Genomic DNA, 288,358 nt, shown 5'->3' on the forward strand with positions numbered 1-288,358 from the left:
CAAATAAACAAGCGAATGCATTGGTAATTTTGTTGTTGTGACTAGAGTAGTAAGCAAATGATAGAACCAGTAAGAGTTAATGTATCCAAGAGTAAATGTTTAGGCTGGTGTGTCATCATATCAGTTGCCAGAGGACTAAACCATGCTTCAAAAATAATTGTAGATCCCAGAGGATGCTTGAGGCCTGGTTTCCATCCCCATCTCTCAGTTAATGGTTCTATTTAGGTTAGAATCGTTAGTTCTCTCTGAACTGATTGTTGTTGTCATTTGTACTAGTTAACTCATATATATATATGTGGAAGCTCCACAAAGCTTTGTTCAGGATACAGAAGTAAAGGTCCTGGGTCAAGTTTTAGGACTACTTAAATACTTATCCATCCATCCAGATATATATATATTAAATTGAGGTCATAGCTAATTATTTAGCTCGCATTTAGAATATGTTCTAAAGCTCCAAAATGAAAAAAAAACAACTATGCAGGCAGGTGTGAAATGCTGCTGTTGTGGTATGGCAGAATGCTGGTTGCTTTAAAAATGTAAATGTCTAAGAATGGTACAGGTGAACCAGTCCAAAGTTTTTGTCTAGTTGTTAAATATTGGCGATTTGGCTGTAGTGAGGTATATATAATAAAAAGCAAGTTAAATCCTCATCTCAAAGATTTGTGAAGAACACAGATATTCCTCCTAGATACCTTGTCTGCCTTGGTTTGCAGTATTTAACGAGTGAACCTTCATAGGACTTCTGTTACCTGCTGAAAAAAACCCTGCAGTCTTTTTGGCCCTTGCCAAGCTTTTGTTGCAAAGCTTTGGCTGAAGTAATGACAAAGTCCCGCTCACAATCCGTGGTGGAATCTGGGTCTGTGTTTGAATGCTTACATGAAAAGTTTTAAAATTGCTCTGCAATTTTCTTTAGATAAAGAAAGCCCAAATTAAAAACTGCAGCATAGTATGAGGAAACTACAGGTATCTGTCATATGCCCACATTCTGACTGCCTGTGCAACCGCATACCCATCTTACCATACTGTATGTGTTTAATTACTAGGGCATGTCCAGATGGTGGAAGTGAAGCATGAGCACCATACACCCATGACATTATCCATTTTCACACAGCCAGTCATTAGAGAAGTACTTCTTGTACTGTTCCTTGCAGCCTAATACAATAATACAGCTCAGTGTTCTGAAGAAATTATAATTGATTCTTACACCAATGTAATGGAATTGAAGTTCAGATTATTAAATATTTGAGTGAGTGGTGGCATCACCCTGCACAGGTGTAAACATGCCTCTCCAGTGCCTCTTACTTCTTTAGGCGCTGGGCTATCACAGAGGAGGAAAGCTACACTATTGGTAAAATGAGCTTTTATTCATCCTTTTTGTACTTATCATTTTGGCACTTCTATTCTCTTTGTGCAGCTGCTCAGTTAAAACAAGTTTCTCATAATTTTCAGAATTAATCCTCTGATTCCTGAAAATCGACAGATACAGATCAACAATTTCAGTCAATTATATTAAGCAGTCTGAGGAATTTACAAAATTAATCTAATATGGTCTTTTATACCAAATTCTATGTGTCCAAAAAATACCAGCCAAGTCCTGAAATACCAAGTGAGTTGGACAGTATCACTGCTTAGATGAGGGTGTCTAAACTATGTGCCCGGTAGTCCAAGTGAACAGTAGTTATCACAGTGTCTTTCTGGAGAGGAATCAGGGAATCACAGAATGATTGGGTTGGAAGGAACCTCAAAGATCATCGAGTTCCCACATCCCTTCCATGACAGGGGCACATTTCACTAGACCAGGTTGCTCAGAGACCCATCCAAGCTGGTCTTCCAGGGATGGTCATCCACAATTTCTCTGGGCAACCTGTTCCAGTGCCTCACCACCTTCACAGTAAAGAATTTCTTCCTAACACCTAATCTAAACCTGCTCTCTGTCAGTTTGAAGCCATTCCCCCTTGTCCTGCCTCTACATGTCCATATAAAACATCCATCTCCATCTCTCTTGTAGGCTCCCTTTAAGTACTGCATAGACGCAGTCAGATCATCCCAAAGCCCTCTCTTTTCCAGGCTGAGCAATCCCAGTTCAGCCTTTCCTTTATTCATGTAATTTGTGGTCTGCATCACCTATCTGCTGTCTCTGTACTCCTGAGCTGTAGTTGCTAAGTGGCAAGGTTAGTGGTTGATACCTGGAATCCAGTAAGTGTGTTCAACCACAGATGTTAAGAAATTTTTGTCTTTACTCAAAACTTTCAGCTTGTGCTTTTGAAACATGGTCAGGCCACAGAATTGGCTTTTGGGCATCTTCTATAGCTGTCTGTTGGATTTTTGAGTTATCTTCAGTTGCTAAAAGATGGTAAGATTCTCCTCAGGAATTTCTCATAGAGATTTGTCATGCTGAGAAATGGCTTTTGAAACAATCCTGGCAGGTTCATTGCTGGAGAACAGGGGCAGGTTTCTTCTGCTTCTACAGGCCAGGATCCTATTTGGATTATTCTCTGAGTTTATTTTTGCCATTTTTAGTAACAAGGGTGTCGGTGTTGCAGGATCTGGATCTGTTTCAGAAATTGTGTCACTCATTTTGAGAGGTAAATACTTACATGAATGTTTTTATGCAGTAATACAAAGCTCATGAGGCTTGGATGATTAGATTAGAAGTATCTCTTAAAGCAAGAGCTGTAGTTGCAAAAAGAGGAGTTTGGGGGAAAAAAGGACTGGTATGGAATTACATGGCTGCATCTGTGCATATGTAGCAATGGAAACGTATGTGTTAAGCAAGTTGAGTGAGTATTTGCAAAGATGTGTTTCTATATGGCCTTCCTTTTGGTTAAAAATGGAATTTTGTTAAGGAATCTATCATTCTTCTCAATATGAGTGCTAAAGAGAACACAGGAAGTGAGGCTTTAGTAGTTTTTATGGTAAGAGCAACACAGAGATACAATTCTTGTGGTCTGAGCTAGTTCTGTTTGTCCCCAGTCTTTCCAGCTGTTACTTTCTCCTACATGCTTTCCCCAACCTGATTGTTACTCCTTTTCTTTTCCTCCTTACATGGAATCATATCACTGCTGCTGAGGTGTTCCCTGTAATTTTGTTACACATTGTGATGTATTAAGTATTTTTTTTTATTATTTAGTTTTACTTCTTTATCCTATGTTGAATAAAATATCATCCCCTTTCATTCACATCAGACTCTAAAGGCAACTACCACTAGGCTGTCAAGTGCTAGTGAGCAACATTTGAATTTGGCTCTCTATGGTTGTGTGAAATACTAGTTCTGTTGGGCCTTGTACTTCTATGATCTGTTTACAGTCTGTTAGCCTTAAGAGGAAAATAAGGAAGAAGTTACTGTTGACTTAGGAAATAGGTCAGGTTTTATGCTGGCTTACATAACTTAAGTTTAAATATAAATTTTAAGTATTTCTTTCTTACCATAGTACACCAGCTATACACTCAATTTGCTACTAGTGCATTGTCCAAGACAATTATATGTAAGTGATCTTTTCTAAGTTAACTGCATCATCACGAGTGAACCTTGAAAGAATTCATAACTTTTTAGTGTCCCTATGTGAGGGTATTTCAGCTGTCCATATGAAACATCATACTGAGCGCCTGGACTCATTTTGTGAAGTTCAGCATTACGTCACAATTTTGTCTGTTGACCTTGTCCATTCTCTTGTAAAATGTTCTTTCCTTTTTGCTTTGCTCAGTGTCACTATTGTCTTTGGTTTTCTTTTTTAAGTGAATGTTATTATTCAGAGCCAGGCTAAATAGAAGTTTAGCTTTTAGTGAACTTTTTCACTCATTCTTTGTTAGTGGCTCCTCTTTCTTGACAGACAGTAATTTAAATCCATTTTACACTATGTTACCTTCCCCTTCTCTGTAGCAATTATAATTGTAACTTGAAATTGTTGTGCATCAAATCCCTTTATTTCTTTCTCATAGAGTGGTTCTAAACTACCTCAGACTTTGTTGTGAACAGGTACAAGTTTCAGCTACAGTTTTTAGCCTCTATCATAGTCTTGGAATGTTCTTTAAATGCATGTGTATGTAGCAAAACTGGCCTGCCAGACCCTGATGCATTTTCAGGAGCGTGGTCCCAAGCAAGACATGTAATTGGGATGAATTCACAGCCACACCTGTTCAGGCTCTCGCTGATACCTCTTTCAAGAAAAGCCTTTCAGGAGCACAACTTCTGGTATGGGAAGCGCTCCAACTTTCTCTTTGAAGGGACATGATGCTGCCTGCACTGGACGACTTCCACCTCTCCATCATCGTGACAAGCATCACAAAACTGCATCATCAGGCCTCCATCCCTGGCTGCAGGATCCATGCCATTGCATTGGACTGTGCTCATCATATGAGAATAAACCCCACATGGTGTGTTCTGATGACCTTGGTGTCATTTTATTGTCATTTTATACTGTTGCAGATACGCATTACCAACCCTTTGGGCTAATTAGGTTTCAGGTTAAATGGTGGTTGCAGATTGTGCTGCAGTGATCCAGTTGATAACTTTGGGAATTGTCTGGTTTTGTAAGTTATCCATTGAACAACCTGGCAAACCTCATTAGTACTGATTTCCTTTTCACCAGCAGACATGCATATCATCAAACAAGCATTTTGTAACATGGAATTTTCTATGAGCATCCGGAAAAATAAGCATCCCAATTATTTTCTTAGTAGCAATGTGTGTATTTGTAACAAAAGTTTTAGAATTATTAAACTGCTGTAAGCTATTTTGTGCATGCTCTGGCATTGTATTAACAGTTTGTATTAACAGCTGATAAGCAGAGGGCTGTGGCACACGAGGAAGGCTGGCTGTGGATTTTACAGTTTCAAAGAGCAGCAGAGTGCCAGAGTGAATGCAGGACCAGACAATGCTCAAAGCAAATAATAAAGTGAAACTGTTGTGCTTTGTATTTATTTCTTTGGGGATTCTTCTTCAAAGTATTTAACTTCACAGGAAAATATAGAGTATATTTAAAATAGTAACAATTAGAAATACACCTTTTCAAGAATGAGAGAGGTGTGATTTGGAAAATAAAGTGATCTTTTGTGCTTCACTGCTTGTCTGTAGTTTTGTTACATAATGTTAGAACCTGTCTGATGGTGCTCACATATTGCATGTGTGAATTGAAGATTTTGGGCAGAACTGTATTGATTTCTCATCAGGAAGTTAATAACCCCATCATTGATATATGTACTCATAACAACATAGTCTTAATAGCAACATAGAAAATGGGGGTGATTTTCACTGTGATTCCAGGCCACCAGGCATCTACTAAGCTACTGCAAATGTTTGGACCAACAGGTGCTGGGTGTTGCTACCATTATGTGCTGCTGCACTCTCTGGATGAAGTGTATGAATGAGTATTTCACTTTATTTCACCAAAAAAAAAAAAAAGTGGACTAATATTGTGAAAGTTGGGATTCTGTTTCCTAAAAACAAACCAAAAAAGGCTTGATGTTTCAGAGATTTTTAGCTGATAAACCCATCAGACTACCATGAAAGATGGGAGCATTGAATGTTTGATTCATGAATATTAGACCTTTATCTTCCTGGCTTATCAGCCTCACATATTGAACAGAATTTTTGTGAGCCTTGCCCATCTTTCAGAACCTCATGCCCTAAAGCAGTGACTGTTCTCCAGTCTCTCTCTGTAGCTATACTACATTCCTCCATCATGTAATCTTCTAAACATTTGTATGTCATGCTATTTTCTTCATAAAAGAGTCTAGAAAGTGGAGAGGTCAAACTCAAAAAAAGATGGTACTAAGTTGTAAGATCAAGCTGAGGTACCACAGCAAACCATATAATGCCATAATGTAATTAAATCTAATTTCTTTTGTGCCTTGATTAATCATACAATAGTTAATACATTTGACAGTTATTATTAGATTCTGAGGCTAAAAATGAGATTTTTTAAGTGTCAGATCCTCCTGTTCATTTTAAGAAACAGATGTGTAGATTCTGAAGCATAAGCTGCCACTCAGCTCAGTTACTAAATTGTGACATGTGTGGAAATACTGAGGTGAGGAAGCCTTACTTTTGAAATGATGTGTGCATAATAAGGTACAGGCTGAAAGCAAGCCAGAAAGCAGTATAACCCAGTCAATGAGAAGAAGCTCATGCTGGAGCCATCTGCATTCCTATGCCATGTGTCCAAGTTAAAAAGAGAGTCAATGACTTTACTGTCTTGACAAATCAGATGCCTCTTGAGGCCTTTGGGAAATTTGCATTGCAGCCCTTAGCAAAATTTTGATTTTGCTCAAGATAATGCAGTTTGTAGTGAGGGCTGGATATATTAAACAAGAAGAAAAAACACATTAAAAAAACACATTAAAAAAAGCTTAGAGAACAGAAAAAGAGGTAGGATGAGAACAAAGCTAATAAGAAATATTCTCTTTGGTAAAGGCCCAGTTTATCTTTGTGCTTAGGTAAAATCATAAGCAGGGAAGGCTCATGAAGAGAGTGCAGACTGAAGTGGAAATACAGAGCTGCCTTTCCAAGCAGTAGTGGAGTGCAGTCAGCACTGTCTCTGCTGCAGCCTGAGGATTTATTTCAAAGTTGTTTCTAATTCTAAGTGATGGGCTTGCTTGCTTGAGCAGCGGCAATTGAAGCTTGAAACACCATGACACATCATTTCAGTAAGACCAGATACCGATCGAATCACCATCATTTTTTCTTTACAATACAAAGCAAAATGCACATAAACAGGACGTTTTTGTTGCTTATTCATTTTGTATTTTATCATCTATTAACTGCTGCTTAAATATCCTTGTAGGCTATGTTAATTAAATTAAACATCCTGGAAAGTGGGCAATGGTTGCCTTATAGCTCAAGGCAAAAAAGAAATAATTGCATAAAATTTTATTTGAGTCTCTGAATTTCCATGCCTTGCCATTCTCTTTCTCTTTTTCTTATCTAATAATATGCAGACCTTCTGCAGCTGGAAAAGTGTGGGGGTTTTGCCTCAAAAGCAAGAACTGAGGTATAGAGATAAAAGCATATCCCACTTAATAAGAGCAGACAAAGCACAAAAGTGCTCCTTGTTGCAGCTGAGTCATTGGGAAGTGCCTGGTCTGTGCAGTGCCCCCTTTAGTCCTGTTTATGAAAGACTGTTCCTTGTTGTCTGCTTTTGAAGGTGGTAAACGTTAACTTGAAGGTTGATGGTTAAATTGCTAGGTATTTTTCCTTGGAGACCGCATGACTCGGGGAGAAACTGAAATACTCACAAATCTTCCCCTCTCCCTCAGCAACAAACTGTGTGATTGCAGAGGAACCCTTCTGGCTTGCAGAGAGGGCACGGGATGGTTGTTCTCAATGTGTGCATGGAAACACATCTGCAGCTCTGTTTGATCAAACACCTCCATGTTTTTCAGATGTGAATGTTCACAGCATGTGTGTAAGGGAGATAGTAGTATTCTTAGCACAGAAATGTCACCATCTCTAGAATAAAATCAAGTTGGCAAGAAGGAAGTGTTTATATATATAAAAGGTATATTTGGTTTTCTATCATCTGAACATTATTTTTTGTGAGGGGACATTCTACACCCTATGACAACTGAGTTTCTTTTTGGAAACCTAAATATTCCCACTAGATCACTGGTGTCCTTGTGTTCATTCACTTCTTCAAGGCACTAAATGTATTTGTGAGTTAATTATCTCTTCTACAAAGCCATCCTGAGTGTTCCATTGTGTGTCTACTAAGGAGGAAATGAAGATGACCCACCCTTCTGTGCACTGTGCAATAGCTTTTACATTTTCACATCTGCCAGGTCATATGTGTGCTTCTACCTGAAACTTGCTTGTCAGTCCCCAGTTTCATTCATAGTCCTTCACTCACACTCGTTGTGTGGTTTTTAGAAGACGCGAGCTGCTGCTGGACACCTGCATGTGCTGGTATGTAAGGGAGGAACCTGCCCCATCCAGGGAGGCACAGCTATAGAATAGCCAAGGGCTTTGGTCATCCTCAGAACCAGACTCAGATGGGAAAAGAGCTCTGAGATCGAGTCCCTAATCTTTGACTGAACACCACCTTCTTAAATAGATGATGGCATTAAATGCCATTTCCAGTCATTTCTCAAACATCTTCAGGGATGGTGACTCCATCACCTCTCTGGGTTGTTCATTCCAATGTTGAATCAACTGTTCTGTGGAGAAATTCCCCCTGAGGTCAAACCTGAACCTCCCCTGGCACAGTCTGAAGCTGTGTCTCATCCTGGCACTGGTTGCCAGGGAGAAGAGGCTGATCCCCACCCAACTACACCCTCCTTTCACCTGAAATTGTCAGGTGAAAGGGGTTGCAGAGAGCGATAAGGTCTGCCCTGAGCCTCCTGTTCTCTGGGCTAAAATCCTCATGGAGGTGTAACTGCTCTTCAGTGCATCCTCCCTGACCTACCCTTAGCTACTGCCTCGTGCCTCGGGTACTCTCAAATAGTTTGATCTACTGCCTGGAGCTCATGTAAGAGCTCTCATGCTCTCTGCAAGAGCAGAGACTGAGACACAGCTGTGCTTATTTAATACAAAAACCTCTTTGCCTTGTAGGTGATGCATGCTCACACATATTTCTGCACACCTGATGTATGCAAATGGCCACCAGCAAATCAGCTGTGGTCATGCACACGCTTTGCTAATGAGAGATCCCTAATTCAATAGAGAGACTTTGTGAGCTTTGAAAATATGGGCTGTTGTATCCTTAGGTAGTAAGCTTTGTCACAGGTTCCAGGATTGCTGCTTAAAAACCATGTGAAAGTGATTCTAGCAACAATTACTCCTAATTGCCCTTGCTTTGGAGATGCATGAGATGAAATCTGAGCTCTGTTCAGAGGTATTTACTTTTTGATAAATAGCCATTTTGCAGCTTGATTTAATGGTTTCATTAGGCACACGTACGAAGAGATCGTGCACAGAAAAATGTACTTGTACATATCAATGAAGGGCATGGTAAGAGTATTAGAAATTTGCTTAAGGCACAGCTGAAGCTGCCTGGTGCAGGTCTGTAAGTGCATTCTGTTTACAAGGCAAATTACTATCAATCCATCATTGCAATGTGTTCAACTGATGCCGCTATAGGATCTGAAAAGGTCTTGCTTTCCAGCAGTCTAAAGAAATGAACACTTACAATGTGTATTTTAAGAAAGGAGAATGTGGTAGAAATAGATCTATTTCTGTCAGGTGTGTTCTTATGCTGAATGCTCTCTGCTAAACCTCTGCATAAATATTCTTGTTGTTTTAATTCAGATGCGACATTATCACATTTTGTTATCAGCTGCTGGGTGAAAAGATTTTTGCCAAGGTGCTGAAATAGTATGGTTTTATTGCCACTTACACTGCTGAGACTTCAGTATCACATAATGGAGGTGATGCTTTATTTTATAGATGTGTTTCTAAGCTAAAGTTTCACTATTAATAAACAGATAAATGGCGGTTTATTAATATAAATGGAACATATGTCACAATGATCCTTTAGCCATGTTCTAAGCTATATAGTGTTAGTTAAAGTTTGCTACCAATATATAAACTTACATGATAGTTATATTTTGGTTTATCTGGTTTTTAATGGTAATACCAGATGGGAATGGCTACCTTTGGAAGTGACTGGAACAAGGAAAGCAATTGCCTGTGCTTTTGATGCTGTCTTAGTACTGTCCTGGTTAAACCTTAGTAGGGGAATAAAAAAGCACAGCTTTGCAATTGAGGCTGTTAGAGGAAATGAGGTTTTCTGCACAAACACAGGAAATAACAGTAGGGATGTTCACATATTCCCAGTCAACACTTTCCAGTTGATGTGTACAGTTAACTCTTCTCCCTGTTTGATGGTCCTGCTTTCTTGTCCTGCTCCCAGCAGCTTTCACCCTTCTGTAGCTCCAGTCTGAAGGGCTTTCTGCCAGTGACAGTTCTGTTCCCCAGCTCTCAAGTTCAATCTACAGAAAGGGGAGTAAAGCATATAATGAGTACACAGATATTTTCTTTGTCCACGTTCTCATACAGGCTTGGTACAAATATTTATTTAAATGGTGGGAAATGCCAGTAGCTCCCTTGCCAAAAGCATCGCTCCCAGCTGCCGACCTTGGGCAGAGAACACTGAATACAGGATTAGTACTTTAAAAGCCTTGAAAACTAACTGGGGAAAGTTGTGGCACAATTGTGATTTAGTGTTAGCTCCTGATTCGAACAGAGTCCAGTGTTCCTCCTACTCTTCTGGAACTAGGAGCAGTAACATAAGTATACGTGTGTTATCCTGCATATTTTATGAGATCAGAATTCCCCATTAAACTGACCTTTCTTTTTGTTTCAAACTAGACTAGGCCCCATGACTTACAGCAATAAATCCTGTAATCTTCTAGCATTTGCCAGATTCAGGCTTGACTGATGGTGTGTTTAAGAACTTCCACTGTCTCTCACACTGGCACACAGCTGTTTGGGTGATGGCCCAACACATGGGGGTTCTTGTACATGATCAGGGTGAATAACACATCTGCTCAAAGAGGATGTTGTTTTCCCTTCGTGTCATTGTTAATACTGGAAGGCTCAGAAACACAAGCCACAAGTTTACTGATACTCCAAGGGCATTTTCGTTCTTGTTTTCCAAGTATTAACTCTGAACTGCTCCCAGTGGTAGCTGTTCAGGGAAATTACTGTCCCAATAACTTAAATGCTATGATTTCTAAGCTTAACCATTACACATTTCAGATATTCTCTCAGTGGGATAAGAAAACAGGAAGCCAGCTCATTATTCATCTTCAGAAAATGATCCTTTAGTCATATTCATGTATATCAAGCAGCTCATGAAAGGGCCTGGCACTTCACCTTCAGCTATCATATGACCCATAGTCAAGGAGATGCTCTTGTAAACATTGCAAGGATTTTTTCCTCTCTGACAGAGATAGGAGCTAATGAAACATGAATATTCAGTGCCACAGCAGCCGATTGACCAACAGGTAAGGCTGGTGTCTACTTGTAATAGTTTCTAAGGTCAAGAGATGACAAAATAATTTAAATCATCTGCTTTCCAAGGCTGTGAAATCCTGACTATGTAGCCTGAACTTTGAAGTTGGCAGATACCTATATTAGGCATATTGAATATGATCCTTAATTGTCACCACTGATTGCAGTAGTGGGCAGGCCAAATCAACCATGCTGTTGGGCAAGACATAAATTTATGTGCCTTCTGCTAAGACACCACAGAGAATGCTCATGGTTGCCTGAAGCAGTCTTGTATCAAATTTTATTCCATTAAGATGCATCTGTAATATCTACATCCAAAATATTATTTTCAACTTGATTACAAGTTTGTGTCAAGGTAACTACGGTACAGTCTCTGTCACTAATACCACTTTCAGCACCTCCCTGGTGACATAAGATCACAGTTTTGGTATTATCATTCATCTAACTGATGAAAATATTCTCTGCTAGGTATTGTGCAAAAGTGTTATTTCAGGTGTAGTTTGGAAGTGTTGGCTGGCCCATTTTGTGTCAAGGGAGATAACTAATGTATTCTGTTCCCCTGACAATTCTAGAAACTATTAGGTAACAGGTGTTTGATTGTTAGATTGTTCTTCTGAGAATGTGAAGTAGCAAGTTGTTTCAACATTTTCCTCTTAAGTGAAAATAATATTGCTTGTTGTTTTTTGATTAATTTTAATCTTTAGGTTGATAGGCAGATCAGAGTCTTGTTTTTCTCAAGATTAATGGGTTTCCTTACCTTTCTCCCTGTTGTTTTTCCTTTTTCCTCCACTATCAGAGCCAAACTACTAAAACATAGCAGATGCTGACAAACAGAAAGAACCCCTTCTGCTTTTAATTTATCAAGAAAGTGCTAAAAATTTGGTTTTCTTGTTCACTTAATCATTTTGACAAGCTGACAGTACAATGTATCATCACTAGATAGGTGACAATGCTAATTCTGCAGCACGTTCTCAAGGGAGATTTTTATTGTAAAAATTGACATATATTGTATTAAGGCAATCAAAATACATTTAGTAAAACAGAAATTCACTACTCTGTGCAGTTAAGCATCTTTCTGGGTCTTTACCACTGTAGAGACAGAGTTTCTGCTAATCTCAGCAGCCTCAGCATGTGGGCTCTGGTAAAGCTGGCAGGTCCTTCGTGTCAGTCCCCACTTCTGAAGCTGTTGTGATGCTGACAGATAGGAAGCAGACAGATGTTTGCCTAATGATTCTTTCCCTGGAGAGTCCTACCAGAGCTCTTGGCAGGAAAATTGGGGAATTACCTTGGAAATTGCTAACTCACTTTCCCAAAGCGATAGACCAGTGCATTACAAAACAAATTTGACCAGTTTGTGAATATATGAGCTGCCTCCAGAAAGGGAGAGAAACTATTGCTAGCATAGATGCTGTCACACATCTCTTGCACTGTCAAATCAGTTCCATTGCTGTTGGCAAGGACTGATGTCTGATGTTTCAGCTGAAGGGAAACATTCTCTAAAACATACATAATTTGAGTGGTCCTGGACAGAAAACAGACAGGAAGCAATTCCTGAGAAAACCCCCTGAGGGTAGGGGGGAAACAAAAAAGAAGTTTAATTTTTGTTTTGAGTGCATTTTCAGAAACTGTGGTAATCAGCATGGTGAAAGATTCAGGTAAAGAGAAATTCTAATTCTTTCCTCATGTGATGACTGTTTGTCCTGCAGTGTGAGGTCAGATTTCCTTTTCTCTTCGTGGTTCCCATAGTGGTAGTCAGAGACCAGGCTGCAGGCAGAGGGAGTTGCTGAGATGGCTGTACCCCTGTGTGCAATCAGGTGTTGGAAGTGTCAACTGGCAGTATATTACACTGCTTATTTTGCTCCATGGATTACGTACTGTGCCCACACATTGAGATGCTTTTAACTCATGTGCAGACTTTGATCTTTCTTTTTTTTTTTTTTTTCCTGGTATTATTGGGTTTTATCTGTGACCTGTGCAAGAAAAAGCCCAAGCTGAGGAGAATATCTAAGCCTTGCTGATGCCTGCCATATGGTGACTTATGCTGAGATATATTTTTTCTTGATTTCTCTGATATATTCAACATCACAATCCCCATATGGTTAGTGCTTCTTTGTGTATTCCGGTGGGAGTTTATCTTTTGCTTTTCGAAGATTTGCCACAGAGACTATCCTTAGTGGAACAGCACTGTGTGCCTGGCTCATCTAATCATCCTCCCTAGTTAGGGATGCATCAGGGACTCTGTGTTAAATTGGGAAAGGCTTTTAAAGTTGAATATCTGAATATTGAAAGCTGTAGAAATACTGAAGAGCAAACAGAAGGCATCATACATTAGAGTGTTTGGTCAGCTTTGACTTCCTCCTGCCAACAGCTGACTATGACTTGATTTTCATGGCAAAGCTTGGGGAATCACAGTAAAGCAATATCCCCTCCTCCTGAAGTGACCAGAAATATTTTCTTCCATTACAGCAAATTCAAAACATGCAACATGCTCAAGGATCTTTGAGCATGATCAAAGAGCTATTACTGTAATGTAGGACTGCTTCATAGTTCCACCCATTTAATATCAAAATATGAGTATCTTGTTGATACTGGCAAGTCAAATCTATCTAGGTGCTCAGTAGGTTTTTAATAAAATGACAATTAAAAACCCAAACCCCTGTTGTTCATCATAAAGAATTTTGCTGCTGTTTCACCTAACCCTGAAGACCATGACTTTTCACATCATCATACTGAGGGTGTGTCCATGGGAGTGAGCAGTGCTTCTGGGAGAGAACAAGTGCATCAGCCTGCTTAAGGGTCACCTTGTAGAGGGCAGCATGAGTCAGAAAACCATCCTAAAAAATCCCAAAACAGAGTCCAAAGAAATGCAGACTCAGTGGGACTCTTCAGGATACAAGCAACATGCAGCTCCTATGCAATGGTTTCCAGCTGGAGCCACAGTGGAAGAATAAACCCAGACCAAAGTAGATGCTGCTTTTTCCAGTTCCCAGTAGACACATCAGTGCACTACATAATTTGATTTATTCAATTTCATGTTTGTCATTCAGACATCTGTTAGATTTTTATATCCTTAGCCATAGTAATAAAGGAGTTCCATATAATGTCTTATTACAATGGTATCAGATGCTGGAAAGCAGCACTGTGAAAGATGTCACTGTGATTTTGAGAGGTACAGTGCATGCATATCATCAAGATTAATTAATGGTAACAAACAACATTAGTGTGAGAATTTGATTAACCTAACTGCCTTTGTTTTCAAAACAGAAAATATGTAAACAGTTATAATATTCTGTCCTTCAACCTCCAAGTCCACTCTTCTTCCTTTCTCCCTCCCCTTGTTAGTCAAAATCAGACAGATGGTGTGTACTGAAAGGCTGTAAATCAGGAAGGATATAGTCTAAGGTCTGTGGCATATGTGGTATTTATAGGTATTTCCTATACTCTAGTAGTACTTCACACCTCTAAAGCATCAAGTATACAGTAGCATAAAAATAGGAATAGTAGAGTAATAAGAACAATTACAAAAAACCCCAAAACTCCAGGGTATTTTTCTGAGATGAATGAACTGGTCATAGATATTGATTGTACAACTACACCCACCATGGAAGTCTAGACAGACTGGAAGACTCTTCACCCACTTTTTTATACTGGTAAGGTTATGTATGTATGAATCTATGCATGTGTATGTACAAAAAATTGCAGAGGCACACAGACACACACACAAGAGCTTTCTTTGATCCAGCTCCCCAAGTCTCTCAGCTAACTGGCAAATACATATCAAAGCTCCAATAAAATAGCTAAACCAAGTAAATACAATGTCTTATATTTATCCACAGTTAAGTTATCCAAGTCACAGTGTCTGGCAATGTTCTCACATGGTTTGAACTGCCATAAATTCTGGAGGAGTTCTGTAGTGAAGTTACACAGTAAGTGCTGTGTGTTACACACTGAATCACAGAGTTTTACCAAAGGAGCTGCAGTATCAGCTGGTTTCCTGAATTGCTTGTATTTATGGGGAGTGATCATCGGTGATATATAAGGTCGATCTGTGCTGCTGTCATCACTGCCCAGAGACCAAGAATGCAATGATTTTTCAGAAATTCTTTTTGCTGCTTTCCTGTCCCATGTCACCTGGAAAATGAACTCTGGTAAGAACAATCAACAGAGCGGCACAGCCAGTGCAGATTCTGGGCACATTTGAGAGACACTTCTGATCCCAAAACTGCATGATTATCTGATTCACTCTTTTACTCACCAGTAAAACAGTTGTTGAGTTGTTGTCTGCTTGGGCACTCAGGTACCACAGCCATGAGCACCACCCACACTTAAGATGGGCATGGTAAGTTAAGAGTGCAACATTAAACTCTGTGACTGAATGAGTTTCTGTAATGTAGAAGTTCAGAAAAAAACTCAGAAGGTGAAGGGCTCATGCAAAAGCAGGAGGTATCAGTGTCCCAGCAATAGCAAAGTTAGGTGTCTGAGAAATGGCTTGAAGGCAACCTCTTCCCCAAAGAGCTGGTATTTTCACAAGACAAGGGATCTTTAAATAAGCAAGAAGCATGATAAAAACCTTCCTGACCTTCATTCGACTTTAGTGATATCTGTGGTGGCCTGATTGGTTAGCTGGGTGGGGAGATTTGTCTTTACTTATGTGGGTGACAGGAGGTCTTTGAAACTAAAATATAAAAGCATTATGAGTGTAGCCTTTGCTTCCAGTTTGCCCACATGTAATCTTTAATTCCAAGTCTAATGCAAAATCCTTTGTATGAGAAGTAAAAACTGGTGGAGATGCGCAATAATGGAGGCCCATGAAATTCAGAATTACAGCCATGTTGTTTTCTTCTTTTTTAAAGACAGCTCAGTGTATTCTAAAGATCTCTATGTTGCATAATATGGGATTCCTGTCTCAAGGAACTTGAAATCTAATTTCAAACACTAAATAATAGGTAAGGTCACAAAAAAATAGAGAGATGTTAGGTGAAAGTGAGAAAAGAAAGTGAGATGGGAGTCGGTCTCTTTTCCCAAGTAACAAGTGAAAAGAAGAGAGGAAATGGTCTTAAGTTGCTCCAAGGGAGGTGTAGATTAGACATTAGGGAAAATTCCTTCACCAAAAGGGTTGTCAATGGGAACAGGCTGCTCAGGGAAGTGGTGGAGTCACCCTCCCTGGAGGTATTTAAAAGATGTGTGGATGTGGCAGTCAGGGACATGGGTTAGTGGGAAACCCAGCAGTGCTGGGTTGATGGTTAGACTCAATGATATTAGAAGTCCCTTCCAACCTAAATGGTTCTATGACTCTAAATGAAAATAAGTTGGTTTTTTGTACCCAGAGAGCGGATTATGGATTTAAAGCAACTTTTCCAAATGTCTGTTCTATAAAAATAGAAACCATAGAATAGTGATGTCTCTGTAGAAGACAGATTTTGTTTTCATTGTAGTTTTATATTTAGAGAAAGCAGCTAGTATATTCCATCCCAGGAGGCCTTTCCTCAAAATTTGCTACAAGTATCCTACCACATAACAAATTTACCTTAGGATGTTGGGATTTTTTTTCATTCATACCTTGAGGCAAAAGAGATTGTAACAGCTGTCTTTCATATTTCACCGTGGTACATCTGTGTTTCAATCACTGTTTTGTCTAAATTTCCCTTTAGTAGGATTTAGATAACCAAACAAGATTAAAGGTTTCACTATGCAAAAAAAGCAAAACACAGAAGTCACTGTATTTATACTGATGCTCAGCCTAATGTGTTTCTACAAAAGAGCACAACTAAATTCAGTCTGGGACATCAGACTTACAATTTAGGTGGGCAGGAAGGAAGGAACATCTATGTTAAGGGAAAAAACTGATGAGGGGGGAGGAGAAAGCAACACGTGAAACAGGATAATCCTATATTAATAAATCCTAAGCTCTGCACATTTTTGTCTCCTCCTTTCTGGTTCTTGCTATTGCTCTTTTGTGCAATCCCTTTGTGGCATGACTTTGGTGCAAGTGTCCCTTTGGCCCTAGTATGTGTCAGGAAAGTGGCTATCCCATAATACAACCAGCAAGGATCAATGCAGTGATAAACTGTTTTACTGTGAATGGAGTTGATAAAACATAACAAATAAACTTTGCTCTTTAAAAAGTCTGACAGGGCTGACAATCACTAAATTCAGAGGGGCCTTGGAGTTTTTGAGAATCTTTTTGCTTGAAAAGTGCTCTAATTAGTGATTAAAGGAAACGAGGAGGCTCGGCATATGAAGCAGAGTGAAACTGCTGGCATGATTAACAGCTGGTAAAAATACGGATTTGAAATAATTGCACTGTTCTCCAAGTTCATGGCCTGTTTTTAATCATTCTACACAGTTCTTTTGATGACAGAAAGAGAACAGGCTAACTAACTCACTGGCTAGCCTGAGAACTGTAGGAATCCATTTTGTGGCCTCTGATCAAGAGAAAGCACTTCTAATGATTGTAGCAGGGAAGGAGCAAACAAGAATCACTCACTATCATGTCACGCCAGGGATTTATAATCCATGGCTATAGGACAGTTTAAATTCTCTGTAGGATACAAGCTGAAAAATGGTAAATCTGGGCCTCATTTTGTTTCAAGAATGAAACAAAAAATAAACTTGCATTTCTGACTACCAACAGGTCCCTGCAGGCATGTAGAGGATCTTGCATGACTGCAATTTGACTGCAGATGGAAAGTTACAGACTTTCATTTTTCTGATGTAAATCTTATTTTCCAAAACAGTTTTTGTTTTAAACACCCCTCCTGAAATGCCCTTTTTGGTGAATCTTAGTACATACCTCTGCATTCAAATGGGTTTCTCAGCCTGCCGGATGCTACTGGCAGGGCAGTGATTTGTCTGTGGACTTTATTCATTCTCCTGTGATTATTAATCACCTAATAACCACCTCAAAACTTCCTATAAGTCTCAGCAAACCATGACATTTACTTCACCTCTGAAGTAAAACTTCTGAATAAACATGCATCCTCACAGCTTGTCCAGGAATTCAGGACAGTACTGGAGAATGACACACAGAAAGAGGAGAGAGTGCAGAGAACAGTCAAATTGAAACACTCAAAACCCCATGCTATGTTCAGATATTAAGGCTAACGCTAGGACTACTCTAAAGGTGGAAGCCATTTTAAAGGTGGAAAGCTTTTCAAACAAAGCATGGCAAGAGAAAAAACCCTGCAGGACTGCAGGGAACAGGCTTTGTGCTCCACAGTAGAGAGAAGCTGGAAAGAAAGGGAAAATGAAAGGTTAGAGGAGCAGAAAGTAAGAAAAAGTAGGAGGGAAAAGATGTGGAGAACTAGAACAAATAAAAAGGGCAGTACAGATCCTTAAAAAAAAGGCGGAAGAGGTATTAAAAAGGAAAAGCAGCCAATAAAATTTTCCATTAAGAAAACTGAATTATTTCCTGGTTCTTTCAAAAAATGGAACCTCAATAAGCAAAGTTACTCAGAATCTCAATTTTTGTATCTCAGCCAAAACAAAGAGAAAAATTAGAAGCTGTGACAAAAATCAGGTACAGGAAGCCAAAAACCTGAAAGAAGCTTAGTTTTGGAAAAACTGAAGTGAAATGAAATGTGCAAATATACTTTCTGTTAAATCAGCTTGAAGGAAATCTCACACACCAATGGTGCAAAAATGACAGCCAGGGACTTGGGAATAGAGCTAGAAGTAGAGAAATGGTAGTCATAATCAGCTAGTCCTAACAATTATTTACTGTAACTTCCCTCCAAAGTGTTGTTTTTCTTGAACATTAAATGTCCAAAGCATATCAGATTTATTACAAACTACAGTTAATTAATTTAGCACCCCTGCTAGAGAAACCAGTCAATTTTCCTCTGTGTCAGGTGGCCTCTCCAGTAGCATACTCAGCCTTGGCAGGCTGCCTGGGCATTCCCTAGCCTCTTGGAAATGTAAGACAGGTGCTGCTCTGGGTTGAATCTGTTGATCTTATCTGTGTGTAAATAAGTAAAACATCTGAGGCAACAAATGAGCCAAGAATGAAGCTGTGCTTGATAAAGTTGTACCTGGGCATCTTTAGAATCTCTTGTGAAATGTATTCAACTAAGAATGGAAACGTGGATTCTGAGCTGTGACAGTTGCAGTGTTCGGCAATTTGCAAATCTCATCCACATTTGTTCTTCCCATATACATAAATACTGTTGGATAAGAGATGGGAGAGAGATCCTATAGCAGAATCTCCCTTATCAAAGGTAATGGATAAACCTGTGAGATGAGAAGGCTGTACATGTGCTACTGGGTGCACCTGAGAGCACAATAAAATGAACGCAATGTCTGTGTCCAGTGTGGGCTGCATTCAGTTGAGCCTGGTAGCTGGCTGTATCAGAGCTAGGCTGTCTCTTGCTGTCACACTAGCATTCCCAGTCTTCCAGAGAGGCTTCACTAATGCAGCACAGTGCTAGGCTGAGTCTGGGTCTGCAGCTGCACCGTGGCTTGAACAAACAAGCCCTGGAACCTGGAGCACAGGGCTGCAGTGCACAGGCAGTGGTTCTGCACAGCACTGAGATCCTGCTTGCACAGGGCTGCTCTGCACAGCTGTACTCAGTCTCACTGCTCTGGAAGTTGTTCCTGCACACTATTCCTGACAGCCCACCTGGTCCTGCTAGTGTGGCACAGGCACTGAGAGACTTTGAATTTAAGGTTTACAGTGGGGGCTCCAAGCAACACAGATCAGCTCTGTGATTTCCAAGCCTCTCAGGGGTGTGTCATTGTTCTCCACCTAAGCAATACCAGGAATTGTATCAGAGCCAAGTCCCCCTGCAGCCATACCAGAGATAAACCACAATCTGAATAACCCAACCCCAGAAAATAGAGAGGTGACTGCATAGTCGTGTCCATGGTATTAGTTTTTCCAAATTACAGCTCTGCAAGGCTAGGATGAGTGTGGAGGTGCAGGAGAAGAAAGACTGCAAAGGTGTCTTGAACTGAACATGGAAAAGTGCTTGTCTTCTACACTGTCATGATAAATCAGATACTTGACTATCTGAGTATTCTCAGGAGGAAAGTAGGATGAGCTTCTTAAATCCGCTGAAATGTATATGCAGGAGAGGCAGCTAAATGAAAAACCCCTCGAAGGGAATCCCGGGTACTCAAATATTTAGAGAGAACCAAAGCAGGTTTCATTTGCCTCCTGGATATAGTCACCTCCCTGGGAGAACATGGAAAACTGCAGGGGATAGCAGTAATCTGAAACATTCCCCTTCTTGGCTAACAAGCGAAAAAAGAAAATTCCATTAAAAGGAATATGTAACCAACCACTAAAAACAGCTCTCTTTGTGATTCTAAAGCATTTGAAGGAGAGCTGTTTTTTCACTGTGACAGCATTAATAGATTATCCTGATTCTCTAACGGGTAAAGGACACCCAAACACCAGCCTTCCTGCCCCCAGAATTACTTACTGCTTTTTTTATCCCTTTGATATCCTGAAGAAAGGACACAAAGGTATTAGTGCAATTAAGGAAGAGGGAGACAGTGTTTTTAATAGAAGTGACTAATGTATGCCCTGGGAATGATGTGAATTTATGCCAAAGGAATTTTATACCTTCCTCTGACTTATGTGGTGGTAAAACTGCCCACGTGTGACCAAGACCCTTAAGCTCAGTAGGCACACTGTTCTGGAGTTCTGTGAGAAGGCACAAGCTTTCATTAACCAGTCTGCTTTCAGGCAGCAGTGCCATGTTTCTAAGATGTCTTCCTGAAGCAATACTCCATGAGCCACGACCTCTCACTCTGTCTCTGTTTACTCGTATTTGAAAATGAAAATACTGGCTCCAGCCTATCTCACTGGGGTTTCTAAGCCTGAATTAGCAATTATGAACTGTGATAAGATCTCTGGAGAGCTGACAGAGCACAGTATTATAATCAGCTTTCTGCTGTCTTAAATACTGGGTTTGTGTAAGTTGGTGCATTCTGTCACCCTGTTTTGGGGAGAAAAAGAGAGAAGAACAAGTCAGATACAGATTCAGAAATTCTTCTTTATTACTATATAATGAAGGGTAAAGGCACGCTGATTCTTTTGACACATTCTTCTGGTTCCCATGTGCTCACACTGCTGCGACTTAGAGACTTGAATTTTGATTGATACCTCTGTGCTAGCACTACCTTTCCATGAAGAATCAATTGTTCTACTTAACATGAAGCAATAACCAATATGAACCCAACATTTCATGTTTGTGGATAAGGATTCAGAATGAATGTTAATAGAAAAGTTCTGATTAAAAGTCCCTGGCTTCAGTGAATACCCATTTCTTTTGTTATGTTCATGGCAACAAAAAGATGACTCAGAAATTTATAGAAAAGTGTGACTATTCCTTGAAGGGTGCAAAAGTCAAGTATGTTCTGAAGGCTGGCAGGATGGGACCAGAGATAGTAGTTGTAAGATTCCTACCGATCAGTATCTACTTTGTCTTGCTGCCAAGGCTTTTTAGAGGTTTCAGATTTTCTGGGGAGGTCAGATAAATGTTATTTTCCTAGTCTGTGTGATGGTGATGAGGGGAGTCACTAATCATCCCTCCTGGGTAGCCAAGTGCCTTCCCAGCAAGGTTCTGTGCACTGGGATCGTAGCCAGCCATGGTCAGCATGAAACAGGTTTCAAATCACCAAGGTTAAGAGGTACAGTAAGCAATAGGCTAATCACATTTCTTTAATAGGAAAAGCATCATATTGTACCCAGTCCCATAGCAATTCTCTCTCCAGCCTGCCTGGAACCTTCAGCTCCTTATAAAATCTCAGAAAGAATAAATCTTGGCTGCTATCTAATGTGATAGTGACACTGATATAAATGTAGACTAGGGTGTCCATCTGCAGCTTCTCTGATTTATACATATTGTCCTTTTTCCCATATCCCACTCAAGCCCCTTTCTCAGAGTGAAACCAAATCATTTTCCAAATTCCTTGAGCAGACAGCCCTCATTGCTGGCCACTGTGGGCCACAAGCAAGGAGGGCATTCTTATATGTCAGTCCCTGATACTGACACTACTCAGTCTCAGTAGAAAATACTTCACATTCACAAGTTGCTCTGGGTTTTAATGAACCACATTTAAGCAATTCGCCAGCATCAAAATCCCTGGTATTATTTCAGCTGTGCCTCTGAGATAAGGCAGGTGGTAAACAGATCCAGTTGGACAGCGGATTTGACTGCAAAAGTGTGCTTGTTCTTTGGAAATTTTATAGAGCGCTTACTTGACTTGCCCTTTAGAAAAGCTTTGTTCTATTAGAGCTTCCTCCTTCCTGCCCACAGCTTCATGTTGTCTACTGGAAGCAGCTGACAAAAGCATCACATATAGTTTTTCCATTTAAAAAAAAAGCTTGATGTTCTGCTTGTCCTTTATGCTGATTGGCAGCACGCACCCTTACAAATGGTTTTTTTTTGTGGGTACAGAGAACAGTGAGAGAGTGCCCAGCCTGCCACTGCTGGTCTACCTGAGCTATCTGCAACAAATTATTTACCCACTGAGTCTGAATTTTGTTTCTGAACAGAGATCAGTTTCTCACCCAGAGCTACTCAATGAGTATTTTGTGTAAAGAAATTTTAACAGAGGGACTGTACTGATAGCCATCACTGTTTGGCACTGTAATGTTTGCAATCTAAAATCAGATTGATAGGGGCTTGTTCCATGAGGTCATACAGCTGTTGGAAAATAGCTCACGACTAATATATTCATCACTCACAAACTAATCATTAGCCAATAATATGAGCATGATTTAACTATTAATTCTAAATGCAGAATACTCTTTGCTCCTCAGATGTGTAAGTTACATCAAAACAGCCACATTCACTGTCAACTGCCATCTGTCAGGTGGTTTTGTAATGTGGAGTCTTGAAAACAATTATTTTTTCTACACTTGTCGTTTAAAAAGGCTTTTCTGTAGTGAGAGATGAGAGATTAATCTAAATTCTTATTAGTAGATCTTGCATGGTAGAAGCACCTGTGTGAGTGGCTACACCCCAGTAGTGCTCAGCAGAGATTAAGACACCTTCTCTGCCAGCTTCCTCATTAATGCTCTTCCCAACATGGTAGGAGGCTCAAGGTGGTGGCATTTCTAAAGCTGTTTTCCTAGCATGATAGTAGTGCCTTAAAAAAATACACCTTATTGTTATGCATATAATGATCTTGTGGGAAAAGATGTTGAAAGCAGCTAGAGGTTTTGTTTTCTGATGTCTAATTAGAGTGAATTCTTGGAGAAGAAAGGCTTCCAACATTGATACTCAGATGGAGATTTCCCAAAGATGTGACTGTTTGTCAACAGACACTCCAATTTTTCTGCTGCTGCAAAGTATTTTGAATGTTTTTGGTGCATTTAAAACATTTTCTGTTCTTATTCTCTATTTAGCACAGTTGCATTCATAACCCTCTGCACAGTATTAATTACAATTATCAAATTAAACGATACTGCACTATGTAGCCAGGAAAGGTCTGGGAGATGTCCCTCTTCCTCATACACAGATTAATCCCAGCAAGAAGCAGGATGACTAAAGCACAGCAAAGCTTGCTCTTCACCTAATAACTACAGCGTGAAAGTGTTCCCAGAAATCCTTACAGATGGGAGTCCAGGAATAGTATCAATTTGAGATGCTTTGAGACTAGATTCATAAGGATATCACAGTAAAGATTTAGCTGCTTTAAAGGGAAATTTTATTGAGCTTCACTTGTGCATTTACTACAGAAGTCATGACAAATGGGATCTTTCTTCTCCCTCACCCTGCTGTTCACTTGCTCCTGCTGTGGTGGGGTGAGTTGGCATTAGGGGCTGGCTTGGCACCTGGAGGTTCCACTGAGCCAGTAAAACCACACCCACTATAAACTTGATCAGGAGCCAGCAGTAGTCTGCTCTTCAGAAATATCTGTATTTGAAAAATGAATGAGTTAGAGATAAAAGAGAGTGTGTTAACTCTTCTAAGTAAATTATTTAAACTTGCAACCTGTTTCTATCTTTTCCATATGAAAAATTAATGTGCCATGGGCTCTTTTGCATCTTCATGGTAAAAAAAAAAAATATCATCTTTTTATAGGTTTGTTCCTCTTATGGGCTTTCCACAACCAGTATCAGTATTTCAGCTATCAATCCTCAGGCCTCTCTCCCATCCCTCTCCCCGAAGGGGACAATTCCATTAATGAGCATCTAAGTATGAACAGAACAGAGCAGGCTCAGTAATCTCCAGAACAATGTGTGCTACTGAGAAAGAAAAGCTGAGTCAAAAATGCTGTTCTTAACATTTGCAAAGAATGAAATGAGGATTTTTTTCCCCATGTGCCACATGGATCTTGCACCGGGCCTTGGACTGATGCTTGCTAAAAATCATGGCCAAAATCTTCAACCTGGGTGCACAAACTGGGCTTTTATTTTCAAATTGATGCAATATCTGAATAAAACCACCCTAATTTTCAGCAGGGGTGAGCAAATACCCCTCTGATTCTTTTCACTGATAGTTAAGAAATTGATCAGCACCTCTGAAAATCAAACAGTGCTTAAATTTACAGCTCCTCTATTTGAAAATATCTCCCTGAGTCTCCATCTATTTAAATGGAAAACTGTGAAGCCAAGGGCACACAGTGATCTGGGCAGTTAATAATGTTCCTTGCTATATAACAAATCAATGAAACTCTTGGGAATAATGGCATCAACTTGGATTTAAGAGTTTAATGACAGCGTCAGTTTTCCAAAAAATGTTAGACATACAGCATTATGGAAAGGTGAGTATTGTCCTTCTCATCTTGGAGGAAGGGAAAGAAAGAAGAGAGGACATTTCCTGATTTCCCTGAATTGACTTCAGTCATTCTAGAACAACATCACAGACTTTTAATGACCTGAAACAGCAGACTCCCTGATCTTTCTAGGACAGTCGCACAGAGCTCATCATTGCAAGCAGGAACTGATTCTCCTTTCCCTTGTGACCTGCAATTAGCATCTGACTCCTGTGTGAAGCATTAATTTTTCTAGCCCTGGAAGTGCCTGTGCCTGCACTTGGAGTCTCACTGCATCTGCCCACGTCAGTGGCAGCTCTCTCTTCCACATCCCCTATGCTGAGTGGCTGTCTGGAAGCAAAGCTGTAGTATTTGCTCTTTTACAATACTGCTCTCCTGGGCATTCCCACATCTTTATGGCCCCATGTTTCAGGGCCTTCTGCTTCCCCTCATTATTTATTTATTGCATTTAGCTGCTTTTTTGGCTGACAGTGCACTTTCTGTCCTTGTATACCTTCTCCCCTCCAATGTTCCACATACATTTAAAAGACAATTTTATTAAAAAATAAAAGCAGGTGAGTTAAGTAACAGTTTGTGAAGACAAAACCTCAAAGGAAATTTACCTGGGCTACAATATGAGCTTCACACTGTAATGGAAGTTGAGGCAATATTTAGTTTTGTTTCTTTTGCATAATTTCTTGCAGGGTATCCCAAGGAAATGCTGCCTAACTGCTGGGCAAGGAAAGATTGAAGGGGAAGCAACCTAAAAACTACCTAATGCTTTTTGATATCCACATAATGCTGGCTGATATCCACCGGCCAGAAGGGCAATAGTGACATATTAAGGTTGACATTGTGAGCTTAATGCAATCATGTATTTAAGGGTTTACTACTTTGTTTTAGGATCCTTAGCAAAATACAGCTGAAAGAACCGATTTGGGCATTTTGGGTGACAGGTGTAATTTTGCATTAATAACTTCTGGGGAAAGTTCTTTTCTCTGTAGAGATGGATAATCTACAATGGCCATCAATTTCTTTCCTTAGTATCAGTAATGTGAAGCGTGTATTGGGCATTGCTTTGTGAGAAACCCTTTGATATCTTTGTTAAACATTGTCCTTTGCTATAGCTTTATCTCTAGCAACAAATCTGGTGCCTTTTGTACAGACAGAATAAACGATAAAAACAACTTATGTTATTGAAAGAGACCATTCAAGTTGGAAAAGAGAATGCTTGTTACAGGAAAGGTGGTTTATCAGATCAGATACCGGGTGAATTCAAGGCACAGGGCTGCACTCCTCACGGCACACGGGCGGGATTCCGGCGGGAGGTACCGCCCGCCCCTCACGGCGGAGGCGCCGGCAGAGCCGCGCTCCCTGCCTGGGCTCCACAGCTTGGCTCCGGGCCCCCCCCGCTTCTCTCGCCTCCTCCTCCAGCCTCCAGGCCCGCTCCTCTTGCAGCGGCCGCACCCCGAGCGTTTCCCCCTGCCCTCGGCCGGGCCCGGCACCTCCGGGCCCCCCCTCAGCCAGCCGGGGCGCTGGGGTCAGGGAGAGCTGTGCCGGGCCTGCCCCCGCCCAGGGCCGCCATGGCAGCGCTGGGGTCAGGGAGAGCTGTGCCGGGGCTGCCCCCGCCCAGGGCCGCCATGGCAGCGCTGTGCGGCCCCGGCAGAGGGAGCCGCAGACCGCCGAGCCGCGGAGGCTGCGCCGGGGCGCCTTGGGCCCCGTGTTCTTTCTCTGGGCAGCAGGGGCGGCTCGGCTCTCCCTCTTGCTGCCAGGGCCTGCCGGCAGAGCCGGGCTCAAGCCCCAGGGGTGTGAAGTGTGTCGGTGCGGCTGCCGTGCATCCCGCTGAGGAAAAGGGCTGCTCGGAGTGCCGGAGGTGCCCGCCGCCCGCTCCGCCTGGAGCAACCCGGATCAACCAGGCTGCTCTGCAGCCGCCCCCTACGATCTGTAATTGGTATAATTTGATTTGACAGTAATTCCATCGTTGTTACGATTATTTACAAGAGGTGCCCTGTTACTCGTTCGGTTTCTGCCTGTTGTTTTCCTGCCTTTTCCAGTCGTGGTTCCATGATTTCCTGTGCAGCTCTTGGGGCCCGCCGTGTGTCGCGGCTCCCGGGGTGTCAGTCGCTCCTTTGTGCCGTGCTCCACGAGGGGTCTGTAGAGGCCCTGCTCGTCCTTGCTTAGGTAAAACCACTATCGTCGTACCTGAAATCTCTTGTTTCATTGTAATGTTACAATGAAAGGTGCTTTCAGCTTCCCATCAATTTAGTTTTGTACCCTTTTCCCTCCACGTTTTTCCTCTCAAAAACAACTTGCTGTGTTTACCTTCAGATGCTTGTTTAGTTCAAGGAAAGCAGGCAAGTACAGCTTCATTATGTCAGTTTATAGGAGCTAGATACCAAAACCAATTCAGCACAATGAAGTACAGCGCTTTAAATGCCAAAATGGTTTCTTTTTAAATCCCTTCCCCTTGGGGCTGAGTCTGAAACCTGTATCAAATCCCACTTGTGCTTCTTGAATGGGCTGTAGGAAAAGCTGGGTATATCAACATGACTTCCAAACAGTATTTTAAAGATGCTTTGAAATTACTTCCAGAACAGTGTTTGCAGAACAGTGCTCCACAAGATAGGTCTAACCAGTAGGAAATTGTGAGTGGAAGGGTTCATCATCCATCATGTCTCTTTTAGAGTTCAAGTGTTTAATTAGGAAACATTTGGGATATTGTCTGGAGTTCTTTACTGAGCAGAAATGCCTACAAAGAGAAGAGAGCTTTTATTTCTTCCTTAATGCATCCTCATTGTAGGAGCTAAGATGAAGGTATCATCTTGGTATACAGCACCTTGTCAGAGAAACTGTGCAGCAAGTGAGAGACTGTTCTCTTTGCAACTTCACAACTTTCAAAGTCACATCTCTCTCTGCTCCCAGAAATACTCTAAGCCTGCAGTTTACAGGGAGAGAGGCACAGTACTTGTTACCTGTCTCATCATCCAGAAAATAATACATGAGAAAAGAAAATTTGGCACCCACATGAAATACTTCGGTTGCCTGGGTGCCCAGAGTTCTGAGAACACATAATTATTTTTCCAGTTAATAGTGGTCCCTGAAGTAATGCTCAAAACTCAATGCTGCCTTCTCTCAGGTGCATATTTTAAGTCCTCAGGTGCTCTGTAAAAGCAGACCATTGCCATTAATAGGCAACAGCTGGGTGAAAGCTGTGGGTTAGTAATTTGGGATCTTGATACCTTATGTCTAGAACCCAACTAGGTGGCTTTGTTTTCCTCTTAAAAAAGAATTCAAAAAAATAATTATTTGCTCCTCTTTTTTGAGATTTCCTGTAAATATGGATATTTCTGCATGCATCTGAATGGTAAGATGATTTTTGGTTTTTTTCAATGATACAAATGACTGCTTTGGAAATAATAAAATCATTAAAAAAATCATGTTTTAATGTCTAAATCATGCCAGTGTTTGAGCACAGTGAAAATTTCAGGATGGAGATTTTAAAACTAATGGAAAAATTATGTAAGCATACACATGTGCCAGATATGGAGATAAAAGTTACAGAAAGAACTTCTAAAGTTGGATTTGCATATATTAACTTTGTAATTGTATGCACAACAGGCAATTACACAAGAGTTAATAAAATAATAGCAATAATGATTTGTACTAGGTAATTGAAATTTATGAAGCAGTTTTGGTGTCTCTAATAAAGCTGTGATGTCTTCAGGTAGAGCTAATGAGTATGATGGAAGTGACTAGCATGAATAAACTTAATTAATGTTGCAACTGTCAAACAAAGATAGTAAAATATTTTTGAAGGTGTCTGAATATTAGTATCCTAATTATATAAATGGAAAACTGAGGTAGGAATGCAGGTCACACTTTTATTTGCTTTGCAGCTTAAGTCAGAAATGGGATACTACAATCTTTCTTCTAAACACCCTTTTCTTCTGCTCAGTAAATCCTTGGCTGCTCTCAACAAAAACCATCTAAAGTGCTGGTGTGCTTCAGCAGTACATCCATGCCTGGGGCATGGTCCCCAAACCAGTGTTGTGTTTAGCTGCTTGATTTCTTTTCTCGTGTTTGCACCACTCTAACTGTACCTGTTTGTTACTCTTGAGTTTGAGTGTGTATCCATTATTCTGAAGGAGTAGCCTGGTGGCTTTGGGATCAGGTGCTATGCCTTTGAAGAGCAAAAGAAAGAAAACCTCTGAATGTGAAAATGTTTTTGTTTGGGCATGGCTTACTTTTAAAAATGCTGGTTTGTGCTTAGGGTTTACATTAAAGTTACTTTCTTTATGTTCTGTGCCCTAGGATATATTTAGCACTTGATAGCCAGAGCTTTTTCACACCAAAAAAAACCTGTGTGAGTTGCAAGTCAGGTAAATAACATCCAAATAGAATGGTCCTTACTTTATGTGTTTTGTGGGAGCTTCACCTGGACAGAAGACCTTTATGCTGGGAAGGGTTTGCTTTTCTTTATGTTCTTGCTTTTCTTTATGTTCTTGTTCATTGCAATGTCCTTCTCCTAAGAAAGTACATTTACTGTAGGGTAGGATGAGACAGTAGAGAATGGATTCTTTCAGCTCTCTCACTGATTGTGTTACTTTTTCTTGCTGCATAAAGTTACTGGATTGCAGTGGTGTGAATTATTGGTGGCTTGGGGGGATGCAACTGGGAGGAAGAGGGGCAAACTCCAGAAATGAGGTAGTGGAAGAAGTGCCAAGTGAGTCAAATTGTTGTTGAGATGTGGTGTTGGTAGTTGTAAGCTCTGCTGTCAGCAGTAAGGACTGCTGGGGGCACAAAGGTCATGAGTCAAGATAATGTGTATTGGCAGAATAATGTATCAGTATTTTGAGAACTAGATAGATGGAATTAGGTTCTCTATTTTCCTCCTCTCCCATTCCTTCCTTGCCTCCAGCTGAGCTCCTAATGGAAATACTGGGGGGAGGGGAAATGGGAAGCAGCAGAAGGATGTTTATTGCTGCTTGGTAGGAATGTAAATTAAGTACCTAATGATGTGCATTGAATACATGCATTTTGGTTTTTTTGTCTTACTTCTTAGCACAGATTGCTACTCACAGCCTGCCTCTGCCCTTCATTCACACATAAGCATGTGCAAATTTGACCTTTTCCTAGAAAAGTATCACCAAACTGAGTCTTGTTTTTGAGCATCTCCCTCTTCTAAAGGAACCAGAAGTTTCTCCAGTCAGGCGTGACGTGGCATGTTGGTGTTCCACCAACACTTGTCATGTTTATGGCTACAGTGCAGTGTGGGAATGATGGGTCTGGTTGCCAAAGCTCTGGGAACCATTCTTCTTTTTGAAAGTAAAATCTGTGAGTGCGAATGGAATGGTGGTGGTACCCCTCCACACCCTTTTTGGGGCGGGGGGGGGAGGAAATTCTGAAATGTCTCTGGGTGTGGGGCTGACTGATGTTCATCACCTCCAAGTGAGCTCCTCACACAGGGAGAGACAGTCTACAGTAAAGGTGCCAGAAAACTTCACCAATGCAGCTTTTTCTTAAACTGCATTTCTGGGTGGTTTGAGCTGGTATGAAGTGGGAATGTTTCACATTCTCCTCTAGTAAGAGGAGGGGTTCAATGTTATTTATTACTGGGCATGTTGAATTTGGCAAATGACAGAAAAAGGAAGCAAAGGGGTGATGGCCTTAGGTGAGATCAGCTCAGGTCTCTCGTGCTGACAAGCTAAGAGAATAATTGGACTGACACAGGCAGTAAAAATGAGTGATGCTACGTGTCATGCCAGTTGACCTTGGAATTTAACCTAGGATGTTGCCAATTTAACCTAAGAATGAGGAAGAGTGGTTCAGCTCTTTCTGGAAACCAAAGGAACCATCAAAGAACTTTCCATAAATATAGCTTGGCAGTCTGCATTGTACGTGGACATAATGCCTGCTTCAGCTGCTTTAGGTCTGGCATAGAAGGTGCTGTGACCCAGTCCCAGAGTGCAGTCTCGTGTCTGAGTTGGGTCACACAGCCCTGCACAGCTCAGCTTTCTGATAGTTGCAGGTTCACTCTTATTGTGTAGGATTCTGTTCTTCTCTTGCTAAATAATCCAATTTGTTCCCACCCTAACTTCACTGGCCACACTCGAACCATCCTTGCTGATGTGTGCAGGAAACTGGGGCAGGATCTTAAGACTGGGAGCTGTCTGCTGAAAGCTGCTTTGCTCCATTTGGTACAAAAAATTGCAAAATACAGTACAAAGCCTTGTCTGTGGCCTGCAATGTCTGTCTTCAAGAAATAATAAGGAAGATGAGTGACTGCTTTGAGGCAAAGCTGCAAAAACATTTTGCTTGATTTTTTGGTTGGTTGGCACTGGTGGATGTTGTTTTTAAAATATTTCCCTCCACTTCCTTGTTTTGTCTTTCCACTCTTGTTTTGCCCTTATGCACAGGCTGACCCTGAGAAGTAGGGATTATCTGCTAGGGTGGTAAATCCAGCTCCTTCCCAAGGCACTGTCATAATTCTCACTGTCTCTCCTAGGATCACTCAAGCAGGAAGGTGTGAAGAGAAGTACTGGTGAGAAGGTGTGAACAGAGGAAAGACTGGCAGTAACAAAGATGCTTTGGCACAAATAGTTATGATCTTTTCTGGCTTGGTTCATTTCTCCCTGAACACCCAGATCCCTGAACTGTGTATTCTCTGGACAGCATGTCACTTAATTATTTTTCACTGGATGGGAAAAACTATAATTCCAGTAAATTAAAAATAGAGCTGCAAATGGGCTTGGTTTGATCTCTGTGGTGTCTGAGGCAGAGGAACAAGATTAATTCCCGCAATTAGATGTTAATTGATGTCTGAGCATGTCTATTCCTAGAAACAGCAAGACCACGTACAGCATAACCAGCACCATTAAAACAGCATCGCCTTCCCTCTGTGCTCAGCAAGCACAGAACGGGAGGGGGGGAGCTCACATCCAAATGGAGCAGTGGGGGATGCTGTGGAATGAGCAGAAACTTGTGAGGGGGGAGAGGGGGTGCAGCCGCCTCCGATGATTGTGAACTGCTGGTTAAATGCACAGGGTATTACAGGAGAACCCTGGCTTTGTTTGCTAAGCCTACATGTGCTTTATTTTCATTTCTTTGCTGGTCAAGTCTGCTTGAGATTCACATCATAAGCAACTACAAAGGTTTATTACAAAGTGATGAAATATGTAATAAAGAAAAGGAAAAAAAAAACCCAGAAATTTTCTTTGGCCTTTGGAAAGCCATATACTAACAATTTTGATTAAATGGAATAAGAGGTCATTGAATCTGGTCTTTTACCTACTGTGTGTAACAGTTTCAGCTACATCCATTTCAATAATGAAATTCTGTTCCTGTGCTGCCTGTGCCTTATATATAAAGCACCATGCACTGTATATATTTCATTTTGTTTCCATTTTACAATACAGTAAAGATCTTTTTCAACTAGAATAGATGCTAGCCTTGGATAGTGAAGTGCTGAATAGAATAATAAATCCTGTGCATCACTAGCTTGACTTTCATCTAAGAGTCTGAAAAAGCTTTATAAACATCAAGTAATCTTTCCGGCATGCCCATTACAACTGCAGAATATTACCACTGCTCTGCAGCTATTATTATTATTTTGTATCATTGCATCTAAGGGCCCCAATCAGACTCAAAACTGTACTCTGTATGTAATGAAAAGTTAAGCCCTGTCCCAAAAACCTTTGAACAATTGTTAAAAAATAGAGGGATAGGGGCCAGAGTAATGCAGGATAACAGTAGAATGGGGGAATAAAAATTGCAGCTTGGGGAGTGACCAGTATTGGAACAGCATGATCCATCCAACCATTGTCATCTATCTTGTGGGCAATAAACTGAAGATGAGACCTGAAGAATTTTCTCAGTGACACTGTAGATTTTACTGTGTGACTACTTTTGTGTTTAAAGGGCAGCACAGAAAGAGCCTGAGGCACACTTGACTTGATGAGCAATTAAGTTTGCCTCAACATTAGGACAAAAATCTGCAGAGTGGAGGTAACTGAACTGTGAAGGAGTAAAGGCTGTTGCATTATGCGAGGCAGTAACGTAAATGGAACCAGTAGGCTGACAGAAAGAGGAAAATAGTGGCCAGCCCCTTGCTCTAGCAGAGGTGACAAATGGAATGTGGATAGACCTCACTATCACAAGGTCCCAACACCTTGTGATAAACTCAGCTTTCTATTTCTGCTTCCAGACATGCTTAATGAAGAGTTTGCAGCAGCAATAGGAAAGCCCAACATGTATAGAATATATGTACCAACATATGTAGAATATTGTATTGTACAGCCTGGTCACCTGTGGCCAAACCAATTAAACCACAGCAGGTGTGGAGCGAGCTCTTCTGTTGATTTTACATCTACAGAAGCAGTTTTAGGAAGTAGTGTCTGGCATATTGAGGCTGTGCAGTGCTTCTGTGCCGCTCAGGACTACCCTTGCATTCTTTGTGTAGTCTATCAAGCAGGGCTTTCACTAGTGTGTTGGAGGAAGGAAGAACTTCCTTCTGGGATTTCCTCCTAGCCCAGTGCCAGTCAACACCTGGGCTGCAGGGACAGTGCTTAGCTCAGCTGCCCATGTAGGGGGTGCTCTAAGCGGGGGTGAAGTGCTACTAAACCATCTATGACATGATTTCTTTATTGCTAAGCTGATAAAAATATGCTGAATGTCTCTCAATTTACAGCTCCTCTACTGCAGCAAAATTGCAGATCTAACAGGGGTTTTATACTTTCCATCTTGGGTCTCTCAAGATGCAGAGTCTGATGAGCATCTACAGAAGAGTTGCTAATTTTACCCTGAGAGTTCTCCCACTGAGATGCTCATGCCCAGTTCTTACCAAGGGCAGAGATCACAGCTCTGACTGCTCCCAGCTTTTGAGTACAAAAAACACCGGGAGAGAGAGAGTGTTTGTGATTGCTGTGTGCAGCTGCTGTTGGACTGGACCTCTCCTTTTTAGTTTCACCCTGTGACCCCACCTCTGTTTTTCTCATTTGTTTTCTGATCACCTGGCTATTCATGGGAAAGCTGAAGCAGAATTCGCTTCACTGTCCAAATCTAGACAGCAGTCTGCTTCTTTTGAGTAATTGTCTCTACTGTCTGTCTCCTTCAGCAGTACAGACAGGTCCAGGTCATCCCTGATGTAAGAGTACAGATGTGAAGAAAGCTGTAACATTGAAAGGATAACTGTCAGTAGAATATAAGCACCTGGGTCAACAAGAAACCAAGAGAACCCTCAGAGCCCTCACACTGCTTCTGCCAACCAGACTGTGGAATCCCAGGTGCTTCTTAGGCACACACTGCTTCTCCCATCTCCATGTCACCTGGGACTCCCACAGGCTTCCTTCATGCCACAACCGCAGCTGACACTTCCACCGTGCCAGGGACAGGTCATTAGCCCAGGTTTATTAGCCTGGGCCCCTTTGCCATCCCACACCATTCCTGCCAGCAAACCTTGCTGCTGAGATCTGCCTCAGTGCCTGCAGCCAGTGAGGTGGGCACAACATGAACCTGCTGAAATCTTTTTGCAGGTGTTTGTACTGCTCCTCTGCATCGTCAGTGGGCTGGGGTGGCTGCTTTGTCAGAGGGTTGGGGTTCCTGAATCCTGGGCACTGAATCTCTGCCTCTGTTGTGTAAAACATGTGTGCTTGAGAAACTCCTCTTATGAAGCCTGTGCTCCTTGCATTCTGCCATGTTATCCCTGACTTTAATCTAGAATCCCAAAGACTTTGTGGTCTAGGGAGATGTCTTCTAACCCAAGGATAATGGACCATGATATAAACATGAGGCTGTGCCTTGAATGTTTCAAGTCAGGCTGGCTTTGAAATACTGGCTATTGAATCCTTCTCTTTCTGACTAATGACATTCCAGAAAGTTATTTGATCTGTCTGGGACTGCAACAGGTGAAGAAAAAGAGGGACAATACTTTGGGTGACTGCCATTTAACATCAGCAAACGTGGTATTCCTTCTGTGTGTCTTGTTTTCCCATCCTAGTACACATCTCCTTGTGGGGCTACAATATCCATTCAGATGCAGTGGGGTTTCACAGCCATTTTAGAGCCAGACTGTTGACATGGGCAGTGCAATATCTCACAGCTGGTCTATTTGAAGACATTACTGGAGTTGACGCTCCAGCTCAAAGGCAATCAGTCAAGCTGGGAAAAAGACACTGACTGCATAGATCAGAGTAGCATTTTGATTGGCATGCTGGCTGTCTGCCACAGGCTGTGATTCTGCTAAATTTTGTGAGATAATGCAGGTTCAAATCTGGTCAGTTCTTAGGTGGGAGAATGCAGAGGGAAAAGCTTGTGCTGCAAGGAGTGTAGTTCTTTGATGGAGGAGCTGGCATTTCTCTCTTTTCAAGGGCAGACAGCACTTTGCTGTGATAACAGGGGATGTTGTCCTTCTGGAAGCGCCATCATTCATCTGGTTTATCCTTCACTTAAAAACTTCCCAAGGCAGGGGGAATCTTATTCTGCATGGCCTGTTCAAATTTCCATGTAAACAACTTCAGTGCTGCCTCCCTAAATCTCCATTCCTATGATAACAAATGTTTGAGGTACTGTGTGTGAAGGCCTGTGTTTGCGAGAGGAGGAAAATGCATGTGAAGAATGACTGAAGTGCTGGTGATAGATGGTACCTTAGTACAAGATGTTAAGCTAGGCCACATGGAAGTGGTTTTACTTTGCATTTGCAATGGCCTAAGGGCACACCATGGCCTTGGCTGCTGCTGCTCAATGGACAAGCTCTGATCCACTGTACACCACAGTAACTCAATCACTTGCAGCTCCATTCAGGATGGAGACAGCAATCACATTTGAAAAGGACTTTTTCATGCCAAAGGTACAGTGTTACCAGCATGCTCAGAGGGATAGTGATGAGTCTCTCTTTAATCCACACATTTCATGATTTTTCCTGTGTGAAAAGGATTAGGCTTTGTTTACCTGTGTGTAGGCAACTCAGCAGGAGAAGAGTATTTTTCATATTAGAGGTTTTATTTTTTGAAAGAACAAATTGTTTGTGATTGGGGCTCTTTGCAATTGAGGTTACATCTAGCAGTAAAATTTCAGGAGTAGAGTGAATGTTTGGATTTTCTAGTGTAAAGAATAATGAGATGTTCTGATGCCTTATATCATCTCCAAAGGGCAGATCTCTGATGCTTGTGGCATTCTAAATGCCACGTGAAGCATTTCACTGCTCTGATCAGGAATCGTTTGGCACCAAGATTTTGCGTGGGATTTCTAATTCTTCTTTGTTGCATTTAGACTTTGGCTTGACTGCAGAAACTCCTAGCAAATACTTCTGATGATATATTAGCATTTTTGCTGCCTTTTAAAATCTAAGATGAAAAAGAATGTAATGAGCCACCTAATCTGTGCAGTACTTGCTCTCCCTTTCTTACATATAAGAGGAACTGCTCTTTTTTCCTTTTGCCACTAATTGACTTGATCTTCCCTTTATGCTGCTGAAGTTAAGATGCTGCTATGCTCTTGCATCAAGAAGGAAAAATGGCATGTACAAGGTAGGTCAGCTCAGCTACCACTGAGAAATAGGTACTAATTGCACTGATTTTTCACCTGCCTCTTAAATGACAGAATTGCTTGAGAGACAGACGGCGGGGGCCCAAGATTAACCATTGTAACCAAACTTATGTTTGAATGGAAAACCTTCTGGCTGATTTTTTTCGCCTGCTGGGTGCCTTTTTTACAAAGCCATTAAATGATTCCAAATGAGAGAAGAGAGCCTAGCCAACATATGCATCTCAGCTGTCTTCTTTGGGTGGTGAGGAAAGAAAGATAAAGGGGTGCTGCATTGCTGTAATTAATGAAAGAAGAAAAATTTATTTTTGCTATTCAGAAAAGCACTTTGGTTCAGCATCTGACATTGACTGACTTGTGCGGTTTGACTTGACTTCTGGAATTCTGATCTCAGTGGAAAGGTATTGGAGAAGACAGAAATGGAACAAATTAGGAACCAAAGCCTTCTGCATGTTAACTAATTGAATATGTCTGTAACCACTGAACAACCCCACAACTGCTGCTGAAGCTATTGCGTGTTACAGCTGTGGAAATTCTCAAAGCATGTAGATATAAAACATGTTGACAGCTGAGAAAGGAAGCTGTAAAAAGGGAGAGCATTTTAAAAACTTTTGGATTACAGGTTCCCACGCCTCATTTAAAAACAAACAAACATAACAATAGAGCTGTTATGCAAACCACGTCCCTCTGATTCCTGCACAGTGTTGTCAACACGTGCCCTTTCCATTCCACAGTAAAGAGCAGCCATTCAGAATGAGCTGAGCACTGCACAGGTTTTCAGGCCATCTGTCAAACAGTGCTCACCCACCCATCACTGGAGACCTGGAGTTACCTCTGTGCTCCTCCAGACCTACTGTTATCTCAGTTTCTCTATTACTGTCATTTGTTGACATCAAGACATGGAGGTTATGGAAGATATTATTTATGTGACTAAAACAAATGCTACCTTATTGGCAGCTGCCTTCTGTCTGGATTTTTCTTTGTAAAAGGAAGAATATTGTCTTCATAGCTCTTCATGGCATCTTTTTAAGTTGCCCACAAAACCTAACCACAAAAATCCAGGTTTAATATTCTGAATTAAATTTAGGAAGCTCATTTTCCCCAGCTTTCCTGTTTATTCAAAATGACTTTTTAGTTATTCTTGGCTGCAGGAAATTCATTATCTAGGGTGTACAGTAATGCAGGTTGGGCACATCACTGAGTTGTCCTAGTTCTTGTACATGGTTCTTGTTTTTTGATTTGTTTAGCAGATGAGGGGGGTACCAGATGCAAAGGGTGCATCTGCTTAATTTGTTCCCTTTGTTTCTCATGAGGTGTGATGCAGTGGATGGAGTAGCAGTGAGGAAGAGCTGCCTGTGTGTCTTGCACCTGCTACATGAGGGTGAAATACTGTTGGAAGTATTTGTAGTTTCTCTTGGGGATGGCTTCTTGGATTCTTCTCAGGTAGAAAATCTTCAGCAGAAAAGATCAGCAACATGGGTAGGGAAACCCTAACAGAGAGACAGAGTCCCTCTCATTTTCCATAAGAATAGGGTGATGTGAAAGGGAGAATATGCTTTGAAACTCTTTTATTGACTGTCTTACCAAGCAAATCTCAGTTTTTTATCTATTTGAAGAAAGGGCTTATTTTAGAGCCTAATAAACTAGAACATCATCTGGTTTAGAGATTGAGAGCTTCTTGGTGTACTTTGATGTGCTTATCTGAAACAAAAGGTGGGGAGTTGTTCCACATGAATACTCAAGCTGTTTCAGGGTTCTGTCACAGCCTATTTTTCTTCTCTCCTTTTCCTTTAATTGGACAAATGGAAAATAATGAAGAAGGTACATAGAACAGGCTACCTGGATCAATAAAAATGTCAGTTTGGCCGCATCAGTGTAATAGGCAGGGCTAATGTAATTTGGCTAAATAAATGAGTATGTTTTGTGCAGCATTGTGGTTGTCTAGAGTGCTTTAAAAGCAAAGATAACAAGAGAGCTCAGCAGCTGGCAATCAGTGTGGCCTGGTGATCTTAGAGCAGAAGAGACTTAGCCCAGTTTTCATCAGGAAAGGGTCTTTATTCCAAAGCACTGGCTCTGCTGGGGCCAGAGGAGGGCTGTGAGGCTCAGCAGGGAAAGGCTGGCATGGTTTACCTGATAAATGGCAATTCTGCCAAATATAAGAAACAACCCAAGGCTTTGCTGAAGTCTGGTCTGTGTTGCTGCTGTCTTTGTGGCATTGAGGCAGTAGTGTGTTGATACTGAGGTGCTGAACACTGGGTGGATATTAAATCTGCAGTCAGGAGATCTCAGCACTGGATGTACCCAAGACCCACAGATTAAATTGGTGGCAAGAATTCAACCAGACTTGATGTGGACAAGTACAGCCTAACAGGTTTGCAAGCCAGCTTGAGCAATGCCTTTGCAAGGCAAGCACTGCACAGTGAGCAATGCCCCAGTGAAGTTCAGATCTGCTTTTGCATCTGTGTGGAGTGGAGGGATGGTCAGTGCCACCACAGCTACCCAGCTGTTTGCTGTGCCCTCAGGGTGGCTGCCTCTCTCCTGGCATGAGACCCCCTTGTTGGTGTAAAGAAGGGTTTCTTCTTTTGCTTGCTTTGTCTCCCGGAGCACTTGAGCAGAATTCCATATACTCTGGTGTTGTAACATGGCTGCATGATGTTTTGCATTTGATTTCAGCCCATAGAATTGCTATTAGCAGTACCCAACTAGAATTCTTTATGAAAGGTGACATTGTGTCACTTAGTCCTTGCTGCCTAAAGAGATGACAGCAAATGCATTTTCTTGGCATTGATATTTGTTTGGGATTTTTAAAGTTTTATTACAGAAGTCTTCTGTAATTTCTGTGATGCTGCAGCATTCCCAGAGAGGTTTTCTTTAAATACCAGTGGAATTGGGAGGAATCTTAATGGTCAGGATAATAATCAGGAACTTCTGATTTAGCTAGGATCTAGTTTAATTCCAGTGACATAGCAGAAGTTTTCATAGTTATTTGGTCTCTTAATTCTCAGCTTTAGTTCTCAGCTGTGAAATGTGACAGGTCAATACATTTTGTCCACTTGCTAATAAACCCAGATGTGAAATTGATGTGCTACCAAAGACCTGAACTGTTGGAGAGGTAGCCCTGTGAGATGGGGAGAATTTCTACTTTCAAGGCTGCTAAAACAAATGAAAGTCCTTTAAACCCTACCCTTCAGGTTCTGGGTCAACAATGTTCATGTTCTTCTTCAGGAACCACAAACTGACTTTATTTATATTTAGGATCACACACTTATTTTACTCTCTGCTACACACAGGTTATTCTCAAATGAATACTGACAGACAGCCTCTTAATAGCCTGTATGCAGCACTTTTTTGCAAGTATATCTGTGCTTTACAAATTGGATTGCACACTTTGATCCCTTTCCCAAAGGGCAAATACCTCTGGGAGGATCCGACACATTTACAACATTGAAAGCAAAATCAAACACCCTGTTAGTGTGGGAAAGAGGAGAATGGTACTCCAGCTAACCTTAGGAAACTTGAATGGCTTGTAAGAAGTTAGTGTAATGTAGAACCCAGTCACCCTGGCTAGTGACCTGTCCTTTCAGTAATTTTCCATGTCTATTTGTTTTTCATTTCTTGTGAAAATGAAATACTGAGTCAAAGCATTAGTTCAGCATGGAGCCAGATATTTTATGTCACACCTTGACATTGTGCAGTCACTGATGCAGGGCTCAACTTGAGCAGAGAATTAAACTGTGGTAGATTTACTGTTCCTGTTCCTGAGGAACAGTCTTGTACCCAGACATCAGGTCACTGACTGAAACTTGCCTTCTGCAGGAAGCTCTGTGTCCAAAATGATAAAATGGGCACAGTCATCTCACTAAACAGAGGCTGGTTCTTGCCAGTTTTCAAAAACAGAATAGCAGCTTCCCTTGTTGTGTGTCAGGAGGACATTCCACCCAAGTTTTGCATCCCATGTCACCCCCACCAAACTTTCCAGTACCATCATAGCCGCCGCTGCAACTTTGGGCCGGAGCTGGTGGGATGTTGGAAGAAGGCTTGTGTGGAGCATGTGTGTCCTTTCACTGACCTTTGCTTGACAGGTTTTCAGGACCTGAAACAAGATTTGGAGAATGGGGAAAGGGAAGATTTCAAAATCTTCCCTTCAGCAGTCCAAAGCAGCACAGAGAGTTCTAGTCTTTTTTTCTTCCCCTTTGAGGGCTTTTGGTCAAGCATTTGCCAGTGTTGATCTGCCACTCTCTGAGGAGAGAATGAGACAATGAGAGTGGATATTATTGCAGAGGAGCTCTTAAGCCCTTTCTACTGCTGCAGGAGAGGCTCTGCAGAGTACAGGGAAGTAAGTCATGGCCAAGTGATGTAGGGGCAGAGCATGGAGCTCACACAGAAGGTGCCTCGGGAACTCCAGCACTGCACAGTCACTGTACTGACAGTATCTTACACATGGCTGCCCTTCTGTCCTGCCTACCAAAGTCACTGCAGGAATGTCACAGTGACTTCCCTCCACACTAGCAGGGGTTGTACCCTTTTCTCTGTGGAGAGGCTGGTGCACAGGTCTCAGCCTGGCCTGGCCAATCTGAACTCCTTGATGCTGCCTATGACTTTGGAGTGACAAGGGACTTGTTTGACTGTCACACCAGAGATGGCATTTCTTTTACTAGTTTGGCATAGTCAGTGTGGGCAAGCACAGAAATGGAGCTTGATTCTTTTATGTGGGTTGCTGTGGACTGTAACTCAGTATCAGAGCTGGCTACCAGATTCAGATGAATTTGGGATAAGTGGATACTTTAGAGCACAGTATTACTTCTCTCTCCTGGCCAAATTACATGAACTAGTTGTTGCACTGTGTGCAGGTGAAGGTTATGTAGTTTGTCATCTCTGAAGAATAATGCCTGTGTGAGACTCCCCTGTGAGTGCTGTAGGCCCATCACAACTCAAGGAATGTGACCAGGTTTCATATTCTCAAGAAGGAAAGATCCTTTTTCTTTTGTGGACACTTATGTGCAGTGTTTAAGTCTTAGTTGGCTTGGCACCTCACAAAACAAAGGCACTTGTTACACTTCTCCATAAGCCCTACGTGCCAGCAGAGAAGTAAAACAAAGGACGATTGGAGCAGCATTGTGTAAACCCGTTATCTGTTGCAAACCTTTGAAGTTCAGCTGCCTTTGTGGACTGTGAGAGCTGCCGTGCAAAGCTTGCACTGTGTTTGTGGCTACGCTGGCACGGGCAGGGCCCCGGGAGTCACGGATAATTCACATGGAACAGAAGCATTGCCGTGAAGAATGTGCCCCTGGCTGGAGTGAGTGAATCACTGTATCACTGAGGCTTTTTTTAAATTGAAGATTGTTTACCTGGCAGCTCTCAATTAACATGCTGATGGAATCTGTGCACACAGTTTACACAGGCTCCTTGAGAAAATCTGCTACTTTAAATTTGCCTGTTTTTCTGATATTCAGGGGATCAAGCCCTTAGCCAAGGATAAAAACTAGACATTCTAAGACTTAATGCTTTCATTCTTCTCAAACTCTTGGAGCAGCCGTTATCTAGCAATGGAATTACACAGTATCCACAAACTGTAGTTCGCTGTTAAGCTCTCTCAAACAGAAAATTACACCAAGAAATCCATAAACAGTAAGAACAGCAAGGGTCAGACTGTCTTACTGTGAAGAATTATATAGTGTGGGAAGCCTATTGCCTTTTGGTTTTTTCTGCTGTTAATTCCCCAATCTCAGCTCACATGGAGCTTTCTTAGAAATCAGAAATGTAGTGTTGTTTGAAATGCACTGCAGTATTAGAATTCTATTTTGGCACACTTTACACTAAACTGTGTAATCCTTATAGTAGATACTTAACTCTGATATGTTTTATCTGCAGACTGCTCTCAAAATGATTGATCCTCCTTGCCTTTACTCTAGAAAGATGCTGAATGTTGGATGAGGGAAACTGATCTGTGTTGGTGTTAAGTGACTGAATCAGGGCTGGTGTAAAATAAAAGCATTAATCTTTCTGCCTTGCTGGATGTATGCAGACTGCATAAAGCCTAACATTTGTTTCAGTTCCTGTGGAGTGATTTAAATTCCATAGGCTTTTTGAAGTTCCTTACCCACCTTACTGCTACCAGCCAAAGGCTGCTAAGAGAAAGCCACCCTGGAATGCACAATTCAACTGCAGGTCAGCATTGTCTTGTTTAATATTTCACATCTCTTCATAAACAATTTCATTGTTCTGCAGAACAAACACTCAGAAAGAGGAGGTACAATGTACAGCTTGACTGCCTTCAGGGACTCGTGGATGATACTTCTGTGACTCCTGAGATCTTTCAGGGCCTGGGGCACAGCACAGAGCACCCCTCCAGCTGCTGAGCCAGGGGACCACGGGCACAGCCTGTGCAGCTGAGGCAGCAGAGTTGGCTTTGCCTTTATTCTCCACATGGAGAACAGCAAAGGCAAGGAACTGCTTCTGATTTATGTTAAGAAGTCTTGACTCGGGTCTGCCCGATGTGTGGTTTCTATGTCAGTCAGATCTGCCTGTTTCAGTAGTTAACGCTTGTCTTCATGAAGCTTGGTGTAAAGAAACCAAACAAACCCACAGTATCAACCACATGCTAAAAATCTTAAAGCAATCACTGTGATTGATAAATGTTTAGCATTACTTGGCAAATGAGTGATTGATAGCTTTATGTTTTATCCACAGAATAACAATACTGGGTTAACAAGAGAAGAAAGAACTAAAGCAGAACAAAGAGACAAATTTTTTATTCTTGGTCTGGATGGGTATTTGGTACTTGCAGAGGTGCTATTAAACACTGCCTGTGTATCTCCTAAGCTGCAGTACAAAGCTAGCCTAAGGTTCCTCAGAGGGAGAAAGTGCAGAGTTAAGAGCAAGGAAGAAGGGGGTTGAATTGGAAGTAGAACACAGCCTTAATGTTATTTGCTACAGTGTATTAAAACAGCTCTAGGAGTTTCATATACTAAAGAGCAGCAATCATTTAACATTTGAAAATTATGTTTTCATTGCAGATGGCAATACAAGCCCCAGCACCTTTAGATATGGATCAGCTCTCCTGTTGTCTTCACACAGACTCTGTCTTTGAATATGACAATTTGCTGTAAGAGTGGGCAACATAGTTGATGAGGGGGAATTTGCAAAAGGGATGACGGAAAAAAGTTTATGGAAATCACAGCAAATCAAGAAATGAAGGCCGGCAGGGGTGCTGAAACAGGCTGATAAATAGATACTTATTGGATAGTAAGTTTCAAATAGTACATATTTACCTGCTCCCAGTAACTTAGCAGGAGTTGCTGCCTCAGGGGTGAAGGATCTCTCTTAAGGTGGCAGCTGGAATACAATCAGCATCACCTTGCTGATCCTGCACAGGTGCACATTCCCGTCATCCCTCAGAGCTCTGTGCCCCAGGACAGCAGGACACACACTGTGGAGAAAGATCAGAACTGCTCGAGGGGAGTGTTTTTAGTGGAATTGTAAATGAACATGATGGTGGGTTCAGGAACAAGTCTATAGTAGTTGACAATAATTTAACTGCAGTTACTATTAAAGAGGCAAATTGAGATATGGGGACAAGCTACTTTTCCCCAGAACACAAACCAGACAAGGACTGATAATACATGTGGGTGTGCAGGAAGTGAAAGCTGGCTTATTCCAGCAGCATCATTCTGCTACAGCCATTTGATGTCCCAGAAGATTCCAGTGTATATAGGTCCATGTACAGGAAATACATGTGGAACTATTATTTTTGACAAGACCTAAGACCGAACAGTCAAAAGGAGAAAACAAGGGGTATACAGAGTGACTAGAAAATAGGTGTATAGCTGTAGAATTTCTAACTATCTGCTGCTTATCTGGTGAGTGTTTCTATCTATAGAGATGTCAGGGTGGGCGTGTGTAACACAGGGCAAAGTCTGCTTGCAGACAGGACAAAGCTCACAGCTCTGGCTGCTGTGCACATTACAGACTACCCAAATGAGAAGGATTGATGCAAAACTCAGAGGAGGATGAGCTGAAACATTTCTAGGTAGTCATCCTTTTAACACTCTAGTGTGGATAAGAGTTGTGCTGGCCAACAGCGATTTAATTTCCATTTTAACCTACTGGAGCTCATCATCTTCCTCATGCTGCTGCTAAATGCAGCGTGTTAAAAGACTTCTCCAGAAACTGGTGTAGCTGAAACTTCCAGGAATCTAAAGCAAATGTAGTGTAAACACTGCAGAAGGAGGAGGTGGGGAAAAAAGACAAATTATTGTTAGAATGAAGAATTAATTTAGCTTAGCTTTAGCTCACACTCTTCCCTCCCTCCTCTAAGAGTCTTGCATTTATGTGCTCCTTTGAAAAGCAGAGAGATGAGACTGGGTATTTCAAGACTCAACAATGAACTTTTCATTGAGCTGGCTTAAAGCAGCAGTGCTGATCATGCAGACCCCTTTCAAAGGAAGATACAATGCTGTGCTTTTCTTTATTTTTTTAGGATTTTATTAGGATTAGTTTTCTGATTCAAAGAGACCCTAAACATTCTGCAAAGATAATGACACCCCAAAATTTCCAAGTGTTCCTTCCCAAAACCCTAAGGAGAGCTCCGTCTGGAGTTGCATCTCTGATATCCATATAACTTCAATACTTTGCCATCAGAGATATCAACTTTTTTTTTTTTCTTCTAAATAACCTTTAGTTAGAATTTGGTTTTCCATCTTCCTTGAGCATGCTGGTAGAGGGAAGGAAAGTGTCGTCTGCGACTCAGAAAAGAATGAAGGGGACTAAGCAACAAAGAAACAGTGGGTGTTACCTGTCCTTTTGTGTGAACGGAGAGCCACAGACAGGAGTAGGTCTCTATAATTTTATTCTCATTACTTACACAGTCACTGCACCGTGCTACAAGTTATTAACTCAGAGCATCCTACTGCATGTTACTGGCTTTGCACAAACCTAGCAGAAAGGAACATTCTGCTTATGGTTAAACCACTGCTATCAACATTTGCAACTATGTGAAGAACAAAACCCTTTTGTTAGAGGATGCAGTTGTCATCATCATCATCTTTAAAAACTATATATAATTTCAGTAATCTTTTCCTAATGCTTCAGATGCACGTACTGCATTTGAAATAATTTACAGTTAGTCTTATAAAGTTCTGCTTGTTTTTCTTCCAAAGAAAATAGCAGCATATTGCGAAACAGGAAGGTCCAGTAGCAAAATATGTAGTTATTACTAAATAATCCATCAAAACTGTTTTCCTATTATGATGGTGCTGTTTCATTTCTTTGCATATAACATCTGTTGCAGAATTGACTCAGACAAACTCTACACAGGTATAGTCACAAACATAAAGCAAAATGGTTTTCTGTAGTACCAAGTGAAAAAACGTGGTGCTGTTTGGCAAGTAATTACCTGCTTCTTTGCTATTCCATGATCCAATCTGACTTGAAGAGCAAGGTGGATGTGATCACTAAGCATTTGTCACTTTGCCATCCTCTGCATCCTGTTTTTATGCCTTCTTTTGTCCTTAACTTCAGAATGGAAGATGAAGCATGCAGAGTTTATGGGAAGATTTGTGAACAGAATCATAGAACTGAAGTTCAAAATCCTCACAGCCCAAAATCAAGAACAGGTGAATTGTGTTTGCATTATGTTTCAGTTAACTGAAGAAAGAGGCTGCCACTGCAGTAAAATACAAGGAGGTAATCACTTCTGTAGACCAACACCTGTATTTTAATCTGCTTGAACTAACGTGCAGGGACTTGTAAGAACAGTGAAGTTGATGGGGTTTTTTTCAGTGGGGAATACTGAAAAGCCAAAAAGAGGAACATTCAAGCAGAACTACTTTCAAATGCCCAGCTGCACATGCTGACTGCTTCAACAAAAAAAATTAATGAAGATGAAGAAGAGTCCCTCTCACTGATGTATATCAGGAACATTATGTAAGAGTGGCTCTTTCCAGCAGCAGTGACATTTGTTCTCCCACAACAGCTGCTGATAGCGAGAAATAAAGCCCATTATTGCACCAGTTCACCATGTAAAATGTGCACTGCAAATACTTTTGAGCAGTTTAATCTTATACACTCTTTTTTCACTGTTATCCCTTTGTAGTAAAGTATGTACAGATGCAGCCTTAACTAACCACAATCTTATGAACTGGTTATACTAAAACTACATCCTTACACAGCAGCTCCTGCCATCACAGCCTTTGTGTTGAACCAGATATGTTATTTTTGTTCTTTATGCAGAATTCAAATAATGTATTTGAGTAATGAGATAAACATCTGGTACAAATAAATACAGTTAATTTTAAAAAGTGCAGTCTTAAATGTTTCCATTGGTTTTCTAGGCAGAAAAGTTTCCAGGAGAATATGAATTTATTTCTAGTGTGAACTGGCTACAAGCTCATTGTTACATTAAGGGATTACTTTGCTTAGACCTTCTCTTGGCTGTTCCTCTGGTGATGGACAATATCAGTAACTACAATACAACAAAGAGAATGCTACAATTTGTCAGGGCACTTAACTGTCTACACATTGACTGTGAGGACAGGTGCTGTCAGATACTACACTGGTATACTTCTTGGAGTCTATTATAAAATCTCTATTTTTATGACACAGTTAATTTCAGTTTCCTCCCTGGTGAGTGTACTGAAATAATCATTGTAAGATTAAAAAAAAGTCCTTTTATCCCCTAGAGATTTATATCTAAGATGTAGCATAATCACAGAAGGAACTGCTGATTACACAATGAACTGAACACCACAGTGAGTACAAAGCCAAATATAAAGAGGACGTTGTATTCACTAGGCCAGGGGACTGCAATTTGTCCAAAAGTCATGCAAAATTTAAGTTTTGAATGTATTTATCACCTGCCATTGAGTTAATAAAAGCAGCTAATATAACTTCTGAATTGCTGGAATTGCACCAGGACTCTTTTCAGGGTGTTTCCTGTGCACTACTGAAGAGCAGTTCATGTTCTCAGGTACCTCATGTTACAGATGTGCTGCTGCTGAGTCAAGACACGGAGCTGCTTGAAACAGAACAGGTGCACAGCGACATTCCCAGGCAAGTCTTATTTTTCCTAAAGCCCTGGCTCACACCTAGACACAGGTTTGAAACTTGATGAAAAGGCAGAGCTGTTTTATGTAACTTACCTTTACTAGAACACAGCCATCTTGATAGTGGGACCTTGGAAAATGCTAAAGATAGATTCTGAAAATGTTAGGCTTTGTGTTTTCTCAGATCAGTGCATTCACGTAAGCAGTACGATAAATGATATAATTGTTAGATGTGATGATTGTTTAGTAATTAAATATAATTATTATATAATCATAGGAAGAATCATGAGAAACTACACTGGGAACTTAAGAGAGCTATGTTTAGCTAAAAATCTATGTATACAATAGAACAATATAAGTTTAATAATTAACATGTAAGTTATATAACGATAGAATATAAAAACCTGTTCCTCTTCAATGTATGGTGGGATCAGATCTGAGGCGAAAGCGCCCCTGATTGCCAGAGCTCTTAATAAAAGCACCTACATATAATTGCCTGTGTGATTATATGTCCCCGCACGCTAACAATCTTGTTCAAGAATCATGCAGTTTTATCATTTAAAGTACCATAGGAACTTGAGGGAAAAAATGGGTGAATGTGAGCCATGAATCAGGCACAATTTCAATTCCAAACGATTTTCAAATCTTTTAAAAACGATTAATTACACATTCTCTCTCCCTCTAATACAATAAATTATGGGGTTTTTAATTAGCCTTGTGTTTTTAGCATCTAAATGTTTAAGAAACAATAGTTATTCCTCTGTTTATCCATTATGAATATAGCTCATTCTGATTTGGAATACAGCTACTCTAGGTGAAGCTGTCAAAGTGCATGAAAGAACATTTAAGACATTTTAGTGCCAGTGCTACAGTGTACAGTATGCATTTGACTTGAAGACTATGCACAACTTATTCCTTTGATTACTGTATCTAACCTCAAAATTAAATGGACCAAACTGGCTACAGCAGATTTGCTTACAAAACAAAACCCTCAATTCAAACCCAGTAGAAATACTATCCTTCCCTTCCAAACCTGCATAAAATCCTGTCCACCCTTCACCAATTGTAAATTCAGCTTGAAGTTACTGACCTAACCTTGGTCTTTTCCCCATTTGTATTTCTTACATGAATTTACAATAGAAATGGTGCAAAATAGCAAGACCTGTTGAATAGGCAGAAAGGACTTCAAACTTTAATCTGATTGGTTTAATTTTTTTTTAGCATGAGGAAAAAGAATAAAGTTACAAGATTCTTTTAATATTTTCACAATGTTAAACTAAAACTGAGCTCTAGGCTACATGTGTAAGTAAATCTAGAACACAAAAGGGTTAAATAAGATCTTCTTTTAAGATACAAGAACTTAAGCTTTCTTTACGTTTAACAAACTTCACAGAACAGATACTGCAAAGGAACAACCCCCTCCCCAACTTTTTGTTTAAAGTGAACATTGTCCATAATTCACATGAACTTTAAGTAGTGTCCTCTCAAGAGCCACCTTGAAACCATCTGTGCACTTGTAACGAGATTAAAGAGAATATTAAGGAGGGACAAAATAGCATCTTCAGTATTAATGCAGAAAAGTCTTGTGTATCAATCAGAATGCCCATCAAATGCTAGGATAGGATTTTGTAGGAAAAGAAAGTGCGTATCACAGCAGCTGCCAAAATCCATGTTTTTGTTAAACTCCTCATGGCAAATGTAAATAATATCCTTGGACAGTCCCTCTCACCAGGACCACTTCCTGAAAATGTAGCCCATTACAGAAGCTTTTGCTGCTGGTTCATATTCTTGAATAAGAACAAAGAGAAAAAAACCAGCTTGCCTTCCAGACAGCTTGCATTTATAACGATGGGACACTTCTGATTTGCTTAATGGTTAATGCCAATACAGTCAGATGCTGAATGTGTGTGTGGAGAAACATATATATATGTGTGTGTATATATATATGTATTCTTTTTTTCATTAGTTGTCTAATTGTTAAATGTACCTAACTGGCTACCAAAGTAACAGTATAATTTGGCCTATAAGGAGTTAATTACCTGTAACAAGTAGAATGGAGGATGACTCATACAAGCTGGGGTTTTCCAAGTGACAGGTTACTTCACCCCCAATGTTTCACATCTGCCCAGTATTTGAAGATGAGACAAAGTCGATCCCTCCCTCAGGTTTTCTTACAAATGTACCCATTGTTAATAACTCACTAATCGACTGTGAAGTTAAACTCACTCAGGATTAAGCTGGGCGACATGGGCACGAATCACTTTTACCTGCAGAAGCCCTGTGTGCAGCAGGAGACAGCCTGGTTATGGTGTTTGCTTTTATGCTTCCAAAGTGGCAAAGCTGGTGCGGCTCGGCTCAGCTCAGCGTGACACACCGTAACACAGAACCAAGGCTCTGACCAGATCCAGGTCATGCATTCACATCCACTCGCTATACTCACTTTGTGGGCAAGCATTTTCCTGGGCGCGTTCAGCTGCATAGAAGGAGGGCTGGTGGAGCCCCTTTGATTATCTCATTGACACTCTGAACGTGAGGAACACGAACTCACTCTGACAAAGGGCGTTTGTTTTACAGGTTGTTCCCCAATACTGTTACTGAATTCCGTTTGCTACAAAATGTCCTTTTTTCCCCAATATGTAAGTCTAGCTACAGAAAGTCAGTCTGTAGAATCCAGCCATGGCTACTGTGCTGTGAATTAGCCTTATTTGATCAATTATCAGATACCTGCACTTAGCAAAAGGCAAACAAGAGCCAATCAGGTTTCGGCCAGTGGGAATGGCTGCACTGCTCAAGGTATGTGGAATCTGTTCACACAACGCATAGAATCTCTGTGGATGCCATGTAAAAAGTTATGCACCATTTACTGCTCCAGGATGGAGTTGGCTTTAAAGAGAGATCATAATTTAACAGAGAAGAAAGAAAAAAAAGAAGGAAAAAAAAAAACAAACCCTGATAGGTTCTTTATAGTAAGATACATATAAAAATTTTTCATAAGAATCTCTGTTCCCCTTTCTTTTTGGCTTCCTGGGAAGAACCGGAAAGGTGTTCCTGCCCCAACAGAATCCCTGATGCTGGTGACACTGCCTAACTCAAAAGCCACATGCGATGAAGGCACGAGTGACCAGTCAGGTCTTCTGGGCTTAAGCAGCTGCAGTTGCTGCTCTGAGTAGTATTTCACCTCCTCAGGATTCAGTAGCAGTGAAGAGGTGAAAGGCTGCACATTAAACAGTTTGTCCGAAAGCCATGTGCATAGCAAACTTTTTTTTACACCAGCTTCTATACAACTATTTGTTTTAACTCTGCAGCTGGAATGTTTCCAGCATAAGGCTTTTAGAGTGACTCCAGCAATAACAGAAGCCTTTGGATTTTTCTTGCTTTGTTTAAATCCACTAGCCATACTCAAAAATAATATTTCTTCATGTTTTATTTTTATACGGTGGCTAGCAGGCACCTTAGTAACCAGCCAGAGATAGATTTCAACCACCATCAATCCCTAAACTACAGTACCAGGACGGTTGGCTAAAGGAAGGAAACTGATTGGCTGTAGTCTGAAACTTGCCTAGTACAAGGTGTCTGGCTGACTTTGTCCTAAATAAGGCTAACATTAGTGAACTAAGAGAACAGCATTTGGTTGCAGTCTTGCACTCAGGAACATCCTTCGCCAATGCGTTGGCAAGATCTCCCTACTTTCCGATCCAGTTTCACCATTTTCATGATGGCCTCCTCGCGTCCGCGGCCCATGTGGTCAAACGTGCAGTCGTGCTGTTCGGGCAGGCGGTGCAACATGCAGAACACGTAACCTGCCAGAGGGAGACAGGAGACACGGTTAGGGACTGCTTACACAGGTGGCATCTCACTTGAACCACGAGTAACCCCCCTCTACTAGGGGATTACTCGGTTCTCAAAAAGTCTCACCAGTTTAAAGCTTTTACTTATTTTCTTACAGGGTAACAAATATTTGATAATTTAGTGCCTTTTGCTGAGAATTTATCAATACAGTACCAAAGCTCAAGTCATAGAAGATTTATGACTTTTTTGCCATCCTCTCATCCTCTACAGGAAACCTCCAAAATCATCTAGGCTACCTATGTCTACATAGTAACTAAGCTAATGCTTTTGGGTTTTAATCACCTTTGCTGAAATCTTTCCTACTTTTGAGTGGGCTTTGTTGTCATTTCTGAAACTCACACCTATGGTACTCTAGGGTGAGCTCCCAAGCAGATTTTCAAGTCAGAACTGTTAAATTTAAGCACCTTTCTTCCTCCTCACTGCCAGTGTTGGCAGTGATGGCCGGAGAGTTCACTGCTCCTTTGCTATCCCGGTCTTCAGAAGCTTCTCCCCACGAACCATTCTGTCACTAACCACAGGGGGGGACAGGCATTTGTCACAGGGACATGGCATACCACTTCACTCTGTAGCTAAGAAGTTGAGGTTATTGTCTCTTTGTCTAAAGCTCCTCAATGTTAGCTTTCCAGGAAGCATGTGACTTAGAAACATGCCAAGACTTTTCCCTGCAGGTGAGGAGGGCATCTGCCACAGCCACCACTTTCTAGTCTACAAAGGAAATCAGCTTTTTCCTTCTTTGTCCCTAACACTTTGTAACAGTAAAGAAACTGTCTCAAATTTCCCACCTCCAAAATGAATGTAAAATAGCAGTGGATGCTACAGGAGGGAGAAGTCACACAGATACAGGGCCCACCAGTCCACTGTATACCAAACCAAGTATGGTTCATGTAATATTGCCTATGCTGGGATATTTTTCCTGCCTGATGGTGCAAAGACTAACACTCTGCCTCTTACTTGAAAGCTTTACATGACTGCTACTCCTTAAATGCTCAGAAGATATTCAACCCACAAAATTATAATATTTGAGAGATGGAAAAGGATAAAAATGAGTGAGTGAATGATTGGGGAGTGTTTTGTGCATATACACAAACACACGTATATATGAGAATATGTGTGTGAAGTAAGTTAAGTTCCTGGACTATAAGATATCAATTGCTGGAGAGAACAACTTGCTATCTTTATATTAGAGTGATTGTTAAGAAAACAGAGAGGGGAAAAGTGTCATACATGGAATTATTTTTAAAAAGTGAAGAAAAATTGATTTATCTTTGCTCTTTGTTTCAGTAGCACCAGGCTATGAAAAGACGCAGCTATTATCTGTGTCTGGCTTTGAAGCCCAGTTCTAGGAACAAAGCCAAAAGGACAAGTTTTCCGTATTGGTATGTATAATTCAGAAATATGTATGGAAACATGCAGATTGAATTGCTATGTATCTCACCCCTTGTGATCATTGCCTCCACTTCAATCTCAGTCTGGGTCATACCACACACAAATGTGACAAATATCTTTCCTGAGGTGCCAAAAATTCAAGGTCTGATTGTTAAAATGAAAATATCCCTGGACTATAGTGCCAATACTGAACAGGCATTTCACTCAGTTCTCTCTCACAGAAAGTAGGGTCTGAAGGCTTCCCTTATTTCTTGAAATAAGATATCAAATTGCTGAACCAAAGTCCACTGCAGGTATAAGAATCATAAATACCTACCTGGATGAGCTCAAAAATCAAGTTCATCATCTCATCTGCAATGAATGTCTAAGAAGGAGACGTAAGACACAAAGATATGGATTGGGCAGGAGGTGTATCAGCCCCTTCTAAATAAAAACTTGTTTTAAATCCTGGCAGTTTTACAGATCCTTTCCAAATGTTTAACAAGCATATGCAGAAATGCCATCTAATGTTACCGAAAAGAAGTCTTGAAAATTTATACCATTTTCTGCACTGCTTCACCAAGACCCTTTGACAATTCTGTAAATGCATTAAGGAAGTTCATATGCCACATGATTTATCACTTTTGAACATGACCTTTCAATTGTCCCATTTCTTCCCCTTCTACAAAGCCTCATGCAGACCAGCACAGCTTCATGATATTCCTTTAATCTTTTTCTGTTCATCAAGAATTTTTTTATGCATTCTTGAACAAAGTTTCAGTAACTGTCCACAAAAAAATGGCAAGTGATTTTCATTTTTCCCAGAGTATGGGAATAGTATGTCTAATTTCAGCAACTAAGTGATCTAAACCTGTTATTAATATATGCATATATATATATTTAAATATGCACTGCTAATTAGAACAGATAGTATCTAATGAAAGAATACCCAAGCTCATTTTGAATGTTACGAAAATAGTTCTGCATATATTGGCTGATTCATGGAATGGGTCTTAGTCTGGTTGAATTAGCAATTCAGATCTCCTGGAAGCTCCATTTCCAAAAAGAGAATTCAGATCTTTAGTATCATTGCTACAAATGTGGAAGTCACTTTAAAGATTGGAATTTGTTTTTTTGTAGGTTTTATTTAAAATTTAAAGGCCTTTAAAACACTGTTATTCAGCAACTAACTGAGTGACACTAGTTCTGAACATTTTTTCATTAGTTCAGAATGGGTATATTCAATTAGGTTATTACTGGTGTATTCACTCCTTGTTTCTTCAATGGTTTGAAAATCAGAAGGGACACTCTGTGCTCTGCACGTGCACAAATGCCTGAGCTGCATCAAGGCCATCAGATATTACAGCAGTTCTATTACTGACTTGTGTGTACTGGGGCAGAAGGCCAACAGATGCATCTGTATTTTGATCCCTAATGCCAACCCATATTTAGAGGTGAAACCTTTTCTCCTGAGAACTCTGCTTCTATGGTTATAAAGCAGGTTAGATGAATGAACTCCTGCAGTGTATATGCTGTTAAGTTCATTATGGGATGGTATCAAATACAGGTTGTTTCTCGTAAAGGAATTTACTGCAGAAATGCTTCTTTTTAGCACACTATAACTAAAAGCCAAAACAAATAACTAGTGTAAAGAGCATTGCAAAAGGGAATCCATCTGCCAACTGAAGTTCATTTGCCCAAGTCATCAACCTAAAACATGCCAGACCTCCACTCCCAGTGCAGAAGATTTCAATCTAGTAAATGTAATAATACATCTCACAGCTCTGCAATTGTTTTCTGATGTTAGAAGTAAACTATGAATCACCCACTCCCCAGGTCTCTAATGCAAACATCTTGGAAAAACATTATATAGTGCCTCAAAACATTTTTGCTCCTCTGAGCACCACAGAAACTTCTACAAAATACATCATAAAAAAAATTCACTTCCATTTCACCAGAGCAAAAATGGCTAAAGCCATAAAGCAGAGCACCATCCCTGCATTACAGAGGAGTCACTCAAAGGAAGCCCAAGACTGCACACCAGCAACTATGAAGCTGCTTTCATCGTTCCTGAGGAACCTGATGGGAAAGGGATATTGGAGAGAACAGAAAACAGACTAAGCTTCCATATTCCAGACCAGAGAGTTATCACAGACCTACAGCATGCTGTGTGTGGGTAATGAAAAACAACTGCCTTTTTTTCATTGCTACACTCAAGAGCCCTGGTACATTTTTGAGTTACTGAAGGCTGAGCCGTTCAAGTATCACTGCTGACATGGAAAGGCAAAGCCCTTCATTACCCAGTACCATCAATCATCTTAATTGTTCACTCTAGACATTTATCCTTTCATTGCAGGCACCAACTGCTCTGAAGGTTTAGCCTTCTATGCTACAGTGAACCCTTCTGATACATTCAAAGAAACTCCCACTGGTAGGTAAAAGAAAGTGAAGTAACATCACCATAAAACCCTGAGCTTCTGATACTTAAAAATCATCTTACCTATCCATTAGGATCAGTATTTATTATTTTCATTCCCAAGTCAACAGGCAGAAGTTCAGAACTGTCAGAACTTGCAGCTTACACCATTTCCAAATTTCATTTCATAAATAACCTATGTTTGTATAGAGCCCTATACAAAGCCTATTCAAAAGCAGTCCTAGTAATGACACAGACATAATCCTGTGCAGAATTCTGTGCTGTGTGCTTTGACTTCACATTCTTCACAAGATATTTTACTTCTCTTGCAAATTTGAAATTTTAATCAACAGATGTTCAAACAGAATTTAAAAATACCTTGTGACTTAAGAGTTGAAGATACTGCAAAAATTCTCTACCAAAGGTTAGAAGCAAACTGTGTAAGATTAGAAGAAAACTAAATACAGCCAAGGTATTATCTAACAAGGTATTGCATGAGTCTACAAGCAGATTTCTGTTCAAGAACAGATTTTAACATCTCTTTAAACAAAACATATCTGCAGGCTATCACACAGCACAGCCAAACCAGGCAGATGAGCCAGCAGAGAAGATCAGCTCATGCTGCTGCATTGTTCAAAACAACTCCACACCATTCACGCCCAAAACAACATTTATGCATCTCCCCCATAGCCCTTCCAACTGGAAAGATGATCTAATGTGTTGCAAATTATACTAACAATAAAACTGTTTATAAGTAAGTGTGGAAAGGAATGTTTTGGTTTTTTTTAAAGACATGAAATAGGCAAGAAATTACTGGAAGAGCAGAACAATAGCTACCAAGACACAAAGCAAGATCCTAAAGGCTTCAGCACCTGAGAAGTGCAGTATGACCCAGCATTCTCCCCTGTGTTCTGGAGGCTGTTTAGCAAGAACACACAGTAATGGAAAGATGGGACTGTGCGCTGTAGTCCAGCCAGGCAAAGCTTCCAGGGCAGCTCGACGCACTGCGTAAGCAATAGAAATATATTCCAGTTTGCTGGTAGCTGGTATTATTCTCTTTTAGACAGCTCCATTCTTGCACCTACTCTAATTATCTCTCCTCTCTGTTCTGTGGGAATGCTCTGCACTAGCATTGTCAGCTTTCATTACACAACTCAAGGAAATTTCAGGTTTACTGACATTTTCTGTATAACCAAACCAAATTTCACAAAGCTAAACAACGAGGTTTTGGAAATAAGTGAACTAAACTCTCCTGTTTCTCTTTCCCAGCTTTGTAAGTTGACATGGACTTTGACAAAGTGATGAGTACCTCAGAATAACTTGGCTGGGAATCTTGTCATTCATTTCCAAGGGGAAAGAGGAGCACGTCACAGTATGATGAAGCTTTTTAATCAGACAGATGTACTTATTAAAAGTCCACAAAATTGAGGTAGTCCTTTCTATAATTTCCACTCCAATTTGAGTGGATGAGGAGTGTTAACCTCTAGGTGCTCAAAGTTAGAAGTCTCTAAATATCAAGGCACATTGTCTTAAGCACTGCCCTCTCAAAGCACTTCAGTTCCATGAATCTTCACAAACAGCACACAGCTGTAAAAGGTTCACAAAACATACAGGAGGATGAAGTGTACTTTTCCTATTTACTTATTTTTCTAACCATTTGCTATGATCATTGCACAACTTAATTTACAATATTTTCTTCTTCATACAGATCATTGATACCTACTCACAACTACCAAAATGATCAATAGCTGAATCAAAGAGAGGAAAAGGAAAGAGGTGGCGTAAGACACCTTAGAATGTTTCTTTTACTTTGGCAATCTGTCCCTGGGACTGGATGGGCACTCTGGGACTTCCCTCCTGCTCTCAGTCAGTTGATAATCTCAGGTTTCATGCTGGAAGCATATAGCTCTGTGATATCTCTGGTGCTACATAAGAGTGTTCATGAGAGCCTACAGATTCATTTTGTATTTCTACTACTGGTTTTATACTTAGGAGAAAAAAAGGAATAAGAATTTTTTTTCTGTTCTTCCTCTATTTTGGTCTCTGCCATAAAGAGGGTAAAGCAATGTGCATTAGAGACAGAAAAAGCATTTGTGGAAAGGACTGCCCAAGAAGTGAATGGAAGAAGTGAGGACATAAATGAATGAAAGAGAGAGGACATAATACTGTAACAGCCACTGGACAGGTAAATATTCTGCAAGAATTCTTCCAACTGCAAGGAAAAGACTGTATTTCCAAGTTGGGTCATATATAACCTGTGTTTCAAAGTTGTTTTCTGTCTATTTCCTTTAAGATCACAAGCTTGGGAAGCTGCTTTAGGGAGCACACAAGAAATGCAGTTTGGCACTGTGGAGACCCTGCAAACAAAATGTGTTTTATCCCAGTTCGTGCTAATTTCAAATACACTTTCCTATTTATCTGACTACTTGCACAGAAAGATGTCAAACTATTTTTTCCTACATTGAACATGACAGGTTTTAAACAGAGAATTCATATCACTTCAGGACAGAGCAATAAATGTTTTGGATCAACAATTCTTGGAATTGTTGATTTGAATTTTTTGGATTTGTTGATTTGAATTTTTTGAATTGTTGACTGGGAATTTTTTGGATCAACAATTCTTAAGGAGGTTCTACACAAGGCACTACTCTATTCCTTGTTTTTTGAACTAAGAAGAACAACTCAAAGTTTCCCTGTTTCTTTGAAGACACTGTATTTGGAGTGGAAAAAATTAAGATATGGATCTCTTCTAGACTTGATTCTTAACTTCTGCTGTAGTGAACACTAATCCCAGAGAAGTAGGGAAAATGTTTAGGAACAGAGCTGAGGTTTTCAGGAAATTATTTCTGAATTTCAAATAATCCCTAATCAAAGTCAAAGTCATAAATACAGCACATCTACTTTGTAATAGTAAGTTGCCATTAACAAATGTTTGCTATGGGTCAAGTCTGACTGACTGAGTACTGCAGGTCTCTAGTCAAGATTGTGTCCCAGTTCCATCACGCACCAGAAGAAGATGGTGGTTAAAGAATTTGATTTGGACCAGATATTTTTCTTCTGTACAGAACTCATGCATTTGAGAGTAAACACTTCCACATCACAACTTCTTCACCCACAATAGATTTGTAAGTTAAGGCTGTTATCTACTGGGGACAGACTATCAGAACAATTCAGGTCCAGGAATACTCCCACAGATACACCATGCAATCAATACTCACTTCTAAAGTGCTTTATACCTCAGAGGTCACTGACTTACCCAGTGGTGACAATGGCATCTGTAGGCTCCCCTTCTGACCTTATACACTGTCCCTGGCTTTTGGTCTCAGCTTTCACCCACAGCAGTCAGGCACAAGCCGCAGCTGCGACACCACAGCCTCACTCTCCAGCCACCACAACTGTTGGGTCACTGCTCTTGTGTAATCTCTGCAGAACTGGGCTCTGGTCCCAGTTCATCTGTGATAAAGATGCAACTTCCCAGAAATTAGTATTTTAATTTTTCATGTAATCTGTTGATATAACTGGAAGAAACATTTTTCACCAAAGACTTGTGTGATTGTTGAAACACAAAGGCAGGGAAAAAAACTCCCAAATAATCAAAACTGGTTAAAGTTTAATTTAACAAGAGAATATTTGGAGAAACCATTTTGCTCCAAACAACTTACAGCATCAAGTGAGGTATCAGATAATGAACATAAATGATGGAACTTTTTTGAAGGAGGGGAAAAGTAAGGTTCAAAATTAAAAGTTTAGACTTTAGGTAGATGAAGAGTTTCCTTATTTAAACAATTGTGTGATTTTGCAATGGCACATTCAAGAGGAATTAGTATCACTGCTACACTTGTAAAAGGAATATTCATTGCCACATTTGCATGACCAAGAACACACTGAAATAATACTGCACCTCCCAAATCATTCCTAGTTTCACAAGGCTATGTGGGAAAATGAATCCAAAGAACAGAATGCACAGTAAAAAAAAACAGAATTATGTCAAAAAGGCCTCCTAGTGTCCAAGGCAGCTAATGAAGTAGAGGTAACCTGTACTAACGGGTTACACTATCACAAATGTTAGTAGTGCTATAAAATTAGATCTTCCATGGGTTATACCAGCTTATCAAGAAGCATTTGTTTCAACATATTTAGATTTGAGCAATAGACTCTCTAGATTTGAGCGGTGTGAAACCTTAATTAAAGTGTCCTGAGAAATGGCAGGTGGATGACAGAGCTCTCCTAAGGTCAGAGCTGGGACTTGTGCAATATTTAACACTTTAAAAAGAGCTGTGTGAGCTTTAGTACTTCCAGAATTCTCTACACCAAACCCACCTGAGCTTATACACTTCTCCCAGAAGCTAAGGATTTAATTAAAAGCTGAAGTGTACCCAGAAAGTTAATTAAAATAGCAAGCAATACCTAGTGATTCAATAATGTATGTGCGTAATTTTGTTTAGCCCAGTGAAAATGCAGGAAAGGTAAGGCTACTAATAAAGAACCGGAATGAATAATGAAAGGGTCTGTACTAACATCCAGTATGTGTGGCATTAATTGTAACAGTTCTCCTGATCCTGCATGTATTTTGACTTCATCACATGCTGAATACAATTGCAGGTTTGACTTTCAGTCTATTTCCTGAGTTGTATTACTTATGTCCTGAGTTTCGGTAGAGGTTGCACCATAGTGATCTACAGTCTGAGAGCAGCTAGGCTGGCTGGCCAAACAAGAAAAATGCAGCTCTACTTCTTTCAAACCTAAATAAAATGTGTTTTATGTCTTCATTCCTTATTTACACCTTCTGTTCAGGGTCTCTTAGATTACACCTTCTGCTCCATGCGAGTTTTCTGTTACTATAGCCTCTTGCAATCTATGTCAAGAGTAATTCTTCTTCTAATCACAGGAAAACAGAGCTCCATTCAGAAGTCTAATTTACACCACAAAGGAAAACAAATGCTTAGAGCAATGTACATTTCCACTATTCCCTTTTTTTTTTTCTCTTTTGGTGTAGACTTACAAAACATTCCTGGCTCTTGCTTATTCAGAATATGGCAGGACCCTCATACATGACTTGTGCCTGTAGCTTGCAACACTTTCATCAACTCAGGAATGTTTAACAGCTCTGAACACCTCTGAAGGTATTTGCATTTCAATACATATAAAGAAAGATACAGTAAATAAATATATTACCTTTAAAAACTTACTAAATACTCGTATGTAATTATAATATCCATTCATGCAGTTTCTCAGCTCTTGAAACTTTCCTCCAAGGCCAGTGATACTTAATACTAAAAGGCCCTGACACAGACTAATACGATTCTTTTTACTTTTGTGAACTGATGCACATTGATCTCAATGCCATTTCCTTAGGACATCAATATCCTTAGAACATCCACATCAACTAGTCTCAAGTCTCAGTACCTACCTTTAACACCTTGTTATAACTGAATTATGTAATTTAGGACCACAGGTGGTATTTTCCTCTAAGATAACATTTTATTTAAGGGCACTCGTTAGGGGAAAAATACTCTAGCTCCTGGAAAGAATTCTGACTTTTCAAGCAAATTTAGACAATTCCTTTCAATTATTCTTTTTCTCCTCCCAGTTCTGGTGCAGCAGTTGTGGCTATGTTCTTTCCCCACTTCTTCCTGTGAATATCTTAGACTTTCATCAACAAAATTCACATTCCTCCCTACCTAAGCCTTACCTTGTGGTCAGTTAACTAGCTGGTAATGTTTCTTCAGGATTAATCAGATTATTATAGCATATTTTTGGGCCTTCTGTGTCTACTTCAAATATCAAATAGTAGTAGAATCAGTACTTTTGTGTACAGCTGTTTGTTAACATATGGACAACCATGTTTGAATTATTTTTAAGGGTGACTTATCTGTCCTTTTTTCTTAAGAAAAAATGACTCAGAAACTGAGCAAATACTTCCCTAAAGGTACTGGAAAAGATATGAGATAGTCTTAGATAGATTTTTATGTTCAAGTTCACTAGACCATGTGTCTCTTGTGCATACAAGACAATTAAAAAATTGCATCATCTTTCTCTTTATGGATACACTTCATTCTTCTGTAACTACAATACAGGTATGTAGGGAAAAGATTTAATGTGGCACGCCTACAAAATGCTGATTTTTCACCCAGTACTGCAGTTTCCATTTGAAAACCCCAGAAGGTTATATACTGATGGACTTACCACATCAGTAATGTCAAAATAAAACCACTTTATGTTTTTAGAAGGAACAGCCTAAGTTGTTTTACTGAAGGAGAACTTGGGGACTTAGGAGATGAGCAGCCTATTTCAATTACATGGACTGATTGGGACTACAGGAAGGCAAGGAACAGGCTCAGTACATATTACTAAATCAACACTGCAAAACTTTTGGTAGCACAAATAGAAGAAATCAAAATCAGCACATCCTGTAAGAAACCCATGTTAATTGAACAAGCTGGAGAATTATACTGGAGCCTCTTCAAACAATATTTCATGATTCCTAATTATAAGGAGCATGAACTCCATTAACACTTTTAAAGCTGTGGACAGCTTTTCTGAAACTTAGACACTAAAGCATTTTTCTGGGTCCTTCACTTGGAGTCTATGATGCACCAATTAATCAACTACTTCTTCAATTCCAGTACTTTCAGAATACATATTAGAAAAAACCAACATTAGTTAACAGCTCCTATTCCCCATCAATTAAACTGGAGTCTAGGAATAACATCTTCATAAAATACAACAAAACAAACCCCCCTCCGCCCTCTGAGTTCAAGTTCAAACTTCAATAGACTTTGTGTTTTGTTGGGTATTTTTTTAATACTTGCAGCAATATAAGGTAAGATGCTGGACATTCCTGAAACGGCTGAAGCAAAAGAACTATTCTGGGAGCAACTCTCTTAGGAGAACAGCCAACACAGGACAGCTGAATGTGGCACATCTTACAGGCTGACAGTAAGACTTGCCCGGGCTGTAGTAACCATTCACTAATAAGATTTATTTTCATACTTCTTACTGAACTGTCTGACTCATACTCTCCAGAAGCACTGTGCATATTTCATTTTAATCAATGGAAGTACATCTGTTATACCAAGACAGAATCATGCCCTGAAGCCATTTTGGCTTGTACCAGATAAACCTTATCCATCTAGAAAATGAATTTACCAGCACAATTACAAATTCTCCTCCACAGAAAAAGGTTCCATGGAAATGGAACTATGATTTAATATTTGACCAAGTTTTAAGAGAAACATTAGTTTCAATACATGTTTGACAACTTTGTATAAAGATGGAGCAGCTTATCTATTCAAATTTGTTTCCTTTTTCCTGTCTTTCTGAAGATTATTTCTAAATTAACTGAGTAAATCAAATCACTCCAAATTTATTTTGGCACAATCCAAACAAGTGCTTCATCTCCTGTGTTTATGGACCAGCAGTTCTGTTATCCAAGTTAAGAATCTGCAGCTGCTTTTCTTCCACTTTTTTGATTACTCAATGACAGTGAGACTTGCTGCCATTTTATCTGTAAGTACAGTCTCAGTTGTGTGGATGTATTTTGTTTCTGCTAGTGCTTGATACAAGTCTGTTTTTCTCCCCCTCTTATCCTTGTGCTTAGACCAAAACAAAACAAACCAACAGTAACACCAAGAAAAGAATTTCAAGAGATTGTTATAGATTTATACAGAACTAAATGAAAAACAGGGATGTGAAAAATAAGCACAGTAACTAGGAAGGAAATTTATGCCCTTCTAAAGGAGCAGGCTGTGGTGGGCCATGTGCTCCACCCTCAATTCCAGGTGCTCAGCACCCCAAGGTGGCTCTCTGGCTGAGTTGCAAAGCTTGACTCTTGTTTCCTGGCTCAGTCTTACTGCTGTAGAGGCCACTTGTGAACTGCATCCCTTCCAATCAAAAAGCAGACAAACATCAGTACTTGCCAACATCTCACAAATTAAAATTGCAAACCACCACATTCTGCCTTCACCTCTGCCTGAGATTAGTGCTCACAGCAGCCTCCCCCAAGAGCAGCAGCGAGTGCACAGCTGTTAGGCCAGATGCATTCCAGGAAATTGTAGCTTCTTACAACATAACCTAGGCCAGTAAAATTCCAAGAAAAGCTTTCTTGTCCACACAGGCAAGAAATATGGCTAGCAAGTGTTTGATCAGAATGCAACATGACTGAGCAATTATTTTCAAGTGTGATCAAGCTGGAAGGTTTCAACGTTTTTCCATCCTCTTAAGTACCTCCTCTGGCCCAAGAACAGGAAAAACATTACAATTCCTATCTGAGAAGCACACAAACAAATGGCACTGCTGCTGGAGGCTGCAGCCTGGCTTGCTTTGCAGGGCCCATTATCTCAGGCACCCCAGTGGCTGCCAAGAGCCAGGTGGAGTCTGAGGTACAGACACACCCATAAGGATGTGGCCAACAAACACCAAAGCGTTCTACACAAAAGCTGCTGCAGAGCTGGCACACCACACCAATTTTTCTTTAACTGCTGACTAGAATGGAACATATTTCTCATGCCATTCCAACAACAAGATCACTGCAGACTTCTGTGTGTTGGCTTGGTACCACAGACCTAGTGCTACCAGAACTGCTTTTTACTGTAAAACTGTAAGCCTCTTCCATAAAATTAAGTTTTGCTTTCTGTGCAAATAATTTCTATAGAGTAAAAGTTTACAGCTCAGTGTCTTTTAAAACTGTACATAACTTTATTTAGTAGCAATATACATCTAATCAAGCAATTAAGGGCAGGCCTAGAAATTTATAGTGTTATTTGCAACTAATCAACCTGCATTTTTTACAATACATTTGTATTGTAAAATAATACATTTCCAGAACTCAGTGTTTTATAGCTACTTCCACTCACACATTCAGCACCCCTAGTTTTGAACCAACTCTCTGGTAACCACCCAGTTACGACACCACTGAGGCAACAACTTCCTTTTCAGATCAAGGATCACAGGCAGTTGATTTCAGAGTGCTTGCAGAAATGCTGTAACAGAGTGTAACTTGAAGAATATGATTCCTGCAATTCTTTGATGATAAAACTGACTCCTAAATTTAATATTAAATAAAAATTATTTCAATACAATCATACCCACTGTAAGACACTGAACTATTGGAAGGGCCATCCAGCCCAAACTCGAGAACACCGCTATCTGCAGGACTTACCTACTCTTACTGTCACCTACAAACAGTGCACAGGAAGCGATTTTGTTTTAGTGGTGTTGATACAAAGGTTATCCCATCAGAAGCTCAAAATGAGAATTCATTTTAAAATTTCTCTTTCTTACGGGAGCTTGCAAAGTGCATCAGCAATTAACAATTCCTATCACTTCTCCCACTTTGCTGTGTGAAAAGGCTCAGAACTCGTCTTACAAATTGCTCTTTTGAAGATCAAAGGGAAGCCGAATTTGTCTCTGTGTGCTCTGGATGAGTTTGTAATTTACTGGAACTTTCAGAGAAGGCTTGGCAGCACACTCGTTTGACAGCCCCGGGGCACAGGATTCAGGGGAGCTCTGTGACTCTTCCCTTCTGAGTTCCTTCCTTAGCTTTAATTGGCACCTCATTAGAAATTAATGAAAATGACATCCTCTGTTCTTCCTGCTCCGGGCGTAGAATGCTACAAAAAGGCCCATCACAATTCATAACACATTCAATTTATACAGCAATGGCTCTTAAGCATTATTTATGAGATGTGAATTTCTTGTCAGCAGTTAGTAACTTGAACACAGTGGAAGAAGAATGAAAAAAGATCTTGAGAGTATGTGTGTATGAAAACAAACAAATCTTTCTACATCTGAAAAATGTTGTGTTTGAATTGCTGGAACTCCCTTCTCAGTAGTGAATTGTTGTTCTTCACAGCAAAGCCCTGCAGCATTGTCAAATCTGTCTAGAATTACATGTAGTGTCAAGGGAACGAGCTCAGCATCATCACCTCCCTCTGGACAGGGCTTGCAGGAGACAGGAGAGCCAGTACAGCAGCCTCCCAAAGATCTCTGAGCTGGTGTAAAGCACCAGTCACTCTCTCTGTCTCCTTTCCAAAAAGGCTGTGCCTTGTTGGACAAGTCCCAGTTAACCGGATCAGTATTTGCAGATACAGCTACATTAAAACACTGTTCAGTATGTATATATTCTCCTTTCTACTATGTCTCACTAAAAATCTCACTAGAGGATTCATCAGGACAAATCATCAAAAAATAAGATGATTTCTAGTACTTTTAACATTAGGACAAGAAGATACACAACAGGAAACAAATAAATTGTTGGTCTGTGGAGTTAATTTGGATTTTAACAAGGCTGTTTCGGACACAGCTTTGGATCAACATTTTATGCTTTAAATCCTTTTTCCTTACATCCAAGCAAATGCACCCACTCATCATTCTGAAGATGGTGTCTGCCTTTTTATTGATCCTGATATCAGATTTTTTTCTTAATGTTTAAGACTGGGAGGAGTTTCCCCCAATTTTTCCCATTGCTTTAGTTCAGGATTAAGACGCCAAGAATTTAATAGCAGTGGCTCAAAACTCAGTTCAAACAATGTTCTATGCTGACCATTACTTTTGAAGAGTGTATGTGCTTATTTTACACCAGTTGATTCTATCTCATCACCTCCACCTGACCACACATCATTCATTACCTGTGCTTCACATTAGGACAGAAAAGTATAACTCAGTCATGTGGATTTAGGAAATATTTTAAACAAAGACCAATTTGACAGATTTGTTCTACTGCATTTCCATCACGTCCTCCCAGGGTTTTTGAATGGGCTTGTCATTCATGACCTAAAGCAACCTTATTTTACAGACAGCAGGGCAGGCTAGCAAGAATGGTTTCTCAGGCAGCATCTTTAAAACTGACCAGAGACACATGCTACTGATCATTGGTAAAGCAGTTTGGGTGATGTGAAGCTGAGGTGCCCAGGGTGGCTCAGTGGTAGCATTTGGCTTGCTTCTTATTAATCTGACTATTAAAGGTAAGTGGCACAGGGTATGCCCACATTCACATCACATCAGAGCACAGATAACAAACCCTTACTGCCCACAGTATTAATGAAACACTGTACCTGCACAGAAACCAAAGATTTCCAGTTTTTTTCAGGCCTCTTGGACACATGGAAATAGACTCCTGCCTTCTATTTCCTCATTAAAAGTACAGAATAGAAATTTTTATAATACAAACTATAAACTGTGTAGAATGTAATACAGGAATGCAAATTTTCATCTCCTCACTTATTGCTGAGGAATTCAGAATTTTTTCCACATTCATCTTTTATTAACACATTTTATGAACTTTAACAGAAGTATTTCCATAAAGCTATATATATCCAGTAGAAGAAAATTAAAGAATAATCCCTACAACATTTATATTACAACAGTATTTAATTACAGAACTACTTCATGAAAACTTGAGAGGAACCAGCCAAATGTATCTTAATCCAGTTTACAGAAAAAAAGGCAGGTCTTATATAATTTTAAAAACATTACTGATCAATGAAGGGCTTTTCAAAAGTTGCTTTCAACTTAATTGCTCTTACATAGCTCCAATACTGCAGAATGCAAGAAAGATTAATGATGTTACATAATGGTTAAGCAATCATTTATCCAATCCACCCCAAAACTCAAACTCTCCCACTATTTGGGACCATTCTGCTATCTCAGTCAGGTGCCTGTGAGCAGCCTCAGTCGTTATATACTTGACTATAGCACACCAAGAACACAAATTCCTGCCTCTACCATGCTGAGCAGAAAGAGCCATACTAAAATGTGTCATTGATAGCCCTGAATTTCTTCAGTTTGATAAAAATGTTACCAGACACTTCAAAGTATCATGACACATGATTTCCATAACAGCAATTTCAACATTACAGCTTTTGATTTCATGTTTGGTGGCTTCACATATCATGTAAGTTCTGTGCCAGTGCTCCAATATCAAAACAAAGCCTTATCTCATGTCCAAAAGAGCCCAAAACAACAGTAATCTCTAGAGCCAGAAGACAGACAGATGTTGAAGAAGAGAACAAAGCATAACCCAAAATCTTTGCAGCTTTCTATCGCTTCTCTTCACCTGGCATATGGTACTCAGTATAGGATTATCTGTCTTTGTAAAACTACCTTAGCCCACCCTTCCTCTCCACATTGCTGCTCAGAAGGACATGCCTTCTCTCCAGATAATGGTTTTAACACAATATGTTGTATTTCACAAGTGCAACATGAATTGCACCTATCATCTGCGCAGATCCTTTGGAAATTATTCCCTGCCTGAAATACAATGGAGTAACTGAAACAAACTTCTCCAAATGTATCAATAAAAGCACTGTCAGAGAGTTCAGTGCAACCTTCAATACATGATTATATGAAAAAATAATTAGCAGGTAAAATTACCACATGCCATTATCACTGGGTCTAACAAGCACATTTAAACCAGTTAAGAACACAATTGTTCCATGAAGGAGAGAGCATCTCATTTGGAATCCAGTCACATTAATTATTGTTTCAGAAAGATTATTTGCATTTAATATGAAACCCCAAATTAGCTGCCTGCACGGGATTATTGTCTTCAATTCAACTACCTGAACAGTGTCATCAACTTTGGAAAAGCCAAGTTGGATGATTTTAAGTGTATGGTGAACAATAAGTCTTCCCCACACAAACTGTGAGACTGCAAATATTTTCTGCTTGAGGGGGTTTTTGGATTTAAGTTTTTAATATTTATGTAATTATAACATGCAGAAGCAGCTACTGACCTATGTTTTACACCCTATAGAAACCTTCTTTGCATATTGATGTGCTTTGTGCTTCTTCTCCTGCCAAGTGAGTATGATGCCCTTCCTGCCTCACAGAGAACTTCTGAAGCTGAATTCATTAATATCTGGCATCTCTTGAGACAAGGCAGTACATCAAGGCCAAAGTTTTAAAGGGGAAATTGGTGGAACTAATTACAACTTTTTGCTACCAATGCAAGCTATAGCTTCTGTTTAAAGCATCTTTGCAAGGTGAAAAACACAAGTGTTCTCTGTATTTCCATGTGTGACCCAGACCTGAGCATGGCTGCATTCGAAAGCCGGGTGCTACTGCCAAGCTGTACTCACCACAGCGACACGATCCCAGCTCCTGCTGTACTAGTTCCAGTTTTGTTTGGCACTGGAAGCATCGACGTCTACTCTTCTGTTTGGATCGACTGGTTTCTTCAGGCCTGTCATTACTGTCATCCAGTAGCCGTGGCCGTTTCACAGGAGAAGCCTCACTCTCCGACTGTGAATCTGTTGTATTCACAACAAATATTTTAGGAAAAATATTAGAATTTCCTTGCTGAGGCATCCCTTTAGACAGACTGAAGGTATATTGCTTTCAGCTGGTATATTGCTTTCAGCTGGGGTCACCACCAAGCAGTGTGATACCTCCCATTCTATTGTATATGCATGTTTTCTTAACAACCAAAATGAGCATCAAGTAAAGGACAAATTATCTTTGTTCCCTATAACAACCCCTCCTGCTATCAATACTGAGTATAAAGTGAGCTGATTAGCTTCCTTCCAGCCTTGGCTGGGTCATATGGAGATACATGTAGAGCATACACCACCCTAAACAATTGCAGGCTTCATCTGTCATCTCATTTATTTTCTCCTGCACTGCCTTCAGTGTCCCCACACAAACTAACTGAAGTGATTGAAAACAACTGAGCACAGGTTTGACCTATTTCCTCCCTGGGCAGGAGGGGGATTTTTCAAGCACAGCATGTAAATTGTATCTCTTATGACTGAAGGCAGTACATGAAAGCACCATACCGTGCTTCCCTCTCTTTCCACATGGATAACAATTTAAATGTAAATTAGTATACACCAACAATACAAGCCCAAACAAAATAAGCATGATCTGTACATACATCCTATAAATTCCAAATGCCCAGCCATTTCTAAAGTATTAGTCAGAATACTATTTGCATTAATAACTTCATAAATTTTGGCTTGTAAGAAAATGGTGCGTGGAAAGTCCTTAGGAGTTAAAGTTTATAACAGTTTTACTTCAGGTAGCATAGTGCCATTTTTTTTTTACAGTGGAAAGTGTACTGACAAGGGTTCTAGAGTAGCACATGGAATGCACAGTGAGATGCCCAAGCCTTGTTTTTATGGCATGTCAGAGACATGACATTTCAGTGGATCTGCTGCTCTGCAAACCAAGTCAGGCCAGAAAAGACATTTTCCCTTCCCAGATCTCTGCACAGTAGAATCAGTGCTGTATTTCTTTGTAATACAAACTGCAAATAAATCTAATCCAAACTGTACTAAAAATTAAATTGTTGGTTGCAGTGCTGCAAGGAGCTGCTGAAAGACATTACTGCAATCAGTCAGTATTCTACTGCATGATTGTAAGCAAGGGAAAAAAAAAGCCCATTAGCTGAGTTAAATTCCTTTACAACAAACAATAATCCAACAAATAACAGGTTAAATCTATCTTTTTGCCAGGATGATAACCCATTGAACATGTCTGTACCATTATTCTAAGATTCCATTGCTTATGTCTGCTTTGTGCTGTCCTGGATTAGGCAGGAAAAGGCAACTGCCATGGATAGAACCCTGTCCATAACCTTGTTGTGTCAGCTATCTTACCTGAGCCACTGCTGATCAACATCAGGACTTTCCTTGAGTAAACACCTAAAGGAGTCAGACTTGGAATATGTGGTAGCTTCTCCCTTTGGGGACGCTCTGTTAACTTCTCCTGGTTCCTCACATGCAATACAGACTAATTCACATTTCTTACCTGTGTTTCAGCCCTTGTGGCACTGTGTTTTTCCTGTTGTACCCCACTGTTTACAGCCATTACAAATAAACACCTTGCCTCACTGAGGCCTACTTTGTTTCTGTCATACTGCTCTTAATATATGCTGAAAATGTGCCTGGCTTTCCAACAAGCATAAAGCTTCTGTATCTCACATTTTATACAAGAGTGAACTGCTTTCTGCACTGCATATAGGTGATAAGTTTTTATTAAGCTGCAATGATTTTATCTGATGTGTGCCTCAAGACAGCCACCTTTTTGATCAGTGTCACAGATTACAATTTACACCTTACAAAATACATATATTAGGCCTAAACTAACATTCAGTACATAATGTACTCCACCTCTGCATGCCTGGCTGTGCAGGAACCTTGGCAAGGAAAAGAAAGTAGTACATAATGCATTAATACAGCTATGGAACAACTAGTCCTGTCTTAAATCTCTGGAGATAACAGTTCAAGGGAAAGATCCTCTGAACAGACTGCCTGACTCCCTGAACAGAGATCCCAACTCATACTCCAAGGCCAGCAGTCCTGTCCCATGGACACTTGTTTTCAGAGTGCCTAGAACACCAGGCTAGCCTGGGGTGTACAAGGACACCCCCTCCAACAGGCAGATTCTGTCCTGTGAGCTGGCTGACTCAGCGTGCACCAAAACCTGCTCCAGCCCACCCTGCTGCCCCAAATGGAGGATGTACATCATTTGCAGTTTATTCACTACTCAGATACACCGCCAGTATGGAACAGCTGCCCCCCCATCTTTGCTTCTGGAAATAGAAGCCATTCTAGTAGTTCTCAGAAGCAAATTTGGTATTCTGAATTATGCTGATGGAAACCATAGTGGTCTGCTGATCCTGAAGTCCAATTCATGGCGTGAGTCAAGCAGTGTCTAATAAGTTAATGAAACCATATGCCTTAATGAGAAAAACAGCTACCTCAAGTCAGGCTAGTAGTACTACAAATGAAAATACCTAATCACACACTTTCAGTTAATTGGTAACGACTAACTGAATATTAACATGAGTTGTTCATTATCACAGAAATTATAGATATCTCATTTTTTACAGTGTGTATGTCTCTGCCATAAGCTAAACCACTTAGCACTGAGGCAAACTCAACCTGGCTCTCAGGGACAGCACCATTTCTGTGACCACAGATTGCCCAGGGCCTTGAACACAAGAGTCCAAGCTAATACTCATCACAAACCAGACCCATAGCTCACACACTTCCATCTTCCCATGGGCAAGTACAATGAGCAAGGAGAAAGCACAGAGCAGAAATCAGACCTTTTAGAGTCAGTCCTGTGTGCATTTCTTCCAGATCACATTGCTTTTTGTGATCCTGACCCATGCAGTACAGGACACAAGATACATCTTCCAGCACCTGGAATCTTGCAACCTTAAAGTTCAAAGATCTGATAGCAAATGAAATTGTCATACATAGCTTTACTACCTGGAGTGCAACTGAAAAAAAAACCCCTAGGAATATAGGCTGAAGTGCTGCAACTAGAATCAAGAGTAAATGCCCAGCACGAACCTTTAAACAACCAACAAAGGCTACAGTGAAGAGGATTCTCTCAGCCAGTGACTGACAGTGACTTTTCTCAGAAAGTTGGTTAATTCAACAACATTTACTTCTTTCTTTGCTTGTATGAAACATTTTCCATGCTCAGCTTGCATTTTATTATTGCACCTAAACCAACAAATACTCAGTCCCACAGCAAAACAAAAATACTCTTCTTTTACCCACAGATGTCAAAAATCATAAAACTTCTCTATAAAAATGAACAATAAGGACGAGAAATTCCCAAAATTTCAGGAAGAAACTGCTCAGCACAGTAACTGTCATTGATACATTCCCACTGCAAATTTAATTCTGAGTTAAGAAGCAAGGATTCTTCTAACTGATATCTGATGGTAGAGATCTTTCTAATTGTGTCTCAAACTCCCATTTGAAATGAAAGAACAAAGAAGTTCAGTTAGGCAAGGCTGAAACTGGAAGCTTGTCTGGAATCAATAAGCAGAGCAGTGTTCTTAAAACTGTTATGTCATGAACAGAGACTCACATTTGTTCCTCACTGTCCCTGTTCTCATGTACATTACTCATGTTCTCCCCTCAAAATTTTTCCAAGAAAATGGTGCCTGAGCTGATTCTCACTCCCTTACTCTCCAGCCTTGGAGGAGTTTGCAGGCTGCATGCAGATGGCTTCAGTTCCGATCATGATGGCTCCTCCATGGCATTTGGGGGGAGAGTGGGATGCTCTAGGCCAAACAGAGACATGGGCTAACAAAATTCACAGGGAAGGAGGAAGAATGGAAGAGATGGAAAAATCATAAGAAAAAGAGGATCTCTCCTGTGCAGCTGCTTTCTTCAAGATGAATCTGTTTAATCTCTGGTTTCATGACAGCTTTTGAGGCACTCAATCAGGTTTTTTTCTTATCACAAAGAACCCATCACACAGACTGGCATTTATGATCTCAGCTGTCTGTGCAAACACCAGAACAAGCAGTCTTTAATGAAACCTCAAACATAACTGCTATCTCCCCTGAAACTATTTTAGAAGCAGCTTAAGCTGTTAAAACCTCTGTCCATGAAGAAACTTGCATAGTCACAGACAATAACAATGTAACATGGATTAACTAAAATTTGAGCAATAGCTTGTTGCCAATTTCTAGGGTTTTTTTTTTCTTCTTAAAAATTCATTATTCTGTTCTTAGACGAGGGATTACTTAACTGGCTGGCATGTTGATTATGCATTCAAAATTTCATCTAGAAAAAAATGCCTCCATACAAATCTTCCCTATCACATTTACCAGAATCGTAATTTAAAATAATCTCTCTAGTTCAAATGAATCTAAAATTAACCCAGTGGTTCCAAAACCCTTTTGTTTGTTGACTATTAATAAAAAAAAATAGAAAATCAAGATTAACACCTCATAAGCCAAGTCTGACAACTGTGACCGCCTCAGTCCCTCCCTGTTGCTGCACAGTGCTGTGAAAAATGTTATTCTGAAACTCTGGTATTTCACTGAAATGAACATCTTATCTTTTCTTCTCACACAATCGTGACTGCATCGCAAGGCTGTGCACCTCTTTGGAAGCACTACCACTCATAAGAAATGTATTTCTTTTGTGAATCCACCTCAGGGTTTTTTTTAAAACACTACAGACAGTTGTCTCAAAAATATCTTACATAAGCCCTTTGGTAATATTTAACCACACAACCTCTTTTCTAGTATCATTGCAGGGCCCTTAGCATCATTATTTCACCGATTTATTTTTTCCCCTCCATAGAGTTTAAAAGCAACAGCACTAAAACTCAATGTCCCTAAACAATGTGGAATAGAGAGACCACATGGGAACAGTCTCTATAGAACTCACATCCCATCAGTTGCTTCTTTGCCTCAGGAGGCTCTCCATGAAATCACACTGGAGACTATAAATAACACCCATAAGTTGTATTACATAAGTTATTATTTCTCATCCATCACCAAAACCATGCAACAGTAGTTGTTTCCAGCTCTAATGAGTAAAAACAACCAATAAAACCCTCCCACAACTTTCAGCCTAGCTGTTTGAGACACATAAGTGGGGGAATTGCTGCAAAATGTTCCAAATGTGAAACATTACTGATGTGATTCAAACTCTTGACAGAAAAATTCTCCTTCCCCCTTTGCAACAGAGCTAAGAAAAAGGATCCCATTACAGACTTGAAGTATTGTATTAATTAAAAAAAACCCCAAAACAAACAATCAAACAAACAAACCCTCAAAAAACAAAAAAAGGAACTTAGCATGTATACTGCTTTGGGTGTAAATGGTACTTTCGTGTTCGACAACAGCGTGGCTTCATTTTTCCAAAATGAGAGCTGGCACACATGACATGTGTTGCTAGAAAAGAGGATATACATATACATGTGTCTATGCATGTGAGTGAATGGGTATTAATTATTATGATTTCAGGAAAACAGACAAGTGTGGGGGCATAACCATATGTCCAGTTTGGTAACATTCCACTTGCACATAAGAAAAGGCTTTCTTACTGCAGGGGAGGTCTGACACTGGCGCAAGTTGCCCAGATGGGTTTTTGGGAGCTCCATCCATGAAGGTACTCAAAACCTGACTGGACACAGGCTCCAGCCTGCTCTAGGTGACTCTGCTCTAAGCAGGGAGGTTGGATCAGCCTCCTGAGCTCTCTCCCACCCTCAGCCTTTTTTACTTCTAAGATTCATGAACAGGAAAATAAAATTTAAAATTATATATTAATTCCTTCCCACTATTCAATTTTTGTTTTCCTTTAAACCCATATTGCCAGTATTGTCACCTGGAAAGAGGAAGTGTAACTTAATGAGGGTGCTAACTACCATCTCTAATGAAACAGAAGAGACTAATCTAATGAATGCTGAAAATGTATGAGAAATAGTGAACCACATAGGCATCTGCATGCATTTTAGCTAAGTTATAATTACAAAAAGTGTGAAAATGGCTATTATCCTTTCCTGTCAATAAAATTCGTAATTGTTAAATTTCGTGAAAAGCTAATTAGTTTTCATCTTGTATTTAGGCTCCCATACTACATCTGTGTTACATTTAAGTTTTTGCATTACTTCCCCCATACTCTTTGATGTCAGCATGTCTTTAGTTAAATGAAATGTTAATTTATTTCTCAAACATTTGTACTTATATACCAGATTGATTCAAACAAGCACATATCTAAATGTATTCAGGCACCTGTACCGTACAGTTCCTTTGATGGATTAACTTCAGGCATTTCAATTAGTTAGAACATTTCCTGAGGCAATGACCACCTCTACTGCTGCTGGCTGACAGAAGAATTTTGTTTGTTTAGAAAACTACATGAGTGGGGTTCCTTTCCTGAATTACACCCATGGGAGAAGCCTGCAAGCCTCCAGAGCCACAAGAGATGAGTTTGTGAAGAGAGAACAGGTTGGACAGTCCAGGCCTGCTGTTCATCTCATGCTCTAAGGGTCGACACCTGAAGAATGTGTTTAAGAACAGCTGCTGACAGCAACATCATACACACTCAGTGACTGCTGGTATGTACAGGCATGAGGCTGAATTCTCATTCCCCTGATTACTGGGGACAGTTGATGCAGGGTAGAAGCTTGATACTATTCTAAGGATGCTAAGGGAAGCTGGTTTAGGTTGTTGGTGGGGGTTTTTGCAATGGCTCACAAGCAGCATCTCATCTTCATATATTCAGACTATTATAAATCATGAACCTTGAAAAGGCCAGAAGAGAAAAAGGACCACAACACTAAACTCAAAAAAATTACAAAAAAAATATTCTATGGTGTCAATTTGAACTTCTTTTCTCATTATTAAATAATGTACTTTAATAGTTCAGGGTTAGGGCTGGGAGAGGGACAAAGGCTGATTCTGGTGACACTTGAAGTTAGAGAATGAATGACATCCTAAGTGGCCTGAATAATCAGAACAGGATTATTAAGTGAAAGGATAATGCACACTACAAATAGCTAAATGGAAGAACAAGACACAAGTAGAAAGAAAAAAGGCATAACACTAATACACATGAAGAACCTATGAAGACAAATCATGAACATCCTGGCCATTCCTCACACCTTAAGACTACTTAGTAGTACTCAAATATGCATATTTATATATCTGAATATGTATATAGAAATACACACAAATAAGCTCACACTGGTCCTGATAAAATAGGAAACTTGAAAGCATTCAGCAATATCATAGGTTTGGTTTTGCTGACTTTAATGAGAACCTCCTTATGCTTTGTGAAATTCTCTAAAATATGATTAGCAAGAATAGATAATATTATAAATATTTCATATTTGCTAGTCAGCTCCAGCATGCATAAATAAGCGGTGCTGCTCTGCTTCCAAATCCTAGTGGTATACTCCAGCTATGTCCTCATCAATCAGATGGTATACAGTATTCAGGAAGGTAATTCTTCAAACTAATAGCCTAAAACAAGTTCTATATAGAAAATATTTGCTCTGTTATTTTTCATTCATACACAGAGTTTTCCTTAGTAGACCCTTCCCCCATTGGTATAATGAGGGTTTTCCAAGGCTACGAGAGATATTCAGAAGAGGAATTGTAAAGAACTCTTGCCTGCTAGCAGTGAAAAAAATACTTACCAATATTTATCTTTCAAAAAACTAATTTTTCTTTTAAGTGCAGAACTTCAGTGATGTCATTATAACAGAAATCTTGCAATGAGAGACTATAGCTCCAAGGATTGTACCTGATTAATGTCAAGGAAAAAACCCTAAGAACTCTTGTATTTTGATAAAAATTTTCCTGAATGCATTTGTGAGAAGGTACATTCTGAAATGTACAGCTAATCCATCTTCAAACTTGGTTTTAATTCCATTACTTTAAATAAACCTTAACAACTTATATTATATAGTTTATATTTTGACTGTGTTACTTTTTCTAGCAAGTTCTTTTTTTTTGGTGGGGGGAACAACCAACTCTGGCATAGGACAGAATTCCTGTACACCTGATTGGTGTCTACAGTACACCAGAAGTCAGGCTGGTTTACCAGGTAGTTCTTACTGTTTGGAAAGATGTTTGGGAAGCTTCTACACAAACCTGAACCAAAGACCAGGGAGAGGAAGAACAGATCAGTAAAACTAGGAGGATACAACAGTATACTGTTGTATCTTATATCCTGCACTGTCTTGTATCTTATATCCAGCTCCTTTTCAATCCTGTTTGCTCCAAGGTGTTGCCCTCAAAGTTCATGTTACAGAAATAATTTGGTACAGAAAAAGGATATCACTTGTATGTTCCCAGAACTCTCACAAACAACTTCCTCACTTTCTAGGAAGTTACATTTTCCCCTTGTATGTTCAACAGACTAAAGAATACTTCCAAAAGGCTTTTAAATTACCTTCATCTATTTTTGAAGTCCTTATGAAAACTATAATCTAAATGGAAACACTGAAAACTTGTTCTTAGAAGTTGTCTGATGCTCACTGAAATAATTAGTCAGAATAGAGAACTTCACAAAAGACTCAGGTGAAACCTTTGGGGCACTCACATCAAAAAGTACAGCAGGAATCTGATCATGGATTTGCTCCCTGCAAGTCACATGTGTTTTAAAGTAGTAAAAACAACAAAACAACCTGAATTTAAAAGTGAATGTAAGTAGCTATTTGTTTCAAATCTATTTCAGGCCAGTTATTTAATGCTTAACTTAATTTTAAAAATCTCCAGTGCAGTAAAGTAACAGTTTTAAAATTACAAATTATAAGTTAATAATTATAAATTTAAAATTATCTGTATCATTTGCTAAAGCATACCTGTAAGGAAGCTGTCTGATCTGAACAAATCAGATCAAGAAGCTGACTGCTGAGGTAAAATCAATTCAATTCTTCAACCTGACAGGAGCCAGGTCTTTAAAGTTAATGATCTCAACTATTCTTTGTGACATTCTCCATACTGTCAAAATTAAAGCAAACTCTAGGCTCCCCAAATCCTCTTCCAGTAGAGTGTAGGTGAGAAATGCAAGACATACAACCCTGATTTCTTTACCCTTGAAATTAAAGGGGATGTGCTTTGTTTAAAGTTATGATATGTCACAGACATCTTTTGTGAAAATCCTTTTAATTAGGATTTTTCCTTCTGAGAAGCTGAGGCCTCAGAACCAAAATGTAAACAATGGTTATCTGCTGCTGTGGAATGCAACAGGTGGATCTGTGATTGGTCTCGTGTGGATGTTTTGATTCAGTGACCAGTCATGGCAGAGCTGGCTCTCTCTCTCGGTCAGAACCAGCTGCTTTTGTTATCATTCTTTCCTATTCTATTCTTAGCTTAGGTAGCCTTCTGGAAACTTTTCCTTCTTTTTCTTTTTAGTATAGTTATAATGTAATATATATATATATATATAATAAAATAATAAATCAAGCCTTCTGAACATGGAGTCAACGTTCTCGTCTCTCACCTCACCCGAAAACCCCAGTGAACATCATCACAATGATATGCAATTTTTCCAGCAGTCTGTGGTTATAAAACAAGGAGTTCAGAACTCTAGGGAGAGCAATGTTAAGTAAGGGTAATAGATGTATATTCTTTCATAGTATATACCTACCGTCAGAGCTCACTTAATTGACCATAGAGATCTTGAGAGTTCGGAAAACTAAACATGGCATGAAACCACTAAAAAATAATCAAGGTAAAGCTGTTTCATTTTAATCAAAATATACATAAAGGACATAATATTCACTCTTCAGTTTCAACAAACTGAAGACAAATTCTTTGTCATAATTCCCTAAGACTTTGGTAAAAAGAGGTGATAATATCTGAATTTTAAAAGACAATGACTTTTAAATTGCATAGTTTTGTATTTGGCAACAATTTCACCAACCAGCCCATAGAGAAAATGCAGTGAGAAGATGTTGAGGGCAGCAGTATATGTTTTTTTCAGGACAGGAGAGTCTCATTTACAAAAGCACAGGTCATTTGTCAGCTCATGGCCCAAGAGAATGCCGCTGCATGGACTGCTCTCCCAGATCTTTGCTTTGCCTTCCCAACCCTCCCACCTTTCCAAGAGTCTCTCTCCTGGCTCTTCTCCACAAAGCTTGAAGTGCTTGAGGCACTAAATGCTTGCCTGTACTTCCAGACCTCAGTTCTCATTAAGTGCTACGAATGCTACTGAGGTTAGACTAAGTATCTCTCAGACTCATATCATATTTTTTTTCCATTAGTGTCACTGAAAAAATTAGGTTAGAAGGGATTTCTGGAGGTCATGCAGTCCAGCCTCCTGCGCAGTGCAGAGTAAAACATCAAAGAAATTGGATCAGGTTGCTCAGGGCCTGGTGCATTTTCAAAAATTTTCAAAGACTAAGACTTCACAGCCTCTGTGGCTACCTGTTCCAGTGCCAACTAGAGGGGAAAAATCTCTTCCCTTAATCAGCCAGCTATACTGTTCCTAACACAGTTAATCCACACAGTGTTTATTCCTATCATCTGGTACCTTTAGTTTGACATTCAAAATAATTTCCTTATTGGCTGACAATTCAATGTGAACTCCTCTCAAGAGATCATCCTGCCCTACTGACCCAAGTACATTTTCCTCCAAGTTGTTCTTTTTCATGGGACTCAGAATTTGGAACTTAAAACAGATGAAAAATTTGAAACAAAAGCAGCAAAAAGAGATAAAGAAATGTGAAAGCTGAGAAATGGACTTACACAAACCCAGAAAGTCTTAAAGGGGTTATTTAGTGAAGTATAAAAAAGTTTCAAGGGCTTATCTGAACTGCACAAAGGATAAAAGAAGACGAATTTGGGTGATTTGAGAGGATAAATAAAGTTAGTGGGAATAACAGTTTAAGCACTTGGAGGACATTTTTTGTTAGGATGCTGAACTTGAACTGACCTCAGAGTGGGGAGAACTGTGAGGTACACAGAGGTGTGTATGTGTCAGCACTTGCTGGGAGGTTACACAGGCCAGGAGGCCCTTCTTCCCCAGCCACAGAGAGATTCTGATTACTGTGTTTTACTTCTATTTTACTGGGTTGGGGTTTTTTCCTCCCCACCACGGAAAAAATGGTTGATTCTTATAAACTATGAACCTCTGAATAACCAAAATCTACCTGAATTATTGCACATTTCTGCCACTCACACCAGCATATACCAAATCCCTCTTTCTGCATGACATCGTGTCCTGGTTTCCACTGGAATTTTCTTCATAGTAGCTGGTACAGTGCTGTGCTTTGAATTTGGGATGAGAATAATGTTGATAACACACTGATGTTTTAGATGTTGCTAAGCAGTGTTTACACAGAGTAAAGGGCTTTTCAGTTTCTCATCTCACCCCACCAGTGAGAAGGGCTGGAGGGCACAATAAGCTGGGAGGGGACACAGCCAGGACAGCTGACCCCCACTGTCCAAAGGGGTGTTCCATACCTTATGGTGTCATGATCAGCATATAAACCAGGGGGAAACCGGTCAGGGGAAACTGGTCAGGGGCTGCGGCTCAGGAACTGGATGGCAAAACTTGGTTATTTCTCTCTCCTTTTTGCTATTTTCCTTTTTTTATGATTTATTATTATTTTAATTATTAAACAGTTCTTAAACCCAGGAGTTTCCTTTCTTGGAGATCATGTTCTGCCTTACATGGTCTTAAGAGAATTGATCTCAGTTAGTAGGGGTTTTGGGACTATAATGTTATAAAATGGGAAACATTAATAACCATGTAAGTTATCATGTTTATCTATTTATCTTATTCCACAACATTAATTTTATTTCTTAAAGCCAACAGTCCTTTCAAGAATGACTACAACAGACGGGTAAGAAAAAGGAGTTAATCCTAAATAAAAATTACTGGCATGTCTGTTAAGTATTTGTAATTTATCTATACAGCATGTGAAAGAGGGCTTTCACAGCCACGATACATTTTTAATCCCTTTGGCCACCTCAGCTATCTAGCTTCCTCACTTGATGATCAATGCAAAGAAAAGGTACACCTAGGAGGCACTAAGTGTGAAAGTTAATTTCAAAGTAATACTGTGAAAAGTTTCCATTCATCTTACTTTAGTGTACTTTAACACAGCAGCAAAAGTATTCCTGTCCTAATATCATAAGATGATAGAAAAATAATCTATTTATTTTATCCTGCCTGTACTGAATAGACAGGGACAGGAGTCACTGTTTTCATATGCTGTCATGCTGCTGCATATCTTTTCATTTCTGAATGCTGTGTTTTTTCCACGACTTGGAAGAAAATTCTCTTCAAAAGTAAACAGCATGAGTGATTAATGTATGAACTATGAAGATGCTTGCAAAACTTCTGTTTAGTTCAAAGCAAATACAGACTAAAATTCAAGGCATTTTTTTCACTGCAGTTTAGTAAAGCAATGATTTAGACGTCTAGCACAGAAATGTGCTAGACTGTGACAGATAAAAATCAAGAAAGACTTTTTTACAAAAAAAAAATATTACCAATTATTGTGTGCTAACAAGCTCTTATAAACCTTCCCAGGAACAGCTGAAGTTTTCAAACTCAGAGGCAAGGATCATCACAGCTATAGCTGACTTTTAACAAACTTTTTGATGTATTGACCCCAAACCCATCTCTTTGGATTCTCCAACTAACTCAATTAATCTAAAATCATGGGATGTCTTCAGTGTAAAAGAAAGTTCAGGTGAACCATATCCACTATTTTTAATGAACAAGGAGGGCCTTGTAAAGCTGAGAAAGGCAATAGTGGAAATAAATCACAAAATTAGAGCAAGTCCTTAATTTTGTTTACTGCTATGACTATTATGATCCTTACCACTAGGAAGATTTTAATCTACAATAATCATAACACTTAGAGAAGGCTCCTAGGTAACCAGGAGGAGAGGAAACCAATCTGTCCATCCAGATAGATATGGGAGCACGGAACAGACAATCCAGCATGTCACAGAAGTAGGCAATAAGCTGAGGCAGTAAAAAGCCATCACCATCCATCATCAGATCACAGTTTGGTGTCATCCCCCAGCCTCCATCAGCTCCTGCCACATCAGTGCCAGTCCCAGGCACTTCATCCTGTTTGTAATTGCTGATGAGCAGCAATAAGGCCTCCATGCCTCAGCTCCCGTCCGTTCCACTTCAGCACCCACCTATTAGGTTGTAACTTTTATTTACAGCCTTGCTTGATGTGCTGCTCTATTAGTGCAGCTGGAAACTGAGCAGAGGGAGGGGGAAGAGCATCCCTAATGGGCACTATTATTGCTAGGGCTGGGTGATTTACTATGCTGCTCAAAGGCTGTTCTATCATCACTTTCCTGTTGGTGAGAGAGCTCCAAGAAGGCTGGATTTCAACACAATGCCCTCCAGAAGTCAAACACTAAAGAACACCTTAATAGTCCCTTGAAACACCAATGAAAAACAGACCTCAAAGTTGGTTTAGTGCTATAAAGCCCTCTTCAGCAATCTTTTGTGTATTTTTTGCTCAGGAGCTTAACACTTTGGAGCAATTAAAAAAGAAAATCTAATTAGTGGTGTATGAGGTCCTTTTGTCCTTACTCAACACATAAAGATTGATTAAAGAAATGATCATATCAATATAATGATCTCATGGTTTTAGCTCAGGTTCAAAATCTGTGTACTTCTATTTTCATAAACTGACCTTCCTACAACTCCTCAAAGGCTGTCCTCTCAATTGTGGAGGTTCAACCTCAATGTATTTGGATTCCTGGCACCGTAACAAGTAAGCACATATCTTAGTACAAGAACATCAATACATTCATAACTTCAAAAAGGACCACAGCCCTGTTTAAGCACTTTACTCAAGGAGTGAAATAATTATTTCCATCTTCTAGACTCAAATTTTAAACTAGAAAACACACAGAGAAGAGACATAGTCTCATCTTGTACAATATAAACACCATCACACCAATCTACAACAGATATTCGCATCAAATGTGAGCTATCTACACATATAACTATACAAAATATTACAGATGCACATCTCTGATGAACTGCTACTGAGAAATAAAGTACTTAAAACCTCACCAACTTTATGAATATAATGTATGAATTGATTGTATCATTACCACATTTTATCTGCCTGTTTCTACCACCTTCTCTGCTGCACAATTAAAAGTTAAGTGAGCATACTCAGAGAGTTCCATCAATTTTTTCCAGGTTCCTTTAAGCTGCATAAAAATGTTATAAAATCTGGCTGTTTAGAGTTGTGTAGTAAATCATCATTAAAGTTGTACAGCAGAAAAACAAGAGTAATATGCTACTTGTTACTGCAATTTCCCAACATGGGCACCTGATACAAATGGGATGTGGATGCCTGTACTAGAGGAAGCCTCCCAGTACCTGCCATCAATCATCACATTACCCAACCATTAGGAAACAAATCAAAATGCATAATAAGCTATACACTGGGCCACACAGCCCCATCTTTCTGCCTACAAAATCTTCAGACTGCCAGTGCTCAGAAGCCTTTGAGGCATCATCCAAACTAATGATTGCAAGGCTTTATTCATTTTTTTCATTATAATCCCTGTCCTGTGGGTACACTGGAATAGAAATACTTTTACCACAGCGATGATTCTGGTGAACAGAAGGAAAATCTCCACTATTTGGTGTCATAATACTACTTTTTATCAGAACAGCTCTTACAGCATGCAGGTTGACAAGTACATTAGGTAAAATCTCTTTTTTCTCTATGAGAACTTCTCCTTTACCTTGGCAGATTTATTGTTTTGATCTTTCTTCAATTGTTACATTCATGCTGATAAAATATGAAAGGTTTATCTCCTTCCTTAATATTCTGATGGAAACTTACATATAAAATAAGTAGGTCAATTTTCTAATTTTCTGTCTCAAATGCTGATCTAGGGAACTTTGGGGAAAAACTATGCTTGAAGGGTGAACAGAACTACACAGATAAAATCCAATGCAACATTTTTTCCTCAAAGCCCTTCCAAGCATAAGAAACATAGGATACTTAAAGAAAATAGGCTTATAAACAATGTGTAGTGTTGACAAATACTACTTGCATCATTTAAGTAGCTTCTTGGGAAGGTGAAGTGATTCTAGTGTGAAAGAATGTGCTGGTTTTGGCTGGGATAGAGTTAATTTTCTTCACAGTAGATAATGGGGCTGTGTTTTGGCCTTGTGGTTAAACCCTGACAAATGTTCACCTACACAGTATGCTGCTCATGCCTGAAGATGTCACAGCATTTCTGGGTAATATTTTGTAGCCAATGTTTTCTTGTCAATTCCCATGACAACATGGTAATCTATTTTAAAGATGAAAGTTTGCTGAAAATTCAAGATCTGGAGAAGAAGAATAACTCCTGGTACCAGGTTTATTTGTGTAAGGGACTATAAAGATAATATGTAGATTACTGAGCAAATAATGTAAGAACCACAGGGGAAATTGAGGTAATTCAAAAACAGTAGATTTAGCTGACTGAAGATTAAAGTTGTAGTATCAAATTAAGGCTATCTCCTCCTTTTCTCGCAAAACACACTAAATGAAAAACATACAAGCATGTACAGACCAAACAAGAGCACAAACTAAAAATAAAAGAACTACTGAGTGAAGTTAGCCAAGTCATTTTTCAGTATGTCTTGTGCTTTCATCCGCTTTTCTCCAAGGAGCTTTTACTGGTGCCATTTCACACTCCAAATAATGAACTTACATTTCTTTTTGCTAAGCACGCACACACAAAAATTTCCAACAGTACTCTCAGTTTACTGCATCTGTAGCACCACAGCAAGCTTTTCAATTACTCTGCCATGAAAACCAGCTAAACATTAAAACAGCTAACATATAAAGAAAATACAATTTAGAAATACCGTGAGCAAAGCAGATTCGTTTTCAAGGGATAGAGTGGCAAACATTCCATCTTGTTTAGATACACATCCATGGCTACTCAGGAAAGAAAATCGAGTCTCCCTGTTTTGAAGAACTATCTTCCAGTTCCAAACTCAGTTCTTTGGCAAAAAACACTCACTGTCATAGATTATCATGTGCTACTTGAGAAGTCTGCCTCTGCAGCAAGAGCAAACTAATGAAGCTTCTCTGTAAACCTTCCTTCACTGCAGAACAAGCCAACTTGTATCACCACACATCTGCTGCAAGCTAACAACACTCACCTATGGAACAACTACAGCTCAGCTCAAACAGTAACTAGAAAGACATTTTCAAAGAATGACTTCAGAGGAAACTTCCCTTGAATTCATTAAAGAGCAAGGGCCCTTACTCAAACTGGAATACCCTTCCTTTCTGCACATAAATGCAAATATAGGCAAAAATTATTTTGGAAACACCGACTGAGAGAACATTACCACCACCTACACACCCGCCGCTCCCCAGGAGATTATGGCTTCCAAGAGTGGTCCTGGTGGAAAGAATCGTGTGAGTTCTCCTTAATCCACACAAAACCAAAGCCTGCAGAAGACTCGAGCCAGCGCAGGTAACTTGGCTGCCTGACTGAATGAGTGCAGGTGTGGTTCTTCAGGACAGATCTGATTCAGAAGCAGTGACTTCAGCCTGGCAATGACCTAACAAGTCACTCCTAATACCAGCTCTGTGAGACATTATCCATCTACATCCTGCATATAGAAATAAAGGCATCAAAAGGACCCAAAGCAGGTAAAATTTAGTCTCAAAGCAAAGATCAGCTGTCTATACTGCATCTTCAATCAGGGAAAGTCAATGTACTCAGAACAGTTTTCTACTCAATACTTTGCATTTCAAGGGCAGGATTCCCAGAACACTGGCACAATCATTAGACTTGAACTGATTACTCCTGTACGTCTTGTTTTTACAAAGACTAACTGAAAACAGAATGTATTTATAGAATTATGTTTAACAGGATTCTCAGATGAACTATCTGGCATACTAATCCTTTTATATGTACATTTCTGTCAGCAAAGTAACAATATTTATTTTCATTTGGCATTTGCCAGGTATGGTTATTACCCTTTTCTTTTAAACTATAACTGCTAAATATAATGCAAAACCTAATTTCTTTATCCCACAAAACACATACCTGAGTCACAAGATCTTTTGGTTGGTGTGGTTAACGAGGCATGAGCTGTACCTGTGCATGGCCCACCTGGAAACAGAGAAGATTGTATGTCTCAAAACACCACCTATATTTAACATTTACAACCACATCAAGATTATACTTAAGAACATAAAAAACATGGAGGAGCACTTGTCTTTGGAGAGCACATATGGAAGTAGTTCTACTCAGTACTTTTTTCCCAGTTGAATGTGAATGTCTGGTGGTAAAAAAAAAAGATGAAAAGTTGGGACAAAGTTACACTTTTAAAATATACTTTATAAATATTTCAAGAGGCATTTTTAGGAAAATATACACCGTAATTGCAATGCTAGAAATGTATTTAAGTGACCCACAAGTGACACAAGGGACAAAGTGATCACTTCTCTGATATCAAATCTTGCTACTGACTCCAGTGAGATAACAACTTTGCCTCTGATCTTGTTCTCATTATGTGTTCTAAGTGTGGCACAAGTATATGCTAACAAGCTCTTTTCCATGTTTAAGGTTCTTCAGCTCTGGACTCTTGCCCACTCATCTGGTATCTGCTTGGTAGCAAATTGCTTTCTGCCTTTTTCTTAACATGCATCATCTTTGAGGAGTTCTCCAGAGATCTTGTTAAAATAGCAACCAATTGAATGTACACAATGACTTGCAGGAAAAATAAATAAATAAAAATAAACTCCATGCAGAGAAGCCAAGACAAATTGACAGTAGCACTGCCAATGTTAATACACATCATAGCTTTGAAAATTGAATATTATAAATGGGAAGATGGTAGAGAGCCTGAAATTGAGTTAGACCTACTAGAGTTTGGCTATCAAAATACCAATAATCAAGTTTGCACTAAATGGCTGGTGATATAGTAATACTTGCTGGCAATACAACAGAGGTTAGTATAACAGGATAACCTTTAACATTAAGTCTTCATGCACTGAAAAATACTAAAAATACTTCTTCCCTTTTTTTCCTCCCCCAGTCTTTGCACATCTGGAAAGCAGCAGTGCGACTGTGGAAATGCTTTTACCTTTTCAAGTATTTTCAAGGCTGGCTTGTTAGTAAAGTGTTTCTTTCTGCTGCTCTCTATGATGCTCCCCCTTGAAGCTTTCCTTTATTTCTCTTTTTCACGAAGTTTCAGGTCTCAGGAATTTTGTCTACCTTGAAATACTCATAGCATTGTAACTCTTAAAAAAAATAAATCTGCAGTTGAGGGGGAAAAACATGAGTAACTTTCTTCGTTGCATTTGATTTCAATGAAGTCCACTTGGGAACAGAGTTTTACACTCAATTTTCTAGAGAAGGACCAATAAACTTGATGAGTTTATTGTTCTCCCAACAAGTTCCTCCAGCAACACACACCATTTCACACCTGTGCGATGGGCAATCTTTCAATGGGTGGTTACAATGGCTAAGAAGCCAATTCTTGGCCTGCAGGCCAACACTGAGGGCACTCATCAGGGCCTGTCAGTGGTTAAGGGAACCTGCAGGATATGGGAAACTATTGAACCTGACATAAGAAATTGCTGCTTGTGACAGGCAACAGGATAGCTGGCAGATGTTACAGACAGTGATGCAAGGCACTGCTGGATTCTCCAGGCTGGCAAGGAGGGAGCTGGTGAGAAATGGCTGAACTGCACAGGTAAGGGGAGGAGAGTGGTGGGGACTCTATGCAGGGTCAAGTCACATATGAGAAGAGACAAGCTTGCTTTTGCAGTGAGGAGGACTGGGAGTCCTGGAGTGGGTCCTTTCCTAGGCAAAAATAAAGCATCCTGGGTGGATGGATGGATCAAGCATCCTGGTATCACCAAAGTGGTATTGGCTTCAAGCCTGACAGGATTGGCAAGCAACAACCTCTTCTCAACAACCAGAAATGGTCAAGTAAGCAGAAATAATTTTTACACCATAATATTTTCAATTTTTTTATATTCTGGCCTAGAAAAAGTTAACTTGATCTATGTTAGTACTACTGTTGCAAAAGGCTCAAAAGATGCTTAGTGTAGGGGTTGGTGCATTTGGGGAAGAAAATCAATACTGAAACAGAATCCTTACCAAGTTTTCTAGTGAAACCTTCTGCATATTCAAAAAACCCACAGAGCAGGTCTGTTAAGTCAGTCTCTACTTTCAGACACCAAGTATTTGATTTCAATATAAAATGTGTGTAAGCAATAAATTCAACAGGGTACAGAATTTCAATGAACTGACTTTAGATGCAGCTGCCTCTTAAAATGCAGCAGCTCTTCTGTAGATAATTTTAGTTACATTCTCCCAGTTTTCACTGAATAGACAGTGAGAGGCATCATCACTGTGGACTAACAAATAAGACTAATCCTTTCAATTATTGCAAAGTAAATATTTACAGTAGCTGATACTTTCAGCATCCAGCCAAATGTAAGAACTTTATTTCTCACTCTCTAAAATACAATAAGTTGGTATGCATTCTGCACTTGCCTTTGTCAGAGTTTTCCTGTTATTTATTCTTCCCTCATTAGGTATGGCTTCCATACAGCTTTGATTTGTATAGCACAGCACCAGAGTTTCAACAAAGAGTATCCTGGGATTTGCATGCATGTACACTAGTGCCTAATAACCAGTGAAGGCAGCACGTACTTTGCTGCATTTCCTTCTGCTACTCCTTTTGTTCCACCATTAAAAATGTAATGCATAATTCAGTGCTGTGGGCTTGGCTGTGCAGCTCTATGTGGAAGTCACTACATGGAATCTTTTGGTACATATAACTGCGCTAATTCCAGCATCGTTGTACTGTTTGAAACAGGACAGTATATTTCTCACAGCTTTGATAAAAATTCTGTGTGTGAAAAAGAAAAGGGAAGTCATAACAATAGGACACCAGTCTATCTTGACTATTCACAAAGGTAGGCTTATAACTTTGCATGATTCAAGATATATCTGCATTTTCATTGTTAAAAAAGTAAATTTTTCAAGGTTATTTAACTGTGCTATATAAAACACTTCAGTGCACAGTGAAAGGCCACACATGTCTAGCTTCTAACATAACCCACAAGGCTGTAGAGCTCTTTTTGCTCAACACAAACAAGACATTAAAATGGGAGAAAAGAAGTATCTTTCAACTCTGTATCCAATTAACAGGTAACACAACAGCTACTGCTCGTATTTTTTCCAGTGTATGGTTTCTGACATTTGCAACTCCTCTTTCAAACAAAAGCAGTGACTGCCTAGGGATAATGTAATCTCAAGAGAAGATTATTATAAATGAAAAAAATACTAAAAACTACTCAATAAATTAGAAGAATTGTGAGAATTTTGAGAATCCTCAAGTTTGCAAATTCAAACATAGAATTAACAAAGGAAAAAACAAGAAAACTTAAACCTTATCATATATTAATACAACAGATCTTGTTAATGTAGTACACTATGTTTTTGGCTTCTGATATCCACAGCTTTCCATAACTTACTGTTAGCTGTACTCAAAATATATTGATTAGAAAAACAGATTCAAACCTAATTTCTCTAATTATCCAAAGTAGTAAAATTTTATATATTGCTTCTATTTCTATTGATACATTAATATTACTATTATTGACTATTCTAGACTAAATTCTAAACTCTGTATGTTTAAATTGTCTTTTAGAATGCCCTTCTGCATTGTCCATCTCCCTTCCTAAACTATGTTAACTGCAGCCAAGCAGTATTTGTCCTGAGGACATCTCTGAGTCAGGGCAACTTGCTATTTTCCCTTCCTGAACTCTGTAAAGTGAAGTGACTCCACTCAGTCAGAGCCTTCTATTCTGGAAAAAAAGCTCAACACTAGGGTCTTCAACCCCCTCTTCTTTGGCTGTTTGGAGAAGCGCTAAGTTTGAGCCCAGAGGACACACATCAGGTGGGTTTGAACAGCACTCAGAAGCACATTGTGCAGAGAAACAGATGCAGAATGGAGCAAAACTAAGTTAACACATGAGTAAAAAGTCTAAATTACAGTAATACATTGAAACTATTTCAGATGCCACAAAAACTGCAAGCCAAACATGAAAAATACTGAACCTCAGTAATATTTGATCATGGTAATGTAAAGACAGAGGAACTCCTCTTTGAACTTTTGGTACTGTGATGGTTCCTCCCCAGATAAGCCCCACTGACTCCTTGAATGCAACAGGCTGGCAGAAGGTAATACTTAAGAGCTGAATTTCCTTGGAGAGAAGTGTTCTAGCCAGGACAGGAACAATTTCATGCCTATTTGCAATACAGGAAAGAACCCACCTTGGGAAACCAGTACAAACCAGCAACCTAGTTGTACATTTCCTGAACTGGGAGAGACATAATCTAATTAATCTACACAACTGAGTATGAAGACAGTAATTGATTACAAACACCAATACATACGCAAAAGGAAACATAAATTTCTAAGTTCAGTCTGCACGGACAGGCTATGCTATCTTTAAGGAAAAAAGGCAGAAGAACTTTATAACACTTAAGAAATGCTTATTTGCTGCAGAATGAGTAAGATGCATGATCATCTAAGTGATGTCATTACTACATAGATAAGAAGATAATATCACATAAAAATGTTTTCTTTTTAAAATCTAATTTTACAAATCAGCCTTTAGGTACTTTTGTGGATTTTTTTCTGCATGAAGCTTTTGAACAAGGAAATAAAACCTGGACTGCTTTGTTGCTGAATAGATGGTAAATTTAACAACTATAAGGAAGTAAAGGGAGACCGGATTCAGATTCCACCTTCTCCCCTACTATTGTCTCACTGGGTAAACTGTTTTTCCTCAGTAACAAATGCTATATTCTCCCACTTTGTAGGTGTAAGTTGAACTGTACAATGTGCTTTTGAAACCAGCAGTTAAATCACATTTTTATAAACAATTTTATTGAACCTTAATAGCTGTGCAGCTCTAACCCACATTTTTCCAATGTGACTGTGTTTCTGTTTTGTGTTCCATGGGGTCCTTTCACGCTAATAAATGGGACCCTAGGATACACGGTCTACTCTGCATGTGAAGTGACTATAAATCAGAAGGAATAATTAACAGTGGTATAACATCCCTGGTCTTCATTATGTTTCAAAATTATCATGCCACAGATGTGGAAAGATGTGCTCATTTAATAAATCTTTGTGCCAGACCTTTGTTTGTCAGAAAATACAGATATGTTCTTTATATGAAACTGAGACTGTATGGAATAGATGGAAACTTACAGAAATATCTTCACTAAAGAAAAGATGATGATGACACTTCTTATTCAAATTTCTAACTGCCTTTATGTCTCCTACTGGCACCTAACATGGGTGGCATTTCTCAAAAGAAATAGCGCCTCAATTCAATATGGTTTTACATTTGATAGCATTCTTACATATTCCCTTAAGAAAACTGCTTGCATTGCTATTGAAATATATGTATTTTGTGACAAATATTTTAAAAAAATCAGATTCAGTGATAATCAAATTTAAAAACCGAGTTAGTTAATTTTAACATTAAAAACAGTACCAAAAGACTATTTGTAAATACGTTCTAATGAAAACAAGGCTAAAAATAAAAAATCCTAGACAATGTAAAACAACTTTTACTGTTATCTAATTTAATAAAAGCAAAAGCCTGAGAAAATAGCTAGTTCTTGTTCTGTGGCATAGAAACCCAAAAATGCCTATAACATCAAAAACCAGACAGGTGCATATCTTGTATTAGAGATGTGTCCACTCTTGCTTTGATACAAGACACAAAATTGACTACAATGAGAAAGAACCCATGACAGTCTTGTGAGTTGATAAAGAAAATTAGAATTATTCACCATCACCCAGTTGCAGGTTTCTCAGTTATGTTTGGGAATAAGTTTAATTTAATACTGGGTCACGTGGGTCAGGCAGGCTTTACTGTAGCCCAGCACATTTTTACCAGTTACTGCATTCTTTTGAATCAGAGAAAAACACAGAAATCAGCATTATTGAGAATAAATCAGGTTAGCAACAAAGCAAATTACCTTCTACAATGATGTGTGACAAGCAAGACAAAAACAGGCAGCTAGCTTGGTCTGTTTATACATTTACCAGTTACAGAAGTGGGTATGCATGTGACCGTCAGTCAGAGATGAGCCAGAGAACAAAGCTCCCCACTGACTGAATTAGGGAGAAAAAACAAAACCCAAACCCAAAACAAAACAAAAACACAGACCCCACCCCCCAGAAAAAAACCTGAAAAAACTCAAAACAAATGAAGACAGGAAGAACAAAACTGACTCCTACTGCAATAAGCAGCTGAATTCTCACAGTCAGGTCATTTAAAAAAGTATACAATGAATAACATCCAAGAACAACTGTCATTTTAAAAATCACTCTCCTTAAAAAGCACAAATTGAAGTTAAGGATGTCATCATAATAACTCAAAATCTGAAGTATTTTCAGAGCATACACAGAAAAGCTGCCATCTAGAAATCTACTCACAAATCCAGGCAAAATACAAAACCAGTGAAGTTGTTATAAATTGGTAGAAACCTTTTGCATAGTGTCAGAGAAAAGGCCATTCAGCAAGAAAGAAGCAAAGAAAGAATGCACTTGTTTATCCATTTTTCACAAAGTTATGTTGAAAAAAATGACATATATTTTTATTTTATTCCAAAGAGAAAAAGTACCATTACTTTTTGAGTGCTATAGCCTATGTGGCTTTTTACACAGTCATGCTTCAGCAAGCAATAAAATTCAGAGTATAAACATCCAGTCGGTGCAGTAGGAAAAACAATCTCTTACCTTTCTGCCAGATATCTCTTATAGAAGCCTACTGCATCTTTGTCTAGGACTAGTACACTTAATGCACATTAGCTTCACTAAAATTACTCCATCACTGGGGGTACTTCAAGTGCTTCCACAGCACACAAATGCTTAATAAAATAAAGATGTTATAAAGCATTTTTCTAACCTTATCTTGCAAATTTAAATGTTTGAGACAAAAGTGTTCTCATTTTGATGTGCAATGGCTCAAGTTCTGAAGGGTATACAGAAACTAGCCAAAATTTAGAGACATCCAGTCATGAAATACCTCTGTATTTGGGCATCTAAAATTCAGCCCCCACAGAGAGGTAAGGTGTGGTCAGTGATCATCACCGTCTTTCTGGGCTGAAATCTCCAGCGTATTTTCTGACATTCACAGCAGTAATGATCTTTGTTTATCTTCTTATAAATTCTTCAACACAGGAATGAAAAGCATTTAACTCTTTTAGAAACAGCAGATATTCCTTTTGTCCTTTTTCAATTGTGGTTCTTGCTATTCAAGAAGGCCAAGAAAAGTTAAGCACACAATTAAAATAAAATCCTGTCAGCTGAAGCTAAAAACTACTGAAATACCAAATTTGATCAAGCTGCCACAGTCAGTGTTCTTCACATTGACATTTCTCCTGTCACATAACAACACAGTTAATTTCAAACCTGCACAGAACCAGCTTTAGCTCTGCTCATACAGTGACAGAAAAATGATGTGACAGCCCCAAAGAAAGCATTGAAGGCCTGAAACTAAGCAAAATTATTTCATGTGCAGTGTGACCTTTTCTCTACCAAAATACATAGAACCCTGCTTAATAAGCTGCCTTTATTTTTTAAGAATGCTGGTGGCTGAAGGTAAGGACATAGAGAAGTGAGGGCCATTGTCAAATCCATTTTTTCCTGTCTGCTAGAAATAATCAAAAACCTTGCCCACCCAATATGAAAGGGAAATTTTTGACAGAGGAACTGGCTGATATAGTGACTGATGCTAAAATAACTACCATTAGGAGCTCCTAAATGAAAGAAGGACATGGAAGGACAAATGTGAGCAGATTAAACTTATCTGCACATAAAGCAGCAGCAGAACAAAAGTTAGACTGATTTAACTACTTGTTAAGAAATGGATCAGTAAAATCCATGCAGCTCTAGACTAACTAGAGCTATATCAATATCAATATTACTCTTTGTCTGCAAGTTTATTTCAGAAAATTTACCGCAACTGTTGAGACCTGAAAGTTTTGGAAAGAAACAGGCAACTCAAGAAGTATATCTGAAGGGGGAAGAAAAAAAATTCCATAGAATTCCCCCTCACCAATTTCAACAGAATTTTTAAAAAAATCAATGATTAGTAGATTGATTTATCATACAAGATCAAACACATGTGAAGGAGGGAAAAAGATTACCGAAGTTGTGTCATTGTCTCTGTGTATAAATTTTAACACATTTTTGTTGACTGTAATAATATTGAGAACTACTGGGTATAAATTTTTATCACATTTTTGTTGACTGTAAATATAATACTGAGAACTACCTTTCACCTATAAGGGGGAGAGATATTAGAAGGCACAGCAGCTGTTGTGGTAGGTAGCTCTTCAGAACTGAGGCTGGTGGGAGATGGAAAAGTCACTACAACCTGGTTGCATATGTAGGACACTCAGGAATGCAAATGCAACTCTGACATAAAATCAAAACAGTAACAAAAAACCACATAAATGCTTGCACACTGTCAAACTGAACTCCTGCAAAATATAGTTCAAGGAAATTTTCTCTTATATAATTCATTCTGTGATAAAAAGGAAATAACTATTTAAAAACAAGTACAAAAACCCTTTCTCTGACACAGAAGATGAGTCTTACAACACGTGATTTCTATGGTTTTCTTCAGTTGTTGTAACATAAATGACTTTAATTGCCTAAATGACTTGCTGCAATTTTGTCCCCTCTGTTTACCCTGTGAACTCAAGTACTGTGACAAATGCCTTGATGCAAGACTCTCCTCAAAATCTTGAAAGGAAAGAGAGGTGAGTGGAATGAAATATGAGGATCCTTCCCAATTAGATCAATTTTCCCACACTTGGATAAGGATTACCAAAGTGATTCCATACAATGATTTCTGGTGAATTACCACAATTCTATTCAGAACAGAACACAGCTGTATGCCATCACACACAGTGAGAAGTATCAGTCTTTGAAGAACATAGCTGTCCTAAAAGCAGTGCATACTTTACAGAATGTACTGCAAAATAAATAAATACTGCACAGAAAAAGATAACCTCAAACTAAAATCCACAAGACATTTAAGTCTGGGCATTCTTCATTAAAGGAAAGAACCTTGCACAATGAGGTCATTATCCATCAGAAAATCTCCATCTGTACATAATTATTTCTGATAAATGATATTAAGCTTCATTAAAGAGGTTGTGGGGATGTGAGAGAAGGCAGAGCTGTAAGTAAATCTCTCAACTGTATTTCACTTAAAAACATCCCAGCAGGAAGTCATAAATAGAGTTTTTTTAATAGGTAATATTTTCAAATGCTCTGCAGGCTGTGCTGCCTAATGTCCATCATGTTCAGTGTATGCTCACAAGCTCACAGTAATTCACAACAAAAGACACTATTTAACTTCTTTCCCATTCCTGTAATCACTTTCCCATTTACCAAATCTTTCTCAGTCACAACAAAAACACTTTGTTGTAACACAATTTCATTTCTACCTGAACAAATTTTCAGGAAAGGTGACCCAGTAAGCACTACAGAAGCACCCTGTGACACTGGCTAATAAGCAAGCAAGGTGCTCTAAGTCCCCTGCACTGTGAAGGTCCAAACGTGCTGCTGAAGCATAATGTGCTTTCCTGAATTCCCCAGGAAGCTTGTTTTAAGGCCTTGTTTTTACAGCAGGCTACAGGTTTCCCCTGAAGAAGCACTGAACAGAAGGAAGAGATGGAAGGGTGGTCAGCAGCAATTGTGTACACAAAGCAGAGACAAGAGTGACATGGCAAGCTTAGTCTTATGACAAGAACTCGTCACAGAACACCCACATTTGAGCACTTGTATTACTCACAATACAAGCGAGATAATATCACTACAGTTTAAAAATTTTACTTTAGTTAGTCCAATACTTTGTCCACAGCCAACCTGCATAATTAAAAACTCTTCATACCTGTACACAGAATAAATACTTTGACAACTCAGCAAAACCATCCTAAGCAAATAGCTAACACAACTGAAAGCAACATGCGCTAGTCCTAGTGCTTTGTCAACATCGCTATTTCCAGCAGTTGCCTAAATGTTCAAGAACCAGAGTAGCTCTTGCAAATTTCCTACTGAAAAACAAGTATATTCCTGCAATGTGTAGATCTGTTCACTAGCCACAACCTAAAGTAATCTCAGCTCAAGGGGGTTTCTCTCCATAGAGCACCTTCTAAAATAAATCTACTACTGGAGAAAAATGAAGCTACAAATTACACACTGGAGCTTAGGTTGTGGAATGCAGATCTTACAACTCAATATATTAGATGCAAGATGAACTTTATACAGAGGTTTAGAATAATTTAAAAGTCAATTTTATCTCACTGTGTTTGCTAAGCATTCTAACTTACCTTCAGAGAGAATTTTTGCCTGACAGTTCAATAAAGACAAAAGATAGGTCACGAAAGAATAGATAAATTACCACACAAAACAAGTTATATTTGTATGCAAGTAGCAATCTAGACAAACACACATTACAGTCAATGTTCTGTGCAACCACAGTAATTAAAAACCAACGTGTTTTAAAGTCAAATTTCACAAGGTACCGGTGTTGATGCTAGAATATACATACAAATTTACCACTAATGTGAGAAGGAATTTCTCACAATAAAATTCTTTCCCACACATCAAATGGCTTACATATACATGAAATACAATATATCAAATGTGAAGTTCGTTAAAAACTATTTGTTCTTTAGTTAAAGACATCAATGTCCATTTTGTGAATGGCTTCTAACTTTCTCCTTCACCCCAAAAGCCAGGGCAATAACTTCCAGAGGAAGTCAGTGAAACATAAACCTGAGAACAAAGCAAAAAGTTTATGCCTCCTTTGCTTTCACTACATACTCGTGCACTTACATTCCTCTTTGCTGGGTGAAGTTACATTCAGTTCTGTCAAAAGTTGCTGGTTGGAGTTAGCGGCCTGCGTGGTTAGAGAGGTATTGCTGTTGTCACTGTTCGTTTCCCCAGAGAACAAATCTGACTGGCTGTTGCTTGTGCTGGGAGTAGAGTCATCGTCTGGCTGTTTCTTCTGGAAATCTAGCAAAACCAAGATTTCATACGTCACCACATTTGCTCAGTCTAATCATCAAATTTTATGCAAAAACCCCCACGTAATAAAAATAAGCTCAAAACACTGCCAGAGGTATCATCACTTTGATAAATACAAACAGCAGCCTTCAAATTTTTACTTCAGATTTAAAATAACTTTAAAGTTATTTGTTGGAGAAAAAGCATTTTCAGAATTATACGAAGGTCTTGTTACCCCAGCCACCCAAGAATATTCAAAGCTCACCATAGCACACAGTACCATTTTTAAAAGGGTTTACACAAAGCATGTACAGAAATATAAAGGAAGCAGACATCCAGTGAGGGAAGAACCAAGGCATGTAATACAGCACTATGGGAACATTACATTTTTCACTGCTATTATACAAAATCCCACCAGAAACAGTTTTGGCAAAGCCAGTGTAGACAGTGCCAGGTTAGCATGGGGAGCTGGTGAGGGATTGCCTCTGCATCATCGGTTGATGGGTATTTGCAGAGGAATGTGTGGGAGGAAGTGGGTGGAAGTTTGGGGTGTTCCCTCCTTCCTTCACTTACTCCAACACTGGCACTAAAAGCTGCCCACTGATCTAAGAGCAGAGAGTTAGGTATGGAAGGTAAATCACTAAAATACATTGAAGGTGTGTGCAAACGATTTGGCTTCAAAGTTTTCTTTTATTATCAGCAAATGCCAAGTCACACTTGTTTCCAAACTGCCCCCATAGTCCAAATCCCATGTGTTTGACAAATGCCACCCTCCAGCTTACCTTGCCTCCAAACCAGATTCAGGTTTGAGGGGAAATATTTTCAAGTGCAAATTCCCCACTGGAAGCTTCTTCCCACATCTGCAGTCCTGATATATGATTGATTATAGCATTAGTCTACCAGCTACACAACTGGATTTCAGTCTGGTACACTCTGCCTCTGGGAAGCACACCTGCCAACCAAGTGAATTTTGGTTCGCTTAGCATCCAGTTCTCTCATGTATTCCTTGTAAAAAGACAGCTGAAGTGCACCACCACTTGGTATTTAAGTACATTTTTTCTAAATTACATACAAGGGTAGAATTTATTCAATACATAAATACATAGATAAATCAATATTTGGTTGCTCATTATTATGTCATGATAGAGAAGAAAACAGAGCAGTCTATAAATATTTGCAGATGATGATGTGTTAGAAACACAGGTTGCCAACATGACTCACTGGGATTGGGAAGCACTACAGTCAAACAGCCTCTGAATGCTGATTTAGGATTTAAGTGATTTGCCAGAAACTAAACCTTAACTTCTGCAGGGGAAGAGTCAGACAGAAGTCCAGATAGGAGAGGAGCAAGCTCAAAGCCAGGGAAGAGGAGGGGGAGAATGAGGAGAAGGAGGGAGAAGGTGGTGGACAGGAAATCATCCACCTCCACAATACAGCTCTGAAAAACCAGTGGGAAGCTTTGTGTCGGGGATGAGTTACAGGACTCAGGGAGATGTTCTATTCATGCCTCACTAGGTATCAACAAAGTCTAACCCAAACTGGGCTTCTGGATTTTATTTGTGTGTTTGTACAATCAAGAAGGCTTCAGACACTTTTCTGCACCAGCCACAATCAGGCAGCTGCTGCAATTTTAACAGTTCAGAGCTGCTGCAGCAGCAAAGTCCACCATGGCAGTGAAATGCTCTTTGCCTCCCTTAACCCATGACCTCCTGTTCAGAACTTTTACTCAGACTGCAAATCAATTAACTTTCAAAAAAGTTTCAGCCTGCTCAGTTGAGTGGAACACAAGAACACCTCCTGCCCCTGTTTTAGCCCCTTCTTCATTACAGACAACAGTACTTGAGAAAAGCCTTACGACTGATGATCCCAAGCACCCAAACACAAGAACTGTAACTGCAGCTTGCCTTTGAATTTCATCCATGTATTGGGGGGCATTTGGCTTCTGTAAACCAGAACTCTCATTAACACAAATAACTAGCAGATCACCTTGCTCTTCTGCAAGCAATATAGTATTTCCAGGAGAGCTGAGCCTGAATAAATCCAGTTAAGCCTTAAATGCTTAACAAATAAAACAAAAATACACACATGATACAGGCAAGACCCTGGCAAGTTTTGAAAGGTAAGCTTTATTCTGATTAAAATCAGAATGCAATTCTGTTGACAGAACAATGACCTCACCTAATAATCTCAACAAGGAAAAACCAGAACAAGACTTGGCAAGACATTAATCACCATATGTAGAAGTTCCTATTTAATTGGAAAGGCATGAGAAACACTTTAATTTATTTTTTTTTAATTTTTCCTGAGACTGTCACTATACTAGCAAAATCTGTGCCAAAATGCACAAGGTTGACTGAAAGTCCACAAAACCTGCACTGCCCATTCCTAGTTAATGAAATGCATCTTTGCAATTTTTAACACAAGCCTTCTCCATTTGTTCGAAAAGATGTATTCTTTTTCCTCTCAACATTGTCTCCCTTTCTCCACTGCCTTCATATTTGGTGGGTTTGGTTTTTGGGGCTTTTTGGGGTGGCTGTGGAGTTTGGTTTTTTTTTTTTTTTTTTGGTTAAACTGCAAAGTATCCTGTTGTTTACAATATGGTGGAGTCAGCATCAAAATAACCCATGAAAATTTGCTCTTTCCTGCAAACATGGGGAAATAGTAGAGGGAAAGATCTATCAATAAAATGCATGAAATACTTTCAATAAACTATTACTGCTTGGTAGAAAAGCTGCTAAGAATAAGCAGCTGTCAGCTGCTTCAAGCTCCAAAATCCTTTTGCTTTGAGTTCAAGGGTTACACACCCAGTATCTCAAATAGCTGAGTAAGAACAGCATATCTCAGAGCTCTCGTGCACTGGATATTAATACTAAGAGTGTTATTTTTGTTTTGTTGCTTAGTATTTCTTTGTAAGCAAAACAACAACTATGTGAATGGACAGACATGATTCAATCACTTCATATTCTATATATACAATGCATTCTAATAGCTTAGACTAAAGGAAGGCAAGAAGTTGCATTTGTTTCCAGACTTCAGGTAAGACCTTCTTTTGCAGGACAATCTTTTGCCCATTTTTATTAATAAGACAACGAATGAAAGCCATTGCCTTTACAGCTTCTGATTCTAGCCCATAAAACTGGAGTTGCCACACAAAATCACACTTTCTGCACAGCCCTAAAATTTTCAAGCTCAGTTGTCCAGTTACTGTTACCAAGCTATGGTGAGCAACCTGCAAGAGCCCATCTTCCCAACATGTTCATTTCATCCATTGCCTCAAGAACAAATATTTAGGACATCCAACCCCTTCCACCCCTAAAATACTTGATTCTGTGACACAGGAAATCAGACAGTCCCAATTTCAGTATGTAGCCTTCTTTAGCCATCAATATCCAATAAAATACTGAAGAAAATCTTGAGTTCTGGACTTTTGCTTAATTAAGGGCTCTGTGACTAAGCAGGAAATGACCCTTCACAGCTTCTGGTAACCTCTGTGATTACAGTCAGTTAAAACTTAAGGCAAATGGTAAGTATGAACATTATCTGCATATCACAAAGCATTTCTTCTGAAAAAGACAGGCATGTCAAAGTACTACATGAAATGACTTAGCACTAAGCCAGACTGTTTCTTCATCTGCATTCTTGCTATGGCATAAGACATCATGCTATCTCCAAAAATCTCCTTTTGGGTTTTTTTTTTTTTTTTTTTTTGAGAGTCTAAGTTACAAACAATTCCTATTCTCTGACCTAAAACAGATGTTTAATTAAAAAGAATAAGTTCATTTAAATACGTGATGGAAGAGGGGTCAGAGTAAACAGCTTGCTAAGGGAAGAAAATCAGAGTCTTTAAAGTAATTCTTTTAACCGATAAGAAATATTACACTTCCTTACTCTTCAATCCTACAGTTCCCATAACTTAGCAATGTGAGCTAGCAAAAAGGTTAGTTGCAGAGTGTTAGCTTCTTACACTGCATTAAATGCACAATCTGCATGTTTTTTATTCCCAGAACAACTTGTTCTTTTACAGAGCATAAATTAATGTTAACATCAAATGTCTCCAGTCCATTAGTATCCCAATGTACACAACAGACTTGTAGTATTCTTCTCAGAAAACAGCTCCAAAATTAAAAGGAACTGCTTTCTGAGAGTACTCCATGGGAAGTAACAAATGTTATGACATTGAAACTGCTACTGGGAAATCTTCAAGTTATGGCCTTTTTTTTCTTTTCTTCATGTGTCTGTTCACAGAACTGAGAACAGAGAAACTGTTCATATATGGCCAGGGAATAGTACTGAAAGGCCCAAAGATTTCATTCACCTATTGAGAACTCTTCACTAACTTCTCTGGTTCATAGCTTACTGAAGGCATTTCAAGTGTCATTCATACATAACTACTTTTTGCATAATAAAATAAGGTGAGATGGATAAAACCTCCACTTTCAGTACATACTGAATGTAACCTAGAGCTCCAGGAATGGTCTGGCAATAAAACTCCACTTGGAAAGAGAAGTTTTAGCTTTTTTTCCTTTTAAATAACATGCAGACAGAAAGATGCATTAGCCCACTTGAAGAATAAACACAGATATCTGGCTATTAGGGGAATGCACCATAGAATATGCACAAGCATTTGCATTAAGAGGTGACAAACAAAGTCATAAAAAGGTATCAGAGGTATGCATTAATTACAGTAAATTATATTTATAAATATATAAATAAAATATATTAGACTGCAAAGTACAAAACTACAATTGCAGTATATTCTTATATGAACTATCAGCAGATCTCAACATTTTCACAGTACAAAGTACTAAAAGAATTAAACAGTAAAAATACTAGAAAGGTGATTTTCTGTAAAACAACTTTATTTAGAGTTATAAGCATGTATGATACAGGAAAGTTATTCAGCCTCTTTGGGATTTTATTCATAAATACAACATTTTCTCATTTTTTCAGCTTTTCTTCTTCATGAAGAAAAACTGAAATGAGTTCTTTATGCTAAGTTATCCTCTATGATTGCTATACTTTTAAAAATTGCAACACATTATTAATACATTTCAAATAACACTGAGCTTTGCATATTGCATATATTGAGTTTTTCATAAGCATTTCATTGTCTTTTCAAATAAGCACAGAAGTTTTACAAAGGCAAAATAAAAAAGATGCATCTGCAAGAGTGGCAAACACTGAGACAACAGAGCTGCAATTACATGTATTTATCACTCAGGAATAAGGACCAAGGTATATAACACTGCCTTATTTGTAAATCTTATGAAATGTATCAAGATTTTGGGGATTTAGCTTGGTGGGGGTTTTGTTGTAGAGTTTTTTGTTTGTTTTGGTTGGTTGGGTTTTTGATGGGTGGGAGGAAGTCTGATGATGATGTGTTTTGACCTGGTTTTCTCTCCAAAAAGACATTCCTTGCTTAAATATGACATTCCATAAAAAACCTTATTTCCCTTGGCTCAATAAAATGATTCTTCTCCAAAGTTACACAGGAAGATCTAGATTTGACTACCAGATTTTGCTTATTATTTAGCAAGAAAATTCATGAATAGCTAATAAGTAAAGACTATTGAGACAACAAGCATAACATTGTTAGAGATGACCTTCAACTTAAGATCCAGGTCATTATTATATATGCAGACATGTTTTTAAGGAAGGAAAATGCAGTTTTGTACAAAAGAAACTACAGCAACTGTATTAACCAGGCTTATAACACAGTGCACAACAGACATGAAAAATATTGCCATTTTTACAGCATATGATCCCATCATTTTCAAAGCAGTTGTGAAATCCTAAATTGATGAAATAGGAATTTCATTATCATCTACAAAGTATCCCCTGAGAATGGCTACCCCACAGAACAAATACTCCTTGCTCTGCCTGATAATGACAATTTGCTTACTGTAGCTATTTCAGTACAGGAACAAGGTCACTGAAAACTTATGTACCCTGGTGTCACATTTCCCATTCTTACGTAATGTAGTAGGCTTACATTATTCCAACTAAAATTTCATTATTCCAGAAAACTCACCAACATGAAAACAAATAAATATTATTGACTTTTACAGGATCCAAAGTGCTGAAGCCATGAAGAGTAAACTCCTATTTTTACAATTGACTTTAAATTTCCTGTTAGAGAATCCCTAAGATCCACAGTTAGCATTCATACTTTAATTTATTATAGAGCACATACAGTGAAAAAGGCCTACTTGAAGGCACTGTTACATTGCAAAACCTAAAACCAGTGAGGGGCTGGCTTATACAGCACCTGCATCTGGTAAAACTAGGACATGACGATAATTTAATACCCAACTAATTGACACTCTACAGATTCTTGAATCTGTATCAAAGGATATTGGTAATAGACCAGTGCAAGGGTAAAGCATGAAATTTAACTGAGGAAAACAAACCACTCCATCATGACTGCAAGAAATGTTTTATTTTTCAATGATACGTGGAGAGGGTATTCATTAGGAAGGGTATATACCAGAGTGGACTAGTAAGACACCAACTGAGTGGGCACCTTGCCAAGGACTCTTACAATGCTCCTCTGCTAAAGATGGCAATCTCAACAATTTTAGCAACTCCAAGAAACAAGACAAGGAACTCCACTACTTAACAGCCAGGAAAAGTAAAATCCTGCAGCCATTTGAAGACCCATCTGTTACTTAAAAAGAACAAACATTTAACGTGATCCAAGGGTAATACAGCAGAGATACAACAGAATTAAACATGGGAAAATTTTTAAAAAGTACCTAGGGAAAACATCTAAGCAGCTGTGATCTGTAGAATTTGCTCTCAAAGATAACTTGGAAAACGTGTGACGTGGGCATTTTACAACAGACAATTCTAGAAAATGCTCAAAAAAGCAAGCATAAAACTGATTAAGAGCAGCACACAACTCCTAAAAACTGCACCTCTACTATTCCCCTAAACTATGGTATGTTTTTCACTAGAATTCTTTCAGTATTACTGTCCCTTCATGAAACTAAACAGATTAGTAAATGCACAAGTTTGAACTAAATTCAGAGTGATGAGACATCAAAACTTATCACCTAAAGGGAGAGTAACATTTGTTCTGGTGGAGGAAACTGACCCATGAACCCATAAACCAAGCACTTTGCAAAAGCAGCGAGTCCTATGAAACAAACTAATGAAGTGAACTTTTCAAGGTGCTTATATAATAAATGAGAGATCTTGAAAATGGGATTGTTAAATGACAGAATTTAATTACAACTCATATTTATTCTGGACACATAAGAACTATTATTTTAATAAAAGAAATGTTTCAATTAGCTTTTCTTATACTGGAGCTATCTTTCGAGTCACCTTACCATGCCCTTTCCAATATCTAGAGAGAACCTTCCAATTTCAAGACACATGTCTATTATTTTTTAATTAATTCCTCCAGTCTAATTTATGTGATTCCAATTAACGTGTACATTTGCCTCATTTTCTGTCAATAATAGTCACATTTATGGTTCAAGCATTCCCAAATGTTTGACTACGTCATAAACTGACAGGATTTTCACAAGGGACCAAAGGCCTCTGCAGCAGATCAAACCTTGCTTAGTAGTAAACCACTCATCAGTTCCCTCACCCTTATCTTCAGTTAGGGCACCTTAATAACTACCAATACTGAAACTGTCAAAACATCTCCCAGAATCACTTATTTATCAGATTCTTTTCCTTTGAACAGCCCAGAGGCTGTTCTAGAAGAAAAGGGAGAGCAGGCACTCCCATTTCCTGGTCTCATTTTCCCAGAGCCAATCAAACACTTTGAAATGTGTCCGCAAGGAAGATTTAGTACTTTCTCACTATTTAGGTTTTACCACCAAAGCAGTAATAATGAAGTATAAGGGGTAATCTTCCCACCCTTCTCAATCTTACTGCAACCTGATGCTTCTTGCTGTAATACACATCTGCCTTTCATACAAACCAGCTACAGGAAAGTGTGGAGAGGAAACTCCCAGTCTGACAGTCCTCACTTGTTGGGACAACAACTTTGCAATCGTTTATATGAGCAATCTGTAACTTCAATAATCTACAATAATATGAAGAAAACTGAAGTAATGTTTTAATCATACAAGTGAGAACACTTACTGAAATCTCATCTGACCCCTTGCTGCCTTAGCTCCAAGCTCCAGAGCTTATTAACTATGCAAGGAGTCCAGAAGCTTAAGGGAGTAGCTGTAGTCTCCCACTTACCATCACCTCAGCCACATTCTATAATCATATAGAAATGCTGGAGAGTAGTGTTCAACCTGCCAGCAACAACAAAAAAACAAACCAAAAACAAACCAACCATCCAAAAAAAAAAAAAAAAGGCAAGAGCTCAAGGACAAAGAAAAGAAAAGCTGACTTAGGTTTATACATCCCAAAGCTCAAACACTGAGAAGTCTCCCTAGTTGTGGTTGCCACAAACCACCATGTTACATTACATTTTGACTATGGAACACCATGGCTCAGAAACCAAGCCCATACTTAAGCATACCATGCTTATTCGCAGTGAATTTTAAATATAAATATTTATTTTCCAGTCCTTTAGGAACAAAAGTATCAGACACAGACATCGAATGCCTACATAAAATAAACATTGTTTGGGCCTCTCTGTGAGCAACAAAACATGACGAAGTTTTGAATTAATAAAAGTTTCTTTATCTCTTATTAAAATGCTTCTAGAAGAAGGCATTAGAAGTGTTGAATATAAGTCAAAGACAACAATCATTTTCATTATTAGCAAATTGGTCCCAAAGAAAAAAGCTGGAACACATCTCAACATTTGAAATTGGTACAAAATGGCTACAAAAAAGTAATCTTTTGAGTTAATATCTGAACTTCATGGATTTTTAAGTGTTTTTTTTTTCCTTACAAATGGTAACTATTTTGATATTGATGTTTCTTTTAATGCAAAGAAACCAGAGAAGTGTAAAAAAGGAAAAGAAAAACTGCTCTCCTCAGACTGTTGCACTCCTGTCCCCTCAGTGGCAAACACAGATAAATACACTTCTCCTCTATTCACCTTATTTTTAAGTAACAAGGGCATGAGACTTAAAGCATCTCTTATGATGATCATCTCTTATGATCCTTGTGCTTGTCAGTGCTGGAGAATCATTGCTGAAATTGCCTAAAACACCCACTCTTGTCTATGTCTGTATCTCCATATTAAGACAAAGTGCAATAAAAGAGGAGTAAGAAGAAAACAATCCTTTTGCTTCTCATATCCGTGATCTGTTGTGATCTGACTTCCTGTGTTATCATTTCCAAGTTAACGCAGATACGGAAAAACAACCTTTCACCAGTGGTATTTCCAGGGCTGTGGCTTGCAAAGGGTTGGTAGCTGGCACAACAGGTGTGGAATCCCTTAAAGGGGAGTCTACAGCATCAAAGCACCAACCTGCAAATCAGAGCAGTGACGTTCTGACCTTGAACAATGCATTAACTAAATGCTGGCAATGTTGGGATCCTGCACACAAAAACGGGCTTCTGTAGCCAGTCCTCCATGTCTAAAGTTTTGTTTCTCTGACTTTTACAGTGTCACAGTCATGGAATTAGGACTCCTACTCATGAAAATGTCCCAGATTTTTTGCTTTTCAACTGGAGCCTTGGAGAAGATTTACAAGGTTTCCCAGGTTCTTCTATTAATGACATACAAAACAAAGCTAAAGGCATTTTGAGTGTTCAGCCTGGATGGGGGGAATAGGAGCAGGTTTCACTATGCTGTGAAAGAACAGGAAAAATCATCAAAAAAATGCTTACTAAACAGAAAGGAAAACAAGGATCAAAAATGTTATTCTCACACATTCTGCTCGTTTGCTACACTTTCTGAAGCATAATGGGCATGAAAAGCAAGGAACAAAAATATGCCTTCAAGAAGCATTTTAAAGCATTCTTGTTATGCCTAAACAGAGCTAAAACATAACAATTCTACAGCCTCTTTGGGAGATCATATGCCTTATTGATGGATATGACCCATCCCTGTTCAGCTGATAAAAAAAAAAAACTTGGAAATAATATGTTTCTTGGCATTAATACCCTACAAGATAAACTGTTAACAGCAACCATTCTCCTCCAGTTAAGGCGGCTAATTGTGTTTCAAGTACAAGTAATCATAGATATTACTTTGGAAACTAACTGAGTACTGGCACATGAAATTCAGACCAAGCAGCTAAAAATGAATAAACTAAGAGATTAATTAAATTTTCAGAATGAGCCAAATGATTGCTAGAAGCTATAAGCTGTTTCGTGCATACTGTTCTGATTACCTGCTTAAAGCACCAACATCCACAGAGCCTATTCCTACAGCCCAGCACAAATGGCAAAATGCAACAAATCCCAGAAAGAAGATGGGAGGAGAAGAAAGTATGGATTACCTGACAAATTCAGAGTGAAGGGGGTCAAGCAGCTTAAACCTCCCCCATCATACCCAGGGAGGAGAAAACTATATATGCAATTCAATGATCTTTTTAAAAAGCCCTCCTAGCTCTTCAGTAGCAGTAGTATTCCCACCATGAAGGTTCCAGTCACAGTGTGACTGAGCAGACTGAACTGTAATAACTACCACCAGAGGGAGGTGTTCTATTAGGCTGCATTTTCCAAAACCTTCCTTCCCTGCATTGATTTCTATTCTAATCATCTTCAGCAGAAAAAAAAAAATCTTCCTTATTTCTATAAAGACACTTTTGAAGAGTCTCTTTTTATGTATATCAATTTTAGAATAAGTACTGCTACGGCAAATTTGATTATTTAACAGAAGCAACTTGGTAACTAAATCCATCCTTTTCATCTCGAACAATCAACAAAAACCTTGCCCTTGATCCTCCTTCTGACACATAAAACAAAGACAGCAGAAACACTCATCTTCCATATGACTGGGCACCATTACAGATTTTTTTCCAAAACAGAAACTACATCTACTTTCTTCAGTGAGGAGGGAGGGAAAAAAAAAAAAAAGAAAAATAAAAAGGGGGGGAAAAAAAGTGAAGTGGCACCACCTTGCTGTGCAGCACATTATCAAACTTGAAAGATAAATTTTTAATTAAACACTAGCAAAAAAACTACTACAACAGACAGTGCCTAAATGGCTCTCTTGAAATACCCACTTCTACTGATTATAGTGAGCAATTCAACTATGCATGGAAAAAAAAATTAATCTCACAACCCTGCCATCTTGCTTTACAATTTCCCCCATTCTGCCTAAGTATTAAAAACAAACCCCCTGTTTGGAAAAAAAAAAAAAGACAAAGAGTTGTATTTTTCCTACAGAGCTGAACAAAGAATACATGCAACACTCAAACCAGCAAATAGAAATGCAGATGAAAAACAAAAAACGAGGATTTCCTGTATTACTTCAAATACAGGGTACACCAAACACCAGTCTTCAACAGTAGAAATCTGTCATCCATTGCACTGACTATTTCTAATTAAAGTCTGCAAGTTCTTCAATATATGAACACTAGATGATAACTTTGATCAGGACAATCTCCAATGTTAAATCTAATCTTGCTGGAGAAACAGAAATGTATCTATGAAAAAAAGGGGAGCAAAGCATTTACCCATTCAATAGATTTGGCTTGGAAACAGTGACAGCAAATCTAACTTGCAATGCTCTGTCACTGATGTTCCAGTGTTTGTCCTCATCTAAAATGCTGTGAGGTAACATTTCAATCCTGCCTATTTGTCTGTGCATTAAAATATCGGAGGCAAACAACTTCAGAAGTTACAGTTCTGAAGTACAGATTTTATTTTCATAATCATATACTAGGACCATAGTGACATATATAAAACCAGATACATTTTAATGCCTAAATATAAAATAAACTTCAACAAAAAATATATTTAGCACAGGTAAAAATGAAAGAATTTTTTTTTCTACATGGGACAGGAGCAATGGAACCATTAATTTTATTCATAGTATGGGCTTGGGTTATCTCTAGAAACACTGGTTAAACACACAAGAAGATGTTTTATATATTTATTCAAATAAAAAATAGGCTGCACTAGATATTCTGGAAGACAACATCAGGAAACATCTGCCTTTCTATTAGTTGTCCAAGGTTTCTGTAAACATTAGTACATTAACATTCACAGCAAATAAAAGTGGCAGCTCCATTGAAAGCAGAAGTAAAATGAAGGGATTTCAGGTAATTAAATCAATCCACAGCCCAACATCTGCATTTTTCTTTTCCTAGAACTAAATTCTAAGATAATGCATGTTTTCTCCAAGACTTTCAATTAAGAAATTAATTTGCAGACCTGCATGCTAACTGTAGTGATATTCCATAGGAACTCAAACTCTGAATCTTAAATCTTGTTTCATAAAGGCAATTCATCTGCAAATCTCCTGCACTCAATTTCACAGACTCAAGAGAGTTGCTGGTTATGCCCTATCTTCTTCCTGCCAAATTCAGCAATGACTAAGAACATACTAGCACTACAAACCCTCTGAAATGAAACCCATATATTCAATTGCATCAACATACTCCCTTGCTAGTTAATTTGTGACCTCTACAATGCACTCTGGGACTGCAATCTATAATCTCCTCCAATTTCCAGTTCAGAACAGAACTCAATCTTGACTGCAACACTGGTCTGGCTTCCTGCTTCCTTCATTTCCAAGTTCCCCAGGCTATACTAGAACATGTCAGCTACATTTGAGATAAATAGTATGATTACAGAAGCTGAACTTTCAATTACAAGATTTCAAGACTTCATATTTAATTTAAGGAAGAACACTCATTTTTATGTTTTGCAGACATTTACAGTAACAGCTGTGCTGCTTCTGCTTTGCCTGGTCCGTCCCAATTTGAATTCTGCTGTATTAAATTACCAACAACTCAAGTTCTGGTTGTGATGCTACTTTTATTAGCAGATTCAAATTTGCACATTTAAAAGATTTTTTTAAAAACAGAGACAAATAAATTAGTAGCCCAGAAGGGACCATGGTGGCAGAGGTGGCAGATGAAATCCAAGCTTCTGTAGTATGTTCAACTGGATTACTTCAAGCTGCTTTACATTGAACTGCACACCATTTAGAGTGGAAAATGTCACATGCTGTATGACTGAAGGTTAAATTAATGTTTACTGTTGAGTGATCTTTTCAGCATTATCAAATACACTTTCAGTACTGTTAGTTATATTTTTACAACGATTTTTAAGGGTATCCAACTGTCTTTAGAGATAGGGAACAGCTATGCATAAGGAAAATTAAGCTACTAGCCCAATTTCATGCTGGAGATGCATGACAAACTCGGGAAACCAACATTCATTTCAAATTTAGGAAGGGTTTCTTTATTGAGTATTTTTAGAAATTTTGAGAACAGCTTGCCCTATTTGCTTAGTCTGGCACCTTGGTCACAACTGGTGAGAGGGTGCTGATTAGTCATAGCTTTGGCTGGTCCTGTACAAACAATATTTTATTCAAATTAATGAATTATTTAGGAATTGCTCACTTGTGCACAGGAAACAGTTTGTAGAGAGCAAGCAATGTTGTAGCAAAAAATGGAGCTGAGGAAAGAATGACAGAAAAGAAATAATACAGCTTCTCACTGTATACTGTGTGAACAACTCAATGTCACAAATCAATTAATACGAAAATTTGGAAAACAGCCATTGTGCTTGTGAATTGTAAGGCTTGTTGCTTTTATCTTGCTTAATTATCTTAATCCTTCTAGACAAACTAACCTGTTCTTAAAAAATATTTTTGAAAAGGAGATCACCCAGCCCTTCTGAAAAGAAACAGCACTTATAACATCTTTATAAACATTACACAATACTCAAATAGTTTGTTATTTTGCTAACAGCAAAGTGACTAGCATAACTTTAAATGAAGTAATGCCACAGCTGACATGTAGAGCTTTTCAGTTCCTGACTTTTGCTCTCCTTTTCCAGAGAACACTGAAGTAGCTCATTATAATGTATGGAAAAATTACCACTGTCTGATTCTTGAGCTACTTTCTCTTATTCTTGCTTTATCAAACTTGAAATCTCTTTCCTTCTCCACACTCCCTCAAAAAAGTAGTTTTAGAAATGTGAATCTTATGCTCCCTGGTCAATTTAAAGATGATTTACACAGTCAGTATTTCCCACCAAACTAATTTTACAAGAAAACTACACAGTTGTATTGATTTGCAATGCCAGGAGAAAAACTACATCAGCTTGAAAATCTGCAGCAGCCCCTCATGTTAAAGACACGGGACTCACCTGAAGTATCTTCAGACTAGTTTTCACATCAAAATTAGGTAGCAGAAAAGTAGTGACTTTTTAAAAAACATTACAGTCACAAAGACAGCTAGGACCAGGCTTGTCTGTAAAATGCTGGATTCTCAAGCTTTTTGTTTAATTCATGCTAAAGACTGAGGCAGACATTGGCCACTGAGGAGTGATAACTGTACATGCCCAGAAATGACATTGCCAGCAGCTTCTAAATTCAAGACTTGTGTTTGTGATTTTGCATTAGCTGCCTTCTAGGTTTCTTTCAGAAAGAAAAAGGTATGTTTATCATAGTGATACACATCTTCTTTTCAACGTTTAGTTTTGCGGAGCAGTATTGCATGTTACACCAATGGACACTTCATGCATTTTCTTTCCCCTCCTTTCTGATAATATCCTAAACCAAATGATATCTTAAAGACATTATACAAAAGGAAAGGTAAGACTACTGTAGGTCATATTTGCATTGTCTTCTCATGTGAGCATAATTCTACTTTCTTTTTCTTCAGGTCATTCTCTTCTGTTATCAAGCACAAGTGGAAAAAAACCCCATGGCTAGAAGCAAATTAGAGCAACTTTATTCTTAACCTGCTGAGAGAGCAAACACATTAACACCAGGCAAATGCAAAGCAGTCTCAATGCAGCTGAATCTTGTCAAAGCAGAGCACGCAAGAATTATCACATTTAAGAAGATTTTTTTTAACTGATGATTTTTACTTTTTACTGAAAGTTCAGTAAAGGTACAGAGCTATTCTTCTGCTATTCTCACTCGTTCTCATAGTTTCTTTAGGGAAACAAATCTCAGCCTGCTATTCCAATGCTGAGAAAGGAGAGTTTCTATTCTCTTCTTTACCTGTTCAATGACAGCAGAATGAAAGGCTTTCACCAAGTCTCATGTGGTGAAGAACAGAAAGCTGCAGCTTTCCACCTCAATGCCTGATTAGTACTAAAATATCTTCAAAGACATCTGCTTTTAAAAATAGAGTTTGATAGCAGAGCCTCTCTACGTTAATGCAAAATTGCTGTCTAATTGAAGTTCAAATGAAAGTGATCCAGAAGTGCCAAGCTCAAACTACTCCACAGACTTTTGTCTTGCTTACAAAGTTTTACCATTTTTCACAAGAAGAGGAGATGAACTCTCTATACTGTGTTATGTCATGGATCTATCATTGATGCCTAGAAGTTCCTTAGGGACTTGCTCAGTTTTTCAGAAGTAGTCAGATGTGGAAAGTCCACAACTGTGAATTTCTGAAAGTTTTAAGCAAGAGGTTACATGACTTGTTTAGGCAAAACTCAACATCTAGTCTGTATTCAGCTGCCAAGAATGTATTTCTGGAAATACTATATAAGCTAAAGAACTAGAATTTGCATCAGAAAAGTAAAGAACACTAGAATATAGATGTATCCAATTAGGAACAGGTGCTATTTCTTGCAAATACAGTATATAACAACAACTTATGAGGTTTGTTTAAAAACACACCAGACTAATGAATAATTGAATTATGAAGTGATTAGAAATCTGTAGATGCAAATGAAAAAGCAGCCAAGATGATAACATCACATATTTTATCCAACTAAACTGTAAATGCAACCAAAATATATTTATTTGATATTCTATTCAGCAACTAAATATAATGAGAGAAAAGGGAGTAAACAGAGAGTGATTAGCTGCACCATGAGAGAAAAGATGCTCTTTAGGTATCATGAACCTGAAAGCAATTCTAACAGAAAATAAAAATCAAAAAGAGATATTGCAATAACAGCATGCAATTTACACACTGCTTTTTTAAAAAATAATTTTCATCTTTAAGAAAGCACTCAATAGTCCTAGGTTAACCAAGATTCAAAATTATTAGATATACATATATATATAAACACCAAGCACTCACTAAATTATTTTTAAAAGTAATTTAGTAACAAAAACTTGTAACAAAAGCACATCTACAAACAAAATACATTTAAGGTAAATCAATCTTAAATCTAATGGTATTTATGCATTTCTGCTGCTCTCCTAAAAATGATTCAGTAAGAAAAACTTTTGTGAGGAAACCCAGCAGGTCCATTATCATTTCTGTTGTCCCTGCAGAGACAGCAGTCTGGGACCCATTTCTTCCTCTAAACTCTACCACACAGTCCCTCTTTTCAAATGCAAATGGTGTGTGAGAGCACAACTATTTAATTCACCCATTTAATCCTCTTAATACTTTAAATATGCCAGAATTTGGTCACAATGAAGAAAGCTTTTCTCTTGTGGCACAGTATTACCTTTATCTACTGTATTTTAGTATCTGTTTTTCATGCTCATTCACACTAATTAGGGCTTTACTGAGCAAGAAGGTAGCAATTACTGTGTTCTCTAACCAGCATAACATTGCTTCTTCTAATCAACATGTTGTAAAAAGACAAGACAAAGAAAATGACAAAAAAAATCCTGAAAACCAAAAAACATCGTTATTTTAATCAAGTACCATGACAGGCAGTTATTATCAGAGACTCTGATACACAGTATACTGTCAAATCACATTCTTAGTAAATATATGAGCTAGAATTACAAGACATGCTACTCTGCCCTTTTTAAAATACAAATCTATACTCAAATGCAAAACTTGAATTTTCTCAGAAGTGAAAAGAAGAGCAAAGAAGAAGTGCAAGAGAGGCAACTTGCATTAGGCTTCAAAAATCTCTACTACTTTAATTATTTTTGCTGACTTCATGACATCTTTTTACTGATTAAGAAACCTTCCCCTTCAGTATCTATTATTGGTTGCACAGTCTCTGAAAACAAGAGTCTTTTATATAAATATTACAAAGGCAGACAGCTGTGAAAAATTTTATTCTTCAAAACTTCATATTGATTTTCTGTGACTTCACCTACTGTTACATAAATTGCTTTAGCTACAGAATTCCACCAGGATTTTAATTCTTTGTATGTTCATTAATATTTTATGTATTTGGTTAAAAGGGATTTTAAAAATATATACCTTCAAAGTGTTTTGTAGACAAAAAGTATGCTTTAGGAGATTGTGTGGCAAAGAACTCTGCAATGAACTTGAAGATGTTGAGGAAAACAAAGCCTCCAAAGTGCATTTTATTTCAGTTTTCTTAATTGCACCAGACTCAAAAGAATGAAGTAACTTCTCAGTTGCCATTCACTGTTTCGTGACTCACACAATTCACCTGCAGATTTCTGGAATTTGAGAGCAATGTAACTCTTCAGAACATCTTCTGACATTTACATTTAACACAGTCATAACATGTTCACAGCACTTGCTGAGTTATTTTCTGATGAAAAAGAAGGAAAGGGGAAGAAAAGCAGTTTGGAAAACACACAAGGATTTTGATTCTACTGATAAAATTCTTCGTGCAAACAAGTTACTGAACGTGCCTGACATTTGATGTCAATACTTTAAGATTTGACCACCAATTTTCAAGTTATAAGCAGTAAATGAATGGATCTGTGTCAGACATCAGTTAAACATTCCTCAGATTTCAGTTACAAGTATCTAAGCAAAGAAAGGCTTAAATTGACTTAGTACTTTTTCAATATGTAACAAATCCTTGTACTTGTGAAGTAGTTTGCTTCCCAGTGCTAGAGCCTCAAAGATCTTTGATTAACATACATGTGATTTTATGGTTTGCTATTTCTATGTTAAGTGTTGAAGTCTAAATTTCTCTTGTTCAAATCTTACATAGTTCAAAATGTCCTTCAAACCCCAGTGAAATTCTGAACTTATTATGCAATCACCACATAGCCCCAAATATATATCAGGCCTCAGCTGACAGGGTCAGGCAGGGGTAAAAGTCTGGAATAAAGGAAAACATTAAAACTATATTTTTCCTGCTTATTGAGATGATTTCTTATTTATTGCAAGGATAATTATTTTTTTTACAAGATACTCTGACCTTAATTTTCATCTCAGATATTTAAATGCTATTGATTCCTCCTAAATACACATTTGACAAACCAGGCATCATAGAAAAATTAAATAACTCTGTTTAGGGCAGTGAAGTAATTTGTGGGAAATTCCAAATTTATTCCACATCTTCAAATCATTTTATTTTCCTACTTTCATGTCTTACTTTTTAACCTTACTTTATAGACTTAGTTTTGTAGATAATTAGTGGATGCACAGATCTGTATCTATATCTATGTATCACCATATAAGTAAATAAAAAATACAAGACCCTAAAATGACTACAAGCCTAACAGCCCTCACAAAGCTAGGTTCTACCATCTTCCATGTAAAGATCCTAAAAGTCGCTTTTGAAATTGTGATTTTTTGGCTCCTAATGGACAATCTGATTGCACTTAAAGGAGCTCTGCTTTCACCTCCAATGGAGTCCATTGACGGGAAACAATAGTTACTGCTGTTATTTTCTCCTGCCTAAAGGAATTTTTTCCCATCCCAGTGGCACAGAGTGTTGTGGGATTGAACCGATCTTTACTTTTGATATGGCTACCAAAACTGTTGGAACCATATTCAAAAAGGCCAAGTTTAAAGGTGTTCTGTTGGAGATGGCACTGACATAGTGGCTGACAGACCTCTGGAGTAATAGAATATTTTTTAACTATAAAAGTCAGATAGATAAAATGGAGGAGGCGAACTGTTCACCAAAACCTGCAATGAGCTCCCTCAGGACAATGAGCCACACAGAGCTCAATTAATTTCTCTACATATGCAAAGTATGCTTCTTATATATATTCCTCCTAACATGTAACATACACACATCTACCTGCCCAGTCCCATCCCTTCCCCAAAACCTTTCAAACAAAAAACCACTTACATAGCCAGCACAGGATCTTACTCCTGGCAGAAGAACAAGGGAACTGTCAGCATGAAAATGTCATACTTTTTCAGCACTGTCAGGGAATGATCAAAATATACAGTGACACACAGTAAAGAATCCTGCATAAAATGTTATAGAGATGTGCCTTAGAGCTGATTTGATTTTAACTAATGCTGGGCAAGATGGAGCAGTAGGCACTCCAAAGATTTTGAAAGGCAGTAAAAAACCACAAAGAAGTTTATGGTTTACAAGAAAATCTGAAGCTCAAAAGTTGAACGTAAGCATTTCTAGAAGGGTTTTTTTTGTATTTTGTTTTGGATGTTGGTTTGTTTTTCACATTTTCGTAACCATCAACATTTTATCAGCAACAATGAAATAATTACTAAAGAGCAGAAAGGAGCTCAAAGTTTTTAAGTCAGATGTTGACCATTACAGTACTACCTTCAAGTGGCCTAGAAACTACGTGGAATAGAACATACCTGGTGATAAAGCTAGTTTTATTCCTGCATCAGGAATAGGTTTATCTCACTTTATTTGTACAGAGCATAGACATGTTGGGTAAAAAGAAATACTCCATAGGGATAAAACAGAGAACACAAATTTCTGTGAGAGAAGGCAGTGAAGATCCTGATCATTGTTAACAAATGCTTATTTCACCAACATACTGTGACCAGTGGAAGTGGGCAACTTACCACCAGCAGGTTTGGTAGGAGAGGTAAGTAGGATCAACCACTGAAAAAGCAGCACTGAACAGCCCTCAAAAGACCAACTCAACATATTCAGTCAAATGTATAAAACACAAAGATTCTGAAGACAACATCGCTGGGTGAAAAATTCACAGTCCTGCACAGTGTAAGAAGACACTGAGAGCTGAATGAATAGAACTTTTGGTAATTTTTAGAAGACTGGGTCACCCAGCATAGAGGATACTCATTTCTATCAAAGCACTTGGGAGCTATTCAGCTCTCCAGCACTTGTTGGAGAACACATTGTGTTCTGGGTGATGTTGCACAAGTCACTGATTTCTTTCAGCTTTTTCTATATACTGATCATATCAAATTAGCTTTCATCAACACAATAATTTGTTCTCAAAATTCATCTACAAAGGATGCTCCAGAACGTTAAATTAAAATGAATTAAAGTCTGAAGTCTTTGAGCATAGGGCTAAGTATAGTAAAGTCTCACACAAATTTCTCTGAGATAAGCTTGAGATTAAACTTCACACCTCCAGTCAATACACTCTAGTTTTCCTATATCTAGCACTGGCCTCCCACTCACATTCAGCAGTAGATTTCCAAAGTAATATTTTAATAAGAGCTTGGATACACAAAATTACTGCTTCACTCCTCAATTACGTACTATTGCTTTTATTGCTTCAAGCAGTACCAAGAGATTTTCACCCCAAAAAAGATTCTTTGTCTTAAGAACTAGAATCAGAATTTCCTCACCTAAAAAAATACACCACATTAATATGCAGCAAACTAGCTGCAGCCCATCAAACTAAGCTAGCACACCTGCATTTTAGCACATTCCTTGAAAAGCCTTATACTAATAACCCATCTATATACTGATTTTCATGGACAAATCACTAAAATTCCCCACACTGCTTATCTCAGGTAGGATAATGTTTGATCTAATCCTAACAGATTTTCATTTCAGAACCAACTGTAAATCTCAGCATGGAATTATATACAACTTCAACACAACAGTAACATGCAAGAATCTGCTGACATACACTTGTTTAGATTTGCAGTATTTTCCTTTTGGAGGTCTGAGCTCAAGGAGAAAGGTTAGTTGAAAAAAGAAAATTTAAAAAGAAGTGACATTTCTTTCCTACTAATCATATTGATATGACTATATATTAAATATGACTTAACTGCTCATGGCATTTCTATTTACCTTTAGAAATTTCAAGAAAAACTCTGCTCTCTGTTTATAGGTGCTTTCCAGTGCATCTACTGAGTTGCAGAAATTAATGCAAAGCAAGAAAGCAGCTCTGTAAACCTGCTGACAGCCATTTAATGGGAGAGGTGGCAAGTGGTGGACATGTCCTGGCAGTGTGCTTAATGGATACACAAACACCCACAGCCGTCAGCCTAAAGTGATACTGGCACAAAATTAACTGGAAGATGCAAAGCACATTTAACAAAGAGACCCAAAGCAATCTGGACAATATGAGGCCATGTAAAGGTTGGAAGAAGGAAAACAAGATGCATTTCTTCAAGGAGATGGCAGTCTTTAATTTCACAAGTCATTTTATTTAGCCTTGTCGTTTCAGTGCAGAAACCACTGCCTCTGCTTTACAAAGCAAATGCTTTTGTACAATCTTTAAGTCCCCTGGACAGAGCATGTCACAGAACTGCTTGAGTTAAAAGGAGATTTTCATGTTAATAACACTGTCACTATATCATGTTTTCTTCAGACACTTCAGAACGTGGCTGTAATTGAAATCATAGTCTCTCTCTCTCATTGTGACCATTTCAAAAAGCAAACTATCCCACCCTATTATCTGCATGAGCCACAAGTCTGAAATTCTGTCCAGTGCAAAAATAACCTAAGTACTTTCCACCCAAATAGTATCCAAAACAAGATGACCACATCATTAAAAAATTTCATCTTGAAGAGATAAACATGCCAACGTTCAGAAAGCAGTTCTTCCAATAACTGTGCCAGTTTAAGCAGCTTTCCCTGCGTGTTCCTCAGGCAACTGTCCACCAGTGTGATGAACCACACCAGAACGCTGAATGTGGAAAAAATACACCACCTCCTCTCATCCTAAAGAGCTGCACATTTTTGTTGTCAATTTTTTTTTTATTCTGGTGAACATCACTTCCCAGCCCAGGTTACACAAAAGAACTGGGGGTGGGTGAGGAGGAAACAAACAACAGGGAGTCCTTGAAACTGTATCAACTGCAGAAGAAATGTACTTGAAACTCTGACTTCAGTTTCATATATCTGTAGAGTAAGTAGTGATAAATTTTCAGAGCGGTTGTGTTCTCAGTATATCTGAAAACTGGCTGCAAAATCAACTAACATAGTTACCTTTGCTTCAGCAGCTTTGTGGGTAATTTCTTAAATTATACCCTCTACCTAGAGAGACATATATCTTTTAGTATCAATAAATGGTTTCACACTTGGAGATAGGTCTAGGGTGTTGACATACTTTCTCCCTCCCCTCCATGCAGCTCCATCAACTTTCTAACAGCCAAACTTTAAAACACCTTTTATCTTTTGGTATGACAATCTCAACTAAGATTTTCAATATATTTTCCTTTAGAAATAACTCTCTAAACTCTAAGCAAGTACTACTGTCTGCCTCACACAGTCAAGTATTTATAACAAACATACTAAATGCAACCACACATCTTCCATAACTTTCCCTTCTTCTATTTTTTTAGCTAAAGAACAGAATTATTTTCTTTGTAGCCAGACATGTATTTACTAGATGTATCATGGGAGTCAACAATTTAGACAGATTTAGAAGAAGGAACACAGGCGATGCTTTTATCTGAAAGAATAAATAAATTATAAATTAAACCTCCCGCTTGAGGCAAATCAGTTGCCAACAAGGGTCAAAAATAAGTCTCCCTCTGCTATCAGTTACTAGACAGTTGTGCATTTTGTGTTCTAGCTAATTTTTTGCTACTTTTCGTAGTAAAAGTCCTGGATACCTCCCACTCCAGACAAGATTTTAAATGCAATGCAACTCAAGTGTCATTTCCACGATATTCTGAACTTCTCTTGGCAATAATGAAGGGAATCCATAAATTTATTCTTATCTTTCAGCTTTCACTACTGTATTACTCTGGTTGGGAGGCATCTCTAGGCATTGCCCTGTCAAAAATATGTATGAACATGCCATTAGTACTGATTCCTTTATTCTAAGATTCAGATAACAAAAATAAAGACATCTCTATTTATTCCTAAATTGATTGTCAGACAGTTTAATAACATATCCTTAGTTTGAAATTAGTTTATTAATTTCCAGTACTCATCTCTGCTAACCCTTGTGTAATTGCTCCCTCCCTTGTGGTCACAAAGTTATTTGTGAGGTGGTGAAATACACTGAAATACAGAACTCATCCAGGTGTTTGCATTTTGATGGGATATCTTGCCCCTAGTTCAGTCTGCTGTGTGGCCAAAATCGCCACACCCTCAGAGGGAAATATCAAATGAGGCTTTTTAACTCAGTTTACCTAAACCAGTCCATATTGATAGTACAACTCTGTAGTGAATTACATTTGAGCTAACTTGACTTCAGTCATCTAAACACAGAAAGCTTGACCACCTGCAGCTTCAGATGAAACTTCCAAACACTGAGGCAGGAACCAGCCACTGAGAGCAGTGTAACACTGGCCCAAATATAGACAAACTTAATAAAATAAAAACACAGCTGAGAAACCTACAGAGCAAACTGGACAACTCGGTAACTGAAGCACTTTGAGGCATGGTTACTGTTTGACGGGCAAGAATGGATGGGGAAAGCAATACCTAAAGTTTAATAAAGCAATCTATACCACCATGTGTCTAATTCTATATGACCTTTAAGATGATGTCCAAAACAAAATCTGAAAAAAGTCAGTTTAGAGTACAAAAGATACTAGATAAAAGTAGCTATTAAATCAGTAGACAGTACAAGTCTTCTAAAAGGGATTTACAGAAAAAGTAGTAACCTGGAACATGACATTATGTCTCTAGAGGACAGTTTTATCTTTGATATAAAAAACTGAATAAATAGTGTCACTTCACTGTCTGCTGAGAAACTTGTATCCTGTCATCTGTTCAACCCCAAGAACATTAGGAGACATTTCAGCAGTGAGCTCCACAGCTTTTGAGAGTTTATGTGATTTTCTGCTCTTGCTTTCAGGTTAGGCAATTCTTACAAAGGTGTGGAATTTTGCTTTTCTCCTATTGCTTCTGCATTGTCAGGAGACAGTAGAAAAAGCTTTAAGAAATATACATTTTAGAATTTATCTTGAATCCCTGAATGCACAAAGTGAAAAGAGGCAGTAAAGTGTTTTCAAAAGCAGGAACATTGATATAGGGGGTCTAATTAGATCAAGCTCTCAGACTGTATTTTTAAAGCACTGAATACATGGCTGGCTGGGTATACTAATAAACAACTTCAAACACCAGCTGAAGGTGCACTATAACAAAAAGACAGCCTAACTAAATAAAAACCCATCAGGAAAAAAAGCTTATTTTTCCATTACTCCTACCTGCTTGTCCACAGAATCCAGAATAGTAGTCTTCACTATTAGCCCTGTATTTATTTTACATATTGAAAACTAATATACACAAACTTGTTTAAGTGGAACTTCAGAAATATTTTGTGTACAAGACTTGCAGCTTGGGTTTTATTTCTCAGAAGTACCCTGTTGTTTTGATTGATTTAGGAAGTGTTACTCTTGAGAAAATAAAGTCACAATTATTTAACTATTCTGAATCTAGATAAAACATTTCTTACGTTTAGGTGCACTGTAGCAAATACTTGTTTTTTACTCTTCTTATATCCAGAACAGTGAGAGTGACTTCCCTATTATTTTTTCCATGTCCACAGGAGTTATAAATCACATATATCCCCATTTAACTGTCAGCCTGGGATACCCAAGCATGTTCTCATTGGGTATGGTGCAGTACTTTAGTTTCTTCAACTATTTTACTTATCTGAGGCCAACATATGTTCCTATGTTAGCTGATAGAAGTCAGGATGTAAAGATCCAAAATGTTTGTGCCAACTATCAATGCAAAGTCTAACAGATACAGTCAACAGAAATTATTTTTAAACCATTAACAGATGTAAATTTAGAGATGCAACACTGTAAAGTTTACAGCAGAACTCAAGATGAATATTTCAGTTCCTTAACCGTAAACTCATTCCTGCTCTCAAGAATCTCCTGTACTGTCCAAGCCATGGGAGACACATGGAAAGCAAGAGAATTAGCACTCAGTAGTGAAAACAGAATAATCTCTTGAACATATGCATATTCATTACCATACTAGCACTAGGTCCAGTGTTGGCTGCCACTCAAGTTAGGAATTCTGTCTCCTGGGAAAAAACTTTGGGATAGAAATTCTCTTTAACAGTGACAGAAACTTTAGACGTTGTTATTCTTTATAGTTGGTGAAATGTATTGGCAACCAGCATCATGCAAAATTAAAAATTCAAGTAAGCAAAGCAGTACAAACTTTTGTTAATCATCCAAGTATTTAACACATTAGTAACAGGAAGCCTGGGGACAGATGAGGAAGCTGTCATTTCCTACATGGAATAAAGAACTTACAAGACCAAAACACAGGTCTCAAAGCAAAGAAACTCGCTTTGGCAGGCTGCTACAAAACCAACAGAAGTAAAAGAGAGATTTAAAAATGTTAAATTGTTTCACCTATTGTTACTGACAGCAGTGTTAAATTGTTTCACCTGTTATCTCCAACTACCTTTGGTGAGCTGAGAGACACGTCCTATTTCTCAGTAGATACAAGGCTGTGTTTTGGAAGAGATACCATGCCACAGAGACAAATTGTGAAATATCATTAATAACTAACAAATACTAGTGTGTGCAAGAGTGATTATATAGGACACTGCTTTTGTCATTGGCACACTGGACATAAGCAAATACTTTCCCCATTGCATGACAAAAAAGACACTAAATAAGAACAATGTTTGTTCATTGTGTTGGAAGGCACATGGTGCAGCTGCTTTCCCACTCATTTCTACTACTATGACAGTAATGTACAGTAAAGGAAACTCTGAATAACAAGTGAGAAACAATCAATAGCAATTTACCTTAATGAGTTGACAAGCAGTATAAGCAATGCTTCATTCTTACAGAAACATCTAAAAAGCAGACCTTGAAGCACTTAAATGTCTTCTATTAGGGAACAAAAAAATGAAGACATACCTGAGAATTTGTTCCTATAATTTTCTACAAAAAGAGAATTCAAAATAAAGGACTGGCAGACATTACCTGAGGTTCTTGATAAGCAGTTTTATTCTTCAAATATTTTAATCCAAATAAATCCAAGATATTTTTGCACTAAAATTCTGTTCAGTGAGAAGATAAAATAGGTAACTGAACAATTATACCATCAGGATCCAGCTTAAGACCAGTACCATCTTCCCCAGTTGCAGAACTTGCACATACTTTGAAGCCACAGAAACACTTCCTATTCCTCCTTCAGGAAGGAGACATTTTTTTATGCCTAATACAATCATCAGCTCATCTGGAAAAGGGCCAAGGCCCTGTCAGCTCTCCTTTACAATCAGACAAGGGTAACTTCACACCACCCACGATCAGTGATCGCCAAGTGGCACAGCTACCCTGCACTGCTTGGAGTACATTCCCATACGTAATGCACAGTGGCCAGAATTTAATATTTCTAATGCCATGTATCAAGTCACTTGAGGATCATGTGGATATTGTTGTTGAAGTTAGGGAAGAAACTACAGCAATAAAAATATGTTTAGGTAAACACATGTAGTAATTAACATCCTTAAATGGAAGATACTGTTATTTTTTTCACCCAAAACCAGTAACACACTTTTCCACGGAGCAACTTCAGTGTTTCTGAACAAATACAGACATTTCATTAATTTAGGATTAGCTTACTATCTCATACAGCCAATTATCTGACCAAAATCACTAGTTTAAAACAGTTCCTAAGAATTATTTAATACTTTACCAAGAATACTGGCTGTGTTTTTACTGCTGTTTTACCCAGTCTTAATTACTTGATACAGAAAGCCAGAAAACAAATGCTTAGTTCCTTATAAGACATTATTTTCTCAATTACAAAGCACGTAAAACTATACAATTAAAAAAAACAACTACTAAAAATTAAATTCAAATTTATGCCAAGGGTAGATTTGATAGGTATCAGTCCCTTATATAGTTCTCTTGCATGCATTTGCACGATTAATAGCTCAGGTTCAATATGGGATAAGATAAACTATGCTCACAGCCTCTCTCTCTATACATACATACACATATGTATATACACACACACACCCCTGCCCCCATATGGATAGGTTTTCACTTAATTCCAGGTACAGGGAAGAAGTGAACACTATTTTCACTATAACACTTCCAAAGAGACTTTGTAGCTAAAACATTGATTTTTCCCTTCAATATATGTCAGGTTGAGGGCACTTTTCAACTAGCACACTGATCCCTGAAGCAACTTTGATTTTAGAAAGTGTTTTTGTATAACAGTTAGCAATCAGCTTCTCATGAGGGCTCTCATTTATGGTGCATGACTTCATTCTGGACATTTTTCAAATTAGCTGACATCAAGATGCTACAGCTCCTCATAATGAGGAAGTGCTATTTATTCCATTAGCATATGGCGCAGCCTTTCTGCTGTCCATCGAAGAACATAAGAGTTGCCAAGGGATGGTACCACTTAATAATTATTGAGAGTCTCTCAAATTAACACCTTCATCCCCATATCTTGTATATGGACAAAATTTTTCTAAATACCATATGCTGATAATTTCTTCCTGAGGATCTCTATTTAGCCCTGTGACCTCAAACACCTCCAGAAAACACATGTAAAGGCAGATTTTTAAGAACTGTGCAGCTTTTTAATCAACTACCCCAAGACAGGCAACCCAGGACAAATATTCTAACAATCTGCAACTAATCTTCTAACAAATGCAAATCAGTCAAGGAATGAGACAAAGGCAACTAACTCCATAGGCACCTCAGGCATCATTTGCAATAAAGTCCTGTTTCAACTCAATTATGAAATAATATGCTAACCCTTCAAGGCACCGCAATGAAGACAACTGAATGTATTTTGGGACTTAGTTTGATTAAACATCTGGGTTTACATTTAATTTAAAGAGGGCATTCTCTTAATTGTGAAAGCCTTTTCACGCTGTGCAGGAAAAAGAAACAATTAGTACAATCTGAAACAAAATGAGTGTGAAATTTCTCCTGCATCCCACATGCCACTGTAGCAAGTGCAAAGACGTGCAACAACCGGCCAATTTAACTTACGTTCCCAGTTATTAACCACTACCTGAAGGCTCATTAAACTCTTTTCTACTGGAAACATGGTATAAAGTACTTTGTATCCATAATGCTAAGGATTAAGCGGACCTTTCTCTAGGGCATGATATATTTTTGTTCAAAGTCACTCAAATACAAACCTAAAATTATTTTAGCTGTTCTTCTAGTGTCACATTTAACAGGTACATCTTTTGTAAGTGACTTGGAGAGTGTCAGTCATCTACCTTACTGTTCCTTTATGAGAAACACCACGGAGTTAATGGATGCCAGGGAAAAACAAAACAAAAACAAACAAAAAAACCAAAAAACCCCAAGAAACCACCAAAAAACAACAACCCCCCCCAAAACACAAAAAAGCCTCCAAAAAAAAAAAAAAAAAAAAAAAAATACCCAAAAAACTCAACCAGAACAAAAAACACCAACAAAAAACCAAACAACCAAACAAACAAAAAACAAAAAGAAAACAACAAATCAAACCAAACCAAAAAACCCACAAAAGCACATTGACAGATTAAAGTTCTATTACACAGTCATAAAAAACCCAGGACTGAGAATTGATTTGTCTCCCTTGAGGGAGACAAATAGACATAAGTACTCTTTCACATGAGAGTACATACATGACTGGTATCTGTGCCCATAGTATGCAAATTATATAACAACTTTTACCTATTGTTATAAAATTGCTTCAATAGCTCTGGAAATGACAAGCCATAACACTGAGACCCTGCTTTTAATTCTCTGCCTGGAGAAACTGAGAGAATCAGAACTTGGCCAAATATTGATTTTACCCAAGGTAACTGCTTGCTATATGACAAGCTACAAATTCTTTACTTTGTGTAGCACAATAATTGTATGCAAATTAACATGATTTCTGAAATCCATCATTACAGCTAACCTAATTATTTAATGCATTACAATCCTTGTAAACAGCATAGAGGATGAATAGATGTTTGTTATCATTAAAACCTCAAATAAATCTACTCCTGCTTCAAATTTTGGGAGGTATGAAGCAAAAACTCTCCTGTTGCTTCCTGTCATGTGACCTCTAACTGGACTGTAAAGAAACAACAAACTTTTCATCATATTCAGGAAATATACTTGTGCTTGATTGAGCTCTAAGACACAAAAGTTAAGTGACATGGAATACTCCTATGCAGCACGGAATGGAAATTCAAAGATATATTTGGCTAGTAATATCATTATGCATTTAGACATAGGACTGTGTCAAAGCAAACAGAACTTCAAAACAATATTCTTTCCATGTAATGATTTCTACACACAACAGCCCAGGGAAACAATAGATATTCCTTGAAGCAATCTGAACTATTAAAAACCTAATTATATTTTCTTTCCTTCTTCACAAATGTTTACTTTGGAATGGCAAGAGTATGTACTTAGACTACTTGCTCATCCTGCTCCTTCCCTGACAACCACATTCCTTCAAACACAGGCAACGGGCACAAACTGAAACATATGAACCTCCAACCAAATACGAAGAAACACAGGAGCCAAGGGAACAGCTTGAGGTTGTGTCAGGGAAGGGTTAAGTTGGATATTAGGAAAAGGTTCAGAAGGTGCTTGGGCACTGGAACTGGCTCTCCAGGGAAGAGGGCACAGCAGCAACATGACAGGGTTCAAAGAAGCGTTTGGACAATGCTCTTGGGCACAGGTGATTGTCAGGGATGGTCTTGTGCAGGACAAGGAGGATGATCCTTGAACTCCATGATCCTTGTAGGTCTTTTCCAAATCCATATATTCTGTGATCCTGTGAACACTTTTCACTATGACAGCGACTGAGCGCTGGCACAGGCTGCTCAGGCAGGTTGCAGTCCCCATGCTTGGATCTATTCAAAACCATCTGAACACGGCCCTGAGCAATCAGCCGTAGGTGGCCCTGCCTAAGCAGGGGGCTTGGATCAGGGACCTCTAAAGGTCCCTTCTGACCTCAAGCAGTCTGTGATTCCGTGAAATATGCAGCAGTCTGACCAATGACCAGAATCTCTCTCAACATAAAGCAGTTCTCATTAATTGCAGATAGAGTTACCTGCAGTACTAAGACTCTATTCCCGATGCTACTGTTTGAGAACAGGAACAAACAAAAGATTTGGACAGCATATGGAACATCAAATCAATGTGAAAATCACAGATGACAACAACTCATAAATACCCACAATCTACAGGTAAATATGATCTCTAAGAAATGGCTGCTGTAAGGGAAGCGGCAGCCCAGCTGATGGTGATGATCTGGCCTGAACTACATTCAACTTCATCATACTCAGGATGCTCTACAGCTATGCTGATAGTCCAAACCCTCAGGGAGCTAAAGCTAGAGCTGAATACAGCAGTCATCACCATACTGCCAGTAGCACATGGAACCCATCCAAATCTTTATCCTGGCTTCTCAGAGAGGAAATTCAGGTGAGATGTCAGATCTAATCTTTGTGATAATTGTTATCTGCCAACATGGTGCTAGAAAGCATCTGAAGAGAACCATGTAGAACACACCACAAATTGCCTAAAGCAAGGGTAAAGCTCACCTGCATAGCACAGATTTCCCCACAGTCAATTCAAGTCTCTGTGATGGATTCCTACAGAAACTAAACCCATTGCAAATATTATCAGCATCTTCTCTAAGGGCAAGGTATACTCTGGTGATGTAGCTTTTGCTAACAAATATAGAACACAGAATAAAGGAACATATTTAGTAACAACCCTACAGGACTTACCTTGGGGGAAAAAACAAACCACCCATAGCAGATGCTAATCAGATTGCTTGCTTAATTTCAGGCATTACAATAAGGAGAACTATACATGAAACAATAACCCACACTAAGAAGGTAAATTCATTGGAAATGTCACAATTGAGCCAATACAAGCAGCATTCAAGGACACTGTGTATTTAGGGCAGACAAGCAGCTAGACTAGAACACAATCCCACTAGAAGATCACATAATGCCACAGAGAATTGAGAGAATGCCTGAGAACTTGCTGAGTAAAACATTTACCATGGAGGGCTGCCAACAACTTGGAAGCCATCTTCTGTAATATTTAAATACAAATAGACACACTTTAAACACACTGGGCATAAGTTTTTGCAATCCTTACAACGTTCCACAATAAAGATGACTTTAGTATTAACAGAGAATATCTCTGGATTTTTCTTAAAGACACCATGCAATATTATTTAATTTCTCTCATGAATTTTAAGATGTTCCCCTTTTGTTTAAAAAATTCTCCTTTTAAAACTAATTTTATGGGGATTTTTGTTTCACATTCATTACACTGAAAACTAACTCTCATTTCTGCTTTGTAATAATGACAAACACTAAAAGTATATGGAGTGTAAGTGTACTGTCCAAGTAGCCTTAGAAGGCTTTCTCCAATGCAAATATTTGTGCACATTTACACTTTGGGACAAAATGTATTCTAGCCCATATTCTACATTTAAAACTACGGTATGGCAACTGATAAATTAAAGGAAGTGTATTTATAAAAAATTTGCTTTCTTCTCACATAGACAATATTGCATAGATATAATCAGTATTAACCATTAATTAATTTTGTTTACTTTAGCAAATGTAAGGCACAGCTCCATTATTATCCTCCAGAGTTACCATCTTGCTTTGAGATTTATTGCAACTGTGATGACAGTGGCTGATGTCCTCTTTTCCACCACTATTCTCATCTTCCAGCTAATGAAAATTTTACTTTGAAACAGAATTTTATAACCATACAGTTCTGGTAATTCTTAACTTCTTGAAGTAATTACTATCTGCTAAAATGTTTGCATTGTGTGATCAACACAACAAAGACAAGTACCATATATGAAATGAAGAAAAAAAATTAAAGATAATTTAAATGAGAAATTCACAGCAGAATGGAAAATCGACATGGAAACCATGTATATGAAAATATTTAAATACTGTGAAATTAGTTTGAAAGTTATCAAAGTAGTGCAAGATGTATTGTAATCTGCTGCTCAAAACTAAATAGTAAAATGTACAGTTTTACTTATATTATTGTTATCAATGGAAAAGCTGCTTTAAACAATGCCTTTTTATGTCTTCAGGTAGGAGATTTTCTTAGAGAGAATGGAAGTCCAACTTCATACTGTATGTTGATGTTCTTATACAAATGGGAATTGATTTTTTCTTCCCTTTACTGTTTACCTAAACACTTTTGTAATGTACATTTTCTATATTCCACATCTGAATTGCACCTTCCAAAAGAGAAAACCTGTTGGCAGCTAAGATGTAAATTCACACACAGTAAAATAACTGCATGCTAGAGACAGCACCAAACAGAACTCAGTGAGGAAATTTCTAGTTTGATTTGCCTAAAACTATGGAAATAGCGATCTATTTCTAAGAACTCGAACTAAAATCCAGAATAAAGCATCTGATACAAATGAGTTTTTCTACACCAATGCAATAGAGGCAAAGGAAAAGGTCTGTGTCACATTAACAAACTAAATTTCTACTAAGAAGCCTCCTAAATTGAGAAAAATGCGGTTAATGGAATCTCTGCAAGAGTCAATAGATTCCACTATGGCCCTTACACAGGACAGTACATCAACAGAAGTAATATTATTTTAGTAATGTCTCCAGCATGATGGTGCTGCCACCTTCCCTTTTCTGTTTTCACCTCTCAATCTTCCATTCATTCACTGTTAAGCAATGCAGCTGATCAATTCTTATCTCACTATTAGCAATGAAGAAATTTTCTACTTAGAATTGTTTAGGTAGTAGAGGGCACACTTCAGGCCATGGTGAACACAATTCCCCTCTATTTTTAAACAGATGCATGATGTCCTTACATCTTTAATGAGCCTTCCACCAGGGAAAGAAAATAAATTATGCACAGAATATGCAAAAAGTAGAGAATGCCCCCTTGCAAAAGCCCATCCAGAACTCCAGTAAGAGGTGAATACATTTTGCTGCTCTGTCAAGTGTTTCATATATGTTGTTAGAAAGTAGATGAAAATGTAGATGTTTAATCAGTAAAATACTGATTAAACACTCTCATTACCTACAATGACAGGTAACAAGAACAAAATGCTCCAGTAGTTACTCCTAGAAAGGAGTGTGTCTTCAATCAATGAATAAAACTTGAAATGAGGAATACATCCTCTTTCTACTGAGATTGGGGTAGGTGTCACTCACTTCCATGGAAACAGCCAAAACAGGAGGCTCTCAGCATCTGAGAAACTTACATAACTAGAAGGGAAACTAATATAAATAAATGGCTGTACACACATGCACACAGTCCTCCTCTCTCTCCTAAGACAGTCACAACCATATATCATAACTTGGAAACCAGAAAAAAAATCTATTCCATCAAATTATGACAAATGAAAAGTCTTTGGAAAGAATCTGCTCTCAGAGTTAAAAACCAATATATTTTGCCCTAAGAAAAAAACCAAACAACAGTTTCAATGGTTTCCCACCATCAATATTTCCAGAAGGTATTACCTTCTACACAGTTTTACAGGACAAGCATGCCTTTTACAGCCTCAGGCAGAAAATCCTTCCCCTCTGTCACCTAGTCTGAGTTCTGCACTTCCACCTCTTTGGCAGCTCCTTGTCTTGCTTTGATCAATGCAAGAAAATCTGAACACATACTAGAGGAACTTCTGTTCAGAAAGAAAATACAGGAACAGTTATTTTTAAAGCAGCTTACTCTCAACAAATCAAAAATATACTATAAATGGGGTTATCTGATCAAGAAAAAGAAAATACCCTGATGTGCACATGCTTACATACTCCAGGAGCATTAGCTGAACACTTTTGCTCACAACATTCCAGGTTTTACCTTGTAAGTAAAAAGCCTGCATCCATACAGAAACTTCAGTGAGTTCTGTCCGCCCTACTTTAACCTGCACTCACATTTTTTCATGAATTCTTCCTCTCTATGACACCAGAAGTTAAAAAGGAAGAGAGAAAATTCTACATCCAGGTATAAAGAGGCAGTTATCTGTAAGGCAGTATTTCAAACCAGACATACATTTGTCATCAAAACATGTCTTCACTCTCCTGCACCATGCAAGGAACTTCCCTTAAAAGCCCACATGAACTCCACATTGAGAAGAGGAACCAAAAACTCATCCTTTCAAAAAGCAACCTTCACCTTTTTCCATTCAATCTATTCAGCTATGTATTTCCTTTCCCATACTACTTGCTCAGGATCACAATCACAGAGAAGATCAATGTTCATTAAACTATGCCAATAAAGGAACAGTGTGTAAGCAGGGTGACTCCTTAGCCTGAGCTGGATGAAGCACCAGTCCCCTCTCCTCCTTTCAATGTTAAGAAAGTTTACTCTGTGCCTCGCTTTTATTTATACAGGACACAGCTCTATCTTTGACTGAAGCACACAGAAATTACAATGCCTACTGCCTATATAGTGGAAAATCCTCACAATGAAATTCCAACTATTGCCATGGTAAAATGAAACTGAAATTTGCATCCAGTTTTCTTCAGTTTTAATAAGATGACCTATAAGATTCATTATTGTGACTAGAGCATGAGGGAGTAAAGAATTTTTTCAGGCTTCATAATAACTTTTCATCACCAGTGGTATCACATGGTACCACCAACTTATGCAGACTCAATTGCTTTTAAATTTACTAATTACTGAATAGCTTTGCTGTGCTCCAAGAGAAGAGTGTGATTTTCCAACCCAGATGCCAACACTACATAAGTAAATACAGTCCTATTGTTTGATGCTTTTGAAAATTTGATAGGAATGGTGTGAAATTCTGGCCCATTGAAAATAAACAGCAATGCAAATTTTTGTCATTATGTTTTAAAATTGAATCCTAAGAATCAATATAAATTCTCAAACTTTTATTTTTATTTTACACAATTCTCTCATCTCTTTAGCCCTGTGGATAGAGCTCTGAATATTCACTTCACTGGCTATTGGCAGAAGAGAAGTTACAGATGCAATTCCCCCAGAATGTCCAGGGGAGACAGATAAAAGCTACTGAACTAAAATTAAAATTAAATATTAACGACTTTCAAAAGGGAGCACAGTTTCTCTACAGACTCTCTTCCAGTTAGCTCCCATACCTTTCACAATTTGTCAGTCAGTACCTAGTAAATTAACCTTACCCTAGATTTTTAATCATGGAGCAGTCCCATATCACACACACACAATATTGCCAGGTTAGAGTTAAGATTAATTTTCAGTTTCTTTGGAAAAGTAATAAGCATACACACAGAAAAAAACCCACTTACTCTATGCATAGCCTAGTACATTTAAAGCGTGAACATATCTGAAAGCTTCAGTCAGAAATGAAAACAGTTTTGAAATCTCATTATAAGAGTTAAAGAAAAGGCCCAATCAATTTAAACACCAGACAGCACAGATGCAGAAAAATCCTCCAAAAATGCAGTTCACATTTACCATTTATATCTACATGGAAAAAGGTGACAGGAAATGACTTACCAGATTAACAAAGTATAAAAATTTTTAAGGTTTCACTTATTTTCTCTCAGTGAAAAACAGTAGGAGGACACTGCTCAACATGCTAATGTACATCTGCCTCTCAAAGAATCTCCATAATATTGGTTTTACAATTCCTGAACACTGTGGGTTCGATTTCAAGAATTTAAAAAGGTTACCAGAGAACACCTGATTTGAAAGGAACACTTTCCACTGATCATACAAGACAGGCAATGTATTGTATCCAAGGGATTAAAACTGCTTCTCAGAAAGCTATCAGAGATACAGATGCTTTCCTTTAACCACTTTGTACTGCACTCTGTAAGTTATTTCCACACTGACAGATGTGTCATCTTCTGAACTAAACCAGGAAACAAAAGAGGTAGAGGGACAGGGGCATTACAAGAACTGTCTAGTATAAGGGAACTGTTTCCAGCAGACACCTGCAGACATGGTAGCACAAACTACTGCCATCTGGTACACAGACATCCCAAGCTCAGTCCCTCATTAGATGAAAGCTTTTCTATTCAAACAGATTTCCCATTTTCTTTTGTGCATTTCTGTAGATCAAGTTGAATAATATGAAACCTTTAAAAAAAAAAGGTAATGATCCACTCTAAGTTGGGCTCAATCACAAGTACCCTCTAAGGCAGGAGCTGTAGCCTATGAGGCCAAGTTAGAAAAAGCTAAGTTAGACTGACAGTGTTACAAGAATCCTTGAAAGAAGACAAGTACAAGGTTAGGTACATGCCTCAGACTCTTCATGCCTATTTGGGGTCAAGCTACACCTGACATTCTGTGAAGGTCTCACTTCTCAGAAAAAAGGAGAATAATTAAAAGTAAAAACATAAAAAATTACAGTCAGCATTACCTATAACTTATTTTAACGCTAGAAAACTCACACTTATGTTTTGTGCTTTATTGGTAAGCTAATACATTGACAAACATTATGTTATTATTTAAAAACCTCTACAAAATCCTCTAGGAGCAAATCTAGCTCCAGAGCAAAAACACAGTGTTTGACAACATGATTTTTTTTTTTGTATTTGCAGTACAATTGTCAGGTTTTAAGCATATGTATTCCAACTCCTTTTGGTATCTCATTTGGCAGACATCAGTGAAATGAGAGTCTTCCCTTTATTCTTTGAAAAGATGAAGCAATTCCTTGAATTTATTTGCCTTTAATCCTCAAAACAATTTCAGCAGCCCACACCAGATGCCAAAAAAGAGTATGAGAAATCCTGCATCATCTGCAGACAGACTAGGCAATCAAAATGGCTTTACTACACTAGGTTATGGCTTCTGTAGAAGCTCTTTTCATAAGTGTCATAACAGCAAGAGTCAGTCCCGCCATACGAGCAACTTGGACTTTCAGTAGAAAAGTTTCCAACTACTGCTTTTGTGATCTGAATTTGAGCAGTATCAGCCAGATAAAGAAACTAACTCTAATCCTAACTTTCCCATCTCAACCTATCACTCCATCCAGTGCATGACTCCACTTTTAATTCCTAGTCAAAACCAGCAGTTTGCACCAGTTATAAAAATGTCAGGCACAACACTATTAAAACCAATGTAAACCAAATTTCATTCTATAACTCAGCCAGTTGAATATAATTTGAAGATATTAACTTTAACCAAATGCATTAAAAGAATACACCATATATAGTTCTGCTGTTACTCTACAAGAGAGCAAGCAGATGACAGGACACTAGAAAAACTCCTGGAAAACCACAATTATCCCATAGAACAAAGTGAAGATTATTTTCTTTTTCCTCAGCTGCCGTGTGCTGGTCATCCCACCAGGACAAAAAAACCACAACAGATACAAAACAGTAAGAGTAAATCCCCACTTGCCTAAGGAATGCAGCACGTTCTGACAAGCCCAACTTAAAAATCATCAAAAAACTAAGTGCTTCTGTCTAGGGCTGGTAACTGGTGAATTATTTTCCATTCACCTTTTCTGTTGCTGTAAAACTGTTGAGAGGTTTTCTTGTACACACCATCCCACTTGGCAAAAGTCTCCACCCCTCATTAAATACCAACTCACCTCCATTTATACCTAAGCTTTGTCTCAAGGCTGTAAGCCTTCAAGTAGGATGATTAAATTATCTTATACGCAAAACAAATGATTTCTTTCCAAACCACAAACCTCTAATTGGTTATGCTGAGCACTCCAGCTCCATCTATACAGATCTCCTTGCTAAAGTTAAAAGCAACTGCTTCATCTTGAGTATTCTGAAATTTTTACAAAGTATTCAATAGAAACAGAATTATAAAGCCTGTTTATCTTCCATAGGCAAACAGAAATCCCTTATCAATAACTTCTAGTTAAGGCTGACCTGAGCTGAATCAGAGCAAAAATCTATAGTGAAAGCATTAGCAAAATGCCAGCTCCAAACCTGCATCCAGTTTTGTAAAAAGGCTCTGTTCAAAGCAAACAAAACCAAACCCAACCACCAGGATTGACATTTAATATCAAATAGCTTTCTCACCTCTCCATACATTTCACAAAATTTGCATCACCAGTGTCACAAGGCTGTTATTGAAAAGGCATTATCATGCTCGCTCAAGGCAGAACTCCAAAGAGATATTTTCCCTTGGAATACTGACACAGATGGACAAGAGTATCCTCTCTTCCTCAGGAATTTGCCCTTTTGTCATTGTGATTTCCACTCATCCTTCTCTTCTGCATTCCCCTGCTGCTTTGAATGCTCCACAAGCACTTTTTCATACATGAAAGCAAAACTAAATCATACATTGATTTTACATTATAACCTTTCTAGTTGAATTCTACTTCAAGAAAAGTATTTAAACAATTAATTTTAATGTACCAGCAATACAATTTTTTTCCATTATGTTCCAATCTGAAGACAAGAACAAATCCAGTAACAGAACGTCAACATTAATTTAAGAGGAGAAGAAAAATTACTTAACACTGCAGAAGGATACCATTCTTCAATAGGTCATGGAGGCATAACATTTTCAACAAATTCATTCTTGTACCACTGTATATTCCTGCTAATAGGCCAGGGCACAACCGAAAAATTGTTAATACCTTGCTGCACAAACTTACATAGTGGAAAGAGAAACTAACTTCTATAGTCTCTGTTTCCCTGATCAGCAGTAAAACTGGGGAAAGAGGCAGGAAGCCTCCTACTTGCCTTCCCTTGAGCAAAGGGCAGAAAATGAGTTGCAGTTAACCATGAAATCCAACTCCATATTCTATTTAATAAGTGATACCATATACTACTATAGGCATGTTCTAGTGAAGAAAGCTGTGCACCTAGAGAGCCAGAACAGCACAGCAAATCAACAGGAATAATTTGTTACTAGTTTCATCCAACCAACTGGAACCTGTAAGTACACTCAAAATTCAGGAAACTTTCTCTTCAATAACCCAGCTATGAATAAGTATTTTGTAAAGGTGCTCATGTCCTTACTAGAGTACAGGACCTTGCTGAATGCAATATAAGGGAGGGGAGAAAAAAAAATCTATTTTGGACACAGTAAATGACATGTCATTTTAACTTCTCCGCCCACCCAACCCTGAGTCTTTCAGAGAACAGGGAACCAGAAGGTGGCCCAGACATACACTAAGCTAAAGGGTTTCCACTGAGAGTCTAGAAGCCAAAGCTCCTTTTGGCTAAGCAAAAAGGAAGGCAGGGTAGAATACAACTCAACCCTTGGAGTTAGTGCTTACACAGGTTCTGCAGCTTCTCAGCCTCAAACCTGATGGAGAACACACAACAGAACACAGGACTTCTCCACCTGCTCAAGAATACAATCTCACAGTAACAGGATTTTCCTCAATTTTCAGGGCCTGAATTCCTTTGAGTTTCACTAAGAAAAGAGAAATGGAAGGAATAGGTTAAACCTGGCAGCTCTAGAAGGGAGTTTTCAGATTTTAAATTTTAAGATGTTATTCTAACCCTGGTTCATAAGGATGCTTTTTAACTAAAACTTTTTATTATTTGGTGAACATGTTTAAAGACTGATTCTTAGCCACTGTTAATTTTTAATAATGAAATTTAGAACTTCTTTTTGTTAACTAAAAAAACTAAGGGCTACGTACACACACTTAAAAAATAATTAAGCTTAGTATTTGTCCTGTTTGTTGGACACTCACTGTTTTCTAGTTCATTTGTCTATTCATGGTTTAGGAATACAGCAAACTGGAATTTCACAGAAGGTTCACAAACACAGGAACTTAAAATTGATTACTTAGTTGAATAAGAAGTTATCTCAAATGCTTTGAATTTATTTAGTGGCACTGCTACTGTTCGTAAAAATGACTGATTTTATGATAATAAAATATTAGCAAAAATTTCACAGAAATCATCTTCAATTTGAATTTTTATAAATTATGTGTCATCACATCAACACAATTATCTGCCTAGCTTTTTTTAATAGAAAGTAGTTAAATTCTTATTTGAACACCTTGCTAAGTCTAACTAAAGAACAACCTGCCATAAGAGAATACAAGTTTTTGTACTTTAATTATTTTCTGAAGTGTCTCAAATGAACATACACTCTCAAGTCCTACTGACAACATCATCTTCAGAAGTCTGAAGTGAATAAGCCATGAGCTTCCCCTCCTTGTAAGTTAAGACACAATTAATTTCTCAGGTCCAGGTGTGTGGATGGAGTCACAAGTGACCATTCTGTCTGCAGGGAGTTACTGCAGCTTGCTGTATGACAGAGAAAACAGTTTCAAGCTAAAATAATTACTCCTGCTCTCCTGTAAATGGACATTCTCTACTTTGCTGCAGTACCTGCAGAAAAGACTACAATAACTATCTTAAAATTCCTTTCACCAAGGCATGGTCAGCGGTACACAGCGCTGCTCACAATGTCATATGTTTATGCAGTACTAACTCACAATAAATATCTTATAAATCAAGTGCAAAATAGCTTTCTTTCTGTCAAAAAAAACTCAAGTGGGAACAAATACATGAAATCTGACCTTTACATGAAGAAAAGCTCATTTAGTTACTACCCAGGAAAACTGGTTCTGTTAAGAAAGCTTTCAGCACTCTGTATCACTGAATCTATTAGTTGAATATTCCTATATATTCTTCCTCAGCTAGAAAGGAAAAAAAAAAAAAAGAAAAAAAGAAAAAGAGGGGAAAAAAAAGGACTGAAATGCACTGGAGACCTACTGCTACCCACAGCTAACAGACACATTGATTTGGAGAATATTACCAGCCATCTTGATTTTGAACTCAAACATACTCTTTTTTACAATTCAGTTGTGCACAGATTTAAGAGCTCATTTAGAAAAAAAAGAAAATGTTCATACTGGAACACTAGCTGCAGCCACATATCAGCTATGATTTTCATGTGCTGATTATCAAAACAAGTCGCTGCTATGCCTCTCTTACATTAAAACTTTACAGTTAAAAGTTTCCAGTTATACAATAATTTTAACTCATTTGAAATAATGATTACGGACACTAACAGAAGCAGTGCAGAATGAAGAATAATGTTTGAGCAATTTCTAAACATTAACTTATCTGTGTCAATTGATTAGATGCCAACTGTCATTACATGCATTTGCATTTTTGGGATTATTTATACCTATCACAATTTTCTCTAGATATTACTGAGTCTCTAGGAAAAAAAAGAAGCCAGCATTGTCAAACTCTACCTTTCAAATTGCTACTCAAAGTGCTTCAGCAGATGGCAGTTCTGCTGAGAACTTGAAGCTAAGCACTGACTTTGCTGAGGCACAGAAAATGTCATGGTGAAAGACTGCATTCACCTACACTAGGATCAACATTCTATTTCTTCACATATTGCAGGGCAAGGCATGTCAGCAGAGGAGAATGAAAGCTTGTCTATGAAGACCAGTAATGCCATACTAAACATTGCTAGAACATCAAGGTAAATAGCACAGTGTATTTCCTTCTCAGCCTGGAAATGAGCCAGACTGGTATTTACCTCCACAAACACCCTCTGAAGTGTTTAAAGTTTTAGGGATTTTTTTCCTATTCTGAAGCAAAACACAAGACAGAAGACAAAATTCCAACAGCTTTTGTTAAAACAGCAAAGCCTGTAACTTACAGAAGTACCAAAAAATAAATGAGTCTTTTATTGCTGATTGAGCTCACCACAAACAACTTCCAGTGAATACCATGTCGACTTTGAGCAATCATTTGAGATGCAGAAGTGTACTTTTGGTCATTCCTAATGCTTACTAACCTCCCAAGACATCTACTGTCTGCTCGTAATTTGCTCTCCACTTATATGGGACCTTTTCCACAGAGCTGGACAGAAATGCCCCAATCCCAAAATATAAAAGCTCCACTTATTTAGGAGCTGAAACATAATAAAAATGCTACCAATGTTGCTAAACTATTAATGTAGATAAATGCACATAAATACAAAATAAATGTTTAGAAAACTCCAAGCTTCTTCCTTATGCACTGGATCATTAACCTTGCAAATCATGAAATTCATCTGCTCACTTGTTCCAGTAATGAACAGCTAGGATGTGGGTAAGATTAGTAGTTAAAAATATACAAACCAGAGCCTCTTTCCGCATTTGTCTGATCAGAAGCCTTAATGCATAGGAGAGAAAAAAAATCTTGCATTATGTTCTGAAGACTATTACTCGAGGTGTTTTTGTTGAAGCAAGAAAAGAGCAATCTCACAAGATGAACTCTACAGAAGACCCCAATCAGGTTCCTTGCTCAGCTTCAGCACTTCTGATCAACCATGGCAAAGCATTTGTGCCCAACTTGACTGCAACCCAACAGCTCAGAATCAACACTCCCGATTCATGGTTTCCATATACTTTGGCCCAGTAATAGTTAACAGTTTCACATAACTGCATTTATTTATACAAGAAGATTAGGGGTGGCATTACAGGATAGCAAAATCCTACACTGAGCTTGAAAAGTCAAGCAGTCTGAAATAAAGAAGTGCCTGATCTAATCAATTTTTTACACTTGTGATCTGACCTCTTTATTTAATTTTAAATTACTTTCATAATGCATGCAAGTCACAGAGCCTCTCTTTTAGAGGACCCTTAACTTCCTTGCTGGGTAGAATGAAAGACATTCAAAATGTGCAATTGGAATTTTACAGAAGGCAAAGCAAAGCTAAGCTCCTTTCTGCTCTTGACTTTGTTTTAACCCCAAGCACCATTCCAAAGAAAAATCAAAGATAACTAAATTCTACCTACTTTCTCTGCTACAGAATTTAGAAGACTTTTGTAATGTATTTATTGTATTTATTTTCAGGATGTTCAAAGTTATTCTTAGGTTCACCAAGAGAAGCATTGAATACCTTTGCAGTTCCATAGAGTTATGGAGGTGTGTATTTTTAACACTTAAAGTACCAAAAATTTTATGTCTTGGGGGAGGGAGATTAAGAAAGAACTGCAGTTAGAAGGCTTCTCAAAGTTGATACCCAGTACCATTGGATGTTTAGCATTTGTGCTTCAGATTCTTATCTATGTACAGTGAACACGAATATCACCACCTCTGACTCCCACAAATGTCAAGATGGTAAATTACTTGTTTTCTTGAAGCACTAGGAAGCTAATGAGTTCTTTAAAGAAGTTCTCTAAAAAAATAATTATTCTCTATTCAGCTCCATGTGCAAATGTCATCCCTATAATGTTGCAATTAAGAAGGCATACCTTAATATTACTTAATAGTAAGGGGGCCTATTCATTAGAAATACTACCGACCATGGTGCATTCAGAACCCCAAGCATCCTCACATCAAGGCAGAGTAGCTGTTTAAAGGAGAAATTTTCAGCAAACAAAGCTTACCTAGATGATATTTAACGACTTGTGATTTAAACCCGGAGATTAGGCCAGTAATCTTGTGCTTTCCTATACTCTGATCCTTTTACCATAATGAAAAGACAGTTACAATGCATACACACAGATTGGCTTAATTATTACAGCACTATAACCTGTCTCATCATTTCCTAAATCTTCAGTGCCAGACCCAGTCAACAGCCTATGCTTTCTGCAAAGGAAAGAAACAACATTTTACAGGCTGAACTACCAGAGATGCAGTTATTTCAGATGACTTTTCAAGAAAGGTCTTATCTGTATCTTCAGCATAGGATTACACACACACACCCACACCCACACACACCTGCCCTCATAATAGACAGTCATCTACTTAAAATTAAGGATAAAAACATTCCTGCTGAAAACTGTTTAAGCTACTTTTTTCTCTCTGACTAATAGTTAAGTGATATTCAGTCACTTATTTAGTAAGGCTTATTTAATGCCATAACAAGGAAAAGGATTATCTAAAGGGGTATTTTCCCCCAATGCTAGCAAAATAGTCCAACAGTTTAAATTTTACTTTTTAAAAATTCCATCTCATTCAGTGTAAAATTTTAACTTCTTTATCTCTGAAGACAACAGTCCTTAAACTTCTCATTTAATTAATACTACATAGAAACTCACTCATAGACTGTTGGGCTTTTTTTAAAGAGGCAGGAAATTATAGTTGTATTGACTAAATCTGCATGAGCAGTTTGCCCTCTGGTGACTAACTTTATGAGAACGTTTTTCAATACATATAAGAAGACTGGTATGAATAAACAACAACTGGCATGTTTGCAGGCTCCATAGGAAAAATCATTAAAAGTTTTAAAAGAAATGGCATGCATTGATTGTACCAGTGCAGTATGATTTCCTTTAAATTACGAGAGAAACAAACTGGACTGAAGATAAAAGTGTCAAGAAGATGAAGAACAGAAATTCAACTGCAGAAAAGACACTGAAATTCCAAGATTTTGCCTAAGATTTCTAAGTAAGAAAAAATAAAGGAACAAAAGGTCCCTATCTGCCAAGGGCATGAAAGGCAACTCCAAAATCAGGCTGTTCAAAATCAGTAGAAAAATAGTATCATCTCTCAGTAACTGATGAGGAAAAGAAGTGCAAGACAAAAAAACCCCAACCTGTCTAGTATCACAAAGAAATCCTCATTGACTGTGAAAAGGAAATCAAGTCAGGATCCTAGCTAGCTGTCTAGCTGCTAGATCACATTTCTTTCATATGAAATGGCTAAAGAACTGAAAAGTCATCAGTTACATTTCATTCCATTATCCAGGTCACATTTGTCCCACACACCTGCTTTCCCTAACAGTTAATCACCTTAGCAAACAGCTGTACCTCCCTTACAGCTAGCTGCTCAATAAAAAGGTCCTCACAAGGGAGGTCTTCCATGGTCTTGCCCTGCTTATGTATGCAAGCACTGTTGAAATGTTGTCTGAGTTAGCTGCCATGACTGTTCACCTAAATTCTTTCCTACTGTCCTTAGCTAAGAGTTGCTGTTGGACAGTAACTACTTCCATTTGGAGATGCTCACGCGTGTAGATGTACAAGTTAATAGTAATGACAGAGGAAAGCAAATGTTGGGGGTGGAATCCAAGAAAGAACTGCAAAGTAGAGTTAACTTCCTAAATCACTGTTGTGTCTTGCTTGAATTCACCAAGAGGTTTAGTTAGTTTGAAGATCAGTAGAAGCTGGATAATTTCTTCAATGATCACAAATACTGGTCATAAACACACATCTTCCCAGCTACCTCAAAACTGTAACTTCCTCTAGGTCACCTAGCACATAACCTTAGCACTCTAAAAAAATAAATGCTGTTTCTAGACTCCTTCCCTTGTAAAATACCTTCTGAAAACAGCTCTTTCACCATCTGATATTCCTCCTGCTCTCTCTCAGCCTCTTGTGTGGCAGTACAAAGGAAAAGAAAAAGGTAGCTGCTAGTCCTGTACAATTGTGATGTGACATTAACAATCAGAATCCTACAAAACATGCAGTGAGCTCAACAGATATCCTTATGAATTTCTAAATACTCCTCAGGCAGTAGTGCCTAACATCTCCAATGGCAAACTACATTTTATTTAAAAGACAAACCATGAACCTGCATAATACTTTTTAAAGGACTAAGTTGAATGTTTCTAAAACGCACACTCTGGTATTGCCCTCTCTTCTCAGGCAGAAAGAGTTAAATATCCTCTTTTTATTCCCCAAAGGCTGCTGGTCCCACGCAGAGGTGCCATGTTTTATTTAAAACATGCTCTCTCTCAGTAACCACTTGTTCTAATTGGCAAGGCAAGGCTGGGTCCCCAAAGCACATAGCTCGTTAGATTCAGTTTGGATTACAAAAACACGATGAAACAAACTGCATCGAAATGTACAAATTAACAGCTCAGGAGTGCACGACACGGACATGGAATTAGACTGTAATATGGAACAAACTCCACAGGGAGGCTAAGGAACAAATCACTAGTATCTCTATAAACTATAGAAAGGTTCCAAATGAGCAAATACACAAAACAGAGCACAGACTTTTCCATAAATCAAGCAAATTGCTAAATTAGAAAAAAAAAAGAATAACATTTCTTCTTCTATCTTATGCACACATTTATAAGGGAACAGAGTCATAAAAAAGTTAAATAAATTAAACCCATGGGTTGCACATCCTCAATAGGTAACTCCACTTTCACGCTGGCAAAGTGCAAACATCATGGCAATTAAGTCGTATTTCTAAACATTTTTTTTACATCAACACAGAACCTATACACAAGAGACTAAATTACAGCCGGTGCTTCAACGAGTCATTTGGAAAGGTTACGAGTTAGAAAGGGAACAAGACATTAAGAAAAGAGAAAGAAACTGGCTTTACCATAAAGAAAAAAAAATACTAGAAAACAAAGCTATGAAAAATTAAAAATAATGTAAGTCTGAGGAAAAAAAGGGCTTGAGCACTTTTCTTTGCTTGTAGATCAATATGTACAATGGGACTTGGCAATCCCCTGAGATAAGAAAAAGAAAACACATGGAAAACATCAGTGATGTCTTGTCAAAACAGAGCAAAAAATTAAATTAAGACATTTTCATAGTCTTTTCAAGTAGCCAGTACTGAGAAATGGTAATTTTTTTGTGTGAGTGTAATTTATATTTTTAACAAATAAGCCCCAATCTACAAGACTGAATTTTGCAAGATGCAATCCAACAGCCACTAATGTCCTACAGGGTAGTTTGCTGATAGGATTGATTGACTGTAAAATGATAATAGTTATTAATTGAAAGGCATTCAATTTTACTAGACTGTGTTGGTGAAAAGACCCTTATGAGACAGGATAATGCCCCACTAACTTAAAGAAGCCATAAAGAAGGAAAGAGGAAAAGAAGACCCTGTTCTACCTCAATACACAACATCTGAGTGACAGCCGTGAAAGAAATTCTTTCTTCCACTAACAATTGCACAGAAACTTCACGGGTTCAATCAATGCTTGCCCCTTCCCACTATTTCATCCAGGGGAACTTAAAGGAGGATGAAAAGGGACAAAATAATTCAGCACACCAAACCAGCAGTTGAGTCATTGGCCCTGTTGACGCCCTTCATTGCACGGCTGTGTTCACAATGCCTTCACACAGCCAGGTCCCGGGAAGGTGACGGTTGTGCCTTCTACTCAGCGTCTTCCACACCTTTTTATACAATGCACAGCCAAATCATATCAGTATTGACACAAAGCAACACAGGAGCACTGTACTCTGCAGCTTCCATGCCATGACAACGTACATATGGACACCTCAAGTCATGTTTTACTAACTTCACTCAACATGAAGTGATCTGTATTTTAACTCCAGCAAGGCTAGAAAGCTTCAGGTGTCCCTCTCTCCCAAATTTCCAATTCTCCTGTATATATTGAGACCTAGGAAGGTACTGTATAAATATGCCAGATTATTTGGTTGATGTTTACTTTTGACAAATGTAAAATTATTAGTCATAAGCTTAGATCATACAACTGTATTTAAATAAATTAATTTTCTCCTGATTTGTATTTCCCCTCTAAACCTTTAAGATAGGTTAAAAGGAATCAACTAAAAATCCCTTCCCAACCTTTCCACAAAATATTGCCCTGTTTTAACAATCCAAACAGAGCTACTACTCAGATTTTTTTTAAAGCCAAAGAATAATGCATACTAACAGAGTAAAAGAAATTATTGGGGTCAGCAGTGCGAATCAAGCGTATAAATAACTGAAACAGTTTATCCAATTTTTTTCTTAATTCCATTTCATGGTGACTCTCTTTTTCAAGCTTAGCACACATCTCACATTTCAAGCTTAATAATTATGCTAAGACATCTTTTTCCTACTAGGTTTACCCATTTAGAAATTCTTTGGGGACAGAGTAAAAGAAACTGAATGTATGCCAAACAATATCTATGGTTATATCTGAAATGTTACATTCTTTACTAGAAGGTGCTGTAGAAATAAGAAACATTTTTGTTGCCACTGTAACAGCTATACAATATTCCAAAGAAATATTTAGCTGCAAGTTTGACTGTGTAATAGAAGTTAAAGATGAAGCTTGACTACTTTCAAACTCTAGTCAGTGAGGGCCATTTTTTGTAGCAAGCAGTCCATGTACTTCAAAGCACAAAGAAGTGAATACAGCAGCAAATTCTAACCTAATGAAGCAACATATTGAGGCACTGGCTTCTATTAGGAGCCAACAAAGGGAATACCATATTGAAAAAAGAAATGCCTTGTGTAGTAGTAAAAAAAACCTAGTTCTTAGTGATGTTTTCAAATTTCTGGAAACACTGGCTGCTTTTCTAACAAAGTGCTAAAACTTGTGGATTCACATCAGAAATTACAAGTGTATGAAAAATACAAACATAACAGACTTATATAATTCATTTAGGACTGAAGACTTTATGAACATAATGCCTAATGAAGCATAATTTAGTAATTACCATACAATAGGGTACAGCAAAAAAAGCGTAACTTGAACTAGCAACATGCAAGATGCGCCTGCTGAAAAGATTTCCAGTAAGCAAGATGAAAGCTTGACTAAGAATCAAACCAGCAGTTAATTAACAGCAAAATCTATTTAGGCAGGAACGCTGATTTTTGCCAGCTCATACTTACAACAGGAGTCATTACTGCGAGACGTGGCAGCAATAACAGACAAGTTGTAAAGAGCTCCCAAGATTTACAAAAACTGAGAGAAAAGGAAATTGTACTATTCAATAAGTCTGAGACACAAAAACCTGCCAACTTTGTAAGCTCCAAAAACTGCATGTGATTTAAGCATGACAAAATAAAGATCCGCTCAACAAAGGAGGAAGGTTAAGATAGGCAAAAATATTAAGTAACTCTATAGTCAGATACCTGAGTTCAGGCAAGAGGTGAATAATCTGACACTTCTAGATTCAGATGATAAATAGACATTAATATGTACTATGTTTCTTTTTCACTCCTTTTTAGATCTTTTCAATTCAGGAACATAAAAAATACTATCAAAATTTCAAGATTTCATAACAACCTAGCACAGAGTTAAGCATACGTATTGAAAATACAGATGTGGTTCTAGCAATACTGACTTTCTGCTACTATAAAGAAGATTAAAAATTTCCAATTTCTAACTCATCAAGAATCCAGTTATTAAAAAAGGTGTTTTACTTCAACCTAAAAATAAGACCAAACTATGAGTGGAAGCCCCTAAAACTCAGACAATTCTTGGGTTGTATGGCTAAGTTTTTTTTTTTAGTTTCAGTAACGCTGATCTAGTACTTTGCACAACATGAATAAAAATACTGCACAGCTGGATTAAGGGATAGATACTTACCTCTAGAAGTTCCAATTACATGTTCAGATAGAATGCCTATGATTTTGGTTCACAAGTCCATGAAAACTCTAACCATATTTTAACTTCTTCCAGTTTTGCAATTGCATCTCTCCACCAAACCATCCAGTGCTGCACTTACCTTTAACTTCACACACTACTGAAAAAGCTGAAATCCATTTCCTGTACCTCTCTTTCCATTGCTGATAGAACACAGCACAAATTAAGCCTTCCAGGCTCACAATCAAATGGATTAAAGACAGACTGCATTTCTGGGGGGTGATGTAAGTAGAAAGTGTAGTCTTATCATTTTCTCTACTTAAATTTTTGTTCTTACTCTGTAATAGTTCATTCTGTGACTGTTCCCAGAGGTTCCAATTAAAACTGAATTCTTGAGGTACCAGGTGCTGTTTCCATGAATGCAGAATTCCTGCCTGAAAGATTCTACTTTATCAAGTGGCATTTCAAAAGGTACTCAAACAATGTCCCTACCTGAAGTTGATACTAGAACTTCCATAAACCTAATGGGAGCAAAGATAGGTTAATAAAGAGTACTTTTGAAAATTTTAACTTATCACTGTCCTGTATTTAATCACTCAAAATTCACAGTTTAGTGTATTGAAAAAATAAATGCTGCAGCATTCTTGAAAGATGTGGTGTCATTAAGGAAGATACTCTGGCCATAATTTACATTTTTTTGCTTATCAGCCTATATTCTGACCAAAAGAATAAACATCAAAAAGCCTCCCAAACCCACACCACTTTACTGCATTTGTATTCTAGATGCATAGGAAGTCTGAAGCAACTATGTCTTCAACATCTAAAGAGCATATTTATCTGAAGCACTTCAATATGTAGGGTTACACTTGTTCTGTATCTGGAGACTCTGAGGCATTGATAACACATGGTCAGCACTGAATTGGAGACAGAATGTTGTGAAGTACTTTGTGGACGTACAATTGACTTGAAATTATTTCAGAGAAGCTCTTGAACATTTTAGAGTCTGTTGCTTCTACAGGGTTTAAGTAAAGTCAGGTATTCCTTCTTGGAACAAGCAGATGGTGTGAAGAGGAGGCAAAGACAGCTGAAGAGGGTAGCTAACTTTAAGCTCTTCTGCAGTATTTATCAACCCTTACCTGCAAGCTAAGAACTAGTCTGTGGCAAATGAACAGCAATTTTGTGGTTGTACAGCTTAGTGAGCTTAGTGAACTTTCTGGATCTAGATGAAAACAGTGGGCAGTTATAGACAAAGGGCCACATGTATCTGTGCAGTATGCAGCTCATTCTTGCCATACACTTACCACTTCTTGCCAACAACTTATCTCTGTAATAACTAGTGAGCACTGTTCCCATGTTTAATGTACAAAAATAGTACAAAAGATAGCCAAAACAAGGAATGTCAGTCTCCCTGCCATATTATCTGGTTGCTTTTGCAGTTTATTTCATCTTTGGACAAATGTGGGTGAAAATTCAGTGAATTTATTTTGATAATAAATTTAGAAAACAGAAGCACTTGGTCAAACAATAAGGCAAATTGACATTACCCTTTGCTCCAATTCTGGGCTAATTGATCTGATTTATGTCAAACTTGATCTTTTTCCCCCAAGGAATAGGTGTCATTGTTTAGGAATGGTATTCCCAAATTTAGTGTCCCTCTGAAATGCCAAACCACAAGCCGCTCTCTCACTTCCCTACCCCTAGTGGCAGGCTGGAGAGGAGAACTGGAGGCACAAACGTAAAGATCTCAGGCTGAGATAACAACAATTTACTGGAAGCAGCAATGAGATAAGAAAAGGAACATTAACAGTGACAATATTAGTAACAAAAATGTACCAGAGAGGGGACAGTGGTTCACACACAAAATGCTCAGAACTGGCGTTACCCAACCACTCCCTTTGCCAGACATTTTTGACTGGAAGGCAACCCCTTCTCCCTGGAGGAGTGTCCCTTTCCCCCGCCCCTGGCTATGAGGTGAGATGGTACAGAGTAACTGCATGTAACCTGCACAAAGGAACCCTGACCTGGCAGAATCAGAACTATAGGGAAGCCAGGAAATGCAGAAGCAAAGAAGACTTCATGATCATGTATTTACAAACTTGCTGATACTTCAGAAAGTCTGAAAAGCCTGCTAAGATAGGGAGGTTCTGTGAATAAATCATACTGTACTGTGAACAGAATATTTTATCCCTTCAGGACTTGTTGCCCTTCTCCCTTGATATATATAAGAAAGAAATGCTTACACAAATGTAAGGGTCTTTCCTGCAGTGTGTGTCTCAAATTATTTTTTTTTTAAAAAGGAAGACTGGATTCTTCCATCTAGAAAAAAATTATCAAAAAAAGTAATTTAAAGAGTTACTAACCTTTTTCATTGTGTGGATTTCTTTTTTCTGAAATAAAAGAAAAAGGAAATGATGGTCAAGAGAAATAGTCTTTTGAAATTTTCCCTCTGCTTCAACACATTTGAATAAATAACCTGCCATTTTAAAAGAGGAAAAAGAGGAACTAGTTTTCACATCCCTTCTCTGGAGTGCCTGAAACAGTGAAAAACATCTTTCAACACCTTACTTGCCTAAAATCTTGCTACCTGTGGTGGTTCAATTTACAGAAACAGGAGTACATACCTTTCTGTATCAGTATGTAGCTAGAAACCCAGTATAGAAAATACGCTAAAAATATTTCAGTAACATCAGGGGGAAAAAAGAAAAAATAGAAAACCACTTTTATGTTGGAATGATGACACTGAGAGGTTTTGAGTTATGACTCCAACAGAGCTGGAGTAGTTTTAATACTGCTTGTTGAAGGAACCATAGTTAAGATCTAAATAAGATAAATTTGTCTTTTTCCACAGTACCTTCTACAGTAGCTTTTTCCAACCACTAGCAGCTCTTTAAGTTACTAAAACTCTTACAAAGACTTATGTCATTAAAATAAACAGGCTGTAAGGAACATCTTGAAAAATTAAAAACAAAAGCTCTCCCACCCCCACACCGCCAATCACACAAGGTCTCATCTTAAAATTTTACAGCAGAGGAAAATCAGCTTTATCAGAGGTAATGGCATTTCAGAAAAATTGCAGAATAGAAGCCAAGAACTTTTCTTTTCTTTAAAAAGAAACAAAATTACAAGCAAACAAAAAAAAATCCAAACCAGTAAAAACCAAAAGAAAAGATGCTCTGTCTAATGCCTGGCCTGCTGGCTGTGAAGTGTTGGGTACTCTGCTAAACTCAGCAAATGAGGGATGGGCTGTTTTGATGTCACAGAATTAGAACAGCTGCACTGCTGAGTACACAAACACAAGTTACTTACAGTGCTAATATGAATATAACAGTCCTACTGAGTCAAATCAAAGACTTGTATGTGACTGTGGTCAGTAGGGAAAGGGTACAAGAAATGACTTATACTTTCCTCAACATACCATTTCCAGAGACCCATGCCTTTGGAAAACAGCCAGAGAAACACATTTTGCTGAACAACCTTTTAGCAATCTTTATTTCCCAGGTGTTTGTTTAATGAAGTGATGCTGAGCTCAAGATCTGAAATCTAAGTCAAAATTCTTTTTGTTGTTGTTTTAAAAATGCTAAATAAGCTTTAAAGCTAAAAAAAATGCTGGACCTTTTAACATTTTATCTGTTGCCCCAAGGCAGTTAAAAACCATGAGCTAGGACAGGACCTTAATTACAATTAAAAGTAAGCTTACAATACTAAGTAATACAAAAAAATTAATTCAGAAGGGCAAACCTAGAAGGTGCTGACAGGAAAAGGTCAAAAACAATTCCTAAGATTTTACACAACAGCAATGACTTTACAATAGGAAAATAATATGAAGTAATTAGAACAGCTTACCAATGACCCATTGATGATTTAATGTTCAAGGAAATGAAATAAGGTTAGAGGAAATGAAATGAGGTGTTCTATACCAACTTTTTCTTTTAATTTTTTATCCATTCTATATATAAGAAGTTATTACAAAATAAATCCTACAAAATTCCAAATTACAATTCAGACTCATGTGTTGTGGAAACCACATCATCTATACAGGAGCTGTGCTGGCAATGGAGCTCTGTAGTACAAGGATGTAGCTAAATTCCCCAAATTTCAAGAATTAAGTTTGATGGGTACATTTACACAAGAAGTTCTTGATTAGCAAATAAAGGAAGCACTAAAGTGAGGAAAATCTGATTACATACACACACTGAAGGAAAAGAAACCCATGCACAAATCCTAAGGGAGATGCCAACAATGTGGTTTCAATAATCTAAGGGAAACACAAAACCTTTAACTGCACTTACCAGCAAAGCATTTGGAACAGAGATTCATAGTCTTGCTGGACCTGGGGCAAAAAATAAAAAAAATAGAGCTAAAAAATTCATTATATTTCTAATCAATACAGGGAAATTTTGGGGGCAATGAAGCAAGGGTACAGAGAAGGTAAGAACTTAAATGGCTAGGAATCAAAGGTAAGTGGCTAGAAATGGCTGAACTAGAAACAAGAGTATAGAAAAAGACTTTGTATGGTAATCTCTTTCCAAGAGTTTCCAAAATACGACTTCTACACATTTATCTCATATATGAAAACAAACTTACTTTACCATTCAATGTATATGTTACACATTCATAATTCAAGTCTTTGTATTGCAATGTAAAAATAATGATAGATAGGAAGCACCAATACATTCCATTTGAATAATAGACTCCCCTTGGCAACAGCTCTGCAGTCCTGACAAATCCTGAATACAATACAGCAATGGAAAAATTATTGTACTTATAAGGACACAGACAGATGTGCTCTTCTAGATGGAATGGTTTAACTAGTTATTGCATCAAGCTGTTCATTACTACCCTCAGCTGTATTCAGCAGTAATTTAAAATAACTTGGCTGACTTTGCACTGACATGGACTAGGATAGTTCATGTGATCCACAAGGGTGGCTCAGCTTTGAGGGCAGCAACCTTCAGCTCAGAGAAAAACAGCAGGACAACAGCAGCAATATCTTAAGCCTCCCAGATGTCTACAAAGTGCATATGCAATTATGCCACAGGTGTTCAAACGTCAGAAAGTCAGTAGCCTTACTAAAAAAAAATTTAAAAATTAAGGTTATAAGGCCTCTCTAAGGCTCCAATGAAAATACCCAAAGCAATACACTATGTTACCCCCAGTTTACAAAAAGTTCCCTTCTAACATGACATCTCCTTTACAAAGTGACCTGGAGAATATTCTCTAAAGTTCTCTGTGTTGGATTATCTTTAGGTAAGAATGAAGTGGTTTCTGTGCACACTGCCCAATATTTGATTTATTCAGCATTCCTGAATCAACTCTGCCAATATTTACAGGCATTAACGCCATCCTGGGCAAGTCTGAAAGCACCCATGAACAGGCAAGATTCCACCAAAACTGTCCATGCCCATAAGACCTTTTTTCCTCCCCAGGACAGCCTCCAGCTGGAACATATAATTTAGCCAAATTAGTTGCACCTTTCTCTCTAGAAAAATACATACAAAAACAACTGAGACTACCAAAACAGTGGTTTTCTACCTCCAACCAAACAGGAAGGGAATTTTGAGAGGAGATCTGAGTCTAACAACACATAAATTATAAAAAACCGCCTGTTACCATAAGACAAAAAAATATGACAACTTTTTCAAAGAAACTGTATCACAAATGAACACATATCAGAATTATAGATTCCCCCAGCCTGAATTTACAGATGGTTATTTTAAATTACTTTCTAGTAACAAAGTAAATCCAGACCTGGTCAATCATATCTCGATATCAGTCACACCAAAACATTACAGATGCTTTTCAATTCATCCACATCTGAAAGCTGGTTTACATCAGGCTCAAAAATTCTATAAGAACACATATCACTGGAGATTTGAGACATAACCATTTGCCAGCTATAGCGAGAGCCACAGACACATGAAAGCTAGTTTTAAATGCAAACAGTATGTGCACAGGAGAAAAGTTAATTCCCAAGGAGAGAAAAGCAAAACAGCATTTGTAGCCATAGAAATTTATCTTCAGATTGGTAGATATCCAAAGATTCAATGTGTTGATGGTCTACACAGATTATCTACCTTCAAGAGAACTGCAATTAAAAACAGCACGGTGAGTCAACACCTCCAGCATCAGTGGGCTGCAGTTCAGTACTCACTGCTTATAGGTTAGACCTTCTGGAGCAGCTCAATATGCCAGGTAGGAACTTCTCTGCAAAGCCATTAAACCCCAGGGGCAGCAAAGAAAAAGAAAGGCAGAGTTCAGCTGGTTCATACTGATGACATTGGAATGGGCAAAGACAAATGTTTTCAGCGGTATAATCCACCATCTCAGCTGTTAAATATCAATCCAAAGCTTCATATAATATTTACTTATCAGCACACCAACAACGGAAAACACAGACACAAATACAACATAGAGCTCTGTGAAAAAGAGAAAAAAGGCTGCCATGTACATCTAACACACAAAACTCCATGAAATTTTCTGAAAGGACAGCACTAACAGGCAAGTGACCTTGTAAGCCAAGTAAAACTGTTACAGTTTCAAGGATCACTTTCCCTTTGATCCTTATATACACCTTTTCAACGCATCCAAGGCAGTCTGAAGCTGCTACTAGGATGAGAACACGAACCTTGAGTGGTTTTTTCTTAGCTCCTTTTACATAGCCACTTATGTGGCAGCAGATACACACAGCAGCACCACACTAGAACTAAGAAAAATGCAAAGGCAGAATAACAGCATTGATCAACAATCAGCTTCTTTATGAAAATGCAGTATTTATTTAGAGCAAAAGTTTTATAAAGAAAATGCATTACACAGTTTATGTACATCAAATTTTCTAGGTCAGTGTATGTCAAGTAAAATGCTTGACAGCCTTTTGCTATACTGCAAATCCCTCCTCCCACTGCTAGGATCTCCTCTTTTTATCAGGCAAGGGCTCACTCATTAGACTTAAAACTGAGCAAATCTGTATATTGCTGTTCTCTCACAGAGCACATGTTAACCACATCACTGGTTTAATTACTTCTCAGTGACTACAGAATTCACCAGAAGCTCATGGCGCCAGGGAGAAACACAAAAATGTAAAATTTCTTTGTTCCCAACAACCTTCTCAAATATACCATACATCCGCAATATCTGTTATTTCTAGGGACAATTTTATCTGAAACACTAAAAGTTCTGAAATATCTAAGTCTTAATCACGACATAGCCTTCTGTTTCCACTTCATAGGAAAAAGAGAGTCATGGATGACTTTTAGGGAAGGCAATACAATTCCTGTTTCTAGGAACACATAACAACATCATGACTGTAGTGGTGTATAAGGCACAGTGAAGCTAGAATTCTAAGTTAGCCCTGGCAATGAGAATTTTATGTTTTAGACTGCAAGTCTTTAAGCTGACACCTAGCACTTCTACATCCTTCTGACACAGCTGGCTTGGGATATGCATCTGAATCAGATATCACCACAGTTTTTAACTGCACATTATATTATATTACAGTAATTCCTAGATTTCCCTCATAAAAAGAACAGCACCCCATCCAGCATTACTCAGAGTATACATTTTATATGTACAATATCCCTAGAAAGTAATTTTTATACAGATAATTTATAATCTCCACTTGTACATAATTTAAGCTGGCATTCAGAAAGACATTCATATTTATAGATAAATCAAGTCAAATAGAGTGGCATTACCGCTGAGGCAGAATATATAGTTAAATCCTCTTTGGAGGTACTTCCATCTGTCAAAAAGAAACCATTTAACTAAAGTGTAACACAAAATTATTATGTAGATTGGAAACCGCAAGGTGAAGCAAGCTCAGAAGGTCAAGTGGCAGACTAAGCGAAGATACTTCAAGTCCAGAGGCTACAGAATGATTGCATGCAACAGTTCTGCAGGGTTTGGTCTGAAAACAGGAAGGGTATTAAAACTGCCTCTGCTGCCAAAGGAAAAAACTCACTCCCTTAACAACATGGCCATGAAAGCAGTAGCAATGACACAGGGACTTTGAAAGAGAGAAATGTACAAAAATGGGAAATCCTGGAAGTTCTAACATGTTTATACTTTAAGCAGGAAATAAATTGCATGTAAGAGTAAAAATAAAATGCGTATTTGAGACTCTCCAAACCATCATCCCTTACTTGTGCTGTTGTGCCTACAACTCGCCACAGCAAAGGGAACTTTTTGAGCATTCAGACAGACGTACACACAGACCACTGTAAGGTCCCAACCTCAGAGAGATGCACATCTGCATCTCCACTTAAAGGTGCATAATGCAAACTGAGAGCCAGCAATGGGCGTTAAATAGCAAAAATCACACACTTCAAATCCTATATGTGCTCATATTGTGTACCACAATTGATATATAACTAATTGAGAAAACTAAAGAGACTGCTTGCCTGATTCCATTTTCATATGGTACTTCCATTACATTCTTATAAAGGTGTGAAGTGGCTTTATCTGCTCCAAGAAGAGCACTTGATCTTATAAACTCAATTTTATGCTCTATCCTATCAATTGTTCCTTTTATTCCATGCCATTTTACAGTATATCACTGCAAGGTACCATCCAAATCAATGCACATTCTACTCTGTCTTCACTGGAAGTTTGGTTTTCCTTCTCCCTCCTCTTCCAGTAAATGACTACCAATACAAAACCACATTCAGAGAATGTAAGTGAATTCTAGCCCTAAATCTCAAAGAAACAACTGTTAGATGCACAGCAGCTGATCAGAATAAACAGAATCAAAAGACAATCTCACTCTGAAGATTCAAGGACAAGTCACATGTGGAAATTTTGTGCAGTCAAAGAGAGTTAAAAAGAAGTATACCAAAACTTGACTGATCTCAAGATACTCAGTCTCCAAAAACAAACTTCTGCCAAGAAACTTAGACAGGTACACCAAATAAATAATGAAGGGTTTGGTAACAGAATCCTCTATTTTCCAGCAGACGGTCAGGTGCTTTATAACTTCCCCATCCCATCTTTAAGACAAAAAAAGAGACCAGAAACACTAAAACTAATACTAGCTTTACTCTACACAAAAAGCACAGTTTCACCTGTATTACCTTGCCACCTGGACTTTTTAAGGCAATGGTGAACTAGTATTATTAGTGCAGATGTTCACCAATGACAAGAATTGTGCAGCTGCCTCAGAGTAAAAATTCTACTACTACGTACTGGTATGTATTGTCAATGCTTGGAAAAACAACACTGAAATAATCATAATTCGTTAAACTAATTTTTGTTCATGTGTCTTTTGATGATGGAAGAATAAGGATTTTGGAGAAAAAAATGCTTTCATGCAGCCTATGTGCAGTAGACATTTAGTTTTAAAGACATTAAAAATCACAGATACTAATTAAGTATGACTATAAAATCCCAGGTTCTGCATTTTTATTGGAAAAAAGCCTTCCAGCACATCTAGTAATGGTTTGTTACAATTCAGAAGTTGCTGTGACTTGGTAGCAGGAAAACGTATCTACTTCAGTGTCCCTGTAATTGCACTGGTGATTAAATGCAGCATGTTAAATGCCTCTTGGTGCCCTTCCAGCACAGCAATTACAGTGGGATCACAGTGCCACTACAGAACAAATGTGTATCAGCCCCTGAATGATACCCGTCCAACATTGTCAGGGGCCCTACGTTTGAGAAAGATTAACATAGTATGAATCATGTAATTAATTAGTTAAAACTACAAAGATACTCCCCATATGCTAAGGACATACTGTGTCATGCATTTTGCAACTTAGGACGACTATACTCACGTTAAATCAATGCAGTTACACTACTGTAGTTAATGATCTGTCACCATTTCCATTAGAAAGCAATTTTCAAAGCCTTAGACCTCTGCTAAGAATTCACTGTGAGCTGAATCCTGGCACAGGGCAAAAGCAAAACCATAGCAGGCACGTTTACTTTCATCCAAATAAATTAGAAGGATTATTTATTATTAAAAGAAAATCGATCCAATTCTGTATTTCCCTGACACTTTTCATCATTCATTCAGAGCATCTAATGCTTCGCCCTGTACAGGAGGGAGGTTAATTAGGCTGTGTTAATAAGATCCTCAGTTGTTCTTTGAAAGTTCTATATATCCTGTACATTACCTTCTGAAAAAAGCCATTTTACTTTTCTAAATAGAAGTCACCTCACTGATTTCATATATGCTATATATTTGATATTTATATGTCCTTTGTAATTCATAATCTTGTTAAGGGACTATAGGCAAGTTTTTTGGGGCAATTTAAACAATTATTAATATTTTAAACTGAGGCAATTCAATTATTCTTCATAAATGATGCATGCCAAATTCCTTTCAAATTAAAGAGCAGAAGTGGAGTGTGGCAAACGCAGGTGGACCTACAGAGAACTTGGCAATGAGAAAATCACATGCATTCAGAAACAGATTTTTAAGTGAACTAAGATCTGAAATTACATATCCCATGAATGCACTCAAAATCTACTTCATCATCTGTTCTATACCTACATGCTCAGGGTTAAGAACTTCAACTAGAAAAGTGTTATCAGTAACATTTTTTTATGATTACAGCTACTATAGGGGGTTGTGCTTTAAAAACATCAGTATTCCGGTGTTGGACTTCTTATTTTCACTACAAACAATTTAAATGTTGCTTATCTGAAGATTTTCAGTAAGCTGCTGAAAATGATGCTTCAGTCAGTGAGCCACATGTTCTTACCTCAATTTGAAATGAAATGGAGGGCAAACTTTATGAACTTCACGGGGTACTAGTGAAACGTCCTTCTGGCAACTTTCCACACTCAAAAGATATGTTGGTGTGCTGATATCCCAATGAAGTAGCTGGATCCTAGTTTATTATTTTTTCCAATGGGTACAATTAAAGCATCCTTTTTCAACTCTATGACTGAAAGACTTTTTATTTTTTAAATAGATAAAGACACTGAAGTGCTCAGTTGAAAATTAGTCCAGAAAAGAGCACAAACACACAAGTGGTAAGATGGGAGAATGTGGAAAATACACAGTGCAGTAGCTGAGTCATACAAAACACACAAACATACTGATAAGAGTTTTCACGAAAGCCTTCTCCAACAATTCTTAAAATAAACTGCAAAAGAATCCAGTGCATTTAGACGAGCTAAGACCAGTTGTAAGAACTTTGATCTGATTCATCTGGGTTTCTAGCTGAGCTTATGTTGTTGCCCTCCAGCCAAAGCTAAATGGTTCATATTCCCATGAATACACAACTCTATGCTTTTAAAAAAACAATCTCAGCAGCAAAAGCATATACCAAACATTGCTCTGATAACTCTTCAAAATCTTTTTCAAGATGTGCAGTCTACTATTTAAAGGACAATTAAACATTTGGAATTCTAAGAGCTGAAGAAGCCTTTAGTGAAGTAGGAATAAAACTTGAAAGTTGTGATCTACCCACCTTCCACCAGTTCCTCAAGGATATTATTTTGCTGTATATTGCAGGTAATAACTAACATTGCAGTATGACAACACAATCATCCTCTTGAGATTTACAATATGAGATATTAACTTTGTCTTTTTCTACAGATCAGACACTCCAATAAATGCTCTGCTGATAAGCACCACTCAAAAGTCTATTCCATTTCTGTTATTCCTCTTACCACAGGAGTAGTAAATAGATACTAAATAGTAAAACATTCTTAGGAAAAAAAAAAGCAGCTGGAAGAAACCTCAAGAAAGAAACCGTTTTGTCCCTGGACTTAAAGGTATGTGTAATTACATATCAAACTTTGCCAGGAAACCCTCCTAAAATACTTCCTGACCGGAACTGCCAGATTTAGCATAGAAAGTAGGAAAATGTTTGATTCTCGCTGATTTTAAGCCCAGCATGTCTCTTCTGTGCACAAATGGATAGCAAAGCATTAAATTTTTTAAATCAAAGTTCCTTTTCTATGTCACAAGTACATTTAAGAATGCCTGCCATTATGATGGCTTAGAATAGTTAGAAAGTTTGAATTCTTGGTGTGGGGGGAGAGGGGAACAGCTTTGCAAAGTATTTCCAAGACTGAAGGCTTTATGTCAAGTAACATTTAAAAGGACAAGGTAAACTGGTTTTAAACTGGTTTTAAAATGCTGTTGTTGCATTAGTATTAAAAAATCACACCAATAAAGTCTGGTATAAATATTGTGCCATGTGTATTCTCTCAAAACCAACAGAACACCAAAATTATAAAACAAAGTACTTGGTTGCAGAGCTCTACATTTTGTGTATAACAAGTCAAATGTTAATCAAGCAAAAAGGACTTGGAAGTGTTGACCATCCCAAACATGGAGAGAGAAGGCACTTGAAGGCGCACTATATGCGAAAGATCTGACAGGATGAGTCAGAATCACCCCAACCATTATTTTGACTATTCATTTCTATGAGTTAAAAAACACAGGAAGCTAGGTTCAGAAATAAAGCAGCCAAAACCAAAAGGAAAGAGTATCCCCTGAACAAAGCAGGAAAGCATACTATTCTGAGATGGGTAAGTAGCTATGTGCTATTTAGCAATGACAAGGTTGTCCAGCAGGATCTCTCGCCTGCCTAGACAGCCCAAAAAGCAGCAATGAGAGACATTTTGTGAATGAGAGACAAACTCCCTTTTATGGTTCTCTGTACTCCTTGGTTAGTGAATCCTTCTAGAACTGCACACCATTATAGGATTGCAGGCATGTTGTCAAAATTCTTCAGGTGCTTTTCAAAAAGAAATGCCACAATTCTATCTTATTACATTATTCATAAACACATCTGAAAGAAGGTACCAGTATGGAAGTTAGCAGGCATTTTCCCTCCTCCTCATTTAAAACAGGTTTCAGTAGTCCCCAAAAGTTTACCTGGATGTTCACCATGGGAAATTCACTTTCTTTGATCCTAGCCTGCCTTATACCCAATTGTACAGTCAAGAAGCAATGGGGCTCTTACTCTGGTCACTGCTGCCTCTACACCTGACTGACTACACACAGACATTTTCAGTTCTCAGGTGTGAAAATACAGCTGTGTCCCACGATCCTATTTTAGAAAACAAGAGTACTTCAGCTCCTCCTCAGGAATTCGAATTGTATTAAGATTACACCTACATGAGGAGCAATCTGCCAGTTAACTAAACAAAACATTTCTCAAAGCAGATCTACCTACACTGTCAGAAAACAATTCCACCCTGCTGTTACAACAGCAGAAAAATAAGACAAAGAGTGTAGGAAAAAACCCACATTAAAAAGTCACCTTTAAAATTGGAATGAACCACCCAAGACTATCTTACTCTTAGCAAAAGCAGGTTTACGTGTTCATCTTGGTCATCCCAGAATTTTGGTCAATTTCCAAATAGCTCTCAGGTGGACGCCTGTCCCTGATTTTCTATATATCAGGTATGAGAGAGTCCCACCTTCAAAAGAAACATCCCAGAGTAAAGGAACAGAGTGTAACTCTCTTGCTATACTGCAGAAATGTTATGAACTAATGTTTTCACCAACACATAACACAAAGTCTTGGCTCAGAACAACACTTTGGATGGTTAACCTTGAGAAGAGATATCCTCTCATAAGTACTCTGAAGTTTTCTAACAGTTGGCACCATTCCAACTAATATAGCATTTTAAACCAGCATAAAACTGCTTATAAATAATTCCTTCACAATGTTTCTGTGTTAAACATTCAACTTCTAAAGCATCTGAAAAAGACTAAATAAAACAGGTAAAATATAGGACAACAAAGAGTTAAGGAACAAACCAGAGAAACGTGTTTGGTAACACCACTTCAAAAAGCAAACAAACCCTCAAAAAAACCCCAAAACACTATAAACAAGAATTAGGCTGATAATAACAGACTTACACAAAGCAGACATGAATCTGAACATGGAAAAGGGTGCGACTTTTTCTCCCCCAAATGTGTACCCAGGCACAAACACAGATAAAGAAATACAACAGCACTTATACACTAACCACCATTAGAGTTCAGTGAAAAATTACATTTGATAGGCTGGGACCCAGAGCTCCATTGATAGCTCATACAAAGCAGCACCCTCTTTTCAGCAGTGTTCGGTACAATGTCGCTTTCTCAGGAGCTTCTAAGACACAGTGGATACCGGCCATGGCAAGTGTCTTCAGCCCCAAGATCCTTCACTTGCTGAAGGGGTTTGCTCTATGAAATATCACAAATCAGTCCATTCAAAAACAAACCCAAAAGTGGGGGGTGTAGGAAATCTGCACAATTAAGAAATCCAAAATGAAATGGAAGTGCTTGAGAGACTTGAGTAGCTTTTTTTTTAAGGGGAAGGGGAACATTATTTTGGTTTTTTTGTTTGGTTGGTTTTGAGGTTTTCTCAAGCTGTGATTAAAACATTAAACATGAAAGATATTTTAAAAATCTGAAAATCTCAGTTCCTCCCTGCATCTTCAACACAATTTCCAAGACCTGAGCTTGACCCAGGTAAATGCTGCTCAATGCCATGCTTTTTTTCAAGTAAGGGATTTTGGAAAGTTAATGAGTTAACAATGTTGTAGAGTTCAGTAACTGAACTGCAAGTAAATGTGCTCTTTTGCTCAAATCCTATGATTCATGTGCCCAGGAGGAACAACTGCCTTAACTCTACTTTATCCAGCTGTGTTATGTGAAAACTCTTCTCAATCTTACTTTGAATAGAAAAATGTTTAAAATAAATTTAACTGGGCTAAAGAACTACACATTAAAAATAGATTGTAATAAACAACCTGAGCATATGACTCAAGCCAAAATGTCCAGCATTTGTGGTTGAAAAATAGGAAACACCTTTAAAATAATGTCATGCACCACAGTGTCTATGTCTTGCATTTTCCAGCATTCTGAATGCAAATGTATGATCTCCAAGAACAATTACAATAGAAATAGTACTCCACGTTTTTTCAGAAAGAAAAAGCATCTTAAATACCCCACTACAATTCTAGAGGGAGAAAAGAAGTTATTCGCTAAATGCAGATTTTAAATCTGCCTATCACTGACATAATATGAAATACTAAAATATTATTAAATCTTCTCATTACCGACAGTTAGCTTATAGGTCTGGCTGCTGGTCTTTCTGTAACTGTAGACATACAATTTGGTTCTACTATAGAAGAATTAAGTTTATTAAATTACTGTAGTAAAGCTTTTTCAAAACACAGATGAAGAGTACCCTATGCACTCTTTTAGTAGACAGTATTCCAGTCTTTGCTATTTTCTTTTATCACATGTCAATTCAAGTTAACATGCACCTGACTCACTGAATAAAACTAACATACTACTAGTCTGTGTTTATTAATTTCCTCACAGACAAAATTTAAAACTCTTCAAACAAACACCCAATAAAGAAGAACTCTCTGTTATGGGAAAGCTTACTGCATAAACCTTTCCATGTTTAATTTTCTCTGTAAATAATGCAATAAAAGGAAACAAAACTATTTTGAGCCTTAATATGCAAATGTTATTAATTATACAGATGCTTTTTTTTTTCTTTTAAATCAACATCTTTCCATTCTCTTTTGTAGCTATATGGTCACTACTACTGCCATGGCATTGATCAGGGAGTCAACAGCAGGAAGTATCTTCCATAAGAACTGAAATACAATGAGCACGGTACACAAAAAACAACCCAGACAGCAGCAGTGCTGAACTGAATCTATGAGACAAGTGTCACAATGTCATAATGGAACACTGGCATTTTTATGCTAGATTATTCTGAGTTTCTTATTTTTGCATCTTTCAACTCTCTATACCTTTTCAAAATATTACATAAAATTACATTTCTCAAAATTCTAAAAGGAAGCAACAGCATTTGTTTCCACATATTCAGATTTGGTAGTTAATATCGCTATCCCAGCAAAACACTTATTTTGTTTATTATTTAAAATATCCAAGTGCTGGGGATCTTGCCAGAATCCTAAATTGTTTTGTTTCTGACTGTGACCAAGAACAGCTCTCTGTGCATGTTCAACTGCAGTATGCCTGAAAATCAATCCCTTATATTCCACTATGAGCATCTGTACCCACTGAAGTAGAGAAAGGATCGGTGAAAAGAACAGATTCACAGATACATTTTAAGAATCTTTCTCCATACAGCCAGTCATCTCAGGCTTAAAGGACTCACCGTTTGAAATTTTAACTAACACTCATCACTGTAAATGCAGTTGCTGTATCCCTGACACAGAACAAATGATTCCTTTTGCTGTCAATCAGCACTGCTCACCATCTACTACAAGCATATTCTAATCACTTTCACATGGGCTAACTTCCAGCTATCCCCATCATACCTGGGAATTTGTTAAATCATTCCTAGCATTTGTTCAATTGGAACCAATGGCATGAACATCAAACTGTTATTTACTCGATTACTACCTGAGAAGACAGTCAGATGTACAACAAAAATACTCTCTAATCAGAAGTTTAATCTTTATTTTTTTAAAGGTATTATGGTGAATTGTGTGCAAAAGAAATAATGCAGGTGTTGTAATATGTATGCAACTACAGCCAACTTCAAAAGTATCTTGCACATATAATTCCTAAAATCACTTATTTTCCTGAGAGACATTTATGGTATGAGTTCAGCATGTGTTAAATCAAAAGCATTTCTAAGAGAGACCAGCTGTGTCCCACAGTGTTCACTAATACAGGAGGTTATTTATCAGTAAATATTCCACCTGGTTTTTTTGGGCACATCCTATGAAGAACTGGCAAATTCTTCCAGTGTATCTAATTGACCTATTAGGGAGGACCTAATCTCAGTTTAGTTCTTGGCTGGAGTATATAAAGTTCTTTTTAAAGTCTGGAGTTTTAAAGTCTGGCTAGCTCTTTTTAAAGTCTGGAGAACTTTAAAAAAAATTTAAAATATCAAATATGGCAATAAAAAAGCAGCAAAGGAAGTTGGGGAGAGACTGCTCATCTTTTATTAGATGGTGCTCACTTCCCCTTAGCCTTCACACTTAACCAAGGTCAGAAAATTAAATTTACTGTTTGTTCAATAAAAAAATGTCAATGACTCAATATACTTTCAAATATACAATCGGTCTAAAATCCATGGATTGTACCCAGGATCCTTAAAATGATGTGGCATCATAGTAAAGTACCCACAACGGTAGGAATTAACATAATGCCTATCTGCGGCATTAACAAAATCTGTACTCTGGGTCTCTGCTAGTTTGCACTGAACATTTATAATTCTCTAGGTACTCTAACATCTGTGAAATATTTTACAACTCAAACTATCAGCACATATGGGTTTCTGCTGTTGTAAACACTGAATCAGCTGAACTACTAGAAACACTAAAAAGAATTTACTGTATAAAGGAAATGCATTACAGAAGCAGGCTACCACACTCCAGTACCAATGTGTGAGTCACAACAGGACTTACAGCAAGTTCAGAAGATCTTCCCTCAGCTCTATAAAACCCAGGTTAAATACATAACCTGCTTACACTTGCATTGCAAGGCTCTAGTGAATGCCATCTGCAGTGAGCCTTACTACATGATAATTTCAACTGCAAATGCCCATGCCTGCAAATAAATCTGTAGTGAAGAAATATCACTCACCAAAATTAGCATTCAGTAAGCAAACACTTTTATTGATGTGGTAGTCTTTTGTGTTATTAGAAGGGGAAATGCTGAAAACTGTATTAAATGAAACTGGATCAATATTACAACTTAGCATATTACAGGATTCAGTATCATGCAAACAAAACAACCCAGAAAACTTACCCAGTATAGAAAAGAAAATACGAGCAATTACACAAGCATGTATCTGTTTGCCTCCTTTTTACACTGTATTACAAGAATCCTGGTCTACTTTTTCCTGCTTTTCTTTCTGGCAGAAAAAAACTAGCAAATCAGAAGGTGAGAGAATGAACACATTGGAAAGTATTATTACCAAGGAAAGAATCTATAAAAACAAATATGAATATTTACTATATTTAAATAGAACATGAGTCATTCACAAAATGCTTGAGAAATGCTGAAGTGAATAAAATCATAATTTTTACTCTTCCTGCTCCCTCAGTAAAGGTTTGCAGGAGCTCCCACTTCTGCTCTTGAGACTTTAGTAACTTCAGCAGAAGCAAAAAAGTAGTTTGACAGGCCTACCAGATCTACTGAAAAATTTCAATCTTTAAGCGTCTATAAAGGTTAAAACAACAACAGAATAAAAGCAAGTGAGACACTTTCTTTCAGTAGACCCTTTTTAAAAAGGTAAGTGGCTTAGTATTTTCAAATGGCTGGGGCTTCAGATTCCAGAATTTTATTCTCCTCCAAATTTCATTTGCAGGTCATCTGAGAACTGTAATTACTGGACTTTCTAAACATAGATAAAGCTTTTGCTTTTCTATACATCACATAAAGAATTTTGTTTCCCTATATCTTAAAAGTTTAAAAAAAAATGTAACACAGCTTCTTTGCTAAAGTCAGCTACGACAGATTAAATGTTCAATTTAGCAAGAAAACACTAAGGTCCATGGCTTCAATTAGATATATAGAGAAATATATATACATATGTGACAGAATAGTCTGAGTTAGAAGGGAACCACAAGTCCAACTCTTAAAGTGACTGGCCCGTACAGGGATTGAACTCATAATTCTGGCATTATTACCACCATACTCCAACCCAGATAGAAATATACATCTATAGATAGATAGATAAAATATATACTTATATGTATAGTTGTATTAGTATACTGTTAATGTTGTCAGTTTGCGGCTTGTGAAATGCGCTCTCTGGAAACCTGAAATTGACTAGAAATCATAAGTTCAAGCAGTCAGCTCATGGCTTTCGTAATGTAAGAGTACAAAGCAATATAAAGATATATTGCTTAAAAGTAATTTTCTCCAGACAACTTTCTAAACACACATTAAACCTTTGCACTTGAAATAAAATGCCTTAAAATTATGAAATATTTTCTTCCCTGTTACAATACTCACTCTAGGGGAAAAAAGAAGGGGGAAAAACCCAACAAAAAGCCAGCCAAAAAACCTCAACAAAAATCCACAATTCCTCCCATTTCCCCAGCTATCTTATGCTATTTTTGCTATTAAAGCTTATTTTCTTACCATTTGTGAACCAGTGGCCAATACTTTCCTAAAGCTTCAAGATGCAAATAAAATTGTAGCTTGCATTTGACTGCATCACCTCTCATAGTTTACCCATCAGCTACAGCAACCATCACTGTAAGTAGTTTCAGAGGAATAAAAGTTATATTCAGTTTTGTATTTTTGCCACTGTGCAAGAAAACCATAGCAACACTGCAGGTTTCATTTTTCCTTTATAACACCTATACTAAAACTGGTCACACAGTGTGGGCAAGGTTTGTTCCTCTAGTACAGTGTGAACATTTCATCCCAGAGCACAGTGTCCAGAAGCCTCCTCAATAATAGTGACAAAATGGTCCAAAGGAAAAAAAAAAAAGTTTTTGAACTACCTGCTTCTTGCCTCTGAGCTACCAATGGGACAGACTGTCATATCTGTCTTTCCATGTTCTGCTTTTTGTTCCCTAAAAGTAAGTGTCTTATTTTGAATCACCACTTTCAGCTGGAATAGAAGTATTACATCTATGGTTTTAAAAAAAAAATCCTGCGAATTGGAATACTCAGTTGAATACTGAGTTGAATACTCAGTTGAATACTCTGGTCTTCATTCTTCAGTGAAGTTCCCTGATGTACAAAGCAATACACTTATACATCAGGCCCAAAGGTTTTGAAAATTTTTATCTTACTATTATACAGCTGAAGGTCAGTGACTGCAGCTGTACTTCTGGCATTTATAGCATAATAAGAAAAAAAGTATGATTTTATAGAAGTGTCCCAAATAATTCAAAGGCTGCTTAAGGGAAGGCAAAACACCTCCAAAAACATTAGCCTTCTCCATAAAAGCTGTTTTGTATGAAAGCTTTACATTCTGTTGATACCACATGTAATTAAAAGCAGAATTTATGTGGATGGAGTAATGTGGTTTTTTGCACTACTGATTCATCTTCCAAGTTACTGAGGCTTTTGAAACTGTACTGAATCAAACATCACACCCTGCAATGGCAGAGCTTACAGCTTGTCTGGACTCACGGACTATTTCTTACCCAGTGTAGGTATCCACATCTCACTGAAACTAGAGGGGCTTTTTTTGGGTACATTTATTATGGCAAACACAAAAATATTCCAAATACCTTTTAAACTCACAGGATCAAAAGTTAAACATACACACTAATGACAGCTATTGTCCCTGCCTCTTTGCCCTGCCACCTCTCCTACAAATTTAACAAGGAAGTATGGGAATTGGAAAACCTGATGATTCAGGATACCCAAACTTAAGTATATTTTAAACACTTTTTTTTTCCCCATCATCTAAATTACCATCATCTAAATTATTCCCCTCACATCAGTCAATGTGTTCAGTAATCCTGTCTTGTCCCCCACTTCAAACAATTAATTTGATCACTCTGTTCAGGAAAAATCCTACTGCTACCAGTGCTGCCAGATTCCATGAGACACTCAAACATATTGCACAATGAGGCTGCAGAGAAACTCACGTAAGAGTTAAAATGCAACAGAATGGACCTACTACGTTTAGGATTTCCAAATTCTTCCCTCGAACTTGTAGACCATTCGGCAGGCTGTAAACATACTCATGCAAAAAATCAACAAAAGAAAAATTACTGTATCTTTTTGAAGCACAACAAATACTGAAGGCATTTCTAACTCAAAACTGAAAATAAGTCAAATGATGCAAAAATTTGGTAATACTGCTACGGGGTCTGTAAAAAAAATAGTCATAAATAGAATGCGAACATAATGCTGATAAAGTATTTCTTCCAAAACACTTTACAATCAGAAACAATAGTAGGTTACTGTGGCGTGATGCATCTTACCAGTGGAGAAAACATATATATTTTTGTACACACACAAAATTATCTCTGCCAGTAATTAAACACATAAAAGAGTAACCAGTAAAAAGTAAAAAAAACAAAGCCTGCCTTATAAAATTATTAAATAAGTATCATGAAATTACAATAAAAACAACTGCACTCCTGTCCACAGCCATAGAAAAACATTTCATATGGCTATTCAAAAATATTAACGTCACTATGTATTTATTACTTATTTTCAGATGTGCAAATGAGGGACAGAACCATAGCTAGTTACCTTATTTCATGGCATTTCTTTAAAATGTTCTGAATTTTTAGTACAAGACTGAATGTGAACTACAGATTGCATATACAACTGTTTTTGCTCTGTTGTACTGCCAGCTGGGTAAAAGATGTGAAAAAATGTGAAACTGTATAATTTATTCCTACATGTAACTCCTTTCACAGTTGTTTAAAGCTGGTTCAATATTAAACATATACATGTTTTCTAAAAGAAATGTACTACACAACTACATTTTAAATGCACTTAGGTCAAGTCATCCTATGCCTATCCAATGCTGACTCTGCCACTGAAGTAAATCATCCCACTATGATATTCACCACAGTTCTGGCTCTGGATTCAGTCCTACAAACTTACAATCACTGTTTGATCACATTACGTAAGTATGGATGGTAATGTAACATTTTCAAAGGCTCCCAAGTGTCAAGGGGGTTTAACACACAAGTCATTTAAATGCTTTGAAATAATTTCTTATATTTAGATTATCAATGAAGGACACTCAGTTACAAGAACTATGTTTGCTTTGTTACTCATGAAAGATAATGAGTTTTTTTGGTTTTGAGCCAATCACGTTATTTTCAGGGCATCTCTAATTAGATAAAAGGCCCTCCCAGGAAATCACTCAAAACTCAAGCTGCACAAGGAAAACAAAATACAACAGACTCTATGATTCTATATCAGAATTCAGTTGTGTTTCCATCAGTCTTAAGCCTTTCAATATTTCAAAGTGTACAAAAACAACCTCAGCAACAGAAACACAGAAGACAAGACTGTAATACTCTAATGAAAATACTCATTGATTCATGATTTCTATCAAGGTAAAGTAATATTTTTCCATTATCATGCTCCAAGGTGTAGTGAGAACTTCTAGCTGTTTTTCTTACAAATCTCTTTCAACGTTACGCCTTTCAGCATCATCCTCACTCTTCTTAATGACATAAGGGAGGGAAAACAAAGCTTGAGCTCTTTCTTACTGTTTATCTGCCAAAGATGGAGTTTGATAATATCCATCCACTGTAACAAAAAGTTGTTCTGTGCTTCCTCTGAAATTGAGCTCAAATGACTCCTCACAGTTGTACAGCATGCAAGCAACCCCATCCTCTGCTCTTACCTATGCAAATTTTGCTCCTCTAAATAGCAAGTCACCATGCAAATTTTGCTCCTGTAAGTAGCAAATTATATATCCAGTAGAGATCATTCAGCATTCTTCATACACACCTTCCATTCATAAATCTCCATTTATGTTTGCAATAGGATAACAAATATTTTGATTTTCAATCTCCTCTGCATTTTTCCCAACTTTTTACTTTCGCAGTTGAACTCATTTGTACCTCTACTAGACACAGGTATTTCCTGGTCTATGTTGTATTACACTTCTTTTACGTGCTTGGGAAAGCAATTGCATTTTAGGATTTTAAACTACTCTAGTGAAAAACACACTGATTTATTAAGAGTTGATAATTCTGCATAATGTCAACTTGACAAATTGTTTTTTCCAGTTTAGGGAACTTTTTGTGTCCCTAAAGTAGAAATAAATATTTTCATGTGATTGGTGTTCCAAGTTTAGGTTTAGTAGAATGGAAATATTAACGAAAAAAGTATTTATCTTACATTTCAGTCTCTCTGTGGCAGCTCTGAAAAGCAGGACATACATGGCTATATCACTTGCAAATTGTAACAAATCACATGAAGCTCAAAGAAACAAGCAGAAGCTGTTCTTTATTGAAAAACCCAGGATTTCCTACTTATCATCTAAGTAATGCAGCAGTATAAGAAAGTGTTACTCAAGAATCTAGCAAAACATAAACAAAACCTGCAAATCTCATTTCCTCTCAGCATCTAACTAATGAGAATTGCAACTAAGTAAACAGTATGCATGCTAAACAACAGGGGGGTTAGTTAAGTGTTTAGGTCAATCATCAAATGTGCTATCAACAGCAGTAGGTCTTGTTTGGAAACAACTTTGACATAAGCAAATCAGTTCAGCTAATCAGTGACCCACAAATCTAAACTCCCAAATTTAAACAGACCAATCTACATCAGGCCACTTTAGCAGTTTAAACATATAAGTTCTGTTTATTTATACAATTAATTGAAGAGAAGTACTTCAAAACTACATAAAACCCATCAGCAGCCTCTTTTAAGTAAATAATCAGAATCTCCCAAACATCTTAAACCTTATACTCCTATGTCCTACTGACTCCATCAAGATTTAAAGCAAAATTGTAAAAAGCATCGGTGCTTACCATTCTGTAATGTGTTTCTTGCTGTCATAATTCAATTTGGTTTTTTCCTAAAGAGTTTTAAGCTGTATGGGGAAAAGTTTGCAGTGTCTACATAGTAAGATAGATCACACTTTGTGACTAGCCACTTGACATTTTTGTTATAAATTTTTAACTAAAGTCTTTATACAAGTGCAGCAGAACTAAAATTTAATGGCTGGAGGACAGACAGAACAAGGTCACCCAAAACCACTATATTCTTTCGTTGACAAAAATAAAAATACCTAGGTTTTTCTTTTGTACTTGGAGAACTTAGAAGAAAAAGCAAAAAGGGAACTAAAGAAATAACCAAAATATGAACATGCTTTACCTTCCCCTTCCTATCGCCTTTAAAGTTTTGCCAGCCTAAATTTATTCTTGAGTGTAGATGTTTGCGGACAGTCTTTCTCACGTGGTGCCTTGGAAGCCAAGTCAGGAGCTCTTATTCCACTGCTGATCAGGTGAAAGCCCCTTAAGTAAGACCACAGCTACTACAGAAGGCAGTGTGGACCAGCTGTAGAGGCAGCCCACTCTTCTCCACTATGTTTGCACTGGTCATCTCTGATGGGAAGTGGAGGAAATGAGCTGCTGCACGTGCCCTTCAGTGGCTGACAGGTCAGGGAACAGCACTTTCTAAAAAGGGAGTCAGTCAGATGTGAAGATGGGATGAGACCCCCTATGTAATGCATTGTGTCTTTCTCCTATTTCACACAGCACGCTTCCCAGGTCTCAGACAACTGCATTTCAATTACCAGGGTAAAAAGAATTCAGAATGCACATTTTGCTTTAAAGTTCAAGGGTTTTAAACATCTAGTGAAAAAAAAAAAAATCCTTCATCCTACATCCTTCATCCCATGACAGGAGAGGGAAACCTTTACACAGGGTGATATTTTAGCTTTTCCATCTTCAGTGATCCACACTAATGTAAACTGTAATCTTCACAGCTGTCATTTTCACAAGGTAGCTTTTACTATTTTCTAAGTGTTCAAAGTAGACAGCCTAGAATTATTTACATGACCAAAAAACATGGGCATCACAGCACTCAGAGAAACTACTATTAGTCTCACCATTTTCCTATTTTAGAATAACATGGAGAAAGTGTGGGAACAAGCCTCAACTTATTTTCCTCTAATAATGGAGACTGAGGGAATAAATCACAATCACTACATTCATTTCATCCAATTCCGACAGTGGGAAATCAGGGCCAAGTCAAATATTTTACTCTGCATGCAAACAGCAAAGGCTCTTTCGTTAGAGCAGCTTTTGATGCATCTCTGAAGGCAATCTCAGGCAAAGGCACAGTAAGCAAGCAGAGTGATCATTAACAGCAAGTAACACAAATGAGCCACGAAACCTTACCTCATCCTGAACTCTCATCCAAGCTATGTGTAACCTTCTCAGTACACAAGAAGAACAAGCAAGTTTTAACCACCTAAGCACTGGGCCAGGCTGCCGCTGCAAACTGCATCTCTACTGCTTCATTAACTATGTCAAATTAATGCTGAATCCTAACACAAGCAGGATTTAAAATAAGCTTTAAAAATTAAGCAAGCAGCAATATCAGCCCATAACTCCTCAATCATCTCTAGTCTTCAAGTAAAATAAAAAAGAAAACCTGGTATTTCCATGATTCTGTCTGACTTTAGGCTTATAATCATAAAACTATGCACCTTCTTCAGCTGCAGCCTTCCCACAGAAAGAAGCCCCACAGAATCTTTTGTCCCTCTCCATTTACACTAATACATGACAGAAGTCTAGGAAATTTAGTGACATATAACAGAACTAAAAAAAAGTGTCTTCACTATTAGCTATTAAACTAATGAACAGCAAATATGTAAATTACTGATTTCACGTACATTGTTCTCTTGCCCTCTTACTTCCCAAAACTTTTACCCAAGATCTAACCCTGTGCAAACAGTGGACTGGCAGATAACAATTTTGGATTTTCAGCTAAGCATCATTTTTCTTCAGTGAATTTATGTAGATGATTTTGCTCTGTTTTGGGAAAGAAAAATACTACCTATACCCACTCAAAGAAAATGTTTACACTTGCCTAATTCAACTAGACTCAAAGCAATTTCAACATCTCTAGCTATTTTCTAGATGGTACAAATTGAACAGTTCAATATTCTGTGGTAAGTAGAATACCACATTTAGTGTTTGCTACATATCATGCCAGAAACAGGGGTTTCTGAACAACATACACACAAAAACAGCTGAAAAAATACAGAAACATTAAATCAGGCCACCTGTCCTGGCAGATAGAACACACTTGCCTTTCATGTCACTGCTGCAACCATGATGACCTAAGGGTATGGGCAAGACTGATTTTCGGGACAGAGGTAATATGTATGTATATACTTAGAAAAAGCACATTAACTTTCCCATACACTGAAGAAATGCCTGTGCCTCCAAAAGCTGGTCTACTTTTTCCAAATTAAGTAGTCAGCTGTGCTACTAAAAATGTAACACTTACCTTCAGAATTTGTCCTGCAGAATGATGAGGGACAGGAAAACTAAGCCAAAGAAAGTTAAGCACCATTGATTAACCAGCTAATAATCCCGAGATGAAGATCATGTTCAGCATTTCCCATACCCTCTTCTGTAACTGCCTTCATCAACACCCAAAGAACACAAGTCCTTGAAGCCTCTATTTGTGTCAGAATTTTACTAGGTAACCTTAAAAGAAGTATAAATCCATTTGGACCATAAACTGATTTAAATACTCACTGGTTGTTTAGTGGCCTTAAATAGTCTTCAAAAATAGTAATTTAAAGAAATAATAATAGCCCTCAAAAATAATATTTTTTTAAATCTCTTTTTTATACAAGTTTGCAAAAAACACCTTGCTAGCAGAAGTCAGAAAGCCACTCTAAATCAGCAAACTGAAATAATAAGGGTCAAAAAGAATGCTAATAAGAAAGCAGCTAAATCACTGTCTCAATGGCATTTAGGAGCATGATGAAAACTTGATGTGGATGTGAAAGGAGGGGGGAAGGGAAACACAGAAAGCAACCAAAAAAAATTATAACAATCTCTGAAAGTTGCAGACTTAAGTTTCTCAAAGCACTGGTCTAGTTCTGTTTACTTTCCAATTACAGCAATTTCAACACCAACCAGTATTTTCTGTTATCTGAATTTCAGCTGCACTTCAGCTCAGGCAACTGAATTTTAAATTGTAATGCTGGAGTTCTTGTTATACCACTGAGTGATGGCATTTTCAGTATAATATAATGCATCAATTTGCTATGTAATAATATACATCACTGTGGTTTTGTTTTTACCTTTTGAATCTCTCTTTGCAAGTCACTTGAGTGGAACAGGAACTGTTAATTATTCACCAGAAAGATTTCTGGTCTTTCCTGAATTAGTCACACAAGAACTTTAATAGTCAAAGGAGAGACTGCATCACCAAATAATGGATAATAATGGGGTCCTATCTTCATCAAGAGAGTGCTGCAAAACCACCTGAGACTCACAGATGTGATGTAATGCAGGCAGTTCTTGCTCTTCTAATTGCATAGCAACTCTCCTGATTGAAAGAGATTTCCTCCACCCACCACAAACACTTCCTTCTAGATGAACCACCTGGGAAACAACATGTCAATGGGTCAATATTGTCCTACAGCAAGTTCTGATTTAAAACAAACACCTGTTTCTAAATGAAAATACTCCTTGCTCCTAAATCTCTTATTCAAGGCTTGTAAAGCACTGTGGAATTGAATGAAGAGGGATATATGATTCACAAATGAAAACAGAGAGACTCCATGCAGAGAAAAGCATGGACTGACTGTCACCCAGTGTATCAGCAGCAAAAATAGCAATAAATCCTTTCCAAACTTAAATGTAAGAATGGGACTTTTATTAAAAAAGGAACATCCTACTACCCGTATCTTTATAGGTTTACAGTCTCTGAAGTCTTGTAATAAAGAGATGTCTCAAAGAAAAAAATCATCATTAAAGCACAACGTCAAAAGCAGTATCCAAGAGAATGTTAAACAGGAACACATCCAATGCCCTAAATAAAACAACTGCTTATAAACTATAGTTAAGAGAAGAATATATAGTGACATTCAACACTATATGCAGAGGCATTCCAACATTTAAGTTGATGTTAGATTCTGGAAAGGAATTATACTCCAAAATAAGTATGCTAGGAGTTACAAACACTCCATTTATTTGACAACACCAGGACTTAACAAGCAGCAGAGTTAGTCCACTTTCTTAAATAAAAGGAGTCAACCAGCTCCATCTTAATTGTTATTTCCAAGGCAAGTTTAATTTCAATTAGTTTGCCAAGACATACTAATCACAAAGTCTCAATGCCAAGAAAAATATATTTGAAGTGTGTAAATATTATTGTTAATTGCTTTCTTTCAAAAGTTAAAATATGAGTCAGGACCTAGGGAAGCTACTGAGTATATATGGACTAATCCTAAAAGCCCTTTATAAGTTATAGCAAAAATGATCGTTCATCCACACATCTATGTACAAAAATTAAAAACCCCAATATTTCAGCTTCTTCAAAGAATTTAAAATATTTTAAATTTTGTAAAATTCCAAGCATTTAAAAAATTTAAATTACAATGCTTTTTTCCTATTAAAATGGAGTAATTACACTAACATGCTTGCAAACTAAAATTGGAGAGAATCTTCATTATGGAAACACACTATATGATAATTGCTTTAATTTCTTCATGGAAGTACACAGTCAAAAGTTTATCCTAAAAATAGAGATGCATAGATTTTAAATTGATAAACATGTTAACAATTCAGGGGAACATTTGAAACCTATCTTCATGAATAAGCAAGCATTTGTTAACACCCAGACAATTTTGGAAACCATCACTGTCCATTAGCTCACTGAAGGAGATCACTAAGGAAAAGGTAACAGTAGGGCATTAAGCAAGGAACAAGCATTACTAACGCCTCATTCTGCAAACTGATGTCAGCAATACTCAACCTAGAACTCTTCTTGCTTCAGGTAAAAAAATGCATTTCACTAGGTAATAGTGGATACTTGTTAAAGAAAAGTTTCAAAGACACTTAATTGATTTATCAAAAAGCCAGGCTCCTTAATATTGACTTTATCTTGGACCAAAATAGCACCTAATCAATAGTTAGAGGACAATACAATTTCCAATACTGAGGAAAACAACAGCATTTTGCATACTTTATATATGCAGCTTCCTTTGAGATACCTCTGAATATAATAATTAGAGATAAAAATGCTGCAGTTATGGTGACAGAGCTGATGTCAGTAACAGTCATATTGTGAAGGATGGTAGTGTTTCAGCAATTATGTCAATGAGGACATGACTTTGGATTCTGCTTTTCCAAGGGCACAACTAGGTGGTTATCATGAAACCAGCCTGCTTTTCGTTCTCTTAAACACTGCTTCAAATCCAGTATTATGCTCCTTTCTCCCCCCTTCCATAGACGCTTAGTATTTAAATAGGACTTCCAACTTAAATAGTATATTCAACCAAGCAGAAGTTAAATATATACATTACTAAGACAGGCCTTCAAATAAACAACTTGCCCAACATTAGACACTATATAATCTAAAGAGTCAAAAACTAAAGACAGTAATCATCAACCAAACTCTTCTGCTCTGTTTGTCTGACTGCTTATTAAAATTATTTTAGAAAAACCGGTTTTTATCTCCATTCAAAATTTTTCATTACTTTTAGTTAGTCTCTAATTTACACCACACAAACACTGGAAATCCAACACTAGCCAAAGTACATTTATTAAAGGACATAACAGTGATGAAAGGAATATTAGAAATAAACTTCCTTAACACATTAATAAAAATACTACAATGTTTACAAACTGAAATTTATCTTCTTTGCATTGACTTATATTGCTCAAGTTCAGAGCATGCAAATGGTGGCCAGATTAAACAGATGGAATCAAACAGGATACCTAAAAGTCTTTCATACAGAGCATGGAGCAGCATTCTCTGCTGCAAAGAAGATGCCAGATGACACACTAAGTGTAAAAATCCATCAACAATTTTCTAATACAATTTCTCTGTACAGGCAACTACTGCACTTTGCACAGTGCTACTAGTCAGATGCTATACACAGAAACTGAACACACAATTGTGAACATCTTCCTTCTCCTCATGGAATACTGCAACTCTTCAACTACTATATTTTCCTGAGTACAGGTAAGGAATAACTTAGAGTTAATGGAGCTATGCATTACAATACATTGTTTGAAATTCAAGATTTCAAAAAAGTGTCAAAAAAAAATAGAAATTTGACCCCACACTCTAAGTATATAAACTTTCCACCATTTCAAACAAAAGACCCAGCTCTATTACAAAAATAGCTTTACATCAAAATCTTAAATTAGAAGATAATGATTGGGCATTTTTGTAGAACCTAAAAATACCAACCCACTACTTCTGTACATTAATGTCATCTCCACAGTCTGAAACCATTGTGGTCATTCACATAAATGTTTCATTTGTCAGAACCATTTATTATTCAATGCATATGGTATCCTCAACAATATTTTGTTATGTGGCCTTCTCAGGGTCCTGAGGAGATGCCATTTTAATATCTGCAGCTACTATGACCTAAGTTTCTTCACAGATCTGTCATCGAGAGAAGTTGATTCATGCTGCAGCTACTGCCTGATTTTCAATTCTTCTTCCAAAAGCAAAGAGGGAACTCCATCCTAGTGAGCCCTGCATGGTCAAAATAGACAGCAAATATTTCTGACACTTCAGTTTAAAAAGGAGATAAATATAAATGGAGGGAAAAATATAAATGGAATTTACTAGCCTAAAGTGAATGTGAAGTTTATCTTAATCCAAATAAGGGTTTCAACATAATCAAGATCAAATACTATCCAACACTCACAAGACATTTGTCTTAACTTTTGAAGTACAGTAATAATAATTACATCAGTCAGGGTTGCCTATTTGAGGAGACACATGAACACAATTTTTAACTTCAAAGAATATAAGCAGTAATTGACTGAGAAAGTATATCACATTAATAATTTTTACCCACTGGCTCTAAAGAAAGCCTGTGCCTATTTATATTCACTAACTTCAAATTTAAAAAGAAATTAAAATCCAGTAGTGGCATAGCATGTTAGTGAAAATATTCAAGTCAAAACCAGACATCTCCAATAAATACATCAATCAAGGATCATTCTCTCTAGTTAATGTTTTGCATCACTGATTTCAACATTTTAAAAGAAATACTGAGTCGTGAGGCTTCCACCAATGTGAGACTTCAACTGCCATCCAACATGCAGCAACAATACTAACATCAAATTTCAACAGAAGTGGTAAATTGTTTTAAATTTATGGAATTAAAATCAGCAGCACTATTTCCCCAAAACTGATACCTATATTATAACGCTCTGACTGACTGGGCTTATGATCAGAAACTATTGATAACCGAAAGCATCTCCATCAAAATGAAGCATTACATAGCACACATCTATGGTACCATACAACATTTGAACATTTTAATAATTAGCATTAAGACAGATATTTCCTAGCACTAACTGTGGAATAATTGCCAGCACTGCCCAAACAGTAATAGCTTTGACTAATCACAGTTTACAGAAGACACGATAAGGTTCTGTCACACGGCAAGACAGAAACTGGGAAGGTGACCTAGACACAGTAACTTTTAACTCCTCCAAGTTCAAAAAGGAGGACAATCTACTTCTTCCTTGTTTGTTCCACTTGTAAGAACAGCAGCTATGATAGTGAATTTCATTGTGACAGATGAGGAAGTTACAATTAGATTAAAAGGTGCTGGATATGCCTGTCTATAATCAACATAGCACCCATTTAAAATCAGAAAATATTTACAAAACATTTTATACATAGATTTTGAATAAATTCATGGTTTAAGCAAGAGGCCTTTTTCCTCAAATTCTGGCGGCACTACGTCAACAGACATTTTTAATCAAGCAGGCCTATTTTTGGATCTTCTTAAATAAAACGCCCTCATACACCAGCTGTTTGAATTTATTCACTTCTTAGAATTATCACACAGCAAGTTTAAAAGAAACAGAATCAATTACTTTTTTTTCCCACAGAGAGAATGGTTAAATTATGGAACGTCTTCCTGCAGGATTTTGTAAGGGTCAAGAGTACATATGGCCTCACCAATTCATTATGCAAATTTATTGAAAAATAGGTAAGACCTACTAAGCTGTAAATCTATAAAACAGAGGACAACCTTATGTCAGACTGCCAGAAGCAAAGGAGGTATACCAAGATAAGCATCACTGCATGCTTGCTCTGTCCTTATGCTTATTCCCTCAGCATCACTTATCACCCAAATCAGAAATAGGGCTGGATGTATCTTTGGTCTGATCCAGAACAGCTGGTTTTCATTAAGTAACAAAATCTCCTTTCTGTTTTGTCTATTCCATTAAGTACTGCAAAAGAAAGCATTGTTTTCACATTCCTAGAAAAGAGTTTATTACAGTTAAAGTATTAAATCCAGTTCATCTGCTTTTACTTCAAGTGCAAATAAGTCCCATTTCACAAGGTAAGCTTCTACAGCAAATGGAAAACTTAGCAAAAATGTGATACCTTGCAACTGCAGTTGCAAGAAGCAAGAGCTGGCTGCACAAAAAAGTGGATAAAATTTATACTTTTGGCTTTATTTTATATGTCCTTCTAATTGAATTATGACTGAGGGAAATCACAATTTATCATTCTTTATCCTGCATATTTTTATTCAAACGGGGAACATGACAAAGCTCAATTTTTCACCATCACTCTCTCCTCAGACAGAAGCTTCTCTATCTCATAATTCTCAGTCTAAAATTAGGATCTAAGCAAATAATTTCAGTGCCTCCAACATCCCTTATCATACTCTGTAGCACTTTGTAAGAAAGTTGTAAATAAATCAATTTCTCATCAGAGTCTTTGTTTCTCAGTTAAGTAATCTGTCACTTCCATTTCTGCAACAGACCAATAGATATATTATTACAGCAGTTAGTGCTGGATTTAAATATAAACTGCTTCAAGTTCTTTTATCCAAAAATTTAACAGAGTATTATATAAGTTCATGCATAATATTAAAAAATTAGAATATTAAGGTATTTTTAGTCTTAATCTAAGAGCAAAATAGAGTACACTGTCTCATAAACTGACAAATTCAATGCTTACTCCAGCATCTGATCCAAAGTGCCAGCCAGTGAAATGCTGGCTAAGGAACTGCATGATCCAAGCCCAGTGAAAACAGATTCTCAGAGGGAAAGATACATACTTCAACAGTGTACTCAAGCTTCATTTAGGAACATCTATGTGAGGTTGCAACAACAATTAAAGCAAAATTAGGTTTAGGCAGGCATTATGCATTCACAATGACCTACACTGCCTGTGAGATGAGACAGTGTTTATTAAAAAGGAACACTCAGAGTTCCTATGGAATGAATAGCGGTAATCACCAAAAAAAGTAAAGAAAAGACTAGTCAAAAAAGAGGCTTCTAAATGGCACACGTATATAACCACTGTTTGTTTAGAAGCTAAAAGCAAGCTTTGGTGATATACACTCACAAATTCATCATGCTTAAGTTAAATGATTCACCATTTGATCAAATGTTTAATTTTAGCAAACAAAATTGAGGAAAGAGCCAGATTGGCATGACAAGGATCTGATGATACATAAGTGACTGGAAAATTCAGACTCAGAAATAAACTCTGAATTGGGCCTGCACAGAATGCTTGGGGCACAGTGTCTCATCACACATATGATGCATGCAGTGTCAGAAAAAGGCAGACCAAATGGCAACATCCTGCAAAAGCCCTGCTGGCATGTTCTCAAATAATATTGCTATCAGTTTTAGCTGACTACAGAATCTTATAGTTGCCAGAACTAAGATGAGATGAAACTAATCATACTGTGTTTTCAATCAACTTCCTGCTGGCTGCCACCATTTCAAGAATGGAATTCATTTGTTTTATGTCTATTAACATATTTCCTTCTTTTCTGGTTCTAAGGCACTAAATGCAGTGGTATGGTATCAGTCTGGACAATAAAAATGACAAGCAGCAGTCACCACAGTACAAATAGAACTGTAAAAGTATTACCCTCTCTGACATACTCTTTTCACAGTATAGGCTACCACCAGCTTACAAGTCCCTTCTATGCATATAACCATTTAACAGTAGTACCCCCAACCCCCCGATGGTTTCACTCACTAGTGAAACCTTCATCGAGATCTTTAAAAGTCAAAGGGAAATTGCCAACATGTACATCATTAAAGAATCAGCCTCATCTCTAATAAGCAAAAATGCTTAACTGGAATATAATACATCAAGTAATATTTTCATGTATTTATGAAATCTTCAACCTTGAGCTCATACACATCATAAGGGAAAGGCTTCTGAAATCCAGTAGTCTAAGAAAACATAAACATTACAATTCTACAATTCTATAATTCTCTGGTCTGTTAACCAGGAAAATAAGAAAGCATTTTTCCAGGTCATAAGAATCAGAAGTTAAATACAGCATATTTTAGACTAAGAAATCTAAGATAACTTGCATACTGAACCCTTTCCAATCTTTGTATACTAAGACTATTCCAATAAATAGTGAGATAGTTCCTAATGACTGAAGCTGAAGATATAAAAATAGGGAGAAAGAGGAGTAAAATATTTCCAAACACTAAGTTGTATGGATTTTTCATAAATAACATGAATACTGATGAGGTTTCCCAATTGAGATTATCTGGGTAAGTGAAATTACTCTGTAAAATATCAAGATCATCTCAGTGCTCCATTTAAACTTTACTTGAGCAGAAATTACAGACTGGAGATTGTAAAAAGCAGGGCAAGTCTGCAGATTTAAGGATGGGTTCCATGATCTTCAACAAAAGGCAAGCAAATGTTAGTTGTTGACCTTAAACAGATGTTTCAGAAGTTCTTAACAGCTTCACTCAAAGTATCTTCTTTCAGCTGTTCATTTTTCAGTCTCTCAGATCTTGAAACATCAAGAGTTTAGCAGTTTTCCAGTCTCTAGAGATTCTTGAAACCTAGAGGATCTGAATTTCTAATATAAACCCAAGTCTTCTAAAAGAAGAACCCCTCCAGCTTCAATGCAATAGCACATACTAGTCTGCTCCTGTAATCTCTTTGCATGCCATCACTATCAACACGTGTCTCTGGAGCTGCTTCTATCCCTGTTCAACCAATGGGCAAGCTTTAGCACAGTAACCCATAGCTTACCTCTATTTTAATAATTCTTTCAGTCTTTTCCTTAATATTTTCTTTGTGGCTTACTGCAGAAAACATGCATCTTATTGCAAAGAGTCCTATAGGCATTATATAAAATCAGTTTTAAAAAACAAAGGCATCATCTTCTATATTTGGTAAAATCTAGACCTTATTGTTTGACCCCCAGACACAAAACTGCCCTGCTGCTTACCTGGGCTCACTCAAGAACTGTGAAAGGGCTCTCAGCCACTGCACTGACAGGGACCCAAAAACATAAAGCAATACCTCTACACTACCTTATTTACAAATTCAATGGAAACTACGACATCAAATTACAAGTTTCATAACTTTTCATAGCTTTAAATGTACTGGCCCTGTTGTTCCAAAATGTGACTTAACAGACATTAAGATGACATGAAAGCCACAGGTAAGATGCTGTATTAAAATATGTCACAACCCTAGCTAGAGCAGGGGTTGCTCTAGGAACCCTACTTGAAAACTAGAGCAGCAGAATTTGAACTTCACACAAATATAAGTCTTTCTGCTATCACAACTTACTTCCTTCAGAAAGCTGGCATAAAACTGTAACCCCTTAAGAACTCCTGACAATGCAACTTCAATAGCAAGGCACATCTGCACTGATTTACCAGACAATCCATTCAAGCACTAGCACGGCCTAGGTAAATAAGGTCATGTAGTCACTTAAGCTTTTTCAGCACTGAAAAGTACAGCAATCAACTCTGAAAACTGACGGGACCATTTTCTAAAGTGGAAAAATAGATACTTATTTTGTCACTGTGTATTGAAATGCACCTGGCAGACACTTAAAGAGACATAAAAACGGGCTAATTCATTCACTGTATTAGTGGAAAAAGTGAGGGTTTTGTTCCACACTGCTGTCTTTCAAAATTATCATACAAAAACACCCCTGCATGGATGGCACTCTGAAGGGAAAAAAACGGGAAGGCAAAAAAAAAAAACCAGTTGATATCTGCTTGTGCAAGGGAAGCATGTTTAAAAAAAAAATTAGCTTTAAAGGCAATGGGTTTTCTTGAGAGCCTCCTGTAACCATTAAGCAGATCCTTGAACACAAAGCACCAGATTTTCTTCTCATTATCAAAACATGCTGAACTAGCCAAGAAGTCGAGCCCACAGAAAAAGTTCACTTTCAACTTTCCACGATTCTCCCATAAGTATCACATTACAGAAGTCAGTGCACTGCATTAGAGATAGCAAAAACTTGTTCTCCACTATTTTACAAAAAATATCAGACCCATATATGGGAGCCTAGCAAAACAAAAATAAACAAAATAATTTGCTATGAATTTATAATCTCGCTTGTAAGATCACTCCCAACTGGGCCATGGCATTTGTTGCAATTCAGGCTTCTGTCAATACTAAAAAATGGGATTTCGTTTAAAATCCTGCCACTTCAATGAACCAACCAACCCTACAGTGACATCACTAAATCAGACTTATTGCATCTTTTTTCTCTCAGCCTCCACTTCTCCAGAGTACCTTAAATTGCATGACATAAATCCCAAGAAGGTGCAATCACAGACAAGTGTAAATCTCAGGTGGGCCCTCAAAAGTCTATTTAGTCACATATTCTATGAATTTTCCATAAATAAGAACATTAGGGACTAATGTTGCTATGATAGACACTAAAGACGTTTTATGATGATGTGTATCTGCTAGAACACCATCTCCCATGGTACGAGTGATTTTTTTAAAAAATCAGTAACGGAAATATCTTCAACAGACACGACCCTAGAGGTGGTAGTTTAGGAAGGAACAGATTTACTCTTTTTTTTTCCACCTTTGGCAAACAGGAATGACCCCTACTTCCTTCTTCATAAAGGGTATCAGCAAGCAGCTAACAAGGGCCTTATCTATTATGAACCACTTCGCTTTCACAAGGTGGAGAACGAAGTATGTTTTTGTCCTTAGCCTTTTTCCCTCATTAGTTATGCTGCCCTGCGTGAATCGCAGCGACAGCTCCCGGTTGCCGGGCACAGGGCAGGGATGTGTCAGGGACACCCGGCAGGGCACCCATGGGCCCGCATTACTCAGCTGCGCCTTTGAGGAGCTGAAGGCAGGCCCCGAAGCGCAGCCCGCAGCCCCAGAGGAGGGGCGGCCTCTCCAGGAAACCTGCGTGCCTGGGGAAGCGGTCAGGCCTCCCCCGCCGGGCTGCCGGGAAGGCCGCGGTGTCCGGGCGGCGGGGGGGCCGCGGGCGGCTCCAGCACCCCCTCCCCCTCCGCGCCCGGGGGCAGCGCAGCCGCCTCCCCCCGGGGCACCCGCTGCCTCTTGGACACCGCGGTCCGGGCCCCCGGGACCCGGCACCTACAGGCACGGAGACATCCCTCTTCCAAAGGGGAGGAACCCCCGCGGCCCGCCCGGCAGGGGCCGGGGCCGCCCCCTCCCCGCGGCGAGCTGCGGGCTCGGGCCCCGCGACCGCCGGCGCCGGGGGTTACGACCCGGCCCGTTCCCCCCTGCCCGGCCGCGGCCCCCGCAGCCTCGCCCTTCGCCTGGCCGCCCGCACCCCTTCCTCCCTCCCCGCCCCAGCCCAGCCCCGGGCCCGGCTCACCCCCAGAAGCCGCAGGGGCAGCGGGGGGCAGGCTGGGCGCCTTGCTGCGCTCGCTGCCGGCGTCTCCCATGGTGGGGCCGGGGCGCGGGGCGGCGGCGGGCGGGGGGCGCGCGGCTCCCGGCCGGGATTCCAGGCCGGTCAGCTGGAGCCGGGCGGCACCACTGGGGTGGCGGCGGAGGGGAGGGGCGCGGGGGGCCCGGCCGCACCCTGCCGATGGGGCGGGCAGGGGAGCGGAGACGCGGCGGCACGGGGACGCGGAGCTCCGTACGACGGCGCCGCCCGCCCACCGGTGCCGGTGACCGCCCCGGTGCCACAGCGGCGCGCGCCCGCCCTCCCCGGAGCGCCGCTCGGCCCCTCGCGCAACAATGCGTGCCCCCCTTCGGCACCGCGGCCCCCCCCGTCCTGAGCGCGATGGTTTCGTCAAGCCACCGAATCAGCTGGGAGCGGCATGTACCACAGCACATCCCCGGGGGAGGCTGGGGAGGATCGCGTGCGGGAACTGGGTGGAGAGCGAGTTTAGAGGGCACCCATAGGCTCGAGAAGAGAACAAGATTCTCAGTGATGAGTCCCAGGCGGGGCTGAGGCCCGCAGAGCCACTGCCCTCTTTTGCCTCTACCCATACGTTGGGCACACAATGGTACAGCCAGGGACGGCCGCGGGGTGGGGGGTGCTGGTGCCGCTTGCACATGCGCAGACGGGCCCCTGACGCGGAAGTCTGTCGGAGGGAGCGGGTCCCGGGGGGCCGGGCCGGGCCCGTCCCGGGCTGCCGTTCCCGCTGTGCCGGGACCTGCCTCGCCGAGGGACGCTGTTCAATATCTTTCACTTGTCCTGGTCGCTGCCAGCGCAGTGTGCCGGGGCCGGGCCGGCTGTGCGCGCTCGGGACTTCTCCCCGGAGGCTGGGAGGCTCCGGTGCAGTGCGGGGTGAGGACAGGGACTTGTTCCCTTGGGGCTCCGCTTGGAGAGAGGTCTGGAGGGCCCCGAGGGCGACGCTTGGCCTTCTGTTTGTCTTTTTAGCCTGTAGCTGTTCGTCCTCGGTTACCTCAGTCCGAACTAAAGCCGTGTAGGTGTTTGACGTACTCAGGGCTCTCCTCGCCTGTGGTGAGCGCCATGAGGACATGGAGCTGTGGGCTGGCTGCAGCCGGGACAAGGCAGGCCGCGCCCGCCCCGTGCTCTGGGACCTGCAAGAGGTAAGGGATGGCAGGGAGGGAAGAGTACAGCTGGCATGGTCATTACTGCCTGCCGCCCTTTGATGGACAGGAAAGGAGAAGGGAATTTCCAGCACCTGGACTTGAGGGTTGAGTAATGGGGATTGTACTTCTGGTACTGGTTTAGCCAATAGTATTCAGCAAGGTACTGCCTTGCGCTCTCTGTACCTTGGTTTTGTCTGTGAAATGGAAATAGTGCCGACCGCTCCCACCTCTCCCTGCCAGAAATTTCAGATCTGAGTGGGAAATGTGTGGAAAAATACTGGTGTGGCATTAATGAAGGAGGAATTTTGATCTGTTCCTGACTGCTGTTGCCTTATACTTTGATTTTTGCTTTGCATTTAAAACCAAGGTTATTAAACTTTTAAAACAATAAACATTCTTAACAAAGTTCAGAGTATGTGAATCTTTGTGAACAACTAATTAATTCTGACAAAGATGTTATGGTTTTGGTATTAAGCTTCCTAAAGCATCTTCTATCAAATTAATTCATGACAGAAAAAAAGCAATACTGAAGTACATATACACACATGCTTAAAACTTTTTAATAAAAAGTTGGAATTTAATTGAAGTCATGTAAACAAGACTACTTGTGAAAAGGCTGGTCCTTGACAGTTTACTAATGGTGGTGATTTTTTCAAGCCGTTCTAGTCTGGGGTTGCCTGACTCCCAACTGATGCAACTGCCTGCCCTCTCTGAAGTGTCTGTGGCTGCAAACCACCCTGTGCACTGACCAGCACCTGGGCTCTCCCTTGGCAAAGCTCTCTGAGGACAAAGCTGAGCTGCTGAGGGTACCAAGAGAAGTGAGTGCGTGCAAAAAAAGTGTCCTTGGCCTTGATAACTCAGCCCTTTAAGCCACTAAGTCAGCTGGAAGCTGAAATGGTCTCTTTTTGGTGGTTACTGCACTGCTACCAGAGGCTGTAAACTCCTCTCAGATAAGGAGTGCCTTCTTAAAGACGATCTAATAGGCTTTATGTCTATAATTGCTATTAAGGTAAGCTCATACTGAGTTAGCTTCCGACTATTACAAATGTTGTGCAGAAGCAGTCTCTCTGCTCAGTACTTCTGTGTCACCTCAAATAAACCTTGACTTTCATCACCTGGAGGGAGTCTAAAAGAAAGATGGAGTCTGTTTACATGGGCATGTAGGGACAAGGGGGAATGGCTTTAAACTGACAGTAGATTTAGATTAGATAATAGGAAAATAATATTTAACTATGAGAGTGGCACTGGAACAGGTTGCCTAGAGAAACTTGGATGCTTCATCCCTGAGAGTGTTTGAGGCCAGCTTGGATTGGGGTCTGAGCAGCTTGGTCTAGTGGAATGTGTCCCTGCCTGTGGCAGGAGGGTTGGAATTAGATGGGATTAGATGATCTCTCTTTAAGTCCCTTCCAACCCAGGCCATTCTATAATTTTGTAAAGTGATGTTGGGATTATGTCAAAATTCCGGTTTTCCAAGCAGTTCAGATTTTTAAAAACCCTTGCAAGGGTGTGGTACTTCACTCCAAAGTTAAACACAAGCATGAATTAGGGACAATGCTGTTACACAAAGCAAACACTTACTAAGCATGCTGCCAGTGAAGATACACAAACAACTAACCGGCTGCTACCAATGCCCTAAGGAAGAATAATCTCAGGGACACACATGATAGGCTTCAGGATTATAGTGCAGCTGAATACTATGGGATCCAGAAGAGGGGAGCACGTGCTTTGATTTCATGTCATGTTTGTAATAATGTATTTGGCCTTTTTTATTTTTAAGTATGACCTTTGCAACACTGTTTTTGTATATTTGTGATATTTCCTACTTTGTCTAGACAACAGAAAATTACCAATGTATCAGTTCTGCATTGTCTCCTGAAAATTCAGTATGTTAATCTGTACCTGTTTTTCTAAACCCTTTAATGTTTTGATTTGTGTCATGTGTCTGCTAATCACATCCATCCATTTGCAACCACCAGAAAGTGTTTTTGTGTTGAAATGGGACAGCAAGGGGAGGTACAGCTGAGCAATGCTTATTTGAGGCTGGCAAGGAGAAAACTGGTTCAGCTGATCTAAAATTAATGCTGTCATGAACAGGGCATTGCAACCTCCATTCAGATCCAACCTCCAACAGATCTCCTCCTAAGACAGGCCTCTGGCCCCTGAGGAGTTTCAGTGCTGACATTTTCTCTGACTTTTTTTGATCCAGAGTGCAGGCTCTGGATGCTTTCTCAATAATGTACAAGCATCCACAGACAAATGGATGACCAGCACTTAAGAGATACATAGAGGGATAGGTAGCATATTAGTTGGTTCCAGGGCTGGGAATATTCATATGAAGAAACTTATCAAATGATCCAGATGCAGCAAAGCATGTTTCAGCCTTTGGAAGCAAATATGCATTGTAAACATGCATTAGGTGGGGGAAAAACCTCCTGAGTGATGGGAAGGTAATTTGGAGAGGACTGGTGCCTGGAATAGTGAGCAACAGTTTAAGTACATAACAAGAGAAACAGCTCATGCAATTTTAGTTCTGTGAATCTGAATGCATGAAAGAGATGGGGAAGGTGCTAATCCTTTCTAATGAGTGACCCTGCAGCTATTCTCCAGGCATATTTTTGCAGACAATTCAGAGAATACAGAGAAAAGCAGCCAAAATACAGGCTGCAGATGCTGAAATACTTGAAAAATCTAATGTTTACTGTCTGGCCATTTGGGGAGAGCTTATAATCATACATTCTTAAAATTGTCACCAAAAATAGAAGGTATTGCTAGCAGGACACACAGAATTCAGTAAAAAATAGAAACATTTCTCTGAGGAGATAAATACCTAGGACATATGCAGAAAGTGTTCTCATGGTAAAGTCTGATTTTAGCCTCTCACTGAGGTTCATTTCTAGCTCGTTCTCAGCAGGACCCCATTGCAGGATTAGATGAGATAATAGACCTCACAGAATCAGGAGGCACAACTCCACCAAATTTAGAAGCATCAATTAAATAGCATTGTTTCTCAAGAGCTCCCTTTTTTTCTCACTACACTAGAAAAGGTTGTACTTGTATATAATCAGAACATTTGGGGGTGGTTTATTTTAGTATAAACATTATTGCTTGACTGAAATACATGTGCACAACCGTAAAGTGGAGCAGGTGGAGAATGTCACAAGTATTGTACATCTTCCTTCTCATCTTGAGATCTAAATTACCATGAAATGATAAAAGTGACTCGTGATGCCAGTCTGTTTGAGAGACTCTTGAACTGATTGAAATAATCACCACTTTTTAATTCCTCTTCAGTAGGCAGATATTCTTAGTGAAGACTTTTCTTTTGGAAGATCATTCTTGTTAAAACCTGTACTGAGGCTGCGAAATAAAATGAGCATGTGGGAAAGGGCAGTGGAGAGGACATGTCTGAGCTCTAGCCATAGCAAACAATAAAAGTGAACAATTATGATGATTCACTAGAGCCCAGGGCATGGACTGCAGACCATGAAGGCATTGACCTGCAGCAAGTCAGCAACATAGATCTGATCCCAGAAAAAGTGACTGATTCGTGCCAAAGGGTGGCTGAATGGGGACTGAGGCTGCCAGGCTTGCAAGTGCCTGCTCTTTGCTGCATAGCTCACCTCATTTTCTCTATTTGAAACGCATACCTTGGGGTTTGTATGCACCTGGCCTGGCAGGGTGTGATCCAGCTGAATGCCTCAGCCTTTGCTTACTCGTTTAGTTTAAGGTAGGTGTCAGTGCAAGCTGTCTGAAGAGAGACATGCCCACACCTTAGCCTCTGGCTTGGCCTCAATGAATCCAACTCAGTTTTCTTTGCTGCTCCAAGGAAGTCTCCAGATTAAAGAAAGCAAACTGAGCTCATCTTGGCTTTTAACATTGCTTGTGTTGACAAAGCAAAAAAAAAATTAAATCAAAATATCAGCCATGAATTATCAATTTATGAGTCATACAGATTTGGAGGTTTTTTCAGCTGTGTCTTTTTAAAACATAAAACATAAGCTTGAAAACTAAAGGACAACTTTAAATAGTTACAATACAGAATTTGGAGTTGAGACTTGGACATTCTTCTGGTTATTTTAAGTCTCTCTGTGCCTCAGTTTCGTTTTCTCAAATGGAAACAATAATCTCATGGGCACTCTGGTAAAAGAGTCTTTATTGGATGGTGGTTTTAGAAATGAAAAACTGCTGCTGTTGCTATTACTGTGAGTAAGAGAGTGCTATTTCTTTGCAATTAATGGCTGGATGGAAGGTCCAAGGTTAAAGAGAAAATTCTTAACCAGTTGCAATTTGCATTATTATGACTAACCCAGAGGCAATTAATAATACTTCTATTTTTTTCAGACATGTATTTCTTCCCCTTCCTGCCCCTTATGTAATCTAGGGCACTTGGAAAAAAAGCACAGATGGAAAAATTGGAGTGAAATTAAACAAATATTCTAGGCTAGTCTAAAAATGCCAGATAATGTATTTCAAATAAAAAATCAGAATATTAGACATGATTTAGTAGGAGTGAGGATGCCTAGAAAACAAAATTGAGTAGTGACCTCACAGAGTATGGTGACAGCAACTAATACCGAAATCACTCACACAAAAATAAACCTGCAGATGTTAAAAGATGTGTAGATGTGGTACTTTGGGACAGTGCTGGGTTGACGGTTGAACACAGTGATCTTAAAGGTCTTTTCCAACCTAAATGATGCAATGGTTCTATGTTCTATATAAGTGAAACTTTCATTATTATTAGAAACCAGGAGACTTATGAATCTGTAATGATGATGAATTTGTGCTAGGCATTTCCTGGTGCTGGATGGCAGACTCAGCAAAGACCAATCTTAGCCTTTGAATGTTCTTTTTAGCAAATGATCTCCAGTACTTCTTAAAAAAAAAAAAAAAAAAAAGGTAAGCATTGTGACAGCAATTTTACCAGGAGGAAAGCAGCTTTGGAAAGTGAAACAAGCTGCCTCGGGTCACACAAGAAGGCACCTGCAGATCTAGTAATAGCATTCACATTGCTCAACTCCCAATATAGCAACAGATGCAGAGTCTGTCTTGCAGAACTCATGCCTTGGGTGCTCCTTTAAGCACCTCCCAGGACCTGCTTCCTCTGCCACAGTGTCCAGGTTTGCTTAACCTTGAGATACCTGAGTGGTATCTCAAATCATTGCTGCAGCTACTTGGTTTATAAATTGCAGGGATAAAAATGAATAAAGCACTATACATGTCCCTCCATTTGAAAAAGCAGCTTAGGCCGAAAGAATATGGTTAAATGGAAAGGTAGAATATTAGTAATATTTATATATTTCTTCTGTTTTCTTTACCCGTCTTCAGGGTTTTCATAAGGCACAAAGGGATCTTGTCTGCACCTATGTCTTCTGGGTCCTACTGCAACACAGATAAAGAAGCATTATAAAACTCTCATCTTGTATAAACATGAAAAAGTTCACCTTCATTAGATTGGAAGGTGCCTGCCCCTGGTAATCTATTTGAATATAACTATTTCTGCTCTTTCTTCCACTGCTCTGAAGATGTCAGCCCCAGGGATGTGGCAACTGAACATATTTCTTGGCACCTCAACAAGTTTATTAATTCTCTGACTTCTGACCTGGTGTTTCTGAGCACGGCTGAGATGAGCAGTAATTCCCTCATAAACACTCCAGTGTCAGGGAGGCTTAATTGCTTGGCGTCATGAGACGAACTACCAAAGTGTTTGGTAGTTCAATGACAAAAGGTCTTAGAGAACGTGAAATGAGAGCTGACAGTTCTCCCTTGCTGCCCCTGCCTGCTCCCCTCCATAATGTATCCAGCATTTAGCTTTTTCAGGGCTGTGGCACCAGTGGTAGCAGAGCAAACCCTAATCCTGCCGTTGATGTTATCCATGTGATCACAGCCAGATCAGAAGTTAGAAGTCATAAGTGCCGCTTGGGTAATTTTGTAAACAGCAGCAGCACCAATTTCTTTTACAGCAAGGAAAAAAAATTACATTGCAACTGGAAATGAAGAGCATACAGAGCAGCTGTTTCAAATTTGTCTGATGCTGTTATAAAACAAGTTTAAAGTGTTAACAGTTGTACCCATGGCATAGTTTCCCCTGCTGTGTGCACACTGACAGCTTTCCTTTATGCCTTGTAACTGAGCTACCACATTTGTGCTCAGTTCCCTTGCTGCTCCTCTGAGATGCATTTTTCCAGCTGTGGGCTGGAAATGACTGGGCAGACTCCTGGACTTGCAGGAATGCTGTGCAGCCAAACCACAGCTATCACACCATACAGCAGCATCTGCTGGGCTGACCAGTGCTTGTGCTGGTCCTCAAACCTTCTGCCCATCCTGTTAAATGCGTGTCACCTTCTGACTCCAGGTGGGGAGTTACACCTCCAGAGAGCCCCAAGTGTTTCACACTCTGCCTGTCACATCAAGGTGATGGCAAGATACAAGCAGGAAAGGTTGGAGGAGGTGGTGGCCCTGACCAGCTTAGTGCTCCCCAGGCCAGAATAGCAGCCATTGGCCTTGAACAGATACTGAGGAGGAGGTGAATTGGTGAGGGGCTGCTGGAGAATCCTGTCCTGCCTCTTGTAGTATACCTGGGGCAGTGTGCTCTACTCTCCTCTCCCTGGGCTGAAAACACTGAGATCTGAAGGAGTCTTCACGCGAAGGACAGAACTGCTACTCCACTTTGGAGGAGGTGGAGTATTTGCTGGAGAGTGAGGAAATGGTGCTCGTTGAAGATGCAACAGATAAGAAATCCAAGCAGCAAGCCATGAGAGGATGGTTTCCAGGGAACTGGGGGAGTTAGAACTCAGAATCTGGAAGTGAAGCAGTAGTTAGGGAGATGCTTCTGACAAGATAGCAGCCATGGTGACAAACCTTGGCCCAGCTGCAAGAGAAAGAAATTGGTCTGTGCAGTAACATTGTAGTTGGGATGGAAAATGGAGAGCAGACTGGATGAGAGCCAGGCTGCAGCACCTGAACTTCATGACCACAAACTCCATTGGGAGCAGATGGGAAACTCCTGCTGCTGATCCTTACTTTGCTCCTGCACAACTCTGTTGATGGTACCAGCAGTGCAGAAAGAGGAATGGTCTGCATGGTGTGGGGGCACTGCTGGGTGGAGGCAGGGAGATGCTATCTCCCCATAGTACAAGGAGCAGCCTTCCTTTTCCTACCCAGAGCAGCAGGCATGGCAAGCCTTGTCCCAAACTCTTTGCGACTCTCCATCCCAGAATTCATAGCCATTTCATAACACACCAAGTACATTGGTGGCCCCAGAGTCACACAGCTGCTGTGAGAGGGAGGATTTCTTAAGAGCAGGTGGGAGGGAAAGTGGCTGTCAGTGTTTGTGTATGGGTGAGGGAGGTGGAGGTCTCAGAGTGGGGAGAGGAGATGGAAATGGGCTCACTGCAGCTTCTTAACTTTCTGAAGGTCAGCTTACCGTTCCAGCAACTCAAAGGCATCTTCGACTTCAGCAGTGAGTTTGGCCTGTATGGGCTCCAAATGTGTGGATTTGTAGGATAAATTGGGGGTGTGAGTGGAGTAAGAGTCTGGCTAGAAGACCAGTGCAAATGCCTACACTCAGGTGTGGAGCCAAGTGCTGGCACCGGAATGAAACACTGGGTGATCCTGTATGTCTAAACTATGCATGCTGGAGAGAAAGAATAAATCACTGTTGGGGTTTGCATATCAGTTTCAGGAAGATTATTGCATTTTACAGACAACTTTTCAACAGAAGAACAACTTACAAGGTACAATTTGAAGGCAGCTGATGGGAAGAGGTAGAACATGGGGCAGATCAATGTTTAGCAATCTGAAAATAGTTCCGTGAAATACCACAGGGAGAAACCATAGCAATGGAGAAAGGAGTAACAGGAGGATAGGAAAGAAGAAGTGAGGTCTTTGCAAGCAATACATAAACAGAGAGACTTCTGAGCAGGGATCCTCCAGCCCTTACTTGTCACAATTAGCCTCCTGAAGCTTGTCTATGTTGCTGGGACTGTCACTTGTGTTACCTGCTGAGTTTATTAATTTCTTTATTAACCCCCCCAGCGGTGGTTAACATGAGAGGTTTAAGAAGACCAAGGGAAAAGTGTCAGAGTGGCGTTGTCTGTAATGACTTCTATTTCTGAAAAAATGTGACAGTTCAGCACCTCAAAATGGGATCTGGGACAAACTACTTTGTTTTCCAATTCTGTAATCCATAGTCAAGGCTGGATTAAGACTGTGTCAGCACAGGCCTAATCATTTCACTAAGGAAGAAAGCTTTCTGCTGTCCTGATCAAAGAAAATCTTGAAAAACCCTATTCAGGAATTTCTACTACCTTTTGAAGGCAATTCATAGACAACAGCTCTGAGGTGCAAGCTGCATGTGCTTATTAGTGAAGTACTGTTGTTACCAACTTTGATTATCAAGTAAGGTCATTCACTTCTGGGATCAGAAGGTGTCACAAGTCCTTCAGGAGCATGACTGGGAGTAGGTGTTGATAGCCATTACTCACTCTCAGAGGTGCCTCTCTGCATTTCTGTGATGGGCCCATCGCCTCCCTACTTCCAGAAGGCCACACACTGTGACTCTCTCACTTCTACTCCGACCCTTTCTGGCAATGCTGATTTACTGCAGAAGGAGCAATAACTGCTCTCACACTCATTCACCTGGCCCTTGGCTGCACTGGGTAAAAGGGCTCCAGCAACCAGACAAGGGAGGCTGTACTGCTGAAACTGAAAGCTGGGTATCTCTTTTTAAAGAAAAGCAGACTGCATTGATCTGGTCCCAGAAGTTAAATGCTGAAATCTAATTACCTGGGAGCCACTGGTTTTGATATTTTGAGCTTCTGCTAGTGCACATATCTGGTGCACTGGAAGGCATGGCCATGCTGCTAGCAAAGCCCACATCTTTACTGGAACACAGTGCATCTGTGTAACATCTATGAGAAGATCAAGAGACTTCTCCAGTAAGGAGTTCAAAGCTTTGCTAGTTTGTACACATGCATGGGCAACAGATTTCAGCACCTGTTAACTGATCATCACATGAATGAATAGGGAGAGCTAGCTGGCACCTGTTGGACATTCATCCTGCTTGTGAATATCAGAGCTTGTCGCAAGTCTGTCCTCTGGTTAAAAAAAAAAAAGGGAAAAAAAAGGGAGGCACCCAGTTAGGAATAAGGAATAAAGGGGATGAATATCCAGGTAGTGTTGAAACCAAGAACCAGAAGATGGTTAAAAATTATTTCTTCTCCAGCTTTCTGCATTGTTTCCAAATAGCAGACTGTGAAAAATAAATAACCTTTGGAGACTAGTATTCCTGTCAATGTTTTCATTCAGTATAGCCCTGGGACCTGTAATGGCCTGTGTGGGACAATATTGCATCACTGGTATCAGCACATCTGGTTAACAGCACACTGACCTGCTCAATAGAAATAAACTCATGTAGACCATGGTTCTCCATTTCCTGTGTTATGCTGAAAAATGCATCAGCTGCCTTATACACAGCTACAGCTCCAGCTCTGCTGCTGCATTTATTCTGAGCCCATTGCCCAGATCTTTAAAACACAATTATCTCCAGCTCCGCTTAATCACACAATCTGTCCCAAGGTCTATTCTTGTTTTCTTGGTCCCCCTGTTGCCAAGGGCTCTCACAAGGACTCTGTGCTCTCTGCTTTGATCCTGTATCAACACTTGTCAGTGTGCCTTGTCAGTCACCTTGCTCTGGGACAGCTTAATGGCAGCTCTTGCTGTGGTGGTACATTGCCTTGTAAAGCAGATAGCGAGGTGGTCTAATTGTGTTTAACCTCCCCCAAAGCAGGACATACATCTTTGCAAGCCTTTCCTTTGCCATCTTCCCATGTCTCTTTTCATCTGTGTCATGACACCCATGCAGGTGTCAGTGTGCTTACCCAAACCACATTGTTTCTCCTTCTCCCACAAGTGAGCACACAGCCCAGCAAGTAGTCCGTTCAGGTAGTGTCTTTTCAAGCTGTTGAAGAGATCTGAGCAGGGAAGCAATGGAGAATGTTGTGATATTTTGCGTTTCAGCTTTGCTAGAAACAAGCCGGTGGCTTCTAGTAAGCTGGAGGAAAAGAAGGGGCAATAGAGAGTCTGGAAAACACAGGCTTAGGAGATGTGATGGCATTGAAGGACTACTAAAATTAAACTCTGCTGTCTAGGTTTCAACTGTGTCCAGTTTGGGTTCAGCTTACACTGAAACCTAGGCTCTAATTTATACCCCTGCAAAAGGTCTATGTGTAACTTCCTCTTTTTCTGGAGGTTGAAGTAAAATGTATGAGGACAGCAGCCATGGGTAAGGCAGTACAAAACTGGATGAGAGACAAACTACCAGTAGTTAGCTGTAGCTTAATCCATAATTATTTACTGCAGAATCTCTTGCACCCATGTTAGTCTCCTGTATTCTATTTCAGGCAACAGGCTGCTAGACGTTGCCTAAGCAGGTGGTTTGCTGATGACTCCCACATTATATATTGATCTCTTCTGGCTCCCTGTTCCTGTCTGGTAACTTTATCAAGGCAGAACTGCCTATGTAGGTTATATTGTGACAGTGCCCAGAAGTACTGGGCTCCTGAATGAAACACATAAAATCCTCTACAGGTACAAAACCACTAAAAGCCCCAGGCTAAAGTACCCATTTATCCAACCTCCTTTCCCCTCTCTTGTTGTCCCATGCCATGCCAACCTTGGACAAAACCTAGCAAAAAGCTGTGATCATTCATTCTCCTTCCTGCAAGCTGCTAAAGCTGCTTCTCAGTCCCCCACCAAACTCTCTGCCTGGGGGGCAGTGTGTCTCGGGAAGTGCCACCCTATTAGACATTGTCAACCCTATATAATACTACTGAGTATTCTTTGTCCCCTTTGCTGTCTGATCCTTTGCTCCATGACCCAACCTAGACTGATCTCCTCCTTTATCAGTACCAGCATCAACAGCTTCTTGATGACTATTTGCCCCAGCTTTCGATATGAAAGGTAGCATACACTTTCTTTTCTTATACTGCCTCTTTCCCAGCTCATGCAGGCTAATGCATGAACCAAGGGGAGCTTGACTGTGCCTCATGTTTTATGCTGTATCTTTGTGAGGCTTAGGCATTTGGGATGACATATCTCTTCATCATTTTCTCATCCAAATCCACAAATACTTCATATTTTGGATCTGTTTAATCCAAAGATGTACCTTCTTCATTGGATAGCACTGACAGTACTCCCATATTTTCATAAAGTGACAGAACTGGGCCTTTGATGTTTGTTATCTGACTTAGCCAGCTGTATTGTCCTGACAGCAAAAAAAAAGTAGGACAGCCCAAGGGCACCAAGTTAGCATTTTGGTTTCCACAGTCAAATGCTCTGCCCATACATGTAAAGAAGTGATGCTGCAAATTTGTGGATTAGGTGAAAGGTGCAAATAGGTTCCTAGCTAGACATAGCTCAGTCAGAGATATTTCCCTCTTCACACCTCCAATAAACATTCAGAAAAAGATTGTAAATGGACTTCATAGGAGTCCATTTACAATCTTTACAGAAAGTGAGAATGACCTTGGGGAAGGATGGAGCTCCCATTTGGGATGATAAGAATAGTTTGAATCCCCAGACTATTTTTTTTCCTTTGAATTTGGTTATAAACTTTCTCTTTTAGAGAAGAGCTCTTTTTGCCTTTTTTTGTGCATACTTTTTGCCCAGTCATACCATTTCCTTCCAGTAGCTGATTTTACATGTCACCTTTTGCCTGCCAGCAAAATGTCCGAGAATGGTTTGAAAATCGTGGAGGACAATCTTATAGCAGAGAAATAAAAATGCCTTATTCCAAGCTCAGTTCTGGATAATATCAGTAAGATGCAGTTATTTATGCTGTCTGAATTAACAGCATTTATTGCCATGATAAAAAAAAAATTAAGGAGTTTCAAATGGGAGCTTGTAGCTTGATGCACTGATTGGTGCTCATAGATTTATTAGACATGTGATAAGTAACTTGAGAATAAGAAAATAGCTATAATCAATTGAAGATGCATTTAACTTTGAAAGATATGGAACCAAAAATAAGTATATATTAGTTGTAACACTAAGTAAGCATGTGCCCTGTTTCCTGCTGGAAAGTGTGACCTCTTTTGAACTTTGTAGTCGCCATTCAGAAGCAGTTTCCATCAGCTCATGCAGACAGCTAGGAAATAGGTTTCCTATTCTGTTGAAAAGAGGTAAAATCTTTTACCAGGATCTGTTTAAATGTGTTTATAAATGTTCTAAACATTTCAGCAGCTCCTTGTATTTTTTCTTCAGGTAGTCTGCAAATTGTTTCTGACATGTTTAATTTATTCCTGAAAGACTGATCTGCTCAGAAAACACAAGATCTGATTCTTCTTCTGCTTTCTTGTCTTTCAAAGCATGAGATCTACTGATGGAAGGAAATTACATCTGCTTTATACCAGTTAAAAGCTTCAGTTACTAATGCTATCTTAGCCTTAATAACACCTATACATCCATTCTTAGGATTTGGACCAAAGTGAAAGAGAAGTAATTCATGGAACACATTGGTCCCTTGGAGTTCAGGAAGCTTTGTTGACTAAGTGATAGATGGGGAATCCAAGAATCTGAGTTCCTGAATTTCTGCTATTGGTACTACTAATTGCCACAGACCACTCATCTCTATGTGTCTTGGTTTGCAATACCTTTAATGCTTTTGCTCTCAGGGAGATGTAACCTCTTAGAAGCAGTAGAACGCTTTGAGACCATTGCACAGACGGTACTGCATGAAAGCTCAAAATGACATACAGCAAGTCTGACTTCAGGCTTCTTGTTGCTTTCCTGGATGACTGATTTTAATTGCAGTGGGTTGAACAGCTGTAAACATGCAATTGCTGCACATAGAACAAAGGTTTTCATTCCTGGGTTACCATGCAGGTGTATGGCTGTGACCTGTCTCTGCTGATCCTTCCCTGGTTTCTCCCTTGCAATCGATTCCAGCAGTGATGAATTCACCTCTTGAAATTAATAATGTCAAGTTTGTCAATATTTTAAAAGCTAAACCTAATTTTGTTCTCTTGAGCATTGCCTTTGGCTTATGAAAGCAGAAGCTTTAAACTCTATTATTTGGGAAGTCTACTGGGATGCCTTGGTGTGGCAGGTGCTATATATAAGTTTAGCACTACATCACTATTGAAGTCCATTAAGAAAGATCTTTCTGGAGCTGTCAGCACTGTGCAGATTAAAACCAGAAAAATAAAGGCACTCAATAAATGCCGCTATAATGGTTCAGATAGCTGCAGAGAGAGGACTTATCTTTGGCTTGTGATCAGTTTACTTCTGGGTTCAATGTAAAGGTTTTTTGGCTTCCTGTATAAGCTCTGAGGAAAAAAAAATCAATGTGGAGAAGCTTGGGTGAGTGCCAGAAGAAATATTGTACTGAATCCAGAATATAGAAATCCTTCACAATTTCTATATTTTGCTCCATGCAGTCTAGCAAGAACTAAGCTTTGCTATCATGACTTCAATACTACTGCAGGGCTGTACAGGATGTGAACAAATTGTCAGATTTTATTTGGTCATTTAAAAAAGTGTATCAACACCCACCCACCACCACCCCCTCCCCCCCTCAAAGATACTATTAAAAAGGCAAGGTTGGTAAAAGGTGAGAGGAAGAAGAATCAAACACCTGGGCAAAAGGACTGGAAACAAAGCATAGGAATAAGCATTCAATTTTAAAGTTGGTGAAAATTGGCAGCAAGACACCTCCTTAATCCCTGCCATGGCTACTATTTAACTATTTGAAGCAATGGCAGCGGCATCCTGCATGAGCAGGCATAGGACAGTGCCTCTGGAAGTGGTGGTGGAGAGCACCCAGGCACTTGCAGGGTTTTCCAGGAACTGTAATGCCTCAGGAAAGGAACTGTGAGAATGCAGTGGATTCTCCTGCTCAAGGCATAATGGGGTGCTCAAATTTGCAGATAATGCCAGTCTGCTCAGAGTATTGGCCAAACCAGCCTGGAATCGTGGTAATGCCTTTGGTTGGGTCAATGGCACAATCCTTTTTCCCTGCTCTGGTTTCTGTTTGGTAAAGATGAATCAGGCTCTCAGATACAAGAGGCAGCAATTGCAAAGTGATCTGAATGTGGTGTTTGACTGGGAAACATCTGGAAACACTGGAAGCTGTACATCAGAGAGGAAGTCCCTGACTGGGATGTGAAAAATGTGGGTAGCAGAAAGGAGAAATAGGGAGAAATAGTATTCATGCTCCCAGAATGCAAGCACAAGGGAACATTCAATGGAAATAAAAGGCAGCAAATATAAAACTGTTAAAAGGAAATACATTTTATACAATACCTAATTAGCTCATTCCCATAAGATAACATTAAGCCTAAGAGATTAGTAGGATTTAAATAAAAGGATTAGACATTTATGTGGATAATGTAATTGGGGATGTTCTTATTAAATAGAATACATGTTTTCTTTTGTTATGGAAGCCCTCTTGCTTCAGGGCCTAAGCGAGTTGCTAACTGATAAGAATGAAAAAGAAACTTCCCCTTTTGGCAAGTTATTCCCTACTTGTCTTCTTCTAGGTTCCTTGTACTTAATCTGAATTGTTTCTACAGGCCCTGTCATAGCAGGATTATTAAACTATATGGTCCATTTGTTTGGTATAGCATAGCAATTCTGTTCCTTCATAATCAAACATCTCACTGAAGGATCACAAATATCTCAGTGGTCTGAAACAAAATTCCCTTTTTCTTCTGCTAGTTCCATAAGAGGATTGACCTTGAGTGCCCACCTAGTAGACATAACCAAATAGCACCAACAAATCTCACTTACCTGTCCTAATAGTAATATCTTCCAACTCTCATTCAAGACTTACACGAGCTCAGTTAGAGAGGTGGCAAGATCCCAAAGATCCTTTAACCTTCACCAAGTGGATTGTCAAGCATTGGAACAGCCTGCCCAAGAAAGTGATGGAGTCATCATCCCTAAATTTATTTAAAAGATGTGTAGATGTGGCACTTAAGGATATGCTTTAGTGTTGGACTTCACAGTGTTGGGTTAATGGTTGGACTTGATGGATGATCCTGAAAGTATTTTCCAATCTGAACAATTCTATGATTCTATGTCCTCCCACAGATGTGAATGGGAGTGTCTCATGGATGCTGCAGGCTGTCAGAATTTGGAACAAAACCCAGTGATAATCAGAAGGAAAAACTGATTCAAAGTTCTTCCTTTCACTTCCAGGCAAGATGAGAAAGTTGCTGCTAGTAATCTAGTCTTCCCATTAAAAAGCATCAGATGGCCTTATCTAATCTGGCTAAAATCCAAATGTCTTGCATTTTTATTACTGAAACATCCTTCTCTTTGGTCTTGTCAAGTGTATTTTCAGTCTATGCACATCCCTGCAAAATACTGCTGTAAAGATCATCCTCCTAATCCATCAGTTTAAGGATTTTACGCATTCTTTGCTCCTTTCTACTACATTCCTCTTCTTTACTGCATCAAACACAAGCTATTTGTCTTTCCTGTCAAGCCCCTTCCCACCTTGCCAAAGAGCTGTCCTTTGCTATGACAGTGTCATCTCCTTCTCATCATTCTGTCAGTCTCTATTTCTCACTTTTTAACATTTTTATAGAAACAACTTCTGGACTTTTTTTCCTTGCTGCTATTGAGAAGAATCTTGGTAAAGAGCAGCAAAAGACCCTCATTATCTTTCCAAATTTCTGTTGAAAACACTGCTTTACTGTGCTGCCTATGAAAAGCTTGCCAGCCATGTGGCCACTCTCCATCACACTGACAAACAGGACCCAAACAAGCAACCCACTGCCCTGTGTGCCCAGATGCACCTGCTGCCCTTTCCATACACCTGGAAGGTAGGGATGCTCTATTTGGTTCTGCAAAGTGTCTTCACAACAGCTTCCCCGACACTGACTGGGACTTCTGAGGGCCACTACAAAACACTGATCTTCCTCATTCCTTTTCCATCACTTGAAGAGTTTAACAGAGTGCTGATGCTTTTGTGCCAGTGAAACACCCAAGTTAGGAACTGCTTTCTGTAGGAGCTCTATGTGTGTGGTCATCATGCTCTCCAGTCAAGGTCTCTTCTGAAGGCACATGCAATTAAAAGAAGTGCTCAGCTTAGCCCAATGCTTGGCATTGTTGCTTTTCCCTCCTTGGATAACAACTCCTGCAAATCCTCCAGTTCAAGAGAGTGTCTTTTGTGTACTAAATGCTGTCATTATTTATAAAGCACTCTTGCTGAATGTGCCTAAAGTCAGTCCTGCAGGACAATTTCAATCAAATTGTGTTCAATTTATTCCAGCTGAATAACTCTGAAACATAAATAAAATTAAATTAATGGTGTTGTATTTTGTATTGTGCTACAAATGTAATAAGCTTGAAGTAATGCTGACTGTAAAATCAGATGAAAACTATAGAGTAAAAATCAACCCCTAGAAAATAATGCAAAATTTGATATCTGGCTTGCAAGAGCAATCAGGGTACATGTAATCCAGAAGGTATTTTTAATTATATTTGTTCATACTGTTTCTCTGCTTCATTCTAATAGAAGACAAGAAATACTCCCCTGTAGTGGTTCTGTTTGGTTTGACAAACATGCAGAACACGCTGTATCTGTTCCTAGCTGACTGTTTTGGGACTTACAGAGATACTGTTACTAATAATTATCTTACATTTATAGGACACCTTTAATCCCAAAGCACATTATAAATTAGAAATGAGGCCCAAAGTGCTTACACAGAACTGTCAAAATATGTGTGTTTTCTTCCACTTATTTGGTGACACTCCAGATTTCGTCCTAGAAATTGTAAATATTGATATATACATAGCAGAATATCTTATCTATTGAATACCTCCCCAGAAAATTTACTCCCCAGAAGGTCTAGGATTCCTGTCAGTTAGATATTTGGATAATTCCTGGTGCAAACATTACTGAGAATCAGGGGGGAAAACCCAGCTTTCACCAGTAGTACTTCAAAATATGTTGTAGGCATACAAAGCAGGCACAGCTTCAGTATGTGATGTCCTATCTAAAGCATTAGAAACAGGAAAATACATGGAGTGCAGTAGGTAACTGGGAATAGCTGGTTGAATGGCCCTGTTGGAACACAAGCCCCTGGCTCAGGGGAGCCCAGGTATTTTGAACTCTGCCATCTCTTCATCCACAAGCTGCTCTGCTTTGAGCTGCCCAGGGAGTAGTTTGGAACCCATCCAGTCTCTCACATACCCTTCTGCTTATCTTACAGGAGCATCAAGGCTTCATGGTGTGCAGACAGAGGATTCCACAGACTCAGGGAAAAGATGCAAACCTATCTGGGGCAGCATAGGTGGAAAGAAAGTGGGACTCAGCTGACAGATATCCGCTGCCATCCCATCAGGAGTTATGCAAACTGCGCTGGGGAGGGGTGATCGAGCCCCTTAGAGCCATGGGGTTTTTTTTCCACCCCTGTTGGTTCTTTTCCAAAGGCCTTAAAGCACAGTGCAGTAAAGTTGTTCCCACAGTATACAATGCTCCAAACCTTGGAAGATCCCAGGTCTTTACCAGGACTGGCAATACCTCTATGTATGAAGCAATTCTCTTTGGTCAAGTAATCCCTATCAGGCTACCAGAGGCAAAGCGACACTCTCAGTGGACAAGAAACTCTTCTGACCTGCTAACAACACATAGATATTGAGGACATCTGGTTTCCAAAACATTTGTGACCTCAAAATGCTTGGACAGTCTCCTCTGAAAGTCTGACAGATTGTCTATGAATCCTTGTGTTTAAAGTGATACAGAAAATACTAAATCAGTGTCAGTGCTGGTAGACTCAAAAAACCTGATGCTTTAATATTACCTGACTTTAAAAGCTTGCCTAGAAATCTTTCCAAGTTCATTTGGACTGGAGTAAAATTCATGAAGCTGCAGTCATACTGTTCTTTCTATTTAATTTCTGCTTCATACATTCCTTTCATAACTACTGAGCACAGTTATGTGGCCCCAGGAAGAGAGGGCAAAGTCAGCTCTATTGTAATGTGGAGAATCTCAGCAGAAGGCACTGGGATTATGCCAAAGCAATGTTCAGTTCAAAGGGTACCAACCCAAAGTGCTGCATTAAGGTATTCTTAATGTATCATCCAAGAACTATGGAGGTCTTTCAGTAATCTTTTATTTCTAATTAAACAAATGAGCAGTTAGTGGGTTAAATAAATTCTAAAGAGGAAGAAGCTCTAACATTCCCTCTGATCCTCCTTTCTTTTGTGGCTCTCTCGTATGTGCTGCTCACGTGCTTACCTCAGTTATTCACAGCCACATGACAAATGCTACCTAATGGCCAGCTTATTCTATTTGTGCTTTTGTACTACCCTCTCCTTACAAACCTGAAACACTTTGAATTCACACAGTGAACTACAGCAAGTCAATGTTCACTTTTGATACACTGGATTTATTTAAAAAGTGGCTTGTGCAAAAATCTTTGTATGAGCCATGATGTATTAAGTTTTGTGTGGACACATCTATACTTTGTGCTTTTCTACCTGGCCTCTTGCTGATATCCCATATGATATTTCTTCATGCCAGGGTTGTTTCATCTGCTTACCTGTAGGCTCTTGCTGGATCAAGGGCCAAGCTAATGGGATTCAGCTAATGGTGCATGTACCCAAAAGTAGCCTGTGAATACATACTTGAAATCTCATGCACTATTTCACACCTTCCAATCTCCTTGCCCAGAAAATGAGGAGTCATCCAGGATTCATAGACCATCATACACCCAGGAAAAGCAGGCTGATCAGACATGCTGCGAGTGACCTGGAGATATAGGAGTATATACTAAAATGATGGAGAAGGATGTACTTAAGATATAGCTCATTGCAACAAGGATGGAATAAAACTGGCAAAAATGAGAGAGAAAACTCTGAGTCTGTAAACAAGGTCTCTGTCAGTGTTTCATGTACCAACTTCTTCCCCAAGGCTTTGTGTCTGATATTTGGTGCAGAAACTTGTGTGCTGTGACCTGTGCTGGTGGAAGACAGGAGTCTTGTCCTAATTTAGTCAGGGCTACAGGAATGTAAAATTTCTTTAAACCTAGGACCTCTCCCCTGTGGAAAAGCAAACAAACAAAAACTCTGGACAGATCCAGACAAGGATGATCCTTAAACAACAGCATAAACTTGCTGTATAGCAACAGTAAAAGAGTGCTTAAGATGGTAATGGTAGACTTCACATTCAGGTGTATATTGGGGTTATAGAGGGGGAGATGAGGGAAGGCACACAAATGTGTTCTGTGAGCCCTGCAATTGATGTCATTTTAGGCCAAAAGAATCAGGCAGTTTCTTCAACCTATTTGGGTTGTGGATTCTAAGTCTGCTGAAAGCAGTATCCATGTCAAGGAAATTTCGTTTGGTGATGATCATTCCTCTAAAATTTGCATAATAATTGCACACTGTCACTTATTTACCATCCCCATTCTCCCAGCCTTTTGCATTTTCATACTTTCCAGGCCAATCACTGTGGTACATCCCTGCACCTCAATTAAACTGATGACAGTGCAGCACTTTCAGATGGATAAATACTTAATATGGGCATCCAAGTTTACTGCACCGAGGGAGAGCTTGGGTAATATACAAGGCACTTTGCTATTTGATGGACACTGTCAGCTTTCAGCTCCCATGGCATTTTATGAGGTATATTCCCCCCAGAAAGATGTGTGGAAATGGAAGGAGATTAAATACCCCTGGGCTGGTCATTGTCACAGTCGCACTCTTGGCATCATCAGAGTTTAGTTCTAGCAAGGTTATTGCGGGACTCGACTTTGCGTTGTGCTTTGAACGGGTCCCCTAGTGGAATGAGAGGGAACAGCGAGCAAGGCGGGGCTGCACCTCCTCCCCAAGAGTGCAAGACAAAGCAGGTCCACAGGGGTTGTTGGTGAAGTGATGACCTGTGAAACGACACTCTGGTTACACAAAGTGATCACACCTTCCTTGTCCGTGCTCTGCTCTCAAATAGCTCCCTTCTTGCCCTCCAGGGCCTTATTTAATGAAAAACTTTTGAAATTTAAATACTGTGGTTGCAACGCTCTTTTTGCTTTTCCAGTACCAAAATATCATGCCTGTTTTGAAAAGCAACTGTTTAAAAGACAACAGTCACTCTAGGAGTGACTGTTTACACTATTTTCACTGTTTTTCTTAGAATACATAAAAACAGTGCAAAAAGTACCAGTTGGAAATTGCAAACTTTCATGCATTTAGTTTTTTATTTTTTCCAGTATTCTAGCAGTGGTTATTGGTATTAAGTCTGTATGAGTATTAGGTCTGTTTCATTTTGATACATTGTGGAGCAAGCTGTAAATGTAAGTGCAGAAATAGGGATGTGGTTTAGCAGTGGATTTGGCAGTGCTAGGTTAACAGCTGGACCCTTGAAGGCCTTTTCCAAGTTCAGAAATTATATGATTCTATGATTCATGGCAGGATGAACTTCTCCAGCATAAGAACAATGTGTCTTGACACACAGGCAAGGCTGACTTCATTCTTTCCCCATTCCTACTCTTTCAGCTCCTTACTACATGGATTTCTCCTGCCACTCCTCTCTTCTCCCAACACGTCTCATCCCCACCACCTTTACAACTTTTTAGGGTTCCTCAGCAAAATGGAAGCAGCATGGGAAACATTTTATTGTTGCTACATCTTCCCCTGCCTGGGAAGAGAGCATTCCAAAATTGTCATTTTGGAAACATTGTCATGGCTGTGATCAAGATCCCAAGCTGCCACAGTAATGGCTTAATCTATTTGTCAGCCTGTCCTGCTGCCACATCACAGTCTCCAAGAAAGGGGAGAGCATCAATTACAGAGTACCAAACTGACCTCCTAAGGAAGAAAGAAAAAGGAAGAGATCAAGTGTTTCACACCATCCTGATGGTATTGTGGAGGATGAATAAAAGAAAAAAATGAGGAGAAGAAGGGAGCTCTCTGAGCAGAAATACAGGACAGCTTTTTACTTGAAGGGGGTGTAGGAGGGAGAGAGAAATGAACAGCAGTAAATGAAAAGCAACAACAGCAGCAAAGAGAAAGAATAGCCCTGCAGAAAGGGCTTCTGGTTTGGAGACAGAGCAGAGAGCTGGTGGAGGATGTGCTTGTGGCTCATTCTTGTGAGATGTCAACCCCAGCCGGCCGTGTTCTGGAAAGCAGAAGGACAAGTGATTATTATGGGCAGCATTACACAACACAAAGCCAAACACAAGCTCGTTCCTTTCTTCTGCAAAAGTTGGGGCAACAAGACCAGCAGGCCCCTCACTTGTAGCCAGGCAAGGACATCAGACAGAATGGTCACATCTGCACCCAGGTGAGAGCATTGCAGCCTTTCTGCATGCTCCCAGCATCTTTTCCACTACTTTACAGCATGGATTACATTTACAATGGATTTTATTGACAGTATTTTACAGATTGTTCTGTGGATGAGTCTGTACCTTGCCTGATAGAAAATTCTGCCTGTGTTTTTCTGATGGGAGGTTTTACTACTTGCATTCTTTGATTTCCAGCAAAGGCTATTTTTGAAAAATTTGTTACAGTTTCATAAATTTATATGCTCTCATAAACATCATAAAATGCCTTTTTGACAAATCTAATAAACATAACAAAATGGCCTTTCAATAAAATCACTGAAATCTTGCCAAGCTGCATAATAAACTTGCATTTTAGCATGGTTAGCATCTGGGCTTAAAGAAGAAGTGTAAAACCACCCACACCTTTAAGCTATGACTTTCTGAAATTTGCTGATCTTGTCATGTCCAAAAACCCCGTGCTTCACCTTTCTACCAGCCCGTGAGGCTCACAACTAGGTTAACCTATGGGGCAAAACAATGCAGTGGGTTTACACTTCACAGGAGCAGCTATTGCTCAGTAGCCTCCAGCTTTGTCATGCCTTCGTCAGCCTTTAAAATATATGTTTCATTTGCATTCCATGTTAACTCTTCGTAGAATGGAGTGGTTCTTGTAGAAGTGCCCCAGAAAAAAATGTTTAATGAAAATTTTCATAAAAATTTTCATAAAAATGTTTCATGAAAATAAAATTTCATGGGGGAAGCTGATGGATATATTTTCTTAGAACAGGAAAAGGTCAAAACACCCTTGTCGTCAAAGTGTTGTTGGGAGCGAGAAAAGCTTGTGTGTGACTCTGTGTGTGTGACTCTGTGTGTGTGTGTGCGTCTCCCCCAAACTCAGTAGTTACCAGCTGATGGTAGCTGGGAGTGGTGAACTTGTAGTGTAAGGATGTAGCGATATCCATGGTGACAAGCAGAAAAGGAAAAAATCCTCTGGGATACATGTCCAGAATTGCAGAGCTCCTATTTCTCAAGACCTGCTACAGCCTCGTGCTGCTGTGGAGACACACTCTCAGCCATGCCTTTCCTTAGATGCACTGCTCACATGGACACCTTTCCTGAGATTCTGTGGATACATGCCTTTCTTTGTGCCTTTGCCTCTCCATTGGGGAGGGAATGCAAGACACCCATACTTACTTCAGTTTCTGCTGCCTGCTTGTGAGTCAGGCTTCCTGTTTTCTCTGTTCGCTATCATCCCATTCTCCCCCTTATCCAAGAATTGGAAGAAGGTGATAAAAAGATGGGAAACTGGAGAGAGAGGAACATGCCCAGACTGTGATAACAGTCCAGAGGGACATGGGCAGTGCTTGGGTGAGTGCTACCACTTTCACCCACTTGATTCATGTATGAACTTTATGGCCTTATTCTTAAGCTGGAGTAGCTTTGGCAACTTCCAGAATTTCTTAGGGAAACAGAAGACTGTTGCTCTGATACTGCTAAAGAGACAGGCTCCTATGGAGGCTGAAGGGTGCTCTCTTAACTCTTCTGTGTGATGCAAGCATTTTTCTGGGCCCTATTTCCCCCTGGAGATGATCTGTCCACCATGATGTAGTTGCGAGAGGTTTGGCAGTGGCACCCCAGAGCCATGGAATGCTGTTAAGAGCACTGAGCTCTTCATTGCAAGGAAATTTCCATTTTCTTCCACTAGCCTGATGAACTCCTTGTAGCATAACAATGGTAAGACAAGTGTCACCACTGAGCTTGCTGAGCTGTGCTCTCTCCTAATGAATCCAGTGAGTCCTCTCTAACTTGTGTCTTCCCTAAGTATTATCTTCTGGGCATCAGTTGCCTTCCACAAACACTTGCAGAATGGGCATGGAAATAATTTGAAGTTATGTCTTGCTCTGACAGATGAACTGCCAAGTCTGAAATGCCTCTCCACTGGTGGTGTTTATCAAGATCCTTCTGGAAATGACATGCATCTTCCAATGGGCTCTAGGTTGGCAGCTGATATCTGAACATAAATGTGAACTCCTGCTTGCAGAGCTAAAGATAAACAGCAGGAAACAACAAAATACATCTCAGTCCCACAAATGAAGTGACATTCTTCAGCATTCTTTTCTGCTTTCTCCAATTTAATGGGATGTATTTAATTACTTTCGATTATAAGTGAGAATTAAATAAGACAAATGTGCTTAGAAATCTTTTCTTCATTGCATAGCTATATTAGCTTTGTGATGTCACAAGTATCAAAATAAAACATTTACGTTCTTCTCTTTATTGGTTAAAGTTCATCTGTGGTTATAAATCCACAGAATTCAATTAGATCACACCAGATAGCAACTTGATTCTATTTATTTAGGTTCTGTGGTGAAAAAATTTACTGATGGCTCTAATTCCCTTATTTCTAGAGTTAGTTATCAAATTCACTTAAATGATATTCTGTCTTCAGTGTCATGAGAGCTATTACCAAAAGTGGAGGTAAAGGAGTGATTTTCCTCTCTGTGTTAGATATTCATGGCATTACTTGAGAATGTATTATGACAAAAGTGCTCAGCTTTTGCTTGACCCCCATCTCACATAGATTCTCTCTTAAGACTGGTAAGTCTCTGCATATGCTTCATTCAATTTCATATCTGATAGGTCAGGCCATTTATCCATTGTTTTAGGTTTTACAACCCACCTAATGCCTCGCTGTATAGGGCAGTGAGATTTTGCTGATTTTCACCTGCAAAGTGTGGTTCTTCTCTGGCAGCCTTTCACATTCATTCACAGCTTCAGTTGGATATGGGGGTTTGCTGTGTGGTCAGTGGGTGATGGAGCCTTCCAAGGCTTCAGGCTGAGCTGGGTGGGCTCCAGGAAAGGTCTTTGCAGCAGTGGGAAGCAGAACGGGCTGCAAGTGCTGGTTATGAAAATACCTTTAATTAATATGCTCATGTGCAACAAAGGAGAGTCAAAGCATTCCACCAAAGCCTGTAAGCAGGTTCTCTCACTGGTTCTTTTGGGATGAAAGGTACTACAGAAATGTAAGATGTTATTGCAGTGGTACCATCCATATGGCTTGGTGTGGAAGGCATTGTTTAGTATGACAATACAGGTTTGCTTAACCTGGTCAAGTCATGCCTGTTCTGGAGCTTTTATGGGGAGTCTGGGGAGGTGATGAGAAGTGCTGGCTCTAGTCATCTGTAGTTTCCTCCCTCCAAATGAAATGGACACGAGATATATGGTTTTATCAATATAAGTCTGCAGTATCACAACTAAATAAGCTAAAATAGTCTGTACTATTACAAAACTGCTGAAATTTCAATGAATTCCATGGATTCATTCCAGATTTAATGTTGCTAGGAAAAGAATCTGTCCTAATTGTTATTCACTGACTCATAGGGTCAAAAGTCCAGTTTGTCCATGGGAATCTGTATTTCCAGGTACAGTTGTGCTACTAAGCCAGCTGTACAGATGTTAACACTGCAGTGGTGTAACTGTGAAAGATGAGCTTTATTAAGCCAGAGCACTCCAGAACACTGCTTCTGGAAGATGTCATTATAACATATTGCATCCCTTGGACAATTATGTCTCTTTTGACCTAGATCTTAGGTGTCCAGGAAAACACTTCTGCAGAGTTCAGCTTGGATCTGCTTTCCCCCACAGCCAATCTTTAATTGAGCAAAGTTTCCTGAGCTCATTTCAATGAACGTTGAGTGGATATGTCAGAGAGTTTGTTTCTGAGCCCTCAGAGATCTCATTTGCTCTGGCATCTCTAGTCTCCATCAATTTCACTTTGTCTAGGCTGGAACATATTTGTACCCAACCTTTCACCTGTTTGTACATAAATAGAGGGTAATGGCTGAAGAATGAACAAAATTCCAGGAGAAAGATTACATATTCTGTTTATCCATTTCCTTTTTACATGCCCATTATTTAATTATCATTCAGCTCTTTTTCCAGAAGAAGCTTGAGTAAAGACTGATTTAACACTGAGTTAGAACCTCCGAAAATTGGGCAGCACTAAATGCTTTTTTATTTTCTTTTACATATAACATTGCTGTATATTGTTGGTGCCAAGGAAAACTAAAGTGAGAAATTGAACAGAGAGATTGGAGCAATGTGGCAGTCAGGTTCTTCAGTACCTTCCAACACTATTATGGACCCCAGTCCAATCCCAGAAAAGTATCTCCTTTATTAGTTTCTAGGTATCTGTAATTTTTTGCTATTTGTGTTACTGCTGATTGTTATCCTCAAGTTCTTTTCAGGGAAAAATGAAGGGCGAAAAGAAGAATAATAGAACAGGAAGGCAGAAGTGGCGTCAGCGTCTTTTTCAGCATCTTCAAATCTATGCCTAGAATAGCCAGCCTTTCCAGACTTTTCTCCCAGGCTGCACATTTTCTACACTTCCTCATGCCCATATGTCCAAGGGAAGTATTTCACATAAGAAAGGAGTTTCTCAAAATGAACAAGGGAGCCCCAGGAGGTTTTTTAATTCAAACACCCAAAAGTGTAACGGTGCCCTAAAAGAATGAAATGAACTTTGGAAGTTTCTGAACACTCTTGCTTTCTCACCAGGTGCCCTAGACTGGGAGAGACTCTTTCTTCCATGTGTCCTTTTTCCTTCCATGTGAAGAAGAAACCTACATCACCTGCCTGCAAAGCTCTCAGATCGCTAACTAGGTGAATCTGTGCATTTTCATCCTGCAATAGCTTGCTGCTTTGTTGTTTCTTTAGTCCTTGCTCATAGGGTGATGTCAAAAGTGTCATTCCTTATGAAGGAGGAAAGGACAATGTCAGTGTGTGATGTGTAGGGACTGTGACAGGGAGAGAGGCCATAGATATAGGTCTAATGTCACTAATAATACATGAGGCAGCATAATGGGAGGTCTCTGGAGAGGAAGGTAGCACTTAAGAGATTCTGGACATGTGGAATTCAGTCCTCCTTTGGGGGTTAATTATACCATTTGGCCCAATATATCCTGGTGTTTCACCTTCTTTCGTATATTAGATTTCAAACATTTAACCTTGCAATGACAGAGCTGCTGTGTCTGTTCTTACACGGCCTCACTTAATAAATTTAGACTTGGGTGGGTCAGCTTGAAGTCTCTGCCTCTGAGTCTTAAAGAGATGCTGGGTTTATTGCCAAAGGAACCTTTCCAGCTAAGGCACAGACTGAAGAATATTAGTAGTGACACTGATAGTACAATTTTAAACTATTCTGGTTCTTGGTTCAATATTACTTAAAGTTCTCATTCTCTCAGCCCTCAATGACTTCATTGGGAGTGCAGACTGAGCACTGCACCTGAGATACACAGCACCCTACATGCCAGGTAAGAATTAGACATTTGGAGGTACTGTCATTGTAAAAGAGAAGAAATTCCAGTAGGCCTCATGCCAGCCAGACCCCCTTCCTACCCATCACACAGGGAAAGCTGCTGGAGGGAACACAAAGATGGTAGAACAGCATCTTTTGTGTCCTTTTCTTGAGAGGAGACTCCAGGAGCCCAAGCACTCATTGTCTAAGTGCTGTACAAATATTTGTAACTAATTTGCATTCAATTCTGTTCTGATAAAGCAAACAAATAATTTTGTCTATACGCTTAGGTTCTTTCCCTACCTGGTTATAGTAAATGAAAGTTTGAGTCAAGATCATTCAATGTTCTTTAAATTAGAGTGAAAATATGGATGTCATATTTGTGATTGAATTGGCATGTGAAATTTGTGATTGTGTTTATGTCAGTAGGATTATATTAAAGTACAGGGTTTATTTTTACACTACTTCAGGTCTCTCACAGGGTGGGCCATTGGCAGAGAGTTGTCAAGACAGTCAGAAAGATGGGCTTGGGATCTTCTGCTGCAACGACAGTGAGACAGCCAACATGATCCATGGTCTCCTGGTACCTCCTTGAGCCAGCTGATATTGAACATCCATGCTCCACTGCAGTGTTGGTGCTTTCCTAGTTACCACTCTTTCCCTCTTCAGTACTCTTGCCTCCCAGCACTATTTCTAGTTCACTATGCTCACCCTCAGCAGGGTTCAGCCCTGACCCTAAACTCCTTTGAGAGTTTCCTGGCATTTTTCCTGGAATACTATGGGAGCCTGGGCGTGAAAAATGCCTATTCCAAAGAGCTGAAAAGCCAGAGGGCAGTGTTCCTCCTTTCTCTTGCTACACCAAACTCGACTCCACCAGGCACAACTTTGCTTCGGGTCTTTCATTTTGTTCAGTGAGAATCAAGCTTCAGCAATTGTATTCCATTGAAATCAATGTCAGGCACTCAAAGGCAGCTCTAACATTTGGCATCTGAGCAGGAACTCCCCGATTTACATGGGGAAAGCACTGGGCAGCATCCAGCTTAGAGCTCTGCTTGCTGCACAACAAACAAACACGGGCTTATTTAGCTTTCAGTAGCCTTGGAGGCAGGCGCTTATCGCCAGATGCAGCTCCTGTGGCGTCACACTAGCCTTGGAGAAGGCTCTCAACAAATCATGAGGTTCTTGTTTGCAAGACTTCTGCTGCCTTTATATCTCTGTGCTGTGTTCAGAGATACTGCATGGGAGGAATAACAACGGCTCCAGTGGCATTTGCCAGGTCTCCTTGACGGCTGAGCAGGGCAGCTGGTGCTCCCAGTGGGCTGAGCTGTGTTTCTCTGGGTAAATCTCTGAGAAGGTAAGGGCCCAGGGTAATAAAAGAAGAGGGTAGGGGATTTTATTTTGTACCTGGGATGGGCCACAGGTATGAACAACAGGTTTTGCTTTTTTTTTAGCAGCCCTCACCTCTGGGGTCACAGTGTCATTTCTTGTTTCTTCACACGGCTCCCACACTGGTTAGGAGGTCACTCCCTCAATCCCTACTAGTAGGTGAAAACGGCAAAGATTAAATTTCAAGTGCTATGTGTTTAGCACTACGGCTGCTTCCTCTGAAGCAGAGCAACTGTCACATGCTGATGCTGCTCATTGAAAGCCCTTTACAGAGCTGATCCTTGCAATAACCCGAGCTTGCTTCCTTCAAGCTTAATTTGACCATGTGTCAGCACCAGACACAGCTCAGCTTTTACACAGTCTTTGTCAGAGAGGGCTCTGGCACAACGAACTCACTCCACCATCACTCCTCTGCTAAATCTATCTAAACCACATTTTCTACACTGTGCTTTGAAACAAAACCATTGTAACCACATATTTATTCCCTTCTGACATCTCCATGGCTTTGCCTCTCAGGAACTCAGCATGCTTTATTTGAATTATAAGATGTTTTTAATACTGTGTTTGTATTGTGCTTTGAAGCATTTCTATTGTTGTTCTGCAGTGCCCCAAGTGTTCTGGCTGCAAAGTGCTGTAAGTACAACTGGATTATTATTTGCTTAAGTAAACTTCAGAAAATAGGTTTAGAATCATAGAACCATAGAATCATTTAGATGGGAAAAGAGCTTTAAGATCATTGAGTCTAGCCATTAACCCAACACTGCCAAATGCACTACTAAGCCATGTCCCTAAGTGCCACATCAACATGGCTTTAAAAACTTCCAGGAATGCTGACTCCAAGACATCCCTGGAGAGCCTGTTCCAAAGCTTGGTAACCTGTTCAGTGAAGAATTTTTTTCATTTCCAATCGGAACCTTCCCTAGTATAACTTCAGGCCAGTTTCATCCTGTCACTTGTTACCTGGGAGAAGAGGGTGACCCCCTCCTTTCTACAACCTCTTGCCAGGTCATTGTAAAAGCAGTAAGGTCACCCCTGAGCCTCCTTCTCTCCAGGCTGAACATCTCCAGCTCAAAAAGTAAGCCCTGACTGTATGTACACACACCCATGCCGGAATTCACATAAACAATCAGCACATAAATACTGATACCACACTCATACCACATATACATACTCACACACATACACCACAAAATTGTATTCATTCACTTGAATGTCCAGAAGATGTCAAGGAATCATGCTGCAAAAGATCACCTCAAATTTCTCTGCCTTTGAGGTGTGAGGTAATGTTTGAATGCAAATCTGAGCTCATTCATTGCATTTCCTGTTTCCTATAACAGCCTTTTTTTTTTTTTATTACTTTTATGCAGCTGCCTCAAACAGTGAAAATTTCTCATTTCTGGCTTGCATAGCCTCTACCCACAACAACAGGCATGTGGAAAATCCTGTTAAACCAAGAGAGTTTTCTGTCCTTGTGAGAGAAAGCTGGGAGGAATTGTTCATTAGCTTGTGGCAGCAATAATTCAGAAGGCAAACCTAATCACGTTGGGAGGCACCTTGGGCACTGTCTCATTTACTTTCCTCCTCCTTCCTATCTATTCCTGTGAGGCAGGAAAAGCTACTAGCAGCCAAGTTGCAGCAGGCCATGAGTGAGGATGCACAAGGAAAGACACCAAAAGTACATTCCTTCCAGGCTGGACAAACAGGCAGACTCAATGAAGAAAAGGACTCCTTTACTATACTGGTGGTTGCTCATGTAATTACAATGATCCTGACACACAAAAAGACAGGTGCCTGAAGCCTTTGCCTTTCTACAAGCAGATGATGGCAGAAGCTTTTCAGTTCACTGAGGGAGTGGAAGAGGAGAGAAAAAAAGCCAGATTTTAATTCAACTTCATTTGTCTGCTCCTGGCCCATGGCTTTTGCGATATTTTTGAGATATTTTTGGAGATATTTTCAGGTATACCATATTTGGCTTATTTTCTCTGAAATCCTTAAGTTCTTTCTCTCTCCAATTTGACTAGGAATGAAAGCACAGGGTTCAGGTGATCAATAACAAAAGGAGCATAGTTTATCTTAGACTGCCAGGCCTTGTTCTTTGATTTTATTTTGCCTTGTCTTGTTTATTTTTATATATGACTCTGCCTGCAGAAACCCAGTAGGAAATAAAGATACCTTCCAAAGAGCTTAACATTATCCTTTACTGAATTTTCTGGGACCCTAGGAAGCAGGATAGAAAAAAAAAATCCTGTTCTATCCTTTTGTTCCAAAGCCTGAGCGATGGACAACAAATACAAAGATTTCATTATTGTGCACTGACTAAGGGTCTCTTGTTTACCAAATTATTAAAGTTGAACTGAAAGAACTGTTAAGTTTCTTAATTTCTATTAGCAGAAAATAAATTTTTACCATCTCCTCATGAGAACCAGATCATCCCCATCTTTTAGGGCTCTTTGCTAGGCACCTTCAGCATCCTCCTCATTCCTTCACATCTGCTATACTCTGTGTCCTGGCTTAGTTGGCTCTATTCTTCATTTGCAGCACCTAGCTCTGCTCAGGCATGCTTGGAAGTGCAAGTCCAGTTACCTTCTTTTGTTTTTGTAGACTCAGATCCACAGCTGGATTTCCACCAGGCAGACTCTGATCTTGTCTGGGACACTTCATCCTGCATTAGAAAATTTTCCTCAGTTTCTATTAAACAGTGTGTCCAACCTAGCTGGTTAATAATGGAGCTTGTGCCTCAATGATTTTTTTTGTGGCTTTTAGTCACAGTTGGCCACACAGTGAGATCTCCCTGTGTTCTATTACTCTGTGACACTCCATCTAGGGATGTAACAAAGGACGAGGACTGGGTCTCAGGGAGAGTTTTTAGTTGCTGAAATGGCTTCAACTTTGGATGTCAGCAGTGATAGACATTTGGTGAACCAGCAACCCAAATTCTTCACCATAAGAGGCGTAGCAACAGCATTCTAAATCCAATCAAAATTATAATTGTTCTTCATAATTTATTTTCTTTGCACATTTTAAACTCTCGTTATTCTCACTAGAAGTCTCTGTGGAGCCACATCTTTGCCTTTTAACAATGCCTAAGTCCATGGCTACAAGCACCCCTCTCCAAGCATCCTTTTGTAGCTCAGCACCTGGAGCTGAGGATTCATCAGCAAATAGGTGGTGGAGCTAAAAATGACCCCAAGGAGGATCTGAACTAAATCTTTCAAAGCTCTCAGATCACAGTGCTTTAATTAGCTAACAGACAGCTAAGCACTCTGGAACCTGCAGCTTGCTGCTCTTGTGGGCTGAGAGCTTTACACTAGCAGAAATTTGGGAGATTTTCATCTCTTCTCTCTCTTGCAAACTGCAAACTTTGCCATTGGATTTTGAATGTGATGCTTGGTAATGTAGCAACAGTACAGCATTAAAAAAAAAAGAAAATAAAAGAGAGAGAGAGAAAAGAGGAAAAAAAAAACCCTCTCAGACTCCAGAGAAGAATAGCTCCTGCCATTTCTCTTTTGTATCCACTGCCGAGGTATTTGAAAAGAGCAGGAGATAAGTAACCTCATGACTACTGCAGATTAGCAGGCTCTGAGGCACTGAACGCAATTGCTGTTGCTGGGAGTATAATGGCTATTGAAATTCACATTTATACAGACATTTTCATGGTGGCACTGCAAAGAGCAGGGTGTACAGGAGGCTACAGACTATAAATGCTGAGGCCATGCAAAATAGGACAAGGCGCAAAATCATTGGGAAGCATTCATTGGAAAGCAGCAGGGCACTGACCAGTTCCTGCCGTGCAAGAGACCCTCTCCAGCTTCAGATTATGGATCTTCCTCGGAGACAAAGAATACACTATAGCTTGGAAAATTACTGTCAGAGGCTTTCTATAGGGAAGGGAACACAAGTCCCTGACCTGCAACGCTGAATGACAAACTGCCATGAGGCTCCTGCTGTCCTGCCAGGCTCTCCAAGGCAGATCATAGGCATGGAGGAACTTCTGCCAGGGAAGCTCTGGAGGACAAAGGTACAACAGAGGTTTTGGGTTCTCTTGTAGCCTCTGTTTTTGTTTGTAGCTTGTTTTGTAGAGCTCACTGAACTGGGTGGGATGGGGCTTTATGCAAGAGGTGGTATGGCCTGTCACCGTTGCAGAGGCAGCCTCATGTTGTGTGCTTGTCCTTGACACAAGGGCTACAGTGTGCCAGGTCATCCTTTTCCAAGGTGCGTACATCAGAAAGTGCAGGCAGTTTGCTCAAGGCTGGTTAAAGCAAGACTGACTTTCGCTTTCCTTGCTTTAACACTGAAATATGAGAGGCTCAAAATCAGCTGCATTGGGGTTGCACCAGGACAATGACACTGTTCATTCTAACCCATGATCTGTGATGCAAATCGTGAAGCATTCTGCACGTGAGTGAATTCAGCTCTCCCAGTCTCCTCAGCTCCTCAGTAAGGTCAGTAGTATTGTTCTCATACTATGGCTGGAGAGATGGATGTACTGAGAAGAAAAGTGTTTTTTCCACCATCACCTAGAATAAATACCAAGGACAGACTTGGGAAAATAAGACAGACATACTTTCTCCAAGTCTCCTGGTCTGATGCATATATATGCAATTTCCCAATAAAGACACAAGTCAGTTCTTTTTGTATTTCCTCATACTCTACAACATCTATACCCACCGCCTCTGAACAACTTTCAAGCATTTGCAGTGTTATACTTCCAGCATCCCTGTCAAGGAAATGCTGGAGTGCCTCCTTCTACACCTAGCAAGTAACAATTCAGGGTTTTAAGGCATGTCTCATGCCTTTGGTTTGAAGAAATCTGAAATTATATGGAAGGCTGAACTGGTAATAAGCAATGTTTGCATGAATTCCAGACCAGAAGAAAGCACTTTAATAACCTGTTTTCTGATATTTAGTTGCAAAAACCTTAATTCCTTGTTTATCATGGAAAGGGGGATGGGAGGGTGGGGGCAAGCTCGTAACCAAATTTTCATGTATGCACTTCTCCGGGGAGTAGAATTGGCACATAGTCATTAGATGTAAGTTATATCCACACATTTCTCTCCAGCTGCTCTTGTTACTGAGGAGAAAGCTGATGTGTTGATTTTCATCTCTTATGTACTTTTGATTAACTGATCCCCAAGGAAAAGAGGGATTAAAAACCACATCTGCAGGTTCCAAAGGATATGTCCCGGACAGAGCTGTTCCTCCTACTCCCTCCCATCCTGCAGCTTTCCATTTCCTAAGTACAGGGAAGTTTCCAAACAAGGTGAGCCATTCCAACGGGTGTGATGGTTTTGTGTTACACCTATTCCATCAGAAAAATGAGTTGTCTGCATAGTGTGGGCTGCTCAATGCTACAATAGTAGGGCCTGTGGGTCATGGCTGAGCAGCACTGGCAGAGATGTGTGGGGCTAGCACTGGAATACCAATGTGACCTGGCGGTCAGAAGTGAAGAAGCTGGTAGATTTTGGTCTGTGACAGGTTTTGATACCAAATACCTTTGCGAAAGAGGTATGTTCTTATTCCAGTGGAGCCAATTCATTGTGTCACTGTTTCTTCTAGCATTGCTAAAATTCAGTACCAAACTAATAAGGGTTAAAAATAACTCCACAGCTGTGTCTATTACTCTCTCTAAGTAAATGTTTACCTTCTTTGTACCTCTGTTAGTGGCACTGGCCAAGCCACCATTCAGACACAGCAGAACTGAATGAGTTACTGCTTTAGCCCCTGGGTCACACATGGACATGATGCAAGCAGCACATAACTTATTTTTACTGGAGGGAGAATGTGGAAAAGATCCCCAGGTCTACAAATGGAAGGAGCCAGTCCCATAAGAGCTAAGGAAACCAGGCTGTCTTATTAAGGTCAGGTCTGGTGTGTCATGTTGAACGTAATTATTCTACTGCTTATAATTTCAGTACATTTGAATCTGAATATAAAATGAGGCAATTTTCTTCCTGGGGATAAGAGAAATGTGTGCCTTTGCAGAACATGAGACACAATCACTCCCAGACCGGCCAGCTTTATTTCTTCCTGATGAGCCTCTGACTCCCCAGGGAATAAGCTGAAAACAGTATTTCCAACAGAGAGGGCAAGATACAAAGAAAAAACTTTTTCTTCTGCTCTCAGGGGTGTTGTGCTTGGATGGTGGCCTGTTGCTAAGTGGCCTTACGGGAACGATTCCCAAAAGGATCATAGTTCTGTGTCTGGGGATTTCATTCCCTTTAGACTTCTTTCATCTCCTCATTCAAATCCCACTGCTGAGATTGACCCTGTAAGCTATTAGTTGCCTTCAGCTACCATTCTTTCCATTTTAAAAGCAAGGCTGATAGGAACGTTTAAAAAAAAAGAAAAAGGGCTCTTCAGCCCTGGCAAATTTTATCATTAGGTAAGTGCAAAATACTCTTCTTTTTTTTTCCTCTTTTCTTTGTGGAGTGAATGAGATTGGATTCTTTGTTGCCTTGCACTTTACACTGAAATTAATGCTTGTGCCAAATGCCTATAACATGCTGCCAAATCCAAAGAGTAGCATTTTGTATGTTCTTTGTTCAAGCATGAATGCCTTGTGCAAGGTGCAAAGCAAGACTAGCTCAGATGCTATAATAGTTGCAATCACAGAATGTTACTAGCAAATGCTTAAATATGGTAGCACATTTCCTTAGGTCTTCTGCCTCTTGTCTGAAGACAGGATTACTGAGGCTGAGCACAATCCCCACGCAACAAAAATGGCATGAATTTAGAAAGCTACTAGGTATAAAACAGCATTTCCTGTGACCTTGTTCATTTGCAACCTGCAAACAAAATTTATTTTTTCAAAATCTGAGCCCAAGTAGGAACTACAACAGTGCCAGTTTGCATCCTCAATAATTTTTGGGTGTCCTGTGACCACCTCTAACTGCAGCACATAAAGAACAACAAAGGATTCTGCATGCACTCACAATTAAAACGCTTGCATGACCTCTGATCCATTTCGTACCTCAGAGAGAATGAAAGGCCTTTTATTATACAGTGATATTGTACATTTGGGTTTTGTTTGTTTTATTTTTCTCTGAAATGGTTTCTAGTCCTGTAAAAATTCTGGGTGTCCCTCCCTTCAGGATTATTCTCACAGCGAATGCTCTCTGTTATAGAGGTGTAGGGGCTCAGGTTATTAAGAAGACAGATATTCTTGGGGGATGACAGAAGGAAGTAACTGTGGAAGAACCCCTGACATGAGAGTATTTCCTGCCTCTGGAAGTGAGGTTGTTTCACTCTGGTGTCCTTAGAAGAACATGTATATACTGTCTGTTAATTCAAATCCATAGGTCTTTGATGGCACAGGATCCTGATTTGTTTTGGATGTTGTGGGCTATCATCCTTAGGAAATGAGCATGTATATGTGATCACAGAATTTAGGAAGAAGGATCTTACCTGTAAAAAGACACAGCTGGTGCTAAGAGTCCCCAGTGTTTCTTTTGGATGAACCCAGGCCAGCTCTGGTTAAGCCAGGCAGTGCTGAACATGACTTAGGGAGGTTGCACTCTGGTCTTCCTAGTTCTCCTTTCAGCTCCTTACAGCAGAGACAGGGAGAGACCTGTTCTATGGGGAGGAGAAAAAAGGGAAGTTACATTCTGCTCCTTCTTGAAAAACAGAAGCTTTATAATTGAATTTGTCCAAACAAGAGCAAAGCCTAAAACTGACATCTACTTCTTGAGTTCCTGACAGGAATCATCTTCCTCCAGTCTTTGCCTCTAAGCTCCTTTGTTAACTTCAGGGCCACTTCTTCACCTGATCCACAGTGGAGGGATGTTCTAACTAGGCACTTTGTGAGGTGTTTTGAAGTCTGGTCTCAGAGTATAAAGAAACTTCCTCAGGAAAAATTGCTGGACTAGGATCCTGTGATTTCTGTAAGAACATGGTGTTTAATTATTGCTAAAGACATGAATAAGTAGTCATGGGATTCACTGAGAGCATCAGTACCTACCACAGCATCTTGCTGTGCTGGGCTCAGTCTGTAGCCTCCCAGGAGATCAGCTGGCATTTAATTTTGATCACTGCAGAGACTGATCTTGCAACAGTGACTGACTTAGTTGATGTGTGTGAAAATGTTATTAAAATGAGAAAATGTCTCTCCAAATGGATTTTGCTTTGCCATTTAAAAATTCCATGTAAATGATGCTCATAGGATTTAGAGTGGGAGAAATACCAGAGATAATAATTATAAACCTCTAATACAAACAGGTCAAGTTTCACTCAGTGGGATTAAGGCTCAGTCATATCTCATTCAGGAGTGTAGTATTAAGCCGTCTTTCAAACATGACAAGGTTTATGTTTTCCCTGAGTTGTTTCCAAATGAGGAGGGAAATCTCAATTAATTTAAATTATTGCCTGTTGTCAGTCCTGCCTCCATGGATTTTGGAGTCTAGCCTGATGCCATAACCTACAGCGGCAGTGATGGATGTAGGTTTGCCATTGACAAGGAAGCAATAAGTTCCAGAAAGAGGTGCCGAGCAGGGGAAGAGTTGTCTGAAGAAGGGGCACAAAGTGGAGTGGAGGACACGCTGTCTCATTCTCTTGGAGTCATCGATGTTGTCATAGAAATGAATTTGAAAGAGTGGATTATTTTACTCTCAGGAAAACAGAAGTTTCTTTTTTCCCCTAACGCTGCCTGCTAGAAAATCATAGCTATACATGGAAAAGACCAAATCACCTTCCCTCTAGCTGCCTCTGGACAGAGCAGCTATCAAACTGAATGTCTGTATCTCAAAATTGTGAGTTCTACCCATTTTCTGGCAATTCTGTCCCTTGGATTGGTAGATTGCACTGTTAGAAACTCTTTTTTAAAATTATACTTCACATTTTATGTCCATCTGAGCAGCTGAATCAGGGAACTCACCTGTAATGTATTTAAGATGTACGGCATGTGTGAATCCTCACTGTGTTGCAGTCAGATCCCCTAACTTACTTAGCACCATACAGACATGTTGCTATATTTAGGTACCATTTACACTGCCCTTTTTCAACTCTGACCTTCAAATACATGCAGGAAGTTACTTTTTCCTCCTTAGATGTAACTTAATAAAATTAAACAACAGCAGCTGCATTCATGTGCTGTAGTATCTGTGTTGTTGTAATTATCCCAAATATTGGGGGATTTAGAGATGTACTGCTTTAGCAGGATGGGATGTGCCCATCCTTCATTTGTGCAAAGAAAGGTACCACCTAAACTCAGGATACTTCCACTCATTAACACTATAGAAATATCAAAAATTTCAGGGATTCCTTTCATTAACTAGCCATCAACATTTGTGATTTCAAATGAATTTGCTGGGATTGTCCTTGCTTGGGATAACTCTTCAATTTATGCAAAACATCTCTCTGAAATGTGTCTCATGTCAAGAGATGTAGGCTCAAACTGCTGCTTTTCCCACAAGTTGATTCCTCTGATCCTTTGCTGTGATGTTTGCAAGCACTTTGTTGTTTTGGGACGTTGTTATCATTGCCCCTTCCATGTTCTCCTAAGGGAAGCTGGAGGCCAGAGTTCTCAGGAACATATGTGCTCACAGAAATTTCAGAAAAGGGAAAAATTTCATCCTTTACATTTTACCATGAATTTTAGCTGGTGTGTGATTTTTTTTCAGACAGTGAATTTTAAATTTGCAATAGATTCTGCCTTTGAAAACCAGTGTTAGCAATTAGTGAGGCACAGCAGCTAGGGATAGAGAAGCATATTAATCTATCTAGAGATCTATACAAAACCAGGGCAATTTTAGGTACTGAATTTTTCCAAAAACACCTTGTGAATGAACTGTAGATCACTTGAATTAATTAACAGGTTTTCAGATCCAATTTCAAATGCTGAATTAATTTCAGAAAAAAGATCTCAAACCCGTGAACAGTCATTTTGCAATGACTAAATAGACTATAAGGCAAACTTCATTTAAGTTATTTATATTAAAAAACTTGCTCAAGTCCCCTGAGATTTGGGAGTTAACTCTTTTGATTCTAGCCCCATGCTCTCACTCACACACACACACACACACACACACACACACACACACACACACACACACACACGCAAACACACACACACACAAATATTCTGTCTCTCTCTCTCTGGACAATTTAGCTCTTGCAACATCTTGTTATTAGCCATAATCATTAGTGCCACGGTCGTTTTGCTGTTCCATTTCCTCCTCTCTCATCTTTCCTGGTTCTGCTTGTGCACTACAGTGATTCCTCTCTGCCTTGTAGAATTAATTTTAAACATGGAGACTTACATGCTTCAGTCTTTAGATGGCACCAAAACTGAATGCACTAATTAGGGAAGCTTTATGATTTCTATTATTTCCCACTCACAGAGAGGCCTGGTTTTTTTAGAGCCTGTGAATGTTCTGGCTTGGCAAGGCTTTCTAGGAGTCCCACATATGCTGTCTGTAGTGCAAGGCCTTGTGTTGATTAAAGGGCACCATCTAAACAGAAGCAATTACACCAGCAGCTTTGAAGTGCAATGTGTATTGGCAAAAACAGTACTGAATTGAGATGCAAGAGTCTGACAACAAAACATAATCAAATTCTTGAAATATAAAACTAAATGCTGAGGTTGTCTGATGTTGGTAGTGGTCCTTTCAATTCCTTCCTGCTCAAGCATATGAAGCAGTCAAATATTTTCTTTTCATCGCAGGGCATTATTACCTTTAAGGAGCTTGTTTATGTAGTGACTTCAATTTGTCTAGATGGTATTGACTGAAACAAAGCAATGCATGAAATTGCATTTCTAAAGAACCGGTGCAAAATGATATGAAATTAAAATAGATAGAGACATTAAGCGCTCCCCAAGGGCAATAACAGTGGTACTTAATGGTCAGAGACAAAACTAGGAGTTATTTACTATGTAAATCCTTATAGACAGACAGACTTCTGATAACTGGGGCTGTGGTGAAGGAAGGTCTGAAATGGTTGCTTTCTTTCAGCCCTAGTGCTGGGGTGGTCACAGCCCACTCAAAGTGATCCCTCCTGGTCTCCAGCCCTTCCCATATCCCAATGCTTTTTGCTTAACTGGTTGTTGCTTTCAGAGCACCTGTCAAAGCACAGTCACAAGGCCAGAATCCTGGAAAACTGAATGGGTAAGAAAAATTAGCCAGGGTCATTTTTCTTGAATTTAAATTGAATTATGTATTTAAATTGAATTATGTCTCTTATTTCTTTACTTATATTGCACTTCCAAGAAGCATACTTCTGTGGCTTATGAGCAAGTGGCCCAGAAGATTTGAATTTTAACAAGTGTGAACTGTACTGCTAAATACTGAAATCTCAGACTTGAGAGGTTGTTCAAGAATTACTCAAAGAAAAACTGCAGTGTGTGCAAGCATGTTGTACTGTCTATTCACTCTGTTTGGATCAACTTTTTTTTTTCTAAATATTCTAAATACACAAGTAGGAACAACATAAAGTAGAAGACAGCCAACCCAACAAGTCTGCTTAGTATTGGCTGAGCTAACAGAAAGCTTTTTATCTTAGGTGTTAGTAAATTTGACAAATAATCTACATGTGTATTGAAACTACTTAGAAACATCTCAGCTTTCCCTGACTATTCAAAGGTCTGCTGCAATCTCCTTTCCTTCAACGAGAAAGGTCTGAGGGATCACCATGGTCACAAGAGCAGATGGTGATAAGGTTTGTGAAGTGAGGGATTCACCCAGGAGCTACAGGGAACTTCTAACCTGTGTTAACTACACTCAAACTAGCAAGTGGCAACCTGAGTTTTAGAAAGAGGCATTTTCTGAAGGGTTCAGTCTGTTTCATGCGCCTGACTGCTCGCACAAGCATCAGCACTCATTCCAGTGAGATCTCTTCAGCAGTGGCTCAGCACTCGGAGCACAGTTTTGATGCATCCACTTTGGCACTGAAGCTGGCACGACCTGGTTTGTTGTTCTTCTGACCTGGATTGCTCATTACTGCTCATTTCTGCCTGTACCCTCTGTGACTGCCCCCTTGAGCGTACTGTGGATATGGATCTCTCAGTGAAGTCCTGGAAAAGATTATGGGACAGATGGAAGGAAATTTGCTGCAGCCATGTTATCCAGCAAAATAGGTCTGTGTAACACTGTAAGGCTAACATTGGTAGCATGATGAGTGATAAGTGAGTCCCTGAACCCTCTTGGTTTTGAAGAGCAGTGTGGCCAGCCCTCTGATGAGGGATGCCCTGGGAAGTGCTAGGCTCACAAGAACAGCTCTTCAAGGCAAATTGCTACGGACCTTTTTTTCCTCCTCTCTGCTCATCAAGGCTGCACAGGCTGAGTTCCACTTCCCAAGGAGTTAGCATCCTTGACGTGCTTTGTAGGTAAATGAAAGTTTGAAACAGCAATTTACCAGCTCCTCTTCTGGCCCTTAAAGTTTTCTTGGGTAGATGCTGAGTCCCAAGCAAATAGCAGCCACAAAGCAGTCTGCTTTCCATGTTTTGCCTTGAAAGGGTAGCTCAAGACAGATACCAGCCACAAACTCCTTTATTTGCTTGTTGTATTAGCCTGTAAGTTGTGCAATTCAGCACTGGAACATGTCTCCAGTGAGGCTGGCATCACCAATCCTTTTCAAAACTTTTGGACAGGGCCCTCAGCAACCTGACTGCTTTTGAAGATTATTTTGAGCTTGTGCTGTGTTTAGATGGATTCCTAAAATCCCTTCAAACCTGAATTATTCTAGGTCTCCTAGAATAAAACTCCTTTGTGTTGATTGTTTGGACTCATTATCTCCTTTAGTTTCTTTGCTATCTGGTCTCCCTTAAAAAATTCACTCCCTTAAATATAATCGCATCTGTCTTGAAGAAAAAAAAAACAGGATCCACAGAAAAACACAGATGACCTAAGTGGAAATTTTAGTGATACCATTACATCAGAGCAGGGCTTTAATTAGTAGGCCTGAAGTAAAGATAATCAATTCTGCCTGTATCTGTTACAGACACATGAGAGGGATGCTAACCAGATGGAGACTGTCATTCGTTAAAGTGAAAGGTGTCTTCTCTAACCTTGGAAAGATCTCTATTCCAACACTGTGCTTCCCTTCTTGAGCAGCTCAGCAAGGCAATAACTGTGAGGGGAAGAAAGAAAGAAAGAAAAGAAGTATTCAGAGATGTAGACCTTGAGGAAGTCAAAAGCTATCATACCTGAAATATGGTTTTTAACTTTTACATTGCTGGTGGGTTCTTTCTCAGGAGCTGCACAAATTTACCTTGGCCTGTAAAGAACAATTTCATTCTTTGTGGATTTAGCCAGGAAGAAAGGCATTGTGTCAGGAAAGTCTGTGCACAGAAGGAAGGAGGCAGGGCTACAGGTACGCTTCCCATTGGAAAGATGATTCATTTACAGTGATGCAATATGGACACAGGGGCTGCACAATGTGGCTCTGGATCTGTGTTGCCTTAGAGGAAGTTCCCATCACAGAAAGGAGAGGAAAGCACTGTGGACCAAGGCTTCACCTGTCCTCAAGGTCACCAGTCTCCCTGGAATATCCTGTCTTCTCTTCAATAGACATGACAAGGAGACTTTGGCCAGGCCAAGTACTCCCATGTTCACAGATGCCCATTGCAGGGGGGAACAGCCTGAAGGATGAGCAGCAATTCCTGTGTCTGTTCTAGGAAAGCAAAACTGGGACCATTAGGGAAAAAGTAATTAGGGACATCATGGTAGGATTCCAAACTTACACTATCTTTTATTATGATCCTCTGTTTTCTAAATATGCCTTGCTGTTCACTGTCTTGGAGAGTGGGAGAAGTCTCAAAGACACTCCAAAAATGGCAATATGGTAAGAAGAAAATAAAGGAGAAAAGAAGTGACTAAGAGAGAAGAGATCCATTTTTCTTAAGTGTCTAAGGGACTTAAGAGACCAAATATTTGGTAAATTTAAGTCACTTGAGGCACTCCTGATAATTTACCAAATTTATCAGGAAAAAACCCCCAAATTCTAAAAGCCTGGCACTAGTTATGCTGGAGGCAAAACAAACCTTATTTATTATGTCTCTCACTACTCTGTATATCCTAAGCTTGGTGGTGGATCCCCAGGGAATTTCCCCTTGAACACATCCTGTCTTAGCATAGAGCAAGTAATGTGTGAGAGTGCCTAGAAGGAGTCACTGCTTTTGAGTGACAGCATGTAAACAGTACAGTCTCCTGTAGAAAGGCTGTCTGCTGGTATTTCAGTTCTCTGGTAGAGATTCTGTTTCCCCTGTAGTCTGGCCTCTCCTTGTCTGTTTGTTTTGTTATCATTTGTATGGAGATCATCAGATCCAAGTACACTTGACATATGGAGATAACAGTCAGGAAAGGAAACAACATATGGCAGACAATTCATATCCATCAAGATCTGACATAAAACCATTTTTAGCAATAGAAAAAGAGCAGAAAAAGACAGCAGGTTTGAATTTAAAATAAGCATGCTGCTCTAAAAACCAGGAGGGCCCAGGACTTGCTTTTCTCAATGCACCAAAGCCAGCACCTGCTGATGTTTGAACACTGGGTTAAAATCCTCTGTAGTGTCCTGCCCAGCTCCTTGTTGACCATCATGACTGACTAATGATTAATCTCAATGCCCAGAATGAAACCAACTGCACTACCTGTTTAGCCTGTTGAATCACTGCCTTGGGCTGCTTCTGGGCTAATTCAGCTATTCAGCCCAGGCTGTGGGGAGGAGGGAGAAAAGGAACATGTACAGGTGCTAGAGGAACATGTACATGTGCTGAAGACTGTGTGGGTGCAGGGATCCCATGATGCTTGGCTCTGCTGTCCTCACTTGTGCCCTGGAGCAGCATCACATAATTGATTAGACAGATGAGATGGTCCAAGTCCTCACAAGGCACTAACATTGCCTCTTGGAAAGGTAGACAGGACTCAATTTAAGATGAATTCAAATAATCTATATGGGTGCTCTGGATGTGGACTCCTGGGTCTTAGGTATGTCCTAGACTTCAGGCTGCTGCTGGGACTGACCACCTCAGGTAAGATGTGGATGTATACAACACGAATGGTATTTGGATTCTTTCATACAAAATAAAAGCTGGTCCTTCTGTTTAGCTGAATTCAGCTTTTGGCTGGAGAGGAGCATTTTGAAGGACTGCATCCAGGGGCTGTATATGTATTATTTGGATATACATGGCTGTATATGTATTATTTGGATATACTGGAAAGTTTTAACGGAATGAGGATGCTTTCCAAAAATACTGTGCATGTCACTAATCTATGTAACTTAGTAATAAATGGAATTTCTTCTGTAAATGTTACAGCCATTTTTCCCTAAGGGAAACATGGCCTTTTACCAAAAAAAGTGGCTTTTCACTTTTACTTGGTTTCCTTTTTATCACCCTGTGGAAGAATCCTGCAGGACAGAGATGCTGATTTAAGGATGAGAAAACCTCTGCAAGGGAGTGTTTACATTGCCCACCCTACAGAGGTCTCATAGCATCCCTCCTGTGCCAAGAGGAAGGAGCAGCCTCAAGCTCCTTCTTATGAAACCAAAAGCTGAAAAACAGAGGAAAAATAGACAGAGATATATTTTTCAGGGAGGATCTTCTTCCAGTCTATTTTCCTGATGTTCTCTTATATAACTTCTGGTGTGGCCAAGCCTCTTTCTCTTCTGGAAATTATCTTCTCATCTGTTATTTTCTCTGCTCCAGGAGCAGAACAGTTGAGCTGTAATGTTGGGGTTTGCTGGTACTGCATCTCTGTAAATAAAAGGATAGAAAATCTTGTGGGAAGAAAGAAACACTCTCTGAGATGGACAAAGCTTATTTGGTGATTCAGGGTACCTTGCTAGGAATAGAATCAGTAAACTTCATCTACAGGCTAAACATTGACCTGAGTAGGGCTATGTGAGAGAGGAATTTGGCCAAATGTTTCTCCCACTCCTATCTGGGTGAGCAGGAAGGATGGAACCTTTGTCTGGTTTAACAGGGCATCAAAGCCTGACCCTGTCCAGAGCCTCACCACAGTGGCAGAAGAAGGAGGTATTGCTGCTGAGCACAGTAATCCTTTACACATGCCAGCTTGGAGGGTTTAAAATGCAAAATGGCATTTCAATGTTCAAGAATAGCAAGTAATTTGATGGCTGTAACCGAAAAGCTTCCAATAGAAAAGCAATGTGTTCCAGGGCTGCATAACACTGCTGATAAAATTGCCTTTGGATTCCTTGTCTAATATTCCAGCCTTTCTCTTGCTCAGCAAAACACAATAGCTTGCACTAAGCCTCCCTGAGAGGGCAGCTAACAGCACATTTACTAGACACTTCAAACATTTGATCATATTTCTCCTGAGTATATTTAATATCTGTTAATGTCAGCAGCCCAGCCTGATCAAAATGCCTGCATTGCTGGGAAAAGAGTGTTTAATATAAAAGATTAAATGGGTAAGCAATCACTTACTGATATATTTTAGAAATGGATAGGTGACTACCTAGGCTCACCCTACCCCACTTCTTCTGGACCCCTGTCCCCAGCCCTGTTCTGTTACCCCCCTGTTGCTGTGTGCTTCTCTGAATGCATTAGAGTGGTTATTCTGAGTATGCAGGAGATGCCAGGAATAGTTTCAGGTTTCCTGCCTCATCAAACCAAATTCAATCTGTAAAAAATTAATACACCCAGAAGGAACAGTTAAAAGCATCTCCAATCAATTAATGTTAAAATGGGGGCTAGAAGGCTGATTTGTTAAAGGAAACCCAATTCAGCTCAGAGCTCAAGAGGCTACTGAGATGAGTTACAGTGATGAGTCAAGCTGCAGTGCTTCAGAGGAGGGGAGCAAATAAGGTATAGGTTGAAGCAATCCACGTATCACTCTCAGCTGCTCATTGCTTCAGTCTGAGGGACCCCAGAGGCACACTCTTTTTGGGGCAGGCCAAGAAGTCTCAGCAGAACAAGTCTTCCTCCCAGATCTCTCACAAGGCAGGAGGTGGCACAAGTCTAGGTGTTTGCACTGGCCATTCAAATCTTCTGTCCCTTCTCCCAGTGCAACTGGAGTGAGAGTAGAGGATGCAGCCAACAGCCTTGAGAGATCTGCACATTTACAGCAGCCCCATGTGTACTGCACTGCTCACTCCAGCAACTCAAAAGACAAGTTGGTACACCATCCCCGTAACTTTACCCTCAAAAATCATAAGTCAGAAAGAGATTGATGAAAGTAGGGAAGTTCTTTATTGATATATGAACCTTGTTGACATTCAGTGTTATTTTGTGATGGAAGCTGAGACTTATATAATCTCTTGACTCCAGAGCCTGGAGCTTCAAGACACAGTTTTAAAGGCATGTGGATAAGTTTCAAGAATTGCCAACAAAGATCCTCGTGGTGTATTTAAATCTATGTAATTTACACACAGTGAGTTCAATCTGCAATTCTTGACAGCCTTGTCTGGTGGGCTAGTCTTCATAAAGCTGATTTTATATTTTTTTTTCCTTGAATGATGCCTTGATTGTTTCCAAATGACAGAAAACTGTCTGAAGCCGCATTTGAATGAAACCTTTTCAAGTATGTTTTCTTGATACCTGCTGCCTTAAATAAATATATAACTAACCAAATAAATAAACAATTAGGTACACATCCAGCTGAAGCCTATTGTCACCACTTTGTTTGTGATTAAGGTAGGTCACACTTTTCTTCCTTCCAGCTATTAAGTATTTAGATCCATTTATACTTTAATCTCTTGCCTTTTTTCCTGGTCCTTTGTTGCTGTGTTACATCCTCACAGTCAGAGACCATTGAACTAAGTGGTAGAAAATGGGAAGAGGGAGTTAAGGCAGTAATCCAGCTTTGAAATAAAAAACTGGCCTGAGGTTGGTGCTTGAATCTAAAGAGCTTACCGAAGGCAGAAGGGAAAAAAAAAAGACTGACAAGAGAAACTGAGGCAACACAACTGAGCCAACATTAGTGCTTACCTGGATGGGGTACTTGAATGGAGTCTTCATGACAAAGGGTTAATTAAATTGTATTTCCCTGAGTGTTGACTGGGCCAGGGCAAAGAGTGAGAGATTTTCAGAAGGTTATGATACAATTGTTAGGGTTGTTAGGTGACAATGTAGTTCAGCTGGTGCTGGCCAAGGCTGCTCATGGGCTGCTCTATTCAGGGAGGGCTTCCCACTACCATGAGGAGGAATCAGAGAGACCCCATAAAGTTCTGAGATGGGAGGTGTTCATATTGTACTCCTCACCTTCCCCTCTATCCCTTTGTTCAGGCAGAGGAGCACTGCACCCCAAAAATGTGGTCACTTGGTTTACAAATCATTGCCTGTGAGATTTAGAGTGTGTTCTGGGCTTGATCTTTTCTGAAAACTATATTTCTGTTGGAGGTGGGAAGGAAATTTTGTGGGCACAGTGATAGTCTCATAGTGATGAAACATGTCTGCCTGTTAACTATCACCTTTTCTATATTCTTTATCTTTGACAGTAGCAGCAACCTCTCCTCTGGTTAAATTAGAAGAAACTGGCTAGAGAGAGCTAAGGTAAAGCCAGACCAGATATTCTTATGTTCACTAAAAGAAGTTTACACAAAAATACAATTATTGGTCTCCTCTGTCAGTAACCAGGCATGCCAACTCCATAATGCCCTAGGTTACACCTCTAGTTCTTTGCTGCTTGAAAGCCAAAATCAATTTCCCCATGAAATTTTGAAAATAAAATACCTATTTAAGGAGACATTTTGGGCTCCATGTGTGCTGCATCACAATAAGATATAAGCTGGGTTTTTCTGAAAACAAGCATTGTTACTTCATTTTCCAGGTCTGGGCAAGAGGAATGATGTTTCTGCAGGCAGATATAGGAGACTGCATGCCTCACTTGTGCCCTACACTAAGATACAATAAACACAGTGTGGTGCAGCTTTAATTTTAATTCAAAATAAATATTTCCATAACCTACAAAATTCCTCTAATACACTTATCTGGGAGAACACAAAGATTAAAGAAATCCTGCTAATTCCTTTATCTTTCAGATACAGGGCTGAAAACAAAGACATCCAAACCTTGAGCCATTTAGAAGAGGAAGAAGCCAAAATGTGTGCCAGAGGTTTGACTGCTGGGATACTCATGGCTTCAGGTAAGCTTCTTTCCCTGGGTTGTTTAGCATTTCAGAGGCCCTCTGTGCTCCGCAAGGAGAGCTGTGGATTACAGACATAAAACCTTGCCTAGCTTGCAGCCAGGGCAGAACAGGGGGAGTACAAACAAGCTAATCCAGGGTGCCTTCCTATCCAGCTGCCTGCCTCTGACCCTGGCCAGCACTGCATGCTTCAGAGGAAGATGTAAGAACCTCACAGCAGGCAGATGTAGGATAATCAATCCTTTCAACCTTGTTCTCAAGCCCCATTAGATCTCATCCTGATCCCAAAATAGTTAGAGGTTGGATTAAGTCTTGAAGGATGGCATTTAATATACTCTAAAAATTGTTGTTATCATTAACTCCCATGACTCTGGAAACTAATGTTATCCATAGACAAATATATTTTCATTTTGAATCACCTTGTGTCCTTGGTCTGCTATAGCAATGAGTACATAGGCTTAAACACCTGTTTGCAAAAGGTATTTAATATTTCTTTCTATCTGTGGTGATTTTGCTGTGATTTTGTTCACTGCATGTCTCTTTTCCTGACATTATGAGCTAAGGAGGAGGGATAAAATGAGTATACTCTAAAGATTACACATTCCTTCATCATATTATTGTACAAAAGGCCTCAGAAAATGAATTATTTCAGCAGCTTAAGCATTGGTTTGGCAGCCAGCTTCCAGCCCCACTCAAAAATACAGACAGATTTGCATCTCTCCCAGCATAAACTCTGATCCACACCTCAGTCCAAATTTCTGACCTTGGCTGACTTTTGTCCCAGTTTTCCCAGTCATGGCCAGGATAAGCAAGATCTTATAGGAAAGTTATTTTTGCAGACCATCCCCTCCTTGGCAGCCCTTTCCTGCCCTGCTCCAACTGCAGCAGTAGCTGCTGTCTATCTCCCAACACTAACCCTTCCACTCACCCTTTCTGACAGCACAGCCTTACCCAGGACTCTCAGGCATCCTGGAAGTGGAAGAGTTGTCCAAAATGCTTTTCCAGCTTCCCTGTTCCTTTGGCCTCCTTTTCACCCTGCACCATTTGTAGCACTCCTGTTATAGTGATTTTTAAACCTAATCCTTGCTAATACCCTTTCCGTAGGATGTCTTGATATTTTGCTTTAACAGGAACCATATCCCCATTTAACTTGTGCAGAATCTCTGAGGAAGTTTTAGAGCCTATCAAGAGATATTACATGTAGGATTTCAGCTGGATTTGTAGTGCTTACATAGCATTGCTCAAATATTTTTGTGATTTTGAATTAATTTTAGCTATCTGCTATCATTTGTGCACAGATTGAATCTGCATGGATATATCTACAGTGATGACTTGGACTGTCTCATTGTGTCACCTTTTTATCTTTTTTCCCCTTTTCCAATGGTCCATATCTTTGGTGATTTGGCACTGGAATTTGGTTACCTAAGCCAGTCATCTGGTTGCCTAGGGTCTTTCTGAGTGTCATCATCATAATAACTCTTACTACTCACCTACTAAAAATTTGTGGCTGGTGCATTTTTGCTATTTCAGTTCCAGTCCTTTTTAGATTGTTCATAAACACAAGCAAATTAAACAGTGTGGAATTCAGACTGGAACCTTGAGGCATATGATGTTTTCCAGGGTGAAAATAGGCCATCTGATTCTTCACTTCTTTCCCCTTTATTAAAGTTTCATCAAAATAATAGTTTTCTTCCTTCTCTGAATTCCTACAGTTTCTCTCTTTTGTGATGTTTGCTCAAAATCATTTTGACAGTCTCAGTAGGTCATGGCTTTCTTCTGACACGGCCAGAAAATTATGAGAGATTAGTGAAACACTTTTGACTTCTCTGGCTGTCATTTTAAACACCCTGTTACTATTTTCTTCTCATTCTTAATGTTACTTTCAAGAAAGGATGGCTAAAACATTTCAACCAAGTGTAGCTTATCAGACTGCAAAAATCTATTTCTATTACCATCCTGACCACACCACCCCTCAGCACAGCCAGGTTTTTAAATAGGGAGATCCGTACAATTGGAAGAGCACGAAAAAGGGCAGATTTCAAGAGCTTCAGGCTTGATTTTCCAAACAGTTTGGTATTAATACCTGGGACTGGAGTTTCACAGAGCCTAACTCAGTGGGAACAGAACTGTGTTGGAAACCTGACCCAGAGCTGTGCTTTGGCCTCACTTAACAAGCTGATGAGTCTTCGTGGCACAGTGCAGCTCTGTGCAGGTAACAAACTCAGCTTCCAGAGATCCAGTAGACCTTTCAGTGCCCAGAAAATTAGCCTTTCAGTAGAGCAAAGCAGCTTCACAGCTATTTGCCTTCCAGTTTGGATGATAATTAGAACAGAATTAGCTTGGTGGCCTTTGCCCTGTGTGTGGTTGTACCAAGAAGACAAGTTTATACTTTGGAAGTCCTTAGAAAGTGCCTGGGAGAGTGCATACACATTCCTAATCTCAGACAATGAAGAACCCCCTTTCTGCAGCCACTTCTGCATGGGGTGAACCCAAAACCTATGGAAGTTCTTCCCTGATATGAAGATACTGAGGAGGTGAGCATGCCATTGCCTCAGACATTCATCAAAATTCCCATCTAACTCTCACAGTTTCTTCAGAGACCTCTGAGATCAGGCTGCTCATGTTCCTTCTCCCAGGGAAGTGTAGCTTGTCCAGTGGGACACGTGCTTCACTGCAGCTCCTTCAGGCTGTCATGACCAACAAAGTAGCCCTTGACTGGCTGCACATGTGCATCCCTGGGGTTCTGCTATTGCCTAACTCTGCTGAGAAGAAATGGGTGCTGCATGCGACAACTTAGCTTCTCAATGGACACAGTTCCTGGAAGAAAAACCTAAGCTAAACAAAACAAAACCCACAGAAATCAAAACAGCTGGGAAATGCTGCTCCATATAATCCCAGCTGTCCTGTCCTGCTGCTAAGAGGAGCCATGTGGCTGCTACAGACACACGCAGGAAAACGATGTTATTAGAGGCATCAGGTATTTGTTCAGCAGGCTGTGGCATGCAGCCATTCCTTGGGCACTCCAGATGTATTTACAGTATTAAAAGGTCAAACAATCTTTTTATTTCCCTGTTTGCTTCAGAGGGTTTTGTCGAACATTCTCATTATTCGTTGTAGTATTTCTTTGATTTAAGAGGATTTCTCTACACAGCTGTAGTTATTACAATGCTGTGTGTGTGTGTGTGTGTGGTGAATGTGCTCTTACAGCAACAGACTTCTCCTTGTAGTAGATATTTATTTTGAGAGCAAAGCTTTTAGTTCAGTTGTGCACGTGGCAGTAAAGACAAGATGCACCAGGTAATACGGAAAAATTAAAATGAGTGAAATGGAAAAAGACACAGAATTAATAGTTTAGAGTCATGACTTCTGTCCCTGTCTTTGTTATGGCCTCTGTGCCAAATATAACTTACTTTTCATTATCTTTTTTTGACAGACAGAAGCCCTGTACAACAGCATAGAGACCCTGAGAATGCGAATTTTCAAATTTTTGTCTTCACATAATTTCCTTCTAATTGCAGGCAGGGCTTTTGGCCCCATTGCAGAAAACCTCTGAATCCCAGAGCACTTGTTTGGCATCCTTCATGACCCCCCTCCAGAACTTGCCTGCTGTTCCCTGACCACAACACCCTTCCAGAGGGGGGTGTCAGAGAGGGGGAAGAGACAGCAGTAAAGGGGTTGCTGGAGCAGGAAGCAGCTAAACACAGCACACAAGCCCTCTGATTTAGTGAGAGAAGGTAGAGACAGTGAGGACTATCTGCAGGTTCAGGAACAGTAGGAATGCTGGTATTATCAGCCAGGGATAATTAAAGATATTATAATGAAGGCAGGGAGTCAAAGGCCTTATGTCATTATTTCCACTCCATATTTGAAAATCCACAGCATATGGACTTGGATAAGGCTGATTACTTCCCAGAAGAAGTAACCAAAGAGTCTGCTAAACATTATCTATTAGGACAAAATATATCTGGAGTCTTGAGAGGGTTGGTTTAGGAAACACCTGTTTTTAATGAGCCTAGGAGTGCTGGCAATATTGCAGATGACTGCTAAGGTCTTAAGTTTTTCCAGTACTTTGCCACCCCTTCAGATGGGTGCAACAGGAGCAGTTAAGTTTTAAGCTGAACAACCTGAAATTAATATCTGGCAAAATAGTGCACAGGGAAATATGAGGTTCTAACTGGAAATATAATTAATATCAGGCAACTTAGCTTTCAGGGAGGTAGAGCCTATTAAACAGAACCACTTTCATTTTGGATGTGATTACAAATTCAGCTGTCAACAGAGACTGCAGAGAGATAATGTGCTTTTGCACTGTGTTCAGCATGCCCCAGCACAATATTTTGAATTGAGTCAAAAGAGGTAGGGAATGCTGACTGATGGGAGTGAGGTTTTTAGGAAATAGTCTATGCCCAGTGTTATTTCCATTTCTATATTGGTGATCTTGAAATAAATATACAATTGCTGCTGATAAAATCTGAGGATGACACACAAACTGAAGGAGTAGCCAATAATGATGGGGACAGAGTGGTTACACAGAGAGATAGGATGGTGCAGTCTGCAGTGCTCATTTCAATAAAATGCTTTTTAATGTTGCCAGATGCCAAGTCATTCACCTGGATTGCAGGGAAACCAGTTTTGATATGGTCAACTCTTATTCATGACAGACTTAGCACGTGATTTGTTTCCTTTTCTTTCCTTTTTTTTTTCCATCTTGAAATATCTGTTAGGGTAATACATTTGGATGTCATCACTGACTGTTTTGCAAATGTTTTTTTGCCAGCACAGACTGTTTTCAGGTGGTTGCATATGTTAGTGTTAGTCTCCTACAGGTGAGGGTGACAGTGTTGTACCAGCAGTGAGTGAATCAGAGTTGGTGGAGGTGACTGTGGAGACCTTCTCTGTGCTCAGCACATGTCACTCTGCTGCTGACAGTACCTTCTCCTTGTGTGCTTTTTCTACCCAGGGGCAAGCTGATTAAAGTGGCTCACATTATCCCTGAGCTTGGTGCTCTGCTTGTGACTAAAAATTCATATATTGGCTGATAAATTACACTGAGTCAAATGTGCATTTAAAGTTACTTGAAGCACTTTCTTGGACAACTGCCCCTCCCAGTTCATTATTTGGGCAGTCTCATACCATCTGTCCAAGCCATGAGCCCAGCTTACTGCAGCTGGGTCTTCATTAATAGACTCTCAGGGTTCAGTCTTTATGCTGAGAGGTTTGAAGGGTGATTAGCATCTCACACTGTCTTGGGCAGGGTAGGGAAAGTCACAGTAGTAGAATTTCTCCAGCTTGTACTTGCTTTATAGCATCAAACCCCCATATTTCTACAGAATAATGCAAAAGATGATACAGGGGGTGTCTATTTCCAGTTAATTATTAGGAATATCTTGATTTCATGCAGAATCTAGAGTGAAAGTCAAAAATCTTAACAGAGAAGTTGCATGTATGAAAATGGATCCATTGATAGATGCTCTACTTTAGTAGTTTTTTCCTCCCTGAAATCAAATATCACTTACTCTAATGTAAGTCCACAAAGTCCTGTGGAAAATTTTATGGTCACAGATTTAGAGTACATTGTCTCCACATCTCTCTTCATGGATCACTACACCAGATATCAACAAGGGTGCTGGGCTCAAGTCCTGACTTGCAGGACCAGGCAGCTCTCCCCCATCGCTTCAAGATGCTCCTCTACATGCTCATGGCACCCCACTGAACACATTCAAAAAGCTCCTGCCACTAAGCTTGTGAGAGCTGATGAGATCAACCTGGGAAAACAGCTTTATTAAAATAGGGTCTTGAATATTGAACCAATTTTTCAGACGTGCTTCTCTAGCCGTTAACCCTGGGGGTTAACGGCTAGAGAAGCCGTTTAATCAATGGGTTTAAATTTCTTTTCCTAATGGGCTTAGCAGGCTTTGATAAAAAACAAATGTATCTGTGAAGTATTTTCTCCTTCTGTCCAGGAGACTGCTTCTTGATACATACCCAGTTATAAACATTATAGTGATTGCTAAGAGCTTTTTCCCCCTGTGCTGATTTCATATTGAAAGGAATGAGATCCTGTTAATTGTACTAATCATGCATCTTTCAGAACTTATTTAGTGGATTATACTGCCTCCTCCTCCCGCTGCTGAATAATCAACGATATGGGCATACTTGCCTTTGGACTCTTTTAACCACCTGAACCTGCAGGTGGTTCCCTTCTTGCTGCACTAGAAGGGAAAGCGGTGATGTAAAATGAATTTTTGTGGTGCTAGCAACCAAGGAGTTAGTCCCCTTTCCCTAAAATCCCCAGCCTATGGATGTTGTTTCAGGTCTATTTACAGGAGTACTGATGACTACAAGAACTATAAAGGAAACATGAACCTGCTTCATGTGGTGATGTGGTGAAAAATTAGATGCCTCTGGAGAGCTGGACCTGAACAGCTGTTCCAAGGTTATGGGGGCTCCATTTTGCCACTGCCTTCACCAGCCTGTGAGAAAGAAACAGGTACAATCTCCTTAGCAAGAATGACCCAGCAGAGAAGAAGTCTTTTCAGCCTCTCACTTCTTCCACCCCTTTTTAGCAGATGTTAAGGAAATTGCATTTCACCATCAGCACAGAGCCTGGGGGACTTCCTACACTCTTCTTCTTCTCTCTGAAGCTGATGATTGTGTGGATGACTACCTCTGCCCTCTTCTCCCTTGGGATAAAACTGCCTGAGCTCCTACTTAGGGCTGCTCTGAGGGGCCTCCTTAGGCTTGCTTTGTCCAGTCTCATGACCCCCAGCAAACAGCGGAACAGGAGTCTCTGGGTCATTTCATTTTGCTGGGGGTCTTGCGTGAGCTGGGTTAGTCTCAGAATCTGGGCTTGGGCAAGGGTAGGGGACAGGAAAGTGCATGGCAGAGGGACATGAGGTTCAGGTGACAGGCATATGAGAAATTATTTTCAAATTTACTACGTCCCCTTCTCTGAATCTTTTTGGTGCTCTCATTTCCTGTGACCATCCTGTACCATTTCAGCAGTTGACACCCAGGCTGAGCATGTAGTGCTTCTACACCACAGGGGACTTTGTGCACAGACTTGGGGCAATGAGAAATGAAGGATTAATTTGGCTTGTCCTGGCAGTGTTGGCTTTTAGGTTGCCTCTCTGTGATAGAGAAATTTCAACATCTGTAAATAATTCTGTCCTCCAGAGAAGTGATTGCCTGTATTGCATTATCCGTGAAAAATTCTTGCCCCAAAACCTTATTTGTGGCTCCATTAACCTAAAGAACTCGTCTGAATGCTCCATTTGCCTTTTAAATAAAGAACAAGTGATTGCTGAGGACTCACATCCCTATCATTTTGTGTTGCTTTCCTCATTATGAGAGGAACATAAGGGTCCCCGATCATTATTTCTGACTCTGTCATTAGCAAAGGTCTGGAAAGCGTGTTTTCACTCCATTAGCCTTCAGAAATAAAAAGAATGATTGCATAAGTCAAGAATAATTATTTCAACCAGCTCTTCTCAATGTATTGCTGTGGAGCAGGCAGGGATCTAAACAGGAGCTGACTAATTTATATTACTTCTATTTTCCAGAAAAACCACCATGTTCAGGACTGATTTAGAAATACAAACAGCTCTGTTTGTGGTTTAATGTGCCTCTCCGATCACTTACGACAAACATCAGGAAGCTAATCTTTTCCTTCATGATGTCTGCCAGGATTCCTGCGATTTACCCCCAGAAGAGTGGTAGAACAGAGATACCCAGATCTCTCATGGTCCTTTTGTTTCTCAGAAGAGTGTGGATACTTATGTTAATCAAGATGGACCTCCTTCTGTAATGATACCCTTCTATGATGATGTTGAAGTTTACAGTTATATGATGGCATCTGAGTCCAGGCATGGACTCATCTGAATTCGGCATTTTCCATGTTCAGAGAAATTTCATCTTTGCTTTAAAGAAATGATGGAATGCCTCCACTCTTCTTTCTTTAAAAGACCAAAATGCAGACATTTTTTATTCTAGATACAGTATTACAACTTGCTGGACCTCTGATGAGATCTATAATTCCTTAACAAGGCATGCTTGCCACCAAGAAGGGCTTGTGCAGGACAGCCTCTTTCATGGTGTCTTCAAATGTGACAGCGAGAGTGCATAGGAGTGGGCAGTGAGTCAGGGAGATGGAGTCCCTCTGTCCCACCACTGCTTGTTGTCAGCAGGGACAAGCTGCTTCCCAGCAAAGGAAGGCAATAGACAGTAGGATGATATTATAATTCAGTCTTGGATAGACAGTACTGCAGAAGAAGCATAATTTCTTACTTTGACTGAAAATGTTCTTATATTGCTGCAGATAGTAAAGTTAATTACAATGCAGGTGAGAGCTTGGAGTGAAACTGGATTGAAGGAGATTATTTAATCCCCTTTTCCAACTGAAATAGACTTCAAAATATTTTACTAAAAATTACCAATGAGCCTGTTGGCATGAATGAAAGCATCTCCTATAGATCTGTGCAGTTCCTTTCACCACAAGTTTCTCAACTGGACTCTTTGGTGGAGGTAGGAAAGATCACATTCTCCTTGTCCGTGAAAAGTTGTGAACTGTTGTATTAGCTTTTTTTTTTTTTCAACAGGTGTATGGTTGCCAAATGAGATGTGGCTTGCAGCTTGAAAACATAGGTATTCTGTGCACAGATGCCATTCAATGAGAGACAAAGGTGATGAGCACAGAAAAAAAAACCCAGGTGATACTATGAATCATGATACTGTGCCAGAATTTTATGTTAATTGCACACCTTGTTTTCCTCACCTCTGAGTGTGCTAGTTCCTAGGAGAGGAAAGAGTTCAAAAGCTTGATTCCAGCAAACCCACAGAAAGCCTGCAGTCATTCACACTTCACTATTAACACAAATCATAGCCTGAAAGACAAAGAAAGATGTCCTCTGTCTGACAGTGTTGTAAAATAATTATCATGGTTGCTTTCTCCTCTGAACAATCTTCATGGAAACCTAGCCAGAGCATCTAAGATAGAAGAGTCCTCTGACCAGTAGTGTAAAAAAGACAGCATCAGTCCTAAGACAAAGAATTCATCTCAGCAACTGACCTGAACTTTAAAGGATCTAAGCCCAGGCATGCAAAGAATAACAACTGGTGCATTGCCACAGTGCCTTGTAAAAGCAGGCTGACATGACCATCACTTTTGCTGGAAGATTCATGGTACAGGTAAAGCCCCTCCAAAATATCCCAGAGAAACAATGGGGTGTGCCTGGGGAGCTGTGAGATATGGCCCAAATCTACATGAGATGAGCCTTCATCCCACTCCAGAGCTGTGACAGTGACACATAGGCTGAGCAGGTATTTTGAAGCATTTGGGTGATAAGCCCCCAGAGCTCCTCACAGACATCAAGGCTAGAATTACTGCTAGATAAAGTAGAGTGAAAGTAAAAGTGGAAGATGAGATAAGGAATACCATGTTAAGGGCTTCTAGAAGGACTGTGACACAGACTGCAGGTTCTCATCTTCAGGCTGCAGGACATGTCCCTGTGAGCTTTTTCTACTGGGAAAGTCACATACTGGGGTGCTGAAACAGCTTGCTGAAACGTGGCTGTGTTGTAATTAATAAATACACTAATAGAGTCTTCATTGTATTATTAGGACATTTAGAATTTACTCTGGGAAACCTTTCAACTCCATTAAATCCACCTTTGTCACAAGATAAAGTGCCGCTCATAATAGGCTCATTAACATGCAGACTGCAGTTCAGCCCCATCCATTAACAGCTGGCAGGCAAGAGTTTCCAAAAAGACCCCAAGAAACATTTTCCCTGACCAGGGCCTGGCTTCCTCAGCATGTCTGTTAGTCCTGTGTGGGATGTTTCATGCCAGGGAGCTCATGCTACCTCCCCGTGCCATTTAAATGTACTGCCAAGACCAGCTGTAATCAGTTAGGGATCTGGAAGAATCTGCCAAGAGTTCCCACCCTGCTGTTGGGGTCTTTATTTGAATCAAAACTGCCATGAGCAGAAGATGCCAGCCCCGTGCAAGAGCCATGGGCATTTTCCACCTCTCTCCCACTTGGCTGAGTCATTTAGAGCCCAAGTGTCAACTGGTCTGATTAAGTGCATTAGAGCCAGTCGTGATGATTAGCAGTGAATGATACCAATGGCATTTCAACAGTTGCTCATAGGCTTCCAAATTTAATCTCTCACGTTCTCACAGAGATAAATAGATAATTCTTCCAGCAACAATGACTACACAATAAAGTTTGCATTTGCTCTGTGCTGATGAGCTATGGTGCCTGGCTTCACCCAGTGGCACTTTTGAGACCCCAGGGCTGGGGGTGGTGCCAGCTCAGGATTTTACGGATTTCCGATGTCTTGCAGGTCTGTCTCCTGGAGCAGGGAATTAATGTCTTTGTTCTTTCCTTCTTTCTAAAGCCCAGATCTCTAGCCAGCAACTGATAGGGAAATACAGACTATGGGAAATTGAAGTTGTCCCTAAGTAATCTATCTGAGCTCACAACTTTTGGACAAAACTCACAACTTTGGGGCACAATTTATTGATTTGAGTTCTGAGGATTGTCATTCTGGGTCTGGCACATCCACAGTAGGGGAGAGAGCAATAAAACTGTAAATGGGCTAGGAGGCTCAGCAAAGAAGCTAGACTGGGCTGAGAGGATGACTTTCTAAATGCTGAGAGCAGCTTATCTGAATGAGATGAAAGCCTGCCAATGACTAAGGTAAATGAGGAACTTGACATGAAGATTTGAGACTTCAAGGAGTTGCATTTGGGCAGCCTGAATGCCAGGACACCGAGACTTAAGAGTCCACTCAAGCACAGATTCAGTGAGTAGCTGAGCTGTGATGAAACTTTCTACTGGATAGGATCCATGGACCAAAGCACACTGGGTTCAAGAGAGCAAAACTCCTGCTGAAATTGTAAATGAAACATGGGCAGCCTGCTTTCTTTTAGGACAGTGCCCGCCATGAGAAAACCCTCATTCCCTCTGACCTGCTCATCATGCCATGGTGCAGACATTAGTAAACTGTGGGCAAGGCACTGTATCACTGGAATGAATGAGTGTCCCATAGCTCTACATTCCAGGAGTTACTGTTTGCTGCTTAAATTCTTACAAAAGAAAAACTGTTCCTTTTTTTATGTCAGCCGAAGTCTTGCCTGTGTTGCTCCTGAACCGCCTGGCAGGAGATCAGCTCTTTCAAAGATGTTTTTCACATCCATCTTGAACAGCCCTAAATTAATGGTCTAGAGCAAGAACTGTACAACCAAATGGCAAATTCCGTGAGAAAACTCTAGTTTTGGGGCAGGTAGGGCAGCTAAACAGAGAACACATCCTACTGCTAGAGAATAATGTGATTTAGTGGACTAACAGCAAGACATTATGGTTAGGTTTTACAGCTGCTAAACGTGTTAGTCCTTAAACAAACATCTAATGGGACTTTAGCCTTCATTATTTTGAAACATCAGGCTTCAGAGGACAGTAATTTTCTTATAACATCCAGCATTGTGTCTTCAGGATAAGGGATATTATTTTAAAAAGTGAAGGCAGAGTTCACCCCGATGTATTAAACCTGATTCAGTTTATATTTTTGCATTTTCCCCTGCACTGAATTCTTTCTCCTTTTCACTCTGCCTCTGGTATCCCAGCTGTTCACATTTCCTTTGCTCGGGCTTCATGAAATGAACCCAAGATGCAGATTTCGGTGAAACCAAGAAAATTTGCAATTAACTCCACCTTTTTCAAAGAAAATATTATGTCTGTGTCTTGAACTATGCTTTGTGTAGCAGCATGGCACAGTTCCTGTAATTGTGTCCTACCAGTTTGCTGAGCCCCTATTTTTATAGCAACTGTATCCCTACAGATCTCCCACAGAGGAAACAAAAGATGTTCATTATAATCACAGTTGGGCTGTCCTGAACCCCTCTTTGAAAATCAAAGCAATTCAATTATTCTTTTTACTCTTCATTTTTACTCATTTCTGTATTGCTGGTTTTATCTGGGGTGCAATATGGTCATTCAAATACAGGTCAGGGCTGGGAATTACTCTAGGTTTATTTCTTTCAAGATGTTGAAACACTTCACCAGGTTTTGGCACTGTGTTATTCCCTTCAAAGAAAGATTTTTTTTTCTTCCATCTGTATCTAACATCTTCTTACCATGCACGTATCATACCCTGAGTGGCTTTAACTCACTAAGATAGCAGAAACCACCCCAGAAATTAGGATCACATCCTGCCAGGCTAATGATTCCTATAGCTTGCTGAAGGGTTTGGTGGGCAACAAAAATGGGCTCAAAGGGGCAGGAGAAGGAAAGGTTATCTCACAGGATGAGGGGAAGTGGAGAGGTAAAGAAAGACAACAGTGTGTGTAGGGATGTGCCCCCTGTTGACAGAGTGACCAAATTATTCTTTGTCTGCTTTAAAAGGCAAAAAGCCCAGAAGTTTCTCTCCTCAATTTGGTATAAAGACACCTCATAGGACCTTTGGGACTTCACCTCAGACCTGGGGCTGCCTGATTGGACAGAGGTCAAGAAGTGCCACCTAGGTAATTTGCTAGAAAAAGAAGAGAACAAAGGAAATAATCGCTTTTGTGGAGTGTTTTAGCAGGAGCAAGAACCTCTTGCCCCTGGCTCTGGTTTTCTCTTTAAGAGCTTTGTTATTTTGCTTTTTATTAAACCTTTTTCTGTTTCCAATACAACCTCAGAAGCCGTCCTGCTAATTTTACGCCATTCCAGGTAGCAGAGCTATCTCAGGTGTAATGGGTTCCTCTTAGAGCTCATAAGACCTGGCTCGAAGAGTAACACATTAAGGGTGAGGAAGACAATCCCTTCCTTTAAGCCGAAAAAGCTGTGTGGGCTCAGCTGACCATGTACCAAGACTTGGTTTCACCTATGACAGAGCACAGGTGGATATATGGTTCATTTTGAAAAGCCACTAATTTTTCATGGGGAAAAGATATTTTTTAAAATTTCTGAGATGCCATTAGAGACAAACAGCAGTCCTACCTGCACACTCCTTTTCCCACTTCCCTTTGCAGAGTCAGAGGCTGTTCTTGTTTACAGGTGGCACCTGAGAGAGGCTCTGAGTGTAGAGTACGTTCAGCCCACATAACTGGTCAGACTTTTCTTCATTCTAATTGATCTGCAATTCTTTTTTTGTATAACTGGGGAAGCAAAATGCCTCTACCTCAATAAAACTCTGCTTCTCACACTGAGTCCTCCAAGGTTTTAATTTATTGTATGTACTTTGTTCCTGCCCAGGCTTCTCCTCAACACCCCATGATGTCTGTGTATAAAAATGATCTGTGTTGACACAGGACTGAGTGGGCACTTTGCATTATCAGCTCCAGCATTTGCCTTTGTGCTTTATTTCATGCAATGAAAGCGTAATTCACAGCAAGGTGATTTCCTGAAAGGTTTTCCACTGACAACTTGTCTAAAAAGAGATGCTGCTTGAGAAGACAGAGAAATGTGTTTCTTCAACCCATTCAGCAAAGTTACTGAGGAAATCACTCAAGGCTTTGATATTACTGCTATGGCCTGAGGTGCATGTTGCAGTTCCTGGGCTCCTGGTCCCACTGGTATTTCATGAAAGAAAACAACATCTTGTTAATTCAATGAGTATTATTTTGGTCAAGTTTGGTCCACTTCACTGCATGTCATGTCATCCTATTCCATTTACTTGTTTTCACTTCATTTCAGAATTTTAAAAAAATTTTGATTGCCATTTATTTCATTATAATTCCTCTCCTGTGTGTTCTGTTCACTTCATTCCCTGATTTCAAGATCATATTTCCTTTCATGAAATGAAATGAAATCTTGCTATTTCTGTAAGTATTATTTCTGTGAGTTTCAGTGCATTGCACTGCACTTCATGTCACCCCAGTCCATTTAATTATTTTAATTACATGCAATATTTTTCTTCTTAATTTTTTAAATTGCATTTCATTTCATCATAACTTCTCCTCTGTCTGTTCATTTAATTTTGTTCCCCAATTTTAGGATTTCAATGAATGTAATTTCAGCAATATTTGAAACTTTTAACTGCATCTCATGACATCCCATTCCATTTAAATGTTTTCACTTCATTTCAAAATTTTCTTTTTTTCTTTTTGATTGCATTTCATCGTAATTTCTGTCCTATGTGTTTGGTTCAATTTGTTCCCTGATTTTGAGATTTGATTTCCTTTCATGAAATGAAGAATCTTCATTTCATGAAAGGAAATGAAATCTTAAAATCAGGGAACAAACTGAAATGAACGGACTGGACAGGACATATATTAGAAGGAAATGCAACTAACAAAGGAAATGAAATCTTGTAAATTCAATGAGTATCACTGTAGCCAGTTTTGGTCCGTTTCACTGCACTTCATGTCATCCCATTCCATTTAGTTGTTTTCACTTAATTTCAGAATTTTTGGGTGTTTTTCAATTGCAATTCATTTCATCACAATACACCTCCTGTCTGTTCATTTCACTTTGCTCCTTGATTTCGAGATTTCATTAAGTATCATTTGGGTAATTTACGATCCTTTCATTTCAACTCATGTCATCCCATTCCATCTAAGCAGTTTTACTTAATTTCATATTTTTTTAAATTGGAATTTATTTCATCATAATCCCTCCTCTGTCTGTTCATCTCACTTCATTCCCTGATTTTGAGATTTCAATTTTTTTCATGAATCTTAACTGGGGCAGGGAACTACCCTTCTTTTCATGGTTCTGGGAGCTGCGGCAGTATGCTGCAAAGTTTCACCTGAGCTCTCTGAGATCAACACCAGCCTCTGACCCGCCCTGCCTTTCCTGCAGCCTATCTCCTACCTGTGCACACCAGGCTCGCTGGTCCTCACCAGCCCACGTCGTGCCACCCAAAGCAGGGACGTGCTTGTTGTGCACTGCTCTCTCTTCTGCAGCAGCAGAGTCTTTCCACTGCGGCTGGCTGAGCGGTTTTTAATTATCCTCCTTGGACTTTTGTGCGCCATAATCAACAGTTAATTGCAAACAATCAGACAAATTGGTGATCTAGGGAAATAGGGAAGAGTGACTGAGGGGAGCAGGGACTAAAGCAGGAGCTGACTCCAGCGATGGACATGGCTGATGGCAAACAGCTGTTTGGAGTAGCGGGGGCTCAGTGGAAGAGGAGCTGCCATGAAAGCCAAAGCATCTCTTCTTTCCTCTGTCCCTGAAGCAACTTCACTTCCCAACTCACTTCTGGCACATCACCTCCCTTGTAAGACAATACAGCTTGGTTTTGCTGGCAGCACTGTTAGGTCCCACTAGTCTGTGGAAAAAAACAACACACTGGAGGATGGCAAACAAGGAGACTTAAAAGTCACAGCACCAAACCTTATAGAGTTTGAGAAGTGTTTGGACAATGCTTCCAGGCACATGGTGTGATTCTTGGGGCTGTCCTGTGCGGGGCCAGGAGCGGGACTTCAGTAACACTTGTGGGTCTCTTCCCACTCAGGATGGTCTATGATTGTATTACAAGCTAGCAGCAATGCTGCTATGTTCCCTGTAGTTATCCAGAGGTTCCCTACATCTCAGAAGAGTCCTGCGGGCTGGAGGTGAGCTCCAGGAAGGTGAAGGCCTTGAAGAGGAGGCCCCAGCAAGCGGCACAATCCCAGTCACAGAACAAGAGAGATACAAAACCGACACAAGCACAGGAAAGAGCTCCTGGGCCTAAAGCTGGTATTTTATCCCCAGTGCACAAGGGCTGCCATGTTTTAGGTTATTTACAGTTCCACGCCACCATTAGCAACGAAAGGTGACCGAGGGGTTTGCGTCCGTTCAATTTGCAGCACTTTCCGGTTGCCATATTCGTGGGCGGGGTGGGTTATTTCTTCTTTTAATTAGTGAGGGAGCGCTCCCTTCTAAAATGACGGCGGCTTTTTCAGCGGACGGCGGTTCGGTGCCCTGAGGGCGGCCTGTGGGGCCGGCGCTGTCCCGCCCTTGGCCCGGCGGGCAGGGCGGCGGCGGGAGCGGCGCCGCGCCGGCCGGCAGGGGGCAGCACTGCCCGTCCCCGGGCCGCGCTCCCGGCGCTCCCTGAACGCCGGCCCCGCTCCCGCTCCCTGCCCTTGCGCTGCTCTCCCGGCGCCTGAAATATTAATTAAGGGAAGGGGAAAGGGGAAGAAAAAAAAACCCCACCAAACCCAACCTTTTACAATGCGCCACTATATTAAACTTACAGCGCTATAAATCGGCACCGTAAAACTGTAACTCAGGGGCTGGGTGTTAGACAAACCTGACACGGTGCTGGGGGAACGGCAGAGATCTTAACAAACTGCATCATATACAAGTTTCTGCAATGTACATAAAACTTACTATTTTGTGCCCCTATTAGCTGGTTTTTACAACGTTTTCAGGGACCAAAAAATAAAAACGGCAAGCAATGGAAACAAGCAAATCAATTCAGAAAAATAAAGTTGACGTGAGCTTGCATCCAAGAAGTGAGTGATGGCTCAGCCTGTTTTATTTGTTTGTTTGCCTGTCTTAGGTGGTTTGAGAAATCTGGGTTAATTTAAAAATATTTTCCTTCCAGTTTCTTTCATTGCTTTGCTTCCCGCAGGTCAGGATAGACGCTGCTAGATAATGAAGACACAGTAAAATTGGTTATTCTTGAATATATTTAAAGTCTGATCTCCAGATTTCGTCACCTCAAATGAAAATCAGCTGATTTGATCCCTGCTGCTTTTCTATGATCAAAGATGATCTCAAAGGGTGTATTCTCGTCATCTCTCACCCCCTCCCGCAGTGGAAAAAAAATATTCTCCTGGTTTGTCCATTTGTTTTGACCTTCAAAGCCTTATCTCCTGTCTTTCTCCTCTTCACTAGAGGAACCCTAACAAGAACTTTTGAGACCATAAATAGTCATGTCATTGTAAAGCAGTAACATGGGCCGCAGCTCTCCTTCCTTGGGAAAGTTGAGCAAGGGTGTGCAGCTTGTTAGCCTCCTTTCTGAGAGAGGGAAGGGAGAGCTGCACTTCATTTTGAAGTTTCATGCAACATCACAAATCAGGTTCCTTGGCAAAGAGGGGAAGCAAAAACCAAATATGCTGAAGTGAATAACTACCTTGAGTGAAGAGAATCCTTTAATGTGAGCACAGTGTAGGTAATGCAGTATTTATTTACCGCAGAAAAACTGTAAAGAGCACAGCATTGATTTCTTGGTTTTTCTTTTTCAGGTTGGTTTCACGGGGCTTGGTCTGTTGGGAGGATTTTCTGAGATGCATCTGAGTAACTCATAGCTGGATGGCTCCAGCTCTGACCCCCTGACCTGAGTGAGGTTTGCCACTCGCCGTGTTCCTGGAATGACACAGGGCTCTGGCTGGAGTCAGGCCAGGACATTAGATGAAACTGCTTTTGTGGCACTTCTGCATTTAATACATAGAGGACAGATTTCCCACTGTATCTCTCTGCAGCATTTGACTCTGTTGAACATGACACTCTTCATGTCCCTGCTGGGGAGGGGCTTTGCAGACTGGTGGTAATGGTTCAGTGGAACATACTCACTTATTAGAGATGAAAACATATGCCACTACTACTAATGCCTGGATGTGGTGCTGTCCCACTAAGACCTATGCTTTTCCCCTTTTTTGCTGACCCAGTTGAACACAAAGTCATTGGGGTGTGAGAGACATTGCTGAAGCCCAGAACACTTCAATAGCTCATGCTGGTTGTGCCATTCCTTTCTGTCATGTTTTAAGATAATACATAGTCAAGTTCAAAGTTTCAGTCCTTGAGAACCTTAGTAGTCTGGATCAAAGTATCTAAAAAAGTAACCTTATTAGCACCATCCGATTTATATGAAAGTCTTGCCCTTTTCCATTGCAGCAAAAGGGAAGAAGTGGCCCTCTGATACCTTCCTCCAGTAGATTTAAGCATTGCCCAGTGTCTCTCTGACATGTGGGAAAAAATAATCTTACCTGAGACTAGCACTTCTCTTACTGGGATTACCAGCATGTGCAGATTCCCTTGCTCTTCACATGAACAGGGAATGTTCACTGCCTCTGGAACATGTGTCCCTCCAGACAAGCACAGGGCAACACAGTGTTTCACCAACAGAATGGCGACTGGCTCCTTGGAACGGTGCCAGGAACACCTGGTTATCTGTGCAGTCTGTAATGTCTCTCCCGCAGCCTTTCCATGCACATTCCCCACATACATAATGCTTATCTTTAATTTTCTGTGTGCCCAAACCATACAATTTCTAAAGAGGGTTAAAAATATCAAATGAATTCAGAAGACAGAGGTGAAAAGGATCATTCTGAGATATTCACAGGGTTGGTAGTAGTAACAAGAAAGACAGTTTCTGTCTTTTTTTGATACTGAAGTTAATTGCAGGCATCTAGGGTTTAAAGACCTTGTGTTATTGATGGGGGTGTGTTAGTAAAAGGAGGGACTCTAACATTAAACTGAAATTTAGCATGTACAGTAGGTTGTCAAGAGAAAAAATAAGAACAAAGGAGACTGCTATTATCTTTTATTATTATCTTATAATTCCCCCCCATTTTCCTTCTGCATGCTCTCCCTCTGTCAGCCTTCTCTCTTTCAATAATTACAATTATCAACTTACAATGATAACAGAAATAATCTCCTGCAAGATAAGTAAATAAACCACATGTTATCTGTACTGAACTGTGCTTACTTACAGTAGGTACATCACTTATGGAAAAGCCAATAAAATTTTAATTAAAAAAGCATGTATGTTGTCAGTTAAGATGCAAAGAAGGTGTGCAAACACATTCAAATTGGTCCATAAATTGCTTGGTATTTGATAGAACAGGAAGGAGGGCAAACCCACCCCAAAGAGAACAAAACAAAACCGAAGGCCACCAGGTCTGAGGAGCTCTATTTATGTTGTTCTATACAGAGCACTGATTGCTTGGGAATTCAAAAGCAGGGGGAGGGGAAAATCCTCCCTTGAGCAACGATCACATCCACCCACCTCCACCAGCGCTGGGAGCGAGTGAGCAGAAGTTAATTAAAGATTTTGCATCTCCCCACTGCAGCGCTGTATTGATAGGTCTGGATGCTGAGATAAACTGCAGCTCTCCCACACTGTATCACTAATGCGCCTCCAACCTTGCCCTGGAGCAGCACCTCGGGGGATCAGATGTTTGGTTTCCCTGGTGTGCTTGGGGCTTGGCCTTTCTGCTAGGACTGGAACTAGGAGGACTGGTGAATGCCAGCCCATAGGTAGGTGCATGTCTCAGAGGAGCAGGGCTGTAGGTAATTACCCAGTCATGAGTCACCGTGGCTTCAGAGGATTCCAGTCCTCTGTTAGTTGTTTGCTCTAAGCATAGGAAGACTGTTTCACATGAAGGCTACTTGGCATAGAAGAATTTCTGTACTGTGAATGTGAAACAGTTCTCAGGTGACTAAAGCAGAAGGTTTGGTGGAGACAATTATGACATGAAGGAAGTCCTCAACACCACTCAATGCCCTGAGTTTGTCCTGCTCCTCCGAGTCTTTCTTTTTGTGGGTCTGGTGTGAATGCTGGCATGGTCTTTTCATGACCTCTGTGCTCCTATGGCACGCTGGGAATGGTGGCGTCAGGGGTATCTTTGAAGATAGAAGTGCATGTCCTTCACCCAGGTTTTTTCTCTGAGCTCTTGCTGCAGGGCATGTCCAGGAGGAAATTTTGGCAGCGATATCGTCAGCATGGATCAACAGTTGTGCTTTGCACTGTTCTCACCGGGTGAGTGAGCAACCACTCCTAGGGTTGCATTTAGGGCAGAGAAGGCCTATTTGATATAGCATGATATGTGAAGATGTCCCAACACAGTGTCTGAAACTCCTTCCCCTTGGTTCAACCCTCAGCTTCAGCTGTAATGGGCAGATATTGTTTGCACAGGCTGCCCAGGAGAGCCCTTGCATGTGGAGAAAAGCAAGGCTGGGAGGTGGAAGGACCTATTTCCTCGGGGAGCACATTGCTGTGGTACACCTGCTATTGCAGGATACTGAGTTTTGAGGCTATTGCGGAGAGACAATGCTTACATTTAAAGAGATCTATGGGCTGTACCTAATGACAGAACCACAGCAGCCTGTGGCAAGGCAGGACAGCTAGAACCCACCTCCTTTTGGGCTGGAAAATAAGACAAGGGTATTAAAATGTATGACCAGGGTTAGAGAGATAAGGTCAGTAAGAAGGCCAAAGTTAAAACATCAGACTTACATATTCCCAGAGCTGTGCTTAACATGAGTCTCAGCCAAAGAAATTGATGTTAATCACGTACTAACCCCTTTTATCTGAAGATCTCAAAATGTTTTATGTCCCGATTTGCTTTCTCTATGCAGCTCTATTGAAGGCTATTGGTCTTTCTTGGGGGAAAAGTGCAGGCTGCTCCATGCTGTACTGTCTGTGTCACCTTCAGGGCCCCACAGAGTGGAGATGGCTGGGGTTAGTCACCACACTCACTGGGGATGAGCTGGGTGATTGTGCTACAGGAAAGCAGATGCCATTGAGGGAAAGTGTAGGAAGATGGCTGGGTATGGATTGAGATGATTTAGTGTAAGAGGTGGTTCATGTGACAGGATGGAAGTTGTACCTGCTTTAAGGGGTATCAGGATGCAATGGGATCCATACAGGGAAGTGACAGGAGGAAACGAGGCAGATGGATTGGCCCTCTTTGGGGAGGGCTGGACAGACAAGTTGGTCAAGAAGAAAACCAAAGCTCTTCCTTGTTGATTTCCTTCAGAGAGAACATTTTTGAGCCACAACCATGGGCCAGAGGGTCTCTGTCTCATTAGTGCTTTCTCTAACGATAAAGCGAGGCACCCTCTGACATCCCGAAAGTCATGGCTGTTAGCCACAAGTAGACAATTGTAAACTGCTCAGAACAATCTCCAAAACCAAAATGGAGAGACAGGTACAAGACTGAAGCAACTGCTCAGTGGCAAAGCAGGGAGGAGCATGGTACTGCCAGCTGCCACTGGGAATTGCCATGGGCTCACTCTGAGTCCCATACAGGAGGTTTGCTTTGGGCATTCTCAGGGAAACCTCTGGAACCTATGACCTTCCTGCAAGCTCTTGCATGAGGACACCGTATGAAATGGGGGCAGTTTCCCCTACAGCAGCCAGTGACTGGCAGCTCTGGCTTTTTTTTTCCTCTCTCCATTTTTGATTACAGAACTGCTCTGTTATTCTAGCAGGTCTGAAATTAGATACAGGTGCAAATTAACTAAGTCACAAGTGCATTACATTTGGTAATTTTTCTGTCAAGAGTCATGCTGAAGGGTTGCAGAGAATAATAAGAGCAGCCGAGAGCCAAGTGGCTGGTCCAGGTGTGCCCGGCTGCTGAGTGTGCTTCCCTGGCAGTGGTTTGAGGCACGGGGTCTGTTTTCACAACATAGGCTGCAAAATCACCTGCTTCCTAATAGTTTTCTATCTCTGATTTTTGTCTGCTATTCCTCTCTTCTGGTTGCAACTGTCTTTGAGTACTCAGCCCCCTGATTTCAGAGCTGCAGTTGTCATGGCTATGTTGTGTTCCTGGGATTTCAGAAAGAGAGTAGAGCAAAAGCCTGGATCCTCCTCCTCCTCTTTTTTCTTACAGTGTAGGCCCTGTGTATTTTCCAGAATAAGGGAGAAAGTCTGTCAGTCTGCCCAGCTGTGACAGGTAGGTGAAGGAATCCAGCTCCATCTGCCACCAAAGAGGTGCACAAGCATCTGCTGCTCCTCCTCAACACCATGGCCTTCTCTCTGCAGCTTGCAAGAGAGCAATGGTTGCGGGGGCAACTTCCAAGCAGCAGAGCTAATCCAACCAGTTGTCATAAAGCAACCATCAGACACTGTCTAAGGAGGTGTGAGTATCTTGTGTAGAGCACAGCACAACTAACTGAAGTGAGGTGGTTGGCAGAGGACAATGAAACAGTGAGAGAACGTGTGAAAGTGTTATTCTGCTCACAGATGCAGAGTGCTCATTTTGTGGAGGGGCCATTTCTGGCTCCCTGTGACAACTTGCTATTCATTTCAATTCCAAAGATGCCGAGATTTGAGCACAGGAGCTGAGATGAGTCTCAGTACTAGCTGCACTCTGTGAAAACTTTCTGCCCTGATGTGCAATAAAGGTCCAAGAGAGATTATGAGGTGCCTGAGCCAGGGAGCTGAGCTCCTTTCTACAACTCCTCAGATGAAGCTGTGCATTTATCTGTCAAATCGAAGTTGCAGTGTGCTGGCAGGTCAGCATGTGGATAAAGCTAGTCCTGCTGCTGTCTCACAGATAAGTGGAAAGCTTCATTCACCAAGCAGTTAATCTGGAGGGTTTTCACTGGTGCAAAATCCATACTATTTATTTAAATATTAAATGAATGGTTCTATGCAAATTTGCAAATTAGTTAATGACATAATTGCATCAAATGATAATATACTGCTGCACAAAGCTGGCATGAAACCGTTTCAGGCCTGGATTTCCATTTGTTGTGGCATTCAGACAACTCCTCATCCAAGTGGAGCCCAGCTCTTTGCCTCTGCTGGGGTCGTGCATGTGGCTGAGACAGGGCTTCACCTCCCTCGCTTCCCTGAGGGCTGCTGCAGTACAAGGAATATTGCTTATAGCCTTGCAGGGCATACTGTAAATATCTTCCCCATTTGGCTCCTTATTTTGATATATGGGGAAATTGGCTTCAATTTTGGTCACTTTTTCTTCAAAAATCATATGTTTTGTAACTGAAAAAATAGGTCAGCAGTTGCAGACCTAATTTCAGAAAGATTTTCTTGGAAGTATCAAAAGTAAACATGTGCTCTTAGTGCACAGTGACTGTGAACTGCTTATACTGTTTCCCTCTGTACTAAGGTCTTCCCTTTCCAGCTTATGTAGTCAAAGCTGCCTTCCAGGAATGGCTCTGGACACAACCATCCAAGCAGCTGCTCTGGGTGAGACCCAAAAGCTATTTCACTCAGAATGCACTGTCTGGCAGCAGCAATGGCCTGGAGAAGAGCACCAGAAATAAGCCACTAGACAATGAAGCTTCCCTGGTGTGCTCTCCTTGGCTGCCTGTGGGCTGCAGTCCTGTGACCTCCTGAGCCAGAGGTGGCACTGAGGGGCTGTGACAAACTGGTTCTCATGCATATCCTATGTTATGCCCCATTTGTCTTTTGAAATAACTTTATTTTATCCTTTTGCCCTTCCAAAAGCCTTCCTTATCCCAGTAGATTTTAGTGGATTTATGAAATATTCCTGCTTCTTTCTTCTTAGTGTTAAATTGCTCTCTAAAACATTTTAGTTGTAGCATATGTAGGATATGGAAACTTTTGAGGATTAGAGAACATTATAGAGAGCAGCTAGGCACCACTAATGCTGGGATCCACCCATAACTCCATGACGCACAAAGGAATCACAATTCTCATGTGTCTTTTAGAAATCAGAACAGTAGCAATCCTCTTTCATGGGCGGAAGGGGTGTGCTTCATAGACACAGGAAAACACAGGAAGTTTGGCAAACAGTCACTGAACTTGATTAGTCCATTCCAGCTCCATGTGGACACCCCCAGTTAGGCCTCAGCTCTCCTGAATAGTAAAACTGCAAAGGTTTCTTGCGTCACCCCACTTTTGTTTGGAAAAGTGGTTGTGTGTGTCAGGATGAAAGGGAGCAGGGGCAAGTGGTACAGAGAGTGGTAAAAGTGTGTAGTAAAGAAATAATAGCTACAAGCTTTTGCATGGGTACACCCTGGTCTTGCTAATGCCTCTGGAGCTGGTCCTTTTCCCACTATAATTCTGCTTTCTGAATCAGCCTTACAGGGCCCCTCCCTCCCCCAGAATCCCCTGGCCCCTGTTTATTAGCAGAGAAATGCCTCTGAGCAAACTAAGCTCATTCTCTACCCAACGTCCTGGTTCCTGTCTTCAAAGCTGCAGCATTTCTAATCTGTTTTCACTTCTGTCCCTGATTCCACTGGGGCTCTTGGCTAATCACCCAAACTGTTTTGTAACCTTGCCAGCTCTGTCCATGCTGATAGCCTTGCAGCCCTCGCTGACTCATACCCACTTCTCACAACTCTGGCTCAAAATTGAAAGGTTAATCCTCCAAACCCTTCAGTGGTCACACCTCCTCTTGAGAAACACCTTTTCAGGCCATTCTCCACTGTACTATCACAGTGCTAGGAAGAATGTAGAGAGATGCCCTTTTAAGATAGTGGCATTAAACCTTAGGTCTAAATTCATTTTACATGACACAGATTTTGTTACTGCTCTAGCAGAATTTTCCTATTGATTTCTCTGAAGCATCTCAAGGCATTCTTACAAAAAGATTTACAAAGGTGAAAGAGTGGAAAGTTTTCTTGACCTTTCTGACCATTGCTCTCCTCTGAGCGTGCTCTCTCTAGGTAACTAGTCACTAGGACACACTCATCTGGCCAAAAGGTCTCTTAAATTGTGTACAGCACTTATACCATTCTAAATGATTGTGTTTTTCCTGGGGACATGATCTACTGGAGCCAGAGTTTGGGTCACTGGCCTTTGTTGCAAACTGACAGTCTTAATGGCCTTGTTCCCAGTAAAGAGTGTCTTGGTGCTAAAGTGAATGGATTATAACCCCGTGACACTGCAATTACACAAATATTTAAACTACCTCTTATTCTAGAAAGAGAAACATTTACTACCTATCCATTCTCTTTTTATGACAATGTTTTCACAATTTTAATATAGCACCGATTAAATAAAACTGCTCCTTGGCTGTAGGCCAGTAATGAACTGGGCATGTGTATGGAAGAGTATTGTAATACCTAAACCATGTGTGTCAGAGATCCCCACAGCACAGCATCTTTTATCTGTCAGGAGTAAAAAAACGGACCTTTCAGAAAATATGTAAGACCAATGTAAGTAAATAGTGGTAGTTCCCCATGTCTTCTCCAGCCTCCAACCTCCTGTGGCTCAGCCTTTCTAGTGCCAGATGTGTTTTGTATATATTTGTTAGTTTTGGTAAATTGAAATTAATAGTCATTTTAAAAAGAGCCCTAAGACATTTCATAAAGGACTTTATTACTGTTTTGGGGACTCTTTCTCAACTGTCCACAGTGTCTGATTGACCTCAGTGGTAGAGAACTGAGTTTTTCTATGCAGGGCAGAGAAGACAGTGCTGGGATTTGAACCTGCTGCTGTAGATAGCATTGATGCTCAGCTGAGCAGGTCACCTCCTTGACAGTGAATTAAAAATCAGACCTGCAAATTAGCTATTCATCTTTGCTGTTAGGAGAATCATATTCATCTATGCAATGCAAGGAGATCTGGCAGGGTCTTTACAGGTCACATACTAAGTAAAGCTAGGATTGACTTTTTCTGTTTCTGAAGGTGTTTCAGGACAGAAACCAGAGGTCTGGAGGGGATAAAAGCAATGTATTTAACCTGTCCTCTGAAAAGACAAGCCCAGCAAGTGCTCTTCTTAGACATGCCCTCCCTTTCTGTTCACTTGCTTTTGGGAATATAATGTGAGCATTCAATGGACTAAGGGAGTGACCCACTATCCTGAAAAGCTGAATCTGTGCATATGTGCATATGTGCATATGTGACCAAAGCATTTCAAGAATACACATTTTCCTTTGAAATGTGCATATGCCCCAGAGTCTGGGCCACAGGACTGCACTGATACAGCAATTTTCATGTTTCCCTTTCTGCTGTTTCCCCATGTTCTTTTGGATTTTCACAGGGACCAAAGCAAGCTGTGTTTAAAGCCTCTGTAGTTAGCAGTTCTCCCCAGCATCACAAATTTAACTCTGTATATAAGGAATGCAGGTTGTCTCTTCAAACAGGGTAAAGCCTCTGCATCTTTAATCTCATGTTACACAAATGCCCAGATCAAAATAAATATGTGTTTCCCCCTGTTACTTCTCTTTCAAATTAGAGCACTAGGGGCCAGCAACAAGGTTAGATCTTGGGGAACTTTAAAAGCCCCCATTTCCTTGGAGAGGGCCCTTGATTTTACAAACTACAGGATTCACACAGCAGCTGTTTAATTTCTAAAGTGTTAACTGAAATTTACTACAAATGCAATTTTATGCCAACACATTTTTTGTTGTTGTTGTTACTAAGGCAGCTATTCCATAGTTACTATTTTGGTTCCCATGACGACTGCACTGCTATCCGAGTTGGAGATGATAAAATTGGTATGTTGACAGACTCTGATTGACTGTTGATACCAGTTGGCAGAAGAAACGAAGGCTTTCCAATAGGTTAATATGTGTATTTTCAGGAAAAAAGAAAAAGGCATGTATGATTTTTTGGTACAGTTATGTTTTACTAGCAGAAAAAAAATTAAAGTTCATATTAAAAAAGCCCTGGCAGCCCAGGGCCTGGGGTTGGGGGTGGGGGGAAGAAGAAAAGGAGAAAAGGAAGAAGGGAGGGGAGGGTGAGATGATAGCTGAATTTCCAGAGACCTCTATACCTTGTTGTCTGCAGCCCACCAGAAAGGCGGAAGAATGGATTGAGCTGAATAGTGCAGAAAACCCCAGAACACTGGAGGACGATCTCCTACCAACTTACTGGGAAAGTGCTGAACGCCAGCCTTTTATACATAAGGAAGCCACAGCCAGAATATCACAGGGATCTGAATACTGGCTGGTAGCCACAGCAGTGGCTGGTGTAAGGGACTGTGGAAATAGCAAGAGAAAGGAAACAAATCTTGGGTGGGAGGCTGAAGAGAAGCCACTGTGAGATGTTGACACTTGCTATGTGACCTCTTTTTGGCTGCACTGCCACTACGGGCCAAGCTGGTCTTCACTATGCTCGTCTCTTGAAGGGATGCAGACAACAGGCAAATGTGTTGAGGAAGTCTTTTGTGTCTGGAAGCTGTGGTGAAGAAATTCTGGCCGTTTTCTGAGGTACACAATTGTTTTGGGAGCCTTGAGGAGGTTTGCAGTGGACATCTGCAGTCCCCAGTAGATAGGAACAGTCCTATAGTAGAGACCACTCTGGCTTTCTCAAAGAGCTCTCCAGGCACAATTTTACTGCACTTAGACATTGCTGTGGCTGAAATTACTGTTCAGTAATTCAGGGATTGCCTGGATTGTGCCATTTCCCCCTTTTTTCCTCTCAAGTATGATTATGGAAATGTACTTATTCCCACATCAGAGTGGCCAAGCACATGAGAAGGAGCTGGGCTCTAAACTGAGCCAGAAGAAAGGAGGCAAAGCATGCTCTGTGAGATGTGGCATGCAGAGGGAACTTGTCCCCACCTTTATGCTTACAACTAGCTGGCCTTCATCAGGGAGGTGCACCCAGAGAGCTTGCCTGTGAGCAGTAGCACACACAGTGCACTAGCAAATATTTGGGTTATGAAAGAGCCCAGGTCCTGACAGCAACACCAGTGTGGGGCTGATGACAAGGTCAGTGTCATCGTATTAACAGTCAAATGGGGAAGGATGGAAGGATGGTGACGGGAAGGGGAAGGTGGGAAAGGTTGTCATCTCCCTGAAAAACATCTTTCCATGCATACAGTGCCTGGTGCAGCCAAGTTTTTGGCTCTTGCCCAACAGTCCTGTGTTCTACCACATTAAAAAACAGTTGGGAAAAGGGCAGTCTCTTTATGCCTGTTTCTTCATGCTTCCTGCATATGGTAACACAGGCCACTGCTGATCTGTCAATCAGAAAACTTGCTCAGTGTTGATGCCAGTGCTCACCAGCATTTGTCAGAGTTTTGAAATGACTATTCCAACATGCATTCACTGCCTGGACTCCTTGTTCCTTACAATCCTAGATTATTGTTCTATTTTCTGGTTTTGGTAAATGCTACAGTGCTTTGCTGCCTGCCGCTTCCAATCTCTTCCTAACCTCCCTGCAATCTCCTTGGCAGTGCCTGTAATTTACTGTGAATTAACCTAGTCACCAGGGAGCTCCTAATGGCCATTCTGCAGGTTCACAGATTATCTTAAGCAACTGATATTTAGCGAAGAAAGAAGGAAAACTTCTAAAAGATTTAGTAAATGAAAAGTCTGTTACGGAGCTTGGGGCTTTTTTGTTTTTCCTTTCCCCCCTCAGTGCTTCTTGGCTTTTCCTGCTTCAGGTAGAGGCCAGCCTAGGCACATAATGAATCCTTGTGGAGAAAGGAGCATGAAGAAAAAATGAAGGGAAACAAGTGTGCCAGTGCAGAGGAAAGATGCCAGTTTCTCTCTTGAACAGCAGGAGCACAAAGGGGAGGTATCTGTTGCCTGCTGAGGCTTCCCCTGCGCAAAGATGCCTTGTTGTTCTTTATCTTCCTCATGTTACTTAACAGCAGGGCTGGTTTGTACAAACCTAGATTAGAGCAGATAAGAAAATGAAGCTCTGAATTATTCAGCAGAGGAGGGAGGAGAGGATGTGGCTGGGGTTACTGGGATAAAGCTGTGGCCTCCAACAGAGCTTTCTGTCCCTTGGGTTTTATATCTAAATCTATTTGCTCTGCTTAAGCCTGGTTGTGGGAGAATTAAGACAATGATTTCTTTTATTTACAAAGAGGCACCTTTGACAGGAGCTGCAGAAAAGGGGAGTAAAAAGGAAGTCATTAGATCTGCTGGCCCATTCTCCTACCCCTGCAGGGTTAGTTAGAGCTGGTCTCTCCCAGGAGACATGTACCCATACCAGAAACTCCCCAGGCAAGGTTAGCTGTGCCAACATGTCCCTCTGATGTTTCCCCTTCAGAAGCTTGTGGCCCTGAACCCGCTATCAAAGCCTCCTTAAATTATTTTCTTTTGGATGTCCCAGGCCTGCCAACCCCTGTTTTGGGATCTCCTCTAGTTCAGGGAAAGCACTTAGTGCTCATCCCTTGGTTTAGTTATGTTGGAGAGTATTTGTTCAGTACCTCTTGGAGGTGAGTTAGGCAGGCAGCAGAAAAGATGATGTTTGGCTACTGCTTGCCCAAGATGAGACCTTTCATCTGTTGTATGTCTCTGCTGGTGCTTTGCAAAGAGAGGTGGCAACGTAGAATAGACTGAGGGTTTCTCCTCTTTGCTTTGCTGTCTTTGCTCCCCTCCCAGCCACTGAAGGATAATCACTGTTGTGGTGCTGAGCCACAGTGCTCTCTGCAATAGCTCCACACAACAGCTGCACCAGCTCTGAGCTTTTCTCTGAGGGCTGCTGCTCCACAACCCTTCCCAAAGAGTAAGCACAACTTCTTCTATCTCCACAGTTGTTAGACAACACACTGATTTCAGGCGTCCTGGTCCCCTAGAGAAGCCTCCCCTGTTCTTAGAACCGGGAACATCATTTACCAACCCCATATGGCCATGGCAGACAAAGCTTTAAATTATTTTCTTCACTGCTGCTATTTTATGTGGGATAGCTTGGACTGGATGTATTGCTTCTACTGTAACTACACCCATGTAGGGAGGAACAGAGATATCCAGAGACAACAGAAAGCTGCTGCTGCTGCTGCTCTGCTGGCTGGTAGGGTATAATTACATCATAAGTTTCCTTTACTCAGAAAACTGACTTAAGAAATTTCTGCTCTCGTAACACATTTTGCAGCCCCCTCAGTTGTCCTGGCACTGATGATTATAGGGCTATGTTCTGTGTTTTGATAAGAAGATAGAAGTTAGCTTCTCCAATCCTTTTCTGGAAGTCTTAGTTTTTAACCTGTGTCTTTTTGTTTGTTGCTGAACATGCCACACTGTGCAACTCCCACTTGAATGGCAAGGGAGTCTGTTCTGCTCCCATTCAGAAGAAAGGACATTCTGTGCTTTGATGCTTCATCAGATGCTAGATGCTGGGCTGGCACCCCTGTTCAGAAATGCTGCACCAGGGAAACAAAGGGGGAATCCTGATAGCCCATTCCTCAGCTGTGCTTTCCTCAGCTTGTGCAAGATGTCATGTCAGGCTACCACCTTATCTGCCCTCCCCAGCTGCACAATGACTGACCTAGCAGACACCTGACCAAGAAACCCAGCTATGGAAATTTGAGGCTTTTGACCAGGCAACCATAATGCTCATGCAACTCAGGATGTACTCTTAGGAAATGGTTAAACATTACTTTTACACTCATTCAATGCTTTTGGATTCTCAATGAGCCCTTTAAGTAAGAGGATCAGTCCCACCTTCCTGGCATGCAGTGCTGTCTTATTCCACTGCGCTTTTTTCCCTCCAGGACCGGCCGCCCTTCCATTCTCAGCACAGTGAGGCATTCCTGAACCCAGTTTTGTGGAAGTCCCTTTAGGATCAGAGACAGTTACAGTGTTTGAAAGTCTTGTTATTACAGAGGCAGCCCCCAGCAAAGCTTGATATTCTGCACACTTCTTCCCGTTCAAAGTTTACTGTACAGCCTCCAAACTCCTGTGCAAAGAAACTGCTCTCAGCACCATCATCCATCTCCTTTTTGACATTGAAAGCCAGGCCAGGGCTTAATGGGTTGAAACACAACTCCTGCTCTCCAGCATCAGCTCTTCAGGGCCTGTTAGAGCCCTCAATCCACACATTGGAAAAGCATTGGCTTTCACTGCTTTTTTTTCTCCCTTGTCAGACACAAATTAATGACCTTCAAGCAGTGCAGTGATACTCCTTGAGCCGCTACTCAGCTGAGCCGCTTTGCTCTCACCTGCAGAGTGCATTGGATGCAAACATTTTCAAATTTCTTGGGGGGGTATCACGTTTGCCAGGAGCAGGGCTCTGAGCTCTCTCACCACACCCCTGCTGAATTACCCTGTTGATTAATAGTGCAACTTGCAGTCCTCTTGCTTCTTGTAAACAGGAGCTCGAGCCCCTGCCATTTAACAGGGGCGTGGGATATGCGAAAAGCTGAAATGTCACCACATCACAGCAGCCATTAATCATAAAGCTCCTCTAACAAAAAAAAAAAAAGAATAAAAAGAAAAAAAAAGATATGAAAAGGAAAGAAGAAAAAGGAATTATCAGAAATATCAAGGAGCCAATTTAATTGAGGCAAAGACATGCGTGGCAGCTGCTTTTTAACTTTACCTACATCTCAATTAGACAGGGTTGGAGTTCTCTTTGTTTCTGCTTTTGAAAAGTCTAAAACTCTGCAGGTTTGATCAATGGCAAGGGACAGAGAGGAAATGAGCAGGAGACGAAAGGGCCGAGTTTCTCTAGAAGCTGTCATGATAATTTATGGCCCTGGCTGATAAAACTTTTAACTAGTCAAATATGAGCTAGGAAGTAGCAAAAGCAAAATGAGCCTTGGAGAAACAATGCCAGCCAGGTAAGTCTTCTGGGAAGCACCACCTGGGATGAAGACTTTCTTTCCTGGGAGCTTGGGAAAACTACTCTTGACTCATGCTCATCTCTTGGCTTGCTGTGAACAAGCATTGCTCTGGAAGAGCCAGTGAATGTGATTTTTTCTTGGTCAGGTCTGATTCAACTGGTGACAGAAATCTCTCTGTTTGAGATATGTTGGCCAAAGTGGCTGGAGGGTGATATGACCAGTGTCAGCAAGAAAAAATTACTGGAAGAAGACAAGCATGTGATGTCCCTCAGGGCTCTGCTTCTGACATGTCCTACAAAGTAAGCAGCACCAGGATGTGTCAGTGGCCCACTAAGGGACACTTAACCACTGTGGGAAATGGCTCTGGTGTTTTGCTATGTCTGTGCTTGCAGGAAGCAGCCACTCTCTGCTATTTGAATCCATAAAAGAGTTAGCAAGACCTGGATGAACTGTACAACTAGTGATATCTTTAATCCCTGGCATATGTCACAGCATTTCTTCCTAGGACAGAGTACCAGCATCCTGGACACATTCTAACCCACTCAATTCATTTAGCTGTTTTCAGATGTTCTGGCTGGGAAATGTGCAGTGCTTTCATAGCTGCTGTACTGTGCCTGACCTCTGTGTTTGATGGTGAGGAGCAATGGATATTTGCAGAATGAGAAGACCGACAACTGCACACCTGCTTTCTCTATGGGGATCCTCAAGCCAGCCTGTCCTTTTGTTTTGAAGCAGAAATCCATGACAGGTGCAAGTTAATGGTGTCTGCTGGTCTGTTACCCGCACCACTGACATTCATGGGGTCCTGTCACCCCAAATGCTGTGTCACATAATGACAGTGTTAACTCCATGGTGCAAAGCATTGGCCAGTGTTTTTGGACTTTACACACCTTTTTCACGTATCTGAGACTTCAGACAAAACCTCTTTTTTGGCTGAAGGCTGCCTTCTACAAACTTAATGACCTTTCACCTTTGCTAGGTTGAGAAAATCCCTTCTTCCTTCCTTCTTTTCTCTTTCAACATCCCAGAATCCTGTACCTGTACCTTTTTCATGATACTCCAAGGAGAGAGGCAGTCAAGTTTCAGAGTCCCACAGGGAACTAGAAGGGCAGAAGGTACCACAGGCAGAGCAAGGCAGAAGGGTTAGAGAGGCTGTCCTTCTTCCAGTCCTCAAAGCAGCTCTGTGGGGGCCTTGGGACATGCCAACATTCCTCCCCTGTCCTGGTGCAGGTCCCAGGATTCTGCTCAGTACAATTTATTCAAGCCTGCAAGTTTCTCTGGAGTTCAGTGAGGGTCGAAGGGATGGGAAGCACTTACTCTCCTCTCTCGAAGATGAATGCACAAAGTGACTTGGGAACCTCTGTGGATTTTGGTCATAAAACCAAAATGCCTCCTACCTGTGCTGGCCTACCCATCAGCAGTGAGAGGAGAGACTGCACAGATACCCTGACAGAAAAAGATGGGCTTTGTGGAGGCTGAGATTTGTTAGAGAAACCTCTTGCTAAGCAGCTGTTGTTCTCTGACTCTTGACCTCTGCACTGCCTTCTCCTCCTCCTCCAAGCCCAGGAGTGACAAGTTTGCACCCACAGGGACAGGGGAGGTGGTCAGAGGGGAATGTTGCCCATGGTAGTGCCTACCTGCACCTAAGCTATGCATACACCAAACCCACAGTCCTCCCAGTTTTAAGCATGGAGGTGATTAGCCTTGCTGCCAGTGGCATTTTTCAGGGGTTAAAAAAGTACAATTATTCCATTGCTCACAGTCCTGTCCATCTTCCAGCATGTTCTCTTTTCAGTTGGAAAAACACAGGCCCCTCTCACCAAATTATCCAACATTTGAGCCAACATTTGATCCAACACAGTTAATACATAAATCCCAGCATGACTGGCAGCTACAGATGGGTGAACCAAGAAATTGCTTGACATATTTGCTTACACTGCATATGAAACTGCTTATCTTGTACAGGAAGGATAAGTCTAAATTATCAGTAATCCACTGGATCTTGGTGGTAGTTGAAACAAATTTGAAAATATTTGCCAAAACTCTGGGATATCCATGTGTATAAGTATATAGATTTATACGTACACATACACACTGTCTCACTGAAGGTGTCACTTGCATGGTGCCTATTACTCTCACAAGCCTGGACTCACATTAATTCACCCATGTGTGAACAGCTTGAGCACTCTCATCTCTGAGGGCTATCCACAGCCATAAGCTGGTAGAGGGTTATTTCTCAAATATGCCTATCAAGGTCATATTTGCCATCCTGCCCTCTTACTTCCCTCCCTTTTTGACCATGGAATTTCTCCTTCTCTCCCCCTTTCCAAGTGCCTTGCTCAAAGACTTGGACCAGTGCTGTTCTGTGGTGTAGGGGAACACTTTGGACCTGATTCTCATTTACACTACAGCAGGTTTTACAGCACTATGGCAGCGGAAAGAAACCATGAGATGAATATAGATCACTCCAATTTAAAGCTCCTTTATGTTATAAGGAAACACCATGAAAATGGAAATTGGGTCCCCTATTTTTAAAGCCTGTTGGCAGGTGCCTGTAAAACGAGGAAAGATACTTTCATTGCCTGGGCAATGGGAAATTACATCCTTCTCTGCATTCCTCTTGGTTGTGCTGTGGGCCAAGTAAGGAGCAGAGTGCCTCAGAAGAGATCTCTGAGTGACAAATTGCAGGGCAAGCCTGGATACTACCTACCTGTCAGAGGATGGGATCCATGTGAAGGAGGATGTTAGTGGGCTCACTCCCAGTGCAGAAGGCAGGTGCAGCAGCCATGATTTGCATCCAGTGTCCACTCTCTGTTCCATGAGGGCAAGGCCAGGCCAGGGAAAATGCTGATTCACTGCTACAGCTGATCACATCTTGGCTTTTCAGATTGCCCCCATCACCACCTCCCATCTCTGCTGACTAGCACATGGTGCCAGTGGCCATGGCTACCCAGAAGTGAGGCATTTCCACTGAGCAATTCCCTCACTGGCAGCAATCCCCAGGGACCAGTGCACGAATCCTCTGCAGTGTGGTGGTGAGGAGGGTGGAACTGGCTCTGCTTTGCAGAACCTTACCCCTCCACTTTGCCTGGCTGTCCTTACTTTGCCTCTGAAACAGGGCTTCTGCTGTCCCTGCTTGGTCATTGGCCTTTCCTGAATGTCCTCTGGATTTAATCAACCCAAGCACTGGAATGAACCTGTGAAAGCTGCATGGCATCTGGGGCTTCCTGACTACCTTGTTGCTCCCCACAGAAACTTGATGTCACCCACGAGTACTGCTTGCCTCTTGGGCAAATTAAGATTTATTTTGTTCTTCATGTCTCTGGTAGTGGAAAGTCTGGGCTTGGAGGCCGATTTCCTGTGGCTCCTCAGCTGAAGATTTAGGGCAAACTGCAGGAGGAAGGACTGCATTCATCTTCATCTACACTGCTCCCAGCAGCTGGTGTGGGTCTATGTACGTGGGGCTGGCTGAGGGACTGGTGGGCAATTCATGCTGTCCATAAACAGAGGGAGCTGACAGAAAATGTGACAGGTGGACAGAAATGCAGGGGATGGAAAACTGTTAACCCAAACAAAGCCAAAAATCTATTTCCTAAAGACGTGGATGCCATCATGGGCAAAGAGCAAAGCGAGGTAATTTAAACTGTTCGGTGACATTGCTGTGTCTTCACTTAAGGGAAGGAAAAATGAGCTTTCCAGTGCAGAGAACTTTGTGAAACCCCTCCAGTATGCAGGAAGGTGGTGAAGCAAGGCAGAGAACAGCTGGAAATGTGAGAGGAGATCAACTATGTGGTAATGCCATGATATTGTTAGATGGCTTGCTTTTACCTGCAATATTATACTCTGCCCTGGAGATCTGTCCACAAAAGGTGTAGGAGAAGTAAAAGGAACTGGAATTCAGGCAGAAAAAGGGTGGAAAATACTGGATATTTTTGAATCAAACACAGGAGATAAATAACAAAGGCATGGTAGACCAGACTAAAACAATAGATGGGTTATACAAAGTGTACTGGAGGCTCATGATTATTTTCTTTCTCAGAGATGATTCATTATATTGAAAACCTGCTCATAAAAAGCTAGGAAATTATTTTTGTGTAATACATAGCTCCAGGTCTGTAGGAACTCTTTGCTCTCAAAAATTAATGTGTCCAAAAAACCAGAATGGGACAAAAAAAAAAAAAAAAAGAAGAAATATGCATGAATATGTATTATGGAAATACCCTTAATTCTCTGGATTTACTCCTTCCCATCTGGATGCAGGACTCTTTTCACACTGGCTGTGCAAGCAGAAGGTGTTTCCCAGTCATGCTGATCTGTAGCCGCAGGTCCAATCACTTTGGCAACTCCAAGGTCATCCCTCTGCCATTAACGAGGTAGTTACTCATCACCCAGGATGTAACTGGCAGGCAGCACAAAGCAGGATTTGGCCTGGGTAATGTAACATTTATTCCACAGGCTTTCAGCTCCTGCAGCCCTTGTGGGGGCTACTGTAGGTGAATGTGGTGCCCTTTCTGTTATGCTGAGGCTGTCAAGAATCCACTCAAGCGATGTAGCCAAGTTTATTGGAAAATCATTGAAGGAAATCAGCTTGCAGGTTGTCTTTAAAGGCAGATGAGCCTCGTTCCCCTTCTCCCTCTTCTGCTGTTGGAAATGGGAACTGGCAATGCTGGAGGCTGGGGCAAGGATCCATTTCCCAGTCCAGCTGCTGACTGCAGGCAAGTCTGTCCTCCTGCCTCCCCCCAGGCTGTCTGTGGAGCAGAGATATTTACTTAGCAGTGAGCACAGCTCTCCAGGAGAAAAAAAGCCATCGAGCTGCAGTGCTCATGTCGCTGATTTTGGGAGAACAAGCAGGGGGCAGCTGGCAGTAAACTTGCAGAGAGACCCTTTGAAGCGGCCCAGCCCAGCAGCCTCACGGGCTGCAGACTGAAGTGTTCACAGCCTTTGGCTGGAGATAAGGGGAGCCAAATTACGGTAGCAGCCAGGACCTGCATCAAGTGCAGTGCCTCAAAAACCTCTGCAGCTTCTGGGAAGCTGCATGGGCAGAGCTGCAGGTCCCCTGCAAAGCCATGGGTGGTGCAGCACTTTGAGCTGAGGTTCACATCCACAGCCAGGGCCTGACTTTCAGCCCTGAGCCAGGGAGGAACTTCTCTGGCCAAAGGCAGTGGCTGTGACTCTCCCCTGCTCCTGCAACAGCCTGGCAGCATTGCTCAGAGCTGCTCCTGATGTTCCCCCATCAGCACTGAGGGGGTCAGCGGGGCTGTTGGGGCGCTGCTCTCACGTGAGGGATCGAGGCAAGCGGGCAGGAGGCTTTTAGTGTGCTGGGCCTGACCTGACTGCTGTTACTGCAGAGCGTGGGCGGCTGTTGTTCCATCACCTGGGCAGCTCCAGCCTGGTGGCTCATTAGCAGGTAGGATATATTAGTAACTGTCAAAGAACTGGAGAGTTACCTTGTTGGGTGAATGGATGAAAACATTTTAACTCCCACAAAAGAGGGAGAGGTGGTGATTAGCTGTGAAATGACAATACGAAATGTCAGAGGCACAGACAGTAAGCACAACTGTTCATTATTATATTAACAGCTTTAATTTTCTCCCTTTAAACACCAGTTTCCTGTCAGTGCAATTAGATTGTGTGTGTGTGTTTAATTTAGATCAATATACTCCTGTGTTTGGAGCTTTCCTCACACATCCTCTGCGAGGCAAGAAGCAGACTAGCCAGAAGGAGCATCTTTTCTTATGTCCTTGAGGTGAAAGCCAGTTTGTGAAGAGGGTATTTAGGTGATGCATGTCCCTACGGCAGGTGAGTGTAACCTGCAGTGATTTATGAAATTTCCACAGATTGGAGTGGGGAAGAGATGATGGCATAGGAACACCTTGAAGAGGCAGGCAGTACAAACAGCACATAGTAATATTTTTAGTGAATTATCTTATAGGCCACAGAAAATAATGGGAGGAACAGGGGGAGGGGAACAGACTCTCATGCCAAAAATTATTGAAGGCTGGATTCTGATTGTGATTGCACCACTCTAAGTCTGAAGTTCCTCAAATGATGTTCATACTGCCTTGATGCCTGTAAAAGTGAGATCAGCATTGGGCTAGATGCTAAGTGCCAGCAAACAGTGGATTTGGGAATGGAATTTCCCTGATTTCTCCTGTTTGAACAAGTACCAATATTTTTACCTGCTAGGCAAAAGGATGGAAAGCCCAGGAGATTACAGAGCTTCCTGCTGATTTCAACCTAGATTTTCTCAGTGTCAGGGAATTTTCAGTGTTGGTTGGACCAGGTGCCACATCCCTGTCTCTTTCTGCAGACACAAGGGTGCTCTTTGTGCTCACCAGGGCAGGATGATGTGCAGCTTTCATTGACATTTGTGCCTTGGTGAGTGCCTGTGACAGAGTGACACTAAAATAGAGACTCCTGTGCACTTTCCCCCTGTCACAGCTTTGGCCCAGGATTTCTGTATGTAATTTCTCTGTACATTACAAAGGCTATTTTTCTCCTGCATGGGCTAATGCAGTATGACTCAAGGAACTTTATATTGAGTAGCTAGTCACATTTTTTTGCTTTATTGCTCTTATAGCACTGATCTCTGCAAGATCTTCTCTCATTCCACTGATACTCCTGGATCATCAAGTTTTCTCTGTCAGCTCAAATGTTTTACTTTGGTTTCTCATCTACTTTAGTCTGGCCTCCAGAAGCTCTGTTGCTCCATCCTCATCTCCTGGACAGGAAGGAAGCTTATTGCTGTGGGGAGATGGACCTCCAAGCTCTCTGTGTCCAACCCAGCCTGCTGTCCCCATCGTGGAGAGAGAGATAAACCTCAGAGGATAGGTTACTTTCCCCCCCTTCCTGGAAGAGGCTTCCAGGCACAAGAGGAGATGGTGTCTGTCACTTTTGCACTGAGAATGACACAGGAACAGGTGGGAGGCAGTGTTGTAGAAAGAGCAAAAGAAGGCTTTATTCAAGAGAACTGCGCAGTTTTTATAGAGTGATACAATAGATTTATTTGATTGGCTAATTAACAAAAACACTTTCTTTATACACTGTCCTTGAGAAGAACAGAAAGATGAAGTAGAAAAACACCACCTGCAGATTGTTTATATTTAACAAGTTATTACATCTTTACAACTCCCTAAAAATTCTCACAAGCCGCTGTGAGAAATGCTTGCCATTTCTCTCTGACCCATGGCATCACAGGTGTCCTTTCACTCTTGCATCTCCAAGAAGTCCAGCATGGGAATAACTGAACAAGGGATCCCAGACCTGAAGAGGTGAGAGCAGGTGATCCACTAACCTTGACAGGAGACATGAGCAGCCCTGCTGCAGCACCATACCCAGCACACACCACATTCTGAGGGGATGTCAGAAAGACTTTGCCTGCCATGGGGATGTGGAAAAATGGCAGTGCTGGGTCAGACACCCACCCAGCAACTCCAGGCAAACATGGCAAGGAGCACAAGCAGGAGCCCCAGCACTTTAGCCTGGGTACCAAAACCTGGCTGTTGGACTGAAGATGAAAGCCTGGGGTCTCTGGAAATGCATCAAGCATTACAGAACACAGGACCTGTCATGTTACATTAAACAAATGGTTCATCTGTCTCAGAACTAGACTGGCTGGCAGTGGTCAGTAGCACAAATTCAGCCTGCAGAAACGGCCAAAACAAAGTGCTGGGCCAGGATCCAGAGCTGGGCAGGGATCTGATTTCCAGTTTCTGAATATTTGGTTGATATTCTGATGTCATATATACCATCTAAAAAGCTCTTCCTTATTCCCATCTCTAGGATCTACTGTTCCTCCTCCTCCTCCATTTTGCTAAGACATCAGCAATTATAAGAAAATGACGACACCTGAACTGAAGCTGCATCAGAAGAAAGAGCCAAGTGGCTGGTAAGCCTTTCTGCCTAGGGAGTGGTGTTTGGTCCCAGCTTTTACCTGATACGTGGCAGAACTGACTTTCCTTATTACCCAGTTTAGAGAAATTTAGAGACTGGCTTTAATCTCTGATCTCTTCCTCCTGTAATACACAAGATCATGGGTAAAACATTTCCCTGGATATCTGGGCATCCCTCCTGCCCTGCCCTGAACCTCTGGCTGGACAGTAATTCTTACAAGGAGCTGTTCTCAGCATTTCTTCAATGGCAGACTCCTCCCTTCCCTTTCAAAGTTAACAAAGTACTTGAGCCTGCACCTGTTAATTTCCATCAGGAGCATGACCCTTTCCACTTTACAGGATGGAGCAAAAACATTACAAATGAAATCTCCAATGGGTAAAGAAGGAACAATCACTTTCTTAATTTTGTTTTAAAGGCACTTTAGGGCTTTTATCAGCAAAGCATTGTGTCCATTAAGAAACAAATTAAGTAATTCTGCAGGCAAGCTAAGTACTGTTCCCATGCCAGAATTAATACTGCTTCTTTCCACCAGGAATGTTTAAGGGTCCCTCCCCCATGCCATGGGATTACAGCTGCTTTTAGTTCATAGATGGAGGATTAATCAGTGGAGCTCCTTTGCAGAGCTCCTGAAATAGAAATCACAAATCAGGGAGACTGGAAAGGAGTCTGGGAAGTCACAAATGCGAAATTATATTGCACTTTGTTTGGCATCTGTGCAGGGGAGATGACTGTGGTGACTGAGAGGTGCTTACCTGATGTGGGATGCCTCTGGTTGCTTTGGAAGGAGACCTAGAATTTGGGAGATGGAAAAGCAGGGTGGGGAGGGTGGAGGGGTGGCTGCAAACTCCAGTATGCAAACAAGTTTTGAGATTTGACAGAACTATGTGTATCAGAAGATAGTGAAAGGCAGTAATTGAAACCAGTACGTTGTTCTCTGCCATCAGGAGTGGAGATCCTGGTTCATGCTGGTGTGACACCAGAAGCTGTAAGTTCCCCATTCTTTTGGGACTTTCTTGACAGAGTATCCCAAATCAGACTCTTCTAGATTCCTCTGCCTCAAACACCCAGATGCTGACTCTCAGTCTGTCTCACTAAGTGCAAGACCAGAGTGTGAGGTGGTCTGCCTTGTTAGTATCACCTGCCTATGCCTGAACACATTTTAATTTGTCAAAAGGGTTTCAGTATTTCATGCCTAGTTCATCCCCTTGTGATGTTGCAGCTGTTTGCATGTGATACAGGTGTGCAGAGAAGGAAAAATTAATGCAGTTAATTTTCATGTAAACAGTACCATTATAAGTCCCTTTATGCCAGTTAAAGTGTGACTGTGGAGGAGGAGGGAATACTACTTTAATTACATTGGCTTTGAAGCTAATATCATTAAGTCAGAATGAAAAATTATGCACAGGCTATTCCTAAGGGTCTAAATTGAAACAATTCCTATTGAAGAGAAATTCTAATAGAGAAAATCATTGACAGAATGGTGTAAAGGGATAAACCTTCTCTCAGCTTCACACTCAGTGCATTTTGCCCAACTGAAACTGCTGTACGTGGCTGTGTTGTGGAGCTGAACTCTGATAGCTTAGCTGAAGGGAGCACAACTTCACAGAGCCTATCTTGGACATTTATTTTGATTTTATTTGACATTTATTTTTATTTTATTTTTGATTCCCCTGGAGTATTACTTAGAGAAGGATGAGGTGAAAGCCTGACCCTTAATAGAAAAGATGTGCTGCTACAAAGATGCCTTAGGTTGCTAATTAGGACTCATGATAGTGTCAAGAAAGGCAAACAACTGCTGCTCTTGATCTTTACCTGACCCTATGTTGGGCCCCAGCATTTGTCCTATTAGAGCATCATTTTGCATTACCTGTTGGGCTTCCCCACAAACTTTGTAGAATCATAGTGTGATTGTGGTTGGAAGGCACCTTAAAGATCATCTAGTTCCAACATCCCCTGCCATGGGCAGGGCCACCTCCCACGGGGCCAGCTTGCCCAAAGCCACATCCAGTCTGGCCTTGAGTACTGCCAGGGATGAAACATCCAGAACTTGTTCCAGTGCCTCACCAACTTATGAACATCTCTCAGAAAATCCAGTAATGAAAATTTTCCAAAATTATTCTCAGTTCTCAGGGTTTTATCAGTGCAAAGAAGAAAAAAGAAAATTGGTGGGAATTGCCCTCAGTTTCTAACAGTCTAAACTGCTTATGTAAAGAGATGCATTAATATAACCCCTTGTCTGGGGCAAGAAGGTATGTTTGAAACATCTGCCTTCCCCCAGAGATGGTTTAGGCACAGAAAAAACACCTCAATGTGTCTGCTGATGGCTGGGTACAATTCCACCCTGGGTGTAAGTGCAGCTGCCCCACCTGGCCTTGATTGCCAAGGAGCTGGAGGCACCGTGATGTGCTCTGTCAGCTGCATGGCACATGTGCCCATGCTGGGTCACAATGGGAGGCTGCAGCAGTCCCCATCACCCCCTTTCCCTGCAAAGGACAGTGGACTCTAGCTAGCAATATCCAGTTTTGCATGGGGAAAGATGGCCTGCCTCTTCCTTCTCCCCAGAACTCCCCTTTTAAGAGCAGGTACAAGACACATGTGACCCCCAATAAAGACTCTCTAGCACAAAAGAAAAAGTTTTATTATTTCTCATGGTCTGAGCCTCTTTAAGGCATCTGAGAGGTTTATTTAAACTGTGCACATTCAGGCCAGTAACTTCAGCATGTCACTTCAGGGAGACCTGAGTGCACCATGCCCCAGAGCTGCCTTGCTTTTGACCATGTTTTCCTTGCTGTGAGAGATGCTTTACTGCAAGAGGAGCTTCAAAAAACACTTTCCCCTCTCTCTGAAGCAGTCAGACATAGGGACAGGAGGGAAGAGCTTTCTTTCTAGCTAGTATGTGAAGATATTTAGCAGAGGGCTGCTCCCCTGCTGCCAGACCCACATGACTGTCCTCTTAGACTTTTTCAATCTGTTAGACAGCTGCCATCCAACTCAGACCCCAAATATTTATCTTACTTCTGAGGTGTCATCCTCAAAGCAATCTGTCTTACTGACATGAGCACTAGGGAAAACAGCCCCACACTGACATGAGACACCAAGCTCTCCCACCCCAGCAAGCCAGCAACAGCATTTGACCTTTGAAGATTTGTTGCTTTTCTTCTTTGTAGCTGGAGACTTGGAGAAAGGTGTGAGAAGTGAAAGGGGGGCAGGGGAGTGGTGCTAGAGCTCAGCTCAGCTGGCTGCTCTGTGGAGCTGCTTTTATTTAGGAGCCCTGAAGTACAGTTTTCACTTCTTCCTGCCCTCTCTGGTGTGGGAATGTCCACCTGCCCTTGTAAATAGCTGAAGGACCAGTAAATATTTTAATTTACTTTTTGTGCTGTCTAAGAACAGGAAAAAAATCTAGATTCTTGTTTACTTCTTAAGAGGGTGTTGGGGAAGGGCCCCTGTAGAAGTCAAACATAAAAAACATGAATGTCCCTACGGGAAACTGAGCTTAAACATCAGATTGAACAGACAAGTGATGGCTTATGTGGTATGGAAGAGAGGTAGAGGGGCAAAGGAGGTGAAGGCTGTCTCACACAGATCACCAAGATCCCCATTATCTCCAGCTGAGCACCTGACACTGTGTGCAAAGAAGGAGATGACCACACAGAGAGGAGAAGGGAGCACCTCTGAAACACACAGCTGATTTGAGAGCGTGGGCAGTGTCCACCCCAATGGCTGGCACTGCCCAGAGGTGAATAGCCACAGAGCATGTTGCCTTTGTACAGCAGAGACACCAAGCTGGGCACTGCCCAGCTCTTTCCAGAGCACTCCCCAAACTTTATCACAGAACTGCAGCTTCCAAACCAGCCTGACCGTTTTGAGTATTGAATTTCAGGTGAAGGCTTAGTAATGATTCCCATTTCTAACTCTGCTTCCTGATGAGTTTATGTTGCCTCTTCTTCTTCCTCCACTCCTTCCCCACCTCCCTCTTTGCAGTGTTGGGAGTGTGCTACTGTGGGTGGAGAGCTTTTGAAAGCTCCTTGGTGTTGCTATTCCTACCTGCTGAAGAAGAGAGGAAAATTCCGAGAGAATTATTTCTGAGGCCACAAGAAGCAGCAGGTCCTTGTTGGCTCCCCAGACACAGCAATGAAGCATACCTGGGAGCACGAGACATGTTTACTACCCACTCTATGCACCATCTGGGAGATTTGTTCATGCCAAAACAAAAAGTGGGGTCAGGCCCAAGAAAATGGGAGCTGTGATCTATGGATGCATGCCCAGCTTCTGGGATTAAAGGATTCTTGTCCTCAGCAACTCTGAGCAAAGACTTCAAAGGCAGAGACAGGTGAAGCACTAAAGCAGCCACCCTCCACAGCAACTGGCTTCAGTTTGGTTGACCCTGCAGGGAGTTTAAGGAGTCTCCTATGCAAATGTGCCAGGACAAAGGACCTGGGTTGGCTTGACCCTTGATTGGAGTAAACTGGTTATCATAAAAAGACTATTTTAATTTTTATAATGCTATAAATGTGCATGATGCAATGCTATTAAAAAACATGGTTGAAATTTCACAGTTTGAAGCAAAGGCTTCCAGGAACAGATCTCTGTTGTACAAGTGCTGATCTTCAAGGCCCAAAGTGAGTATGGCATGGGCTATGCTTGACAGCTTCCCAGGAGGGAAGGTTACACTTTGTAAGCAATACCTGTGATTTTTAAAGGAGCATTTGTTTGAAGACCAGCTGTACTGTGAATTAAAGTTGGAAAGAAGCAACATGGCAGCTGCAGTCTTGTGAAAGCAGTGCAGCAAATACAGTGTTAAACGAGGTTATAGACCCAAGTTCTGGCTTGATGGTTCAGTGGTGGCCCCCTGGAGGTGTGAGGAGCCCAGGCACCCAGCAACCCCCACCGTCCTACATATCCTTGGCTAGATAAAGGGACCTTATCAGCTTGTTTGTCTGCTGTTTTTTTCACATTTCAAGAGCACCGAAAACTATGTTAAATAGCACAATCCCCTGGTACTAACACTTACTGTATCTCACTAATGGTGTTTTACCATAATGAAAATTGGTCATTTGTTCCTCTTGATTTTCTTTTGCTTTGCAGTTTTGCTCTAGTTTGTGATGCTTCTTTGCCTCTAGCTGCTTAATTTATGCAATTCTGTCTTAAGAAAGACTTTGTCAAAAGTTCTGTAGGAATCCAGTAGCCTGTAGCAACCAGCTCTCCATTGCCTTTTTATCCGAAGTCCAATCAAACAATGAAACATGATTTTCCTGTGTCAAAAATTTGCTTGTTAGACCTTAACGTATCTCAATCAGTGGCACTGTAATTATGTTTTAAATTTTCATTACAAAACTTGTTTATCAGAGTAAGATGTATTGATTTACATGGAATGAGTAATCCTAGTGTTTCTGAAAATGGCAGACTTGGTGTTTGCTGTCTTTCTGCTAAGTATTTTTATTGAGAGATTATGTATTTTCCTCCAAAATTTCTTTCTTAGGTGCCTTCAGAATTTTTTAATCTGGGTCATCAGAGAGTGGTGATTTACAGCTCTTTAATGTAGTGCATTTATTTTAACAATTTTTCTTTTGACACATCAGTTCCTGACAGTGCCTCATCTTTACGTGCAGGTTGTTAGACTCACATATAATTAAGCTTGTCCAGCACTTCCCATCACAAGGTTTTACTTTTCAATATGTAAGACCATTTCTGGGCAGAGATTTTTCATGGTTACTCAGTCTTCCTTTTTAGGATACATATATTTGTTCAATCCAAAATGATGTAACAGTTTTCAAGAATGAAGCCAGAAAATAATGTGCCTTTGTGCACATTAAGAAATAAAGGTGACCTTTTCCTTTAAAGTTCTGTGTCCAGCATGCTGTGCAAATAAGACTTGAAATTGAGTACTTGGGTAGTCCCTGAGTCAGGAATGCATCCTTTGTCTCTCTATGAACCTGCCCCAAATGTGGTCCCCCAAAAACTGTGATTTGCACATGCCTACTGGGAATTACTTGGATTGTAGTAGCATCATTTCCTCAAGAGTCCTTCTGTCCTGGGCATGTTTGATGCCTCAGGCTATGCAGAATTTGCTGTTCAAGGTCTGCAGCCAAGTGGAGCCAGCTTTTAGTGGCTGCTGGGCCAGCAGAGTTTCACAGGAGCCTGGTGAGGTTTGGAACTTCACCTGGGTAAGAGCCAGAGGGAGAGAGGGAAACCAGGCTGGGATCTGGAGAAGGGTGAAGGGATCTGGAGAAGGGTGAAAGGCTGAGACACAACGAGCAAAGGGACTGGGCCTGGAAAATTATCTGAGTGAGGGAGTCAGTCTAGGATTGAGATGACAAAGGCTGAGACCATGTCTAGGGGCCTGTGTGATCTCCCCCTCCTGGCCTCCAGTGTGGCATTTGACTTGCACAGCTTTGCAGACTCTATTTCTGTTTACAACCAGTGGCACTCCTAGGGAACATTTTGACTGACCTATATTAAGTGCCTGTTTAGGATGAATCATGCCCCAGGACTGCTGTGTTTTCTCTTCCTTGACAACAAAAGGCTCACCAGATGATAAGCTCAGAGGGACACCTCTGTGTCTGGTCAGATGGGGCCCAGGCTCGCAGCCTGCAGGAGGGACATCAGCTGCTGAGCCCTCCAGGTGATTTAAACCTTCCCAGGCTGATGAGAACTGGGGATCTGCCTGTGTTGCAGGGCCCTGGTCCCAGGCTGGCACGAAAACCCTCTGCAGACTGTCTCTCTGTGTCACAGTCCAATGCCTGCAGGCCCTGGTTGCAGTGCTGACTCCTTGGTCCTTCCCCTGGGGTTGACAGGGACAGGAGGGGTAAGAATTGTATGGGAGGCCAGTCCTTGGTGACCAAGTTTGTGTAGATGGGGGAGATAATGGTGGCACCCTACAGAGACAGCAGCAACCCTTGGAAAGGATTTGAAGAGGATGGAGGGGTGCAGAGACAAATGTGACAGGAGGTCTTGCAGGCACTGATGGGAAAGAGCAACAAGACTTGGTATTTTGCCTGTGGAGGGGCTCTGGACTGGAACACCAGCAAGGGAAGGGAACATGACTGGGAGCACAGGGACCGAGAAAGCAGAAAGGGGCACAGGAGATGAGGAACCCAACCGTGAAGGCAGCAGAGCGAACACCAAGGAGAAAGGAAATACTGAAATGCTATTTATTAAGTTTGTGCTGCCTACCTAGTGCAGTGAATGAAACAGGGCCCTGCAGGGAAAACACTGTGTAGCCACATAGTTAATGCATAAGGGAGCAAACTAATGGTTGCCTGAAGATCCCTGCCTTTTCCTAATTTTTCAGTGTTTGACTTTGTACTGTCATTTTAATAGGTTTTGTTATGTGTCAGATGTACATACTCTGCTATAATGTTTCTGGAATGAGTGATGTGCATCCTCATTCTCACCCTGTTGCATCTCACAATGTTTCTCTGTTTAATGCTTGGTCCAAAAAGCAGCTTACCCCTCCAGCCTTTTCCTGCTATCCTACTAGCAGGTATGAGCTTGAAGGAAAATACAGACCTTCAATGCTGCTGCCTAAAGGCAGGAACATTGCCCACTGAATTTCACTGTCATTTAATGCCTTATCCTGGATGCAAATGCTCACGTGGTTTACAGAGCACATGCCAGAGCAATAAAAAACAGGCAAGGAAATCAAAGACGTATTTCTGTTCTGTTTTTGTGTTACTGGTTGTGTTTAATGCAGTGCACTTAAAGTGCTCCTAGAATACATTAGAGTGGTTTTGATGGTAAATTTAACTGCCAAACTATTGCCTGCCTCACTGGGATTCCTTCCCATCTTCAAATCCATATACTCCATGTCTCACTTCACTAATGGGAGAAGGGTGACATGTGCTGCCAGCCTAGCAAGAGCAAAGCCTGAGGAGCTTGGAATCGTTCCTGGGCTGTTCAATATCACCCAGGAGACAAGGCTCGTGCCTGTGCAACGACCATCGCCAGGTTAACACAGAAGGATGGACGCTGACCTATTATTTTCTCCCTTGGCAGATCTCTCCGAATCACACGGCACAGACGTTGGTGACACACCTGGTGATTTGAGAATTAGCGGCCGTGATACCAAGCATGGCTGACCAGAAATGGAGATAAAAGGCCGTCGATATCTCTTCTTCCCTTCATGCACATAGAAAGCCTGTGCTGAATGTTTTAGGTTCAGTAACTGTGGCCCAGGGGCCACCATTTTGAGGGAAGCTCCAAGGCTAGGGCTTAACCCTCAGTCCCAGTTTTTCTTGCCCCATAAGTACCACAGACCAATAAAAACATAGCACAGCAATTTATTAAAAACTTCCCATGAAAGAAATGTTCTTAAAAACTAGGAAAAATTCCCTTTTGGAACTAAAACCACAAATGTTACTCTGTTAGTGCACAAAATTCAAAGGAAACTGATTAGAACCTGAAGTGAAAGCCAGATGTCTGTTTCCATTGTCCATCAGAGAGAAATGCCAAGGAACAAGGGAACAGTAGAATGTGAAAAGCAAATTGGATTATAAAAAGCCTTGCAAGGATAAGCTTTTGAGGGATCCTCTATAAATCTGAGTATGCAATGTCTAGAATGCCAGCATCCATTCAGGTAAATTAGACTGGAGTCCTGTGCCACAAGCTGTGTGAATAACCTAAAACACAACAAATATGTGAGTGGTACCCAGATGTCATAGGAGGAAAAATACAAATGTGAGTGCAATGGGGCTGGTAGGGTTTGCACCTTCACAGAAAATAAGGATGACACTTGCATGCAGCGGTCACTTGATTGTGGAGGAAATGTTTCTCACATGCACAGCACTTTTAGGAGTCCCAGAGACCAGCCTTTCAGGCTGTGCTGGTCACTTTTTGCCTTTATTATTAACAGATGCATTAGGGATTGCAAAGGAGAACTGTTCTACCTGGGTAAAATGTATCTTCTGTGTGGCAGGGAGGGCATGTCTATGGCAATGCAGAAAGGAGAATGTAATGCAATGCCTCTCTGAGTGCCAGAGGGAGCTGAGCTGTGGCAGGACTGGACATCAGGTCTTGAGGACTCTGCCAGGCTGCTCAGAGATCTGAGGTGGTGGACTGAGTCTATCACAGGAGAGGGGGAAGTCACATAACCCAGGGATCTTCAGAAGCAATTGTGTTTTGGTTAGCAATGAGGAAAGGAATAACATTTAAAGAAGTTACTGCCTTCTCACAGTAAATAGAGTTTTAATCATTGTGGAAGTAAGGTGGACAGAAGGACTGGATAGCTCAAGGAAATGGTCTGAACTGAGTCGAGCTCAGCAATGATTAAAAGCTGCTACCACTTACAGCAGTTCAGGGGATATTTGAGATGAGCCGATAGATTTCACACCACAGGCATTCATATCTTTGCAGCACCACCTAATTGGCTCCCATGTTGGCAGTCTCAGCAGTGATGTCGTAGTTTAAAGGGGTTGTGGGGAGTAAATCCACTTCTCTGGGTGGGGAACAACCTGGGGTACTCTGGCAAAACAGGGGATGGAGGCATAGGTAAGCTTGTCATGCCAGTGGCTTTTTTTTTTTTTATTGCTTTGAGGAGAAATAAAAACTCCCAGCAATTCTAGCCATCAGCCTAGTACTGCTCAGAGAACTGAGATCTTTCCAATAAAGCAAGCCAACAGCAAGGCAAGAATTTGTAGCCCTGCTCCTCTAATTGCAAGGCTCTTCCCCAGCCCCATTAATTTCCTGTGAAACTGAGAAGTTTAGTCAGCATTAAATCTGGGAATGTTGCCTTCCACTGGGGCTCTCTGTTACACAGCAGACAGGCTTACATTTTTGCTGTGACAAATATTTTATTGACATTGATACAATATATACATTGCAAAAGAACATTTAGGATAAAGTATTTCTCTATTTCAGTGGGGAGACACGTTTCGTATACAGATGGCTGGAGTAAATCTGGCCTCACAATTAAAATCTGTTTAGAGCTTGTAGTGAAGTGACTGATGGATTGGGCTCAGTGGTCCATCAATCCCCCCTCCCCACATCTCTCCTAGAACAACATTGATGGCAGGTCATAAATAGCCATTTGTACAAAGTGCAGGAACTCTTTAAGTATCATTTTATAGCTAGTATATATATTCCAAGTGGCTGGCAAAATGCAAAATGCTTGGGGTCTTTAAGTAGCAAAGGCAACAGACCGTGGGTGGACAGCAATGCCTTTCTATTTGTACCAAGGGCGCCTATTTGAACCTTATACTTGTGCCTAATATAGGGATGGGGACATTGTTAATATTCTGGTAAATTCTTTATTTGCTACATGCACAAAATTTAGGTCCTTTTCTAAAGAGGGAGAGGCACTAAACAGGGTTTTCCTGTCCACATTAATGCCTGTCTAATTATATGATTGTTAAATCTCCCCAACACTTCAGATTAGTGCAGAATTTCACTTTGCTTTTTGTCCTATATTCTTGCATCATTTTAGTGGACACCACAAACAGCCACTTTTTCTCTTCTCCACAAGTGTTTCATCTCAAGGGTGTAGGAAAATCAGGCTCTGTTGGAAGGTTCTACCAATTATGAATTATTTCAGTGGTGCTTAATACTGTGATGGAAGGGTCCAGGTGATCATTGAGCAGTGTTAGAACTAAAAGCTGTATAAAAATGTGAAATACTAATGTAAGAGCTCTCTGCAGCAGCAGTAGCCACATGTCAAGGACAGGGGCGTAGCAGAGGCATGGAGCAGAACCGTGATGCAACCCCTTGTCTCAGCAAGCAGAGGAGCATCTTGAGCAGCCCTGAGCAGGGAGATACAGCCTGGGCACCTCCCTTGCTGCAGCAGGACTGCTGTGCGTCCTCACAAGTGCCCCTCTCATTAATCTGTTCCTAAGGGCAATCTTAGCCAAGAAGGCATCTTGGGAGTGCCCCCATAGCATGGCAACTTCAAGCACATCACCATGGGCTGCTGCTGTGCTACAGATGGGTGTCAGCAGTGCCTGTGTCTCCCCTGGTGGGACACAAGCCAGGTTCCTGAGCTGCACATCTTCTGTCCTGCTGACAGAGACCATGGAGAGTGCCCTCAGCTGCCAGAGAGAAGCCTGTAACAGAGGAGGTTGAGCGCTGTGGAAACCTCTCCTTCCAGGGTTTGCTGTGCAGAGGCAATGCTCACATGGCTAGGAAATGTCCTTGTGCTCACCTGAGATGTAAGGCCAAGAGTAAACAACTGGTGATCAGAGCCTGAACAATAAGGTAAGGAGTTTTTCAAAAGTACCCATGAAGGAAGAGGGCTGCGGGTACCAGCAGCTCCTGTTGCCAGCATGATAAAGGAGAGCTTCAGAAGGAGGTTGTGGTTTGGATCTCATGGCTTTGGTGAAGCAATGATCTTCTGTAGAACACCACCTCACTCACTAACTCCTCCATGCTTCTGCATGGAAACTTATGGGTTCAGCTCACAAGCTCAGTGCTTCCAGGCACATTGTCCCTGCATCTGCCCCAAAAGCCAACAGTGACCTTAACAGGCAAGAGAAAACCTCAGGGAAGTTATGAAGATTTTCATGTTTTATAAAGTAGTAATGATACTCCAACCACTTGTAGTTAAGAGACAGAAATTAAAAAATACTAAATTAAAAAGAGGGGGGTACATCCCTTTCCTGGAGGAAAAGGAGTCCTGCCATTTATTAATTTTCTGTAGCAGTGAGTAGTATTTTCTTTGAGGCAGAGAGAGAAATTTTCCTCCCTGACCTGTTATGGCCTGACAACAGCAGCAAACCTTAGCTGAGGAATAAACAAGGAATTACTTATTTGTTCTTGGTTCAATTAATTTCTGGCTTGGAATCTCAGTGCAGAAATCAGTCTATTTTCACATGTCCAGTGTAGTAAAATGGTGTCAGGCTGAGCCATTCCTGGCAGTACCTCCTGCCTGAGAATTAGGAGGGAACCACTATATTTGGAAATAGACAGAATCCTGTTATGGCACTGCAAAATACATTCCCCTTACAACAGGATGCAGAAGACTCCAACAGTCAAAAGCCTAGGAAACCTGATGCCAGAAAAACCCATCTGCTTTCCTAGGATTCCAGTCCAAGACATAATCATGGTTGAGGTTAAAAACATATCTGCAGAAAAACATGGAAACTGAGTTTTAGGTCCTGTCACTTTTAATCATTTTAGCCAAGCTCAGCTGCTCAGAAACACCCTGAAATCTGTCTCTAATAAATGCATCTCTTTTTAATTTGAATATTTTTACTTTAAAAGGATCCGTTTTTTGTTGGTAGATGAACAATTCAAACACAGGTGTGGGTGACATCCTCCTTACACACTTTGTTACAGAGAAGGCTTTAGAGATGACACCATGTGTGCAAATTTCTGCTGGCAAATTTTTCTTGCATGGAGGAGGAGGATGGGGAGCAGAGGGCTCCATTGCTTCAGTAATGGCTTTCAATTACAGGTACTTTTGCACCAAGAAGCTGGATTTGCTGCTTTTCCTTGATGTGAGAATGAAAATCAGATTGCTGTGCTGGTTTTTCATCCTACCAGAGTCAACTACATTCTAGTAAAAGGAAGAAGTAAGGGAAAAGAAGGCAGGTCATGAAGGGACCAAGTATGAGGGAAGACTTGTACAAGGACAGGTTGGGAAGCTTTCCAAGCAAAAGTACAGATATATGGATGCACACTGTCCTGCTGCTTTGGTTAACAGGCAGAAAGCACTTAGTCAGATGCTGGTCACCTTTAATTCTGCTCCCAAACCATACAGCAAAATAAGGCTGTGTGACACTGACCGGAGCATTTCCAGCTATTGTAGAGATGGGGCCTGATAGCAAGATGGTCTCAAACACTAGAGGTTTTAGAAGTTCACATAAAAAACAAGCATCCTAAACAGCCCCTTAGGTTCATCTTTGCTAAAAATCCCGAAACAAACAAACAAACAAATACCACATTAAAAATGCTGGCAACTCTCTGGATCTGTGCATTCTGGATGGGTCACCTGTCCATTGCTATCACTGAGGTAGCCAAACCTGTCTTAGAAACAGTGGCAAATTTGGGCCAAAAAGGCTTTGGACAGTATTTGCTACCAGGTATATTGCTTCATTTTTTTTCAGCTGATAGGCGCTGAAGGGGCCAGGGCAAGGCTCACAATGTTGCTGCTGCTGCTGCTGTTCATTTCAGGCTATTAGCATGAACAGCAACAGCCATTTCATGCTGATGCCACAAGATTTTCAGCCATCTGTAACATTTAAGCCTTTCTCAATCCACTATGAAAAATAGCTCAGGGAAGACAGGTAGGGGAACAAATCCTTCGGCTCATCGTAACAGCCAGGAAAAGGTGATAAGGCTTGGAAGGAAGGATTGCAAATGCTCTTCTCTCCTGTAATGCTTCACTTCTACCAACCCACTGGGGCAGAAATCCAACTGAAAACCCCTCTAACATCCACAGTTGTTAGTAAAAAGGTCATCTTTCCAGCTTGCCAACTCCCAAGAGACAGAGCTCCAAGGGATGAGGGACCCTTTATTCCATCTATTCGGGTAGAGGAGGAAATGACTCTGACTATTTCCATTTTTATGGATTCCCTACTCATAGTGCTCTTTGTGACAGGGCAATAAACCACTATTACCTGCGATTATAGATCTGTAAGATAAAGAAATATTGATTTTCAGTTGCAGAAAACGTTTGTGTTTGGGGGTAACAATTAACTGCCCACTCACCATGTCTCCCTGGATGCAGGTAACAGGATAGAACTGCTTCTAACTTGGAGCACATTGTGTTTACTCATGTCTTGCTCTTCACCTGGGAGTACCAAACCCTTGATTTCATCGATCTCAGTCCTTGCTTGGCTAAGCACTTTTAGCTTTCATCCTCTAAGTTTTTGCTGCAGAAGATATAAATCAAGGAATTCAGAGAGCCAACAGAGATGGAAAACTTGACAATGACAGCGGTTACAGACTGTAAGGTGAAAGTTGATGGTCAGGGCATTTTTAAAGCAAAAAAGACTCAGGCAAATCCTCTCTGTATGAATGCTAATTAGGGGTGAATAATTAGCTGGATTAGCTTTCAGACAGCAAAGGCAGATTATTCTGTGGGAACCTGGCTGGTATGCCTAGTCATGAGTGGAATTTGGGAGATGGGTGTCCAGAAGCCCTGAGGACATCCTCATCAGTGTACAAGAAAGTAATTTGATGAGTTGACTCTGTCATTAGCAATCCTGGAAAACTGGGGGTTTAAGTCTCTGCTGGCACTGGATTTTCCTCAGTACTCTGGATTTTCCTCAGATTCTTTCTCTAAATAAGATTTTTGCCCTTGAAGAGCTAATGTCAAGGGGCCAGCACCTTTATCTTTATGATCACCAGGATTGCAGTGAAAAACTGGCTTCTTTTGGAGGTGCAGAGCCACCACCAGAAGGAGGAGGGCCTGGTGCCAGGCAAGCACTGGCCGGCAGCAATGGTTTCCTCCTTTTAGCAAAAGATCCCAGAAGGTGTGACGTGAGGAGGTTTTGTCTGGCCTCCAGGGCTGAAATTCTGGCCAGTCTCTCAACACTTGATATTACACATGGTCAGAAAACATCACTGAAAATGTAAGAAATCTTTTTATTACCCTGCTGTTTTCGGTAACAATTGTGCAGTGCCCTGGACAGAGACATATGGTTTACAATAGAATATCCATCTACATAGATTTTTCCATGATTATTTATCATATTTGTCCTTTTTTTAGCACCACAACCATCAGTTGTAAGCAATGTAAAGGAGCAGATAGCAAAGTGCCAAGTGCTGTGCTCTTGTCTTGCCAGCATCAGGACTGCTAATGGGACCATCTGGCTCCAGGGCCCTGTTTATTGCACTAGGCACCTCGAAATGAAGGTTAAAATCCTCAGTAATGGACAAGTGTGAAGCAGCAGGGCCAAGGCAGAATGGTGGCATTCCTGTCCCAAGCCCTCCAGGCTCAGGGGTCTGATATTACAGAAGATGTTACTGATCTGTTCTCCCCTTCTGCCCTTCAAAACCTTCAACACAGCTTCTCTAAAGGTTTATATCAACCACAATTCTGGTAGTTTATTATTCAGACACTGCACATTGCCCTTAGAAATCCCAAGGCAAGGTATCCCAAAACAAGCCCATTTTTTCCATCTTCTACTGCTCATCCAGTAGCTCTTCTATCCCAATTTTAAAAGGTCATGTGACCTTTCTGCTTCTTCTCCACCATCGTCCATTGCTTCACCGAGGAGCTCTCTTCCATTCATCCCACACTCTACTGGTCAGCAGACAAGCTTCATGGCTCCCACGTCTTAGCTCCAAGGCTCATCAGGTTATGGGCAAATATCTCTGCTGCTCTCATAACTGTCTCTTTCCTCCAGGAAATGAACAGCAGTTTTAGGACTCTGCTTTTTATGCATGAAGATAAGGAGAAAAGAAGGAAAGAAGGAAAGAGAGAGTGAGAAGGAAAGAGAGAAGGAGAGAAAGAAAGAGAGAAAGAAAGAAGGAGAGAGAGAAAGAAAGAGAGAAAGAGAGGAAAGAAAGGAAAGAGAGGGAAGGAAGGAAGGAAGGAAGGAAGGAAGGAAGGAAGGAAGGAAGGAAGGAAGGAAGGAAGGAAGGAAGGAAGGAAGGAAGGAAGGAAGGAAGGAAGGAAGGAAGGAAGGAAGGAAGGAAGGAAGGAAGGAAGGAAGGAAGGAAGGAAGGAAGGAAGGAAGGAAGGAAGGAAGGAAGGAAGGAAGGAAGGAAGGAAGGAAGGAAGGAAGGAAGGAAGGAAGGAAGGAAGGAAGGAAGGAAGGAAGGAAGGAAGGAAGGAAGGAAGGAAGGAAGGAAGGAAGGAAGGAAGGAAGGAAGGAAGGAAGGAAGGAAGGAAGGAAGGAAGGAAGGAAGAAAGAAAGAAAGAAAGAAAGAAAGAAAGAAAGAAAGAAAGAAAGAAAGAAAGAAAGAAAGAAAGAAAGAAAGAAAGAAAGAAAGAAAGAAAGAAAGAAAGAAAGAAAAGAAAGAACCTCAGTCTGTGTGTGACAGAGAAAAGCTAGTGGTATTTTTCAGGGCTATAATACCAAAAACAGAAGAAAGAAGTTATATCCATATTTAGTTTGTTCTTTATTTTTTTCTAGAGTTCTTCCTCCCAAGTTCCTTGGGAGATTGCCTGTAGATATGCCATTATCCTGGTGACCTCTGGATTTTGGTGCCTTTTACATCTGTTGTTCTTAGAGCTCTTCTGCTGTCCTTTCTTGTGAGTCCTTCCCTACTCATCCTCCAGTCAGACCAGTCTTACTGCCACATTCTCTACCCTGCAACCATCACACAATTTTCCCTCCAGCACCACTGGGGCCAAGTCCTGTTATTGATGTCCTGGGGCAACCTCAGCCAGTGGCACAGCACTTTCTGCTGCTTCAGTCTGTGGCTTCCAGGCATTCCTGCCGATGCATCCTTGCTACTGACTGTCCTGATTCTCTGCTGTCCAGCCCTGAATCTTTCTGAAGTAGAGATTGGCACCACTGTGGTTTATCTTGTGTCCATTAGCAGTGGTTGAGATGAAGCCTGGCTCTGGCCAGGACCCACGTGTGCAGAAGCAAAAGGCATTAACCTCTCCTGGCCACGAGCTGACTCTCATTTTAGGCTTGGTTAGAGTTGCTACAACGTCAGTAGGCGAACTGTCAGTTTGCTTCCCAGCTTCCTCTTGATCCCCAGCTGTTTATTCGGAAGGACAGAAGGAACCAATAAACAGATTGATATGAGAAGAGGCAAAACCCCAAAACACTATACAGCCTGCCTGAAAATAAAATTGTGGGTAATTAAATAGGACTCTGGGAGAAACACTGAGACATAAGATGAAAAAAAGCAAAACCAACTGAAAACAAAGGTAGAAGACTGCAGGAAACATTTAGATAATAGGGGAAAAAAACTCCACACAAACCAAAATGAACCCTGGAAGCTGGAAAGGAAGGGAGAGTGCAAACTCTTTGATTCTGAAGATGCTTCTGAAGATAAGACTTATATTTGCTGTGCTTGTAAGGTCATTTCCCAACTTTCTTTCTAAGCATTCAGTTTTGTCCATTGATGTTTCTCTGTGGAACATCAGTTGTGAGACCAAGAGGAACATTTGATCATAGTTGTGGTGTTGGTAGTGCAAGCAGAAGAGACAGAGTATCTCCAGGAAATTTGGGAGAATTGCTCTGGCTTCACATCCTTACAAGTAAGAGTAAAATCTTGCAGATGGAGACTTCATACAACAAATGGTTCCATCTGTGAGTCAGATGCTAGGCAGGAGGCAGGTGTGACATACATCTGAGCAGTGGCAGACAGCCAGTCTTAGGGAAAGAGGGTTTATCTGCCAGACAGGGAAGAGAGAAGACCAGAGTTCATTTTAGAGATCTAAGAAATTTCTGAGAATAGGGATGAGCTGGGGTAAGCCCCAAAACAGAGTCTGAGAAAGAGGAGGAAGAGAAAAAAGTCAGTCCAGGAAATCTGGGTGGGAGAATACTGAGAGAAACTGATTCTAGAAAAACATCATTTTTATGATATTTTATTTACCCTTTATCCACAGTCCAAAAATCAATTGGAAAGCACCTTGTTTTGACATCTCTCGTGCAGTATCATGTGAATGCACTTTTGATTTGAAACTGGGCTGAGTCACATGTAGGTCTAGACTTGCACCAAGCTGAAAGATATTTAGATGATTTAGCTGCAGATGGAGGTAAGGGAGAGACACATTCACCACTGTACCTATTTCTCCTTGAAGAAGTGACTGAAGTCCTGGATGCTTGGCTGCTAAAAGACCTGTGTCCTTTTTTTTGTGTAGAGAAACCTTATTGGACAGCGCTGGTGGGAGGAAACCACTCTTGACTAGAAACAGGCTTTCTTTCAGGGTACTAAAGTGAGATGTTTGTTAGCTGGAACTTCTGTTTTCCTCCTCCTGAGAGTCTCCTCTCCTCCATGCAACGCTGGTATGGGAGGAAGCTGTTTTGTCATTTAAAAGAAAGAAACAGATGGAATATGTGGCAGTGTTAAAAAGCTCCAGCTTGTTGCCACGGTAACTGAGGGGGATATATTTTATAATTATTATTTAAAATTCTTCATTGTCTTCATTAAAGGTAACAACGATAGCAGAGAATAAACAAAGTGATGCCCTGCTGTGCAAATCAGTCCCTCAATAAATAAAATTAAAGGAGTGCTTTGCATTGCAAATGCTGATACAGTCACCAGAAGGGTGGAAGGACTGCAGGTTATCTGAGGATGATGAATTATGCATGCTGGCACATTGAGGACGCAGCAGGGTCATTTGGTACCTCTACCCTTTAACTTCTGCTGTGTGGGTTTGGACAAGTCTTCCAGAGCACTGGACAAAGACTGAGCCAGCTTGCATCAGGAATTGACTGATCAGATTCAGGAACCCCCCAGACATTTATCATATTGCCCTAGTAAGCAGATGCAGTAGCTGCAAGGTCCTTGTGAGCCCTTAAGCACTGGCACTGTGGGATGGAGGATGGCTGACATCCTGAATTGATTGTCTAAGGAGTTGTGTCTCAGTGAATGATGAGTGAATATCTTCCATCCAAGTTGTCTCACAAACTTCACCAACTTATTACCTACATTCAGGTAGCATTGTGCCCCACACTGCGGTCTAGTCACAGCTTTGCTGTGAACTACAGCAGTTGCCTTTCAGTTCTTAGCTACACATCAGTTAAGAGTATGAAGGAAAGAGTTGCTCTAGGCCATCTAAGACAATAGGATAAATCCAGGATGGACTGCAACTCTTCTGACTTGGTATCTGGTTCAGGCACAGAAGTAACATGATAGTGATCAGACTCAACAGTGGTTTTTATGGGACATCTCGTGTTAAAAGACAGCATCTCA

General features: G+C 40.1%; 2 protein-coding genes across 3 annotated transcripts; one reads left to right on the forward strand and one right to left on the reverse strand.

The window, feature by feature from the left end:
• Positions 1-48,408: 48,408 nt before the first annotated feature.
• On the reverse strand, positions 48,409-182,796 carry ZFAND3 (zinc finger AN1-type containing 3). Of its 2 annotated transcripts, XM_030945298.1 has the most exons (7): positions 182,432-182,796; positions 149,543-149,583; positions 147,614-147,640; positions 96,001-96,180; positions 85,146-85,211; positions 67,948-68,118; positions 48,409-51,038 (listed from the first exon to the last, which is right to left on the reverse strand). In XM_030945298.1, exons 2-7 carry the CDS (start codon positions 149,568-149,570, stop codon positions 50,884-50,886), a joined length of 627 nt encoding a protein of 208 aa, XP_030801158.1. In that variant the 5' UTR covers positions 149,571-149,583; positions 182,432-182,796; the 3' UTR covers positions 48,409-50,883. The 2 variants fall into 2 exon arrangements, with proteins under 2 accessions (XP_030801158.1, XP_030801157.1); XM_030945297.1 differs by lacking the exon at positions 149,543-149,583.
• On the forward strand, positions 182,645-184,704 carry LOC115901773. The gene is made up of 4 exons (XM_030944733.1): positions 182,645-182,921; positions 183,075-183,352; positions 183,446-183,618; positions 184,279-184,704. Exons 1-4 carry the CDS (start codon positions 182,645-182,647, stop codon positions 184,367-184,369), a joined length of 819 nt encoding a protein of 272 aa, XP_030800593.1. The 3' UTR covers positions 184,370-184,704.
• The last annotated feature ends 103,654 nt before the right edge of the window (positions 184,705-288,358 follow it).

This window comes from Camarhynchus parvulus, chromosome 3 (genome assembly GCF_901933205.1).
Source record: "Camarhynchus parvulus chromosome 3, STF_HiC, whole genome shotgun sequence".
In the NCBI taxonomy this organism is placed as follows: Eukaryota; Metazoa; Chordata; class Aves; order Passeriformes; family Thraupidae; genus Camarhynchus; species Camarhynchus parvulus.

Bases quoted from the DNA above. Each gene is read 5' to 3' on its own strand.
- ZFAND3 (XM_030945297.1), bottom strand. From the start codon at position 182,501: ATGGGAGACGCCGGCAGCGAGCGCAGCAAGGCGCCCAGCCTGCCCCCC. The intron at 147,641-182,431 runs GTGAGCCGGGCC...CTTTTATTTCAG, and splicing joins TGCCCCTGCGGCTTCTGGGG to AAAAAAGAAATCCACACAAT. The intron at 68,119-85,145 runs GTATGTGTTTTG...TGAATACAACAG, and splicing joins CAAAAGATCTTGTGACTCAG to ATTCACAGTCGGAGAGTGAG.
- LOC115901773 (XM_030944733.1), top strand. From the start codon at position 182,645: ATGGGGCGGGCAGGGGAGCGGAGACGCGGCGGCACGGGGACGCGGAGC. The intron at 182,922-183,074 runs GTGCGGGAACTG...ACAATGGTACAG, and splicing joins GGGAGGCTGGGGAGGATCGC to CCAGGGACGGCCGCGGGGTG. The intron at 183,353-183,445 runs GTGAGGACAGGG...TTGTCTTTTTAG, and splicing joins AGGCTCCGGTGCAGTGCGGG to CCTGTAGCTGTTCGTCCTCG.